The following is a 288,358-nucleotide window of genomic DNA, read 5'->3' as shown; positions in this document are numbered from 1 at the left end:
GGAAGTAACGGAAGAGGAGAAGGACCTCAGAGTCCTGGTTGATCGCAGGATGACTATGAGTCGGCAATGTGACGTGGCCGTGAAAAAAGCTAATGCGGTCCTGGGATGCATTAGGCGAGGTATTTCTAGTAGGGATAAGGAGGTGCTGGTTCCGTTATACAAGGCACTGGTGAGACCTCATTTGGAGTACTGTATGCAGTTCTGGTCTCCCATGTTTAAAAAGGATGAACTCAAACTGGAACGGGTACAGAGAAGGGCCACTAGGATGATCCGAGGAATGGAAAACCTGTCGTATGAAAGGAGACTCGAGGAGCTCGGTTTGTTTACCTTAACCAAAAGAAGGCTGAGGGGGGATATGATTGCTCTCTTTAAGTATATCAGAGGGATAAATACCAGGGAGGGAGAGGAATTATTTCAGCTCAGTACTAACGTGGACACGAGAACAAATGGATATAAACTGGCCGTCGGGAAGTTTAGGCTTGAAATTAGACGAAGGTTTCTAACCATCAGAGGGGTGAAGTTCTGGAACAGCCTTCCGAGGGAAATAGTGGGGGCGAAAGACCTCTCTGGCTTTAAGATTAAGCTTGATAAGTTTATGGAGGGGATGGTTTGATGGGATAATGTGATTTTAGTCAATAGATCAATAACGTGCCATAGCTGGTAATTAGTAACAATGGTCAATGATGGGATATTAAAAGTTACTACAGTGAACTTTTTCCGGAGGGTCTGGCTGGAGAATCTTGCCCACATGCTCGGGGTTAAGCTGATCGCCATATTTGGGGTCGGGAAGGAATTTTCCTCCAGGGTAGATTGGCAAAGGCCCTGGAGGTTTTTCGCCTTCCTCCACAGCATGGGGCAGGGGTCGCTGGCTGGAGGATTCTCTGCGACTTGAAGTCTTTAAATCACGATTTGGGGACTTCAACAGCTGAGTCAAGGGAGAGAATTATTCCAGGAGTGGGTGGGTCAGCTTTTGTGGCCTGCATCATGCGGGAGGTCAGACTAGATGATCATAATGGTCCCTTCTGACCTTAAAGTCTATGAGTCTATGAGAAGAACGGGAAAGCTGAGAGGCACTAATGGTATGTCTACACTGCAGCTGGGAACAAGCCTCTTAGCCTAGGTAGGTAGACCTGTGTTAATGGAACGCATGCTAGAAATAGCTGTGTGCACATAGCAGCACTGGCAGAGGCTTGGGCTAGCTGTCTGAGCTCAAGCCCGCCCCTCACCCTGGCTCTGAGTTCAGGTAGCTAGTCTGAGATTCCTCCACTACCGCAACGTCCACGCAGCCATTTCTAGCACTCTAGCGTGATCCACGCTAGCACGTGTCTGTCAATGCAGGCAGAGAGGCTAGCTCCCTGCTGCAGTGAAGACATACCCACAGACATACCCTGGCAGGAAAGGAGGGGGGAAAGTGAGGGACATTCAGAGCCCCTGGTTTGGGACTGGGAGGGTGACACACAAGGAGCTTGCAGGGGAGAGTGAAGCGAGGGTGGATGGAAAGGTACAAGAAGCCCCGGTGTATGCAATGAGCTCAGCCGACAGAAATGACAGTGTGTGGCCCCTAATCATATAAATATGTCTCAGTTTGGGAGTGTGCCTCTTGACTGCCTCTGGAGCAGTGATTCTAAAAGACTCACACCCTTCTTCTGTACTGCAAACAGGACTGCAGCCTCCTGGAAGCATGTAAATGTCTCCTTTGGGAAACATTTTTTTAAATGTAATTTTTATATGGTAAAAAAAGTCAGCCGCCACCAAAGGGTATAAAGTATACATACAAATCCAATGTAATGACCCTCTTGGCATTTAATGCATAACTCTCAGAGAATGAGAATGCATTATCAGAAGTGGAAAGCAAGAAGCTTCAGCTGATAGACAACAAAAGCTACTTCTTGGCATCAACGCTTTAAGCTTAATCACAGTCGAGAGGGGAAAAATGACTTTACAGTAAGCATTTCTTTAGCACATAAAACAATTAGATTCCATAAGCAATTGTGCTGTTGTTGTGGTTGTGTTAAAGGATTTTATATGTATAGCCAAGCAATGAGGCAAAAGAGGTTGTTTGTTTCCTAGAGTAACTTCCTGGATTTTTTTCAGATATGGATAACTTCAGCTGTACTTTTTTTCTATCTTCACTGATTGACTATTTTATTCGCTGATGGTAGGACATTTGGAATGATGATAATAAACAGATCTCCTTTCAACTGTGCGCATATCTAAAATTGTATGATTTAAATTGCTTTATGTATATTTCATTATGTGCTCACTTAATGTTTGAGTTGGTTGTGTAAGTTTGTTTGGGTTTGGCTACTTGGGAGAACAAATTTCTTCTTGACTTGAAATGTATTAGGAGTCTAAATCCAATTTTATGCATGTCTGTATAAAACTTGAGCTGGAATAGTCACATGATGCTGATGACACTATCAGTAGAGTTGGCCGGAATTTTTGGCAAAAAAAATTCCCATTTGAAAAAGTCACAGCCAAAGCTTTGAGGGAAAAGCTTAAGGTTTTTGTCAAATTTCTTGACTCAAAACTTTGAAGAAAAAGTTTCAAAATTGCCAAGATATGATGTTTTGACACTTTCAAAATGAAAAATTCCAGTTTCTTGGTTCAAAATGACTTTTTGAAATTTGAGCCAATTATAGTGAGGAGGGGGAACAGACCGCATGTGTGGAAAAATCAGGATGGGGGTCATAGGGGCAATAGGCGCCTATATAAGACACAGCCCTGAATATTGGGACTGTCCCTATAAAATCAGGACATCTGTGTGGACTAGTGGGTTTGGGTGTGAAATGCACACGCAGAGTCAACTCAAAATGTGTAGATTGATCTGAACCAAATTTTATCAATTCATGAAAATGTTATGTTTTGATTTCCTTCTTCCCCCTCATGATTTGGAATGTGAAATTTTTGAAATCTCTCACTGCTTGCCCATCCGGCTCTAGTAGCCAATTTTATTTGTTACATGAAAACGCAGTTATGTTGGTTTCCTTAATGTTCATAGGCCTTAGAACTTCTGGTATGCATCTCCCGCTTCTTAAGCATGATTTTGAGTGACCTATAGTAAAATAAGAATTGTGTTGTCTCTTATACCTCACATCCCTGACCAGGCTGCTAGTGACCATTATCCACAGTGACCAAAAATCTGTGATAATGGTGCATACTTGTACAGAAACCACTTTCACATTCTAGTGCATGTTCACAACCCACAGGGGTAGTGTTGTCAATTAGCATCACTTTCATATCTCTGAATTGTAGGTCTAGTGGCGGCTCTCATTTAAAATGTTGAGAATGAGAGTTTAGTCCTTGATAGTCATGTACTTAACTTTTGTGTGAGGTAAGCTGTGAAGGGGGACCACTGCCTGTGCCACCTAATTGTCAGGCTGGGGTGGGGCAGGTTGCCTTCCTCCCAAGTGTTCATAGAATCATAGACTATCAGGGTTGGAAGGGACCTCAGGAGGTCATCTAGTCCAACCCCCTGCTCAAAGCAGGACCAATCCCCAGACAGATTTTTGCCCCAAATCCCTAAATGGCCCCCTCAAGGATTGAACTCACAACCCTGGGTTTAGCAGGCCAATGCTCAAACCACTGAGCTATTCCTCCTCTCCCCCCCCCCTTCTAGGGGCGGCGCCAGGGTTTTTGGCGCCCTAGGCAGGGGTCCTTCCGTGCTCCCGGTCGTCGTCGGCAATTCTGCGGTGGAGGGGTCCTTCCGCGCTCCCGGTCTTCGGGGCACTTCGGCGGCGGGTCCCGGAGCGAGTGAAGGACCCGCTACAGAATTGCCACCGAAGACCCGGAGCGCGGAAGGACCCCCCTGCCGCCGAATTGCTGCCAAGGGCGGCAAAATGCCGCCCCCCCCCCCAAATCCTGGCGCCCTAGGCAACTGCCTAGGTCGCCTAAATGGAAGCGCCGGCCCTACCTCTTTCTCATTATAGTTACACCCTGTGTGGGTGTCCTTTAAGTAATTCAGCCCTCCAGCCAGGTCACAAGTTCGAGGCCACTTGTTTTAGGGTACACATGAGTCCAATAATATGGAAGTCATCAAGGACCTCCCCCTTTTGTCAGGGTCTTGGGGTCTGGACCCTTGTAACTTCAGGGTCTTCCCCAACTAGATTCTGTGCCAAGAGAGAACCTTGTATTGTTGTCCCCTCTTTAAGCATTGGTAGGGGAGCCAGAGGTCACTCTCTCCCATTGGGATCCCAGTGTAGGCAGGTGAGCACTGCCCCTTAGGGTGCTATCCAGCTACCTCCCTGGATCACTTCCTACCAGTGCCCTCTCTTCCCCCAGGAAGCCAATTAGTCCATTTTATTATCCGTTTAGTGTTGTTCAGTGTTATGGTCATGGTCAACTCATGCTATTTCATATATAATCAATGTATGCTAAATAGATTTAAACTGTACGATGAAGTATAAGATTGACAAGTATTTAGGAGTGATGAGCGTGTATTGCAAGGCCTACAGGCTGAGGATTAATAACGCATGGGTAATTGTAACGTATTGCTTTAATAAAATGTGTAGTACAAATACGACTTTAGTTGTGATTGTGTCTGTGTCGCTATCCTCGGACTTCACATGTACCTGGAGTCTCCAAATTTGAGAAAAGCGTGAGAGGTGAATTTCACTCTGTCGAGCTTGAAACTGTAGCAACAGGAGCCGAACCCATTGTAGTTTAATACAAAATCACTGAATTCAATTTAAATAAAAACAGGCTACAAAACCTGTTATGACCCTGAAGGTGTCTCTCTACTTGAAAATCTTTGAGCCTATTGACCAAGTCTAAAACAGTTTCTACATCAGCTCTTTGAAATGTCTCTCCTACAGAGATGAAAGGCAGCTACTTGCATTCTTTTTATGCTTATTCACAGCCTTAATCTCTCCAAAGCTAGAGATGATGTCCAGTTCTGGACAGAAGTTCTGCAAACTTTATTTACCCAGCTCTCCACTGACCAGAAGTGCTGGAATAGGGTGGGCCAGGGGGCCATGGCCTTCCTGCTTTTTGAAAGTGGACGGGCCAGGCCCATCCACTTTCCAGCAGCCCCCAGCGCCCAGCCCCACCCCACCCCCAGCCAGGCCAGCAGCTGGGACCCAGCCGGGGAGCCCGGGCAGATGTAGGGCGCTGCACCGCGGACCCTCCACATGCCTGGGAGGATGAGGGGTTTGAAAGCAGCCCCTGGCCCATGTCCCTGCATCACAACGCCCCCCTCCCCTCCCACACCCCCTGTCCAGGGCAGGAGGGTCTGCAGCTCCCTACAGCTGTCCGTGGATCTTACCTGGACCCAGCTCTGGCTGGGAGGCCGCCGCCCGGCCATGGTAAGAGCTGTGCAGACAGCTGTGGGCAGCTGTGCCGTAAACCCTCTATCTGCCCTGGACGGGGGGTCTGCAGGGTGGGGACACAGGCTGGGGGCTGCTCTCAACCCCCTCACTCCGGGCAGGTGGAGGGTCCACAGTGCAGCTCCCCCACAGCTGCCCACGTGGCTCTTACCATAGGTAGGCTGCGGCCCCCCAGCCGGAGCCGTGAGTAGCTGTGGGGAAACGCGGACCCCCCTGGCCTGGCCAGGGGCCTGTGGGGTGGGGCCATAGACCGTGGGTGGGGCCTCGGGCAGAAGAGGAGGGGTGTGGAGCCCTGCCCTCCCCCACTTTTAGGCAGGCTCTGGTGCCCTTGCCAATGATCCGCCTTCTTTTGAGTAGTATTTCTGCTAGTTAATGCCCCAAGAAGGGGATCTAGTCTGAAAACACGTAAATGAAAACTAGCACTTTTCCTCCATTAACTCCTGATTCTTCTGAGTAGCTTGTCAGTATAGAGTCACTTGCCCCATCTGTTGTCCTCCTGTGGAGCATTTGACGTGAAATTTGATTGTCGATAGGAAGGAAGGGATTTGGAACTGTAGCTTGTAATAAACCTTAGTGGGCAACTGGAGCGTAGTCTCGATAGTCCCTGGGTTCTGACTTTGGTGCCAGGGTATATGTAGAGTGTGGCTTATGCTGACCATCTACTTGAGGGATTTTTAACTGACGCTGATATGCAGCAATTAAGTCTTCTAAAAAAATAAATTGGAGAAAACAGTATTCCTGGCTTTTACTTGTTTTCATGAACGGCAGACTGTTATGCAGATCACATGATTTCGGTGTGAATTGTGCCAGTCATGTGGGTGTTTTGTGTTTTTGTTTTTTTAACTTCACAACACATCCCACAGGAAGGTCATGGCACCATAAACTCCTTGTTGGCCCAGTTTGGAACTCAGCAGCAGGATAAACACACAATTGCATCAACCACCCTGACCAGGTTATCAACTAGTTGGCTAATATTTTTTCTTGCGCAGTGTCCTTTTTCACAGGCAAAACAATAGGCTTTTTCTTCTAATGATCAATGGATGATCACAGGGAGGAGTATATGAAGGAAGTTTTATTTCATGTGTGAATTTCTGAAGACCCTTCAGTGCTGAGTTGATTGGTGTGTATTTAAACACATGGTAAGAAGCCCCTGAGTTTGAAACTGGCAGGACTTAAGTGGTTTTTAAACTAGATGAGAAGAGGGATCAGTGGGACCTTTCATTTAACTTAATCTGCCACATGCTTCCAATCTTAATAAGAATTTTTTGCAACAAAAAATGAAAGTACTATGTACAGGACATGGGCGGTGGGTATCATAGGAAACAGCCAGGTGTGGCCCCACCCACGCTCCGCCTCCAGGCCACCACCTCCTGCTTCCTCTGTGGCACTCCATGGGTGGTGGCCCCGGCTTGGGCTGGGGCTGCTCCCTGCGCCCTCCCGGCGCTTGAGAGGGGGAGGGGGAGACTGGGGGCACTACCCTGGGGGTGGAGGCCCCTGTGCAGGGGCTCTGGGATCCAGCAGGGGGCACGGAAAGGGGCGGGGCTCTCAGGTGGAAGGGGCGGGGCTGGGGCTAGCCTCCCCCAGCCGGCAATTCGTGTGTCGCCCATGGTACAGGAGTGCAAGACACACATGGGGAATGAACCAGAAGTGAGGTAGATGATGGGGAAGTCTGACCTAATGAGTCTAAGTGAAGTTCAGTGGCCTGATGTTCACAAGCGGAATGTCAACACTGATCACTACAATATAGGTAGGGGAGGGAAAGAGGAGAGGAGGAAGTGGACCATGCTCTGAAAATTATTTACAAAACCAATGGAATAAAATTTTCCATAATTGTGGCTAGTGGCAAAATATTTTGGGAACTGATCTAAGAAATGAAAAAACAAAGGAACGAGGGCTGTAAGTAATTGCTATGTATGTCCCAGTATTGAAAGGGAATGGACATTTCCTAACCTAGCTATTCAAGTTGGAAACCATTGGAAAATATATTTGACTACTTGGGCATCTCTGACAAATACAGATAGGCCTGGGTCACTGCAGAGGTGCTTAAACTACACTCTCAGTATTATTAATTATCTGTGTTTCTGTAGTGCCTGGGAGCCCCAGTCATGGACCAGGATCCCATGGTGCTAGGTGCTGTACAAACACAGAACGAAAACACAGTCCCTACCCCAAAAAGTTTACAATCTAAATATAAAACAAGAGACAATGGGTGGATACAGACAGACTGATGGGAGCATACAAGCAAACAATGAGACATTAGTCCTCATGATAGGCTGTGGTCTCCACACACCAGCAGCCTAGCTGTTAAATTTTTTGTAGGCATCACAGCAAAGGAGAGTTTTAAGGAGGGATTTGAAGGAAACCAAAGTAGCTTTGCAGATGTTCATAGAGAATACCTCCCAAGTGTAATGGACAGCAGCCATATAGCCATGTAGGGGACAGATGTTTGGTGGGGTGCCACTGGGACTGATGTTAATCTGGGTTTTCTTGAACATATTTATCTGGAAGAATAAGTAAACGACATGTTAACTAACTCGTACCACCACAACCGAAGTGAACTCAGTAAAAAGTTAATTAATGTCATGCTTTTAAATCTGGTTAAGCGAGGCTCAAAGGCTGGTGTTTCAGACAACAATTTTAGTCCTTTGCGTGTCTTCTACATAATTATACGCAAAAATGCAACTTTACTAATGTTCTTGTTGTAAAGTCAAGCACTCAAAAGATAGAAAATGCCAAAATTTAGGATGCCTGTGCATATGTACTATGATGATTACATGATCACAAGCTCCTCCCAATCCCCTCACTCCTTCACTATCTTTGTGTGCAACTTCCTAGCTTTTAAAAAAAGCAAACAGGAAAAAAACAACTTCCGTCATGTGGTATTGTATTGACGATCACACGGTTCCTTAGCAGGGTTGGAACCTTTATACCCACTGCACAGACTTCTGACATTTTGAGCTACTGAAGTAACTGTTAGCAGTAGTAGGTTGCTACCTTTAACATGTCTTATCCCCCCTCTAGTTCTGGTCCACGTAGTCAGTGGGTTTCACCTATTTGTGACAGCCGAGGAATGGTGAGACTAGGGAATCTTGGAGTCCCTTCCAGGCTCTGGCTTTGGAGGGGAGTGTTCTATAGTGCTTACAGACTCTTCTGCTCATTACCTGCAAGTTTCACCCCATTCTGCTCTGTCCCCTCCAACCTGTCCCTGTCCATGTCCTGGGTCCTTCTTCCAATACCAGCTTCCTTGCCTAGACAGTCATAGTCTCACCCTCCATGCTAGTCATCCAACCTCTGTCCCTCTGATCCCACTCTTCTCCCACAAGCTCCTCATCTGTTCTGTCTTCCTCCCCAACCCCCTGTTTCCCTCACTGGCTCCCAGTCCCAGCCCCCCACTCTTGAGCATGCTCAGTGAAGATGGAATCTCTGGAGTTTTTAGCTGCTAAAATTGAAGAGTTTTGTATGGAGCATGTGAAAATTGTGATTTCTCCTCCCCTCCCAAGGGTGGGTCTCACGGGGATGGCAAAAGGCAAATCCCTGACACAAAGGCCACTCCTGCCAAAGTTCAAATCCCTGCTCCAAATCACGGGGGCACTAGAGCTTTTCAGAGAGAAAGTCACCAGAATTTTTTTTAACATGGACAAAACAGATTTTTCCCTAGGCTTATTCTCAGAAATGGCAGAAGCTTTTGGCTAAAATGTTCCAAAACAATTCCTCCTGAGACAGACCCCTGGCATGTGAAACTTCAGCTTGAATGGTTAAAGTTTTTGACCAACTTTTATAAGCAACTGAAAATGGGTTTATGTAGTGGGAAGTGTCGGGCAACATTAATATTGTTTCAAAATCAGTAGTTTGTGGGATGAATATTTTAGGCTTCTTTTCAGTAGAAAATATTGTTATGAGCTGGGTGAAACCTTTTATTATGGGATTGAGGTTGATAGGTGTGAACTCAATTAACATAACTGTAAGCATAAGCCCCACCTAAGGTCAAAGGAAAGTGTGAAGACAGATCACACAGAAACGGAAGGCCTGTCTACACTGGCAGAGTTACAGCGCCGCTCAGAGAGCGCTGAAGGGAAACCGCTGTTGTGTGTTCACACTGTCAGCTGCCTGCGCAATAGCGTGTTCATACTTGCAGCACTTGTGGCGGTATTCGGAGCGGTGCACTCTGGGCAGCTATCCCACAGAGCATCTCTTCCTCTTCTGCCGCTAAGAGTTGTGGGAAGGCGGAGGGGGTCGTGAGGAATCCTGGGTCCCGTCCCAATGGCCCGTGATGCATTGCTTTGCATCCCAGCAATCCCTGTGCTTCCGTCCGCATTTGGCGCCATCTTTCAATGGTTTGTGTATTGCGCGCGCGCCCCGCCTCTCCGGGCTGCAGAAATGGATCCCGAACTGTTGACCAGTAAGCTGCTCGCTCTGACCAACACGTCACGAGTGGCAGTGGAGTTATTCCTTAAACTACAAAGGCAAGAGGAGCACGACATTGATCTCGCCACGTGTGGTAGCTATGAGATTGCTTGTGGCATTCAGAGGTGCTGACCACAGTGGAACGCTGCTTTGGGGCTCGAGAAACAAGCACTGAGTGGCGGGATCACACCGTGATGCACGTCTGGGATGACGAGCAGTGGCTGTAGAACTTTCGGATGAGGAAAGCCACATTCATGGCACTGTGTGATGAGCTCGCCCCAGCCCTGCAGCGCAAGGACACGAGAATGAGAGCTGCCCTGCCATTGGAGAAGCGCGTAGCAGTTGCACTGTGGAAACTGGCTACTCCAGACTGCTACCAATCAGTCACTAACCAGTTCAGAGTGGGAAAGTCGACTGTTGGACTCGTGTTGACGGAAGTGTGCTGGGCCATTAATCGCATCCTGCTCTGAAAGACCGTGACTCTGGGCAACATGCGTGACATTGTGGATGGCTTTGCACAAATGGGCTTCTCTAACTGCGGAGGGGTGATAGATGGCACGAATATTCCAATTCTGGCACCAGACCACCTAGCCACCGACTACATTAATCGGAAGGGGTATTTCTCAATGGTTCTCCAGGCGCTTGTGGATCACCATCGATGTTTCACGGACATTAATGCAGGCTGGTCTGGAAAGGTGCATGACGCATGCATCTTTCAGAACACTGGCCTGTTCAGGAAGCTGCAAGCAGGGACTTTCTTCCCGGACCAGAAGATCACCGTAGGGGAATTTGAAAGGCCCATTGTGATCCTGGGAGACCCAGCCTACCCCTTAATGCCGTGGCTTATGAAGCCATACACGGGGCAACTTGACAGCAGCAAGGAGCGGTTCAACAGGCTAAGCAAGTGCAGAATGACTGTTGACTGTGCTTTTGGCCTTTTAAAAGCCCGCTGGTGCTGCCTCTATGGGAAGCTGGACCTGGCCAATGACAATATTCCTATGCTTATAGCCACGTGCTGTACACTCCATAATATTTGTGAAGGGAAGGATGAAAGCTTCACTCAGGGCTGGACTGCAGAGGCTCAGCGCCTGGAGGCTGAATTTGAACAGCCAGAGACCAGGGCTATTAGAGGGGCACAGCGCAAGCCCATAAGGATCAGGGATGCCTTGGGGCAGCAATTTGAAGCTGAAAGCCACTAATATTTGTTGCTATTCTTGGGAGTGCAGTGTTTGTAATGCAAGGAGGTGATTGGTGCTGATGCTGCAATATGTGGGTTTCACATAATTGTATGTTGCTTTGCAGGGCTCTGTTTGCTTTCAATTAACAGACTAAAGATTGCTTTCAAACCAACACAATTCTTTCATTAAAAGACGACAACTGGAGGAGAGAGTGAAACCAAAAAAAAACCCCCAGCAGTGAGGGGGATGGGGGATGAGGGAAGGGAAGGTCCCAGGCAGAGGAGGGAGAGTCCAGGGATGGCTAAAGATTTGTGTATGTCCAGAGATCATATCCAACCTTGTCCTTTGGAGTACAGTGCAGCGGGTACTGTACTTCAGCAGGGCTAAACTACAGAGGGACGGGTGTTGATTGCAGTGAGTACTGGGAGTCTGCAGTGCTGGACTGTGAGGGGGGAGGAGTGAAATGTCATGGGTAGAGACTGGAGCCAGGAGATTGATAAGCGTGTTTTGGCGGTGTCTGGGGGGAGCATGGGAAAGAGTTTTGCAACAGTGGCTGCAGGGGCGGGTGGGCGCAGAGCTGCTCGGTTTGAAGAGCTAGTATCGCCTGGAGCTAGTATCTGCTCGGCGCTCCATAACGTTTAAGAGCCACTCCATGGCTTTGTTCTGGTGTGCTGCGTTCTCCTTTCAGTCCCTCTTCTCACTCTCCTGCCACTCCTTCAATTCCTGTTTCTCGGCAGCGGAGTGCATCATAACCTCACACAGAAAGTCCTCCTTAGAGCTTGGCCGCTTTCTAATTCTGCACAGCTGTTCAGCCGCCGATAACAAAGGGGGAGGCTGGGCTCCCAAGGTCATATCTGTGAAGTTTAAACGCAACATTTTACAGAAGCAGCATTGTTTGCAACACAGAGACCGCTAATTCAGTGATTTAAAACACAGCCAATACTCTGACACCTATCACTAGCTGGCTGACCCCAGGCAAGCACACATGACCCACAAGACCCCCAAAATGATGAGTAGCCGCAGGGGAAATCAGCAGGGTCCAGGAAGAGTGTACATTGGGCATATGGCTCGTGGAGAGAGCCAGCACTGTGGGGGGGGCCTGATGATCATTCCTGTCCCCACACTTTCCACAGGATGTGATCGTTATGGAAGATATCTCGCTGCTGAGGGTCAGCAGGGAATCAAGGGAGGTTCTTCTCTAAGACTGTGGCTTCCACCCTAGCCCCTATGCGGCTCGCCTGTGTGCAGCAATGATCTCCCCTCACCCCCTCCAGTGACAGCACAGTGGCGCGGGCAAGTTACCATTAATGGGGGAAGAAACAAAGCAGCGCTGCCGAGGAACCTGCGGCAGCGGATTGCCCAGTCTCTCCGCGAGAGTTTCCTGGAGATCTCTGAGAGAGATTCCCGTGAAGTGAGGGAGTGAATCAACAGCCTCTTCCGCCGCTCAGACTAGGCATATGGTGGGAGACAAGCCTGCTTTCTGCAACCCTCTTTTCCCCCAACAACTCGCTTCAGCGATTTGATTCCCAAAATCAAATTCGCTTACCAGGGGCCTCCTCTCCTGCGCTTTGCCAACAACCACCAGCTGTGACTGGCTAGCCTCCTCCGGGGTAGAAAAGAGCTCCTGACTGCATGCATCTGGGGGGGAGGGATAGCTCAGTGGTTTGAGCATTGGCCTGCTAAACCCAGGGTTGTGAGTTCAATCCTTGAGGGGGCCATGTAGGGATCTGGGGCAAAATCAGTACTTGGTCCTGCTAGTGAAGGCAGGGGGCTGGACTCGATGACCTTTCAAGGTCCCTTCCAGTTCTAGGAGATAGGATATCTCCAATAATAATAAAAAAAAAAAAAAATCTCTGACCTCTGAGTCATCCTCTGCCTCTGTGTCCCCCTCCACATCCTCGTCCAAGATTTCCTCCTCCTGGCTCGGTCCACTTTCAACTGGCACATGAACCCCCGAAGTATCCACAGTGGCCTTCCCAGTGGAGGTGGGGTCGCCGCTGAGTATCGCGTCCAGCTCTTTGTAGAGCAGCCAGCTCGTGGGCACAGCACCGGAGTGGCGGTTTGTCTCCCATGCTTTGTGGTAGGTGTTCCACAGCTCCTTCATTTTGACCCTACAGAGCAGTGTGTCCTGGTCATGGCCCCTTTCTATCATGCATCGTGAAATCTGTCCGTAGGTATCCTAATTCCTAGGGCTGGAGTGCAGCTGGGACTGGACTGCCTCCTCTCCCCAAATGCTGATGAGGTCTAGTGGCTCGGCACTACTCCAAGCAGGGGATGGCCTGGTCTGTGGAGCAGGCATGGCCACCTGGAAAGACGTGCTGAGACCACGGCACGCATCACTGAGCAAACAGGAAGGGGACTTTCAAAATTCCAAAGGAATTTATGGGGTGGGGCTCACGGTTGGTCACCTGAAGGCAGGGCAGTAGAGTTGAAACTGATGACCAGAGAGGTGAGAACAGGCATTGTGGGACACCTCCTGGAGGCCAATCGCAGCGCTGTAATCGCCACAGTGTCTATACTGGCACCGTGATGCTGTAGCCCCGGCGCAGAAAGCTCTACGCCTCTCGTTGGGGTGGTTTTTATACAGCGCTGTTTCTGCGCACTAAGTGGCTTGGCAGTGTGTGCACCTCATGAGTTACAGTGCAGAAAGCTGATTTACTGCGCAGAAACTTGCCAGTGTAGACAGAGCCTGAGCACAGGGGGGGGACGACGACAAACTGATACAGGGGCAGCCTAAAGAAGTATCTGAAAACATTGTGGCTGACCCTGGAAGAAACCTGGGAAGAGGGTTTTGGGTCGGGGTGCTCTTGGTGCTGTGAGCACATGAAGCTGTTTCCTGCTATTTGATTCCTTCTGTGTTCAGAGAGACAGAACTTTGTACGTTTCTTTGATGCAATTTTGTTTATTTACAAAGCAATGCCTGACGACCACCAATTTCGGCTCCAACTGGTGCACCCACAGGGCCCCAAACTTTGACTAGCCACTCAGGTTCAAAAGGGCAACAATATTTTGCAGATATTGAGTCCTACTGAATTTGCTAAGCACTTGTTTGACAAATTCAGATCTCCCCGGGTTTCTATCATCCCAGAATTTTAGCTTTGTTGCATCTTTTGAGGTTGCATCATCTGTGTTTAAATAGTACATTATTCTTGACTCTACCACAATAGTAGAAAAGACTAATAGTGACTGTATTAAAAATACACTCATAACAACACATATTTCAAGGGTCATGGGTCACATGATCCTCCCATAGATAGACAATCAGACCCTGAAAGAACATTGTCTGCCTGAGAATTTCCTCTGACACACCACCCTGTTGAAACAGCATGACTGCAGTCATGTTTCACTTTTCAAAGAGCAGTATTCAGCCAAGTTTGTAATTAGGACAATGAGCAGTGCATATCTGTAAAACAGCATGTCTTTTAAGGGTTGATTTATTTTTAAAAGTGGATATGATCCCAAAACATTTTATTCCCGTTTCACTTACTCTTCTTATTGAATCTCGAAGGATAAATGTGGTGTTGACGTACCGAAATCCTTAAATGGAAGCCTAAAGTTGGCTGGTTTACTTCTTCAAATCTATTCCTCTTATCGGCACTACATCAGTGTCTTAGATTTGCTGTTTGGCACCGTGTTACTATCTGGGATTATTTTAGGTTTATATTCATTTGACCTGCTAAAGCAAGCAGCATATTGTAAAGAGATTTCCCCTTGAAGTCTATTTCATTTGAAAGGTTGGGATCATTTCTCTAGTCTGGCATCCATGTAAACACTGCACAGTAGTCACTTTCCAGGTCTCTTTCAGTTGGGCCATAATGGTCTCTAAAGCTTTGGAGGGGATGCAAACTCTACAGGACTACTATTAGGTAGTCTCTGCTCCAAATTTAGGAGTGTTACCTAGTAGCTAGAGCAGGACACTGGATTCAAGATTTGAGTTTTCTTTCAACTCTGCTGTCTGTCTCTATTATACCACGTAATGGGTATAATTCAGAGACAGCTTTACTGTGAATTCACAGAAAATGCACCTATGCCACTCTGGGTCTTGTAACCTGGCGCACAGGGGGAATCGGCCTAAAGCCAGCCCTGAACAGCGCCACTCAGCTTTGACCCAGACGTTCCTGTCAAAATGGTCGAGCCAAACCTGAGTGGTGCTGCAACCTCATGCCCCAGAGTGCTGTGCCTGGAGCTGGTCCCAGACCCATGGGACAGGAGCCACCGCTGCGGGATGAGTGTGGAGCAGGCTTGCTTTTCTGCCTTCCACCTCACTGGGTGGGGATTAGGGTTGCGGTGCTGGGACATCCCACAGTTTGGGGACCACTGTGCTAGACAGTCCATTTAAGACATTAGATCACTTGAACCTACAAGATTCTTGACCCCTCAAAAGAAAGGGGCGTTCCTTTTCTCCTTTCTCTGCTTTCTTTTCAAGTTGGGCACACGCCTCTGGTATTCCGGATGTTGCAAGGTGGTGTCTTATGGAGATGACACACAGTGGTTGCATTATGCCATGTTTCTTTCCGAAATTTTATAGAATTCCATGTTACTGAAAGACTAGATGACTTGCTATAGGCAAGTTAGAAAAACATTTTTTTTTAAATCCCGCTTTGTCTGCGCAGCCTGTTTTCTGTTTCACTGTTGAAGTTTATCTGCTCCTTCCTTGCCTGAAGGTTTAATTCTTGTCTGTGACATCAAAATAGATTGCCATGGAAACAATTGTGACATCACACGTTATTACTTCAGGTAGGGAATATGCAACAAAGTAAAAATCATAAGTACTCATAATAAGCGCAATAAAGAACTAGTCTCCCTTTCTATGTGCATGCATAGCTTCTATTTTTGTTGAGGAGACTTAAATGTACAGGTCAAGGGAAGGAAAGGTCTTTTAAAGTAGATGTTCATACTACAGGAAGCTTGGAAAAGGAGAACTTTTTGTACCAAAAAGCAACTTGCCCATTGTTTCTAGGTATCTTTGCTACTGAAATTTTTTTTGTGCTTTTCTTGAAATGACTTTCTGGCTTACGGTCCTTTGTAATAGCACTTAAATATCCCTTTACATTGCCTGCTCAATGCTTTCACATTACATTAATCTGTGCTGCCTCTTGTAGTGAAATCATATTTATGTCCATTGGCAGCAAGTGATTGTGATGGCACAAATACAGCATTATGATTTCACTGCACATCAAATAGGAGAAAGCGGGCCATGACACGTGGAGAACTACGCAGCCTAAGTGTATAACACAGATACAAAATAGGGGGGACAACAAAAATGTCAGCGGAAGCTTGAAATGCTGTGGCCCTGATTCTTTGAAATAGTAAGGTTTCTATGAACCTAGTTTTTGAGACTCGGAGTAACTAATCTTCAGTGATATTGAGCTAGTGTGGGTATGTTTGCTGTGTAAAATTGGGTCTAAAATGAGTGACAAGCATATTGCAACCTATGAGTGCAAGAAAAACTGCATTATGAGGAAGGAAAACACTTCTTTATGAATGCATACTGTTAATTAGCAAATGATATCTTTTTTTTTTCCTGATTGTTTTCATTACTGTATTGGACATAATATGTTGGTCAGCTATATGGAAGTTTGCCCCGGGTAAAAATTACTTTAAATGAACAAAGATCCTGGACAACATTTGTTTTTCAAACAGCATTTTTTTAAATGAAAGGAATTTTAGTGAGAATTTCAGTTTTCATCAACACTTTTAATTTAATTTTGGTGGAAAAAAATCACTTTTATCCTATGGAGGGGAAAGGCGTGGAAGGCAATAAGTGGCTTTTTTTCCACAGAAATTAATTTTTTGACCTCTTTCTCAAAATTTAGTTTTTTAAAAACTTTCAGTGAAAAATATTTTTAAAAAAATCAACCATCAGAAGTCATTGTGTATCAAGTTCTAATGTCATTTTATGTCCCTGTATTTATAGGTGATGAAAAACTGACTTCTAGGGGAAATAAAAGTTTCATCTCTTAAAAATAAATAAAAACCTGAACCCAAAAAAGCTTTTATGCAGAATGGGAGCTTTTTATTAAGTTGTAAAAACTGTGAAACAGAGTGCTAACTGATCTTGGAATACTTCCAAGAGAGAACCTGCAATATCTGAAAGAAAACTGAGCCAGTGCAACTACTGCTGGAATACTGTGTCCAGTTTTGTTGTCCACAATTCAAGAAGCATGTTGATAAATAGGAGAGGGTTCAGAGAAGAGCCATGAGAATGATTGACTAAAGGATTAGAAAACCTGCCTTATAATCGTGGACTCAGAGTTCAGCCTATTTAGCTTAACAAAGAGGAGGGTAAAGGTGAGTTGATCACAGTCTATAAGAACCTACATGGGGAATAAATACTTAATAATGGGCTCTTCAATCCAACAGAGAAAGGTGTAACCTGATCCAATGACTGGAAGTTGAAGCTAGACAAATTCAGACTGGAAATAAGGTGTACATTTTTAACAATGAGAGTAATTAACCATTGTAACAATTTACATAGAGCTGTGTATTCTCCATCCTGGGCAATTTTCCAGTCAAGACTGGATGTTCTTCTAAACGATCTGCTGTTAAGAATTATTTTGTGGAAGTTCCATAGCCTGTTATACAGGGAGGTCAGACAAGATGATCACAGTGGTTCCTCCTCACCTTGGAATCTATGAACTACTGTCTCTGAGCATCCATGCATGCTCTCAGTGAGTGTACAGCTGACAGGGAAGTACCCTTAGCCATTAGTTCACTACTGCAGGTTAAAGAGATCAAAAATTTGAATTTGTACTTTAGGGCAACAGGATTTCTCAATAGGGGTGTGTGTGTGTGTGTGTGTGTGTGTGTGTGTGTGTGTGTGTGTAAAACTACAGACTCTTCATAACACTTAATTATGTGGGAATGGCCCTGAAAACATTAGAGTGTGTGTGTGTGTGTGTGTGTGTATATATATATATATATATATATATATATATATATATATATATATATACACATACACTGGATCTTAACTTTGCTTTTTCTGTGTTTGGAAGTCAGAATTAACACTAGGTACTACCTTACTTCAACAGTCTTACCTCCCTGGGCTTATGATCTTATCAAATCTCACAAGTTATCAGGGGCTGGATGGGCCAGTAGCTGAAAGGGAGAACTCTAGAAGCCTCAGGCCCCAATCCTGCAAAGACATAAGCTCGTGTTCCACTCGGCATAGTATGAGAAGACATTGAAGTCAATGGGATGCTCACAATGCATGCGGTTAAGCGCATGTGTAAGTCTCAGCAGGATTTGGATGCTAGTTTGCCCCATGGAAGGAGTATTGGCGATTCAGGTAGCACTTTTCCCACTGATTCATTGCTGAACCAATGCCCCCAACACAAAGGCTATGTCTACGCAGCAAAGAAAAACCCGCGGCTGGCCCATGCCAGGCAGCTTGGACTCTCTGGGCTGAGGCTGCAGGGCTGTTTCATTGCTGTGTAAACTTCTGGGCTCAGGTTGGAGCCTGAGCTGTGGGACCCTCCCACCTCGCAGGGGGCTGGAGCCTGGGCTCCAGCCTGGGCCTGGACATCTTTACAGCCTCAAAACAGCCCCGCAAGAACAAGTTGGCTGGCACAGGCCAGCTGCAGGTTTTTCTTTGCCGTGACAACCTACACAGGGTTGAGAGACACTGTGCTGCTAGAGGTTCTGGGAAATTGATTTCCCAGCCAGATGTGGTTATTAAAGACACTGCAGCACATCTTGTAAGAGCAGGAATATTAACTCCAGATCCTGGCCAAATTCTAATTGAACACTGACATTCTGCCTGCCTAAGTGTTCTGAGGTTCAGTTATATATTGTCTGCTTGATGCCTTAAACTGTTTTGTGACTATTTCTGTGTGTTGTTAAATTTTGTCTTGTTCTAGAACAGCGGTGATTACCATATACAGTAGTTTCTTCACTCCCAAAGTGCAGTGTTAGATTTATTAGGGGGGGGTTGTGTTGGATTCTTGTAAGGTGCCTTACATTGTTCCATATGTCATGTCGATTACTCATTACTGACACTATTAAATAGTACAGTCTTGCTATTAACACCATTATTGTAACGCTGGTAAAAATGCCGTCAGATATAGTTGTGTACGACATTGAAATGCCTGGCCATGCCGGTCTTATTCTTCAATTAAAATCTAATTTTGATAGGCTTTAAAGAAAAATGTTCACATTTATTGTTAAAAGTATCCCGTTGTCATTTGATTCTTTGATCGTTCTGCTTCGGAGATGAGAGAAAGCAATGACTGGAAATTACACGTTTTGGACAACTTTTCAAAAGGGCAGACTGGCCATGCATTTAAATGTGCACCTGGGGAGAAGGATGTGGCTTGGAAAGGAATGCATGCCTACTAGATCGCTGGGGGATGAATTGCTTGAGTCGCTGTCTGTAGCGTGAAATATGAATTTGAAGTGGATTTAATAACGTTGCTGGAATAGCTTCTGCGACTATTGGCAGATGTCAATGTAATTTATTGTAGAGGCCACTCTTTCATTTATTTAAAAATATGCATTTGAAAAATAGTCTTAGAAGGACTGATGGGTCTGAGGAAGCTATTTAATTATATAAAACCTGATAGTTCTTATGGAGCTTTCTAAATTGCAGCTTTCTCTTCCCCCCCCCCCCCCCCATTCTAATTTTGGCTACATTTAAAGGGCTTTTTTAATATAAAAGAATTGAGATGATGGTGGCACGTTAGGGAAGTCCCCTGGAAGAAATGATGGAAGTAATATCTGCGCCTTCAACTATGCAGGTTTGCCTGCCATTTGGTAATCAGTTTTACAATCTGGGCACCCTTAATTGAGCTTTGGCCGCTTCTTGGATGTCCAGCGGTTACTAACACTGCTGTCTTCGTTGGCACCATGTATGCAGCGCCGGTGCAACCCATTAGGCAACCTAGGCGATCGCCTAGGGCACTAGCATTTGGGGGGCGGCATTTTGGGTCCTGCGGCGGCTGGATCTTCGCCTGGTCGTCGGGCCGGGGGAGGGGGGGAGCTGCCGCGGGGGGGGGCGCCTTCGGGGGGGGGGGCGGAGAACTGCCACAGGGCTCGGGGAGGGGGGTGGGGCGCAAGGTGGAAGTTTCGCCTAGGGCACAAAACATCCTTGCACCCGTCCTGCATGTATGATAGTGCAACTTTTCTCTTGTTGTAGACCTCACTACAGTGATGCATGTTTTGGTCACGTCGAGTCTGGATTCTGGCATTGTGTGTTTTGCACGAGGCTACACCTGCACATCATTTGGAAACTTCTGTTAGCGCAGAATGCATCAGTACATTTGCCTAGCAAGGAAGCCCGTCAGTGCTCCAGTTTACATACTGATTTCTGGGTGCAACTTGAGGTGCTGGTATTGGCTTTTATTAAGGGCTTGTCCTGTTTTGACAGTAGGTGAATAGGGTGTAATTCTACACACCATCTATCTATGCAAAAATCTAATCATCTTGTTCTCTGCCACGTGCCTTCAGTTCTATCAGAACATAGAACTCCAGGTCCATTTAGGAAAACTTGAACTTACCTGAAAATTTTCCTCTCCTTCATGAAATTAGGTACACAGATCTGTTACAATGGGAACTCAGCCTGTTCACAGCTCGGGCACAAAACCAGCCCTGTGAGTCACTGGCAGTCAGGAAATGTCCCATCCCTGGAGTTCCCACCTGTTGAGGCACCTTCTAAAGCCAGGATAATTTCATTCTAATATCCTTAATAAGAGATTGTTAACCAGGCTTTAAAAAAGACACAAGCTTCTCCTAATGCAGAGAATGGGGATGAAGTCCCCTAATGAAATAAACCTGAATCTTTGGATGTCAATTTTCATCTCTGATTCCGGGTGATCCCTTTGTTGACAGGGTAGAATCTGTGGAACTTATTTCTTCAGAAAGGGAAACTTTTCAGGTAAGTGTTTTCTAGTCCATTGTGACAGGGTACGCAAGTTGGTTACAATGGGAGTTGTTTTTTACAGCCTTCCAGGGTGGGAAGCAGGATCATCTTTTAACTATAGACATCCAAAATTAAGGTCATTGATACACACTTAATCTTCCCCTTACTAGGGCAATGCAGCATGGAGGTGACTTCTGCTGAAAACGGTGGCATTGGGTCAAGCTTAGAAGACTGATCTGTAGAACTGGGTCACACATGCGCAATGAGGCCCCATGAAAATCATGAAATTGGCTTAAAAATTATGAGGTTTCTTCTCCACAACCACTATAAGGCAAAGAAAATGGGAGGGATATGCAGGAGGCGGGGTTTTCCCCCACTGCTAACGATTAACAGGTCAAGCAGGCTGATCTGTGGACTGCACAATGAAGAAATTAATGCTGTTAGAGACAGAGCCCAAACTTGGGATGACTTGCACTGTATACAATTCTATTAACTTCAAAAATCCATAATTTGGCCCATATAAACGACAGCGATTTCCCCTTATGCTTGCCAATTGCTAACAGAAGTAAACATTACTTCAGTGTTTGCAGTAATTACCTATAACAAGCATAGGGAATTATTCTGATACCAAGGTAACTGAGGAAACTAATAATTCTGTTACCGAGGTAACAATTATCTGGGAGGTAATAGGCAAGTTTCTAAAGGTGACCACTATAATCAATTTTGCATGTCACTGTCAGTTTAAAGAATGCCTTCTTTTAAATTCTGTCCAACAGCCTTTTTACTGTCTTGAGTTAGATGCTGCTGCTTGGAAAAGGAGAAAGCAGTCCACTGACTAAGCATCTCCTCCCCTCCCATCTTCTTCCTCCCTCACTGTGAAAAGAAAAGACAAGACTCAGTTTGTTAGAAATGTTATCAAGAGGAAGCAGATGAATTGTTCTGCAAGTTAAAAGTATCTGACGAAAAACAAAGCAAAACGGTCTCTAGGGCTTCTGATGGAACTGCTAGACAGTCCCCTATTTTTGCAGCACTTCAAGATACTCTGTGCTTCTAGTTTCATTCAGAAAGAAACTATGGCTACTACCATGTGAGGCCCCTGGCGCAATTATCTGTACGGCTTGGAGAATAATTGTAAACCCTTTTAAATCTTTTTAGAGTACCAGGGTTTGAGTGATGAGATGGGACCCAGAGGTGCTATTATAACATTCTTGAGAGCATTGCGGCCTCAACGAAACCTGTCTGAAATGATCACTCGAGGAACCAAGAAAAAAGATCTAATAAGGGATGGGGTTTTTTTCTTTTTTTTTTTTTCTTTTCAAATTCAAGGTAGCTGAGGCCATTACTGGAACAGTTCAGGGGAGCCCAGTGTCTAACACAATGGGGCTCTGATTCTGGATTGGGCTTCCCAGGCTCTATCTTAATACAAAAAATAAATCCTACTGGATATAAAATTATTTTTAGTGTTATCTGCTTATACAAATACCTCAAATATTTTATCTTACCTGTGTTTCAAGTATCTTGTACTTACAAATATGTTTTTAATTGTAGTTTTGCAATACTCTTACAGTACCTATATTCTCGCTGCGTGTAAAATACAATAATTCCAAAGAGCAAATAAGCCAATAAAAAGTTTAGATTCAGCTTGTCCCTCAAGAATATCAGTATCCATCTGGGTCTTCAACAATGTCATTGACTACACATACCCCTTCCTTCCCCTCAGCCTTCTCAAAAGCCTGGGAAAACAGATCAGCCCTGCAGTTTGCCCTGAAGGTGGTCAAATTCAGGTTCTGTCAATCCAAGGCAGGAAGCTTATTCCAGATCCAGACTATGGGTGTGTGACCTTGTAAGTTCCGTCCCTTTCTTGTTCCCTCCTGCTTTCGCTGGTGCTTCATCTGTTGTTGCAGAGATGATGTGGATGAGGAATATTCTCTCTTTCCCCGACTTGAAAAATGAGCTGGGATGGAGGAGGTGGCCTAGGTACTTAACAGCGTACGTCCCATTGACCTTCCTTCACTGACTGGAGGGGTAGAGGATATGTGATGTTGGTGGCTCAATGTTGTGTATCCTTGCTTTTGAGGGTTTGTCAGGTGTGGAGTATGGGTGGGTGGGAACTAGAGCTGGTTAGGAATTTGCCAGCTAAATGGAACCATTTTTATTGGAAACCGAAGTGTTTAAAGGAAACCTTTCGGTTTCGATGAACTTCCGCCACAGGGATCCAGCATCAGAAACCTGCCTGGTTTCCCCTCCCCAAGCTCATCCAGCAGGCTGCTAGAGAGGTTTTCAGAGCCAGTGACAGTCCCATTGTGAGGACTTCCTCAGAGATGGGGATCCCAGCACTTTTCCCAGCCAGGAGCCTGGGAGCTCCAGCTGGAGCCAACGTACTGAGGGATTCTAGGCTCTGTGGCGGGGGTCTCCTCGGACTCTAGGGGACTCCCAGAGCTGCTCTCCAGAGGCAGGGCAGGGTGAGGTGTTCCTGGGACTCAGGGTAGCCAGACGCTCCATTGCGTTTCGGAAAATTTGAGCAGAAGCACTTTAGAGTTTTTTCCAAAATGAAAAATCTACAGAATTTCCTTCCCGTGGGAAACTTCGAATTTTTGAGTTTCGTTCCATATCAGAACAAAAAACTTTGTCGAAGTGTCACAATTTCCCATGAAACAGAAATTCTGAGCATCAAAGTTACGACGGGCTCTATTAGCAACTGTAGCTGCTTCACCAACTCAGATTGTACTGCCTTAATTTCCTATGGGTTTTTTAATGCGTAATTGGGAATGAGACTGGACGAGGGGTGGGGAGACATGGACTTTATGAGGGGTTAGAAGTGCAGCTCCTGACAGAGAATATTTCATGCCTGCAAATCCTTATGTTCCAGAAACAGCCTATGAGCTCTCACATGCCTTCACTGTTGCGGGATAAAGTCTGACAGGACAGCGTAGCTCCTAACAATGAAGGTTTTGTGTGTGCCCAGTCCCAGTCAGTCAGGCTTGTGTGCCCAACACAACACGTTCAGCTCTAACGTGACCAGCAGCTAAAAATTACCCAAAGTCCAACATTAAATATTTGGATTAAAAAAACAAAACAAACCCCCCCCTCCCCCAAAAGGATCTGTTCACCAGTTCTACCTCTCCAATGTGTGTAAACAGGCCATAGTTTGGAGAGATACCTGTCAATAACTTAAAGTAGAACTGCCAATGAAGAATTTTTGCCAGAGTCCCCATTTAGAACAAGAAACCAGACAAAAAACCCACACAGATAAGTCAGAGTGCATGGAAATCCTGAAACCTCAATTGTCCGCCTGCTTTGGGAGAAAAACAGCACTTTATGGCCCATTTTAGAATGCATCCCTATCTATAGAGTTGCTATCAATAGCCTCCATAATAAGGCCCCTTACTCAAAGACCATACTTTCCATCTGATTGGAGAGAAGGTGCAAGGAGTGGTTGTGACAAACAATAGGAAGGCAGGAGGGAGGAAGTATGGAGATAAGTTATAAGAATATGTGCTTATCATATCAGAACAGGAGTCTGATCATAAACAAGAACATATGTATTATGTACTCTGCTGCCTTTTGCTTTCTCATCGTTCTGTTACAAAAATCATTTCTGACAGCAGAAAGAAATATACTCCACTGAGTGCGTCGTCTTGTTTGGGGGAAAAAGTTAATTGCATCATGCAAAGAGAGACTATTTTACCATATAGCAATTGTATAAGTTAATGACAAGAATTTTGTCCTCATCTTTCAGTGACATTACAGAGTAACTCTTTCATTTTAAAAAACTCTTTGTTAGAGAGTCTGCTGCTGTAAACTTGTTTGGTTTTTGATGGAGACAAAATACATTCCTAATGAAGTATTGTATTGTCCTTTACAAACTGCATCTAACCATAGATACCTGCAGAAGCTGGTCACTCACCACCGAAGTGCAACTACGTCTGAGGTGGAACACAGCAGCTCCTTCTCTTGAGTCCTCTTTGACTGCTGGTACTGCTGCTGAGGACAAGGGCTCGGTGTCAGGCATAGAGTGGTTCCTGCAATGGCTCCAGGGTGGGAGTGAAGAGAAACAATGGTCAGCGGCGTGGACCAGGACCCCCTTTGACTGTGGGATCTGGGTGGGGGAGTCATGCCAAGAAACCATGAATAATTAATGTATCCTGGGTAGGAATAGATGGAGCATGGTTGATATTCATTAGAATCCTGACCTAATACAGAGCCCTGTGGGACTCCACTCCTTGCTAATGTCCATGAAGAATACCATATTTAAAGTCTACTTTTTGCTTTCTGCCTACTAATCAATTCATTATCCATGTTAATGGTGAATTAGGTAACTTAGAGAATGGGTACAATAATCCATCAGCTGAAACTCCTCAAAGCTTTCTGATTAGCCATATTGGCACTATCGGTGCTTGTGTTTTGCTCTGTGGATTGAGGACTTCACTTTCCAGTGGCATTAGCTTGGTGTCTCTAGTAAGCAATAAAACTAAAAACAGCCCAATGGATCAATACACTGACTGGCTTCTAACTTCGGGAGACTTGGGTAATGCTAGGCTAGGTTATAAGTGAAAATTGATTTAGAGGTTTCAGCTAAATCATGAGTAGGTATTTGTCCATATATCACATAACTTATCATGATCCGCACTATGTGGCTGATAGGTCAGGAACTGAAGCGGTAAGAAAACTTAGGATAGAGGTGTATGGATAGGAGATGCTTTCCTTGCACCTGCTTTCACTGTCCCTGGCTCTAGCAATACTTACAGTCACTTGCATAACATTACTTGTACTGACACCACTCTTTTTTTTTTTTTTTTACTGACACCTTGAACATTTTCTGTTGTCTGATTTAGTGATGTTGGCCAGCTATGTGGCAACACTTTGAGAGATCTTCTAGTGCTGTGCATCTGGTGGGTTTTGTGCTGCTCCAAACATCCTGATGAGTGTCCATGCTTCCCTGATAGATCTTGACATATCCATTTCTGAACTTACTTTTTCCCACTGTGCTCTTCAGGCTGCATTAAAGCTTTCTAGGAGGAGATGTTTGGCTATTTCTGGATCACTGGATTTTTCATACTGTCTATGGAAGTTTGCACATTCCTTGTCCAGACATGGTTACATAGGTTTTTGACAGTTATGTGGGATGGACTTGGGGCAGTCTTAATTGCATTAGTGAACCTTGAATAAGCTTGCTCTATGCATGTGTTATATGGGATACAGACTATATATTGGTCAACGAGCTTAGTGTAATTTTCCCAGTTTGCTTTTCTGTAGTTCCAACGTAGCCTGGGGCTAGTAGTCAATATAGGTATGAAGACCCCTATTTTGATGAGCATCGGATGATGCTAACGGTGGGGGAAGTGTTTAAAGACCCAGCAGGTGGCTGGTAGAGGGCTGTCTCCAGCAGAAGTGACCCAGCTGAGGTCAGGGGAGTAGTCCTGGTTCCAGCAGACACAGTGAAGAGTTGCTGGTTGATTAGGGTATTGAAGACGTCATTTATTGAGGGTGGCCCAGTTTGCAAGGTCTATCCCACCTTGATCAGATTCTCCATAGCCCCAGATGGCATGGTGGGTTTCGTCTCTGAAATAGAAAAGACACTGAAATCAATGAAAACAAGGAAATCCTGCGGTTTTTGACAGTGTCTCGCCAGAACTATGTAAGAAAGACAGGGTATCAAACTATTGATTACCAGTACCGCCTTCCTTAGCGTGCTTTCGATTGCTTAACTAAAGGGAAAGGATTCTAGAGTTGAAGTTAGTTTTAGAGAGTTTATTAAATACCCTTAACAATAACAACTAATAGCATAGGATATAAGAAGGCGCAGATAGTATTGGATATAATTTGGCTACATAAATTAGAAAATTGGTCTATATAACCCAGGGTTTAACTAACACTCCTAACTATCTAACGTAAATGCCTGCATTTATGACAAACCGTGTAGACTGTGTGCAGTTCAAGAAGCTTGCATGCTTAATCACATTTTATGTCTGATGCACCTTGAATATGAAAGGAGGTCTGAAAACATTAACTGTGGTAGATAGATTTACAGTGTTCCACAATTTTAGTCAACAATCGTAATTTTAGTTTCAAAGCTACTTTACAATAATCTGAACTGGAACCTTTCACAAAATAAAGACACCCTGTAACTGTGACAATCTTTAAAACACATACCCAAGTGCATGTATACTTTGTTACTAATTAGGTACTCCATTTCAGGAAGTGGTCAATTGATTGATTTGGGTCAACACCCAAAAGAATGTCTGTGTGTTGCGTATCTCCAGAACTTGCTCAGCCATCAGCTTTCAGCTCAGTTACTGTTCAAAGCAGGAGATGACACTGCAAATACAGATGGAGCAAAGGATGGACACAATTCTAGTCTTTCCCTGGTCCACTAGCAGGCAACTTGAATAGCTGAAAAATTAGAAAGAGACCGTTAAAAGTGCCTATCCCAGATAGATACCTGATAGCACCAACAGGTCTCCCAGGTGGACAGCTCGGGACCTCAGTTTTCTCCCTTCCAAGTGTCTTTGGCTTTCAGGCTGTGCTGAAAGAGGCAGGCCATTTTGTCCTGTTTTGTTGGGCAGTCCAACTTGGTTCCTCCTCTTGGAGGTGCTGGTGTGGAGCAATCCGATCGTGATCCATAATTCTTCCGAAGATTCAAAATGTCCAGACAAAATGAGTCTCCCCCTCTCACAATCCAGTCAGGGAATGAGACATCAGCTTGTGACTTAGGATTGGAATTTTGCAGTCTCTTTGTGCAATGCAGCTTGTCATACAGGCTTGTTTAAGACAAGTTAGACCAGGGGTCGGCAACCTTTCAGAAGTGGTGTGCCGAGTCTTCATTTATTCACTCTAATTTAAGGTTTTGTGTGCATACATTTACGTTTTTAGAAGGTCTCTTTCTATAAGTCTATAATATATAACTAAACTATTGTTGTATGTAAAGTAAATAAGGTTTTTAAAATGTTTAAGAAGCTTCATTTAAAATTAAATTAAAATGCAGAGCCTCCCGGACCGGTGGCCAGGACCTGGGCAGTGTGAGTGCCACTGAAAATCAGCTTGCGTGCCGCCTTTGGCACATGTGCCATAGGTTGCCTACCCCTGAGTTAGACCATAACTGCTGGTAAAACTATCTTGGGACATACCTGAACAGCAACTGGTTTGCAGCTTACCTCTGCAAGTTGCTTTCTGTGATTGCATTTTGTAGTGCATCCCTGGGCTATTTTTGCAGTTATGCTTGTTCAAGTTGCACTTTCTCCATCCACACTCTGCTAGCAGCTGAAATGTCTAGTTTAAATTTCATGTAATTTACGGAATCTCTCCATATTTTTGAGGCTGTTTAAATTAATTTTAACTGTCCATTATACAATGCAAGAAAAGTTGATCTCCAGCGGACCAAAACAGCTGTATAAATCTTCCATTTCTGTTGTATTTGTTTTAACAATACTGGTGGGACCTTGATGTATATGGCTGAGCTGAGTTTGTGCACTAACCAGTTACATTTCTGATTTATTCCATTCTGTGGTCAAGTGTCCTTATAAACACTTGTTTTAGTTCCTTTTTATTTATTGCCCATTTCAGCACAGGGGTATTTTACTAACTTGATCGCATAAGCATGCTTGACGGCAAATATTAGCCATACTTGTTCACTTTATGACTTAAACTAAAAGAAATTTCTTCACACAACGCACAGTCCACCTGTGGAACTCCTTGCCAGAGGATGTTATGAAGACCAAGATTATAACAGGGTTCAAAAAAGAACTAGATAGATTCATGGAGGATAGGTCTGCCAATGGCTATTAGCCAGAATGGGCAGGGATGGTGTCCCTAGCCTCTGTTTGCCAGAAGCTGGGAATGGGTGACAGGGGATGGATCACTTGATGATTACCTGTTCTGTTCATTTCTTCTGGGGCACCTGGCATTGGCCACTGTCAGAAGACAGGATACTGGGCTCGATGGACCTTTGGTCAGACCCAGTATGGCCGTTCTTATGTAAATCAAAATGAACACAACCCCTTTCTTCCTAACATGATTACCCAGGAAGTAAAACCCTGTCATTAGCGTTTACAATATTTTGCCCAGAGTTGTATCACCTATAGATGACTTGGCTTTTATACACATTTTACTTATAATATTACATTCCATTAAGATTCCTATTTACTACTTCTATCTGGTACATCATATAATTGATATTGATTTAATATTATTTATATTTCATTTACTTATTCACCGACAGGGGAAAACAGGAAGTCTCTTTAGCTGCACCAGCAGTACACTCTTGCAAAAGGCTGCAGCAGCTCTGAATTTCCTCAGACTATTGAAGAAATGCAGCCATTAGCCCTTGGGATTTTATTCTCTTTGTCCTCCAGTCTGTCTTTTCTAAAAGGCTTGATGCCTGAGCAATTTTAAACCATAATAATTCATAATTTTGGGGCCATAGTTACTTCAACTACTACAACATCTTGGGAAGAAAAGCCTACACTAGCTGTCTATCCTGCGTTGTACAGGAGAACGCGATACCCAAAATAGGGCAAAAAGCTACAGGGATAGCTTTACCAAAGCCAGGTAAAGACCACTCTTTAGCAGCTAGCTATTGCCCAATGTCACTTCTGAGTTGTAACTACAAATTCCCGGAGTGGATGATCCTGCAGAGAATTATACCCACAACAGAGCAACTTTTGAGTGATGATCAAGCAGGTTTCAATCAAAGCACTTGGAATCCATTCTCCACATACATACTAAGAAGAGAAGCAAACTGGAGCTCTCTCTTTTTTTGACCTTACCTATGATGCCATCTGGCACAGTGCTCTGCCGTACAAGATGTCAAGAGGTTTTCCTAGATGGGTTGCCATGGCAACTGAGCTGATGTTCCAAGGTAGATGTTTTCAGGTGGCTCTGGGCCACAAACCCGGCACCTAGAGATTCCAGAAGAACGGATTTCCTTAAGGTTCAGTGCTGACATAACCTTTATTTAATGTATTGACCAATGACCTCTCACACACCATCTCCAGGTGGTTCATGTACACCAATTGGTATCTGCTTGGCCTTGAGGGACCATGATTTCCAAAAGTTTGAAGAGAACCTGAACTGTGATATGGTTGCCATGAGGCACTTAGGTGAGTGAGTCATTTAACTTGTCTCTGCCTTAGTTCTCCATCTGTAAAATGGGTTGCGTACCTTACTGGAAGCTCGTACAGTTTAATGGATCAAATTTTGCCCTAACTTTCCCCACATTCAAACCATTTGAAATACTGTGGTTGCATGGCATTTCTGAAGAGAGAATTGGTTTGTATTCTTTCAAAGGCTATTGAAAGAAATGGAGACTGAAATCAAGTACATCAAAGACCATGCCAATATGCTTCCACCTACACTATGCTTGGAGTCAACTTGAGCTTAACATCTTTTTGAATGGTCAGCAGTTGGCACCACCACTTGCTTTGGATTGTTTCTAGAGGTCCCCTTAGATCACATGCTCACATACAAATACCATCTCACTAAAGTAGCTCAAAAGATCAAAAGCAGAAACGGTATCTGAACAAACTGGTAGGATCCTCCTGGGGATCCAATACACAGACACTGAGTAGTTTTGGGGTTCACTCTCTGCTACTCAATGGCGAGTACTCATTTGGCGAACACTGTTCCCCGGTTTAACCAAACTGCACTACGCTAGACTAACAGACATACACCTCATTCATAGCATCAGAATTATCATAGACACGTTGAAGCCAACAAAATTTTTATGGTTACCAGTCCTAGCCAATATTTCTCCACCGAACAGCTGTTGTCAGAATGCAGCCAACAAACTGATCACAAAGGTAGAGCAAATTCCATACTTGCCACTGTTCAGGGATTATGGGATGTTCCTCACTACTCACTGGATAGCAGGAATCCTATCTGGACATTGCTTGTCCAATTTCCTTCCAGCTGATAACATTACCTGGAGCACTAGGTTGGCGGGAGGAATAGCTCAGTGTTTTGAGCATTGGCCTGCTAAACCCAGGCTTGTGAGTTCAATCCTTGAGGGGGCCACTTAGGGATCTGGTGCAAAGTCAGTACTTGGTCCTGCTAGTGAAGGCAGGGGGCTGGACTCGATGACCTTTCAAGGTCCCTTCCAGTTCTAGGAGATAGGATATCTCCATTAATTTTCTTTATTTTTATTTTCTATCATCTTCCTGTGGCAGACAGAATAGAAACAAACACATCATTACCAGGCCAGATGAATGGCTACCTGGCTTTGGCTTCCAGGCCATCTCTAGAGCCTGTTTAACAGGTTCAGGTGTGGCCAGGTTCACCCTGCCAAGACCAGCCATGCTGGGGGAACCCAAGACATGTGCAGTGCTGTGCAGAGGATGTTGCACATATGCTGGATTGTTGTTCTTTTCGTTCTGGGCTCCCTTGAGGTCTGACTAAGGAGCCATTGACTGCATCAAGACTATTTAGCTTTTGTTTTTTGTTTTTGTTCTTTTCCCAGCCTTGCTTGTCTTCCCAACATACAACTGCGCACGCTCTCACGCTCTCAATAAAATATAGCACAACAGTTACCAATCTAGGCAAAGAACAGTCTCCTCACTATTCCAAGGGCCTTTGGGGGTTTGTGTCCAGTTGGAGTACCAGGACGCTCCTGCACCCCACTCCTCATGCTCTGTCTTCCTGTTCCTAGTGATGGAAGGCCAGGGAGAGAACCCCTGCTCCTCAAGAAGATCCAGTTAAATAAAGCTCGGGTCTCCTTTGTCAGGTGATACCCCCTTCCTGAGCAGCTTCAAATCCCAAGCCAGGTGATGATGTTGAACTCCAGTTCTCCTTCCCCTCCCATCCTGGTAAGGCCCTAGACTGCAGAGAGCCTGTTGTTCTAGCTCAGACCCATTTGAATGGATGACCATCGAGACTGATATCCACTCCCTCACGCGTAAGGATTTCTCTTGACACCTTATAGGTGTCCTAGCTCAAGACTGAGGCTCAGGGCTTGTCTACGTGAACAATTAGACCATGGCAAGCTGGGGTGTGAATCTAGCGGCTGCTAGTTTGCCATGCTCTCGATGTTCATGTGCACCCTGCTAACGCGCTCTAACCGTTTGTTAGAGCACTTTGATCTAGTCCTCTTTGGGACAGGACTGGACCAAAGCACGTTAGCGGAGTGTTAAAACACATCAGCAGGGTGCACACAAACAGGGCACGTCTTCACTACCCGCCGGATCGGCGGGTAGCAATCGGTCTATCGGGGATCGACTTACCGCGTCTAGTGAAGACGCGATAAAATCGATCCCTGATGGCTCTACCGTCGACTCCGGAAATCCACCACGGCAAGAGGCGGTAGCGGAGTCGACAGCGGCGCGGCAGCGGTTGACTTGCCGCCGTCCTCACAGCCAGGTAAGTCGACCTAAAATACACCACTTCAGCTACGCTATTCACGTAGCTGAAGTTGCGTATCTTAGGTCGACCCCCCGCTGTAGTGTAGACCTAGCCTTAGACTGCAGCAGGCTAGTGCAGGCTATATGCACACGCCAGCTTGGTGTGGCCTAATTGTTCATGTCGGCAAGCCCTTAGTACAAAAGTGACGGGCATGAGATAGTTTACAATCAAAATGGCATTCAGAAAACAGAATGGGGTTAGAAGATTGATTTAGACAGTTAGAGATATACTAATCTGTCATGTGACTGAATTCCAAAACCAAAATCCATCATAATCAAGTGTGCATTTGAGCTTTTTCTTTGTTTTTGTTTTGTTTTTTTAAAGCTAGGAAACTACTAACTCTTCACTGAAGGATATTAATTACTAAATTTCAGTCTTCAAACTTCAGCAATTTTTGATACCTGTCAAGTAGAAAGCGATCTATTAATTTTATGTCTTGCTTCTTGTATAGTAGAGTTTGGGGTATTTTTCTTGAATAAATAATAGAGAAGATGGTTTTAAAAGTGGGTGGATGAAAGATGGGGGTGGGACACCCCAAAAATGTGATTAGAATTGTTTTTTAAATGTATATTAAACAGCACTAGATATCCTTGCAAGCTGATACCAAATCCAGCTTTGAAGTTTGAAAGTTGTGTGTATATAAAGTGATATGTTGCCAGAAATCTATTAATTACACATTTGGGCAGGTTCATGTGTATTTAGTATTACACTTAAAATGTTTCTGATGCAGCAGGTGTATAGGTAGGATAGTGCAGGAGTAATAAGGGTGTAGGGTTCACACCTTCCATTTAAAGCAAATCACACCTCCCTGCGAGAATCTTTGAACACAAGCACAAATACAACATATGGAGGTACAGCTGTGCAAGGGCCGATAGTTTTAGGAAACCAGAATCCTGCACATCTACATTTACTGGGCAGGTTGTTTGTGCCCCTCAAATACACAGATCATTTTATTTTTGGTAAAATGATTGAGTTTAGAATCTCATGGCACAGAATTGGAATCGAGCCATTGAATTTAGAGATGAGACCCACTAGCTTTTCCAGTCCATTACCTGGAGAATACAGGTTTGCTTAGACATGACAATTGTTACAATTTCTTTTTCCCGGCCCAAGTTATTGAATAACTTTAGTTTTTTGGAGGAGGAAGACTAATTCATAATATAATAGAAATTCCTGATGATTAAATCATTCTCCTGATATTTGCCATAAAGTACCTTCTTCAATTGCATTACATTACTTCTATTGTCCTCTGTGAATTGCCCTAAATGATTCGTTTCCCTTTCATAATGTTGGCTCCCTTCAGACATTCAGACTAATATTGTTTCATTCTTTCCCCATAGGTTAGTTACCCTGAGACCTTAATCATTGTATTGTTCATTCTCTGGATCCTCTCCAATTTGTCAATATCTTTCTTAAATGGGGGCACCCCAAATTGCAGCCATTAAACATACTTAAATCAATGCTGAATATTAAGTAATGTCTTTGACATTAAAATGATATCCACTATCGTTGCAATGCACCGTCTCTTATTAATGAAAATAAGGCCACAACAAGAGGCTCTGAAATAGCAACTTTTTTAAAGCAAACGTTTAAAAGGTTTGACTCAGTCTGGTTCACATTCTGTGGGCATTTCCTGGAGCTTCTAAATTGTAGGGAAAGTAATAGGTAGGGTGGGGGAGGAGGGGTTTGTTTGTTTTTTAAAGTTGAATAGCAAAATATAGTACATCCTCGATCACAATTTCTTTACTTCATGATTTTTCTATTCTGTTAGACATAAGTGAATCATTTAATGCTAAGAAACTGTAATTGCATCGGTGAAGCATGTCTGTTTCTACAGATAAGGGCTTGTACTGGAATATCGCTTGGCTTCTTTAAAATCAATATATAAACCTAACAATATAATTAGCCTGTGCATCCTTTAAGCATAGTATACTTACCTTTAAAAAGCTTTGCAGAAATTGTGTTTTAAAGAGGCAAGGATCAGAAGAAGAGTTGAGAATTTTAGGGATACAGACTGTAATGTTTAAGAAAGCAGGGAGAATCCAGAACCCCCTCCCTTCTCCCCCCCCCCCCCCATGCAAAATGATTTAAAGCACTTTTTTCCTGGCTGCTATTCGGGACTGTAATAGTACAGGTGCCATCGAGCCAATAACACCATGAGATCACTTCAGGATGATGGAGGACAGTGCTTTGAGATCTCTCACTTCTACCACAGTCCTCTCTCACAGACAAGTGAGTGAACAAAGTGCCTGGATCAGATAATTCCAATCTCAACCTCTAATCTGTGGCTGCTTCCTGAGGAAACTTGTCTTTGCTGGAGTCTGTTGTTCCCCATCTTGGGGTGCCTCTTGGGAATGGTTGGTTGGTTCCAGGAGTTCTTTGGATTATTCTTGTTACTATCTATGATGGAGTTTGAAGCAAATCTGGGGACACTTAGTGCTGGGACTTGATCCTTAGTCTGGGCCTTCCTACTCTATGCCTAGGAATTGCTCTTTGTCCTCCACTACAGCAAGGTCAAGGAACCCTATATAAGCCCCACATGTTTCGTGTTAGCCTTCTGGGGAAGTTTTGTGAAGACCGCAAAGACCAGGTGTTTCTATTTCCTTGTCTCAGGACATACCTATTAGGATACCCACTGCCACTTCTTTTGTCCCATCCTACTATGACTATGCACACGTCTGTGCTTATGCAGGTGCTCCTTCCGATTGATTTGATGAAAGAAATAATGAAGATCGTGCAAGATTCTGAGTAGTGTTCCTTATCTCCTCTTTTGAATGCCAATGTAAGTTCATCCTCGTCATCTCAGCCAGGTGATTTCCAGAGCTTTCAAAATCTGCATGGACGAATGGCAAGGACTATGAATCTCAGAACTTTAGTGGTTCAGGAGAAGATGTGCTGCTTAGTTGACTTATTTGAATTACAATGGAAAGGGGAAAAGCTCCTCCCAATTAATGAGATTGTCCTGAAACCGGCATGCTATCTTCCTGCTCATCCTGATCAGGAGAGCAGGTGAGATGTCTCCAGCATGGGTTGGAGTATTGCTGTCCTTACCCTGGATCACTTGTTAGATCAGCAGTCGGGTCAGACAAAGGATGGCTTACGGATCCACCTGTAGATAGAGACAAAATGGCTGGATTTGTTTACACTGTTACTTACCAGTCAGCAACACTGTAGTTGCAGAGTGCAAATTATTGGGAATTGCAAATAAGGGATGACTCCTCTTTGCAAGGAAACTTTCTTAGTTTTGAATTTTTGGAACACCAGCCAGAGGTGATGGGCCTTAAATCCATCTTGACTGTGCGACAGCATGCCTTGAGAGCCATAAATCACTTATCAATACTACAATTTGGGTCTGCTGACGCAACTGGACAAGCTATCAACAGAAGATGTATAGTTGTCAGAAATTCATTTGTTTTTTCTGTTGATCTCTCTCGCACACAAGCCTGGTCCTTGGAAATTTCACAAAGTTCACTAGACCTCTGGTCAACCTACTGAGACCGACAGATGGTTCTGAGGTTCTAATTCTGTACTGAATGTCAAAAATAGATACACTAAGTCTTGGTAAGGACTTCTGAATAAAGCACAATCAAATAGGTTTGTCTGTCTCTCAGATATGAAGGGATAAAACAGGATTAAGAATTTTTGAAAATGTGATTGTCACCTATTTGTGAGTCTGGTATCTCTGACATGGCTTATCTGATTAACCTAAAGAATTTGAAATTTTTCCTCAGGCCACAGACTACACTTGCAAAATTTTGAGTCAAAAAACTGGTTTGTAATGGAAAATGTATAAGACTGTCTTAATTGGGTATGGATGGGACTAAAATGAGGGACACCCATAGCGGTTTTTGTTTAGTGTGCAGTTCCACAGCATGACTATCTGTATTAACCATCAACAAGCGTTCACTTGAAAAGCAATGTGTGGTTTAGAAGCATTAAAGCATATTTCCTTTACAGCCTTCTAGCTAATCAGTATTCAAACCAAGCAATGGACATGCTGCCAAAACCAATCATTTATATTCTTATTTTAAACAAAGAAAAAAATATTTTTGCATTACTACTGAGTCGTCCTCTAACGCAGACATTTTTCTCACATCAAGTGCTCCAGGCCATAGGAATCACACTTGCCTAAAATAGCTTTGATGCCTAAATGCCATTTAATACAATTTGTGGTTGTGATAGTTAAAATTAAAACTTCAAAAGAACTTGGTTTCACTTAACTTGCACAGCAGTGTGATTGTTTTTGAAGCTGGGAGTCTGATTGCAAAATACGAAGTAATTTTGAATTTAATATTATTAGTTCCTTTACTTAAGTGTTTATGTTAAAGTTGTGGTTACAGATACAAGGCTGTAATTTCCTATAAGCAGTGTGAGCTGTTAATTTCTGTCCATGACTATATCTTTTAAGGCTACATAAATAAAGCAAAGCTTCCCAGTAGTTTTAGGACCCAGATTTTGGGCTCTATGCCATTGATCACTCCACAATTTTCATAATTAATTTAAATGGAGAGCTCTCGTTAACCATCAATAACCTGATATGGCCTTTTGATTTTGTTGGTGTGTATTTAAAAAAAAAAAAAATTCTTGTAGCTACAAAAATCCATGGCAACTTACTTAAATTTAAACCTCCCCTATTAAGAGTTGTAACTCTGAAACTGACTATAACCAAAAATTAAAGCAATTCAGTTCTTTTCATTGTCCAGAATAAGTGATTTGCAGAAAGGAAGTATAAATTGTCAATGAAGTAATGACAATTTACACCAACTACTAATCTACCCTATAAATGATGAAAATGAAATCTGTGTGTCTATAACAATCCATTTCCTATTTACAGTCTAAGATGTTACTAAGCTAGATTTACTCTTGACAGTGTTCAAAAAATTCTGCTTAAAGGGACGCCATCAATTTAAAATGTGAATAATTAATAAAAGATTAAGTTTCAGGCCCTACACCTGCCCTTGAGATGCTTTGCCATTTTGTGTGTATTTAAACTATCCCATTTCTTTCCTTGTTTAAAGTGCTTTCCCCCTCCCATGTCGCTGCATCCTACAAACATACAGACAGTGAAACTGACTATATAAAGTGCTGTCCAGTACAGGAAGTAAACAGTTACAGAAATCTTTGCTGTTTACATTTTTGCTATTGATACAAGTGTCAGACATTGAGGGGGGAGTTTTTGTTCATTTTTTAAAGTTGATGTCCCTTTGAAGTGTCACCTTGATATGCATTTGGGTCAAGTTCCTACCTGAAAATGGGCGCAGCAGTCATTGCATTCAATAGAAGCTGAGAGAATAGAGGTGCTCCTAAGTACCTGAGGACAGAATTGAGCTAATTGAGTATGGCGCAGATCTAAAGTGAAACTGTTATGTCAGATACTGCAAAACAAAGTTTTGGGGCTGGCTATCCTGGCTTCCTCGTCTTCCTGAGGTCTGTTTTTATTGTATCATATTTTACCAAATATCACAGTGACATGGAATTGTACAGTATTTGGATTAAATATGTATAGTTACAGCCACTTAACTTGGGAGTCCAATGCATCTCCACTACACGAATCCCTAATCTAATACGAATGCCTAAGTGCAGCATATAGAAAAGAGAAAATTAAAGAATGGACTTTTCATCTTGGGTTAGGGGGAAAAATATCAAACAAAGTGTTCTTAACACACCCCAACATGGCGTGTTGGCGAGTGAAACGCTGTCAGACTTTGACGTTGTTTTGTACTGAGCACCTTGATGTGAGTTAGTTCTTTTGCTCTTCTTGCACTCACTGTTAGCAGACTGCCGGCAGCTGTTAAGTCTGCTCAGAAAGATGAAAGGCACCATCCCCAAGTATGAAGATTTTTCAAAACCACATCCCAGCATATGATTCTTGTTTGTCTCAGAAGTGTATTTAGCCGATCTAAAAACTGCTCGAGTCGTTCTGTGACTGTAGAGCTTTTCTTCATTGCAAGTCCTTGTGAACCTGCTGCTAAGGAGTCTTGGGCTGCTGAAAGCATCGTTTTACATGGAAGATGTCTTTCCTTGTTAGGTTTTTGCTCGCCATTTTCAATGCATTCTTTCTGCTCTGCATAAAATCGCAGTGTTATATGGCTCTCGGCTCTCCTTGATGATGTTTGTGAAGGTACCAGGTAAAGTTTGTTTCTTCCTAGACCTTAATTTAGTATAATCTGGCAAGGAAAACAGGTATTTTTTACACACGCATGTTTTAAAATAAGAATAGAAGTAGTAATTTTGTTTTTTTTGTTTTGTTTTTAATAAAAACTAAATAAATTAGAATCTTGTTTTAGGTCATCAGATGTCGTTGCTAATAATTTAGTGTTCTTCCAGTTATTTGTTACTTTTACAGCTGGGTTGTTCTTTAAATTGCACTAGTATATAAAATACACATAACAACATCATTTGGACTTGATCTTGTTGTCTGTACGTTGAGCTTTATAATACCTTCAGTAAAGGCAAATCTTAGATAAGGGCCTTCATTTATTATTCCTGGTAATGCATCATCTAAGTTCTAAAATAACTAAACAAACTCCATAGTAACTCCTTAGCTAGAGCAAGCTTCCTCCAGCAATAGTAAAAACATGCCCATAGTTGGAGCCATAGCTAATAGGAACAAAGAACAGATTGCTGACAACAGGACCCAGGTAATTTGAAGTTTTAAATTCAGCTTTTGCAAAAGAACAGCTGGTGATTTCTTTTTAGAGTAAGGGAAAAATTTTCTACAGATGTCCAAAATAAGGTTGAAAAAATCAGCTACCCCCCTTGTGCAGTTGCAGCTTTTATACTGGGATCTATATTGTAATCATTATGAAGGAAATATCCATATTATGCTAATTTGACTCCACCCACCAGAAGCAGCATAATATAAACTTCTTTTTTCTTTTCTGGAGGAGAGACTATGCCAAACAAAATAAGTGGGAAGTAACTTTCCTTTAGGCTACATGTAAGTGGCAATATGTAACTCACATACAGTATATTTCTCAAATATTTGAACTCCAATTGATACATTAGACTGTAATGATGAGAAGCATTAAAGCTCTCGAGAGCATACTAATGGCAGAGAAATGGAGCCATTGGCATCGATCATGTCGATAACCCATATATTTAAAGACCCCCTTATAGCAGCTGCTTATAGGATATAAAGAGTAACGGCTTAGATGGAGACCCTGTATTCTATTGTGTTAATCATCCATGAATATAGACATGCCTCAGAGGAATCCTAGAATATCAGGGTCGGAAGGGACCTTAGGAGGTCATCTAGTCCAGCCCCCTGCTCAAAGCAGGACCAATCCCTAGACAGATTTTTGCCCCAAATCCCTAAATGGCCCCCTCAAGGATTGAACTCACAACCTTGGGTTTAGCAGGCCAGTGCTCAAACCACTGAACTATTCCCCCCCCCTCTTGATAATGGCTGCCTTTATTAAAATACCATAAACACGTGTCTTAGTTAAAATAACAGCTACAATAAAGAAATTTGGTGTTCAAGCCTGTACTCTTGCCATGATATCTAACCCATATGACTGTTACTACTCTGTCTCTAATCTTTCCTTAAGCCTAACTATGGGCCAAATGTTGCCTTCATCTGGAGATACAAAACTAGGAGTCAGCCATATCCATGTATCCGAGGCCAGCATTTGGCCACAGGCTGTTTGCCATGAGCATATCCTGCAGCAATGAGTTCCACAGGCTAGTTATTTCCCCCCTTTTTATCTGTTCTATAAATTTGTTGCCTTTTTAATTCCAATGTATCCTTTCACTTGCCTAATATAGAGCAGGGCAAAGAGGAACAACAAACTAACCACCTCTTTGTTGTTTGTTGTTTGTTGTTTGACTCATCCAGTTATACCCCTGGCAGAACATGATGGTTCTCTACAAATACCCTTGAGTGTTTGTTTTGTCTAGTCCAAGGCTTCATATAACAAGTGACACAAGAATCCCACATTCTACTTTGTATAAATAAATATTCATTGGGCCATAGTAGAACAGCATCAACAGGAGAGATTGAGACACACACTAGAATACCCAATAGTCTGGTGAGTTAGGGGCCTAAACTGGGGTGTGGGAGACCCAAATTCAAATCCCTGCTCTGAATCAGGCAAAGTGAGGATTTGAAGGCTAGTAGCCCACGTTCCTAGGTGACCACTCTAACCACTGTGCTATTGGGAGTAGTGCCACCTATTGGGTAGGTTGTGTACTTCGAGCACAGCTTATCAGACCCTGCAGGCAAGATAGGTGGGGGGAATGCATAGCTTGTGAATCCCACCAAGCAGCTTGGTGGTGTCAGGATCATGGCAGCTTTGTGCAGAAACGTAGGTGCCTAGGGAACTTTGCCAGTGGAAACACATGCACCCAAATTCCAGAGTCAGGTAGCAGCTGAGAAGTAGTTTTGTGAATGGCAGTAGCTTGTTTCAGAGGGAGAGCAGAAGCTGACTGCACAGGGCTGTTACCTTGTCACATATCGCTAACGAAGATCTGGCCTGGTGAGTACTCACTTGACAGACCGTCAGTGAACAAACCTGTCCATCGCATACACATGTACCTCTTGCATACCAAATGGTAGCTGGTATTTTGTCTCCTATGGAACCTCTCCTTGTAGTAGCCATTGTTCCTCCATTCTCCTTCATCTCTTATTTTTCATGTGTAATAGCAACTAGCACTTCCAAGTAGGCTCTAATGGAGTATCTTTCAACGGCGATAGAGGGGAGTTCAAGGGTGTTTGTACAAGTAGAAGGCAATGCTGATCAGGTTGGGAGTGCTTGTTGGTCCTCCCACCCCCCGCTCCTTTCCTGCCAATATTTGGTGTGCTCCATTTGTACATGAAGGGACATTGACTCTGTTCTAAAAAGTCAAGTTAAGCTTGTACATTTAAATATAGTGAGTAAATAATTTTCATCTCCTTTAACTTTTCCCTTTGTGTATACTTGGCAATAGGATCTTTTAATTTATGCTGTATGTGTGATAGCATACGTGTGTCTAAAGTCACAGAGAAATGTACATTCTTCTCCGAACGAACGTCTACACAGCTTTTACTCTTGGTGAGCAAGCGCTCGGATTGGTGAGATCGGATTCTCTAGGCTAACAGTGTGTATTGGCGCCATGCCTGTGCCCTGAAACGTGGAGTAGGGTCCAACCATCTCTCGGTTCCTTCTTGCCTGTGGCTGTGAGATGGAACCCATAGCAGCATATGCTTGTGGCGCACACTGCAATTTAGCTTAGGGGGTTTTAGGATTAGTGTCGTTTTAGAGCCCATTCTGCTATGGTGCAGGCAGCCTCTGATGCCTGTTTGGGTAACAGTGTCATTCCGGAGATATATAGAGTAGCTATTTGGAGCTCAATGCACATATTTACCGCTCACACAGGCTTTCAGATTGAATGCCCGTCTTGGTTGGGCTGGTCTGCTGTCACTAGTCAAATAGGACTCCTCATACCCATCTCCAAGCAAACTGGCAATTGCCTGTTAGTCACCAAGAGTGGAACGTGTGTGGACAACACATCTTGAAGAACTGCACTTACTGTTCTCAGCCTTTGGTATTGTATGATTAGGTTTGGAAGGATTAGATTTTTGTCGGTAAATATCAGTAAGTGTCTATTTCACCCTACCGCCGCCCCCCACAAACCGAGGGGGGGAAAATGTCCATCAATAATAACTGAAAATTATAGATGGGCCTAGTTAGAAAAATGCAGCTTGAGAACTTACTAGAGTTCGTTTTAAGAATATTTACTTCATGTATTTTGATGTGATGTTGACCCTTTTGTGTTTTAATGGTTATCAGCTTGTAACTTGTATCTCAACATCTACTGCCATTAAATACCCCCATAATGTCCTATAATTGTGAACATTTAAATAGACCAAAAAATACTTAAAACCCACAATTGTGTGCAACTGTGAAGATAAAAATTGGGGAAAAAATGCTTAAAATTGAACATTGATATTATCTGTCAAAATTATAACACACAAATCAAATTCTGCAAAGCCTGTTTGATTTACTAAATAGCGTGGTGTTGCTCCGGAGTTTGCATTTCCTGATGTTACCCATTCCATAATAATTTTCTGTAATAAAATGAGTACGTTGGTGTAACAGGTGCAGACAGAGTCCCAGCTCCACTCTGGTGTAGTTGTCTGTTGCAAGTCTGGCTGCTCTATCCCAATCTTCCTTCAATGCCAGCAGCAATCTTTGTGGAGAGGTTCGGTGACCTTTCTCCCCAGCAGCAGGTAATGCTGGGCCTGTTAGTGCATGCTTATAAATTCCTGGAGCACCCATGCGAGAGAGGCATTCCTAGGTGTGTTGTGCAGTCCGGGGCGCCCATTGGTAGGGAAGCCCAGAGAGGGGCAGAAACTGGGAGCCGAGTGAGCTAGTCACCAATGTTCTTGTGCCTGAGATGTTCTCTATCCCTAACTGGTGGGTGGATGCGTGAGAGAGACGCGTAACTGAGAATGTCTCACTTTGTGTGTGTCTAAAGCATCAGACTCAACTTCGCAGGAGTAAGTTTTACTCAGGTTCCTGTTTTACCTCCTTTTATGATTTTTCCTCTTTTATACTGTATTAATCCCAGATTTTTTTTTTTTTTAACTCCTTGAATAGATAACTCTCTGCCTTCACCTCAGGCTGATGATTTTTGTTTTCTCTGGTCTTTTTGTTTTCATGGTATGTGGGAATGAGTATAAAGATTAGATAAAAGATAGGTTAAATACGGCTTTAAGAACCATAATCTGACCTACTTTTAAAACTGTTCTAATCTGACAGAGAAGTTTTTCCCCACATTCTCTGGGTCTGATTCAATTCTGCTCTGCCCCGATGCAGTTATTTACACCTGTGCAAAGTGTGTGGGTAAAAATGCTATCATATCACAATGGTAGCATTTAAAATCCAATTTATGCGCGTTGTGCACCATTGTAAATGACTGCCCAAGGTGCAGGGCAACAAAGAATCAGGCCCTTAATGTCTAGTTTGCTTGAAAACAAAACAACCAAACCCTACTGCTCCATGGTTGGCCCTGCAAATCTGCTGGCAGACCAGTGCATGAGAATGAGGAGAATTAGAACCTAGATCTCCAATGTTAACCCTTTGTGCTAGGATTATGCTACTGTGCACGTGAGGGTGAGCTGGAAGAGTTCTGTGTGCTCCTCCAGCACAGTGTTGGCCGCTCCGTGCTGCCCGGCCTTCCTTGTTATCCTCTGAGGAGGCTGCCAGAAATGATAACTTGTGCTCCCTCTACTGTGCAGTAGCAATTACTGTAACTCAGCAGTTCTGGCTGATCGGCTGCTTATCGTGGTGTCGTAGCTGTGTTGGTCCAAGGATATTAGCGAGACAAGGGGGGTGAGGTCATATCTTTTATTGGACCAACTTCTGTGTGTTGAGAGAGACCAGCTTTCAAGCGTCCAGGGCCTGCAGAAGAGCTCTGCGTAAGCTCGTCTCTCTCACCAACAGAAGCTGGTCCAATGATAGACGTTGCTGCTGTTACACAAACAAGGATTTTTGGCATCCGGTTTACTTGTGAAACAAAACTCTTGTTGTTTAAGCTTCACTCGAAGCACAGCAGAGAGATTTTGAAGGGTTTAGGGTATATTCTAAAGAGGGAATAAAATAAATAGGAAAACATTATAACACATGCTTTAAATCATGCTGTGGGAGTGGTTGAGTCAGGCCTTGCAGACAACTTTCCCCCCCTGAAATCCTGCTATCTGAGCTGGTGCTAATCTACTATAGATATGTGGATCCTGGTACTTCCTAATGCAAGAGCATTACAAAAAACCCTCCTCTCTAGCATGGGGCCCATTTTTCATTCTGGGCCCCAAACGCTGCTCTGTAGATCAGTGTAGCCCACTGGAAAAATCTGGACCCTGATGCATACTGGCACAAGAGTACCATCAAAACGGGTGTCTAGCATCTGCATCCAGCTGTTTTTTTGGCTCAACCCCTGCCCTCCCTCCCCCCAAATCCTCCTGTCCATTTAGAAGACAAATGCAACCAGTGCTCCAGAAAAATCTGGAGCCCATACATTTTGGTGCAAGAGCACATCAAATATCATATCCATCTAGATCTAGCAGATCTGGCTCTGAACTCCCAAATCATACCACTTACACAGGTAAATGGAGTGCTAAAAAAGTTGGAGTGCTAAAAAAGTCTTTATTCTGTTCAAGAGGATCACAAGCCCCTAGCCACTATGTTCAACTCTCTGGAATAAGCTGCTTTTTTGTCATCCTCCTCCGCAAATCAGTGATATACTGGAGAGGGTAATGGGGTCTCACTGGATCCCGTACTTAAAACTCTTCTACTGACCTGAAGGGGTGGGGACTGGGTTGGGTTCCCTGTCTCTAGTGGAGTTTGCTCCCCTGCATTGAAATGCCTAAATTTACTCCTATGTAGATGGTATCTTGGGGCTCATAGAAATACACATGAAGAGCAGGATTTGAGCCTTTGGAATGGACCAAATTGAAGGTGGTGTTTTTTTTAAAAACAAAACAAAACCAAAACTCTCCACTTCAGTACCCAGTTTCAAATGATAGACGCTGAACATGATGTACTGCTATCGTTATCTAGTCACTCTGGAGTTCAGGAAGAAGGCTAAACATTTCCAGCAATGTCTGACAGGCCCGGGGGAAATTTTTATGGGAGAACCATGGTGAATTATTACCAGCATATTACTGCCCAGATCATATGGTTAGCAAAAAGAACGGGACTGGACTGTTCTTCAAAGGAAGTCATTCTCCAGAATTAACCAGCCACACTTTGACCTTCTGCAGATGAAACTATTCCCTTTTCATCATTTCTCAGGGTGCAGTTTTCCCTCATTCCAACCCCCCCCCCCCACACACACACACACCTCCCTGTTTCTGGATGAATTTATTGTCCATGTTGATGTCCTGTCTCACACTGCCTAACTTTCTCCATCTGACTCCTAGGTCTGGGTCTATTCTGCCACTCACCAGCTTAGCTAATTCTCTGGTTCCCTCAGTCACTGAGTTGCATCTTTCTGCCCATATTTTTTCCTACAGTTTTGCCCTCTCCTCAGCTGATCACTCAGTCCTCTTGTCCTTCAGTCCATAAGTACCTCTGACTTCTTTGCTGCTCTCTATCTGGACCCCTCCTGCAGTCAGTCAGCTCCACACCACTAGCACACTGCATCTCTCTCTGAGGCTGTGTCTACACTGGCAAGTGAAAGACACAACTTTTGTTGTGCAGAGGTGTTGTTAACACACACACACACACACACACACTGAAAGACAAAAGTTTTGTCGATGACAAGTGCTGGTGTGAACAGCGCTTTGTCACTCGTTGGGGGTGGAAGTTTTTTGTGAGCAGGCAAGCTCTCTCCTGCCGACAAACAGCAGCTACACCGCGTGCCTTTTAGCAGCACAGCTGTAGGGGCACTGCCATGTCACTAAAAGCTGCAGAGTAACTCTCTTAACAGATTCCCGCCTTTTTGATTCTTTCCTCACACCTTCTCCTTTGCCCTCCTGACTGGATGCCCCAGATCATCTTGGGAGGCAGCGATTTTCTTATAGAAGAAGTTGACAAATACTTCCCCATCTCTCTCTCCCATCTGTCCTTTCCTTCCTGTCCTGCGTTCTTCCTTCATTCTTCCCAGCTTCTGATAACATCTCCTACCGCTAGCCACGCCTCACAAGTCAGCCGTTAGCCTTGACCCCATCTTGTCTATCTGTTGACCACTTGTGCTCTTTCATCTGTATCTCAGGCGTTGTTTACATGAGAAAGGTTACACCAGCTCATTAAGGTGATTTAAAAAAAAATCACTTTAGTTAAACTGCAAAAAAAAGGCTGTATAGACACTCTTATTTTGGTTTAGCTTAAGTCGATTAGGAGCTGGTTTAAGGTAAACAGGAATAAGCCACTCAAAGTATATCAAGGGTCCACACAGAGGTATTCAAAATGGACTATAACAGGGTTCAAAAAAGAACTAGGTAAGTTCATGGAGGATAGGTCCATCAATGGCTATTAGCCAGGATGGGCAGGGATGGTGTCCCTAGCCTCTGTTTGCCAGAAGCTGGGAATGGGCGACAAGGGATGGATCACTTGTTGATTACCTGTTCTGTTTATTCCCTCTTAGGCACCTGGCATTGGCCACTGTCGGAAGACAGGATACTGGGCTAGATGGACCTTTGGTCTGACCCAGTATGGCCGTTCTTATGACTAAAGTTAAACCTGCAACTTTCTGGTGTGAAGGCTTCATGGCTTTTTTTTTCCCCTTTATTCCTGCAAACATTCCCTGGTTTTCCTTAACCTAAAAAACCCTCAAGTTCCTTCCTTAATCCTTCCTACCCTTCCAGTTACAGCCCTGTCACCCACCATACTACTTGAGCATGCTGCATTTTTTACTCTGCATTGGCTTTCTCCTCGATTTCCCCTGCAGATTTGCTTCTGCTTCGTCCTCGTCACCGAACCGGTTATCAAAAGTCTCCAACCTCCTCTTAACCAAGCCAAAGTGCTTGAACTCGAAGCTAGAGAGAGAATGTTGGAGGAGGAAAGTGACCAAGTCAGAATGGCAAGAGGAAATTATGAGAACAGCTGCAGAACTTCAGACTGGTTGGAAGGGGGAGAGGGTGAGCCCAGAGGGCAGTAACTTAAAGCAATTAAGATCAAAGGTGACCAAGAAGTGAACCAAGTTTTGACACTCCATGTGGAAAGGAAAAAGGAAGTTGATCATTTGTCATTGATATTATTTTAGTTACCAAATAAGAAAGAACCCAGTTCTGCTTTCGATGACGTGCACATGCTTCCCCTTCACCCTCAAAGAAAGCTGCATGGTGCCTGAGAACAGAACTGGCTCTTGGCACTGTTAAATGAATCTTTAAGTTATTTGCAATGTTCTTGTAGCTGTGTCAGTCCCAGGATATGAGAGAGACAAGCTAGGTGAGGTAAAAGAGAGTCTCTCTCCTGCCTTGTCTCTTTGATTTCATTACATGAAAACACCATACAAGTACATACAACTCACTATCTGATGTTGTCTGGCTTTCTTTTGGTCCATACGCTATCCAAGGGACTGATTTCTGCAAGGCCCTTAATACCCACTGAAGTCAATGAGAGCTAAGAGCTCACCACTTTCCAGTATAGAACCCCAGGTGATTCTGAATACTTTCACTCAGTAGGTTCGGGTACAAACTACAACCAAACTGGAAATGAAGGTTAAATTATTAAGACCACTGATTTTTAAGCCATTAAACTAACAATCATTAATTTATGCAACATCAGAAAAATGTTAGAATCATAGAATATCAGGGTTGGGAGGGACCTCAGGAGGTCATCTAGTCCAACCCCCTGCTCAAAGCAGGACCAATTCCCAACTAAATCATACCAGCCAGGGCTTTGTCAAGCCGGGCCTTAAAAACCTCCAAGGAAGGAGATTCCACCACCTCCCTAGGTAACGCATTCCAGTGCTTCACCAACTTCCTAGTGAAATAGTGTTTCCTAATATCCAACCTAGACCTCCCCCACTGCAACTTGAGACCATTGCTCCTTGTTCTGTCATCTGCCACCACTGAGAACAGCCAAGCTCCATCCTCTTTGGAACCCCCCTTCAGGTAGTTGAAAGCAGCTATCAAATCCCCCCTCATTCTTCTCTTCTGGAGACTAAACAATCCCAGTTCCCTCAGCCTCTCCTCATAAGTCATGTGCTCCAGACCCCTAATCATTTTTGTTGCCCTCCGCTGGACTCTTTCCAATATTTCCAGATCCTTCTTGTAGTGTGGGGCCCAAAACTGGACACAGTACTCCAGATGAGGCCTCACCAATGTCGAATAAAGGGGAATGATCACGTTCCTCGATCTGCTGGCAATGCCCCTACTTATACAGCCCAAAATGCCGTTAGCCTTCTTGGCAACAAGAGCACACTGTTGACTCATATCCAGCTTCTTGTCCACTGTGACCCCTAGGTCCTTTTCTGCAGAACTGCTACCTAGCCATTCGGTCCCTAGTCTGTAGCAGTGCATGGGATTCTTCCGTCCTAAGTGCAGGACTCTGCACTTGTCCTTGTTGAACCTCATCAGGTTTTTTTTTGGCCCAATCCTCTAATTTGTCTAGGTCCCTCTGTATCTGATCCCTACCCTCCAGCGTATCTACCACGCCTCCCAGTTTAGTGTCATCTGCAAACTTGCTGAGAGTGCAGTCCACACCATCCTCCAGATCATTAATAAAGATATTAAACAAAACTGGCCCCAGGACTGACCCTTGGGGCACTCCGCTTGAAACCGGCTGCCAACTAGACATGGAGCCATTGATCACTACCCGTTGAGCCCGACGATCTAGCCAGCTTTCTATCCACCTGATTTGGAACCACAAATCAGTATTTTTTAAATGAATTCATCAGCTAAAACCAAACATGATCTGATCAAAAACAGAACTCAACTCTCCGTCCCACGTTTGCTTTGGACACAAGGAGTGTGCTGGAAGTGGTTACGCTTGTCTGTTTGGAGAGTGAACTTCTTTACCATTTGGAGCCAAAAACTGGTTGGCTCCAAATGGATTTAGGTGCTAGATATGTGTGGGTTTCTTTTCTTTTCTTCTTTTTTTTCCAGTACCCTTTACCAGGATGCCCTGGGGTCCATATGTTTCTGTTGGACTAACACCAGGGATAGTTGCTTTTTTGGATGGTACAATCTGGGATTTCTGAGCCAAAAGTTAGCTGGCTCCAGGTGCCAGACCAGGGTTTTTGTGGTGCTGTTATGCCAGAATGTGTTGGGGGGCCTGGTTTTTCATAGATTTATTTTTTTTAGGTGGACTCATGCTAGCTATGCTTGGCTAATTTTAGCGAGTACAAGTCTGGGGTTCCAGGCAAAAACTCCCCCCAAAACTGGTTGGATCCAGGTGTCTGATATGAGTTTTGTGGCTGTCTAGTGCCAGGATATGTCAGGGTCTGGATTTTTGTGGTGTAATTGCTGTAGCTACATGGGGTCTATATAGAGAATATGATTTTGGGGTCCAGGGCCAGAAACTGGTTAGATCAAGCTTTTACGTACACCCTGAAACTCTCTCACTTTCCTTCTCTATATTTTAAAGATGACATCATCTTTCCCTGGCCAGTCTTTAAATTCAGAATTGATTTCGTTTCTGAGTGTTAAGTTTCCTTCCATTTCTTTATAGTGCAGCTTTTAATGCGATGCTTTAAATTTAACAAACAGACCTTTAGCCACACCCTCTGTCTTTTACATTCCGCACTCCCTAGAGTTATTCATCTATCGCTTCTTTGGTGAGAATGCATAATGGCGAGGCAAATCAAACACTGCTCGGATGGCAAACAAATAGATCATGATGGTAACTGCCAAACGAGTTCAGTAAGAAAACAACAGGCATGCCTGGGACTCTAGAGAAGAACTGAAAACGTGCCTGTGCGTCCTGCCTTTTAAAGTGAAAGGGGCATTGTCCAATTAAAAACCACACGTGTGTCCGAACGTTTAGTACCTGCTGTTGTTACAAGCTAGGGTGACCAGACAGCAAGTGTGAAAAATTGGGACAGAGGGTGGGGGGTAATAGGATCCTATATAAGAAAAAGACCCAAAAATCAGGACTGTCCCTATAGAATCGAGATATCTGGTCACCCTATTACAAGCCCCACTCAAGATCATGTATGTTTCTATTTTATTCGTTCTGTTTTGTGCATTTATTGGCACTTTTGTGTATAGTCAGTTTCACCAGTTCCCTATTCCTTAGCAAGGGGAAACTGATTACCCAAATTAAATGATTGATTATTCAGAGCCATGCATCTGAAGAAGTGAGGTGTTTTTTTTACCCACGAAAGCTTATGCCCAAATAAATCTGTTCGTCTTTAAGGTGCCACCAGACTCCTTGTTGTTTTTGTGAATACAGACTAACACAGCTACCCCCTGATACTTGATTACCCAAAAGACCCTTACAAACCTGAGCAGGAAAACAGTTTCTGTAACAACTACTTTTTTTTTTTTTTTTTTTCAAAAGACAAGACAATATTTCCGGAGCTGCTATTTAAAGAAGGCGGGGGGGGGCTATCAGAAAACGTCTTTTGTTTTCATTAGTTGGTTAAAACCCATGCAAGTTGCCTGTGCTCCTTTAAGGAGCTTGCAAGAATACTTAAGGTACTGGTGGGTTTGCTGATTGGCTCCTCTGCCAATCACTGAGGTCCGGTCTCTGGAGCGGGGAAGGTGAGAAGGGCGGGGCGGTGGAATCACCGTTCATAAGAGCAGGTGGGGCTGCAAATCCCTTTTCGAGGCAATGACCGAGGCGAGGGAGGGGTGGATCAGGGCTTGAATGGGAAGCGCCGAGGAGCACTAGGACCCAGGCGGGGTTTTCTCCTGGCTGCTCTTCCCCTTTCAGCCCGCACTGCTTAGCGCACCAGGACTTTCAGTTTTGGCGGCGCTGCTTCTTCTTTTTCTAAAAAAAAAAAAAAAAAAAGTCTTCAAGTGTCAGGAACAGGATGGTGAAGATGGGGTGAGAGAGACGCAGACATGGCAGCAGCGAAGCGTGTGTTCCACCTCCAGCCATGTGGTAAGGCGCAAAGAGCCGAGCGGCAAGCAGGGATGGGACAGGGGCGGCTAGTTCAGATCGCAACGTGTGTGTGTGTGTGTGTGTGTGTGTGTGTTGGCAACTCACAGGCGCGATGTGCAATGTTTACTGGGGAGGGTTTTCCTGTATTGCAATGAGATGGGCTCAGAGGGCAGGCGGCTTTAGCAAGAGCGTTTCGTTTTCATGGGCAGCTTGCTACGTCCCCCCTCAGTTCCCCCTCCCCCCAGATTGCCAAAACAACAAAACAAGTGTTCAGTTTTGACCGAGTTGCATCATTGTTTGCAACCCTTTTGTTTATAAGCGGGTTGTGGGTCTGATGCAAGGTAGAAGAGACCGGGTTTGCAAAATGGAGCGAATTTGACAGCAGTGGAGGCTATTTTAAACAGAATCGGTGCAGATATGACATGAAAATAAACAGCCACTTCCTTCAGAAGAGCAGGGGATACATGAGCAGTTTAAACGTTTATGGTGTACTGGGGTGACTTACATAGGTTGTCATCGGGGGGAAAATGAGCCTCGGGTGTCTTTTTAACTAAAATGTAAGACTGTAGTGAGAGATGAGTCTGGCTTCTCTTTAGAAAAGGAGTCCGCATAAAAGTTGTAAAATAACTTGATCAATTTAACCTGATTGCAAATGGTTGGGGTGTATGCATGTGTTGGGAGAACCCAGGAATGTTTTCTGACGTTGAGTTTTAGAAAGGCTGTTTGGAAACCCATCGCTTAAATAATTTTAAATGCACTTTGAAATAAGGTTCTTTGCAACCAAATGGATGACAAATTTAATGTTGTGCAATTGTCCCCCCCCCTTTTTTTTAAATGGATATCAGTACTTCCTTGAAAAGCACTATGGCTGCTCTAAAGTTGCTTTTTATGAAAAATTAAATTGCATTGGGTTTACAGCCTTTTCTCGATGAAAGTTCATTCTAGAATAAAAGGAACTGTGTAGTTCAGAGAAAGCAATAACACTATCTTGGAACTGGGACTCAAACTTTCCTGTAGATTTTTTTGTTTTGGTGGAGTTCATGGTTTTTCTCCTCAGTTCATTGGTGATCTTTGTGTACTGTATCTCGTTTAAAAACTGCTTGACCTGCTTTGAACACCAATTTTCCAAAGAAATATGTTTCCTCTCTCTTTCTCTCTGGCTACCTACTCATCTCTTTCTCTACTTGTTAGCTCTCTTAAAAATCTTGTCATGGTTGTAGTTTGTCATGGCCAGCCTGTGTTAAATGGGCGTTTTGTTGGAGTTCTGCTGTTATCCAGATAGATGATGTTGGTGACAGAAGTGTGCATGTGAACAATCTCTATCTGATGGCATTTGGATGTTTTCCACGCTTTCATCCTCATCCTTGTCGATGACAGGAAAAGTTGCAGTGCTTGTTTGTATAGAAGTTTCCTATCTATCATTAAGTCTTCTAGCTGAGATTTGAAATGTGTTTTAGCAGCCCGCTAAACAGTGTGTGTTACTTTTCCACATAGGGTCTGCAGTTATGAAAATAAATGACTTTTACTGCACTCATGGAATATGCTGTAGAGCATGTATTTATTTTGTACCTTTGACCCTTCTCGCCTGGATTGCTGTTGGAGTCTGTCATGTACACAGATCTCAGGCCTTTTAAGTACTGTCATCTAACGCTGCTTTGAGAAGGATGGTGCTAAAATACTTAAGCCTCTTCTATGCTACAACCTCCACCATTCCCACCACCAGCGGTGGGCTTTGTAACTTAACTTTTAGTGTAGACGGCCCCGCTCTCTCCCTTAAGTCATGCCAGCCACCACTGTCTCTGAGCAGCTTTCGTGAAGCTACCATTTTGTAACAATTACCTGCGATGGAAAAATTTTCTTCTCCCTTGCTCCAAAGATGGACGGGTTTGAAGTCCAGAATTGGCAAGTCTGTCCTTGACAGCTTGAAGGTCTGATAGCCCGTGTTTAAACACGGTTAGAAACCCCGGCTTTACACCAGAACTGTGCTTCTGGCTTTCCAGATAAATACAGCACTTATTTTGTAGTGCTGATGGGTCAGGAGACATTGGCCTTTAAAATGGTGATGCCTTGGCTTATAGCAAAGCTATAACTTGAGGCTTTCATAAGTTATTAAACCAACTTTTTTACACCGAATGAGGCTCACAATCCTGGGGATGATCAGCATGAGTAATGTGTTTTAGCCCAGAGTCATGTCAATGACTTTACCTGACACGGTCATATATTTGTGTGTGATTATTTTTATATAATATCCCCCCCCCTCATTACTCACAGTACATACGCTTCTAAGGGAATTATGAGATTGTCCCGCCCCCACACAGTTTACATAGCACACATGTGTGCTAAGTATATATGGGACAAAAGCGTTACACTATATTACATAAATTGAGATTTTTTAAAAAAAGATGCATATGACATTAACCTCCAGGGGTCTGGGGAGGTATTTGTGAAACCCAATGAATTCCAGTAGTGTCCTGTCAGCTAATGCTCAGGGGTTATTCTCTGAACACCTGCAGTGATGCCCTGCTGACCAAGAATCCCATGGATACAACAAATGTTTCTTTGGACTTCTTCCTTCTAGAATGTTTCACTGGGCATAGACATGTCCTATAGGGCAAACTGTTTGGATATTTTTAATGACACATCACTCGAAACTAAGTCATCCGCCCTCTAATTACATATATGTAAAACTACCATTAATTACACCATGAGAGGTGACTTATGTGCATGTATACAGTATATCTGTAGTGATAGCCACATAGAAATAATATGCTAAATCCATCCCATAGTGCCTCAGTTTCCCTATGTGTGAAAAGAGGCATTGATATTTGTGTCCTTTTCTAAAGGGCTTTGTGATCTAAGGATGAAAAGTGCTAGATGGTAGTACTGTTTTGCCTACTCTACTAATGCTAATTTGCATGTAGGCTTGCAGAAATCTACTGCATCTGCCACTGTCGGAAGACCGGATACTGGGCTATATGGGCCATTGGTCTGACCCAATGTGGCCGTTCTTATGTTCCTATGTACTGCCTGTATTTGAAAAGCAGATGCTTAATGGCTCTGTGCTTAGAGCTATTGCAGCAGGTGGTGAAGATTTAGCAGAGGGCAGTTATTCAACTTACAGCAGAATAGTTTTTTATTGGAAGCAAGTCTGTTTTGTTAAAATATTCCTGCCCTGTGAGCAGGAACTGTAACCATGGCACAGTGCAGTTCCGTATCTGTCAACTCTACTCAAACTACAGCTAGAACAATGTCTTTTTCTAGCTTCCAGCCCTGTAACCTCACCCGGGGTTCTGGGAGTCAAGCTGTATTCTTTCCTTCTTTCTCATCATCATCTGTCACAGAGGTCCTGCAGACTACACTATACTGATAAACACCAGTGCAACCCCATTGTCATCAAATTAAGCCGAGTGCCACCTGTGCAAACCCATTACCTTCAGTGGGGTTTGTCCAGGCGTAACTAATTTTAAGTAGGTAAACAATTCTGTGGACAGGACACAAAAGGGATTGGAATCCAGTTCCCTCTCCCATGGTGAGGCTGGCTCTTCAGGGCTAACTTTGTTTGTTTTAAAGGCAAAAAACACTGAAAGCTGACTTGACCCATTAAAGTACATGGGAAGACTTTTGCTTACATATGGACAACTAAGAAGTGTCTGTTACACAAGCAACTGTCAAGTAGGCATCCCACTTTAAGGACTTTTTTTTTTTTTTAATACAGTAAATAACTTGCCTATTGTGGTTCCTAGACGTGCTCTGGTGTGATGTGTCTTACTGTGGCAGAGATTGGCGTGGGGTAAATTAGAGTGAGCCTTAGCCTGCTGTCTCACAGCATGGGTATGGGATCCAACTTAGAGAAGGCTACAGAAGATGCCAATGGCAGCAGGGTGAATAAGTATTAAAAAGTTTTGTCATAGAGTGGAGTTAGCTCCCTCAGAGCTGAAACTTGCTTTCCATTATCTGATTTTTGAAATAACTCCTCTCCCTACCCTGCACCGACTGTCCCTAAGGTAGTCAGGTGTTGTAGCCTGCAGATTTTCACACATCCCATGTCATCCCACTGTCGAATCTTTCAGAGGAATTTGGGGATATGGGTGAGAAATCAGAAAACGTGTTTTTAAAGAGCCCCTGCATACTGAGTAAAAATAGGGAGGTTCCCTTTGTATTTGACAATGGTGCTTTAGGACTGTGTACTCTATCACCAGTTCTGGTGCCTGCAGTTCAAGAAGGATGTTGATAAATCGGGGACGATTCAGAGAAGAGCCATGGGCATGATTGACGAATGGGTGTGATTGAGCTCCTTGAGTCTATCTACTTAGTTTAACAAAGAGAAGGTTCAGGAGTGATTTGAAGGATATTCGCTAGGGGTCCATTAATGCAGGCTATAAAATGAGGCAGTAGAAGGCTGAGAAGGATGCCTGGGGATTACAAGGATGTCCTCTCACACTTCCCTTCCCCCTGGGGCCAGGGAAGAAACGGGGCCAGGAAGCTCTCTGGACCAGGCCAGGGAGCAGTGAGGAACTGGGGAGGGGATACTGGTCATCTGCTTCCACAGAAGGACTGTGGTGCTCACAACTCAGAAGACTCTGTAAGTTAGGGACTGATGTTTTGTTCCCCCGCCCCCACAGTTGGGGCAATCCATCCTTTGTTTGGTGTCTTTTGGAACTGGTCTATCTAGTAGGTAGCCCCTGTCCTATATTCAGCTTGGGTGGCGAGACGCACCCCTGCGTGAAAGTGGCAGGAAGGCTATTTTGCGTGACTCCCCTCCCACCCTTTTGTTTTCTTTCTTTACCCTAAAAAAAGAACAGGAGTACTTGTGGCACCTTAGAGACTAACAAATTTATTGGAGCATAAGCTTTCGTGGGCTACAGCCCACTTCTTCGGATGCATCCGAAGAAGTGGGCTGTAGCGAAGAAGTGGGCTGTAGCCCACGAAAGCTTATGCTCCAATAAATTTGTTAGTCTCTAAGGTGCCACAAGTACTCCTGTTCTTTTTGCGGATACAGACTAACACGGCTGCTACTCTGAAACCTTTCTTTACCCTGTCACCCCGGGTCGCACTCTGGCTGCTTCTTTTAACATGTGTGTTTATTGAGGAATAATTAAAATCAGATGTAAATTGACCGACTGACTCCATTTTGGACTGAGCCAGAGGCTGGTGGTGGGGCGGGTACGGATCGCAGTGCGGTAGGAATCGGTGTTGAAATGGGGCGGGTCAGGATTCAGAGCAGGGTCTGGGGACCTGGACGGAACAAGGAATAATGGTCTCAAGTTGCAGTGGGGGAGGTCTAGGTTGGATATTAGGAAAAACTTTTTCACTAGGAGGGTGGTGAAGCACTGGAATGGGTTACCTAGGGAGGTGGTGTAATCTCCTTCCTTAGAGGTTTTTAAGGTCAGGCTTGACAAAGCCCTGGCTGGGATGATTTAGTTAGGGATTGATCCTGCTTTGAGCAGGGGGTTGGACTAGATGACCTCCTGAGGTCCCTTCCAACCCTGATATTCTATGATTCTATGCTGGGGAGATGCACAAAGGTGCGGCTTGGGGACTTGCTGCTTGTCTCTTAATAAGGGGGCAGGAGGCTGAGGGAGGAGTGACAGGAGATGGTAGCTAAACTATAGCTGTTGGTACGGCACAAACAGTATTGTTTGGATTGTTAACTTCCAAGTTACCTCCCCCATGCATATACAGTGGGGATGGGAGAGAGGGAGTCTCCTCTCCCATCCCTCGAGAAGCCGCCGTAGTCTGGCTGCTTGTACTCTGGCGTGGCTGGGGACAACTGCAGTACTGCAGGTGGTTTTCTCTTCTCCACACTGGAGAAGATCTCTCTTCCCCCTCCCCCCCCCCCACCAGCATGTTGGGAGGCGCAGAGATGACCCCTGTTATAGTGGGGTCATGTAACAGTGCCGTACTCTGCAAGTAGTTCCATTTTAAGGGATGCATATTTATTTCTGGTCTTCCCTTCATGATCTCTGCTATCCCAGATGCTGCAATCATCTCTCTCGTTCCCTACCTCTCCTTGAGGTTAATTGAGCCCCAGGGTTTAATATGCATGTATAACACAACAAACATGTGCACAGTCCATTCCAGTGGGAACGGATGGATGGTTTTTTTTGTGTTTTTTTAGGGACTATTTTATACTTATTGTACACAACACACATACGGCTTGAGATATTCCTGAAAACGACCGTAGTACTGCGAACGCTTCTTGAATATATTAACCTGGCTTATCAGCCCAATGCTGAGCTAGAATTGAGGCTTTTCCCGTGCTGTCTCTTTGCATTTGCCTGGTGTTTAAACGTAGGCTAGAAAAGCAGCATTTCCAGATACTTTACCGCGCTGTGTATCAGCATGCAGGGTGTTTGTTCTGTTTTATATTATTCCCCTCCAGAAAACTCTGACAGCCAAAGGTTGCTAGATTGCATATCCTACCAATACAAACCGTAAGCAATTATTCCATGCTCCATCAGTTATTCCAGACCCTACACTCTGCTCTTCAGTTTCCCTTCTTAACCTGAACTAACCCCCCTCCATATCTCTCTACCCTCCTCCTGAACAGCCAGTCAGGAGTTCATCTTAACTCTGACCACGTTTATTGGTTACATGCCCATGCATTTTCACAGAGAGCTACCCGGGTGGTGTTTGACAGGGCTGGGGGGAGAGGTTTTTGGGTTGGGAAGGGGAGGGGGACTGTATAAGTGGCCTGGGTTGTGGGGAAGCCCGGTGATTTTGCTGTGGCACACATTGGTGCCAGCTGGCAAAGGGTTCGTTACTCTGCATGAGCAACTCCTAACAGGTCTGACAAACTCGCTGCACCTAATGCCGCTTTCATAGTATTTATCAATCAGTGGTGTCTTGCAAGGTATCAAATGAAAGCTTGTATCACGCTGGTCATTGATACCTTTGCGAAACGTATGTACTGATGATATTTTTAAAAGTTATGTAGACCTACTGGAATTATGTTTTAAAGCCTGTAACCAGGTAGAGTTGACAAACCGGTTTCTTCCGGACAGGAGATAAGACCTGCGTCTGTCAAATGTAAATTACGCATTGTAAGCTACATCTGCATATGGCATAAACAGGGGGATGGGAAGACACCCGAGACTAAGCTACAAGGGGCTGTCGTGTCCCAGGTGTGCAAAGACCATGAACTTTGGGGTAGAAGAGGAAGGCAAAACGACACCTCGTTTATCCTTCACTGAGGAAGCAAAACGGACAGTGCTCGTTGCGTTCGTGAAAGCTGGATCCTGGCCAAGAGGGCTAGTGATGCTGCACGGATGCTTTAGGTGAGAAACTGCTTTAGACAAGGGCTTAACTTGAACAGGCTAAGTTTATGCTATAAGAAGTGTGTTGTACTTTTGTTTTATTTGTAGCCGGTGGTGGTTATCCTTGCTCGCTATCTCTTCGATCTTTACCTTTGTCAATGAACGCTATATCTGTTTACACTATAAGCAGCTTACAGTGCTGTGGTGTTCTATTGGAGCTGATACTCAGTTGAATCAAACAAGCTGGGGTGTGTATTGTCTCTTTGGGGACAGCTTACCTGGTAATTACTGAGAGTGTCTGGTGATGGGCTGGACCCTACAGGGAGAGGGTTTTGAATTGTTTGGGGCCTGGGTTGCACCAGGTGTTAACCTGCAAGGCAAAGAAGGGGCTAGCAGAGCCTGAGGAGATTGGGTGGGTGGCTAACAGACTGGGCGTGTCAGAGAGCTGACACACAGTTTAGTACCAGCAAGTCATTCTCTTGCTGGGGGATGGGGGTGGTAACATGAGGACTCTCAGTCCTGGACACCCCAAGACAGCGTCATGTCTGCTCTGAGGTATTGGTACTTGAAGGTTCCCCCGAATTGCTGGCTAATGCGCTGGGGAGCAGAGCATTCCTGCACCAAGCACTAGCCCTTGGATGGCTCCTGACTGAGCTAGTGGTCGGATGCAGCGGAGGACTAAGGCAGTGGCATTGGAGGAGTCCTACAAGGGTCAACGCCTTTGTGCAGCCACATCAAGCTTCCCCACACAACCCAGGCCTCTGCTCTCCCCTCCATCTTCTCCCGCGTTCTAACCTCGTCTGCCTCCCTCAGCCCCATGTGCATCCCCGCTAAACCATTTAATCCTTCCTTGGCCTTGCTATCTCCAGCTGTTCCCAGGGTGCCTTCAGAGTCCCCTGCCGTACCCCGGCTACTTAGCCTGGCTCAGTAGAACGCAGCAAGGGAGTCTGGGAGTCAGAAAAACAAAATCTCAGCCAAAAAAAAGGGGCAAAAAATTGTAGACCATCTGTATGTTTTTGTCTGTAGCTGAAATATCAGGCTGGCAGTGTTGGAAACGAGAAATACCTGATAGACCTGGGCAGTACTGTTGGTTAATCTTTTTTTTTTTTTTTTTTTTTTTTTTAGAATGTCAGGGTTGGAAGGGACCTCAGGAGGTCATCTAGTCCAACCCCTTGCTCAAAGCAGGACCAATCCCCAGACAGATTTTTGCCCCAGATCCCTAAATGGCTCCCTCAAGGATTGAACTCACAACCCTGGGTTTAGCAGGCCAATGCTCAAACCACTGAGCTATTTCCCCCCTTGGTCAAGCTCAATTAGTATTTGGTAAAACTCAAGTCAGTATTTCATTTTAGAAGTTCAAAACTGTCTTCTGTCCTAGATGTCATCAGAAGACCTTAGTGTGGCAGCCGGTGGCTATTTAAATGGAGGAACCCTAATAAATGTGAGGAAAACTGGCAAAACTGCGAAGAGGCAACTTTTATAAGAGATTTCTGGGCTAAAACTTGTAAATTTGCATGCCATGGAAAATTCAACTAGCAAATCTGGAGACTAAATTCAACCATGAATGTGTGAGACGGAGGGTTTTTAGTTCAAGTGCAAATCTAAATGGACCATTAAGGATAGTGTCACTACCATAATTAAATCTTTAATTGAGGTTATTGCCTATTCACTTTTTAAAAGACAGGTTGATCAAGATTTATCTTATAGCCAATAGCCTCTGCTTCGATTTTGAGCACCTCTTATTTAGTGATGACACAACGTGCTCAGGGTTGAACAAGGGAGCCCCAAAGAGCTGACCTAATACACAGAAATGGAGATGATGTGATGTTCTGGGACCTTGAAGAGGAAAACAACTAAGGAGGTGTTGTGTTTTTTGTTTTTTGTTTTTAAACAAAAAAAAAAATTTGCATTTGTTCATTTACATATGGTATAGTGCGCAGGAAGTACCTGTACAGAAGGGACTTACATGCAGGTCGCCGGGGTGTGTGGCTTTCACTTGAACCTGGAGTTGGTTTCAGAAGTGCGGCTGCCTCTAGGTAAACAGCCAGTGCAAAATCAAGCCTGAATAGAGAAGACGTGTATTCTCCTCCTGTCTCTCTACAGCAGATCCCTTGTAGTTCTGGTGGATCTGGTCCTAGAGTGAAATCTCTAACAAACTCCGACTTCTGTTGAGACACTAATACTAAATACTCTAGTTGTGCGTATGTGGCCCCATTGTTTTATTATCTGAGCACCTGCTAAAAGAATTAATCCTGAGCTAGAAACAAATCTAAATTAAATATTTTTTGCAAAATTCTCTCTCAATGGTAAACATAACCTTTGACTCTATGAAATGAATTTTAGTCATCATAGGGCATTTCCTAATGGACATCACAAAGCTCTCTCTTTACTGTACTCTGTCCATTAACCCTGTGTACTGTCAATAGCCTCTCTGCATCCAGGAGTTTCTGATTTGTTTGAGTTTGTGTAGACACAACTGTATGTATTGCTTTCTATGCATAAGAAGGCTAGACTCCTTGCAGCAATTTACTATAAGACTGTAGGTTACAAAACATCAGGCAAAGAACAAATTGTCCGACTACAGTGGCTGTGTCTTTAAGAGATCTCCGCTTGATCTACCTTTGGCAGCAGTTTTTCCTCCTCTTCCTACATCTTCACATCCTTTTATTGTCATCTTTGTACTTCTGTCTGTAAGGTACAGTAGCTCCTCACTTCAGTTGGTGCCTGAATGCTACCAGGTTTCTTAAGGAGGAGCGCTAGCTTTCTCGATATGGTATCCAGCAAAAAGCATTAGCTCGGAAGTGCAGGGTCACTTTAATTGAATTGTTCTATTTTTCCAGAGGCAAATAGCTCTGACAGACAGTAAACCTCGGTGGCTGCAGGAGAGAGATTCCAAGTTCACGATAGCTGAACCTGCCGTGGAATGTAGATTGCTTTGAATTACTCAGCTTACTGGATCTCCAGTCTCTTCATTCCCTAGTTGTTTTACTTCTGCAAACAGTAATCTCTCGGAAAGCAGAATTGGAGTATATACCTCTGGAATCTAATGGGTCATGCTGTCACTCCACCCATTTGCTACTCTCCAATTGGAAGTGAGGGAGAAAGATGCACTGGATTCATTAATATTGGAGCCACTGAGGAACCACAAGCCATTGCCTCTCGTGCCACCTGAACGTAAGTGGCATTAGGAACCAAGTGCTCAGGCTTATTGAAAGCTTTAGGGAAAGCAACAAACAAGATCTAAAGCTGTTTGCAATTTAGCAGCATCTTTCGTTAAAGAAGTAGTGCAGGTAAGTTAGTCTAAAAAAATCATAGCTTGCATAGAGGCACTGCTGTTGCTGGGTGATGGATTTAACCAGGAAATTTAGAAATCAAGTAATCTGTCAGCTCTTTAATTATTTAATCGACCAAAGTAAGACAATACTTGTTGTGTTTCCATGGGTTTTGCTGCTTGGTAATGAAATCTATTGCTTGTTTCTCGTGTTCTAGATGCCTGTGTGTTTAGGGATGCAGAATACCTTTTTTGATTCTAATTAGACATCAGTTTACTGTATGTATCCAGAAAACAGTTAAAGAAATTGCATGGGGAGATGCTAGCAAGGAGAGATGTTTTGTCTAAAACATTGTAACAATCTATCCTTACATATTGTGAAGTGTAAAAAGAATGAATATATAATACTTTCATATATCTGTCTAAGATGCTGGTAGAACATCCCTGCTACAGTGGCCGTGTAACTGATCTTGATGTACTTAAATAACATTCCAGAAATGAATATTGTTAGTCTAATGACATTCTTTTACCTGAATATCAGGCCTCCTTCTCTTTCCACTATATTTTTGTTGTTTTTGCTGCTGCTTCATGGAGGTTCGTGGTATGTCAGGATGTAGAAATTCTGTCTGTGTGGCTTGGTTTTGTTTGTTAGCCTGCCTAGTTGGTTACTTACTATTAATTTTCCCATTCCTCTGGTTTATGTAGGTTTTTTGTTTTGTTTTGTTTTGTTTTTGAATGTGCTGAGGCTGTCTTGTTCGCTTCCATAGGCTGCTTTCACTTTTATGGGCACGGAGAAATTCTGCCTTTCCACACGCTGTAGTATTTTTATGTCTTTTTTTTTTAGTTCTGAAGCAGGGCTGAAGGTACTTTGGTCAGCTAGTCGAGTCGGGTAATTCTGTCGGCACTCGGCAATGCTGCTCTAGTTTTGATCCTTTCAGTGTTTCCGTTATAAAACTTGTTTTACGTGGGTCTACAGACTGGTCACTTTGAGTTCAGTGTGAATTATAGTTGGCCACAGGTTCAGACCAGATGGCTTTTTTTTTGGCTTGCAGAATGTAAGTTGCAATAAAATTTGTCCAGCCACAGTTCTAGATGGAAACGCCTTTTGGTATTCGTCTCCCTTTTTTGGTTTTGGCTCTTTGTTTTAATTAAAAAAGGTTTTTATTTTAAGAACGAATATTTCTCTTTAACACATTATATGGATTCAAACACACACCAAAAATCTGGGTGACTGTCGTTTTACAAACTGTTCTATTCTGGGAGTCCAAGATGGGGACTTTAAGGCCCATATTTTATTTTAAAGTAAATCAGACAACAGGTTTAGCTGTCTTGCACCACTGTTTTCACAATACTCAGAAACACAAAAGGAGAGTTATACAGAATGACTTCACTGAGACTTTTCTCTATTGAGACTTGACTTGTACCGGATTGTTTGGAGCTGGTAAGCACTTGCATTGGGCTCTGCATAGTAACAGTAGTGCACTCTGCCCATGGTGGTCTCTAATGTGAAAAAAGGCCTGTCGGTAAAATGACGGCATGCCGTGACAAAATTGTACAGAGTACTGCCAGAAGTTGGATATTATCCTTGAAGGACCCCAAATGCCCAAACAAAGTCAGCTTTTTCCCAACAAAGTTAAAATACCACTATGAGATTGATAGGCCTCTGTAAGTACAGTCACTGGATGAAAAAGGGACTTTCAGTGGCACGTGTGCTCCTAAGTCACTTAAGTGCTGTTGGAAATTCCACCTGAAGTGAAGAGCCTTAACTTGGAGAACGCCTGGGTCTTGTCAGATTGTTGTATCTCTGATGATTGGGTTTTTCCCACCCTCCACATGAAGCATTATGTCTGGAATTCAAGCCACAGATCCCAGTAGACCGTGACTGTTTTGAGGATCTAATGAAATTGTACTGGATAGCAGCACTTTCTTTTCCTTTCATTCCGAGAAAAGTAAATGGCCCAAAGCTTTTATCTGTGTGTCAGCCAAATCCCGAGTGATCATTGTTCCCTGGCTCCTCTTCTTTTTCCTGATCACCTAATAAAAGCGCCTATTGTGTGTAAACCCCACACAGTTGTGCTGGACAGTAACTGTTGTAAGAAGTGCAGGAAGTGTGGAAGTGCCGTAGTTCCTCTTGCTATGGTGGGACCCGTCACTCTTACATGACACCTGTAGAGGAATGCTGGCCAAGAGAACGATTTTTTTTTTCCCCTTAAAGAAAAGAGTAGAATGTATTCTGCTAATTAAGCAGCTGCACGGATCTCTGATTCTAAAAAGGGAGTTGTTTTGTAATCACCTCTGGGAGGCACCCTTGCATATTGAGCTGTCCGGTGGGCTAACTTGATGACTCAGCTTGGGCCGTCTGGTGCTTTTGGAGAAAATCTATCAACACAGCCTTTTTGCTTTGTTCTGAAGGCTGGGCACTGTCATTACTGCAGACAGTGACCTTTTGTTAAGTGGTTTTATTACTACTAAGGGGGCAGTCTAGCAAGCTCAAAAAAACCCAACAAGGAACAGTAAGGAAAATGCTTTGATACCAGACAAGGCTGATACCCATGTTTGTGTGTGGGTGTATGTTTGCTTGTGATTTGTGCAGTTATGAGGAGGTTGCCTGATGCATTATTTCAATATGATGTTTTCTCTCTTCACAGCCAGCAGTTGTGAAAATCAGATTCTCTCTCCCTCCCCCCCCCCCCCCCCCCCCGCACACACTCACTTGTGGGTTGGGATTTCACACTTACCAGAAGGGTGTCAACGATTGATAAGATTTAAGAACAGCCTTTTTCTTCTTGCAGTGGAAATGGGGGATTTTAAAAAGAGCACTGAACATACTCTTTGAATAGAATCCCCAGTCGAAGAGGTTAATGTCCAATAGGCTGTAAAAATACATTTTCCCCCTGTATTCATGTGGTAGACTTTGGGTCAAGGATGTAACTATGGTACATGATGATTATGGTTGTGGGTTTAGGGCACTGGTTGCCTGCCATGTGCCCTTGAAAACTGTAGCTGCTTTTGTAGTGCACTTTCTGCGGTAGCCTGTGAAATGGGAGCGGATCGTTCTGAGACTCACTGAAACCTCAGAAGTGGTTTAGATCTTCTAGTTATAGGTGAGGGAGGTCTCTCCTGCAAATGCTGGAAGTAGGTGCATTCTGTATTGGGTGGGTTCGTTATGGGATTGGAGCCCATTGTTAAGAACGGTGAGGAACATTTTGCATAAAGGGGGAAAACCCCCTAAGGAAAAGGCTAGAGAACATATTAAATGTATGTAGATATGGCTGCCCGGGTATTCTATTTAAAAGTGCCCAAGATTTATTGAAATGTCTGTTTGGTTTTCAGTAACAAACACATTTAACAAGATCGGCCCAGTTCCTGCCATGGCCCCATCACTTTTTACCAGCCAAAAGGGTGAGGGAAAGGAGAGGGGTGGTGTGGGGGTGTGGCCTCAGGGGGAAGGGATGGTAGGGGGGCGTGGCCATGGTTCAGGCGCTGGTGGTCCCCTCACTTTTAGGGAGCTTCCATTGCCCCGGAGTGTACATGAACACTGCTCTGGGCAGGACTCATGGGAGGAGGGCTAAGGTGGCTTTCCATTCCTTTCCCCCCCACCCCCCCCAACCTTTGCGTGTCCCTTATTCTAGGGAAGGGAGCTGTGCTGGCCCTAGGTGCAAGTTAAGAGCCTAAGAAGTGCTCTTCACTTGTACCTGGCAGCCTGTGGGTCCAAGAGGCTGTTGATTTAGAGGCAAATGAAAGATGCACGTAAATCCAAACATGTCTATGATTCACAGAAGGATCAAACGCTGTAATTACTTGTCACGTCGTATTGGGCTATTCTAAAACCAAAGTTCTTTTTGGTCCATGCTTTGGCTGTCACTTAATTGGTAAATGTAAATAATACACTCCCTGTCTTTAAAATAAGGCTAAGATGCCTATAGTACTTGCATATAAATCACACTATGCAATTCTTTCATAGAATTCTAAGACTGGAAAGGACTTTGAGAGGCCATCTAGTCCAGTCCCTTGCCCTTGAGACAAGACTAAGGGTATGTCTACGCTCACCGGGGATCAACGCTGTGGTGATCGATCCACCGGGGCTCAATTTAGCGGGTCTAGCGAAGACCCGCTAAATTGACCACAGATCGCTCTCCCGTTGACTCCCGTTCCACCGGAACGAGAAGTGTAAGGTAAGTTGATGGAGTCTCCCGTCGGCCCAGCGCGGTGTAGACATCGCAATAAGTCGACATAAGCTACAGCCACTCCATCTACGTTATTCATGTAGCTGGAGTTGCATAATTTATGTCAACATAACCCTGTAATGTAGACCTGCCCTAAGTATTATCTAGACCTGCCCTGGCAGGAGGCTTCTTTTTTTTTTTTAAACCTGCTCTTAAAATTTTCCAGTAACGCAATTCCACAACCTCCCTAGGCAATTTATTCCAGTGCTTAACCACCCCGACAGTTAGGAAGTTGTTCCTAATGTCCAACCTAAACCTCCTTTGCTGCCCATTTCTTCTTGTCCTAGCCTCAGAGGTTAACGAGAACAATTTTTTTTCCCCCTCCTCCTTGTAACAAAATAATCTCAAAACACTTTCCAGAGTTAACGGGCAGACACTATTTGCATCTGCATACGGATCACTCGCTGAAATGAGCCACCTCTGAAATAGAACACCTAACGAGTAGGTACCATGTTACTATCACGGGAGTGATGTTGCTAATGAGATGATGTAATGTTATTTGAGGAGGGGGGCGGAAACTACCATCCTAACACATGCTGTAAGCCTCCTAGCATGCCAGGTAGGAGTGTGGTTTTTCTAGAAGCCTGAACAGACTCAGTGAGTTGCGTCAATGCATTTAGTAAGAAAAATGTAATGCATCTTCCCATCTTGAGTACTTACAGAACATAGCAGCTGATGAACAGTGCACAGCACCAAACTGTTTAGGACACAAAATGAAGACCAGAATATCCAGTTGAAACTGCAGGAGGAATTTGGGTAGGTAGAACATACCTAACATCCTACTGTTTCAAAGAATGCCATAAGGTATTTGAAGAGCAGTAGGGATCAGGAATGCTGTTTTATCTCTCTTCTAAAAGACTGCACCTCCATCAGCACATCACCCTCTCACAACAACATATTGGGGTTCGATACTGACTTGGGTCCTGTCTTTGCTGACAAAGGGGTGGCTTTTAGTGCAGGATAACGAATGCACATGAGATAACTTGCTGCAAAAACACAGTGGAGACAAAGCAGTTTAGTTTTACCGCAAGGTAGACTAGGTGAGGTCCAGCAGGGGGTAGAGGTTGACCTTGCCTAGTGACCTCTTAGTAAACACAAGTGCCTTGTCCCCAGTGATTTTTAGCAAGAGGTAACTATCCCGTGTTTATCACACTGTGTTTAAAACAACAACAACCTCTTTTGTGTCAGCGAAGAGACAGTCTCCGAGGAAGAGTCCTACCTCTGAGTGACTAACACAGCTTATTGTAGTACCTGAGTGTTTCTTGGAGGGCTCCCATCCAAGTACTAACCAAGCCCAACTCTTAATTTGTGAGGAATGAGGAAGTGTAATAGGAGAGAGCCGCCCAATTTTGAAACATGGTATTGCTTGTTGCTGGTGTGTGTGTGTGTGTGTGACTTGTGTTTGTCAATCCTTTTAGTTGTAAGGTAACTATGTACATTAGAATGCGAGACTTGTAGGACTTAGGTACAAAGACAAAGTATAGCCTGTGAATTTTTGGACAATTTTTGTGGATATTGTAGAATGTGTATATGTAGCTGTCTCTATGGAGACAGAGATGCATACATATACATATCTCTAAATATGTATATTATAGACAAATAATATTGTTGATAGTGTGTTGCCTGTCTACAGATGTAGAGGATGTAGTCCTTGCACCAATGGTTCACAATCTAAATTAGATGCACAATATAGTCAAATATATAAGATACATAAGCTGTGGGTTGAAAGTTTGAGTGGCACAGTATTTTAAGGTAAACTGTAGATTTGAAATATTTCTTAGGCCAGGTCTACACTACCGCGGTAGTTCGACGGCTGGCAATCGAAGTTCCGGGTTCGATTTATCGCGTCTGGTCTGGACGCGATAAATCGATCCCGGAAGCGCTCGCCGTCGACTGCGGTACTCCAGCTCGGCGAGAGGAGTACCGCGGAGTCGACGGGGAGCCTGCCTGCCGCGTGTGGACCGCGTCTGAACCGCGGTAAGTTCGAACTAAGGTATGTCGACTTCAGCTACGTTATTCACGTAGCTGAAGTTGTGTACCTTAGTTCGAATTTGGGGGTTAGTGTAGACCAGGCCTTAGACATTAACTGTTGCTGACTCAAGAAATCAGCAAAAATGAATCATAGAACTGGAAGGGACCTCAAGAGGTCATCTAGTCCAGTCCCCTGCACTCATGGCAGGACAAAGTATTATCTAGACCATCCCTGACAGGTGTTTGTCCAACCTGCTCTTAAAAACTCCAATGGTGGAGATTCCACAACATCCCTAGGCAATTTATTTCAGTGCTTAACCGCCCTGACAGTTAGGAAGTTTTTCCTAATGTCCAACCTCAACCTCCCTTGCTGCAGGTTGTGGCAAGTATTTTCAGTACGGGATAGTGCTCTCATGCTGGTCAAGAGCCTGAAAATAATGTTTTACAGACGTGTGTCCAGCCTCTCTCGCACTTGAGTAAACAGTGCTACTGTACTGTTACCACGTTGACCCAAGTAGTTAGCCAGTGTTTGGGGTCTTGCAGGTTGTTTCCATTTAGGTGGAGAAATTGATGGAGTCCAGTATTTTGTGTGTACACATCCTTGGTAAATAAGCAGGAATTATTAGTCCTGTTTTCTTGAGCACAGTATGAATCAATCAGGGGACGTTTTCTTTGCTCACAGTTCCAAAACTCTTACGTCCAGCACTCTGCCCTAAAAGCTCTCTGTAGGCTTTTTGCCGAGGGTCTTGCTCCCAATGCTTGTTCTGGCTGTCTCCTTGGCTTTCTGCTGCTGCTTCCCCAGCTTTGGTGCTTCTGCTGCATCTCTCCCACGCATACAGCTGCAAATGAAATCAGTCCTTTGCCCCCCTCTATTTATTATCAGACCCCTGGAAAAACCCTGGGATTGCATGGTGCAGCCACTGGCCAGGCTTGTATGAGGTCTAGTCCTTGGGTGGTAGTTTCCCATAGTTACAGCTACCTCTAAACAAAGGAGCATTTAGTTGTTTCCTCATTTCGCCTGAATGGAAGGCAGTCACCATTCCCAACAGCCTCAACCAGCTAGGGTGACTGCCCATCCCCAAGCATAGCATACATTCTTCAATAGCTGGCTTACTGATGAAGCTGTGTACTTCAGAAAGTGACTAGTGCTTTTAAGCAAAGAATGGCCCTGTGTTTTCAAAAATTACTGTGCATTTTCCATATAAAAATGAGGCCCCTTTTTAAGGTGCGTCAAGCAGAATAGCTAAAAACTTAAGACACCCCCCCAAATCAGTAATAACTTCTGAAAATTTAGTCTGAAAGGTTCCCCAATTAAAGTTGAAGCTTTTGTCAAGGGTACCACAAAGGCTCAGACTTTCAAGGAATCTGCATATTTTAGCAGAGGTTCCTTTTGTTTTGACTTGGTTTTTTTTTTTTTTTTAAAGTTGCTCGTGATGATGGGATTCAATAATCTAATCATCAGAGACCCAACCATCTTATCTTGGAGGCAGTTTGCCAAAGAGCGAGTTTTCTAGGAGATCTGATAGTAAAACATATCCTTGGTCAAAGCTAATTGCTACCGTCCGTTAATTTTAATGTCTTGAAGCAATTTAAGGTGATTTAATGGCTTTTGAAGGGTATTTTTGTGGTACCAAAAAAGCACTTATCTGGATACTCCGTATCTTCTAGTGCAGGCAGGTTGGAGATGCCACCAGTGAAGATGTATAAATATATACTTTAAAACATTTGGCATGCAGACATCCTGTTTCAAATTTGTGTGTAGCCTTAGTCTTGTTTCTTCTTAAGAAAGCAATTCTTTCATTTTTAAAAATGAGGAAACTTGATCTATCATTAGCAAAACTTATGGGAAAAACTTTCAGTATTTATTGAGCAGATGTAAGAAGTCTGCAATAAATTTTGCACGTTGCTTTCTTTAACATGGAAGGGTGCATGCTGGCAATCCATTAGACAAAGAATTATGTTTTACATCAAACGATGCTTGGGTTGGAGGAAAGCTGTTGCCTCAGAAGATGCCAGCAGCAGAACATTTTTTTTCAATCATTTTTTTTGAAAGTATCCAGAGAATGTGTGTTTATTTGTAATCTAATAATATTGCGCAGCTCAAGAGAGCTTATTACTAACCTTGATAACAAGAAAGTTAAAACTGGTTATTAAGGGAATTGCTAGAACACATCTCCCCGAGGAATTTAATAATGGAAGATGGCATAATGGATTTTTGTCTTTTCATTTTGTTGTTGGATGCAAATGTAAAAATGTAAGAAATCAGGAAGTACAAATATTATTGTCCTGATTTCTCTCTGCTGGGATTGGCCTATTCATCTTTATTGTGGGCTTTTCTGTTTTTGTTTTTGAGACCAAAAATTCTAAACAGCGACATAAGTTATAATTTCCTACCTGACCGGCAGTGCCAGGAATTGAACCATCAAATTCTTTAAACTTTGTACATTATGTCTGAGTCATTGAAATGGCTTGAAGTCAAAGGGCGGTTGTTTTTCTGAACGTGTTGTACATCTTCTAAATCTACAGAATGGATATTAACATTTACCATTTGCAGCTTTTGATTAGAGGGCCATAACAAGCTGTGAACTGAATATACATAAAATCTGTTTTAAAAAAAAAAAAGTTTAAAAAGCAAGGAAATCCTAATACTTCAACACTTTCTAAATAATCCTAATTTAAATAGATACTCTCTAGGGAGCAAGAAGAGTTGGTTATGCATGTTTTTGACCGATGAAAAGACTTGAAAAATAAGAAAAACACAGTTAAATTGCCAAAAAGTTGCAGCGTGATTACTAGGGTTTTGTTGGCAACTAAATAGGAGGAAGGTAGTATTTTCCTTTAGTGAGAAAAGGAGCCAAAAACATAATTGTTTCTTCCTAGAGCAGCTAGAATAATCTACACATTTAACTATGTTGGAGGAAGAAAATATATATTTTTTTCTATTGATAGTCTTTCCTAAATACTGAATTTACTATGTTGCTTACAAAGTCCTTGTCTGTAAAACTGAAATGGGCAAGGTAGTTTGGAGTTTTTTTGTTTTTTGTTTTTAAATATCCTTGAAACCATTTTTCTTTATGGATCACTGTATGTATCTCTCTTTTGTCTCTGATCTAATCTCTCATTTTATAGCACTATGCTACTTGCTACACATATGAGGTTTTTCTTCTGAGTTTGCCAATCTTGAATCTAAAATTTAGGTTATAATCAGCAGGGAGGGAATGGGGGTAAAGAAGGACCACTGTCATAATAAGAATATGTGGTTTAGGGATTTATGTATGTGTAGGGTGAAATCCTGGCCCTACAGGAATCAAAAAACTCCCAAAAACTTCAGTGGGGCCAGGAGTTGACCCATAGTTTGGTAAATAAAGGTAGGAGATTGAATACTATTAACTCCCTCATTGTGTTTTAGGGTGGTGGCATAAAAAAAGGTTCAAAGACACTTTGTAGAAGAAATGAATGCAGAGGGTAGGAAAGCTGGCTTCATTGGTGGGATGGGTGCCATACGAAATAGATCATTAATTATTTTCTTTGCTTATAGGGTGTTAAAGCCCTAAGCATTAAAGTGTGCCAACAAAAAATATTTTGCTAAACATTTAGAGTAGAAAGATCTCCATAGTTTACTATGGAATTGTTAATTGCCTTGTTTGAACTTGAATCTCTTCATAGCGCATCCTCTTTTACTGGGGTTGTTTTATATACAGGATTCTGCTCCTTTAATATCAAACTGGGGCTTATCTATCTTGATACTTGATTCTGTGTGGATTTTATTATTTTGGTCTTTTGTTATTGTTGTTTTTTCAGGGAAATGGTAAGAATTAATACATAGTAGACTTGATGGAATTTTTTAAAAATGTTTGAAGACCCAACATCAAGAAAATGATGGCAAACTGTAGTGCTAAAACCAATCCCCCCAGCAGAGTTAATTCATTTCCATGAATGCAATGTGAGCCTTTCTGTTGATAACTCTGATCTCAAACAAGCTGATACAGAACTGTGGACACCTCAAGGGAGAACTTAACAGTTCTGTTACAGACCTGAAGAAGAGCTCTGTGTAAGCTTGAAAGCTTTCTCTCACCAACAGAAGTTGGTCCCATAAAACACATTGCTTCATTGTCTCTCTGATATCCTGGGACCGACACAACTACAACACTGCATACTGTTACTTCCCTGTACACTTTGGATTTTGTTACTGTATGATTTAAAATATTTGCATGAAACAGGACCTCTTGCTTCCTGATTCCATCTGCTTCTGCTACTTCTATCCCCACCTGCAATCAATCTTTCCGCAGCTATGTCACAACTGGTGTCTGCTTATAGGACTATGATGTACAAGTAGAGATTTGTACCTTCAGCTGAGGTTCAAGCAGGAGACACAGATGGACTCTCCTTGCCTGTACCCTTAGTAGCAAAGAATAAAAGGGGAAAGCATAAAAACCATCTATGAGCAGATTTGTTTTAAGTCACAGGTTCAATATTTTCCATAAGTCACTGCTGGTTCTTTGGTGTATTAGAGGGTGACGTGAGAGGGGCATTGTGGGACTGTTCCCTACAGTATAACTGGCTAGTGTTTCATTGTCAAGATTTAAACGTTTGAAGTGACGGTGCTGCCATCATTACCCTTTGAAGATTATTCTGATACTCTGCCAGAACCTTTCCATTTCTTGTGCCACCCTAAATAATTGTTCTCTCTTCACTGTTTACACCCTGCAAATACTTGTAGATAGATCTGGTCCGTCTGAGTCATTGCTTTGCCGTATACTGTATAAAGAAGTGTGGTAAATGTGTAAGGTTCTAGACACAAACTATCCGTAAACATATGTTTCCATGTAATGAAAAGAGACCATACTTTGTGTTCCAACTTAAATAGAATATTTTAAATATTTATTAGACACAAAATGCTTTTAGGAAATCAGATTATGCTGAAAATGTATTGATCCGCTGGATGCTGAGAGAGAAAAGAGATGGGCCCTAATTCTGCAAACATTTATGTACATGCTTAAATTTAAGCACATGAGTAGTCCCATGCATACATTTTGTGCGGGACTGGGCCTATAATCAACACATGTAAACATTTTTATCTCACAGGCTCCTAAAGCATATTCCAAACCTATTTGGGATACAAAGTAATAAGTTCAGCCACTTCTGTGTGGGTGGTAATAGCTGTCCATTGCTACGCAATAGTTTTAAGACTTTACCCAATTGAAACCGTAGGACAGCTTACGTAATGAGAATGCAATTACTGGAGTTGGAATTTAGCCAAGACATTCCAGGGTTAACACCCAACTTTTTCAAAACGTGCCACTGGACCTTTAATTACCAGGTTAAAACCTTGGTTTTATGACTCATCTGAAAAACAGCATTTCCAGCATAACTGTCCCCTAGGCAACATGCTTGAGCATTGGTTCATTATTTACTCAAGGGAAATAGTGCCACCTAATGAAACCCTGCTCCTTATGGTAGTGCCCTGGCTTGTCCCTTTTGTTTCCCACCCAAGTAGTGATCAGGCCACAGCGCTACTTAAGTTGTGATAAAATCACAGCCCAGGAGGGATGCTGCAGATATGAGGCACTTTTAATACAGAATGCAACAGACTTTGAACTCCCTTCATTCATCAGCTTTTATAGATATGAAGTATACAAACTCCTTACTCTGCTAGACACTAAATTAATGGACTGAACAGAGACACTGAATTTATGGCTTATTACAACAAACTGTAACGCACTACGGGCTAGTCTACACTGGCAACGCTAAAGCTCTCCCAGCGCTGTAAAAAACCCACCTCCACGAGGGGCATATCTCCCAGCGCTGGGGCACTGTCTATACTGGTACTTTACAGCGGTGAAACTTGCTGCGCTCAGGGCAGGGCCGCCCGGGGGGGGGCAAGTGGAGCAATTTGCCCCAGGCCCCCACGAGAATTGCAACTTTTTTTTTAGGAAGGGGCCCCCGAAATTGCTTTGCCCCAGGCCCCCTGAATCCTCTGGGCGGCCCTGGCTCAGGGGGGTGTTTTTTTACTCCCCTGAGGCAGAAAGTTGCAGGGCTGTAAATTGCTAGTGTAGACAAGCCCTAAACACCTCTGCAGTCATAGGACAAAAGAGGGGGTAACAGGCCACTCGACCTCGAATGGTCCCTTACAATATGTGCTAACTACTTATGCTAAACAATCTGTTCCATCTTGCATTTTGCTATGATGCTGGGAAGCACCTTTCCCAGACCTGAAGAAGAGCTCTGTGTGGCTCAAAAGCTTGTCTCTCGCCAACAGAAGTTGGTCCAATAAGATATTACAATCTCACTTGCCTTGTCTCTCTAATATACACACATATTTTTATAATAAAAGGTATAGGCTTTGGTTAAAATAAATGCAGATTCATATATTTGTGTTATTACGTTGGCCATCAGAGGATAACCATGTTAGTTCAGGAATGCAATGGAAACGTAATAAATATGATGTGGAGGAGACTAGAGAGTTGAAATAGAAAAGAGCCCCTTAGTTCACAGTCTGATTTATGATTTCAAAATGTTATGAAAGCACCTGTGACCTATTTTTATTTAAACAAAAAAACTATGATGCACAATTTTTTTTAATCAATTCCATCAGACCCTTGATATGTGGACATCATGCTTATTATAAATTGAGAGTCTAGGCCAGGGGTAGTCAATTATTATTATTATTTTTTGTGAAGGTCCAGATTTCTTGGTCAACGTATAGTCAAGGTCCAGACTCCAGAGAAGAAGATGATGATGATGATGATAAATACATTTTTTTTGGGGGGGGGGTGTCCATTCAGAAGCGTCTGGCAGTCTGGATTTGGCCGTCGTTCCGCCTATTGATATCCCTGGTCTAGGCCTTCGCTATTTTGTGGCTCTTCCATCAGGATATCTTATTTTTTTAACTTGATCTGTTTCTTTTAATGTATGTACACAGCAACTGAAAAGAAGTGCCTATTGATTGCTCTAGGTGCCTGACTGTGCCTTAAGAATGGAGAGCTCCTAAATCACCCTTCAGTCATTAACATAACAACCATATTTTCCCGTTCCCTCCCAGCTGGATAAAACAACTGACTCTTTTTGGGGGCATCTTCGGACCCTGGTTCATTGCTTGTCCAGCAGCCCAATCGTTTTTCTTACTCCTCACTCTCCCTCTTGGGGAAGCACATGGTTATTTCTGCTTTGTCCTGGGCTGGTCTCCGGGTTCATCCTTTTTAACTTGTGTTCTTTAAATAGCCCCAAGTGTATGAACACTTGGAGCAAATGCAGCCAAATGGAAGTCTCTGAGAGACATTTGGCAGTGACTGATGGGGTGAAGTTAAACTGGATGTAAGTTGGTTAGAAAATGAACATAAGCAGCAAAGTAACAGAACTTGTACCCTTCTGGCATTTAATGCGCCAGAGTCTCTGCTGGTGTAACTCAGCTTATGTCAAATGGAGTTATTCCAGCAGCAGACTTGGCCCTAATTGTGCAAAATGAGTGTAACCTCGGTTTCATGTAGGTTGTGGGAGAAGGGTGATGGGTAGGGTATTTGTAGCAGGAAAATTAAGTACCAGGATCCTATACTGTAAATTAAAGAGGCCTGCTTCACGTTGTTTTATACCATCTCTAATACCCATAGGCCCAAATTTCTGTCTATGGCACTTGTTTTGCACACCTGCTGAATGCCAGATCACTGCAGGTTATGCCCTTCTGCCTCTTTCACCTGTCTTCTGACTAGCTTACACCGCTATTTACAAACCAGTGAATTTGACCCTCAAATACTGCATGTGGCTGCTATGTGAAGTGTTGTTTAGGTGAATGTTTTAATGTATTCATGAGTATTTAGAGCTCCATTTCCACACCTTTTATGGTGAGTTGAACTGAAGAAGAGTTACACCTTGGCCAGTCCCTGGTATAAAGAAGGTCCTCAGTGGTCCTAAACTAGGGTGACCACCTATCCCAAATTGGGCAGGACAGTCCCAAAATGCAGAGTTCAAGTCCCGGTCCTGGGCTGAATAACTCCGGGACAGCAGTTGTCCTGGATTCCCTGCAGCGCCGCCCTATGCCTGCCCCAGGCTCAGGGGCGGTGCCAGTCTCTTCCAGGGAGGGCTGAAGTGGGCAGGTGGGGGGGGGTCTGGGCTCCCCACAGCATCCCGGGCTCCCTGGGCAGTTCAGCTCTTACCATGGCCCCCAGCTTTGGCTTCCGGCTGGGCTAGAGGGCGGAGCCTCGGCAGGGAAGAGGAGGGGTTGGGGGGCGGGGCTCCTGCATGTGTCCTGTATTCACCTTTTGAAAAAGCGGTCGCCCTTTCCTAAACCAGCAATCTGAACTGTTTAGGGTGGGTTTAAAAATTCGACTTGGCCCAAATGCCAGAATTACACATGCATGACTAAGAGTAGACAGCTAGCCCACATCATCATTCGGAACTGATGGGGCAAATTTCAGCTGGCTGTTAAACCCTTTTGTCCTGTGTCTGCCAAGTGTTAATCATACTTTGTGTAACTGCTGATAATGAGGTAAACCTAGCCATAGAGGCAAGTCAACTGTTTTAAGCACGGGTACGCAGGGACCCATTCCTGACATCAGTTCAGTTTCCCAGTTGTTTGCATGTGAGTGTGACATTGCCTCTTTTTTGGGACCTTGTTGGAACAAACGGTATCTGTCTGCTATATCCAGGGTCGGGCAGCGGGTGGGAGAAGACAAGAGCGTGTTTGTCATGCGGGAGAAAGTTCTGGTTCAGGTGCCCCGATGGTTTGTTTAAAAGGAGCAGAACGGATTGTAAAATCAAGCTCATTTAAGTGAAGGTTTCATTAGAATTAATTATTCAAGCATACGGTGCCATATTTGTACGTACCGTCTGGATGCCATTATTTACTCTTTTAATAGGATCGTCCCTTAGCAGACTTTTGTGTTAATACTTGCACCCATGTGGTCCTTCAGATCTGACATGTCACGCCGATGTAATTAGGCTTGCGCAGATGTTGACTAATGTAGTATCTTCTGCTGGAAGCATTAAACGCACACAGGACAGCTGAAGCATGAGGTTTTTTTTTTTTTTTTTTTAAAAAAACGCTTTTTGCAGGAGATGGTGACAGTATTGAACATTCTGGGAAATGTTGAAGTCAATAAACAAAAGGTTAAACTTGTCAGTACCAGAAAAAATCATTAATGTCTGTAATAGTTTTCTTCTTCCATCTGTCTGAGAGCATTTATGATGATGAGCTAAGCAGTTAAACCCAAGTATTCAGATTCATTACGGTGCTTACACTTGGACTTAATCAATCTTTTCCCTTTCTTTTTTTTAGAAAGTCCACCGGCAGCGATGTCCAGAAATGGGTATTTTTTTGAAGAGACTGGCAAGTATAATTTTATTTCTTTTCTACTCATTTGTTGCATGTTATATTGCATATAAAAGAACCTACCACAGTGACCTAGCTGTATCAGTGGAAAAATAACTACCGGTAGGTTGATTTTGAAAATCCTCTGCAACAGATGGCGTATCAAATCCATTTCACTTATAACCTAAACTGGGTTTGAACCCAGGTTTGTACAGATAAAAGGAATGTTGCATAATTCTAGTGCTACAAATAGTCTGTACAATCAAGTCCCATAGATGCTAATGCCTTACTGCTTTGAATATCCGTATCTTCAGATTTTCGGTGCATGTCCCAGTCTTGGGTGGTTCCTTGTCTTGTTCTGTTTCAGGGTGTTCTCCTCCCCCTTGATATGCCAGATACAGCATGGTCAGTATCCAGGGGTCACTCTTGCTATAGGCAAACTAGGCAGCTGCCTAGGGTGGTAGATTTCTGGGACAGTAGACTTCCCCCATCTAGCACAGCTGAGAGCTTGCTGTATGTTGTGACCGCCCCACAGCCGTCCAGCTCTCTGAGGCTACCACCTCCCATTGTAGGGCCTCTCAGGCTGGGGCCAGGCTCCCTTGGGAGAAGATACTGGGGCTTTGCCCCCTATCTGGGCAGTCTTATAGCAGCTGAGGCCTGGAGCGACTGGTGTCCTGCTCAGAGAAACCAGCACTAGCTCAGAGCTAGCTGAGAGGCCTGCATGCGCCTGCTGTTTCCACACCAGATGAACTTTCCACCCTGGGTCCCTCCATCGGTAGTGGCGGCAGCAATGGATGCGGCTGGCAGGGCTGCCCGGCAGAGCTCGGTGGCCACAAGCCGGGGCTCTGAGGAGCAGGAAGTGGCCCCCAGCCAGGCTGGTGGGGAAGCACTCCTACCCCCTCCCCAGATGCTCCCCAGCACCAGGGCAGGTAAGATGGCGGTCGCAGCTCAGGCGCTGTGTGGCTCGGAGTTGCTTTTGGTAGCACCACGAGAGCTTGCTGGGGCTTCAGTCTCAAGCATAGGGACCTGCCCAGCTTTGTCTCAGTATCCAGCCCCCACCTGCTGTCCCTCACCCCTCCCCGGTGGGCCCTGCTGCCCCCCTGGACTCTCCTTGCAGCCGCTGCTTCAATTCCATCATGTCTGGGCTCTCGAGGTGCTGCCCCCACACGGGCTAGGAGCCCCTCTGGAAAGCTGCAGGGAAGGGCGGACTGGGGGAGGGGGGATGCTGAGGGCCAGGCGGAGGGTACAGGCTGGCATGGGCTGTGGATACAGAATGCATAGGGCTGGATGCGGGACTGGAGATGTGGGGCTGTGCTGGGGGCTCCTGGGTACAGCAATTCCCCCCCCCCCCCATTCTGCCAATGGGAAGGAGCCCATCACCCCCTCTGCAAGGGGGATGAGTGCCCCCAGCCTGAGTGGCTTTGCGGGGGCCCTATGGGTGGGAGCTGTTACCTGCCAGTGTGTGGGTCCCTTTGTGGTTGAACTGAGCATCTCCTGAGGTACTGAGCTGGGGCCTGCTCCTCTCTTGAGCCCCAGGCAGCTGGTGCCAACCTGCCTGGAAAGGGCCATTGGGAAAACTGGCCCTGGCTGGGAGCATTGGCCACGCTGGGAGCGGGCCTCAGCCTCTTGCAGGCCCTAGAGCAGAACCTGGGGGACTTTTATCCTGGCCTGGCCAAGCTCAGCCCGCCTGGGTGTCGCTGTTCCCACCCTGCAGGATCTGTGACTGGGGCCCAAGGGCCTCTGCAGGCCCAGGCCCAGGCCCAGGTCTGCCCCGTCAGCCTCCATCCCAACTGCATGGGCTCGGGGGTGTGGGTGGCAGCAGCGGGGGAGGCAGAGGTGAGCGTTTCACCTCATGGAAGGAAAAGGAAGAGCACCTTCCCAGGTGCCAGCAGTACGTCCCCTTTCAGGGCATTCAGCTTCCAGCAGTGGCAACAGATGCCAAGGGCCATTAGCCTCTTTCTCCAGATGCCAAAAACAGAGAGACTTTTCTGGGATTTTGTTAAGACTCCAGAGCTTTTTAGTTCATCTGCCGCCTTCAGCAATCTCCAAGAGCTGGAGGCAGGCTCCCGGCATTTTGTTCTCCGGATGGCCCATGGTCCCCTTGAGCACACTGTGTCCTGACCGTTCTTTTTGCACTACACTGTTAACTAATCTCCTCCATCCATAGGGGATACTTCCCAGCTCTAAGAAACCCAAGGACTTGAGCTAATCATGCAGTCTCTTCTTTCCCATGGTTAGGTTTCTCTGGTTTTGATTGTAGGTGGTTCTTTTAATACAATGCTCTTATTATATTGCATCCAGGCTGATTATAATTGTAAAGGTGGTGGATTTTTTTGTTACTTTGCCCTTAAACCTCCTGTCAGTCATTTTCCTCCTCCTAGCCATACAGTTATAAAATCTGACCTTTTTTAAAAGTTCACTTTTGCTGCTAATCCTAGATGAATCACATTCTTATCTGCGCTAATTGTGATGTGATCACAGTGAACCTCCTGCACAGAATTTAGGAATAATAATCATCATAGCACTTATCTAGAGTTTTACAAGCATTAATCCTTGCATCACCCGGTGTGTGAACCCTTATGCTTAACAATCTAACCTTTTATTGCCCACTTCATTTTAAGTGGTCTCTAACAGCATGTGTGAACCCCTTATGCTTAACAATCTGACCTACCTTCTATTTAGCTTATGCCCTCGTGTTCCTGTCCCCAGGCCTGAGGAACAGCTCTGTGAAGCTCAAAAACTTGTCCCTTCCACCAGCTGAAGTTGGTCCAATTACAGATATTACTTCACCTTACCGTGTCTCTTCTCATCATCCTGTGAGGGAGGAAAGATTTGTTAGCCCCCTTTCATGTTTGGGGAAACAGGTGTACAGAAGTTAAATGACTTGCCCAGAAACTCAGGCAGAGTCTGAACTACAACTCAATTTAGAGGAAGCCATATTGAAATTCCTTAGCCCACTTCCTCCCTCTAAAGTGAGTCACCTTTCCATTTAATATAAATGGCTTTGTAAAGCAGGCTTATCATTTAACTTGCTTCTCCAAACCATGCCCCAATGTGTCACTCGACCAGCTAATACTGAGATAGCTAAAGTTGCCCATTGTTGTTGTACCAGCAACTTCCTTTACTTCTTTCAATACATTAAGGACCTTTTTGTTGCGCTGTGCTGGAGCAATACTTCGGCATTCGTGTTTTTTGTTACTTAGATTTCATAACCGTGAGCTGGAACACAAATTGTTATCTCCATCCTGGAATGATCTGTTGATAATATCTCTAGGTATAATTGCAGTCTTTTCCTTCCCCGTTCCCAAGCCCTTCAACATTGTCTTTTAATTAGGGATAACAATATCTCATTGGCTTATGGTTTATCTCACCTCATCTTTAAGATACTGATCTAACAAATTGATAGTCCCTCTTGCCAAGCCAAATATTTCTGCTCTTCCCTTCTAGGTTTTAATTTTTTTAAAAAATGAAAACATTGATATTCTTTATTTCTAGCAGTACAGCAACTGTTTTTAACTCCATTGAGTTGAAAGCGTAATTTTGCTTGGATCGATGCTTGGATCTATAGGCCTTTACCACGGGAAGAGTAATACTTTCTAACAGATTCTTCCCTTGAGTCTTTAATATTCCCAACTCCCAATAATTTCTCCAACACCTTTTATCACTTTTATAGCCATCTGCTCCTGTCTAGTACTTTTGAACCCATCCTTCATGCACACATTGAGATTTGTACATTCTGTGGTCCTGCATGTTGACTGGGAGAATTTCAAAGAAAACTACCGCCGAGACCTGGGATTAAGTATCGTTGGGGTGTGTGCATAAGAAACGAGGATAAAATATTATTCAAAAGTTTTAACGAGTAGCTTTGCAGAGTCAAGAGCAAGCTGGCAAAATGAGAAATAAATTCCAATTTTCTCAAAGTACAGTATGCTGGTATTTAGCAGTAACATTGTGTTTTGACTTGTATACCAAACTGAGCAGATTTATGCAACATTAATAAAAATCTCTCTCTTCTTTGCTGGTAAAATACTTAAATAACTAACGAAATAAATTTATCACTGCTGTTGCATTGCCTTTTTTTCTTTTCCTTTCCTTTTTTTGCCACAGGCATCAGTATTTTTGTTGTTGTTGTTTTTTGTTCTAATCTGGCAAATAGCAACAGTGTTTGATACAGATTGTATTTTTGAGTTGACCAGTTGGTATCCTGAATGAGATTTCATGTCCATTCGAGTCCTTCCTGGCAATTTTAAATGTCTGTTCGAGTGATTGTAAAGACTAAGTCCAAATCTGAAGATAATTAGAATCTTGATGAAATGCAGCTCTGCAAGCAGTGTTCAGAATAACTCATTAAGCTAGTTGTCTTTTTTCCTAGTGGAACCTTCTAGTTCTGCTCATTGTTAAAAGGGGTACAGATACCTAAACTTTCACTGTAAGCGGATTAGTTTTAACACAATTATATTCTTCTAATGCTAATTCTATTTGCCAACATAATGAACTTTTTAAATGATCAGGCAACGTGCTGGTACTGCATCTTCATTTTATCTGAAGAGAATCTTGTTTTAATTGTGAGGGGTTATAAATCCTAAAAGAAGGAACCCTAACATTCTATGGAATAACTGAAACCTTGCATTGTTTTAAAGCTGGGTCAGCAAGTACTACGACACAACTTTCACCTTCCAGAGTGAATCTTATTGTTTGCTCTGCTGATTTATTAATTGGTTTTGCTGGCACAATAAATTGCAATTCTGCTGGAGGGACTTGCCTGGCTGGGGATCTTTGGACATATTTTATCTATTTGTTGTTGTGTTTTCGGTTTTGTATTTAAGTTTGGAATGTGTGTCATGGTTTTGCTTTTTTTTTAAAAAATTAGTTTTATCTAACCATGAAATTAATCTAAATGCCATACTGAAATGAATCCTTTCACAATGGGAATTGGATTTTCCGGGTACAACGTCTGTTTGCCAGCCGCGAATGCACCACAACTGCTGATGACAAGCCAGAAATCCGCTTGCGTGTCTTGCTACAGATTTTTATTTCTAGGGCCTATTGCTAAGATAGCTATAAATTAAAATGAAGGTTTCTAATTTAGCGCCTTGTAGTACAGAGCTGAAACTTTGTACACTGCTGTGTTTCAAACAAACAAACAACCCCCCCCCCATTGATTACTTAGATTAATTACAAGTTTTCTTTGATAACTAGCTGTATAACAGAATACTGGAATGTATTCAGATAAGCCTTATTTCTTTTGTAGTAGCATATCAGTTTTTTTCAAGTCTGTTATGAATTTATTAAGGCAGCAGGGAAAACTTTGCATTTCCATCTGGCTTGTTTTATGACAAAACACCCCCCCCCCCCCCGCAATAGGGTTGGAAATCATGGCTGTACAGTAGTAAAGAAAAACCATTCATCCCAAGACAGTATCTCATAAGCCTCCTTGTTAAAATAGCCATCTTCAAACCCATGGGGAAATAGTGCCTTCCCTAACTATCTTTTCCATTTCCCCCAAGTGGCTATGGGTCTTGGGGATTGGCAGACATAGCCCATTACTTCTGGAGGGAAGAGAGCCCTGAAATGGAAGTGAAATGCTTCTTATTTAACTCCACACTGAAGCTGTCTAAAGGGCTTCCCCAGTCCGGAGGTCCATATAGCATACTTACCTGTTAGGGGGTTGTTATGGTTAATTTTCTAGGAAGTTAAATTGGGACAGAGCTGCTAGGGAAGGTCTCAACCCATGGAGCTAAGTAAAGCTTAACGTTCTAGTAAAGCAAAGTTTTAACGTTTGTTCTTTTAAGATCGGCAGATGCAGTTGTAAACACAATCGTTAACTTTTTTTATGACTTGTATTAATCTCCCCCATACTGCTTTAATGTTTTAAGTCTAGTTTCTGTGGGGAGTCAGCTGGAAAAATAACATTTCTCTTTACGGCTGCTGGGTAGAATGTCAGAAGTATTATTCATTATCCTCCATTATCATGACAAAGGGTGTGGTGAGTACAATCTGTAGCTTGATTTGGTAAATTTTCCTGACAATTTTGCAGACTTTGTTTAAACTGGAAATTAATCAGAAAGGATTTTTTTTTTTTTTAAATTTACCTGTATGTCTGCAGCTGGAAGTAAGATACAAATGTACAGTTTTTGATCACCCTGCCTTGAAGAAAAAAGCCTCTTATCCATGCTTTGGGTTCCTGTGGTGATAATTTTGACTCAGAAATTGCTCTTCTGCATTACCCTTGTTTTCAAGCAAGTGGGTGATTATGTGTAAGTGTGCATATTAAATGTAATGATGGCATTTTAAGACTGTGTGTGTGTGTGTGTGTGTGTGTGAGAGAGGTGTTTTTTTTTTTTTTTTTTTTTTTTTTTTTTTACAAACTTTGTTTCTGGAGTGCAGTGAATACAAAATAGAGGGAATTGGTAACATATGTATAAAGTAAATTCTTCCCTGTCTGTAAAGTCCTTTGATTATTCTCCTACTAATATTAAGAAAGCAGAAAGTTGCCTACCTGTTGGAGACAATACTGAGCCTGCATAGTTTTGTAATCCCGTTTTCAGTGTGGAGATGCAGGACACGACACTCCATAGGTAAAGTTGAATTCCATTTGGCACTTAAAACCAGGGATTCATTCTTTTTTGTTTTGTATGAACAATATAGTGTCATCTCTCTGAATTTACAGCAGTCATTCTCCAAGCAAAGAACAAATTTTCTGAGCGTTTACAAGGAAATCTGTTAATTACTCTGAGCTAAAATTAATTAAAAATTGGGTCCTTTAAGCAGTTTAGCATCTGTCAATCTTTTCTTTGTCCTGAGTGACACAAAGGGAAAAAATATGGACTTAGCAAAAGAACTCTGATGTGTCTTTAAAAATCAGTTTAATGTAATCTGAGACCATAAACACTAAAATGTCTTTAACCATGTGATCATGGTTGGCATCACTATGGGGCAGAGTTAAGCTCGTTTAGGTACCTTTAACTATGCATTTCTTAACTTTTATTACGTTTGGATTTTAAGTGTAACTTTAACTCTGAATTCCCTGGATTAACAATGCTTGGTTTTAGGATAATTACAACTTCCCTTTTAATGTGTTTTATCTTTAAATTATTAGGGTTGCCAACTTTGGTTGGACGAATTCCTGGAGACTTCATCACATGACATAATCTTTAATTAAAGATTAATCTTTAATTCCTGGAGATTCCAGGATGATCCTGGAAGGTTGGCATCCCTATTAAAGTTATTGATGCATACTTTCAACCTTACCTCCATTTTAACACAGCTGTCATGTGGGAATAATAGGGATCTGCCCATGTGGGCAGAAACATGCTTCACAACCATTTTCATATTGTAATGAACTTGGTTCAGGGTAGTCCTTTTTATTATCAACCATACTAACAGAAACTGTGCTGTAGCCTAACTGAACTGATCCGCGTGTGTGAGGTTTACAGTTTGAAACCATAAAAATAAGCCCAATGGTTGTTTGTTTGTTTGTTTGTTTTAATGAATTGGAGTCTATGATAAACACATCCCAAGTAGTGATGTCGGAGAGAAACGATTCCTATTTTAGGGGAAAAACCAATCTGGGTTGCTAAATTAAAACAAGAACAGAGTTGATACTGCTACTTTAATATTTGGCAGCAGTACCACAAAGGCTAGTTTGCCAAATCAACAAAGAGGGACTACCCTGTATTTTGCAGTCCATGCTGTCTGCCTAGAAACAAACGTAAAAAGCTATCTGAAACTTAACAATGCAAGTGTTGTATCAGTAACTTTCGATATTGCCAGCCTCAAGTGTTCAGAAATTATCCGGGCCTCCCAAAATCACGAGTGGCTTAAGAACAACCCCAAAAGTATTATATTTGTCTTCTGGTTTTTGAGTTTCTAGCATTTCCATTTCTTCAAGCTTTTTCTCCCAACCACGAGGGCTGGAAGTTTATTTAAAAAAAACCCCAAAACACTGAAATTCTTATGTAATTGCACGAATGCAGGAGCTGGTGTCGTAAGAAAAACGCCATGTATCATAAGACTTGCAATTAAATGATCAGAGTGGGCATCGTCGAGCTTGAGTTGCTAGTTGAACACAAGTGCTTCTAAACACTGTACTGTTAAATTCTTTTTGTTATCAGGGTTATATTTGTAAAATGTACATTGCTTGGAATGCTTGAGGGTAAAATGTAACTTGAAAGGGATTTTTCAATAATTGGCCTAAATATTCATATCATTAGCATATTGAGCCATGCGAATGCCACCCGAAAACAAAACCATAATTTTACAGCTCCTGTGTAGATATTGACAACATAACGTTTACAGTTTATCAATTTTTTTGTCTCCCAGTTTCTCGTCTTTCCCACCCCCCACAAATGTAATTACTAGGGAGAAAGTTGCATATGTAAACAAGATGTCAGTTTTTAAATATAGGGTCACAAAAATCTGTCTTTACTTAGCATGTATGTTCTCAATGCAGTGCAACATCTAAATCTTGCTACAAGGAGAAATGACGGATCATTTGAAATGCTGTTCTCCTTTCAGTGCCATTTGCCTGCTCCAGTTAATGTTGTTTAGAATTGTGCCCAATACACTGATGGGAATAGACCCGTTCACATTAGACAGCCCTTAAATTGCTTGTGCTATAGTGTAGTTCACACACTTGTAGTCCCAACTGTTGATATCTACAAAGTGGATCATACAATGTTTTCTCTACTTGCACTTTGTACACCCACTTTTTGAGGACTTTATATTGAAAGTGGATCTCATTAAATGAGCTATGGTCTAGCAGCACGTATCAAATAAGCTGGCATGTAAAATGAAGCGATTATTGATGAGAGTAGTCTTGTTACGAGAACCTCTCACAGTGAGAATTTAAGGCTGTGATTTTTCAAAGGCATAAAGGACAATTAGGTGCATAACTCCCACTGACTTTCAAAGCATGATTTTCAGTGGAAATTGGGCAGTTAGCTGCCCTTTGTGCCTGTGAAAACCTCCCACTAAGTTGGTGCAGTTAGCAGGGACGCTAGCTTTCTTACATAAGAACGGCCATACTGGGTCAGACCAAAGGTCCATCGCGCCCCCCTGCCCTGACTCCACCCTTTCCCCACCCCTGCCCCCATTCCAACCCCTTCCCCAAAGTCTCCGCCCCCTCCCTGCCCCTATTGGTCCCCTTCCCCAAATCCCCACCCCGGCCCCGCCTCTTCTCCGAGCGCGCCGCATTCCCCCTCCTCCCCGCCGCGCGAAACAGTTGTTTTGCGGCAGAAGCGCTGGGAGCTGCGGGGGAAAAGCAGGCACACAGCGGGCTCAGGGGAGGAGGCGGAGGCAGAGGTGGGCGGGGGGGGCAGGGAGCTGCTGGCAGATGCTGAGTATCCACCAATTTTTCCCCGTAGGTGCTCCAGCCGCGGAGCACCCACGGAGTCGGCGCCTATGGTTTGCATGTGCTCAGTAGAGACTTGTTTTTTAGCAGCTAAAATCTCCTAGGATTCCATCCTCACTGAGCAGGCTCCGGTCTCTTACAGCTCCTACCTGTGACCAGACTGCATGTGCCATCCCTACAGAACTGTGCATGCTCCAGCCAGGGCTAAGGGCCAAAGCGGGACATTTCCCTATAATGGCTGCTCTGTGCCAGGCACTGGAATTGAGAGCAGGTAGCCTATCTCTGTGCTCTCAATGACCCCCTCTGCTGGTAACCAGGGAGCATGGAGGAGGAAGCAATCTGATTTTAATGCAGAGGGGAAAAAAGTTAGACAAGGGGAGAGGAAGGGTACGTCTTCACTTACATCCGGGTCCGGATGTAAGCAATCGGTTTTCTGAGTTCGATTTATCGCGTCTGGTTAAGACGCGATAAATCGATCCCGGATCGATCCCGGAAGTGCCCCGGATCGATCCCGGAAGTGCTCGCCGTCGACGCTGGTACTCCAGCTCGGCGAGCGGAGTACGCAGCATCGACGGGGGAGCCTTCCTGCCGCGTCTGGACCGCGGTAACTTCGGACTAAGGTACTTCGAATTCAGCTACGTTATTAACGTAGCTGAATTTGCATACCTTAGTCCGAAGTGGGGGGGTTAGTGTAGACCAGCCCGAAGAGTAATAGATTGGGACCAAGTCTTGTGAGACTGGGACTGGCTGGATGAGGAGACGGGGACTAGGAAACCGTGTGGGAATGTGGGCAGGAGGAGGGATGATGAACCTGACAAGGAGCTGGGAAGCGGGGGGAGAATGGGGACTGGCTGGGTAAGGAGACTGAGACTGGATGCGGAGAGGGGAAGAGACTGGGAATCGAAGGGAAGATTTGGACTTGGACAGTAAGCCCAGAGCAGAACCTAGGACTGGCTGGGCTGGGAGACTAGGGCTGGGATGAGAAGCCTGAGGAGTGGAGACTGGGACACAGAGTCAGTGTTGGAGAAGAGACAGGACTGGGAACTGGACAGGTTAGAGAGGATGGGGCAGAAGGAGTTAAAATTGGGATAGGCACAAGAATGTGTGAGACCCTAGAGCATACCCTCTCCAGAGCCTGGAATGGAACCCATGATTCCTGAGCCTGATTGTTCATCTGCTGAGAGCAAATATCTGTGAAATCCAGTAGCAAAATTGTGTGCATCATTCCCCTCTAGTGCTGATCCACATAGAGGATGACAACCTACTATTGCTGTCAGTTGTTCCATTAGCTCGAGTGACAGAGGTTTGTGCAATAGATCTAAAGATTCCAACCTTGCTGGTGACCCATATGGGTGTCCTTATGATGCCACACAAAGGAATTTTTTTATTTTGCTTTTTAAAATCCTAGACAGTTGCACCCAAAAACTACATTACAAGAACATTACTAAGATAGGAAAGACAAGCAGTCAAAACGTAGGACATGCCAGAATTAAGGTTGCTTGTGCAACCTTAATTCAGCCCCCGTGTGTGTATGTATTATGATACAATTCTTAATTACATGACCATATAACTACATGATCACAAACTATTTTTTTTCCACAGGACCCCAGACTTTTCCCATGTAGTTACTAACTGTGTGTTCTTTGTTTTCTGGGTGCTTGACTTAAGACCTGAGATCTCATTTTCAGAAGTGCTGAGCACTCACGTCCGCAAGTAAAGTTAATGGGAGCTTACTTTAAACATACAAAGTGCTGTATAATGCGAAGTACTGTGAAAAATCAAATTCTAGGTGTCTGAAATTGGGTACTTGAAATTTAGTGGAGATTTTTTTACCTTACTCTGTCCCTCAGTTTCCAAGCTCCCCATCTGTCAAATGGGGATAGCACCCCCCCATACCTCCCAGGGGTGTTGTGAAGATAAATTAACTTATGTCTGTGGAGCACTTGGCTACTATACTGATGAGCACCATGGAAAAGCCCATGAGGAAAATAATAATTCTGTCTTCAGAGCAGGGTTTGAAGAGTTTGCAGTAAATAGGCCCTGAGGCCATACATTGAACAATGAGGAGAAAACAAAATATTGAATAGGCGCTCATTCAGGGAGCACCACCCATCCTGTGCTCTGAATGAGGCAGGGGTCCTGTGGGGGATAGATCGCATGTGATCCTGTAATTAAAGACCGTATCATAATGCATACCTACCAGGGGGCCAAACTAAGATTACACAGGCATTTCCTAGCTTTGGAGCGTTTGACTTGATTAAGGTTGCAGTGTTCTTTAACACAGCTTTTTTGTGTGTCTATACAGCCGTAGACTGAGGGGGAATAAGGACCTCCTAGATCATGAGTTCAGGTGAGAAGGGGAGATCAGAGGACAGCAGGTTCTCCCACCGTGAGCAGAGTGGAGAGGGGTGGACAGAACTAAGCTGGCACAAGGGCAGCAGTGAATTACTCTCCTCTCCCTCCAAGGTGAAAAGTAGGAGCAGGGAAGGCATTTGACAGAACGGTGATTGAGACACAATTTCTTTTCTTGGCTCTTTTGGAAAAGGACTTACGTGCCACCTCCTTTACGCAGGTTGGAGTGAAGGCTCAATCAAGCAGTTTTGACAATACTTCAGCTCTACATGGCACGACCCATCTTCAAAGCACTGGCACAGTTATTTTGCTGGTACTGATGGTGTCTTTGATGGAACAATTCAGAAAAAATGCTGTAGATAGGTACAAGTGACATGCTGTGACTTACTGAAGTTTGATGTGTCTGACTAGATATTGCAGAGTCTGAATCTTTTTTTTTTTTCCCCAAGTCAAGGTCAAATTAGATGTAAATGCATTTTATATTTTTGCAGCAAAATCTTTTGCCATTCTTTGTTTAAAGTGGTTTTTTTTTTGTTTTTTTTTTTTATGGTTTGTGCAAGACACAAAATTGCTTCTCTGTATTGAAGCTTGGTAGGATATTTTCCAATGTGAAAATATAAATCTCATCTAAGGCAGCTGAAATCTGCAACAATACCACCAAAAATCCCTATCCCAAAACATCGTTAAACAAAAATCAAAACTCCAGGATAATTGAACAGATTCTGCTGCCTCCTGCAGCCTCGTCTGCATCTTTTTGCAAACAAAGTAGAAACATCACTGGGTCTCCCTTTGGGGATGGATTGTTGCCAGACTTTTCAGTAAATTCTTGCTAATCAATTGCTGAACTACAGAGTTGGGAGAGAATGCAATGTATTTGCCTGCCAGACAGCTAACAGGAAAATAAAAAATGTTTAGCTGAGATCATGGGCAAAATGTGAATGGATTTGAAGAAGAATTAAAAAAGGAAATGGAAAGTGTTATGTCTGCATCAATCAATTGATTAAAGGATCCCAAGTGATTGTGGCTTCCTAAGCCACAGGCTTCTATTTTGAGGAAAAAATAGAAACCTGCTCAAATAGTGTCTGTGTTGTTACTTTCCATGAGACTTTTATAATCCAAACGTGTTTGGTTTATTTGTAAAATTTCAAGAGGCACCAAGTTTTGTTTGCTTCCACCCTCTCCCCCCCCCCCCCCTTTTTGCTCTGAAGAGGGAGGAATGATGAAACTGGACATTTTTCTAATCAGGGAGGTGATTGTAGTGGGATGAGTTTTGAGGCTGAACATGTTGCCTTGCCAAAAACATACTCACGTTACTTTTCTATTTTCATGGATTCCACATCCCCCATTGCTTCCAATCCCTCTTCAAACCCTCCCACCCCTTCTACTTGCCATCCCCTCAGTTTTGCTGTCTCTTTCAACAGAAGATCAACAAGGTCTGGCATGATTTAGTCACTCCTTCCCAGTCTTAATAGCCTCCCATCTGTCTACCGCGTCAGATCCCCACCAAGACTAAATGTCTGCCCTTCACCTGCCCCTTAAACCCCACTCCTTTCTAACTGTTGACCTCCCTCTACCTTCTTCCTTGACCTCTCACTTTTTTTTAATGAAAGCTGGCCATGGTCTTCCCTACTCTATCTGAATGTCCCTTCCATCTACCATCCTCCCTCTGCTTCTTTCCCTCACTTCCAAATCTTCCCAGTAATGGGGTTGGAACTTACACCAAGTCAACCATCACATCCTCCTTCCTTCCCAAAATCTTGTCCTCTGTTTGTTTTCAGGACTGACCACTGCTGCTCTGTGCTCACTTAGGCCTTGTCTACACTGGCAAGTTTCTGCGCAGTAAAGCAGCTTTCTGCAGTGTAACTCCTGAGGTGTATGCACTGCCAGGCCACTTAGTGAGCAGAAACTGCTCAGTTGCAGCGTTGTAACCTCCTGACGGGAGGTGTACAGTTTTCTGCGCCGGGGATACAGTGCCGCGGTGCCAGTGTGGACACCCTGGTCGATTACAGCGCTGCAATTGGTCTCCACCCTCACAGTCCAGCCCTGCAGACTCCCAGTACTCACTGCACTCAGCACCCATCCCTCTGCAGTTTAGCCCTGCTGAACAACTGTACCAGCTGCACTGTACTCCAACGGACAAGGTTGCATATGATACCTGGACATACACAAATCTTTAACCATCCCGGGACCCCACCTCCTCCTGGGACCCTCCCTTCCCCCATCCCCCTTAGTGCTGATGTGGTTATTTTTTGTTTCTCTCTCCTCCGGTTATTGTTTTTAATAAAAGAATTGTTTTGGCTTGAAAGCAATCTTTATTCCATTAATTGAAAGCAAACAGAACCCTGAAAGAAACAGGCAATTTTCTGAAACCTTCACAGTGCATCGTCTGCACCAATCACAATCACCTCCTAGCATTACAAGCACTGCACTCCCGAGCATAGCAACAAATATTAGTGGCTTTCAGCTTCAAATTGCTGCTTCAAGGCATCCCTGATCCTTATGGCCCCGCGCTCTGCCCCTCCAATAGCCCTGTTCTCTGGCTGTTCAAATTCAGCCTCCAGGTGTTGAGCCTCTGCGGTCGAGCCCTGAGTGAAGCTTTCACTCCTCCCGTCACAAATATGGAGTGTACAGCATGCGGCTATGAGCATAGGAATATTGTCATCGGCCAGGTCCAGCCTCCCATATAGGCAGTGCCTGCGGGCCTTTAAACGGCCAAAAGCACAGTCAACAGTCATTCTGCATTGGCTCAGCCTGTTGTTGAACCGCTCCTTGCTGCTGTCAAGGTGCCCCGTGTATGGCTTCATAAGCCATGGCATTAAGGGGTAGGTGGCGTCTCCCAGGATCATAATGGGCATTTTGACCTTTTCCTACGGTGATCTTCTAGTCTGGGAAGAAAGTCCCCACTTGCCGCTTCCTGAACAGGCCAGTGGTCCGAAAGGTGCATGTGTCATGCACCTTTCTAGACCAGCCTGCGTCCGTGAAACGCCCATGGCTAGGTGGTCTGGTGCCAGAATTGGAATATGTGTGCCGTCCATCGCCACTCCGCAGTTAGGGAAGCCCATTTGTGCAAATGTCACGCACGTTGCCCAGAGTCATGGTCTTTCAGAGCAGGATGCGATTAATGGCCCAGCACACTTCCGTCAACACGAGTTCAACGGTTGACTTTCCCACTCCGAACTGGTTAGTGACTGATCGGTAGCAGTCTGGAGTAGCCAGTTTCCACAGTATAATCACCACGTGCTTCTTCACAGCAGGGCAGCTCTCATTCTCGTGTCCTTGTGCCTCAGGGCTGGGGCGAGCTCATCACACAGTGCCACGAATGTGGCTTTCCTTATCCGAAAGTTCTGCAGCCACTGCTCGTCATCCTAGACATGCATCGCGATGTGATCCCGCCACTCAGTGCTTGTTTCCCAACCCCAAAAGCGGCATTCCACTGTGGTCAGCACCTGCGTGAATGCCACAAGCAATCTCGTGTCGTAGCTACTACGCATGGTGAGATCAATGTCGAACTCCTCTTGCCTTTGTAGTTTAAGGAATAACTCCACTGCCACTCGTGACATGTTAGTGAGAGTGAGCAGCATATTGGTCCACAGTGCGGGATCCATTCCTGTAGACCGAAGATGCAGAGTGCGCAGTACACAACCCGTTGAAAGATGGCGCCAAATGCAGACGGAAGCACAGGGATTGCTGGATACGAAGCAATGCATCATGGGGCATTGGGACAGGACGCCCCATGACCCCCTCCACCTTCCCACAACTCTTAGCAGCAGAAGAGGAACAGATGCTCTGTGGGGTAGCTGCCCAGAGTGCACCACTCCGAATACCACTGCAAGTGTGAACACGCTATTGCACAGGGAGCTGACAGTGTGTACACACAGTTGTTTCCCTTCAGCGCTCTCTGAGTGGTGATATAACTCTGCCAGTGTAGACATACCCTTACTATCTGATTGCTTTCCTAGCCCACTGCAATTGGCTTAGTCTTATCTGGAATTGAGTATCGACCAGCTTGTGGCCATCCATGCCTCAGTTGCACTCAAACATTGAAAGACACTCAACCACATTCCGTTGGGCTGGGCGAGTCAGATACGAAGCTGTGAGTTAACAATGTACTTAAACCATTGTAACCCAAGTATAAATCCTTACGAGGCTCTCCTCAACTGCACACATTGCATAAGAGGGGTGACAACAAAGAACCAGGAAGCAACTTGGGGAAGAATAGCAATTGCCCCAAGCAATCTTCTGGAGTATCTGTCAGACAGAAAAGAATAAAGTCAATTGTGGGGAGCCTTGTCCACTTCCACCAGGGACTGTAATGAGTCAACAGCACCTAATTACCCACAGTATCTAAGGCAGCTGATAGAGCTAATGATATGTGCACGGACACCAGGTATTATCCATTCCAGCAGTGAAATCATCAACCAGCATAAAAATTGCAGTATCTGTGCCTGACTTCGGTCAGAGCCTTGCTTGACAAAGTTAAATGAAACCAGCTCAGTCTCAATGCTCTGAGAGTTTTCTTGCCACAACCTGTTCTATATAACCTTAAACAAAAATGATCAATTAGATACCGATTGGCTGGATTGCCAGTGTCGAAAGATGAGCTTCCTTGAGCACAGGCCAAACACATGCTTCCTTTTAAATCAATTGACAGCCTGCCCTCCTCAAAGGAGGCACTGATAATTTCAACCAGCCGAAGACTCAATACTTGCCAACTGGCCCCCAACTGCATGGGAAGACTAGGATTCAAAGCAGAGACGGTGGCATGAAGTTCTCCCAAAATGTCCATAAGTGGCACTGGCTTAAATTCAAGCAGTGGAGGTCTAGCTTTTGTCTCCTCCAAGCGTTAACACCACATCATGGACACAGACAGTTTAGTCTAAATTGGATTGATTTCAATCCACAAAATTACCTTGCAATGGATGGACTTGCATCAGAAACTGTGGGAAGACTGTCCAGATTAATTGGGCATTCCACCACCTAAATAAAATTTGCTGATGGAGCCACCACAGTGCAATGCTACGATGGATACAGGATCCCTCCAGGATTGTCCTGGAATCTCCAGGAATTAAAGATTAATATTTAATTAAAGATTGTCATGTGATGAAACCTCCAGGAATACGTCCAGCCAAAATTGGCAACCTTGGTCACAATCCCCAGGCATACCCCACCCTGCAGCTCTCAGCTGTTTGCTGCTCCCTCTCCCCATGGTCGCAGCTTGCAAGCTCCAGGAGCTGCTGCACAGGGAGAGGGCCCGGGTGGGAAACCCTGACCGAAATCTGGTGGGGCTGTGTGACCCTATATGCCCCCCTCGTGCATCGTCTTTGCGTTTTCCCTCTCCCATGAGCTGTTGCAGGTAAATCATGGTGAACTGTGAGGAAGAAGCTGGGGAATAGGGTTGCCTGAAGGCTGCTGTTTTGACAACCAAGCAGAAAACATTATTATCTGGTCCTGGGAATAATACATTCTCCCCCAGAGCCCTCTGGAAGCCCTCGAGTAGGATAATTTGAAATTGTAGAAATGGTTAAGCATGTCCATTATACCATTTGTAGAAGATAAAGTGTGTGTGAGGGAGGAAATAAAGTACTTAACTTGTTTCTCATAGTGGGGAAGGACAATGAAAAGTAAACTTTGAGGGGTTTTTTTGATGTAGGTAATTTTGTATATTCTTGTTCTAGAAGGTGCACTCAGAGACTCCTGGTAGCGCTCCTCTGAGGTGGTGGGCCTTACATAAAAACCTGAATAGACCCAATGAACTCCTTTCTGCAGAATGGAAGCTGGCGTAGGCTTCTGATCCTAAACCAGAAGATGCATAATGGGTATCTTCTGAGTCAGCACATTGTGCAAGAACAAGCCTCAAAAGATAATTTGCAACAGGAAGTGCTGAAGTTCAAGTGTCATAGTTTAGAGTTCCTGTTTGCGGTCTCGAAATTAGGGAGTTCTTTGTTTTGTGGTGGCAAACTGTCAGCCTGATGTCCTGAAATATGTATTTGAGTTTAAACTCTTCTTCTTGGCAGTCTTTTTTACATCTAGATTTCTTACAAGGATTAAAAAAAAAAAAATGTTCCATTAATGTTATATTGGTTTCTATTCAAGTGGCTTTTGTTTCTGTTCTGAAACTAGTTGCTTTAGCTTGCTGTTGTCTCTAAAAACACATTAATAAAATATGTCCATATATTTTGTCTGTGTGCTATATATTACTTGCCACAAAAGGGCTGGAAATTGCCTAAATAACTTTTCTGGTAATATAAAACTTGTTAATGCATCACATTTGATTTGAAGAATTACACTGCACCAGGGTATTTCAGTTGGTTTGTAATAAAAGGAAGTGGTGAATGAGACTAGATTAGATTAAGCTATAATGATAATGCTGCAAAAGGATCTAAAGTTGTCTCTTGTAATTAATAAATTTGTCTGCCTTTTTGGTGTATCATTTCATCTGATCAGCCATGCCCCTGTTCCTTACCCCATTAGGACACAACAATTAAGACTTGTCTTCTTCTCTTGTATCCGCTACCTCCTTCCCTGCAAGATAAAATGCTTGTAGCTCTTTCAGTTTTCAAATAACGAATCCAAAGTGAAGTTTCTGTATTGCTAGAAGCTAGATTAAATGGTAAACCCTGGCTTTCTGACTTGGATGGGTTCACTGGAACATGAATGGAGCAATAGAAATGCTCACTTGTAGGTCATCTGTTTGGTAGCCCAGAAAGATAGACTGACGTCCCAAAAGATGGATGCATTTGTGCTTTGCAGATATGGGGCCTACATTTTTTTTTCTCCCCCTCCACCCATCTCATAGCTTTTGAGTGGCATGTCTAAAATGAATTGTTCTCAATCCAGCTTCAGTTGGACAAGTTTCAACATCACAGCCCCCTACCCCTACCCATGTTGCATTAATTAGCACCATCGTTGGCAGTCTGATAATAGAGATCAAGTACTGAATGCACATTGGCATTGAACTGCCTCCTCATAACTAGACCCAGCCTCTAAAGAACAACATTCTTTAGGTTTGTAGGGACGCTTGCACTGCTGCTACTTATGCTACGTCTGTTCTGCGGCCAAATGGGAAGCTTCATTCTCCACGACTATTGCTCCTTCCCCTTTCACCAGTGCTATAGTCACACAGTTAATGCTTGAAAAAGAGAATTTCATAACCATAAGCAAATACATTTTTGATGTTTCCATATAGCGTATATAAATGAATTTTACCATTTACATAATGTGTTGTATTTTATATATTTTTTTTAATTTTTTTTTTTTTTTTTTTTTAAGAGCAATAGTTTCCAACACAAGTTACTTGACTTCTCTGAATTGTTTGCTACTACAGCCTGTGTGAGAGTATTAGGGCTTGTCTACACTTACCGGGGGATTGATGCGCAGTGATCAATACATCAGCAGTCGATTTAGCGGGTCTAGTGAAGACCCGCTAAATCAACGGCAGATCGCTCTCCCGTCAACTCCTGTACTCCACCTGAACGAAAATTGCAAGGGGAGTCGGGAGATGCTCTCCCATCAACATAGCGTAGTGTGGACCACGCAGTAAGTGGATCTAAGTACATCAACTTCAGCTACGTTATTCACCTAGCTGAAGTTGCGTAATTTAGATCAATTCACCCCCCCCGCCCTCCCCCCCCGTAGTATAGAGAAGGCCCAGGGGTGGCAAGTTTGTATAATTTTTGGTGGTGCCCAGAATGGGTCCAAGTCCTGCCCCCGTCCCCACACCTGCCTAAGGCTCTGGGAGGGAGTTTGGGTGCGGGAGGGGTGCGGGTTCTGGGAGGGATTTTTCGGTGTGGGAGGGGGTGCAGGAGGGGGTTTGGGGTGCAGGCTCTGGGAGGGAGTTTGGGTGTGGAGTGCGGGCCCTGGGCCGGTGTAGGAGTCGATGCGGGCTCTGGGAGGGAGTTTGGGCAGGGGCAGGCTCTGGGCTGAGGCAGGAGTTTGGGGTACGGGAGAAGGTGAAGGGTGTGGCGCTTATCTCGGGTGGCTTCTGAAAGTGACCTGCACACCCCTCTGGCAGCGGCTCCTAGGTGGAGGGGCAGGGGGTCTCTGCACACCGCTGCCCGCAGGCACCACCCCCGCAGCTCCCATTGGGCGCAGTTCCTGGCCAATGGGAGCTGTGGAGTCAGCTCTCGGGGCGGGGGCAGCGTGCGGAGACACCCCCCGGGGCTGCAGAGACGTGCTGGCCGCTTCCAGGAGTGGTGTGGAGCAAGGGCAGGCAGGAAGCTGCCTTAGCCCCACTGTGCTGTCGGTGGTGGTGGCTGGGGGTCCCCAGGCCCTTTTAAATCATCCGGGGGCGGCAGGTGGGGCCGGGAGACGCTCCAGGTGAGGCGCACAGGGGCAGCAGGTAAGGCCGGGGGAGAGACCCAGCCCAGAACATTGGTGGAGCCGGGCCCCCAGGCCCTGAATATTCCTGGAGCCCGGGCACCACGGGCCCATATAACTTGCTGTCCCTGAGAAGGCCTTAGAGGTTTACTGATGCTAACATATAGGGCAGCATTCTTCTCCAAGGCCACGGTAGAGCTCTATTCTGGTCTGATGTGTTTTCTGAATGTGAGGAACGCCATAATGTAACAATTTTGAAGTAGCAAATCCTCTTGCAGGCTTGAGGAGATGTCACCCACAAAGTAAAATTGCAAAATATTCCTTTTTGTTTTGCTTGTGAAAAGGGCTTGATATAATGAGGGACCTTTTCATTGTGGTCTTGGTTCGATTGCTTGTGAAGGGGCAAAGAGTATAATGAAGACGTGTTATTTTTATTTGCAGGTTATCTTAAATGTGACACCGATGACGGCTGTGAGAACAAAGAAGAAGTAGGAGGAGAAGAGCTCTTTGACACTGTAAATTCCTCAATTGTTTCCGGGGACAGCATCAGATTCTTTGTGAATGTCAATTTGGAAGTACAACAGAATGTAACTGGTAAGTGCATTGTGTTCTCTACAATCCTTATTGAAATGTGAGGAGGTCAAACTATGCGTGCCTCGATCTCCCTATTTTTCTGCTGAAGACTTCCCCTGATACGTATTTGCCCAACAAAAGCTGTGGTATCCAAGGGAGATTTTCAAAGTCACAGACATCAATTAGCCATCTAACTACTATTGACTTTCAATGACAGATACCCAAATACCATTTGAGCCTCTGAAAAGCTGACCCCAAGTGCATGCCTAGAAGCACCCATTGACTTCAGTGAGAGCTGCTGCGTGCTCAGCATTTTTGAAAATCGAGATATTTTTATGTAGGTGCCTACACATTTTAGATAGGTGTAGTTCTAAAAGTGGACTTGGGAGACAGATTTAAAGGACCCATTTTTGAAAGCATATACCTCCGTGTACACTAAGTTCTCTCTTTTTGTTTTGTTTTGTTTTTTACTTTCAGTGAGTGTGAGGGGGTGGTGAAATGAGGTTGAAGTGGGTTTTCTCTTGAGCTCTGAAAGTACTGAGGTGGACTATCATAATGACCTCTTCTAGAAGTGAGTTCCATAGCTGTGGGCTGGATGCCAGAAAAAGCTCTGTCTTGCATTTTTCAGTGGAATCTGAATAAAATAGGTTGTTTTCCAGTAACAAAACTTTTCTCTTTCACATCAACATTTGTAAGGCTTGGTCTACACTACAGAGTTAGGACAACGTAAGGCAGGCAACCTAATTATTAGGACTGTCGAGAGATTTAAAAAAATTAATTGCGTGATTAATTGCACTGTTAAACAGTAATAGAATACCATTTATTTAAATATTTGTTCATGTTTTTTACATTTTCAAATATATTGATTTCCATTACACACACAGTATGTGCTTACTTTATATTATTTTTATTACAAATATTTGCACGGTAAAAAAGAAACAAAATAAATCGTAGTTTTCAATTCTCCTAATACAAGTACTGTAGTGCAATCTTTATCATGAAAGTTGAACTTACAAATGTAGAATTATGTACAAAAAATAACTTTTATTTTTGAATGCAATGCAAAGCTTCAGAGCCTATAAGTCCGCTCCGTCCTACTTCTTGTTCAGCCAGTCGCTCAGACAAACAAGTTTGTTTACATTTGCAGGACATAATGCCGCTCGCTTCTTGTTCACAATGTCACCTGAAAGTGAAAACAGGTGTTCACATGGCACTGTTATAGCCGGCGTTGCAAGATATTTACGTGCCATATGCGCTAAACATTCATATGTCCCTTCATGCGTCAATCACCCTTCCAGAGGTCATGAGTCCATGCCGATGACGGGTTCTGCTCGATGACAATCCAAAGCAGTGCAGACCGATGCATGTTCATTTTCATTATCTGAGTCAGATGCCACCAGCAGAAGGTTGGTTTTCTTTTTTGGTGGTTCAGGTTCTGTAGTTTCTGCATCGGAGTGTTGCTCTTTTAAGACTTTTGAAAGCCTGCTCCACACCTCGTCCCTCTCAGATTTTGGAAGACACTTCAGATTTTTAAACCTTGGGTCGAGTGCTGTAGCTATCCTTAGAAATCTCACATTGGTACCTTCTTTGCGTTTTGTCAAATCTGCAGTGAAAGTGTTCTTAAAATGAACATCAAGTGCTGGGTCATCATCCAAGACTGCTATAACATGAACTATCTGGCACAATGTGGGTAAAACACAAAGCAGGAGACATACAATTCTCCCCCAAGAAGTTCAGTCACAAATTTAATTAACACATTATTTTTTTAACAAGCATCATCAGCATGGAAGCATGTCCTCTGGAATGGTGGCCGAAGCATGAAGGGACGTACGAATGTTCTGCATATCTGGAACTTAAATACCTTGCAATGTCAGCTACAAAAGTCCCATGCGAATGCCTGTTCTTACTTTCTGGTGACATTGTAAACAAGAAGCGAGCAGCATTATCTCTCGTAAATGCAAACAAACTTGCTTCTCTTAGTGATTGGCTGACCAAGAAGTAGGACTGAGTGGACTTGTAGGCTCTAAAGTTTTACATTGTTTTGTTTTTGAGTGCAGTTACGTAACAAAAAAAAAATCTGCATTTGTAAGTTGCACTTTCACAACAAAGAGATTGCACTACAGTACCTGACTGAGGTGAATTGAAAAATGCTATTTCTTTTGTTTGCCATTTTTACAGTGCAAATATTTGTAATAAAAAATAATATAAAGTGAGCACTGTCAACTTTGTATGCTGTGTTGTAATTGAAATCAATAGGTTTGAACGTGTAGAAAAAAAATCCAAAAATAGTTAAGATTTCAATTGGTATTTTATTGTTTAACGGTGCGATTAAAACTGTGATTAATTTTTTTTTTTAGCTAATCGTGTGAGTTAACTGCAATTAATTGACAGCTCACTAATTCTATTCGTGTACACACTGTAGCTGTGCTCACACTGATGTTAGTGCCCTCTTACACCGACATAGTGATTCCATCTCCTCCAGAGGCCTGGGGCGTATGTCCATGTAGTTAGGGCTATGCAGTGTCCGTGTAGACACTGTGGGTGTAACAGTAGTGAATTAGTGGGACTGCGTTTCCTGATTTGAACGTCACTCTTGTGTTCTGTTGTCTTGTTTCTAATTTGTATTTTTATTGTAATCCATAAAAGGAGAGAGGGAGAAACATGCATAAAATGACTGCATCCAGTACAAATGAATGTGTGATAAAACAGGACACAGGATTTACATGTATTCACATGGTCCCAGGTCAGGTCTTCATTTGATAAATCTGTGTCGTGTTTCTGTGCAACTGTAACTTCAAATACCTTTGTCATGGCAGCAAATGGAACTGGCACGTCGTACATAGTTCTGGCAAATAACTGATTTGTTTTGTAAAAAGCAACAATAGATGTATTGGAGCATGCGTCTGACGAAGTGGGTATTCACTTATTCATATTTTACAGATCCAGACTAACACGGCTACCCCTCTGATACTTGATTTGTTTTGGTTTGGTTTGCTGGCAGTTCCAAAAAATAAAGAGGAAAAGAAAAAAATCCATAAACCCAGTAATCGTGAAAAAATTGATCAAATTGAAAAAAATCCATTCTAAGATCTCAGTCTTGCCCTGGCCCAATGACTATTCACGGTCATTGATTGACTAGAAATTGCCACTATGAATGACCGTGAATAGCCATTGAGCCAACAAAAGAAGTGAGACTGACTCTTACCTGGTAGTTAGGGACTCATGCAGCATGTGGGAGGCCAAGTTCAAATCCCTGCTCCAATGACTATTTATACCAAGTGGAACAACCAGAGAGATTGAAAGCCCCTTACCAGAATATCCCAGAGCCTAGAGGAAAGGGCATTCTCCTGTAGTGTGAGACCTGTGTCCAAATCCCTTCTCCAGATCAAGTCAATGGTGGAATTGAACCTGGTCTCCCACATCCCAGGTGACTGTCTTAACCACCAGGCTAAACTTACAAGGACGGCGCTTCTACCTCTCCTGTTGTAAATGGGATCTAAGTCCTGAAAAATATTTTTGGCCAAAATTCTTTGAATTCATCTCAATTTTGCAAATTTGTCCAAAAAAATTCACCCAGCTCTAATCATAAACACTGAAGCTTCAGTAAGCAAATCATAGTAATCCTGGATAATTCATTGTGTACCTCCAAGAAGGCTGGTCAGATGATTCTGCTTCCTTTGATTAGCTATTCTATTTCTAGGCTTGCCAGCACAACCGATCCTGTGTTCACACAGGTCGTCTATAATCCACACCACGTATGTTGTTGGGAGGGCCAAATGACTAATTAATTCATAGGTTCCAAGGCCAGAAGAGACCACTGTGATCATCTAGTCTGATATCTTGTATAACACATCCCAGGGAACTCCCACAAAATAATTCCTACAATGTATCTTTTAGAAAATAACATTCAATCCCGATTCTAAAATTCAGTGATGTAGAATCTACCACAACCCTTTGTAACTTGTTCCAATTGTTAATTATTATCACTGTTTTTTTTTTTTTTTTTTTTAAAGGAAAAGATGCCTTATTTCCAGTCTGAATTTGTCTAGCAGGAGAATCTTAAATAGGAATAGAGAGGTTATTTTTACTTCTATATTTGGCATTAGTATGACCACTGCTGGGATACCGTGTCCAATTCTGGTGTCCACAGTTCAAGAAGGATGTTGATAAATTGAAGCAGGTTCAGAGAAAAACCCTGTGAATGGTTAAAGGATTAGAAAACATGCCTTCTAATGATAGACTCAAGGAGCTCAATCTGTTTAACAAAGAGAAGGTTAAGGGGTGACGTAAGTACAGTTTATAAGTACCTACGTGGGGAACAAATATTTAATAGTAGGGTCTTCAATCTAGCAGAGAAAGGTATAACCTACTTCAATGTCTGGAAGTTGGAGCTAGACAAATTCTGACTGGAAACAAGGTGCAAATTTTTAACAGGGAGGGTAATTAACCATTGGACATCTTACCAAGGGTCATGGTGGATTCTCAGTCATTGACAATTTTTCAATAAATGTTGGATGTTTGTCTAAAAGATCTGCTCTAGGAATTATTTTGGGGAAGTTCTGTGGGCTGTGTTATGCAGGAGATCAGACTAGATGATCACAATGGCCCCATCTGGCCTTGGAGAAGCTATGAATCTAGGTTACATGTACAGACTTCAGATCATACTTTTATGTGAAAGTTCCAGCTGTGTTTTGAAGTTAAGATTCGTAAGAATGATTAAGGCTCTAATATTACTAAAAGCATAGAAGACATCTACACCTGGATTTTGCTCACTGTTTTATTTACCTATTTTGTCAAAGCTTAATAAAGCCTCTTGGTAACTTACTCCGTGACTAACTTTCTTGTGGGTCGGGCTATTTTGTCATACAACCTCTGTTGCAGTCAGTGGCAGTGGCTGAGCTAACAGCAGCTTGACTCAAGAGAAATTAATTTGGGGAAGTTCTATGGCCTGTGTTCTGCAGGAAGTCAGACTAGGCGATCACAGTGGTCCCTTCTGGTGTCGGAATATAAATCCCTGAAAGGGAGCTGCTTGCAAGAACCTTTCCAAAATGTCACTCCACCCCTTGTTCGGAGGGAGCCTGGATCTATCATCTGTAATGCATGATGAGACGCTCATCTCTTGTGCTAGGCATTTGTTGAAGAGGTATCAAACATGGTTGTTATAATTTTGACTGAATAATATTTTAATCCTCTGTATCTGGAGTTCTTTGCAGTACTGGTGACACGAAGCAAACTTAAAAAAAAAAAAAAAATTAGCCACAATGAGATGTCCAGGAGATAACTTAATAGTTACTGCAATCTTATGTATGTAGACTAGTCTCCTCTGTTGGGTGCTCATCCCGTCCAAATTCTAGATTGCAGATTCTTTGGGGCAAGGATCTTATATACCTGATATTCTGTAAGTGTGACAGTCAGGCTCCAGACACCCCAATTGGAGAACAGGGTGTCTGAACCCCAAAGCGTAAGCAGTTGAATCAACTGGTAGTATACAATGTCCTTGTGTATGAAAACATGTGGAGTAAGATCTTTTATGAAAGCCTGTAATGTTCTGAATTTGATGGTCATTATGACCTGTATACAGACTGTAGTTATGAATTCATGTATTTGAGTAGGTATAAAACGGTGCTCATAATTTATGCTGCTACATTCAGCTCCACCACACAACAAGGCGGTGGTCAGCCAGGTGGGGGAGGAGGATCTGTCTCCCCCAGACAGAGGAGACTAGCTCCAAGCACCTAGCATTATATAACCAGGAAGAGACAAATGGTTGGCCATTAGGGTTAATGGGAAAACATGGTGCTAGATTTTCCCCACCCTAAGCAACCATGAGTTACCATGCCAGGAGAAAAGAAAAGCCGGGAGGGAGCCCTTAAAAAGAAATGGAAGTTTTCATTCTGAGGGGTGGCCTCTAAGCAGGGAGCTGTCTGTGAAACGCTGGATGCCCTCTATGACAGAGTGTATTCTGGGAAACTGCTCCGTGACAACAGGTAACTTATATGAGACTAATTCCCTTTTCTAATATACCGTATATACTCGATCATAAGCCGGTTCATTTATAAGCCGACCCTCCCCCCCCCCAAGATGGATAAGTAAAAATGGAAAAATTTTATGACCCATTCATAAGCCGACCCTATAATTCAGGGGTCAGCAAACTTTGGCTCCCGGCCATCAGGATAAGCCGCTGGTGGGCCGAGATGGTTTGTTTACCTCGAGCGTCCGCAGGCATGGAGGTAAAACTAAGTAAAGAAAGTGTCCCGGCGCGTCAGCTGCTTACCCTGAGGGCTGGGACAGCAACTGGTGGGGAAATTTTTTTGGGGGGGGAGAAGCTGGGGGTCAGGGGAGTAACCCCTGTGACCACCCCCCACATGACCCCACCCCTAGCCCGGGACCCCCACACTCTCCCCATCCCATCCCTTCCCACCTTATCTGGGGAGGGCCAGGGGAGGATGTCTGTGGCCTGGCTGGAGCTGCTCCAGCAGGCTGGGCAGTGCGGCCGCAGCCTGCTCCGGCGGGCCAGACCAGGCGGCGCGGCCGCAGCATGTTCCAGCGGGCTAGGCCTCCGGCGGGCCGGGCAGCGCGGCAACAGCCTGCTCTGGTGGGCAGGGCCGAGCAGCATGGCTGCAGCCTGCCAGCCCCAGAGCTGTAGCTGCTTCGGAGGCTGGGGGGAGAGCAGTGTGGCCAGAAGCAGAGAGCCTCTCGCCCCGCCTCTTCCTTTCTGGCTCTGCTGGCTGTGCGGCCTCTCATTGCTTCCTCTCTTGGGGGAGAGGCTGTGTCCCACCTCCCCCTCTCTATACCTGTTCATAAGCCGACCCCCTTCTCTGGTGCTTCCCTTTTTTTACTAAAAAATTTCGGCTTATGAACGAGTACATACGGGAAGCGTAAAGCCTGAAGTTGCGTTTTTATGTTCGGTTTTTGTGTGTGTAATTTGCATGCGTTTGCTTTTTCTTATGATTTCCTCTCTGAATCTGTGATTTTTCTATTAAATAAACTTGTAGATAATTTTTACCTTAAGCAGGTCTCTGGTGTGCAAACTGTGGCGCGTGTGTGCCAAAGTAAGCTGGTGTCTGGGGGGCTGGTTTCACGCCTTCGGGGGGAGGGTGATGAACCAGAGGGGGAAAGTCAGAGTGTCTGTTAGTTAAGAACCCAGGAAGGATGGATTTGGGGCGACTTGAGAGCAGCAGGCCTGTTGGGGTCACCCTGCAAGGAATAAGTGGGCTGGTGAGAGCCAGGGTGAAACTTTATGCTTGGGGGCTGTTTACTGGTGTCCTGGCTCTGAACCAGCAGCATCCAAACCTACAAGGCAAGAGGTGACCGAACTCCTTACTGCTCTGGGTAATCCCCAGAACATCAGAGTAAGGCACCTCCCCCACTTTCAGGTCCAGAACAAATAATAATCACTTGTAAAAGCACCTAGAGCCGTCGGGGATAGGTGCTTGAAAGAAGTGTAAACTAATAGAGTAGAATTATGGACCTGGTGACAGCTCTGCTATGATCCTTTCTAGTTAATAACCTCATGTAATGGATGTACAGCTCAGTACATGCATAATTAGATGCTCTTTGCTACAATTTTTATTTTAAAATATCTTTGCGTGGGATTAAACAATGTTGAGCAACAGAGCATAGCATGGGTCATAAAATTATGGCAACTAATTAACTATTGTCATATAATTCTGTACCATAGGGAAGGGTGTAGCTAAAAAATAGAATATATACATTATAAAAAAAACCCTCAATCTTAGCTAGCCCAGGCTATTACTGTATAAACCAGCTTTCACCCATTGCCTAAATCAGCCTAGGTGCCCAGATACTAAAGGTTGGCTCAGTTTTGGCACTTGGGTCACTGAACCTGTTCACATACATGTGTGTTGCTTCCTTGTGGTTGCTGGAGAGCGCCCAATCAAGCTCGTTCTTCAGCTTCTGGAATTTGAATATTGGATGCTATCGTCTTTGGCTGAGGTAGATCGGCTGTACTGTTGAATGGCTGTGTTTATTTCTGGTAGGAAGCACTCGAGGTGATTACAGGTACTTGCTTATGTCTGCCTGTGGCCTTGCTATTGCTCATCATGTATATAAGGTTTTTTGGGAAGGGGTGTGTGTGTGTGTGTGGGGGGGGGGGGGGGTGATCTTCAGGCTGTCTAAAAGAACAGTCTCGGCAAAGCTGCTGCCTTTTAGGATACTCTGGTTCTTAAAAACTTTTTTGGGGGGATGGGAAAGGTTTGAACAAGGAATTGGTGGTAGTAGGGAAGTCTGTGAGGGGTTTGCAATGGAGGCTATACAGGGTTGGCAAGATCTCCTATAGGCTTGTTTTCAAGACTAATTTTAATATTTGCAAACATAAAAGCAAAGGAGTTTACAATGTACTTACATCTCTGGGTAGACATGCACAATAAACACAAAGAAATGCCCTTCTTACCTGCTTTCTATATAGGCCTCTGTAGCAATTCTGCCCCGGTCCAAGCCACTCCTCCTCTTCCCACTTTCCCTCTCTGATCTCCCATGTAGGGAGCAGTCTGTCCTCCACAGGATTAGCACCCCCTTTCTGCTCTGTATCCAAGAGTTGCAGGTCCCAACAGAGCTTTCACCCTTGTGGAATTAGACTCTTGCATTGTTCCTTGCAACCCCATGCTCCAGAGGCCACAATAGTGGATCAAAGTATGCAAAGAATGCCCAGGGAGAAAGGAGAACTCAAACCAGAGCGATCCATTCAGTTGGAGGTTCATGAGCTTCATGGCTCTAGTTGCTATCATTTTATCATCTGTTTGCAAACTGTACATTTCATAATAGCAAATACTTATTTATGCCCCTGACTGCAACGAGGAAGTCTGAGTGTTTTTTGTGCTTGAAAGTTGAAGGGAAAAAAATTCCTGGTTATTAGTGACTGGTGAAAAATCAATCCGAAGGAAGGATGTGGCTTTGTTAGAAATAATAATGGAACACAATTTACACTTCACAAGAAATTATAAAGATTGTTCCACCCTCTAGACAATAGACCATTCCTAGATACCGAGAGCCAACAGTTTCCTGTAATACACTCCAGAGACACACGCGCGTGCACACACTCGCCTGCTGCTTTACTAGCAAAACACAGCTTTCCAGCATGCTGTCAGGCCCCTGTTAAGATAATTTTTTTTTTTTTTAAACGGGGATGAGGAATACTGTGGTGGCGCCAAGGAATTCCAGGGAGAGTAGTGGCCAGAGACAAGTGGTCTGGGCCTGACTGGGTCTCCTTCTACACACAATGGTCACATTTCCTCACATGAATACCAAAGGCCTTTTTATGTCTACTGGCACAATGCTGACCCAGGGATTACATCTGATAACTCCTATTTTAGAAGTGTGATGTCAGTGAGGGATGTTGGGCTCTTAGGGTTTCCTATACTATAATGGAAAGTGGATACACCAATTGTGTTGTCACATTGTGGAGAGGGGTGGTCTCCCTTCGAGCTTCCTGATCAGGGTATTTTCAAAGCACTGTTTACAAACTTAACCCCCCCCACACACACGCCCTCTTTTTGAGCCTAATGCAAGTATTTATACAAGAGGTCTGTGCTAATCCTAGCTCCTTCACAGTGGATCTGCTTCAGAGGCGGCTGGGAGCCTAGATGTTTTTGTGAGAGTTTTATTTAGTGCCCTATTTGAGCAGATTACCATTTTAAATGGAGTATTTTCCAGCACGATGGTTAGGGCCAGATCAGTAGATTATTTTTCTTGCAGGTATCAAAACCTGTTATTTCAAGAGAATCGGCTCTGCATAGTGATTTGTGTCTGAACATTTCAGTTAATAACAGGAGTGGGGTGGTGTCTTTCTCTAGTCACAAGTGCCTTTGTGCGTTTTCCCCCCTCCCACACCTTCTATGAGAGAAACTCCCAGTCAGAATTCATCAAGCCAACACCTTGCTCCCCTTTCAGTTTTCCCTCAAAACTAACAGCTAGACAGACAGTGAGCTGTGATCACCTGGCTAAGAACTATGCACATTCCATTAGATTTGTTACCCTGCTACCTTCCCCCACCCCCAAGCTCACTCGTTTCTCTCATTCACTCATTATGGCTCTTAAAATGTAAGCTATTTGGGGGAGAGGGAATGCCATTGCTTATGTCAGAGGTTCTAAAACTGTGGTCCACAGACCACCAGTGGTCCGTGAGCTCCATTCAGGTGGTCCGCGGATAGTTCCCTCTAAAGTGCGCGCCTGGGCGGCCGCACACAACAGAATGAAGGGCCACCCACCTAATTAGTGGAGCAGGCGTGGCTCCACTAATTAGGTGCCTGGACCCTGGAGAAGATGCACGTCAGGTGAGGTGGTAGCCTTGGGGGGGGAATAGGGGGTAGGAGGCAGTGGGGTGAAAAGAGGGGGTGGGGGGGAATTTGGGATGTGCAGGGCTGCGGCGGCCAGAGAAAGGCGACTTTCCCCAGCTCCAGGGCTGCAGCTGCCAGGGAGAGACCCCCCCCCCTGCTTCCCAGCGCCAGCTCTGTGGCTGCCGTGGCAGGGGAGAGCGGGCACATCCATCACATTAGAAAGGTAAGACTAGAGTTGTGTGCTTTTATTTGTAAAACAAAAAAGTTGTTTATTATGTTTTTTTTATATATAGCACTTTTATCCAAAGCTCTTTACAATAGTTAGCTAACGGTGCAAACAACATTTGGAAAGATCATTAAGTGGTCCGCCAAGACGCTCAGCAATTTTCAAGTGGTCCGCAAAAAAAAAAGTTTGAGAACTACTGGCTTATGTTGTACAGCACCTAATACAATGGGGCATCATCTGGTCGGCCGTAAGGTTCTACCACACTGTAAATGTAAATCGTGATAGTGGCAGCAGCCGCATCATTTTGTGAGCATTGGGGATAGGGGGCCCAGATAGCAAGTGTGAAAAATCAGGATGGAGTGCGGGGCAATAGGTGCCTATATAAGACAAAGCCCCGAATATCGGGACTATAAAATCGGGACATCTGGTCACCCTAATTGGGGACCAAATTTTGCTCTTACACCTGAGAAATTTCATAGTAATTAGTAATTAGATCCCTGTGAGGGAAGATGGAAGAATTATTCCTAGGGGCTAGGGTTGCCAACCCTACAGGATTGGCCTGGAGTCCCCCAGAATCGGCATTGGTTTCCCAGTGACTATTGAAAGCAATCCAGGAGATTTTAATAGGATATTTAAAGAAAATGACATTGTCATGTTGGGCGGGGGGGAATCTCGCGGAATAGCTTCAGTCAGAATTGGCAACCCTACTAGGGGCTCTGATTTTATTTAGGGTTTAAATCCTCAAACTCATTTTTTCTCCCCAATGCCGAATCTAAATGTCAAAATTAGAGTTACATTGGGGGTGGGAGGGAGAAGTTCATGTGAAGCTGATTGCCTTTATCCCTTGTCCGTTTGCTGCTGATAGCGCACTGCTAGAAATCAGGAAGACCGAGGCTCAGGTTTTCAATGCTGGCTGTTGACCAGCTTGAAATGAAAGGCCCTCAACAAAGTCACTGAGTGAATACTCAGGGCAACCAGCAAAGCAGAAGAGCCGTTTGAGCTCCTGCCGCTGGAGCACCCCTCTCAAGAACAGTGGCGTGAGTTGAGTTCCTGTCACCGCTCACAGTGCCCCCACTGCGTTCTGTGTCAAAAGTGTGGCCTACAAATTACTTACATCCTGAAGAAAACAAAATGGCAGGATGGTCGTTGGTGCTGCAGTCCAGGGTGCATGCCAATGCTGTTAGAAATGTGTTTTAATTTGTTTGAGTCCTTGGGGGAAAATCACCAGCTCTGATACAGAATTATTAGCTTTTGCCTAAGTGCCCAAACACTATCACTTCAAAACCTGAAAGTAAGACTTTTAACTAGAAAATAATGAAATTGTTCTTATTTTGCTCAGTTTTATTCGCTGGAGTTGACTTATTTTATTATGCTAGCACTTGGAGGCATCTACTGGGTTCTGGACCCTTCTGCTGTGACTGCTGTACTAAAAAGCCAGTCCCTGCCCCAGAGATTTTAAATGTAAGGGTGGGTCTACATACAACTTGTGCACTGTCCCGTAATGTGGAGACATCTCAAAAACGTGTGGTTGTGATTTTTGCAGACCCCAAAGGCCAGTCCTGGGGGCCTAGGAGGGGAAAGGAAATTTGAGTAAACCAATTGCTTTAGAGAAAGTGGGTGACAAGCAAGCAACAAGCTTTCAAACCTACCATTCAGTTTAAATGAGTTTGTTTTCAAGGCTGCCTTTGCATAGAAAAATTCTGGCAGTTCCTCTTTAAAAACGAAATCTGAACTTTCTTTTGCATTTCCAGGTTGTCCCAATCATGGGGAGTTAGCAGATTATGCAAAGGCTGTCTCAGAGAAAACTTTGCCCTAAGGTGCATAGAGTAAATGTCATAATAAACATCCAATCATCCTATTTATGAATCTTTGTCATGTCAGACCCATCCTTGTTAAGCTGTAGAAGCTAACCTGTCCTATTAAAGTCTGCTTGCCACTGCAGATGGTTGGAAGGAGACTTTGTCCTAGGTACTAGATAATACTATAATAAAACAGAGAAAAGCAATGGTGCACTGCTAGGAGTTCTGAATGCCCATATGCAAAGCCACAAGTGTGAATTCAACATGGTGCAATTTGTCATGGTCACTGTACAAGTATTTTAAACTCCTGATGAATTTCTCACAGCTCATCTGAGCAAACCGGTAGACGTGTGTGTGTGTGTATCATACAAATCATAATGTGTGATACCTAAGCACAGGTTCTGATGTACATCTGGGGTTTATTCGCTGATTTTTTTATTGATCAATTTTCAAAAAAAATCTCCAGACAAACTGGAGTACAGTCTAACAAATGCAAGGTTAGAAGCCTTGCCCTATTATTGGTTTCTGTTTGCTACATGCAGAGATATAGTACTTTTTTTACCTCTACATATTTATTATATTTTTGTAATAGATTTTCAAACCACATTCTTGGTTGGGATTTTTAAAATTTTATTTTCAGCAAGGAGGAGCATGAAGAATAGAATTGAAAATACAAAATGACCGTGATATGTTTTTTCATTCTTAGATATTTTTAAAAATATCTATTCTCCCCCCACCCTCTTTTTTTAAATTAAATGATTTTATGTAACTGCTTCCAGCTGTTCAGATTAGATCCGTGTTTGATGCATTCTGTCTAGCTCTAATTTATGCTGTGTTAGCTCAGTCTGTTTACCTAGGTACCCATCACTGGGGTATCTAAGCACCAAGATCCAGTAATCCAAGAAAACACACAAAGACAAAGGCCACTAAGAAGCTCCTGCAACACACATGCCCCAGTGTGTTAGCTATGTTCATTCAGTTTCAGATTCAAGAATTCCGCTAGATCAGAACGGGACAGTGTTATTAACAAGGAAGACTTGCATGATATGCTTCCTTTCCTGGGAAAGCATCCAAGCTGTGTTCTTGGATACTGTGATGAATGAGGCTCCAGGCCTTATAAAACTTCCATACATTCCTTAGGATATTTGATGAGACGTTTAAATGGCCCTGGTCCAGAAGATGTAATCAGAGATGCGTTTGCTTGCTTTTGATGATGAAGCAAAAAAGTTCATTCAAGAAGATTACTTGAGAGAATCGCTGATGGTAATTGGACTGGTTTACTGCTGAGTTAGTAGATGACCTGAACAGAGAGGGTCATGAAGTGACGAAGGGTAATTTCGGTTATATTAGATTCGTGCATATCTGTAAGGATGGCGCAAAGGACAGACTGCAGCTAATCAAACACCCACAGATCTATTTTATTTTGAGTCTCATTTCATTTCTTTGAGTGGTGGTGGTGGTGGGTTTTTTTTGTTTTTTTTCTCGAGCCACCGATTGCATGCTTTTGAATTCCTCTCTATTTTTACTGATTCCCAGTCTCTCTAGCACACTTCTGCCTGTGTAATTAGACTGTAAATGGAGGCTATTGTAAAGGGAAAACATTTGGGAATAATGAAGAGCAACTATAAAAGCCTAGGGAAAATGCTCATTGTTTCTGGTCACTGGAGGCTTACGTTTTTATACTAAATACCATTTTCAAGTAAAGATGACTTATAAATCAAATATTCCTGGCAAAGATATTTTAACGATCATAACTTTCATATGGAGACTTGCATAATCTATAATACTTCAAAGTTAATTGCACTTTAATTGATGAAAGAAATGGGTGTAGCCTCTGCACTCTGAGATTCTCCATGGCAAATAGTTATTACATCTGAACTGCCTTATAATATTTCACTGTGCTTAAAGGGGTGCATGTGCGGGCTTGTCTTCCCTGTAGAGTTAACTTGAGTTGTAACTCGTGTTGCCCCAACTTGAGGTCCATCCACACACCCTAAACCCTTAACTCAAGCATGGTAGTGCTTTTTAACTTGAGGGGGATATATGTGCTCAATTGTGCACAACTTGTCAGCTGCTAATAAAATCATTCTGTGCACCGAGCCATTCGCTTTCTGCAGCTCCAGTGTTCTACAGAGTGGCAGCTCTCTCTAGAGCAGGGGTTCTCAAACTGGGGGTTGGGACCCTTCCGGGGGACACGAGGTTATTACATGGAGGGTTGCGAGCTGTCAGCCTCCATCCCAAACCCTGCTTTGCCTCTCACATTTATAATGGTGTTAAATATATAAAAAAGTGTTTTTAATTTATATGGGTGGAGGGAGGTCGCACTCAGAGACTTGCTATGTGAAAGGGGTCACCAGTACAAAAGTTTGAGAAGCACTGCTCTAGAGCAGTGCTTAACTCAAGTTAACTCTGCAGTGAAGACACAGCCTGTATGTCTGGTGGACCCCATCTCCTGCTGGTGTCAATCAGCTTTATTTCCACTGAAGATAACGGAGTTAAGCAGAGCACCAGTTGAGGATGTGGCCCATGTAGTACTTGTAAGCGAGAGGGGGAGTGGATCAAAAATATTTTTGCATATAAAAATAAGATAATAGAAGCAGTTCAGCCATTTAAAGATGTGGTTTTAAAAAAGCCAATTTAGAAAAGATTAGTAGCTTTTAATAGCCCTGATTGTACTCTACCCAGTCACGGCTCCACATACAGAAGTTCTCTTGCACTTTTTACTACTTCAACAAAGACGGGTTCCGTATTTCCATTAAACTCAGTGGCATTGTGGAAGAGTTGTTTATGCATTTTCACTGTATTTTTGTGTCCTAAAACAATAAAGTACTGAAAATACAGTGGTGCTTTTGGTACTGTGAAGAGGAAAGGAGGAATTTTTAACAGAAGTGCAATCCCAACAGATATGAATTCAGACCTCTGAAATATAGGGCAGACGTTTTGTCCACTGGCCATTCAACTGTCTTTTTGGTTAACATACATGGGAAATTACTTATTACTTGATACACCAGAGGTAAACACTCTTTTTTAATATTACAGTACAAATGTACGGAGGCAGAAAGTATTTCCTAGAGTGTTTCCTACTTCATACCAACAGCTATAGATATGCAAAATTTTCTTAATTGATTATGAATTTATTTTGCTGTTTGGAGAGGATTGGGAGTAGGAGTTTCCTATGCTTTGCTATTCAGTTCTCCATAATTTAGGTAACAAATTAAAAATCGCTTTACTATATACTGTGTGGCTAGCAAACAGAGGTAAGAATTTAGAATACCGAATCACATTCAAATGACTTTCTCGGTGCCTTTTTTAGGTCTTCATAAGTTTTCAATCTAAGGCGTGTAATATTACTCACAAAATAAGTCTACAAAAACTCCAAAAATAGTTTGCAGTTCTTGGTCTTGTCAAGGTAACGCCATAGAGTTCGATCATTTATAAGTAGGTGGTGGTGATGTTTTCCCATCCTCTCCACGTCGTCATGTCACAGTCTGTCACAACTGCTCCACTGAAGTCAATAGGAGTTTTTTGCATTAATTACTGTGAATGCATGGTTGGACTCTAAATGAGGAAATACTCTTGATCCTTTGAAACATTTTGTCAGTAAACCTGAATGAGAGACAGATGTGTAGGATACAATTATATATTGTACCTACTGGATTGGGGATTAGATGAAAATAATCTTGTCACTAATGGAAAAAATCATATTTTTGCAGAAGCTTGAGGCATTTTGCTGACTTACTTCCATTTTTTGTGTGTTGATTTCAATATCGAAGAAAATTTCTGCACACTGAATAGCTCTTTTGTTGCTGCAGTCACAAATTTGTCTGGAAAGATTATTAAATGTTGCCAATGTCAGACCAAAAAGCTTCATTTGTCAGTAGAATGATAAACTTTCACCTTGCATTATATTGTAGAATATTTGCAAAGCCTTCATTTGATGCCTGTTGCCTGTCAGATACCTACGATTGTAAAATTCTTCTCAAATTCTTTTCCAGTAGAAAGTGAAAGTGCTGGCTGTGTTTTATTACATACATCTAGAAAGGTAAGTAGCAGTTTTGTTCAACTGGTTAATCCTTTTTAACTCGCTCCTGTAAATCATAATATGTTAATAGAAAAAGTAAAGTTGATCATTTCTGGCCTAATCAGAAGACGTTTCAATGCCTTGCTCTCTCAGAATACCTTTGTTTCTATTTACATCCAAAAAGCCATGTACTGTCCTCCTTTTCCAAACACAATTTATTTTGCCATCAAAATCTAATATCCTTATTATTGGGCCATATTACTTCATCGCTTGCTCTCATGAAACTGCCTGAAAGGTGGTCCAAGCTTACACACAGCAATACAGTCTCCTTAGCTTTCCTCAAACTTAAAAACAAAAGCACCCAATAGACATTGTAACTGTGTGATTCAGTTTCCTGTTTATCCCAGCTAATCAGATCTGCCTTCAGGAGGTTCAGGAGGAGTGAACTCCCTTGAAGCAGTGTAGCCAAAGAGGATTATTGTCGAATAATGTTTATTTTGCACTTAGTTATGCGGCCATAACATGTTAGTGCTAACAGAGAAATGAAAAAATTCATATAGAAACTGCATTACTTCAAACAATTTAATAAATAGGTAAATCAACCAGAAAGCGTGTTGCAAAGGAAATGGAAACTTACCCAATGTCACTTACAATCTAGAATCTTGGCAATCCTGTGGGAACTGGAAACTGAGAGAGAGACCGTTTTAAATGCGTGGTGTTCCCTTTCTAAATCTTCTTGACTCATTTCCCAATTTCCCACCCGCCCATGAGCTCCGAAGTAAGACTCGCTAGCCCTTCAAAACCCAGTAGGTTACATAAATATAATTATTAAAACTATTATAATTTTGGGCCAGATTTTGAAGCTTGGATTCTTTATGTGCAGAAAACTGTATTTAGACACTTAAGTGCCTGTTTTAGGTGCCTGAAACCATATCCATGTTTAGGCACTCTAATTTAGCATTTATATACCTAAAATGGGTATTTAGATGCCTAACTTCAGGCACACATGTTTGGAAATTGGTTTAAATAGTTTAAGATTTCCCCTCTCCACAAAAAAAACCCACCCCTAAAACGTTTTGGCTGCTAAACAGAATAAAACAAATAGTCTCTTAAAACCCAAATTCTAACCACAAAAGAGAGTTCATTTTTAGAAAGAAGAAACAAAAGGAAGGCAGTAGTGAATAGGTAACAGTTTGTCTGTTTGCTTTTTAAATTGAAAGATGTATCTCACCTATTTGTATACAGGTAGCACTAAAAGGATTTTAGGGCATAATTACTATTATTTATTCTTCAGTCTGTCATATCTGCTTTGACCAGGATTAGCTAAGGATTCTGTAGCCAATTTGCTTGACCCCAGAGGAGGACTGGTTCAGAGGCCTTATGATGTTGTGCTCAGATGTGCCGGTGCAAGAGACATAGATGCACCCAGACCAGTGATTCTCAACCTGTTTATCACTGTGGGCTGCATATGCAGCTCTCTATGCTTTGGGGGGGAGAGGGCGCATCCACACAATATATACACATCATGTATGGCCCTGAGGATGTCACATGGGCTGCAGCTGTGTGCTGATTGGGCCCGCAGGTTGAGAACCACTGACCTAGAGAGAATGGATGTATTTCTCCCCCCGCCCCCCCTTTTTTTAAACTGGATTCTCACTTTTGTTTGGAATTTGCTCCTTTCTGGTGAATCCTTCACTGTGAATGCCAGAGTAGTCGGCACTCAAAGCATCTTGCAAGTCATGGGCCACCATGTTATTTGGGTTGCTCAGGGTAGGGGTAAGGAGTTGCTTTTCTGCCATTCTCCCACACTAACCCTCATCTGCAGCCCCGAAGTCCCCAGATATAACACATTCAGAGCTGTCACCGTCTTGTTTTCAGAAAGACACTGCTGTACTTCAGGGCACCCTTCCCCAGCCAGCCATCTGCCATGCTGGCTGAATGTGTGCCTCCTTCCCCACCAATCAGGAGCAGGCAGAGTTGACTTAATTTCTTTTTTGACAGCAGTGATGTGAGTGCCTCTTCCGTACTCTACTCAAGTCTCCTTCTTCTCTGCAGCTGGAGCCCCCCTTCTCTTGGTATTGCCCAAAGACGAGAGAATGCCCGATGGGGGCGACTGTATAGTTCAGAAGGCAGTGGATGGAGGGGTAGCAGTGCAATGGGAGAGGGGGATTGGGAGACCAACAGAGGAACATGATATGTTGTGACCATTTTGACTGGGGGCATGTTGCGCTCCCGCTGCGACTCTTGGTGACTGAGCGATGCACGAGTAGAGTGTGTGGTGACTCTCAATAGAATTGGAGAGACCAGTTCGTTTAAAGACTGGTCACTTTTCACTGAGGTAAATTCCAAAGCGTCGTATCTGCTAGAATGCACAGGCAGATTCTGATCTCCCCTGTGACAAGGATGGCATCACAGATAGCTACAGTGGAGCAACATTTCCGTATGCTCTTGTAGGTGTTTTGCCATCAACTACTGTCAGGGAAAATCAGAATGCAGAAATCTCAGCAGGTATGTCAAGAAAGAACTGATCTGTTTTTCCAATTTTTTTTTCTATTTTTAAATCTCTCTCTGGTCCAAGTTGCAGAGCATTGATCACTGCAAGCTGTTGTCTGTCATTCAAATCTGCGAGTATATTGCAGTGATTTTTAAAGGAGAATTAAATTCTTAATGCCTGCTTTCCAGTTGAACAAGTTACAGCTTTAGACTGGATACTTGTAATCTTGCTATTGAAGAGTTTTCAATTCAGCCAGTTCTCTGGAATGGACAAATGCCTTTTCTTTTTTCTCTATTGAGACATATATTAGTATCCAGTCTTGGACAGTGGCTCATGGCAGATACATGAGAGGAGTACATAAATTCCTATAGTGCAGCTATTCGTGTAGTCCTATACCATCTACAGAGAGGAAATATTTCTTGCCTCCAGCTGTTGATCAGCTTATGCCCTGTAAGTATGAGACTCAAAGAAGCCAAACATATTGTTTGATTCTATGATTGTTGGCAGGATTTGAACCTGCTTATGAGAGCCCCAACCAATTGAGTGAATTGCCTCAAGCAACCTCGACAATGGGAAAACTAGGAAATAATGCTCATGAGAATAAATTTTTGGAACACATTTTTGAAACTTTCTTGCAGCATTTGTGAGCAGATGTAATCACCAAAGCAGCAGTAGCCCAACAGATAAAACTCCTTTTGGGCCTTGTTGATAACTCACATTTATTGTTGTTGGCCGTGGAGCCATGGATATCACTTGTGAAAGGGGGAAAGCAATGTTAATTATGTTCTTGAATGAAAAGACTCTTTGTTTCCCTCTTACAATGAAGACAACTTTGGTTTGCAATGTTGCAATTGCACTTTAGGAGTATAAAGAATTTTTTTCTTCCTCTTACAACAACTGTATTGTTATAAGGCTTTTTCAGTTTTCATTAGGACGATTCCAGCATAAAGCATCCCATTGTGACTTACACGTTGTTTAAGACAAGATTAATGACCACTCCTTCACACATATTTTGTGCTTAAACAAGTGAATTTTCTCTTCATAGAGCAGATTTAGGGCTTGTCTACGCTACCCACTGGATCGGCAGGCTTCGATCGATCCAGCGGGGGTCAATTTATCGCGTCTAGTATAGATGCGATAAATCGACTGCTGAGCGCTCTCCCGTCGACTCCGGTACTCCACCAGAATGAGCAGCGCAAGCAGAGTCAACGGGAGAGGGTCAGCTGTTGACTTACCCCAGTGAAGACGCCGCGGCAAGTAGATCTAACTACATCGACTTCAGCTACGCTATTCACGTCGCTGAAGTTGCGTATCTTAGATCGACCCCGCGTGGTAGTGTAGACAAGCCCCTAGTTTGAGCTAAGCCCCCAGCATTTCCAACTAAGGCCCTGGCTGCCTTGCGGGGTCTGTAGCAGCATAGCTATGGTGCTGTAGCTATGTTGGCATAACCCTATAGTGCAGACCCAGCCTACGCCAATGGAAGGGGTAGCGTTCTTCTGTCGACCTAGCTGGGGGATTAGTTCGGCATGAGTGCCATAGTTACATTAACCTAAAATGTAAGTAATTTTTGGTAGTTACCTAATACTGTCTTACGGTACTTCTCTGGCCCACATGACTGTAGCTTCTGAGCACATCACAATCTTTAGCATTTTTACCCTCACACCTTGAGACAGGACAGTGCTGTTATCCCCATTTTACAGATAGTCTTTCTGTGCCTCATTTCCCCAAGTGACTTGCTCATGGTCACTCAGGAAGTCTGGCAGAGCAGGGATTTGAACCCTGGTCTGCCAACTCCTAGGCTAGTGCTCTAATCGCTAAACCCGTGGTTCTCAGTCTGGGGTACACCTACCCCTGGGGGTACGCAGAGGTCTTCCGGTGGGTACATCAACTCATCTACATATTAGCCTGTTGTAAAACTAGGCAACAGAAAAAGCACTAACTTGTCTATACTGCTTTATATACTATACACTGAAATATAGTTACAATATTTATATTCCAATTGATTTATTTTATAACTATCTGGTAAAAATGAGAAAGTCAGCCATTTTTCAGTACTAGTGTGCTGTGACACTTTTTTTTTTTTTGTATTTTTATGTCTGATTTCGTAAGCCAGTAGTTTTTAAGTGAGGTGCAACTTGGGGGTACGCAAGACAAATCAGACTCCTGAAAGGGGTACAATAGTCTGGAAAAGTCGAGAGCCACTGACCTAGACCATCCTTCCCGTCTGGAATTGTGACTTAAACTGAGGAGATTCCTCTTGGTACAGCCCAAAAGGGATGAGCCATCTGCATTGGAGTGCTCTCTGTATTTCTTTACCCTTTGGTTTGAAATACACTGCTGAGGATGCTGTGTGCCATTCGCTTCAATGAGTGAAGGTTGGGGATCCTAGCGTGTAGGTTTCAACAGGGTGCTGTATGTCTCTGTGAAAGACGCCCGGAGAAGCAGTATGTTGTGAGGTGAATCAGGGGGCGATGGGCATGTTCAAAGCGCTTAATGCTGCTCTGCCAACAGTTACTGCTGTTCAGTCCCGTTTTCTCTCAAACACCTTTGTGGTTCTCCCACTGCCCCTTATGCATGGGAGAAGGACCCTGTTAAAATCTGCAAAGCCACTCTGTTACCTTATTTACAATAGCTCCTTAAACCTCACCTCTGCCGCGGTGCCTGCTTCATGCCTGTCTGGCTTTGATTAGGTGAGGGGCAAATGGAAACTTCTGCTTAACTGTTTGTTTTGCTGTTGTCTTATCCTACCCTGTTTATCTGGGTTGTCTGATAGATAGATGTACTCTGGGGCAGGCACTGGCTCTTTTGTTACTCGTCTGTACAGTGTCTAGTACAATAGGGTCCCCTGTTCCTCAGTTGGACTTCCTGGGGTCACCACAATAAAAGTAGTAATAGAAAGATTAAGTAGTAGTTCAATCTCCCTTTTAATGAACATATGGCAACAAAGGCTTTGAGAAGAGGGAAGCCTAGTTCCTTAAAATAATCCTCCTCTGTCTAAATCAGGGGTAACGAGCTGATTTTCAGTGGCATTCTCACTGCCTGGGTCCTGGCCACTGGTCCAGGGGGCTCTGCATTTTAATTTAATTTTAAATGAAGCTTCTTAAACATTTTAAAAACCTTATTTACTTTACATACAACAATAGTTTAGTTATATATTATAGACATATAGAAAGAGACCTTCTAAAAATGTTAAAATGTATGACTGGCCCGCAAAACCTTAAATTAGAGTGAATAAACGAAGACTCGGCACATCACTTCTGAAAGGTTGCTGACCCCTGGTCTAAATTATTCTATGTAAGAAATTGATTGATGCAAAGTAAAACAGTGTTCATGGCAATGGATGTGTTGCTTGTACTGACAACTTGATCATTAAAGTCATGAGTAAAATGTTAGTTACACTTTGATGAGGCTATAAATGGAAAAGGGAAAGAGGTTGCATTTGTCATGTATGAGACAAATGTGGACCCCAACAATAAAGATATAGGGTAACATTTTTGAAAGTGCTTAAGTCACCTTTTCAAAGGTGACTTAGGAGCCTAAATCGGATCGATTTACGATCTGATTTGGACTCCTATAGGCCTAACTCACTCTAGAAAATGGGACTTAGGGACCTTAACCATTCATTTAGCACCAGTATTTACAATTTTTATTTTTATTTTTGTCCTTTTGCCATAACTTTGCCTGAAGCATCTGTAGAATCGTAAATGTATTGAAGTATCAATTTGATTTTGTGCGTGTGTTTGTTCTTTTAACAGTACCCAAGCACCCACAATTTCCAGTGACGTGAGGTGGAACTGCAGATCCTTAGTTCAATGATAACTGAATTATTTAACTAACAAAAAATAACCTAAAGAGTTATCACAGTGCTGCTGCTCTGCTGTGGTCAAGCCTGGTTGTGTTCTTAGTCTCTCTCTCTCTCTGACTTTCTTGGCTGTGAGTGGGAGTCTACAGCACTCCCAGTGTCCCGCGGGATGTGTAGCACAAAATCTTCAGATTTGTGTCTGTGTTACAGCCCGAACGAAATGCATATTTGTGGCTAACTATACAAGCGGTCAGGGTACTCTAGTAGTTCATTGGTACATATAGCGTTCGTATGAAACGTCTAATGAGAGAACCTTTCCCTAATACAGTACCTGAAATTAAAGAATTTTGAGGAAGAAGTCAGAGCCCACCGTGACCTGGATGGGTTCCTGGCCAGAGCTATCATCATACTGGATGAGACCGCAACCTCCTTGGATGATGTTCTTCGAGAGATGCTGAAACACTTCGCTGAAGATTCTGACAACACAGAGCCAAGCTGCAACTTTGACAAAATAATGAGCACTTTATTCACCGATTCGGGAGCCCCCAGGGAAGGGAATGGTAACTACCTCTTCATTTATTGTAGCTGTGGAGTTTCTATCTGAGCTGCATGTTTTGACTCTTATGAACAACATCTAAATTGTTTTGTACCATTTTCATTATTGCTTATGAGTCTCAATATTTACTGCTCATTCCCCGTGACCACACGCTCATACGTTGTGTGTCATGCCATTGGTAACATTTAAATCTGAGTCACTTATTAATGTGGTAGCTGGGTTATCCCATGTTGTGTCTGTCTGAATTGTTAAAAGATACATTTTATACTTAAACTGGAATATTGACTTTGTGTCTAGGTTAAGTCATATTGGTTCAGTCTGAAGGGATGGGTCATCATCAGCATTGAAGTGCTCTTTGTATTTCATTACCCTTTGGTTTGGAATATTTCTCTTTCTGTAAGAGCTTGTTTGTTTGTGGTGTTTGTTAGAGTCCCTTTGGGACTGGTACCGCTTGCTCCCAGAAACACTCAGCTCTGCCATGGGAATCTCTCTAAGGCTAGGTCTACACCGGGGGGGGGGGTTGACCTAAGATACGCAACTTCAGCTACGGCATATCTTAGGTTGGTTTACCTGGCCGTGAGGACGGCGGCGAGTTGACCGCTGCCACTCCCCCGTCGACTCCGCTTCCGCCTCTCACCGCGGTGGAGTTCCGGAGTCGACGGCAGAGCGATCGGGGATCGATTTTATCGCGTCTACACTAAATGTGATAAATCAATCCCCGATAGATGGATCACTACCCGCCAATCCGGCAAGTAGTGTAGACGTACCCTAAGCCTAAAATCACCCAACTTGACACATGCTTGTGAATTCCTCTGTGGCTCTGCTGAAATCCTGCATGGTTGCAAATATCTAACCAGTTGAGGAGACCTGGACAGAACTTCCTTTGGAGCCATTTAACATTGTTTCTCAGTCAAATGAAAACAACGAGGAGTCCGGAACATAGGTAGCTCTGCAGTTTCTCTTCATTTGCAAATTTAACACCATTAATTTGGGCTTGAATAGAGACTGGGAGTGGTTGGCTTATTACAAAAGCAATTTTCCCTCTCTTGGTATTGACACCTCCTTATCAGTTATTGGGAGTGGACCACATCCACCCTGATTGAATTGGCTCTGTGAACACTGGTTCTCCACTAGTAAGGTAACTCCCTTCTCTTCACGTGCCAGTATATTTATGCCTGTATCTGTAGTTTTCACTGCATGCATCTAAAGAAGTGGGTTTTTTTACCCATGAAAGCTTATGCTCAAATCGGGTAGTCTTTAAGGTGCCACCGGACTCCTCATTGTTTTTGTGGATACAGACTAACACGGCTAACCCTCTGAGACTTGACAATCAAATGAAAGTGACAGGAGGCAGTTCCTCTTCTCCAGAAATTCAGTGAGATGCCATGGGAGCAACACCGGCTGGCCTACAGCATAAGACACTGGAGCCAGTGATCAAATCGTACTCAACCATGTGACAGTACATGGCACCAGCCCCCGGCCCTCCAGTCCATTACCCATGCAACGCTAGCTGAAGGAAGAGGCATTGATTGCAAGCATCCTTGTGCATTTTAGAAACTCTTCATTGAGAATAAAATATTTACGTGAATATACAAATGTGTGTTACTTAAAATACAGGGGTCCCACCTTTAATTTAATTCACAAATTTGACAAGACTCCTGAGTGAGTAGCACATATGTTCCTGCTTTGGTTATTCCGTGCTAAGCTTTCATTCGTTCATATACGCATATATTTATAGCTATATGCAATACAGATTTTCTGCCTCTTTTCAATGGCAATTGAGCATAAAGTTATAAATTGTTCCACAGAACAAGCAATGGGAATAAAATAGTCCAACCAAAGGATAAGATTTCATCTTTTGATAATTGGATTCAGCCTAACCTTATTTTATTTTTTTTCTGTAAGAGAGGCCTTATAGCCTGACTCTGTCAGCTTTGTAACGAAGAGAAGAACATTGCCACTCAAGACTGTAAAATGTCTTTTAAGGACAGTATTTGAAAACATCAGGTTGCGTGTTTCTATCTTTTATCCTTTTTTCCTGTGCATCAATCCAATCAGCAGATAAGTGAATCAAAGTGCAGTATTCATGCCAGTGCTTTGACAATGTTTTCCATCAGAACTCTGCATGAGTCTGGTTTGATGAAGCTGCAATTCTACAGAGTTACAATTTCTAAGTGTCTTTTTTTTTTTTTTTCCCCCCTCTAGTTCACCTCCTATCCGATACAATTCAGGGGGTCACAGCAACCGTCACAGGGGTTCAATATCAACAGTCCTGGCTCTGTATCATGTAAGTACATCAGACTATTGGGAACCCTTCCTGGGGTGCTCAGAACTAGAAACATTTTTTTTTCTGTACAAAACAATATGTATTGCACTTTATAAATGAGAATTTATTCCCTTCTGCTCATGGGCACATAATAATACTTTGCACTACCTTCCATCCACGGGTCTTGAATTGCTTTTTCAAACATTAATGAATTAAACTTCTTAGCACTGATATGATGTACTGTGAATGTTCCCCATTTTACAGATGGGGAAACGGAGACAGACAGTTTAAGTAATTAACGAAGGTTGCACAATACTTTTTACATCTGTATGATATTAGATAAAATATTGCTGGAATACTGTGTCCAGTTCTGGTATGCACACTTTTAAAAGGATATTCAGAAATTGGATAGGTTCACGGTCTGGAAAACATTTGTTACAATGAGACACTTGAGCAGCTCAATCTGTTTATCATATCTAAGAGAGGATTAAGAAACAGTTTGATCATTGTCTACCCACTACCTACCCAGAGGGAAGAGATCCTACACCAAAGGGCTCTTTAATCTATCAGGCAAAGGTATACTGAGACCAGCGCCTGGAAGCTGAAGTGAGATGCACGTATTTAACAATGAGGGTAATTAAATATTGAAACAGACTATCCGGGGATATGGTAAACTCCATCACTTGGCATCTTTAATTTAGGACTCAGTGTTTCTGTGAAAGATATATATTTTAGTTCAGCCACAAGTTGTTGGGCTGGCTGAAATCACTGGGTGAAATTCTGTGGTCTGTGTTCTGCAGGAAGTCAGACCTAGATGATCACACTGGTCCTTTCTGGCATTAAAAATCTATTAATCTAGAAGTCACTGACTGACTGATCTGGGAAATGAGCTCCGATCTTCTGACTTCATCCTCTGCATTACCACGCGCTCATGTTTCTTTCAAACATAGGTTTAGAAAAGATGTAATAATGTCATTGGGAATATTATGTGCGTATCAAGAGGAGAATAGATATGTCCCTTATTAGTCTGATAGATTGCTGAAGAGTGACTGAGAAGTCTTCTGTTTCAAACTGAAGTGGATATTGTGGTGGCATTGAGGATTTCCATTCCTCTCGTAATACTTGTCCTCATCTCTGGACCCTGCCACCACATCCATACTATGATGTTTGTTCTTGGCTCATAAATCTATGAGAGCTTTGGTTTGGTTGGGGTTTTTGCATGTTGTATAAGAGAGAGAGTGCTACAGAGAATGACTCTTCAGAGATAATTAAATATATTACATATTATACAGATTTCGGGTGTTAATTTGTTGTATGAAATTAAGAGCAAGTTACTTGTAGCATTGTATATGCACTGTTATTTACTGACCAGTCTACAAGTCGAACATGTGTATAGAACCCCACATCTAGGCAGATGGGTATTTGATGCATAATTGTTTTACTCTAGTAAATTGTTAAGTGCTACTGATTCAGTATGGTTGAAGCTGTGTCTCAGCCAGGGTTAATCAGGCTATGTCCTGGGAACTCTGGAGGGGTGAAAGTTAATTGTGAGACTGTAACGTAATGCATGCTCAGCCTGTGTTACAACCTGTAGACTGGAATAGTGCTCACGGCCCCTCCAATCCCCCAGTAGGAGTGTTTTGGATCACTAGGTCTACATATGTGCCACGGTGACTGAACATGTTGAGAAGACTAACGATATTTTTACTTACCTGTTGGGGAAAGGATTTACTGTCTTTAGGCAGAATTTTTCAAGGCTTACCTTAACCACATCTTAATGGAAGGGTTTTCTCCTTTGAGCCATCATTTGGTGATGCATTTCCTTGTTGCTGGTGACTTGGTAGGTTTTGGAGAACAGATAGTTTATCATCCATAGCGTATGCTGAGGGATTTTTATATATGTGGCCACTATGTTCGGATCTGTTGCAGAAGACGGCTCGGTAACCTGCTTGCCAACATCCCTTTCAGCGGAGGGTAGAGTCTGATATAAATTCATTAGTAATTAACATGATTGATTTAGTTTAGAATTCTCTCCCTAGTGGTGTGCACAGTTTGCAGGATGTCTGTCGAGAAATCATCACTTTTGGCACCTCGAAATTCTGGTAAACCCTAAGAAAGCTCTTCTCTTCTTTACCTAGTTTTGTCACATCACACACCCACTCTCTAGGTTGAAGCTGTCTTTATTTGCTGAGTTATCTGCAGAAACAGGCACCTGTATGCTGTGATCATGGGGACCATACAAGTACTTAGATGGTAAACTCTCCATTTGCACAGTGCCTAGCAGAATGAGGTCCTTGTCAATGACTAGGGCTCCTATGCCCTATGGTAATACAAACGATAAATAATCATCATACTGTCAAGACAGTAAATTAGATTATAAACTCTTTTGGGAGAGAGACCTTGTTTTTTATGTCTATAAAATGTCATGTACACTACAGGACTGCATAAATAATATAGTTACTTTACTGCTATTGAGAGCTGCATAGAGAATGGTAGTATGTCCTTTAGAAAGCTCTGTTTTTCTGAATGTTTGCGGTTCATTTCCAAACAGAGCATGGTTTGCCGTACTTTTTCCGAGTTTCACGTCTGAGGGTTGATATAGAGGCATCAGTGGTTTTAATGTGTTTGATCTATAAAGTGTTCATATGGTATTGATTTCAATAAGGAAGCTGGAAGAGCTATTCCTTTCCCCCTCCCAACCTCAATAGAAGTCCCATCAATATGTGTGGAACAGTATCTGATATCCAAAGTAGGGATAATAAACATAAACAAACTAGAGAAATACAACCTAGAGGGAGCTACTATAAGGTGGGTGCATAACTTATGGCAAAACCATTCCCAGAGAGTAGTTATCAGTGGTTCACAGTCAACCAGTTCTGGGTTTGGTTCTGTTCAATATCTTCATCGATGATTTAGATAAATCGATGATTTAGCAGGGGTCATGAGCAGGCTTCAGGGGGTCCACCAAGCAGGACCAGTGTTAGACTTGCTGGGGCCCAGGGCAGAAAGCCAAAGTCCCACTGCATGGGGCTGAAGCCCGGGGCCCTGAGCCCCACCACCTGGGGCTGAAGCAGAAGCCTGAGCAACTTAGCTTCACGGTGCCCCCTGTGGCATGGGGCCTTGGGCAATTGCCCTGCTTGCTACCCCTTAACGCCAGCCCTGGCTTTTATATGCAGAAAACCTGTTATTGTGGCACAGGTGGGCCATGGAATTTTTATAGCCTGTTTGTGGGGCCTCAGAAAGAAAAAGGTTGAGAAGCCCTGGCATAGGGAGTACACATATAAAGTTTGTGGACGCTACCAATCTGGGAGGGGTTGCTTTCGAGGATAGGGTTATCATTCAAAATGATCTGGACAAACTGAAGAAAATAGGATGAAATTCAATAAGGACAAATGCAAAGTACCGTAAAAGCTGAAAGTCCAGTTTATAGTGCAGTTGGTGCAGGGCTGTCAGGGGGCTGAGGCATAGGATGGGCTACGGGGCGCGCTCTGGGAGGGAGTTTGGGTCCAGGAGGGGGCTTTGGGCAGGGGGTTGGGGCGCAGGAGGGGCTTGGGGTGCCAGATGGCAGGGAGTGCTCACCTCCAGCAGCTCCTTGTAAGCACCTCCCGATACCTGCTGGTGGAGGCGCGGCCAGGCGGCTCTGCAGGCACTCTGCCTCTGTCCCCCATCCCAGAGCGCTGACTCCGTGGCTCCCAGCTCATTGGCCAGGAACCGCGGCCAATGGGAGCTGCAGGGGGCGGCGCCTGCAGACCAAGGCAGCAAGACACAAGAAGTAATTTTTCCACTCTACTACGCGCTGATTAGACCTCCGCTGGAGTATTGCGTCTAGTTCTGGGCACCACGTTTCAGGAAAGATGTGGACAGATTGGAGACAGTCCAGAGAAGAGCAACAAAAATGATATAGGTCTAGAAAACATGACCTATGAGGGAAGATTGAAAATAATGGGTTTGTTTAGTCTGGGGACATGCTAACAGTTTTCAAGTACAGGTTGTTACAAGAAAGAGGGAGAAAAATTGTTCTCTCTAACCTCTGAGGATAGGAAAAGAAGCAATGGCCGTAAGTTGCAGCAAGGGCAGTTTAGGTTGGACATTAGGAAAAACTTTCTGTCAGGGTGGTTAAGGAGTGGAATAAATTGCTTAGGGAGGTTGTGGAATCTCTGTATAACCTGCTCTTAAAAATCTCCAATGATGAACACCTGTCAGGGATGGTCTAGATAATACTTGTCCCCTTTCATTGAGGCAGGACTTAGACTAGATGATGACCTCTTGAGGTCCCTTCTAGTCCTATGATTCAATCTTCCAATCTACTAGCAGTTTTTAGGTGGCCTGCCTGCTATTTGGTGAAGTCGGGGAGTGCTTGCGCCCAGTTTCGTGCTATCTGTAGGCCTTGCTGGAGCCCTAGGCATAATTGACAGTGTGAACCAAAGGCTGTGAATCAGAGTAGGCCTGGCCTTGGCAAAATAATACACTAGGTATTGGCTACCCATGTAAGCACATTCCTGACCTGAGAGGATGGTACAGGAACACGTACCCAGCGTTCTCAGGTAACTATGTAAGCACATTCTTAAGAGATGGTGCAGGAACACACTGACCCCTTGTAAGATAAGAATGGGATGATAGGACAATGGATAAGGATGTTTTGCTTGAACTAACAGGCACATGGATAAGGGTGGTAACTAACAACATCTGGAGTGTCATACGGAACTTGTTTGTATCAATGTATAGAAGGAGAAGTCCTAGGAGGGGCATCTTTGTTCCGCCTAGGGAACAAGCTCCTGGTGTACTGACTCAGCAGGTACTTTGTCAAGGGCATACATGTGTTAGTGTACCTGTAGCTCCTATGAGGCGCTAGTACTGTGCTTTGTCGACAATAAACCTGGCCAAATGCCTTCGCCACTGAACCAAGCCTGTGTTTTTTCCTATGAATAACGCCAAGGTCTGCTGAATTAATGTGCTGCACTGTCTGCTAGTGCCGCTGATGTCGGAGCTCCAAGAGCAGCACACTGCCAGCAGTAACAACACTGCAGCATCAGCAACAACATTCCACTGCACTCACAACACTATCCTGTGGAAGATTGTGTTGAATTCTATTCCCCCTCCTGTAAACGAGTGTTCGAAGATGAGTAAGCTTGCGAGGAGTGTCAGGAATAAGTACTCTAAAGAGGGGCAGGAATCCTGGTAGGAGGCTTATTTGCGAATGAGTTGGGAAGGATAATAGAATCAATGAAGAATCAATTATTCTACTGGGAAACTTCACCACAGAAGGTTTTCTGTGCTGAAAATTTTGTCCTGTGGATTTTAGTTTCCATTCTGTTCTAGGACTGTACCTACCTAAAGCTGCTGTGCGTGACCCAAACAGGTATTAAATACTTAGACCAAAGTTGTTGAATTTTTTTAATGAGTCTTCAGAGGGACTGTCTTCTTGAACATTTCAAACATTTTAATTCAGCCATATTTTGTGTATGTGAAAGAAAAATCTGTTTAATATGTTCCTTTAGTGGCAATAGAGTCTCTGATGCCAGGATGGGAAAAGAATCAGCTAGCTGAAGGTGTATTGTTGAAGGCTTTCAAAAACAAATTCACTCCCAGTCTGTGGACAATCATGGAAAATTTCAGCCCAAGAAACCAACTTGTCAGAAAGCTGTGAGCAACTGAAAACCGAGTTTTATAGTGAAAGGATACAGTCCCGACATAAGCAGCAGGTGTCATCAAGCATCCGCTACAGTCCCTTATGACATGCCTATTTGGACGTGTTCATAGAGCAAGTCACTTCCTAACAAAGCACTGATCAAAGGCGAAATTGTGGTACAAATGTTCTGATTAATTAAATACATACGGTTTTATGACATAAATTCATGCTTTCTCTTCTACAGAAGGCAACCCTAAGAGTTGAATAATCACGTGTGTGAGTAATACTTATTTCCGTGGCAATCAGGATTTGAAAAAATAAGCTTATAACCCAAAGGTGTACAGTGCTATTATCCACAGTTTTCCTTATTTCCTTCTCCCTTTGTGACTCTAATTAAAAGAGAGGGAGGAAGGTTATGAGGGAAAGAAGTGGATGAGTTGTGCACTATAATTATATCTATTATTTTACTGTATTTTTGCTGTAGCTAGTGTAGAAAAGCTTTTAATAGAGCTATATTTTTAGAGCATATGCCTTGCCTGAAGAAAAATTACAACCCACTTAACTTGAGTGGGAGATTTGTCCGGGAGAATAATCTGTTTTTCCTGTAATATTAATTGGAAAATAACCTAAAATAAATCTTTTGCCATTGTTCTTCTGCAGTGTGTCGTTCCTCATCCTGACCCTCAGCTATCCTTTAAACTGACACTGCTGTCTTTCTTTTTTCCAAAACTGTATTTATTTCTCATTTCTATTGCTGGAGTGAGAGTAAGACTGAATGGGGCAGGCATGGTGCATAATGATACAAGTTTATGTTAATTGTTTAAAACATCTAAAGCAAATGAAAGGATGGTGATTGGAGTAAGAATTTAAAAGCTTAACTAAGGAAAACATTCAAGATCTAATGTAAATCCCCCAAAATAAGAAAAGTGAAGTTTAACTGAACCCTTTTCTTGCTGTGCTTTGGTACAAAATGTTGCAGTTGAAAAATATTTGTAGATAACCTTTTTAATTCATATCTGCAAAAACTGACTGCACAAAATATCCCTAGCAAGAGAGGACACTTGGTCTACCTCGGCTGTGTTTGTTCTGGACTCGGGGGGGGGGGGGGGTGTATGTCTTCTCTCTGCCTCTCCTCACCCCCGAATTCCTCTAATTCGAAGAGTGACGAAAATCAAACAAGCTAAAGCCAAAGTTATTCTGATTACCCCGACCTGATCAAAAGAACAGTAGTTCTCAGATCTACTGCAACTATCTGTCTCTCCCCACAATTCCAGATCTATTGACCCAGCAGAGGTGTCGGAGTTGTCATCTGGACCCAGACTCTCTCCACTTGACAGCATGGGCCATAGGACTTTGAGAGATCTTGAACTGTCCTGTTCAGACAAGGTACAGGAGATTCTATTGAACTCTAGGAAGTATTCAACTTGCCTGTGTTACGATCATAAGTGGAAAAGGTTCTCTTTGTGAGTAATCAACAATAACATGAAACCCAGCTTCAGCTCCTGTTCAGTCCATACCAGAGTACAAATGTAATTTGAAACCTCCATATTGTTAGTAAAAGTACATCTCACAGCCTTCTCTTGTTCTTTGCTGCTTAGTCCAGCGAAAGACTCTGTTCAGCCACAATCTGAAAAAAGATTTTTGAAGGGGTTAATGAACATCTCCAGTTAGAGAGCCCACGTCTATGTGGGATCTTGGTCTCCTACTCATTCAGCTCATGAACGTTCCTTCGAACTCATGAACGTTCCTTCGAACTCATGAAAGAATGTTCCCTGTTTCATTTGTCAATTAAAACAGCCTTTATTGCAGCCACAGAAAGCGAGAGAGCTTCAGGATCTCATGGTGAGACCCCCTTTTACAGTTGTTCGCAGAGATAAAGTTATCCTTTGTTTGCATCCAAAATTTCTCCCCAGACTGTTAACAGAATTACGTCCTAACCAAACTTGCCAGTAGCTTTTCCATAGACCTCACTCTCGCTCACAGAGAAAGCTAATCTACCTACCCTGGGTGCTAATAGAGCTGTAGATTTCTATTTGAATGGGCCTATGAAATACAGGAGATGCCCTGTGTGACACAACACAGTGGCATTCGTTTGAGTACTAGTTTTAATGTGGGTGCGGCCTCTCGGATGCACCAAGTTCATAGGCAGCTCTGGACTGGCTCTTTGCCCCATGTGACACTTAGGGTACGTCTACACTACCCGCCAGATCGGCAGGTAGTGATCGATCTATCGGGGATCGATTTATCGTGTCTAGTGTAGACGCGATAAAATCGATCCCTGATCGCTCTGCCGTCGACTCCGGAACTCCACCGTGGTGAGAGGCGGAAGCGAAGTCGACGGGGGAGCAGCAGCGGTCGACTCGCCGCCGTCCTCATGGCCAGGTAAATTGACCTAAGATACGCCGACGTTGCGTATCTTAAGTCGACCCCCACTCCCCCCAGTGTAGACCTAGCCAGAGGCTCACTGGTGGTTCACTATGCTGTGTCAGCAACTCTTGTCAAGCCTGACACACTCAGGGTGTACACCTTACACCCTGTTGTCATAATCTGTACCTAAAAGGTGTCTCACGAAGTATCATGTGCAAACTGGTAACACGCTGGTCAGGAATATTATTGCATGATGTATGAGTGGGTGTTGTATGGAGAATTATAAGTATGTGCTGGAAATACGTTCTTAAAAGGTGTTTTGTAGACAGGGCTTAAGTCACCTCATCCTAGACAAAGGAATGGTTCTGTCTGCTTGAATGGGTCTCCAGTGTAAACTGAGCAAGGGGAGATAATGAAGGTACCTTTACATAAAAGGTAAACAAAGCCATCAAACTAATGAGTGGAGGAGATCACCACAAACTGTCACGAGAGCGGGAGGAGACTGCAAAAATTAACCTGGCTCCAAGCAAGCTGAGCCCCCAGGAGGGCTTCCTGACTTTGAAAACAAAGATAAAACTTCAAGGATATGAGCAGAGAGGAAAAGCCATTTTTGGCATTCCTCACTTGAGGAGTCAGAGAAATGAAGCACTTTGAGGTCTGTATGTTGGGTCCTGGCTAAAGGACAGGCCAGCCAGGCTGGAAGAACGACCGTGGTGAGAAAAATTTCTTTGAACAAAAGACTCTGGTTTGTTGTGTTTTAGCTTTAGAAGCATATTTTTACTTCTGCTTGATTGTGACCGTTTCTGTCCTTATTCCCTATACTTGGTATCACTTAAATTATGTCCTTTTGCTAATAAACTTTTTACGTTGACCATAAACCAACTCAGGGCTTTGATTGAAGTGTGGGGTTTGTCACCCCCCCTGAAGTGAATTAGCTGCTTATTACCATCTCTTTAAAGGAGCAGCGAACTTGATACGGTTTTGTGGGTGCTACAGTAAGAAGGGCAAAGAAGGGTGGTTTGGGGGGAGAACTGGGGGCTGGAAGGGTTGTTGAGGTCCCCCTGTAAAGAGTAACTGGGCGGTGGAAGCCAGGGGGAAATCCGTGTGTTTGATACCAACAGCCAGCTTATATGAGACCTGAATCAAAGCTGCACAGCAAACAGGCACTTAGAGTAACAGAGCAAGGGGGAGGGATAGCTCAGTGGTTTGAGCATTGGCCTGCTAAACCCAGGGTTGTGAGCTCAATCCTTGAGGGGGCCACTTAGGGATCTGGGGCAAAATCAGTACTTGGTCCTGCTAGTGAAGGCAGGGGGCTGGACTCGATCACCTTTCAGGGTCCCTTCCAGTTCTAGGAGATAGGATATCTCCATATATTATTTATTATTATTTATTATAAGTGGTGATTAAACCACTTACTGGTCTAGGTTGAACCCCAAAGCGTGTCACCAGTATCCATGCATCTCTGGAACAGTTTAAAAGAACTCTGTACCTATTGCACTCTGTCTGGCAATCTGAAAGGGTGTGTGCCATTTTGAACATCAAAGTGAACAGGAAGGCAAGATACTTTACAGACAGAGCAGCTCAACAGTCCCTGAAGTACATTTCTTTTCCAGTTCAGATGACTTAGGATGCTGTTCTTCAGAGCAGGAGCTCTACCAGAGGTCAGTGAGCTAAACTGTACACTGCCTCAGTCAAGGGTGGAATAAGTCTTGTTAATTTGCTCACTAGCCTATTTGCTGGAAGCTGGGAATGGGCGACAATCACTTGATGATGACCTGTTCTGTTCATTCCCTCTGGGACACCTGGCATTAGCTACTGTCGGAAGACAGGATACTGGGCTACATGGACCTTCGGTCTGACCCAGTAGGGCCATTCTTACATTCACTGAGTTTACTACTTACAGAAATCCACTGCACTGTTTCCTCTGCCACTTCGTGCTTGTTTGAAATAGGCAATGGCTTGTGTTGCCTTCCAGTTTTTGTTAGAACAGAAGTCTTCAGTCAGTCTTACCAGATGGTGTGTCTGAGAATTCATGGATAGAGTGGCCTGTTAGATACTAGACACAGAAACCAGAGTAAATAAGAGATTTTGTCAAAATCTGGTTGGTTGTTTGTTCTTGCTTCACTCTTGCATTTGGCAGTGTTCTCATAGGAGGTGATTTGCTGGGGACTTAAGGCTGCAGGAGAGGCAGTCCCCAGCTGACAGATCCTGACTGATGTGATGCAGTCTCGTACTTCCGTGCAAGTAGAAATATGTATTTTGAGTGTTTCATCCATGAGCTTGAGCCTTCTGAGCCAGTGGGGATAACTTTTGGGACTGTGGTCATTGACAGCACCCTTCTGTCAAAAAGCCCTTCCAAAGATTGTCATCGGACTGAAAATAAAGGGGCTGATCTGGGTAAGACCTCTTTTACAATGTACTATCGTTCTAAACCAGATCTCATCCCTGAAATACATGAGTGTCTAAATGTTTTTTCTGTCTCATAGGAGCCAGTTGATTTTGATAGTGAATTCAAAATATAGTGTAGTGGACCTCCCAAAACCAGGGGTCAGGAATTAATCTAATCCCAGTTTTCATGAATCACTTGGCTCGTAAAAGGAGCTTTGGGAGGCATTGGGTCTCCTCAAGTCTCCCCTACATATTATCCCCCTCTATGTCCAGCCAGCTAGCTCCTCCATGCCCCTGAGGTTAAGGGATAGATCATGCTCTGTACCTGTGTAGGTTCACATACTAATACTTACTTACCTCCTAAGACAGTGATGAGGCTTAATTATCCAATGCTTAAGAAAGAATTTGCCATATAAGTTATTAATATAGCAGCAAGCAACAGCCTGCAGGTCTTTCCTTGCATCTCTGTCCTTGATGTACTTGTTGGGATGATTCTTGAATAACCCCTATATTTTAATATGGGTTATTTAAAAGGAATTCTTCATAGCATTTTTATTAACTTGAAGCAATGTTGGCACCAAGCTATTCCTTTCTTGCCAGGATACAGTTCCTATTTTTAAAAGGGCTGAGTTTGGAAAAGTCAGACCATGAGGAGGCAAATGTCAAGTTGTGGAAGAGCCATTTCCTTTGATTGCATTTATAAGGCACATGAAGGATTTGTTTTGAAATTGTTCAGTTGATTTGATAAAGCTCTCATGACTAACGAAGCAAAGGAATAATCTTTCAACAAGATGGGAGTGTAGCTTGATATTTGCTTATTCTAATATATTAATTATGTCATCATAATGGTCCCTCTGGAGGAGCTAACTAACTCAAACTCCCAGGTAGCATTTTAAAACATGATGCATGAGGCTATTTTGTATGCTGAGCAAAACTGCTGTACAAACAATAATATCTTTTGAGAGTAGTAAATAATTTTTCAGTTTTAATGTCTGTAATTAATCATAGCATGGGACACTGATGTGTCTCTGCTTCATCACCGAACATAACTAGGAACGTGGATTGGATTTTGCACATTTTAAAAAGTAATTATTAGTCTGGACTCCAAAGAATTTCTCTGTTATCGTCTTAAAGTTACAATGAAAAATCCCTCTCATTACTATTTTAGATTTTAAAATAGCACATTTTCAAATCTGAGATGTTTAAAATACAGTAATTGGTGCAAGATTATGCCTAATAATAACACAATGCATCGTTTTTAATCATGAAATGTACTCTTCTGCCATGTTTGTTCCTTGACAGCTATCTGTTTTTCTGTAAAAAGAAAGGCTCCTTTAGAGGAGTGAGTACAGGACTTTATTCTATTAATGAAACCCTGTGAATACAAGTGCCTTTGCCCTCATGCTTACAAGAGTAAGCTTTCTAACGTTCTTAAACACTTATTTTTTCTGTATAAAAAGTCTGCAGCCACCATAATCCGCCTTGCTTGTGTAGTTCTGGTTAGTTCTTTGCGCACAGGGACGTTGTGGAACCTTTCTCCGCCTTCAAGTTACTTCTCCATTCAAGCTGTCAAGTCAAAAACCTTCTTGACCAATAATTTAACTCTCCAAAGATGAATTATTGGTGATTGAGGAGATGGTCCAATTTCTGCTGTGGCCAGTTCTTCCTTGCATTCTGTTCTGTAGACATTCTTTTTGATGGTGACGGGTAAGGATGGGATCTACTTTCACCTGGATAGCCCACCAGGAGAGGTTCAAGACTATATCAAGAAGCAGGTCTGTGGGACTGGGTATTCTAGTACATTACCAGATATTCCTCTTGGCAAGGTGTCAATAAAAGTCTAAATGGACCTTCCAAGTTGTCAAGACTGCGTACCTCACAAGTGGTTCGGGTCTCAGAAGGTTTAAGACTTGATATATCACACTTGGGGCATTGTTTTCTTAGACATACCTGCAGTGCAAAAGAACCAAAATGTTGCTGTGCTACTCTAGGACAGGAAAAGGATAGCTGGCTAGCTCTAATGAGCAATCATGGTTCCATTTTTCTTACTGGTGAAAGTAATTAATTTCCTTTCTTGACCTGATGAGATTGCTTGGTTTTTATTTTTGATGAGTGTGTATATCTTAAACATGAATAATTTGTGTGAGAAATGTCTGTTCTTGCTTAGATAAGATCTTAAGGTCTTCAGCTGGCGTGAATCTCTGTATCATCAGCGAAGTGGAGTTATGCCAGTTCACGCCAGCGGAGGATCTAGCCTCTTGTCTTGAACGCTGCTTTAAATGTAACTTTAAAAAAAAGAAATCTATTGGGCAGTGGTGCAGAAATGAGAACTGTAATTTAAAGAGCCTTTTATGAACACCGTGTTGTTAGAGAGCATGGTATTATGGCGTCATCATAAATAAGGCCTGGTGGTTAAACACAGTGAATCATTTCATCTGGATCGTTTTGTCATGACTGCATTTCAGCCCAGTCTTTTATTTTAGAGGGCTTTCACAATTTAAAAATTGTAAAGTGCCAGTGAATGCTAGTGTTCATGTGAGGATATGTGCAGTGTTGCCCCAACCGTAGTGTTAATCCAGGGAGCTTGGGGAAGGTTATAGCTGAAAGGTCTCTAGTGAAGCAGAGCAACAGACAGATTAGCTTTAGGGATCATTTTGCTTTTTCTTTTAGCATAATACAGTGGTCCCCAAACTGAGGCGTGCCCCCTAGGGGGGCATGGAGGAGCATTTGGGGTGGGGGGGGTGTGGCGAAGCCCAGGCCAGCCCCCGAGAGGGGCGGGGAGGGAATGCCACCCAGCCCCACTCTGCCCCCAATTCTGCTCCGGCTCCTGGCCACAGACCTGCCCCCAGCTGTGGCACCGCCCTTGGCCCCTGACTCCCAGCCCATCCATGACTCCGGCCACGGCTCCTGACTGTGGCTGGCGGGGAAGGGGGACGAGATAAAGAGTTTGGGGACCACTGGCATACGGGCTTGTCTACACACGGAAGTTGCACCTGTTTCAATCAGGTTAAACACTGATTTCGTTAAACCCTTGCCAAGACACTTACATCATTTTAACGTTTGTTTAGCTCAGGGGATGGCAAACTTTTTGGCCGAAGGGCCACATCTGGTATGGAAATTGTATGGCAGGCCATGAATGCTCATGAAATTGGGGGGGTGAGGGCTCTGGGATGGGGCTGGGGGTGAGGGGTTTGGGGCAAGAGGGGGATCAGGGCTGGGGCAGGGGGTTGGGGCACAGGAGGAGGTCGGGTACAGGTTCAGGGCGGCGCCTACCTTGAGCAGCCCCCACAAGCAGTGGCATGTCCCCCCTCCAGCTCCTACACCGAGGCGCAGCCAGGCAACTCTGTGCACTGCCCCGTCTGCAGACGCCACCCCTGCAGCTCCCATTGGCCGTGGTTCCCAGCCAATTGGAGCTGCGGGGGTGGCGCTTGGGGCAGGGGCAGTGTGTGGAGCCGCAAGCCCCAGACTGCGCTCCCCAGCAGGAGCTCAAGAGCCAGATTCAAACGTCTGATGGGCCGGACGCGGTGCGCAGGCCGTAGTTTACCCACCCCTTGTTTAGCTTGTATCAGTAAACTTACCAACACAAGTTAAACTAATAGAAGACAGGCTGAAACAGATTTTAAGTGCCCACACACATGGCTGAAATAAATCAGTAGATAAAATCACACCTTGAATTCAATGGTGCAGTTTTGGGTGTAGAGTACTGCTTGTAAATTTCCTCCTACGGTGCTGGAAGAAATCCCAAAAGAGTTCTATTGTTGCATGATGTTCATGAAAGGTGAATGACTTGAAGTGCTAGACTCCGAAGTCCTTTAGCCACAAAACAGGTGTAGCATGGATAGTGACCATGCAGGCTTTCCCATTGCCCACTGATATACTCAGTGTTGCCAAATCTCATAATCTGATCATCAATCTCGTGATATCTGAGAATCTCATTTTTTATTTCTGAAATTAAAGTTAGGTTCCTGAAAAGAGCTGGACTCAAGTGGAGCCTAATGGCTAACAGGCTGGACAACAAAGAAAAAGCCTCTTTATTTTTTTCAATAAAATCTTCTGACGCTGCGGGGAGGCTCAAACTTTTGAATGCCTTGGACTGGCTGTACTGATTACTTCGCCTTTTGATTTGGAAGGTCCCTTTTAGGAGTGAAAAGGTCTCACAACTAAATCAAAGTGTGGTCTTTTTGCTAAGAAAGCCTCTTGTGATGGTTAGATTTGTGGAGTGGTCATCTGTATTGAACTGAAGTCACCTATTCAGTTCTAGTAGGTTTACTTAATAACTATCCTATTGCAATAACCTAGTCACTCCCCTCTGCTGCTGTATTTTAATGGGTTTCCTACAGGCAAAAGTCTTAATACTCGGTTAACTCTTTGAGCTATCCAATCAACTATTTTGGCTTCTAGCTCCAAAATCCACATGCAGTACAACGAATTGTGTAACTAACTGTGTACATTGGTTTTTGTGCTAAGAAATTAAGATCTCAGCCCTTAATTGGAAAACTTTTAAACAACGAGACTATAATTTGCTGTTCATCAGCTTGGTAGTCTTTTAGAACAGGCCTTGGTTAACTTTCTTTTGCATGTTCTCCCATTTTGACTTGTTTTTCGTTCTTAAAGGAATACTAGATAAATTTTTAAAAAAATGTAAATCTGAAAAGTTTCCAAAAACCATTTGGAATAAATCAGATCAAATTGAATATGTTTTTAAAGAATCCATCAGTGAGTCATTGACTATGAATTAAGCATAAAATAACTCATTTGGATGGAGTTATTGTAACATAGTGCAAGTCCCATGGGCGTACATGGCACTATTCTGGCTTAGCACAAGGAAGTTATCTTGTTCTGGTTCAAGAAGCTATTGGCTTTTAACATGCATTCTGACTTGGCAGAACAGAGTGTCATTATTTCATTGCTGGGCATTGTCTAGTTTTTCACTGACAGTCCCACGAGGGGAATTGTTGATGTCAGTCTGAGTGTCATTCCAGTGTCGTGGCTCATGTTTAATGTGAGATTTTCTTTTTGGTTCATATCATCTCCTTGCTTTTATTCCATCTTTTTCCATCAACCACTTCAGCTCTTTCATCAATTCACTGGCTTGTTGGCCTGGTATCCACAATGGTGTCCTGGCAGGAAGAAACTTCTATGTTACTGAAGGCTATTTTGCAAAGAGAAGCTAACCAGTATCAACTGTTAATCCCAGTGCCTGACTCAATAGGCATGACCTCTTCTTCTAACCATATTACATCCATACAATGGTCACCATTTAGACAAAGTCAACAGTTACCCCACCCCAGTATATACCATAATTGTTTCCTGTTCTAAGTCACCTTCCCCTCTGGGAGAACCCACAGTCCAGGTCAATTGGGAGGTTTGGGGGGAACCCGGGCCCGCCCTCTACTCCGGGTTCCAGCCCAGGGCCCTGTGGACTGCAGCTGTCTATAGTGCCTCCTGTAACAGCTGCATGACAGCTACAACTCCCTGGGCTACTTCCCCATGGCCTCCTCCAAACACCTTCCTTAGTCTCACCACAGGACCTTCCTCCTGGTGTCTGATAACACTTGTGCTCCTCAGTCCTCCAGCAGCACACCCTCTCGCTCTCAGCTCCTTGCGCCTCTTGCTCCCAGCTCCTCACACTCGCACCACAAACTGAAGTGAGCTCCTTTTTAAAACCCAGGTGCCCTGATTAGCCTGCCTTAATTGATTCTAGAAGCTTCTACTTAATTGGCTCCAGGTGTCCTAATTAGCCTGCCTGCCTTAACTGGTTCTAGCAGGTTCCTGATTACTCTAGTGCAGCCCCTGCTCCGGTCACTCAAGGAACAGAAAACTACTCATCCAGTGACCAGTATATTTGCCCTCTACCAGACTCCTGTACCCCACTGGTCTGGGTCTGTCACAATATATATATGAGGAAGACATTTAATGCAAGTATTTTGCCTGCAGTCAATGCCTACAATAATTTATTCAGCTAATGATGGTTAGGTTGAGTGGCAGTGGAAGATTGCTGTGTGTGTGTTTTGCCTGAAGAAAATTAAAACTTTCAGAAGACTTGGAGCCATCAAGCTCTGTACGTTGTTGTCCGAGTAGCTGCATGATCTTACTATTGTTAATCATCTTTCTCCGACATATAGCCTCCTGTAGACTGGAATACACAAATGTAGTATCATGTTTCAAATTAGGCTCTGATCTTGCATTGAGAAGCATATGCACCTGCGTAGAGCCCCAAGCATGCCTTAATGTAAGATCAGGGCATTGTACTGTAGGCAACTTGGAACAGAGATAGCGTCTTCTTAAGAGTTTGTTCAGCACTTTGCACAATTTGGCCAGGATCCTGATTGAGGCCTTTGGCCACTGCCAGAATACAAATAATAACTTTCAGAACTCCAGGCGAATCTTCCTTTTTAAAGAACTGCGTTAATCACTGAGCTCAAATGCTAAGGAATGAAAGTGTTGACTCAGTGAGCAAACGGAGCAGAATACAAGAGGGTAGATTTTGCTAACAGTGCATTAACTGTTCACCTCTCCGTTCATGCATGAGGTTTTACCAATTAATATGGGTGAAAGTAAGATGACCTAAGATGTTGGACAACTTGACAGATATCCTGTCAGTCCCAAAGCTCTAGAAAGTCCCTGTGCTTACCCCAGCTATCTTGCTGAATTGGAACCCACAATTGACAACACAAGATGATTTGGGTACATTGAGGCTCACCCACCTCAGTGACTCTAGATTAAGATTGATTTCAGTTTGCTGCAAATTGTGGAATTCAGTTTTAACTCTGTTTTCATTTGGTCCCTGTTGGAAAGGTTTATAGTAGATTGTTACCAAATGTGTCCTTTAGTAACTGTAACCTTCAAATAATTGCCACTCAAGAAAAGACTGCATATAAACAGATTGAAAAGTGTATGGATGCATGCACTGAACTTTGAATAGGTTTATTTCTATCCCGAGGGGATGTGTGGATTTTCTGTTATGAGTCTGATTCACGTAAAAAGGGGAATAAAGGGAATGTAACTAATACAGTATAAATATGTGAAATCCTGCACCCTTCCATAGATTCTGTATTGTGCAAATAATAAAAGGAATGTAACCATCCCTTGGCATCAAAATGAGCATGTCTAACAATAGCCTGTCAGGTTGTTAACTTGCATAAATCAAGTAACTTAATTATCACTGTCAATCAAAAACCTATTCACTAGTAAAATGCCTCATATGGATACACTTACAAGCTAACTATTCAGGCCTGTATGGAAGAATTATTAATTCAGCTCTGGTCTGCACATCCCCTTCTCTCCAAGTCGTTGCTATTGGCATGTCATTTAAGCTGCTAATTAAGGTGATAAACTATGTTAAGAGAAAGGAAAAGCGAGACTGGACCAAAGTACTGAAGCCCTGTCCACATCCTTTAATTGCTAATAGTTAATTTGGCAAATATTCACCTGAAAAAAGCAATGATAATAACAAAAACAACAAGGAGTCAGGTGGCACTTTAAAGACTAACAGATTTATTTGGGCATAAGCTTTCGTGGGTAAAAAAATTCACTTCTTCAGATGCATGGAGTGAAAATTACAGATGCAGGCATTATTATACTGACACATGAAGAGAAGGAAGTTACCTCACAAGTGGAGAACCAATGTTGACAGGGCCAATACTGGAATGGGTTACCAGCACTGGAATGGGTTACCTAGGGAGGTGGTGGAATCTCCTTCCTTAGAGGTTTTTAAGGTCAGGCTTGACAAAGCCCTGGCTGGGATGATTTAGTTGGGAATTGGTCCTGCTTTGAGCAGGGGGTTGGGCTAGATGACCTCCTGAGGTCCCTTCCAACCCTGATATTCTATGAATACAATCAGGGTGGATGTGGTTCACTCCCAATAATTGATGAGGAGCTGTCAATTCCAGGAGAGGAAAAGTTGCTTCTGTAATGAGCCAGCCACTCCCAGTCCCTATTCATGCCCAAATTAATGGTGTTAAATTTGCAAATGAATTTTAGTTCTGCAGTTTCTCTTTGAGGTCTGTTTCTGAAGTTTTTTTGTTCAAGTATGGCCAGGAGCAGCGCCAGGGTTTTTGCCGCCCTAGGTGGGAGTCCTTCCGCGCTCCCGGTCTTCGGCAGCAATTCTGCGGCGGGGGGTCCTTCCGCGCTCCCGGTCTTCGGGGCACTTCGGCGGCGGGTCCTGGAGCCGCCTCCCAAATCCTGGCGCCCTAGGCGACCGCCTCGGTCGCCTAAATGGAAGCGCCGGCCCGGAGTATGGCTACTTTTAAATCTGTTCTAGAATGTCCAGGAAGATTGAAGTGTTCTCCTTCTGGCTTTTGTATGTTAATAATGATAATAACAGTAACATAATCTTGCTGATATTTATTACATTAAAAATAACGTAAACTCTCATGTTGCAAAATCAAGCACTGCAATTAGGATGGAGTATCACGGTTGTGTGCTATTCACACCAATAGTGAAATTATCATGCATTATCTGCCACTGTGTTTCTAAAGAGCTGTAACGTGTATTAGCAGAATAATTAGCTGTGGTTTTATTGGTAGTGTGATGGTGTTATCCGATGTCTGGCATAGACTTGGTGTGTGATGTTGGACAAGTCACCTTGCTTTGCCTCAGTTTCCCCCCTGGTAAAATTGTGAGAATTATGGCTACCCACCTTGCCAGCGGTGTTGTGGTAGTTGAAGTAAACAGCAAAGAGAAACTACTGCTCTTTTGTGATGCCCACAAATGGCTTCCATGTTTTAATAAAAAATGTTTTGTTTTTAACATTAGAAATTTCAGGTTCTGGCTTCTCTTTATTGGAAGTCTTGTCAATCTTTGAAAGATCTAAATGACTGCTTAATTCTTCAACAACTTTCCTCTCTCTAATGGACCTGGGAGATTTCCAACTCAAGTTTCGTCACTGAGCAATGACGTCACCATTTTGGTCCTCTGAAGGCTGTCTGACTTGTCCAGCAAAAAGAGGGAGATCAGGACCTGATATTTGTAATGTATTTAAAAATAATCCAAACCAACCAAGCAGGGAGGGGAAACCCTCTTGAAAACAAAAACAAATAGAGGCATCTGCTAAAGAAGGAATAAGGGGGAGAGAGAGAGAGAAGCAATTTATTTATTGGCTTTTATCCTTAAATTGTTTGCAACGGCACTTTGAGACCTCTGGATGAATGGATCTATGGAAGTGCAAAGTACTATCTATTCATTATTCTTTTTTAAAAATAAAGGGGGGCCCTCTAGCTAGAACTCTGTGCAATACTGAAAATGTAGGGCAAGTTTCTTTATTGATTTACTGGCTATTCTATAGCAGCTGGGACAGGATGAAGCAAAGTAAGGCCCCAACCTTGCCAGCTACTCCGTGAGCAGGGCCCTGCTGTCACAGAGTGCCTTTCCCACTGAGCAGCTCGCAGGATTGAGGCCTACAAAGGAAGGAAAATCACTGCCATTAAAATGCCATTTTTGTCTTTTTACAAACAACAATGTTTAAGCCACCTGTTTTCACCCATGCATATTGTATCATAGCTAGAACGGGAATATTTAAAACCTTCATTTGGCAGGAGGGAGAGTGTCTCGTGTATTGTCTAACCTAAGCCATAATATTTCCATCTCGCTTGACAGTTGCACTATAAAGTCTCTTCAGCGACGTCATGTTTGCATCAGCCGCCTGGAGAGGCCTCAGAACTGGGGGGAGAACTCCTGTGAAGTGAGATTTGTCATCTTGGTTCTTGCGCCTCCTAAAATGGTGAGTGTTTCTCCATCATTCACTCTTGATGCCTCAGAATGCTTTTCTGATAGTTCTTTTGTGGAGCTTTACCGGGGTGTATGACCACCCATTTTCTAGATGCAGCAGGAAGAGAGCAGGACTGAGGTCACCGCAGTGGTTGTCTGCCAACATCTCCTTGACTCAGCAGCGAGCACAAGGTATAAAATTATGACAAATGACTTTCCGGTTCCCCAGGCTCCTGCAGTCTCATTATAGAGCAGAATGGCTTCCTATCTAGCATTGGAGCCGGAGCCTGGCATAGTCTGTAAGTCTATGACTGATCGCGTATCATAGCTCTTGCCTCAATGCGTAGCCTATACCAATAGGCTATTTGCTAGGTAAAGCATGTGTATAAGTTAAGGCAGTAATGTAATGAGCCTGCAAGGCCTGTAAGACAATAGCTTAGCTAAACAAGGCCTAAGGCTCAAAAGCCTTAGCATAAGTAGCTAACCAGAAGTAACCTTAGATTGGTGATACTCAGACCTCAGTGGTTCTGGAGCCAAATTAGTGATCAACATTACCCAAAAGAGCCACAGTCTTGAGAATTCTTTGTTTTATTTACTATAGTATTATAGATTCGTATTTAAACAGTATGACGGGAAGTCTATATTATTCTCACAGCAAATAAGTTAACAACTTAATGCAAGTTAATAATTGGTCAGTAACATAGTAAAAGCATCCTGACTGGTTAATAACTTAGACTGGTTAATAATTGAATCACACAGTGTTTTAATATCATGGGCTGCAAAGAGCGACAGGAGACACATTAAAGAGCCACTTGCAGCTCTCGCGCCTCGGTATCACTGCCCTAGATCACAACATAGAACGCTGTAATGACTAACCCGCAGACAGGTAACCACAAGATGCTAGTTTAGCCCAAGATGGTATATTTTAAGGTGGTAACCGCCGCTGATGTCTGACAACCAGTGTGCCATGGTAACTAATTGACGTACACGCTAATAAGTGTGAGGTAAAAGCTCTCTTAACCTATGGGAGAAGGGCACGCCAAGCTTAGGAGGGTGACGAGATACAAATAAGGAGAAGGGGAGGAAACCCCTCCTGAACATGCTTTAGGCATAGGGGCGTCTGCATAACACATTATAAAAGTGGTATCCAGGCCTGTGTGCCTTGGGAGATGCCAGGATGATGAGCGGTGGTGATGAGGAAGGTGGTGATAGTCCTAGACTTTAAGGTCATAAGGGACCATCATGATCGTCTAGTCTGACCTCCTGCACAACGCAGGCCACAGAATCTCACCCACCCACTCCTGTAATAAACCCCTGACCTATGTCTGAGCTATTGAAGTCCTCAAATCGTGGTTTAAAGACTTCAACGTGCAGAGAATCCTCCAGCAAATGACCCGTGCCCCACGCTGCAGAGGAAGGCAAAAACCCCCCTGGGCCTCTGCCAATCTGCCCTGGAGGAAAATTCCTTCCCGACCCCAAATATGGCGATCAGCTAAACCCTGAGCATGTGGGCAAGACTCACCAGCCAGACACCCAGGAAAGAATTCTCTGTAGTAACTCAGATCCCACCCCATCTAACATCCCATCACAGGCCATTGGGCATATTTACTGCTAATAGTCAAAGACCAATTAATTGCCAAAATTAGGCTCTCCCATCATACCATCCCCTCCATAAACTTATCAAGCTTAGTCTTGAAGCAAGATATGTCTTTTGCCTCCACTGCTCCCCTTGGAAGGCTGTTCCAGAACGTCACTCCTCTGATGGTTAGAAACCTTCATCTAATTTCAAGTCTAAACTTCCTGATGGCCAGTTTTATATCCATTTGTTCTTGTGTCCACATTGGTACTGAGCTTAAATAATTCCGCCTTCTTTTGGTTAGGCTAAACAAGCCAAGCTCGTTGAGTCTCCTTTCATAAGACAGGTTTTCCATTCCTCGGATCATCCTAGTAGCCCATCTCTGTAGCTGTTCCAGTTTGAATTCATCCTTCTTAAAGATGGGAGACCAGAACTGCACACAGTATTCCAGATGAGGTCTCGCCAGTGCCTTGTATAACGGTACTAACATCTCCCTATCTCTACTGGAAATACCTCGCCTGATGCATCCCAAGACCACATTAGCTTTTTTCACGACCATATCACATTGGTGGCTCATAGTCATCCTGTGATCAACCAATACTCCGAGGTCCTTCTCCTCCTCTGTTACTTCCAGCTGATGAGTCCCCAGCTTATAACAAAAATTCTTGTTATTAATCCTAGGAGGAAGTTAATGACTAACGCTTCAGGTTGTTCTGCAAGGGTAGCCTGAGTGTATGGGTGCACAGACACTCATTTGGTATGAGCTCTCTCTACCTAGTTGGGTTGGAGTGTGTGTAACTTTGCTAACTGTGTTAATAAGCCTGTTGCAGATACAGAAGGTTTTTCCCAAGTCTGAGTGTTGCAACCGTGCATGTTGGGGTTCCCAACTGAACGGTAATTTTAATAATACTGGCCCTGATCTTGGGACAAAGACCTACCAAACCTCAGTGTGTTAATTGGGAATTCTTAGGTCATCAATATAATTAACATGCAATCAATAGATCAGGCAACAAATGCACTGTCATACGGGAGATCTGAGCTCAAGTTCTACTTGAGGATCCCAATTGTTGGGCCAGCGGAGCTAAGGTTCTGAAGTGATGCACTTGTGGGGGCATGAACCAACTTGGGAACTGTGATACCCCCTGCTGGTTAAACTAGAAATCTGCACCTTTCTCCCACTTCAAGTTGTTTAGCCCCACTCTAGCCATACTAGGTCTGTCCGCAGGGTAGAGGTGGCCTTTTGGAGAAGGGAGGATGGTTCAGTACTTAACGCATGGCCTGGGACTTGGGAAACCTAGGTTCAAATCTCTGGTCCACTGCAGACTTCCTGATCTTGGGCAAGTCACTTAGGTCCAGGTTTTAAAAGGTGTTGCTGAGCTCAGCATTACAATGCCTAACTGATTTGGAAGCCTGAGACTCTTTTTTTTTTTTTTTTTTTTTTTCCCCAAAAGGATTTAGGCACTTAGGAGGCAAAATCCCCATTTGAAAATGAGACTTGGATACCTAAATCAGTTAGGCGCTGCAGTGCTAGGCGTGGCAATGCCAAAATATCTTTAAAAATCTGGGCCTTAATATCTTTGCCTCAGTTCCCCTTCTGTAAAAATGGGGATAATAGTGTTTCCCTATTTCGCAGGGGTGTGTGAGGAGAAATACATTAAAAATTGTGAGGCACTCAGCTGAGGGTCATAGAAAGAGAACTGGGTTTTTTTGAGCATTTATGTCCAGACTGATTCAGCTGTTTCTGCCTTAATTTTTTTTTCATTTTTTATATAAAAATGCTTTCGGCGCCAATCACATTGGTGTCTGAAAACTGTACAGACTAAAAACAAACATACAGATGTCGCCCATGGAATGCAGCAAACAAACTCAGCCCACTCAGCTGTATTGATTTCCTTTTTCAATGTATACAAACTGTGTATTCATATAGAGTCAGCAACGTGCTAAGGGAAACCCAGCTGCGGCAGGGAGCAGAGTCAGTGACTCAGTAGGGGGCACTCTTCCCTCAGAGTCAGTACTGACCTCGGTACCCCATGGCTGTGGTGCAGAGAGTGATGCTGGTGGCTAGGGGGTGCTGGGCACTCCGCGACAGATATGAAGATAACTCCCAAGGAGCACACGGTACAAGTGGACAGCGTACAAATAAAGGAAAGGGAATGGGAACAGTAGCAGTGTGACTGGTAAAGAAAAGCCATGTGCTAGTCTGATTTTTGTTTTGTTTTTTAAATGAATTTATCTACCAAGCCCTAAGTACATGCTGGGTACAGTTGCTAAAATAATAAACTCATTGACAATATCGAATTAAATCGCCTTGAGAAATTGTCTGGGAAATAGCATAAAATTCACACCCCAGTCTTTCCATGATGATGGTGAGGATGAAAAAACTGATTAGTTCTGACTCCCTTGCCTTGCCCCGAATCAATTTCCTTATCCAAACAGCTCTCTCTCGCCTCCCCGCCGATTCCCACCCATGACTAGTAGTGTTGGTGGTGTTTGTTCTGTTGTGTATTACACTAGCCCCATCCGGAGCCCATTGTGCAGTACAGTCATGAAGTAAAGAGCCCGGCCTCACGGAGTTTACAATAAGTCTTAACTCCCTTCTGTCGATGTAGCAGACTTGCAGACCAATGGAGCGCTCAACCTAGAACAAACCATCTGCTGTCTCTAGATGTTTAAATCTACAAAGTGCTAGCGATACGGTCTCGGGTGATCTCAAGCAATGTGCAGGGTCTTTTTGATAGTTGGGACACAAACTCTGTCTGTAGGATTAAAATGAAGACGTTGTGCAGTGCTTGCAATCTAAAGTATTCTACATCTGTGCTCCTGAGTGGTGCACCAGAAGAGCCCTGAATGCTTTGCCAATGTTAATTAAAAAATCACCTGCCAATCTCACTTATCTAAATGACTATCAAAATTCACCACAAAATGAAAATATAAAAGCAATGACTATGTTTGTGTTATAGCCAAACGATACTGTTCCTGTGAGACTTTGGAGCTCTTCAGGAGGAAATTGGATAGTAGGGGGCGTTCAGCACATGAAGGATAGAGGGGTTTGAAGTATTGTGAAGTAATCCTAGGGTGTTTCCTCCCCCCCCCCCCAAATATCTGTGGAATATACTTCAGAAATCACCTTAATCTAATGTTTCCTACGAGAATTGGTCACAGTAGTCTTTAACCTTCTGGATGTAACTTTCAAAACCTATGTCTTGTCTTTGAATCTAAAGTTCTACAGCAATTCATTGAGACGAACCTACAAATGACACATACCTAACATCACAATGGACTTTGGATCAGTCTCCCAATGCTAAAATGTATATTAACGTAATGTTGTGCTTGAGATTGCAATGCACAAACCAGTTCACCGTTCCATATTCCCCTGTAAGAAATGGTCTCTCAGCACCAAAGCCAGGCTGGAAGCATTTACTTGCTCTTCCTGCCTTGATTTGGGTGTTTGTGCTAGCAGTGATTTCAGGGGAAGTGTGGAATCTTATGTTCTGGTCTTGACAGGCAGGTGAAGGAAGATTGGTGTTTTGGGTGGTATTTATTTTGTTTTGAAGTTTTACAGTTTTTAAATAATTTAAGAGTTTTTTGTTATGATCCCTAATCTGCATTTGTTTTCCTCAGAAAAGTACGAAAACTGCCACCGAAGTGGGCCGTACCTTCGCCACGATGTTTTCAGATATAACTTTTCGGCAGAAGCTTCTAGAAACAAAAACCGAAGAAGAGTTTAAAGAAGCCTTGGTACATCAGCGCCACCTGCTGACGGTGGTGAATCAGAGACCCTCAGCAGTGAACGAGGGGCACAAAACACACAGCCACAAGCCGCTCAAGGTAGGGCGAGAAAAAGTCTAAGTCCTGGCTATCCACTGTTGTTTCTGTTTAAATAAAGCGCAGGAACCTGGTGATTATTCATAGGCTTGAATTAGCCCTAGTTGTATATTAATGAGCTTATGCATCTCAGTCCTCAAAACAGACAACTGGGTTAGGTCTACACAGCTGCTGGGAGCGAATCCCACACCCCAGGTTGACTGACTCACGCTATCAGGGCTTGGGCTAGTGTGCTAAAAATAGCTGTGTAGACGTTGGTTTGACGATCGGGCTTGGGCTGTGAAGCCCACCCTACTCCTTAGGCTTCAGAGCCCGAGCTCCAGCCTGGGCAGGAATGTCCAAATTGCTGTTTTTAGCACACTACCGGAAGTCCCGCTAAACTCGCTCCCAGCAGCTGTGTAGACACACCCTTCGTGTCACCGCCAGCTAGTTCTGCTAAAATGTTCTGGTTTCTTATGCCGTTTAACTGAATCTCTTTTGCAACAGTGAAAACAGGGTAAAAAGCACTATTGTGCCTTTTTAATACCTGATAAATGCAATGAATCTTTGTGTATGTGTGTGTGTGTGTGTGTGTGTATATGTATGTATGTATATATATATATAATCTTCATGTAACAACTTCCCACTGAAAATTAAAGGAAAACCCTTCAAATGATCATGCTTAATGAGGGCTAGGATGGATGGGTTATTGTAAGTTGCCAAAGAGAGTAAAATGTACTTGATCACCCTCAATTGGGACGATAGCAAGTCTGTCTCTGAAGAACCTTAATCTTTACTTGGGTGGTCATCACTTTGATCTGAGGGTTTCTTGGCTCCCCTGCAGACTAAAATCCCTTGGAAAAGCGGCTTCTCTTAGCAATCATGCTGCATCTCCGCTTTCTCTTCTGGAGCTCCCTTAATGTCATCCTTGCACCCTGTCTGTTCACACACAGGTTTTATTATCCAAGCTGAAAAGCTGCACGTCTAAAAATAAATTGGTGCATGCCACTTCTAATCTCCTACTCTTTTCCCTAGACTACAAGTAATGTGAAGCTTTGAACAGCCTACAGTGTTCAGAGTGGAAACCTTCATCACAAATCCATGTTTTGGCGAGTTTTCAGAGTTTAAAACATAATGGTTTAGGACTAAGTAAAGAGCAGAAAGGGCAGCCTGCCTGCCCTTTCTTACCTTGAGCCCAGTCCTCTGTATTTTAAGCATAGAATCCCTTCTTCCAGAGACAAGTCTATAGTAGGTGACCCCTGAGCTCATCTAAACCCCATTCACCCTGGGGTTCAGGTTTGCAGAACCAGTTTAAAACACTTCTTTAAGCTGGTTACAAGTGATTTGCAGCAATGTTTTCTTCCAGTGCAGGTTTAACCCTTTGATCCCTTTCCTCTGAAGCCATTTCTGTAAACACTGGGGCATGTCACAGTAGGAAACCACAGCCTCTGGGTGAAAAGTTTAACGAGACCAGCAGTATGTGTACGCTGGCAGAGTTACAGCCCCAGCAGTTACAGCACCACTCAGAGAGCGCTGAAGGGAAACCGCTGTTTTGTGTTCATACTGTCAGTTGCCTGCGCAATAGTGTGTTCGCACTTCTGGCACTTGCAGCAGTGTTTGGAGCAGTGCATTCTGGGCAGCTATCCCACAGAGCATCGCTTCCTCTTTTGCTGCTAAGAGTTGTGGGAAGGCGGCGGGGGTTGCGGGGCATCCTGGGTCCTATCCCAATACCCCGTAATGCATTGCTTCGCATCCCAGCACTCCCTGTGCTTCTGTCTGCATTTGGTGCCATCTTTCAGCGGTTTGTGTACTGCGTGCTCTGCCTCTCTGGGCTGCAGGAGTGGATCCCGCACTGTTGACCGACATGCTGCTCGCTCTCACTAACACATCACGAGTGGCAGTGGAGTTATTCCTTAAACTACAAAGGCAAGAGCAGTTGAATATTGATCTCGCCAAGTGCAGTAACTATGACAAGAGATTGCTTGTGGCATTCATGGAGGTCCTGACCACAGTGGAACGCCGCTTTTGGGCTCAGGAAACAAGCACTGAGTGGTGGGATCACATTGTGGTGCATGTCTAGGATGAAGAGCAGTGGCTGTAGAACTTTCGGATGAGGAAAGCCACGTTCATGGGACTGTGTGATGAGCTTGCCCCAGCCCTGCGACGCAAGGACACGAGAATGAGAGCCGCCCTGTCATTGGAGAAGCGCTTGGCGATTGCTCTGTGGAAGCTGGCTATTCCAGACTGCTACCGATCGGTCGCTAACCAGTTTGGAGTGGAAAAGTCGACCGTTGGACTCGTGTTGACAGAAGTGTGCAGGGCCATTAATCGCATCCTGCTCTGAAAGACCGTGACTCTGGGCAACGTGTGTGACATTGTGGATGGCTTTGCACAAATGGGCTTCCCTAACAGTGGAGAGGCGATAGATGGCACGCATATTCCAATTCTGGCACCAGACCACCTAGCCACTGACTACATTAATCGGAAGGGGTATTTCTCAATGTTTCTCCAGGCGCTTGTGGATCACCGTGGGCTTTTCACAGATATTCACGCAGGCTGGTCCAGAAAGGTGCATGACGCACGCATCTTTCGGAACACTGGCCTGTTCAGGAAGCTGCAAGCAGGGACTTTCTTCCCGGACCAGAAGATCACCGTAGGGGAAGTCAAAATGCACATTGTGATCCTGGGAGACCCTGCCTACCCCTTAATGCCATGGCTTATGAAGCCATACACGGGGCACCTTGACAGCAGCAAGGAGCGGTTCAACAACAGGCTGAACCAGTGCAGAATGACTGTTGACTGTGCTTTGGGCTGTTTAAAGGCCCACTGGCACTGCCTATATGGGAGGCTGGACCTGGCTGATGACAATATTCCTATGCTCATAGCCGCGTGCTGTACACTCCATAATATTTGTAAAGGGAAGGGTGAAGCTTCACTCGGGGCTGGACTGCTGAGGCTCAGCGCCTGGAGGCTGAGTTTGAACAGCCAGAGACCAGCGTGGGGCCAGAAGGATCAGAGATGCCTTGAGGCAAAAATTTGAAGCTGAAAGCTACTAAAATTTGTTGCTATGCTCGGGAGTGCAATGCTTGTAATGCTAGGAGGTGATTGTGATTGGTGCAGACGATGCACTATGAAGGTGTAAGAAAATTGCCTGTTGCTTTTCAGGGTTCTGTTTGCTTTCAATTAATGGAATAAAGATTGCTTTCAAACCAAAACAATTCTTTTATTAAAAAAACAACCACCGGAGGAGAGAGACAAACAAAAAAACCGCACTGAGGGGGAAGGGAGGGTCCCAGGACTGTTAAAGATTTGTGTATGTCCTCCTCCTTTGGAGTACAATGCAGCGGGTACTGTACTTCAGCAGGGCTAAATTGCAGATGGCCGGGTGTTGAGTGCAGTGGGTACTGGGAGTCTGCAGTGCTGGACTGTGAGCAGGGAGGAGTGGAATGCTGCGGGTAGAGACTAAAGCCAGGACGCTGATAACAGTGTGTTGGAGGTGTCTGGGGGGTGCATGGGAAAGAGTTTTGCGACAGTGGCTGCAGGGGGGGGCAGGCGCGGAGCTGCTCGGTTTGCACTGGTAGCACCTGGAGCGTGTCTGCTTGGCGCTCCATAACATTTAAGAGCCGCTCCGTGGCTTCGTTCTGGCGCGCCGCGTTTTCCTTTCGATCCCTCTTCTTGCTGTCCTGCCACTCCTTCAGTTCTTGATTTCTGGCTGTAGAGTGCATCATGACATCATGCAGAAAGTCCTCTTTAGTTCTTCATGGTTGCTTTCTAATTCTGCGCAGCCGTTCAGCCGGCGTTAACGTAGAGGGAGGCTGGGCTCCCAAGGTCATATCTGTGAAGCCAAAATGCAACGTTTTACAGAAGCAGTATTGGTTGCAATAAATCAGAGACCACTGATTTAAAATACAGCCACTATTCACATACCTGTCACTAACTGGCTGACCCCAGGCAAGCACATATGAGCCACAAGACCCCCAAAATGGTGAGTAACCCCAGGGGCAGGGGAAATCAGTGTTCCAGGACCGTACTGTACACTGGGCATGTCGCTCTTGGAGAGAGGCAGCATTGGGGGGGGGCTTATAATCATTCCTGTCCCCATATTTTTCCACAGGCTGTGTTCATTATGGAAGATATCTCGCTGCTGAGGGCGAGCAGGGAATCAAGGGAGGGTCTTCTCCAAGACTGCGGCTTCCACCCTGGCCCTTATGCGGCTCGCCTGTGTGTAGCAATGTTCCCTCCCCTCCCGCCGTGATGGCAGAGTGGCGCAGGAAAGTTACTCTTAATGGGGCAAGAAACAAAGCAACTCTGCCAAAGAACCTGTAGCAGCAGATTACCCAGTATCTCCATGAGAGTTTCCTGGAGATCTCTGAGGCAGATTCCCGTGAAGTGAGGGAGTCAATCAATATGGTGTTCCGACGCTCAGACTAGGCACATAGTGCTATGCGCATCATACAGACACAAGCCTGCTTTCTGCAACCCTCCTGCCCCGAACAGCTCGTTTCAGTAGTTCCCAAAATCAAAGCCACTTACCAGGGCTAATCCGTGAAGGATTAATTAATCCCTGAAGGAGCAATCCTAGAGATAGGAGAAGAACGGAGTCACAATCACAAAAGGAATAACTGGAGTTAGACAGTGTGTGTGGCGATGGTATCTAAATGGAGTGTCCGCCTTGAGCCTTGACCAGGAAGAGGTCATCGGAGACCTCGGTGAGAGCCAAGGGTAAAATGGAGAAACCAGATTGAAGAGGGTCTAGAATGGAATTAAAGGGGCAGCAGTTACAGATTGTGCTCGATGAGCTTGGAGATAAAGGGGGGAAGGGGCAATAATTGGAGGGGGATGACTTTTTAATAATGAGATAGCCCAATTCATGTTTATGTGGTGAGGGGGAAGGAAACTTCAGGCAACTGAGAGGATAATGAGAAGGGTGCAGGTAAAGGAGGTGAGGACCCAGGGGAATTTGGAAGTCACTGTTTAGGGAGTGATGGCTTCTATCTATTCTCCTTCTTGGCCATCCATGTGAGATCACTGGTACTGCTGTTATGAGGGTATTAGAGACCAGAAGGGAAGCAAGAAGCTGATTTGAAGTTAGAAGTATAATTTTAGCCAAACAGAGATCTCAAGATGGTTATGGTGAAGAAGGGGATCAAGAGCCTTGATGAACAAGCAGGAAAGCGGGATTATGACCAGCCCAAAACTTATAGGCATGTAAGCAGGCTGGACTTTTCTTCTCACTAAGGGTGTGTGTGTGTGGGGGGGGGGGGCTCCTAGAGAAACATACATAGGCTGCCACCCCTGTAGAGGGAAGATCATCAGCAACAATAGAAGCTGATGGCTGAAGTCAACTCCTTTTAACAAATCCTGTCCTAAACTTGACCGATACACAGTTAATTAAAACCCAATGAAAACCAAAATTTTAGCTTCCCCGATAAACTTTTTAAAAGTAATCGTTTCATTTCCTTTGGGCAGCTGTTGTGTGTTCCATTGTCCACTATGACATTTTAGCCCACCAAATAGCCTAGTGATAATGCTCTTCATTCAAGTAATATGGAGAGGGGAGCAAGGCTCACAAATGTGGTGTTTCTGCTCATTTATTCCAAATTTTCCCTTAATTCACTGCATGCGTAATTTTTTTCCTTTTAATTTGTTCCTTCTATGCTGCTGCCACCAGCACCCAGATCAACCTCCATTCATGTGCATGAAGGCTGCCGGGGCAGGCACTGAGTTAGCAGCTTGTGCCAACCAAGCACATGGATGCAGTCATTTTCTCTTTCTCCCCTAAGGGAGATGGTTCTGATGGTTGTTTTCCTGTGCTTGCTACGGCAAGATGAGTAAACATACTACTCATTAAAGCAATTGTGATTCTCTGTCTGACCTGTGCCTTTGGGAATGTTTACTTCTAAAAATATTAACCTTTTACAACACGCTCAAATGTTTCTGTCAGACGGTTTGGGGTTTTTCAGTTCGTATTTCCCTAGTTGTTTAGATCACAAACAAGGTGCTAGAGTTCAAATCTCCAACACAAACAAGCAAGAGATCTTTAAAAGAAGGCTTAAAATAAAGTCTTGTGGACACATACAGATGTGCCAGCACCATGCCAAGAGAAACAGGCAGTTGACCAAGTAGCTGAAGGCCAATGGGAAAAGTAATGAAGAATACACAGAAACTGAGCTTGTGGGGGATCCCTTTAGATTATACCTGATTGGGAAAAGTCCCAGTTTTCAGCTCAGCTGTGATCTCTTTCCACTAAATAAGTGATTCCATTCCATGTGAAATGGGTGTGGAGTTCCGTTGTTTGCAGTCAAGTCAATGCCACGTGGAAACCAATCCCTGGTGAACATTTTATACTGAGTTAAATTCATGTCACTGATTTTTAGTGTTCCACCCAGCCTTTCAAAGATGAATAGTCAACCAAAGGGGAAAGCGGATAAATCTGCACCTTTTTGAGATGGAGCCGCTGTCTGGTTAATTCGTGTATGTTATGTCTCCAAATTGTATTGAGTCTCTCATTTAGACTGTAAGCAATGTGGGCAGGGACCGTATTTTCTGTGTGCAGTATTGCAACAAACATACTGTTGGCTCTTTTTCAAATAAGACCCTTGTAGCCGTTAGAGTTTGAAATAACAGCAGGGTTTAAAGATTTTGCACCTGAACTATTGTGTGGTGTTTTATGCTCTGTGTTGGCAAGGCTAGCAAGAGAAATGAAGTACTTTAATTGTTAGATTTAGGTTTTTGAAAGGAACTGAATCAAATTTCTCATTTCATGGTTCAAGGAGCCAAATATATTACGTTCTGCTGGCTCTTTACAAAAGTGCATAAGTGTGGAGGCTGTTTTTTAAAAACAGCAGAGATGTATTCAACTCTAACAAGTTGCTTACTGTAATAATATTGCCCACTCTCAATTTTATCGTGATTCTCTCAATGTTCGGTGTTTTTCTTAAAGCTCCAGCTGCTGGAATTAGAAGACTGCAAGAGAATCTCATTTTTTAAAACAAAGGCGGCTTCTAGCCCCGTGGTTGCAGGGAAAAGCCTCATAGCGCAAAGCTATTGCATCCTAAAAATAGCAGAAGCAAATAAAAAGAGCCTAACATTTATTTTTTTTAAAACCATGAGATTTAAAAAAATAAATAAATCAGTCTTATGATGGGGGGGGGGTGCGCTAATGATTTTTGAACTTTTGGGGTTGGCAAAGTCAGGTGTGACCTCTGTTATCGGAAGCAGTTTATCTGATGCAAAAATAATTTGGGTCCTTCAGATTTACTGGCCTGGATCATCTAGTTGGATGGAAACCTAGGGAAGTGGACTTTGTGGGAGGAAATCCCCCAGTCCCTTCTTTTGGAGACTCGCCACGTCACCCCTTTTGGGTAGGAGTTTGTATGGAAAAGGCTGCAGGGCCCACCCCAAACCTGTAAAATCCTTTGATCTACATGAGGCTAGGTTGTCCGTTTGGAGGCTTGTGCCTTACTCGGCATTGGCTGTGGCCCCTGGGCTACGCACCTAAACTCCGTCTCTTTCTTTCCCCTCACCTCGGTAACATGGCTCCATCAGAGCCTCCCTATTACCACAGCAGCCTCCAGAATCAATTTCCCCGTCTGTGAAGTGGGATGAAAATAATTGTCAAGTATCAGAGGGGTAGCCGTGTTAGTCTGGATCTGTAAAAAGCGACAAAGAGTCCTGTGGCACCTTATAGACTAACAGACGTATTGGAGCATAAGCTTTCGTGGGTGCATCCGACGAAGTGGGCATTCACCCACGAAAGCTTATGCTCCAATAGGTCTGTTAGGGTATGTCTACACTACCCGCCGGATCGGCGGGTAGTGATCGATCTATCGGGGATCGATGTATCACGTCTCCTCTAGACGCGATATATCGATCCCCGAACGTGCTCCCCGTCGACTCCGGAACTCCACCAGGGTGAGAGGCGGAAGTAGAATCGACGGGGGAGCGGCAGCGGTTGATCCCGCGCCGCGAGGACGCGAAGTAAGTCGATTTAAGATACGTCGACTTCAGCTACGCTATTCTCGTAGCTGAAGTTGCGTATCTTAGATCAATTCCCTCCCCACCCACCCACCCCCAGTGTAGACCAGGCCTTAGTCTATAAGGTGCCACAGGACTCTCTATGAAAATAATTGTGTCTCACGGAAGGGTTACAGTGCTTTGGACTATGTAAATTGCTATAGACGTGCTAACTGTTTATTTTTATTATTATTACAAAGTCTGGATCTGAATGGCCCATTCAAAACAATTAGATTTAAGTGCCTATCAGCACTGAATAAGGAGGTTAATCTTTTTAACAATACACGAGCCTTTAAACTGACACAACATTTCCTTCCTTTCTTTTAGTTGCATGAGTTTTTCAATGTTGGCAAGGGAATATTTGATGACATAGCACGAAGATTTCCAGTGTACGCTTTGGACTTCACTGACGGTAGGTTGGCCAATGTTTATAGAAGCACTGGCCTGCTTTTAATTCTTGTGATATGATGTCCTGTTTACAATGTGAATTGAATATGTTCTTTGATATCTCTATTGGCCCTTTTTGTTTAAAAGAAAATCGGGATAGAAACCTATAAATAATTTCTGAACTGACATGATTTAAGGACTTGAGAAATTTGCAACGTTCTCTTCTTAATGAAGATGTTTGTTTTGAGCTAAATTAATTCCCCATTAAATTTTATGTTGATGATTACACTGATTTATTGTTGGTATCTGCAAAGGAACATGAATCAAAATTGATCATAAACTAATCAGTTTTAATTGGTACAGTACACTCCCCTTCTGCTGCTGTCTGTGTAAGCCAGCCATCGTCTATCCAGAGATGTTGTGGGTGTTGAGCACTGTTACAAATTGAAGTTATGGGAGTTTCAGCAGGATGTCTTTTACAAACAATGTGGTCTCATTAAGATTCATAAGCAATACAGAGAAACATAGGGCTATAAGCCAAACTAGTTATTATACTAGGGTTTAATTACCTGGTTTTATTATTATAGTAGCGTCAATCATAATTTGTAAATGGTCATGCAATTGTATCCAGTATAATTGGCACTAGTGTGACCACTGTTGGAATACTATGTCTGGTTCTGGCGTCCACAGTTCAAGAAGGATGTTGATACATTGGAGAGGGTTCAGAGAAGAGCCACGAGACTGATTAAAGGATTAGAAACCTGCCTTCTAGTGATAGACTCAAAGAGCTCAACCTTCTCTCTGTTAAGCTAAATAGATTAAGGGGTGACTTGGCTACAATCTGAATACCTACATGGGGAACAAATATTTAATAATGTAGCAGTGAAACACACAACGTGATCCAATGGCTAGAAGCTGAAGCTAAACCAATTCAGACGGCACATAAGGGGTACGTTTTTAACAGAGTAATTAACCATTGGAACAATTCATGGTGGATTCTCCATCACTGACAGTTTTTCAGCCAAGATTGGATGTTTTTCTAAAGGATCTGCTTTAGGAATTATTTTGGGGAAGTTCTTTGGCCTGTTTTATACAGAGGGGGGCAGACTAAACAATGGTTCCTTCTAATCTTGAAATCTATGAAAAAACACACATTTTTCAGTCATTTCAAAAAATAGTCTGCAACTGTTGTAAAAACTGTCTCAGGACAGAATCTTGGCATACAAAGCCTCCGACCAACAGCAGTTTTTATATTCTGTTCGCTGGTTTTGAGATCTAGGAGTAACGGAAGTTTTAATTTATTACGTAAATTGATTTTGGGGTTCATTTAACTCAAACAGCTCCACATGTTACAATGCAAGGTGCCAAATAATGTGTCCTGTTAGAACAGGATGGAGACTTCCTTATATTCCCATAGAGCCAGTGTCCCAAAGTTTGCTGCCCCACAGGAAGCTTTGGCTTTCTGCCAGCAGGAGGTTCACAAAAGCTGATTGGCGATTGAAAAATTAATTTTTCAAATATATTTTGCAGTTTGTGAATGGCACAAACTGGTGGAGCCAGATTTTGCAACCACAGGGCCGATGGGTCGTTAGTGATGGGCTGGGAGAGCAAGTCTGCTCCACGCTCCCCCAGCAGCAGCTGCTCCTGTCCCACAGGGCAGGGCCCAGCTCCCCACTCTGGGCATTGCGACCTGGTGCATGGGGTCATAGCACCATTCAGGTTTGGCCCAGCCAATCATGACGAAGGGGCAGCCAGCCCAAACGTGAGTCGGTGGCATTGCAACATGGAACACAGAGTCTGGGTCACGGCGCTCCCATGTGCCAGGTCACAACACCCAGAGTGGGGAGCCAGGCAGTGGGGGCTCGCTCTCCAGCCCCATCTGAACATTGGTGTCATGCCCCTTCTTTTGTCCATTTTGTAGTATGCTTAAAAAGTCACTTAGAGGCAGGGCGGTCAGCCCCCAGCTCCCTGTTAGCTCCCAACGCTGAGGGCAAGGAACTTTTTGCCTTCTGCACTGCCATTCTGCTGGGCTGAGTGAAATGGGTCTAGTTTCCTTTATCCTCCATGTGCTCCATACCCAGTTGTGCCTGAGTGCTGAAGGTGTCTCCAGGCCCTCTGTGACTACCATAACTGTTCGGCAGCAGCTAAATGTTTACAAGGTGGTGAAAAGACAGAGTTTCAGTCTTTCCTAGATTGTCCCCACTTGCATCAAACCCTTAGCGCTCGATTTTTCAGAGTGTATCGTATGAGCCAATTGTGGGCAAAGATGTGCAGAGAAAATTATTTTCAGAAGTGGCGCTCAAGTGCCCTAGTGCAGCTAAAATAAAAATCATTTCTTTGCATATGCATTTTTGTGTTTGTCTGGTGGACGGGGAGATAATTTATCAGAGTTATGACCCCAGCTCTACCTGTGACTTGCTGTGTGACCGTGGGCAAGTCACTCCATCTCTCCATGCCTGGTTCCTCACACGGTATTGTGAGGATAAATTAGCATTTGTAAAGCATGCGGAGTGCCTTGGATGGAAAGTGCTGGAGGAGTACTATGCAGTGTGTCGCTTACTACAATGATCCATGCCTTTGTCACCTTAGGACTAGACTATAGCTGCTCACACTACCTGGGATGACTCAAGGGCCACCCTGTAGCTGCATCGGGGTAGCACACAGATGTTTGCAAGCAGGAACCCATCATCCCAATGCTCTCCGCTCTACATTTACTGAAAATTGAATTCGGAATCCAATTCAAGATCCTTGTTGTCACATTAAGAACGTTGACTGGGCTCTGAACCCTGTTTTCCCAGAACCATCTCTCTCTCCTCCGAACTGTGCTACGCTGCTCTGTGATGTCAGCCGACAGATCCCACGTTTCTTTTGTGTTGGGCAGAACGGAGAGTTTCCAGTGGAAAAATTCCTAGGATGGAACCAACTTTGGCAGCAGATCAAACTGAGCCCAAATCTCTCCCCTGCAGACCATGCTGCACATCACACCTCTTAAGTGAACTTTTCCCCAAAGCAGCCATATAACAGTGGCACCCAGCACTGAAGGAATCTACCACTAGTCGCCATCACTGTGAAGAACTGGCCTAATAGAATGAAATAGAGCTGAGCCTTCAAGAGGTGGTTGGTGTGTGTGTGTGTGTGTGTGTGTATGTATACATACATACATACATACATACATACATACATACATACATACATCTCTCTTTGTGAGTGGCACAGAGACTACAACAGGGAGTGCTATACAAATGTCTATGAGAGCTAGGTGGAGTGAGGAAATTCCATTTTGTGAAGGATTTCAAAATTTGACTTCGTTCAAAATTGGAATGAAATCTGAAAACTTTGAATTTCTGTGAAGAAATTTTTTTTTAATTAATCATAACACTTTGTTTTGATTTTGACTTTTTTATTTTTTATTCTACAAAATTTTAAAAAATTGAAATGTAAAGCCATTTAAAAAAAAAATCAAACATTTTGTTCCGATTTTCTATATTGTCAGATTTTTTTTTTCCTGAGGTTTTTCTCCAAAACAAAAGTTCACCAAAATGACACAATTTTGCAAAAGCATTTTGATTTCAATGGAACTGTGGTTTCTGGTGAGCTCTACTGTAAATAAAGACTGTAGTATATTTTTGTAGTTGGTGCTAAAAATTGGTGAAGAGCAGGAACACGGTGAAAGAGGAGTAAGTATGTGTTAGATGAGTTTAGGCAAGGACCTTCCCTTGTTTTGTGTTTGTGAAATAGCTTGTGCATCACTAGCTCAAATAAGCAGAGAAGTTTTGTATGAGCAGTGGTCACAGCTGAAACTCTGTTCAATGATTCTCAGCACTGCACCATCAATATACTTAGCATTTATGAAATAACATGAATGGTGCAGTCTGTACAGAATATACGTGGAGGGGCTGAAATTCTTGCAGCAATCAAGAGGGCAGTGGTGTAATTCTTTAAGGATACATGGGATGAAAAATAGATGAGAAACAGTGAGCATCTTCCACAAAGCACCAGGCTGGAAGGAGAACAAGACCATGAAGTTTCTGGATCATCTCAAAGCAGCATGGTACTGCAAATGGGGTATTTGAATGAGCCAAACTAAGAAACAGCCACGCATGCCTCATCAGAGGTTCATGTTACAGAGAAGGCATTGTTTTTATTGAGGAAGTAGAGAGTGCAGTCTGAGCAGAAGGCACAGTAGCAATGTATGAACAGACCAACAAGACCAGCCATTACATTGTCTTTGGAATGTCATAACTGTGTGGGGGAAGGGGGAGATTTTGCTGTCCTAGTGGCTTTGTCCTCACAGTGAAGATAAGGGATCTAGCTAAAGAAGAATGCTTTAGTTCATAAGAGGCTTGTGTTTTTGTGGCAGAAAGACTAGGGGTGAAATTCTAGCACCTTTGACGTCAATGGAACCAGGAAGTCACAGCAGGATTCTAGGGGTGTGTATGATTTGTATAGAGATTGTCTTGTCTGAAGCACTTGGGTTTGATCCAGTCATTTGCATAATTCAAGTGTGACACTTATAACTGTCCGTTAAAACTGGGAGTAAAATGAAATGTATGGTGAGCTATGAACTGTTGAGTTCTTGCAGTGTGGCTCGTGGAATTTTGCTTGGTTTCTATAAACTTTGATCCAGCAGCAGTTATCTTTTAATAACTTTATTGATATATTTGAGTAACTCTCCTTGTGACTTACCAGTATCATGTACAAAAATAATAAAGTGATAGGGCCAAATACAGGCTTTCCCGTTGCTGAACTTGACCCTAAAAAATTCTGAAGATTTTAGCTTAAATTCCTGATGAAATCATACAGATTTTGGAAAAACTGCCTATGTTTCCCCCCCCCCCCCAAAAAAAAACCCTGTTGTTTTCTCTTGATCATGTATAAGATTTACACATTCTCTGCATTCTTAAATGTTTTTCCATTCCTTCAGTATGTTTTGGGTTTTTTTTATGTATAATGGCTTTTTTTGCGGTTTATTTTATTCTACCAGTGCAATACAAAGAGAGAACTTTGAAACAATTTAAAGATGTACAATGATGATCAGCTAAATGAAAGTCAGTGCACTGAAGTAAGATACTGGTGTTCCTGGATTTTGTTCTCAGCAATAACACTGACCCTCTATGTCCTTGTGATGATCAATTAGCTTCTCATTGCTTCAGTTTCCCTGTCTCACGGGATTTGAGATGAATTATTGTCGACCCTATTCTTCCACCTTACTCATGTTGAGTAGGACCTGGGAATGGGCAATAGGGGATGGATCACTTGATGATTACCTGTTCTGTTCATTCCCTCTGAATCACCTGACATTGGCCAATGTCGGAAGACAGGACACTGGGCTAGATGGACCATTGGTCTGACCCCGTGTCAAGGCTGTATCCCCACTTTGAACTTTAGGGTACAAGTGTGGGGGCCTGCATGAGGACTTCTAAGCTTAACTACCAGCTTAGTTCTGGTCCGCTGCCACCATTCCCTTCCCTGGGAAGCTTTTAGAAACTTCTCACCAATTCCCTGGTGAATACAGATCCAAACTCCTTGGATCTTAAAACAAGGAGAAATTGACCCTTCCCCCCTCCTTCCTTTCACCAACTCCTGGTGAATACAGATCCAACTTCCTTGGATCTAAAAACAAGGAGAAATTGACCCTTCCCCCCTCCTTCCTTTCACCAACTCCTGGTGAATACAGATCCAAACCCCCTTGGATCTTAAAACAAGGAGAAATCAATCAGGTTCTTAAAAAGAAGGCTTTTAATTAAAGAAAAAGGTAAAAATCATCTCTGTAAAATCAGTATGGAAAATAACTTTACAGGGTAATCAAACTTAAAGAGCTCAGAGGACCCCCCCTCTGTCTTAGGTTCAAAGTACAGCAAACAAAGATAAACACTCTAGTAAAAGGTACATTTACAAGTTGAGAAAACAAAGTAAAACTAAGACGCCTTGCCTGGCTTTTTACTTACAAGTTTGAAATATGAGAGACTTGGTTAGAAAGATGGGGAGAACCTGGATTGATGTCTGGTCCCTCTCAGTCCCAAGAGCGAACAACCCCTTAAACAAAGGGCACAAAACAAAAGCCTTTCCCCCCCCCCCAAGATTTGAAAGTATCTTGTCCCCTTATTGGTCCTTTGGGTCAGGTGTCAGCCAGGTTACCCGAGCTTCTTAACCCTTTACAGGTAAAAGGATTTTGGAGTCTCTGGCTAGGAGGGATTTTAGTACTGTACACAGGAGAGCTGTTACCCTTCCCTTTATAGTTATGACACCCCGTCTGGCCGTTCTTATGTTATGACCTCACCATGCAAGTTTTGTTGTTGAAATCAGTAGGATTGTCCTCGTAGGCCTTGATCCTGCACAGCACTTAAGCACGCATGTAACTTTGCTCAAGTGAACAGTCCTATTGAAGGACTACAGACGTGAGCCGAATGAGGCATGTGTTTGTGTTTTGCAGGATCAGGGCTATAGTGAGGTACAGTAATACTCAACAGGATCAAGATGTTTATAAAGAACTTTTAAAGGTAAAAAGCTTCGTTTAAGTGCTAGAATTAATCTGACTTGTTGGAAAAGGGCATGTTTTGCAAACATGCAAAGTGCCTTAATTGACCACTGCATCATCTAAGCCTGCAAGTGCCGTTTGAGCCTGCAGCTCCCCTTTGGTAAATACTCACGTGCACTTAACTAGGTGGCCACTCTCCTGATCTGTCTGTTTTGCTCTCTTGCTTGAAGTGCTTGATGGGTTTTGCCTTCCTAAAGCCCCATCTCTGGCCATGTTCAAGTGCCAAATTGTACAGACTCTCAGCATTCCCATGCATAGCTCGGGCCCCTCTTGTTGAAAGTGAAGCCTATTAAAATAATATGGATGTGTGTGAAGATACATCCTCCTAAGTGGACAGAAGTCTGCAGGAAATAATAAATAGCCGAAAGAAATACAAGATATTAAGTTGGTAGAATCCCCCTGAGCATTCTGTTTGTTTTTCTCAAATTTGGTTTCCTGAACCTGAGTGTATTTTCCCTTTGCCCAAGAAAGAATCGGTTGAATATAGAGCGCTCCAGCTTAAAGAACGTGTTCTCATAAGCAGTCTTCCTCTAAGGAAAAAGAAATTCTTCATTCTGGCCATCTGTGCTCTTCAAGAATACAAAGCAGACTCTCTTCTTCCTTTCACTTCTCGCTTTCACTCTTCCCGCAAATTACAATGAAATTGTGTTATTCTTAATTGGGATGGATCTGAGAGGTAGATCAGAAAGCCAGATCTAACCTAACAATTCATAATACAGTTCAAAAATCTCTCTAATGCGGCACTGTAGCATGAAGCGTGTGGATAGGTTGCCCTTCTTTAGGAATGACTCAGAGGATATCATCTGCCAAGCATTTTTTATAATTTAAACATGACTGATACTTTGTTTGCCTTGGGTTTAAAAGATGTGGCTTTGTCTGTGAATCACATCAGTGTAATTGAACTTTTCAGCTGATTTTATTCAATAGCTAATACAATGGGAAAGGAACACTTGCTTTACTAATAGCTATACTCCCACATCTCCTTGAATGTGTCAAGTTTATTCAATAAATGTAAAATTAATAGGTCTAAATGTGTCAGCCTCCGACTGAGACTTTTAATAAATTATGTTCTAAACATGAATATTAAAGTAATTTGAGGCCAACAATACTCTAATCTGTGCATTTTCCAGAAGATGCTGTATGGTGTTTTTGTTTTTTTTTAAAGTCAGATAGCAATTTTTTTTTTTAACCTGAACACAGATAATTGAATATGTTGGAAATCATAGAGCACAAAAAAATAGAGCTGTCGTACAAATAAGCATGGTCACTGGCAGTTTGAATTTGTAGCTGTACCTCCGTTTTAAGTCACAGCTTCTCTAACAGTCAAGCACTCAAATCTCACAGCTGGACTGCAAGCCGATTGTGCTGCAAATGTACACTGCCCAGTCAGAGGAAGGTGGCTTGTTTTTCCACTAGTTTTATTAGGCTGTTCCAAATGATATACTGTCATGATGCATCCTGCATTTTTTTCAGATGAAGTGGACTGGGTCAGTTTCTGGGCTGCAAATAAATCTGTTAGATCTCTCATCAGACATTGACTTAAAAGAAAAATGTCATTGTGATAAATATTTGAAGTTAAAAATGCTAATTTTACACATGGTATATTTGTACGTAGAGAAAGAAACAGCAGCTCAATGAATTTGCAGTGTTGCTGTAGCTGTATTGGTTCCAGGATACATACAGCTGAAGACCCTCTATGCCGACGAGACAAGCTCTCCCACCGACATAGCGCTGTGCGCAGGAGCTCTTATGTTGGTGTAATTTATGTCGCTTGGGGGTGGAATATTCACACCTCTGAGCGACGAAAATTTTGCCGACGTAGGCTGTAGTATAGACATGCCCTTTGAGACACAAGGTGGGCGAAGTAATATCTTTTATTGGACCAACTGCTGTTGGTGAGAGAGACAAGCTTCTGAGTTGCAAAGAGCTCTTCTTCAGGTCTGGGATAGGTATACAGAGTGACGCAACTAAATACAAGATGGCGCAGATTGTCTGGCGTAAGTAGCTAACACACATTCTAATCTAAGGAACCATTCAAGGTGAAGTGACCCATTAACACCCCTGCAGTCATAAGACAAAAAAGGGGGGTTTAGTGGGTTACCGATTGTTGTAATAAGCCAAAAATCGAGTGTATTTATTTTTAAGGCCCTGATTTTTAGTGTCTAGCAAAGTTATGAATTTAAACTCCCAGGCTTTTTCTTTTGAAGGTTTCCTTTGAGGACAAGGACGGAGAGGTCAGATACCAAGTGATTGCTTTGTGAAAAGTGTTCGCCCACAAGTGATATAGTGTTTTTGTCTTGTCTTTTTTTTTTTTTTGTGAGAGTTCATTCAGTTGGTCCAATATAAGATATTACCTCCATCCACCTCATCTCTTTAATATCTTGGGACCAACACAGCAAAAACAACACTGCATATAACCTTAAGATAGGCATTCTTGTATTGTATCACTTGTTTTTGTAAAATTATCAAATCAAATAAACTGTTTTTTCCCCTGTGTGCTAATGATTCAAGCCTATAGCATTATCAGATTTCTGTCTGGGACAATGTAGTTCCTGGTGGTTATTGTTCCTATCAAAAGCACTATGAGCTGAGAAGACAATTGATTAGTATGTTGAAACTAACAAAGGACAAATCACAAAATGTTCATATGCTTGATTTTTAGTTAAGAGCCCCTAACATGTGGCTGCTGCTTTGATCCTCATCCAAACTGTCCAAACTTCTTGGGTCTGGAAAATTAGGCTGCAGGTCTAACAAAAATATGTTTTCTCTTGAGATTTCCAGTATTTCCTGTTTCTGATGATGCTAGAATGTCTGTCTGCTAGAACAGCCTATCGGGTGGCATTTTGGCACTTCTGATTCTGGTCTGTTTTGATAAAGTTGCCCTAATTGTAAGCTCAACAGTAAAAAGTATGTGAAAGTTGACAAAATGTTACAATAATCTATAACAACAAATGTTGATGGAAAAATAGGTCAAGTTGTTTTCAATATTGAATGTTGTCAACAAGTGCAAGAAAACCAGACCAAGAGACTAAATTAGTCCAAACGAAAAAGGCCATGGTGATGTATTTCAAGGACTGTGTTAAGATCATGTCTGGTAAAACAAGAAGCCGTGGAACCAGAAATTAATGAACCCAAATGGGTGTGTCAGGTATTGGGCCTAATTGGAGGACAAAATAATGAGGAGATGGGGTGTTCCGCCCATCACGGTCTTTTTGGGTCCTGAAAGAGATTTTTTGGGGGACGAAGTAAGGAAGAACCGACAGAGGCTACTGAAGCAAGCTTCACCATCATGGCTGTCAACCCCACCATTTCCTGGGAACCCTGGACCTTCATCATCCTGATTCTGAGATGTTCTGACTAGACCGAGCCAGAGAGATGGATCCAACCCTATCAGTTCCAGATGAATCCCAAACACAGCAGAGATAAAACGGGGTTGGACTTTAACAATAGCATCTACAACAGCAGCTCCAGCCCATCTCAACTAACATCTTCTCTTTTCCCCACCAGGACAGTTATTACCATCTTTAATACCACCTAAGAGACTGTCACACAAGGGATTTTTCCCTGTAAAGACTCTCTCCAGGGAAAGGGGTATTGGTAAAATAAAAAGTCGTACTCAATAATTTACATTTAACTGGTTTCCCTTCTTTTGTTTAAAAAAAAAAAAAAAGGTTAAACGGATTTTTAATGGTGCGTTGGCTTAGGTACTAAGCAGGCTGAGGGGGGCCTCTATACCAAACCCCAAACCGTGTTTAACACTTTTTAATGTTGGATAGTGACTGGATTTATGTTAATATCTTTGGGCCATATAATTCATCTAAGTTAATACAATGAGTCCCAGATGGGAGTGCAGAGGTGCACTAAAATGAAAAATAATTTACCTTTTTTTTAAAATTCAAGCCTCCAAATAAACCTTTGGCTTGAGGTTTGGTTGTTACTTTATCCCAACTGGTTCGGCTTCCTTCACCTAAGTCACCTTCCTTGATCCTGAAGAAGTATCTGTAAATAATTTCTAAATGGGAACAGAATGAAAAATCAAATATAGTTTGTAAATAACAAACAAGAAACTCACCTCAACAGAAATGGAATTTTCCTTAATGAAGGTAGGTTTTCAGGTTGTAACACTGAACATTCTTTCATACCTATGTTCACTACTTATGGGTTATCTGCCATAGCTTGCCTTTGTACTATAACTGGGCATAAACACCATCAGGAATTGTATCTTTTAAATGGATGCAGACTACATTTCCAGTTTTTCGTTTTAGCATTTAAATTATTGTCACCAATAACTAAAGATCTGCATGACTGTCTTTGAGTGATGTTTTAATGCCATAGAATCAACTGTGCTATTGATTATTAATACTGCTATTTTTGGTTTGTTTCAGGGATTATTGGGAATAACAAGGCCATAGGAAAATACATCACAACGATGATCTTTTTATATTTTGCCTGCCTCCTGCCATCCATTGCATTTGGTTCCCTAAATGATGAAAACACAAGAGGAGTTATTGGTGAGCTTACCACTCTTTTTGGTTTAAAATCCTATCTCTATCTGCAAATCAGGGTTGCTTTATGTCTGTATGGGGGAAATAACGAAATAAGCAAGGTCTGGTGGAGGAGACGTCGGTAAGGACTTCTTTTCCAGTAACAATATGGACAGTTGTGCTCCGACCTTATTTCTCTTAATAGATTAGAAAAACGAATCTGTATCTATATACACACTTTTCTGGTATCCCTGGGTGCATAGACAAGTACAGACGTATTATTGTGTTCTGTGCTACCTGTGTTGCAATGACACTAAGGGTAATCCCGTGCACAGGGTTGTAAGTCCACACTTGCTATGTGTTTGTGCAACACCTAACACAATGGAGCCCCGCTCCTGACTGGGGCTTGGGGTGGCTATTGTAATACAAATAACTAGCCTGGTGGAAGACATTTGCTTACTCTTCTAGTATCACCCAACCTAGCCCCGCTGTCGGCCTGATTCATCTTTGCACTGAGGCCCCTTGACACTTTGCTTGTAATTCAGCAGCAGCTTAGTGTAGATGAGAATCCAGCCCTGTTTTGACTACTTCTTGTGTATGAAAAATTGCTCCTTGCTTCACTTTAGAACAGTGGTTCTCAAACTATGGGGTGTGCCTCCCAAGGGAGGTGCAGGAACGTGTCAAGGAAGGCGCAAGCTGTGCGGTTTTTGGGGTTTTTTAAGCGCTCCAGCTGTCAGCCCCGCACGGCTCGGACTGTCAGCCCCAGGAGGCCGGGGCTCATGCAGAAGGGCCATGCACACCGGGGAGGCAGGGGGAAGGGGTGAAGGGGACAACCGGAGCCCCGTTGCCTTGGGCTGAGAGCCGGAACCCCACTACCCGGGTTCAGGCTCTCCTCCCCTCTTCCCCCTTCACTCCCCCAATCCCTCACCAGGAGGCAGTGGCAGGTCTCCAGCTGTCAGCCTCGGGGTGGCAGCAGCAGTGAAGCAGAGAGGTTGGCAATGGGGCACTAAGTCTGCTGTGAAAAGTGATATTGACGAATATCACTTTGCCACCCTTAGTTTTGCGCTGCTGCTGCTGGTGCGGCACTGCCTTCCGAGCTGTGCGCCCAGCCAGGAACCACGGCTCTCCGCTCTGCTTGGCCGGCAATGGATGTACATACGTGTGTGTGTGTGTGGAAGGGGGGCACAAACGATTACAGACACAAAGAAGGGGGGTGCAATCAAATAAGTTTGAGACCCACTGCTTTAAAAAAAATCCCTCTGCTCCACATGTGAAAGGGCAGTTGCCTGGGATCCCAAGTCTCCCTTTAGACTATTAATGTAAGTTTGGTTATGTACCATCGATTTGAATTCCCTAGTAATGATTGTGCCCTTTGTGTATTAACTGCTATCTGTGGGTAGTCCCTTGTTTGAATAGTCTTGCTCTCAGTATGTGCTGTTAGTGGCTAGCATTCATGACTTGGGTGGTTTACATTAGTGCAATAATAATCTAGCTGATCACTAAGGGCATGTGTACGCTGATTCGGTCTCACGGGGCTCAGGCTTAGGGGCTGTTTAATGGTAGTTTAGACCTTCAGGTTGGGGCTGGAGCCTGGACTGTGGGACCCTCCCTCCTCGTGGGGTCCAGAGCCCAGGCTCCTGCCTGAGTCAATTGCAATGTAGCCAGCCCCTTAGTAGGAAGTGCATTTGTAAATACGTGGTCTTAAAAAATACACTTTTTCATTATTTTTAGATGTGCAGAAGACAATTGTTGGCCAGTGTATCGGTGGACTTCTTTATGCTCTGTTTTCAGGGCAGCCGCTAGTTGTACTCTTAACCACAGCTCCTTTAGCCTTGTACATCAATGGTAAGTTTACCAAAGCATATTGCGGATGGAGGAGAACATACTGCACTCCGAATCGGTGAGATGACACACGCTGAGAGCCTTGCATTCTTTAGAGCTGCGCTAAGTAAATCTATCCTAGGCCTACAGCTACACAAAGCTAAACGTTACAGACCTGCTTTCAGCCCTGCAGAAGGGATTTAGGGAGTGTTGTTTCAGTGAGATTTCTAAATGGAAAAAAGGATACAGGGTTTTTTTTATGAGAATAAAATTGAATTTCCATGAGATGTTTTTTGTTCTCACTTGGGAATAAATATTTGTAGGCATTGAGGATCAGGGACTGCAATATGCATCCTTAATATATAGTCCTGATCCGGTGTGATGAGTGGATTTTCAGCAATGGCTAACCAGTGAGAGTAGCCTTTTTTTTTTTTTTTTTTTTTAGCTGAAGGTACAGGGTAATGGGATCCACCAGCATTTGCATTATAGGTCCAATAAGTCAAATTACAGTGGGGTGGTTTGGTGGCTTCTCTCTCCACTAGAGAGATACTTACTACTTGGCTACCTTCAAAAGAAACATTTGAACAGTCTTTCCCTCCCCTCCCCCCCCCCCCCCCGTATCATTCTTTAAATATTGGTACTGACATTATGTTAATACTGTTTTGACTGGCCCTCTGCTTGTGCTGAACTACCAGTGCTCATTAACAAGAACCAATCGGATGTTCAGATGTGCTGTATCAGATTTGGTTACACGGTACCTAGAAAATTCAACAGCAGCCAAATGATCAAGATATGTAATGCAGGACCTCTCTCTCTCTCTCTCTCTCTTTCCCTTCCTTTCCTGAGGGCGTTAAACCTCCCTTTAGATTTGGAACAGTCCATAGTGTTGACAGATGGAGTCGAAACTATTGTCCGTTCATTGCATTTGAACGAATTAGTGCTTTAGCCAAATACAAGTTATTGGGCTCAGTACAAGGGTAACTGGATGAAATTTAATGGCCTGTGACATACAGGTCAGACTTGGTGATCTAGTGGTCCCTTGTGACCTTAAACTCTATAAATCTGAATGGTTTAGCTATAAAATCTTAAAAACATGAATCCACCACCGAATGTTTTACTGTTGTTGCAGTGATCCGGGGGATCTGTGATGACTACAGCTTGGATTTTAGTGCTTTCTACGCCTGGATTGGACTGTGGAACAGTTTTTTTCTTGTGCTGTATTCTCTCTTTAACTTCAGTCTTGTAATGAAGCTCTTTAAAAGGTACCTCTTCCTTTTTTTCAAGGGAAGTCCCATTTTGATTATATTATTCAGCAAACAGAAAATCATACGTTCCAGAAATTCCTAATTGTGAACTTACTATAAAATCTATGGGCTTGTCTACATGAACAATTAGTTTGCAGCAAGCTGGGGTATGAACTGAACCCAAGCTACTCTGCCATGGACTGATTTTCCATGTGGACCTTGCTGATGTGCATTAACCGTTCATTAACGAGCTTTGATCTAGTCCTGTTTCAAAGAGGACTAGATCAAAGCACATTAATGAACTGTTAATACGCATCTGCAGGGACCGTTAGTCTTCAGAATGGTGGTGCACAATAGATTCGTGCCCCCACTTTCAGCAAACTAAATGTCATGTAAACAAGATCTGTGTTACAAAACTAGAATACTCTCAACTGAGAATATATAGTTTTGGTTTTGGACAGAATGTGCTCATTCCAGTTTTTAGTACTTCTGTTTGCAAGATGTTTTCAAGACTTGCTAGTTCTATCACCCAAATCAGTGTTTAACTAAAATCTGTGCACTTGCCTCATAAAATAACAAGTATATTAATATATTGGGGGGGTATTCAGACTTTGTCACTCTGACCATATTAATCCATGGGAGCTTTTTTTTTTTTTTTTTGTAGATCAACAGAAGAAATCATTGCACTTTTTATATCGATCACATTTGTGCTTGATGCACTCAAAGGGATTATTAAAGGTAAGCACTGAAAGAAGGTGGTATTTTTCAGTTCTGATCCACGCTTAGTTTTGCTGTAGAAAGACAGTAACTAGATTCCAACCATAAATTCAGTTTCTTTTCAATGCAAACCATGCTACAGAACTCCCAGCAAAATGTGATTTGCAGTATACACAGCATTTGTTGTCTATTAAGTATTCATTAAGGGTCTTCAGTTTTTCTAAACTGTGTTGATGGGAAGATGATTCATGACAAGGTTTTATTTTGGATATGTAGGCTGTATTATAGACGCTCTTGTTTCAGCTGTTCTGTTAGGATCAGAGACTAAAATCGAAAGGAGAAGGTGCAATTTAATGACACTGTAGAAATTTTTGCTTCCTGCCACCCACATACATTTTACTGAACCGTTTCGTTTCTCTTTCAAAGCTCTGTTCAACAAAAATTCGCCATCGTTTTAGATTCATCCTCCCTTCCGCCATCAATAGCACAGTGAACTTTGGGGCAAGTGGGGCATAACGGGGGGGGGGGGGGGAGGGGGGAAATCCTTAACCCTTTGAGTAAGCAACCTGGGCTCTGGAGCCCACGTCAGTTGTACTGGGCTATGTGAAAGCTGGTCCTTGCAGTCTATGCCCAGGCTGAAGGGATGTAAAATGCAGAGTGCTCTAAAGTGTTGTGCTCTGGCTGCCCTGTGTAGATCCTGCTGGTGCACTCTAAAAGGTACCTAGAGCACATTAACTTAGTCCTGTTTGAAACAGGACGTCCTCAATGCAAACTAGGTACCGTTTAGATTGCGCTATGTGGAGCAGGTCGAGCACAGCCCCTCTGAAAATCGCCAGGGTTCACCTCCAGCCAGACCTTAACTGCGCAGTGCCCCAGCGCCCTCTATACACGAGGCACCATGAGACTGCTGGGTAACATAAAGACCCTCCGCCTGTGGCCATATACGGAGGGAGACCCATACAAATGACTTCAGAATGAGCTGCCATACCAGTCCAGCTCCCTTAAAGGGAAACATACAGGTTTGCAGCAAATGCCTGTCAGGATGCACCTAAAGGAAGCGTTTCTGGTCTCTCTGCCAAACCAGTCACAGTTCATGGTTTCTCTGCTGTACACCTCTGCAGTGTTTGACCTTGGGTAAGCGTAACAAAGCTCCTGCAGTCTTTACCTTCACCAGATGCAGGCAACAGGATGGGGCATGAACAAGAGAGAATCATAGAATATCAGGGTTGGAAGGGACCTCAGGAGGTCATCTAGTCCAATCCCCTGCTCAAAGCAGGACCAACACCCACTAAATCATCCCAGCCAGGGCTTTGTCAAGATGGGCCTTAAAAACCTCTGAGGATGGAGATTCCACCACCTCCCTAGTTAACGCATTCCAGTGCTTCATCACCCTCCTAGTGAAAAAGATGAAAGCTCCTTGCAGAAACTGCATGCTAAAGACAGTGTTCCTTTTGCCTTTCCTTGAAAACACTTTGAATGAGGGATTAGCTGATATTACCCTCCCTCTCTCCTACCTCCCACCCCGCTTTTTTTTTTTTTTATTTGCCTGATACGAACAGGGCGAAATGGGTTTTGAGTTCTGCTGCCTTGAATCCTTTATAATTAAGGTGGTCCCATGGTGTGATTTGTAGTTCTTAGTACCTGCAGGCTCTGCTCTTTATTGCACACTCAAAAAGTACTTAAAAAAACATTATTCAGGCTGCAAAATGAAGCACTGAAAAGTTAGGAAATGCCAGAATTAGGGTTGTTTGAGCAATGTTAATTCGGCCCCTTGTGCATATGCATTATGATACAGTCTTCAATTGCATGACCACGGACTACTTTATCGATAGGACCCCAGCCTAATTCAGAGCACAGGATGGGTTGTGCTCACTCAAAGATGAGCTCTTTCGTATTTTTTCTCCTCATTGTACAATGTGTGGCCCCAGGCCTTATTTACTGCACACTATTCAACCTGCTCTGAAGACCGAATTATTAACTTACCATTTTCTATGGTGCTGATAACAGTAGTTTCTGAGTGCTTCACAAACGTTAATTAAAGAGTTCTACCCCCATTTTACAGATGAGGAACTGAGGTACACAGAGATTGAGGTCCCAAGTATCCACTATTTTTGGGTGCCCAATTTCATGCCTAGGACCTGATTTTTCAGAGTACTTAGCATTTTACAGCATTTCTGTGTTCAAAGCTCAGCTCCCATTGATGTCAATTGCAGCTGTGAGTGCTCAGCACTTCTGCAAATCAGACTCTAGGGTCTCAAGCTGGTCACCCAGAAAATGAGGAACATGCCATTAGTGATCACCTGTGGAATGTTTAGTTGTAAGTGACTTAACTAGCATCACACAGAAACTCTGACAGATGCAGGGATAGACTCCAGTTCTATGCAGGACACCCTTGAGACCTGTACAACACTCGCCCCCATCAAAAATAAAACAAAAAAACCCAACCACCTTTGCTACATGGAGTAACCGATAGTAGTAGCTGTCATCCTCTATGTGGATCAGAACTAAAGGGGGTTCACGGATATTTGCTGGCAGCAGAGGAATGATGAGTCATGAATCCTAGGTTCCATTCCAGGTGCTGGGGGGAAGTGATCTAATGGGCACAGACTCTTCTGCACTTTTTTGTCCTCTCCAACCTGTCCTTGTCCTTCTGTCTCTTCCCCATCACTTGCTCCCCATCCCCTCACCAGTCCCAGTCTCCACTCCTCAGGCTTCTCACCCCAAGCCAGTCTCCTTGCCCAGTAAATCCTAGTCTCACCCCTTTGGACTTTTCCCTCCCCACCAGCTCCTCATCCAATTTGTCTCTTCCCAGCCTCCAGTCATCCCCTCTTCTGACCACATTCCCTATCCCTGCTTGCTTCCAGTCCCAGTCTCCCTCTCTGAGCTCCGCATCCAATCTGTGCTGTTATCCACTCAGTTTCTTGTCCCGTGTCTTTGCCCAGCCAATACCATTTCTCCCCCTGCAAACTGGCTCCTCCCCATGGGATACACTGATAGATACTCCCAGTCTCCTTGACCAGCTGCTCCCAGTTCCAGTCTGCCATCCCAGCCCACTGGTTCCCAGTCTCTCTCTCTCTCTCTCTCCTTCGTTTTCTGTTTCAATCTCCAACCCCACTCCCAACTCTCCCTGCCAGCCTCTGGTCCCAGTCTACTCCCCCTGCTCCCTCCCTTGCAGGTCTGTCTCTTGTTCCTTCTGTGTTCAAAGCAGGCAGCATCCTCCTCCATGTTGTCTGGGCTCAGCAGGGGAGAGGGGGCACTGACTGTATAGGAAAAGCATGTTCCCTGCTCTCAAGTTGAATGCTTGGCCCACAGCAGCCCAGAACTAGAATTGCAGGGAAAGCCCTGCTCACCCCCTGGCTGGAGCATGCCCAGTGCAGACAGAATCTTCAGGGAATTTATATGCAAAGCAGAAACAAATTTCAACTTAGCACATGTGAACTGCAGTTTTTAAATGGCTTATACCTTGGCCAAGTTTAGGCAGATTTTCCCAGGGATGCCAAAAGGCACATCCTTTGCCAAACTTCAAGTCCTTGCTCCAAAGCATGGGGGCACTAGAGCTTCTCAAAGTAAATGTTCAACAAAATGTATTTTCCCCCTAGCCTCATTCTCAGAATGGCTGAACCATTTTGGCTGAAATTTTCCAAAAGAAATTCAGCCTGATGCGGACAAGCAACAATTAAAACTTCCGCCCCAATGGTTAACATTTGGCAAAGTTTTTTTATAAGCAACTGAAACCAGAGTCTTATAATGGGGTGGTATCAGGCAAATTTAATATCGGGCAGTGCTACCAGCCCCACCTATAACAGATGTAGACATCCCAAGGTCAGCTTTCAGAATGGGCCATGGGAGTTTAGGAGCACAGCGCTTTCACATTAAAGGACGTTCTGCATTAGAATGTGTTTAAAACTGCCATGCTCCTCACTGCCCAACTCCATGAGTATTACTGGCTTTTCTAAGTACAGCCTGTTACACTCTTCCAAATATCTGTCTCCCCGTCTCCTTGGATATTTAGGTTCACCATTGCTATCCCCCCTCTGAGATGGGTTGATTTTACTACAGTATGAAAAAGCCACACGTGTGTCCAGTATACCATATTGAACGTTGGAAGGGTGTGGGCAGAATCACTGAAATGAGGCTTTCACAGACCCTTTTGATCCTTTGTAAATTCTCCTGTGGACTGACCGAGTGATGATACCCGGGGGTTATGAGAGTCTGCATGGACTCCGGACTACAGGACCTGGATTCAGGGGCTCCAGAGTTCTAATCCTGACTCCTGCTTGCTCCATAAACCCAGCAAAACACTTGACTTTTCTATGTCAGTTTTTGCCTATCTTATTATTGAGGGACAGTCATAGAATCATGGAATATCAGGGTTGGAAGGGACCTCAGGAGGTCATCTAGTCCAACCCCCTGCTCAAAGGAGGACCAATCCCCAACTAAATCATCCTAGACAGGGCTTCGTCAAGCCTGACCTTAAAAACCTCCAAGGATGGAGATTCCACCACCTCCCTAGGTAACCCATTCCAGTGCTTCACCACCCTCCTAGTGAAAAAGTTTTTCCTAATATCCAATCTAAACCTCCCCACTGCAACTTGAGACCATTACTCCTTGTTCTGTCATCTGCTACCACTGAGAACAGTCTAGATCTATCCTCTTTGGAACCACCTTTCAGGTAGTTGAAAGCAGCTATCAAATCCCCCCACATTCTTCTCTTCTGCAGACTAAATAATCCCAGTTCCCTCAGCATCTTCTCATAAGTCATGTGCCCCAGCCCCCTAATCATTTTTGTTGCCCTCCGCTGGACTCTTTCCAATTTTTCGACATCCTTCTTGTAGTGTGGGGCCCAAAACTGGACACAGTACTCCAGTAGTCATGTGGCTAGGGAGATCAGAAGGGTGAGATCAGAAGATTTTCTGCATGCTGGCAGGTTGCATAGCACATCAGCTGGCAGACACTACGCTGCTATGCCATTCCTGCTACCTTAAAAGCATTCTGTCAGGGAGTGCATCCAGCAACGCATTGCTCCCAAGGAAACTCACGTTTGTTCCTTAATTTGCTAAACCATGTTGCTTTTATATATGCTTTGCAAGGTATCCTTAAATATGCCGGAAATTAGGGAGAGGGGTATTATCACATATCAAACACATGCATTCTTCTTACTATCCTAGTGACAGTTGTTTTCAACTCATGGCCCAACCACCTAAGCCATGCATCTGTTTGATCTTGACATTTGCACTCTACAGGAAACGGTTCTGTAACAGCTGAAGCAAACAACAAAGGTGAACTAGAGGGAACAGAGGAACTAGAAATTAAACTGCCTTCTAGGACAGTTCAGTTTAAAGCCTACAACCTGCTAGTTTAAAGTGTTTTCTCTATTGAATTTGTGCAAAGAACTCGGCTGTTCTGTAGTGTCTCTGAAAAGACTGCTTAGCATGCAGCAGCTGAATATTAAACACTAAATCCTTGTTACATGGCAGACTGATCTATCCAACTGCCAATCATTCCAATCAGAACACACATTACAATAAGTAAAATACGGATGAAAAATCAGCTACATTTCCCCAACATTTAATCCAAAGTGAACACATATAATCTAACTGCTACATTTAAGTAAAATGTGAAGTGACACAAATCAGTAACAGTCTTGAAATTTATTTTAAGATCTATGCTCCATTCTAAACCTACTCTGTTGTGTTCAGGTATTACTGTAGTGCTGAATGTGAAATCACTTACTGTTCCCAGAACATCTGTGGTAACTAGACCAACAGGATGACTTAAAATGTCAGCATTATTTTGAATTTCTTGGCCTTTTTTTCTTTTTTCTTTTTTTGGATCCGAACCTTGTCAGTCGTCATCAAAGCAAAGAGTGTTTATTTCCATCGGGTTAACAGTCAGTTGGGAATAATTGAGGCTGTTAGAGATCTTTAACCCCAGCTGGCTATTAATCCTCCTGAATTATTGTCATTGCTATTATTGGGAGTGTCCTTTAATGGTCAGAGCAGTAGACTACAGGTCAAAACTTCTGGGTTCTGTTTACAACTCCAGCACTGACTTTCTGTCCAGTCATTTCAGTACTCTGTGCCTCAGTTTACCTATCTGTAAAATGGGCATAACAATATCTACTTTACAGGGGTGTTGCAAGTGTAATTAATGCAATAGAATATTCTGAGATCCTCAGAGGAGATGTGCTATTGAAATGCCAAGTGTTGTTATAATCGAGGTATTATTTAATACCTTTGTGATAGCTTTCCTGCTGAGTTTCTGAAGTCGTTGTCATGCAATGTGCATGAGAGATCACTGGCATTGACTTCTGGCTGTACTGGGCATTGCCGGGATATATAATGGCTAGATAGTACATTATCCAATCAGATTTCAGACCTCTACTTTAGGAAAACTCCAGTGATGGTTCAAAATTTCAGAATCATCCAATCCAAAGGGTTGGCCTTTATTATTAAAAGAAAACTAGCAAAACAATTTTTGCCCAAAATGCTGTTCCTCAGAAAAATAAGGTATGCATTAACCTAAAGCCACTAGAAAAGTAATAATAGTCCAAGAGAAACTTATTGTAATAAATATTCTCCTGCCGTGTTTGCTGCATTGCAGAATTGTGTAATTGCATTAGAACCTCACTGAAACTGACAGTGAAAGTCATTCTAGCAACAAAAGCAAAATGTTCAATGTCAAATCTGAGAAATTTAACAGATAGAACATGAATTATGCAAATTATTTGATTTTTTTTTTTAATATGCTAGTTGTAGCCTGAGTAATTAAACTTATTTTAAAAATACACATCCGGGTAGCGAACTGAGACCTTTGTCATTGCACAACTGTTTGCTTGCTTTACAATTATCCCTTATCCACTCCTTTGTCTGGAGGGGAGGGATAGCTCAGTGGTTTGAGCATTGGCCTGATAAACCCAGGCTTGTGAGTTCAATCCTTGAGGGGGCCACTTAGGGATCTGGGGCAAAATCAGTACTTGCTCCTGCTAATGAAGGCAGGGGGCTGGCCTCAATGACCTTTCAAGGTCCCTTCCAGTTCTAGGAGATAGCACCATTAATTTATTTATTATTTATCCACCTATTGCATTTTATAACCTAGATTGTCAACTCTTTAGGAAATCTTTTTACTGCCTGTTTGTGCAGTAGTGCCCAGCGCAGTGGAGTCCTGTTCTTTGTCTGGTGCCCCAAGGCACTATTGTAATAGCAATAGTATTAACCTGGGAGTCGTTAAAATGGCAGTGTAGTTAAGAGGGTCATAACACCGTTTGGGTAGGCTCTCAAGCAGAAATTAAAAGTTAGCTCCATGCTCCTATGGAAGTAGAGCTGGTCAAAAAAATGCCAATTCTATTTCACAGGATTTTTTTTTTCTGTAAAAACTTTATAGTTTTTGTGGAAAAACCGAAACATAAAACTGGAAAAAAAAAATGTGGTTTTTAAAAACCATTTTCAGGAAAAACGTTCAGTTTCTGGAAACCAAAATATCACCCCAAAATTTTCATTTTCTGGGTTTTCATCAACCCGGGAAAGTTTTGAGAAAAATGTCTGCCAAAATGTTTATGGTTTTAAAAAAAAAAAAAACTTTCAGCGCCAAAATATATTTTGACGAAAACATTTCAGCCAGGTCGACGCACAACTTCAAGGTCTCCTAAGTCCCATTCCACTTTTGCTGGCTGACTTTCTCCACAGTGGCTGGCACGTCTCTCTCCCCTTAATTGACTTCCTTTTCCATTGCTCCTCTCCTCCTGGCTGGTTGCTGTCTTTTATCTTCCTCTTCGCCCACTACCCTTTCCTGGCTGCCTCTTTTCCTAATGAGTTTCCCAGTCTTTTGCTCATCTGAGACCATGGCATCTTCCATCAAGTATGGTCAGACCCATCCAAACTGCCAAACCTTCCAGAAGTATTCCTCTAATACTATTTTGATTTTAATTACAGAATGGAATTAGCATATTTACAGCAGCTACTCTGTTCTATCAATATTTAGCTGCAGTCTCTTTAATGTAGATTATCTCACTATGTATTTTATGGACCTTATGAAGTCTTATAGGGTATTTAACTTGGATAGTTATAGCAGGCATGTTTGCGTTTATCATTTATTGAGGTAAATTTTTAAGCTAGTTATAGTAGGCCTGATAAACCATAATATCTCAATGCATTTTGCAAATTCAGATTTGGAGCATGTTTACAAATGTATTATCTCCCAGTTAATTTGTCTGTCCTATAAAACCGAACTTGGACATCTTTGCACTAGTGAGTGTAGGAAAGTACTTACTGCATGTTCATAATAGTAACTTTCCTAAGTATACTCTACCTTGGATGTTTTCAGTTGTTGCCAAGTGCATATTTTTAGTATACTAGAGCAAGAAATTGCCACAGTTTACTTCTTTACATTTAAAGCCATGATTCAGTGCATGGAGCAAAACCAGGTAACAATATGAGGAATGGGGGGGGGGACTTCCATTTCTGTACTGTAACTTACAAATGGCCTAACTATTTTCTTAAATTTATAAAACAAGCTACGTTTCGTGCACAACTGAATTATAAACTCCTAATAATCTGGTTTCTCTTACCTTCAGTAGTGTGAATGGTGCCATTAGAGTACTAGACTATGCACAGACTCCGAGTTCCTGTGTTCCCGGGGGGGTCGTGCTTGACTCTCGCTCCACTCCAGGCCTTGTCCCCACTCCACCACTTTCCCCAAGCCCCACCCTCGCTCTGCCTCTTCCTGCCCCATTCCGTCTCCTCCCCCAAGTGCACCCCACCCTCGCTCCTCCCCTTCCCCCCAGTCCCTCCTGCATGCTGCTGAACAGCTGATCTGTGTCGGGCGGGAGGCACTGGGAGGGAGGGAGGGAGGGAGAGGAGCTGATCACTATTTTTTTTTTCCCGTGGGTGTTCCGGCCCCGGAGTACCCACAGAGTTGGCGCCTATGTGACTACGGATAAAGAGAGACTACACAGTGAAAGTTAATAATACTGCAAGCTCAAGTTGCTTTGAATTGTTACAGACCTATCCTAACATTTGCCTATTTGTTGTTTTGTGCAGTTTTTAAGAAATATTACTACCATGAGCACCAAGGAGACAGTTACTTGGAAAATACACGTGCTGATGTAATTCCAAGCCTCAGCATCAATACCACCTTCTTGATGAATTCATCAGTGAGCAGGTCTATGTCGCTGGAGAATCAGACAGGCATGAATGAGGTCGTGCATTATGGACGTGAAACTGCTGTCCTTAGTCTCATGTTGATGCTGGGAACCCTTTGGCTTGGTCATACACTTTATCAATTTAAGAAAAGGTGAGTTACTTCAACCTTAGAGTTCATTCTACAGATTCAAATCCCAATCTTGAGTCTAGGGTCTGTCTACACTGCAAATAGACACCTGTGGCTGGTCCAGGCCAGCTGACTTGGACTTCCAGGGCTCAGGCTAAAGGACCATTTAATAATGGTGTAGACATCAGGCTGCAGCCCAACCTCTGGGATTCTCCCACCTTGCAGGGTTCTAGAGACTGGGCTCCCGTGTGAGCCCGAACATCTTCACTGCAATTAAACCGCCCCTTAGCCTGAGCCCTCGAGTCCAAGCTAGCTGGCCTGGGCCAGCCGGGGTTTTTTAATTGCAGTGTAGACATACCCCTAGTGAAGTTAGTGGGAGTTTTGCCATTGACTTCAGTGGGAACAAGTACAGGCCTTAATTTGGCTGGCAATCTGGAAAATCCCAGTCGTCTGCAGCTGCGGCGCAGATCAAACAGTGATACAAGTTGTCGAGGAGTGCCTGCTAACCCAATTCAGCGGTGGGCTCCGAGAGCGCCACTTGGCCACTACGAACGCCGTTGCTTGGCTCAGCGAATAGGCAAACGCTAAGTAAAGCTTGTTTAATCAGTGGAAGACATGCTTCCATATCTGGCTGGGCATTTTAAGACATTAGTAGATTTTGAAAGTGTTGTGACAGTCATATAAGCTTCCTTTGACTCTCTTGGAGTGTGCGTGGCTAAAACCCAGTTAATCTCATAAGAACGGCCACTCTGGGTCAGACCAGTGGTCCATCTAGCCCAGTATCCTGTCTTCCATTGGTGGCCAATGCCAGGTGCTGCAGAGGCAGTGAACAGAACAGGTCATCACTGAGTGATTGTCCACTGTTGTCCACTCCCAGCTTCTGGCAATCGAGCTAGGGACAACCAGAGCACGGGGTTGCGTCCCTGACCATCTTTGCTAATAGTCATTGACAGACCTATTCTCCATGAACGTATCTAATTGATTTTTTTAAAACCCATTGTATTTTGGCCTTCACAACATCCTCTGGCAACAAGTTCCACAGGCTGACTGTGTCTTGTGTGAAGCAGTACTTCCTTTTGTTTGTTTTAAACCTCCTGCCTATTAACTTCATTGGGTGACCCCTGGTTCTTGTGTTATGAGAAGGGGTAAATAACACTTCCCTATTCACTTTCTCCACACCACTCATGATTTTATAGAGCAGTATAATATTGCCCCCAGTCGTCATTTTTCCAAGCTTAAAAGTCCCAGTCTTTTTAATCTCTCCTCGTACAGAAGCTGATCCATCCCCCTAATCATTTTTGTTGCTCTTCTCTGTACCTTTTCCAATTCTAATATATCTTGTTGGAGATGGGGTGACCAAAACTACACAGTATTCAAGGTGTGGATGTACCATGGATTTATATTATAATATTTTCTGACTTATTATCTATCCCTTTCCTAATGTCTCCTAACATTCTGTTTGCTTTTTGGCTGCCACTGCACATTGAGTGGATGTTTTCAGAGAACTATCCACAGTGACTCCAAGATCTTTCTTGAGTGGTAACAGCTAATTTAGAGCCCATCATTTTGTAGGGATTATTTTCCAATGTGCATTACTTTGCCTTTATCAGCATTGACTTTCTGCTGCCGTTTTGTTGCCCAGTCACACAGTTTTGTGAGATCCCTTTGTAACGCCTCACAGTCTACTCTGGACTTAACTATCTTGAGCAATTGTGTATGATCGGCAAATTTTGCCACGTCACTGTTTTCTAAATGATCTGGAAAAGGGGTAACTGTTTAGAAATATACTCCCGTATTGTAAATGATAATTTCCTGGAAAGGTACTTCATCTCACTTTCCTCCAAAAGCACAAAAGGTAGTTAGCTGGGCATCCAACTCTCTCTGAGAGTCCATGGGAATTGGGTGCCTTAACTCCTTTTGGAGTCTTTGACAAATCTCCTACTTGAATGGTTAAAGAATGGAAAAGTACTGGAGCTGGAAATTGCAGACACAAGCCGCTTTGTGGGGGGGGGGGAAACTGGAAATAACAGCTAGCTGTCAGCTCTTGAAGACTGTGCGTGTTGTTCAAAGCCTGAATCTTAAATTTTGTTCCCTTTTGGGTTTCACTGTGATTTTCATCAAACTTCAGAGCCTACATTTCCCATAAACGGAGATTCTACTGTTTTAGCTTTCAAAAAACGGGTAGGTACATTACGTCATTAAGGACTTTTTAAAATAATATTGGGAGTGAAGAATTAACAAGAGCAGCACTGGGCTGAAGTAGCATTCGGTATAGAGCCTGTGGTTTGAATGATTACTCCATTACCGTCGTAGCGGGAAAACTGAGTATGGTGGATGCTAATGTAAAGTTGTTTTTTTTTTTTTTTTTTATAATTGCAGCCCCTATTTGCATGCAAGGGTCCGCGAAATCCTGTCCGACTGTGCCTTACCCATATCCGTTCTAACCTTCTCCATCGTAGGCTCCTACTTCTTCAAGGAAATAGAAAGTAAGTCCGCTTGTTTACTCTTCCAGATTACCAGGAGAAAGGCGCTTAAGATGGAATGAAAAAAGAAAACAAGTTTATTGCAAAGAACATTAACATAAAAATACAAAAGTTCTTCAGTATATTGTCTCAAATACATGCCTACACATGCATAACTATGCCTCCAATTCATCAATAAAAGTTAATTTATGCAAACACCGAATCAAACAGTTGCATATAGTTTTTCTCAGTGCATTATTTAAGTTTGTCATTTCATTTGAATGTCATTAAAATGTGCATCTGTTGTTAGAAAGAGTTGATCCTATTATTCTCATAAAGAACAAAAGGGCAGGGCAATTAGTAGGCAGGAAGGGTTGTTGCCAGCTGTGCAGATGTGGTGTTGATGATCTCGGCCTGTTCTTTTAGTCTCCTCTTTATATTTTCCTAATGAAAAGTGTAATGGTCCAAAGCATCTGGGTGATTCTAAGATACACAAGGAAGTCTAACAATGATACACCATTCATTGGACAGACGGATCAGCTTTTCCATATCAGGAAGAGAGAATAGGGACAGGAATTGCATTGACCTGTGATGACGTGAGTGGACGATGTGAGGAAGTGTATGGAAGTAAATAAGAAGTGGCACTTTTGGTGTGACTCTCACTCCATCCAACTGGATTGAGAAGTGGTGAATTGTAGCGTGTGATCTTTCCCTTAGTGACGATGGATTTCTTGCCACCAGCTGAAGCCAGCCCCGTATTATGCTAAAACCCATTGTGCAGCTCATTTGGTGTTGAGAGTATTTTAAAATGCCTATACTAGCAAATTAACTATGAAGTAAGACTGTACGATGAAGATGGCAAATTATTTGTAATTATTTCAGATCCAGAAACATGCTGTAAAATCCTATATCTATGATAAGAGTGGGTTTTTTTGTTTTGTTTTTTGTTTTGTTTTTTGCATTGTCCTCAATTAAAATTTTCATCTCCTTATAAAATAAAAATTGCAGCGTGACTAGCCATGATCAGTCAGGGCTAGAGTGATAAATATATATATTTTAAAAACAGTAGATTTATAGACTTCAGCACAAGAAGGGGCCATTATGATTCTCTTGCCTGACCTCCTGCATAATGCAGGCCAGAGAACCAGTGGAACCTGTATCAAAGCCAATAACTTGTGGTTGGGCTAGAACATAAGTTGGCTTCATGCAGGTAGCTAGAAAACAGTAGGATGCCTCTTTAACACTTTTTTTTCCCCTGTGTGTTTACAGTGTCCAAATTTAACTACAACCCATCTGAGAGCTTATTCGTGCTGGCCCCAATCCAATCTCTCTCCATTGGCTCTGTAATGAGTGCCATGGGCCTGGGGTTCCTTCTGTCGATGCTTTTCTTCATAGAGCAGAATATAGTGGCATCACTCACAAATGCTCCAGAGAACAGGTAAAATGGTTAATCCCTTTCTTTCCAAACCAGGGCAGTTCTTCTTAGGGCTCCTCGATGTGAACAATGAGACCGGGGCAGTGAATCTACCCAGCCCTAGCCTCGAACTATCCTTGTGCACCCTGCTAATGTTTGTTAACAGTTGAATAGACTTCTTTGACCTAGTCCTCTTTGAAATGGGAAACAGAACAGGAGTACTTGTGGCACCTTAGAGACTAACCAATTTATTTGAGCATAAGCTTTCGTGGGCTACAGCCCACTTCATCGGATTCATAGACTGGAACATACAGCAAGAAGATATTTATACATACAGAGGACATGAAAAGGTGGAAGTAGCCATACCAACTGTAAGAGGCCAATCAACTGAGATGCTCAAATAAATGTGTTAGTCTCTAAGGTGCCACAAGTACTCCTGTTCTTTTTGTGGCTACAGACTAACACGGCTGCTACTCTGAAACCTTTGAAATGGGACTAGCTCAAAGAGCAGTAATGAACTGTTAGCGCATGTCAGCAGGGTACATATGGAGAGTGCCCCGTAGATTCACATTCCTGCTTGCAGCAGTCTAATTGTTCATGTAGAGAAGCCCTGAGATAATTTCACTTCAGTACTATATTACAGTGTTCTGGGTAAAGATGGACTGGGACTGAATTACACAACCTTGCTAGCTCTGTTTGTGTACCCCTTATATATTTACATGTGGAAGACTCCAAATTCTTCATACCTGGAATGGTATTTGATGCCAGTCCCAGAATTACTGCCTCTAGCGATGTGTTCTTTTGGGAGTGATTTCATAGGTAGGGGTCTGCTTAAATCATGGAGAAATCACACCCTTTTTTTGCCGGTTGGTCACGGCATAAATAGCAAATTTTGCACATGTAACACATCCATGAAATTTGTTGTTTTATGCTGTGAGCGACCCACAAAAACTGTGTGATTTCTCTGCAGCATTTCTCAAGCTGGGGGCCCTGCCCCAAAAGGAGGTCTCAAGCCAATTAGGGGCTATGGCATTGCCACCCTTACTTTTTTGCTGCTGCCGGCAGCGGTGCTGCCTTCAAAGCTGGGCACCCAGCCAGCAGCTGCCGCTGTCCATTCTGCCTTCAGAGCTGGGTGGCCGGAGACCAGATTTCACGAGTGAGACCAGATTTCATGCAATTAGGACATGTGATTGCAGCATACGAAGTTGTACTCGTGCTAGTTTTTATCAAAGTTAGTTCGAATAATAATAGCAGTGAAGCTACAGCAGGACAGGCTAGCCCTGCCCGCCCAGGACCCTGGGTATGGGCTTGAGCAGCTGCCAGCCTGCGCTACTTTGAATCATAGAAGATTAGGGGTGGAAAGGACCTCAGGAGGTCATCTAGTCCAACCCCCTGCTCAAAGCAGGACCAACACCAACTAAACCATCCCAGCCAAAGCTTTGACAAGCCTGACCTTAAAAACCTCTGAGGATGGAGATTCCACCACCTCCTTAGGTAACCCATTCCAGTGCTTCACCACCCTCCTAGTGAAATAGTGTTTCCTAATATCCAACCTAAACCTCCCCAACTGCAACTTGAGACCATTGCTCCTTGTTCTGTCATCTGCCACCACTGAGAACGGTCTAGATCCATCCTCTTTGGAACCCCCTTTCAGGTAGTTGAAGGCTGCTATCAAATCCCCCCTCATTCTTCTCTTCTGCAAACTAAACAAACCCAGTTCCCTCAGCCTCTCCTCATAAGTCATGTGCTCCAGCCCCCTAATCATTTTTGTTGCCCTCTGCTATACTCTTTCCAATTTTTCCACATCCTTCTTGTAGTGTGGGGCCCAAAACTGACCCAGTACTCCAGATGAGGCCTCACCAATGCCGAATAGAGGGGAATGATCACATCCCTCGATCTGCTGGCAATGCTCCTACTTACACAGCCCAAAATGCTGTTAGCCTTCTTGGCTATACTACCATTGTTACTTGAACTAGCTTTGCTCTAGAAATAGATCAAAGCTAGCTCAGGTATTTCTGCATGTGCTGCATTTCCACCTTCCAACTGCAGTGTAAACATACCCATAGTGCCAAGTGTGCTCTGGCATTATTCCTAGAAATTTATATTTGGGGATTACATGGTGCACGATGAGTGGCTACCACCCATTTTGTTTGTTGGGCCAACAAGTACTCAACCTACCTGGGAGCTTCCAAAACCACCAATGTCTAAAGCAGAGGTTCTCAAACGGGGGGCATGGAATGTATTCTGGGAGGGTGTGAGAAGGCAGAGCAAAGAGCAGTGGCTTCTGGCTGGGCACCCAGCTCTGAAGGCAGCGCCGCCGCCAGCAGCAGCGCAGAAGAAATGATAAGGTATTGCCACCCTTACTTCTCTGCTGCTGCTGGTGGTGGCAGCGCAGCCTTCTGAGCTGAGTGGCCGGAAAGCGATACACTATATACTTAAATGGCTCTGTTTGAATCAATGATGCCTTACTGTTTTTAATATTTAGTGAGAGTTTAATGTTGATTGATTGATTGATTTTAATGGGTATATGTACTTGTGTGGTCAGGGGAGGGGGAGCGAAAACTACTTACAGACATGAACAAGAGGGGCGCAATCAAATAAGTTTTTGAGAACCACTAGGCTAGAGAGACCAGATAGTCAGACCCTCTCAAATTGGGTTTATTGGAACAAAGAAGGTTATTTCAAGCCTCTGTTAAGAAAATGAATCGTCAGGAAGCATTTCAGTTTTTGGAAAGAATCTTCAGAAGCAGTCTCTTATATGACTTTTGACAAAGACAAGGAACCAGCATTGCGTTGGAGCAGTGAGCAAAGCTTCTGAAGATTGGTTACCTCACCCTGCTGCTTTGCTGTTCTTATTTTATGGATTTTTCATTTATGATCTCATTTATTCTGAAGTCAATGGGTGCACCTCCCATTCTGATATGTGGTCAGCCTTGTGGTTTCTTGATGTTTGGAATGCGGTGAATATTTCTCTTTAAACTAAGAGCGGATCAACCAAAAAGAGCTACCGCATCATGTATTGCAGCTATGCTAATTTAAAAGAATTTTGAAACTGAAAAAGGAGCATTTGGAACTATGCTGGCTTGCCGCTATATAATTCAGAATATGGAAGCAAAGGAGGTCAGGCTTAAAGTAGGACAGTATGTGTAATCTAGTATCACTTTTATCTAAAAGCTCTGATTTATGCACAGGCTTGGAAACAAGAAGCTACAGTCTTCAAATATTCCCTTTGATGTTTCTACCAACTACAATCAGCTGTGGCATCAAGGGTGAATTTATAGGATTTTTCCTCCCCCCCCCCCCCCCCCCCCCCCCCCCCCCCCCCGCCCTCCCCGGGAACTACCATTTTCTCAGTGGATTTTTTTTTTGCTAATGTAACACATGGGAGGGTGGTTTTTTTTTTTTTTCTTGCATAACAATTTTTTTTTTTAGTGTTTTTTCTGTTTCTCACACTTTATTTGATAAAGGACCATTAGCACAGGAAAGCAGAGAGGGATGGACAGGCTCAAAACAATTGGGTTATGCCTGTTCTGGGATTTCTTCTCTGTGCCGCTGGAAAATTCTCCTCTATCCTCATTGATGCAGCTCTTTAATTAAATAGTGATTGGCATAAATGTAAGTTGTAAATGGGTCATTTTGCCATTTTCTTGATTGAATTTCTTGAGTCATTTACTGCCTATGTGACATTAGAAGCACATGTGATGTGGTGACTTTTGGTATTGAGTAGGGTTATAGTTAAAGGGTACAGTTAACTGGGTTCTTCCTTAGATATCAGAGCCAAACTGCTAACTCCCACATCAGTGTCTTTTTCAAATGGAATGGAGCCTTTCTGTTGTGGTACAGAAAGGCAAAAGATGCTGCTCAACTGAAAGTAGATTGAATTGCTCAGTTACAAGATTCTTCAAAACTGGATTGGGTAAAGCATTACCAATTAAAATCTAGATCTAGCTGGTCCTGCCTCAGCATAGAATCACAGAAGATTAGAGTTGGAGGAGACCTCAGGGGATCATCTAGTCCAACCCCCTGCTCAAAGCAGGATCAACCCCAACTAAATCATCCCAGCCAGGGCTTTGTCAAGCCGGGCCTTAAAAACCTCTAAGGATGGAGATTCCACCACCTCCCTAGGTAACCCATTCCAGTGTTTCACCACCCTCCTAGTGAAAGTGTTTCCTCATATCCAACCCTGACCTCCCCCACTGCAACTTGAGACCATTACTCCTTGTTCTGTCATCTGCCACCACTGAGAGCAGCCGAGCTCCATCCTCTTTGGAACCCCCCTTCAGGTAGTTGAAGGCTACTATCAAATCTCCCCTCACTCTTCTCTTCTGCAGACTAAATAAGCCCAGTTCCCTCAGCCTCTCCTCATAAGTCATGTGTCCCAACCCCCTAATCATTTTCATTGCCCTCTGCTGGACTCTTTCCAATTTGTCACCATCCTTTCTGTAGTGAGGGGCCCAAAACTGGACACAATACTCCAGATGTGGCCTCACCACTACCGAATAGAGGGGAATAATCACTTCCCTCCATCTGCTGGCAATGCTCCTGCTAATGCAGCCCAATATGCCGTTAGCCTTCTTGGCAACAAGGGCACACTGCTGACTCATATCCAGCTTCTCGTCCACTGTAATCCCCAGGTCCTTTTCTGCAGAACTGCCACTTAGTCAGTCGGTCCCCAGCCTGTAGCAGTGCATGGGATTCTTCCGGCCTAAGTGCAGGACTCTGCACTTGTCCTTGTTGAACCTCATCAGATTTCTTTTGGCCCAATCCTCCAATTTGTCTAGGTCACTCTGGAACCTATCCCTACCCTCCAGGGTATCCACCTCTCCCCCCAGCTTAGTGTCATCCGTGAACTTGCTGAGGGTGCAATCCATCCCATCATCCAGATCATTAATGAAGATGTTGGCCATGCGGGGGTGGACTAGATGACCTCTCAAGGTTCCTTCCAGCCCTGCTTTTCTATGATTCTGTGAAGAGAAAAATGATGGGTCGACTGGGCAATGTACAGACGGCTTAATAAATTTTCACTGTCTCTTACATCTGTGGTTCTGTACATTGAGTTTCAGCATAACTTAGCTGATGTTGCCCATTATTCAAATTGAGTACGTGCTGTACATATCTTGAATCAGGTCCCAGGCCATGGTCTGCTTGCTGTCAACTGAATACTTTAAAAACTTATCAAAAAACCTAAGGGCAACATCCCAGGTTGGGACTGAAACAAGGATAGAGTAAGTAGCCAGATGGATCTAGGCTTTGAAAAAAAGCCCACAGTGGCATAGGCAATGAAATACTTTTTTGTGTAAGCTAACGGGAAAATCCAAAAAGGGCTGATAGGGAAAGAAAACAATAAAGGAAGCCTCAGGTGTTCAGGTGTTGCTTTGGCAATGTGGAAGAACAGGATGTGAGCTCGGAACGTGCCTGCTCAAAGCTTGCCTATAGGGGAAGCAGGCACATAACCCCAATGGATGCTGCTGATTAAAGGTGTCTTTCCTCAGAGTGGGCCCCCCTACGGGCCTTTAGTAAATGTTTAAGCATGTAGCTAACTTACCAGGCACACACATGAAATGCATCAAAAAACAAGGCCTGGAAAATTTCAGCTTGATGGATGAAAGTTTATGAGCAACTAAAAACAGGAGTTTAAAATGAAAAATGCTTTGGCAACCCTTGCTATTGCTGTTGCTAGTACTCCAGCGAGAACAGTCGTACATCTGATGGTAATATTAATTTTGAATGAGTTGAGGTATCCTGTTTAATATGACAGTAATAAATGCTGAAGAAATTGAGGACTAGACCATTCTTATAATGGGAAATGTTTCTCTTTTCAGTTGTTCTTTCAAACTGATTGCTCTCCCCCGGCAGCAATCACGTTTTCATTACCTTTCAAATTCATGTACTGTCCTCTATAAAAGAGGAGGTCTGTAAAATTCTGTGCGTTGAGCTGCACAATCAGTGTCCATCAATGAACCTGCTAGCTCAGTCATAGCAAGGGCAGCATTGTTACTACATGGTTGAGTGCACATAAAAACTTTATTAACTAGAGTTTATTTCAGGTTAGTGAAAGGAACAGCTTATCACTGGGACCTCCTCCTTGTAGCTCTGATTAACACGGGACTGTCTGTCTTCGGATTGCCATGGATACATGCTGCGTTCCCTCATTCCCCAATGCACGTCCGAGCACTGGCCTACGTGGAAGAGAGGGTTGAAAACGGGCACATCTATGAGACGTAAGTTTTGGGGACAAATCCATAGAAGGAAAGAGATGTGTGTCTGGGCATCCTGAGGGGTTTTCCGGGGTTCTTTAAACACTACAAATGATTAATTCACATCATTCAGAACAATCTTTCCTGTCAGTCTCCACCAATCCAGACTGCGGGTGCTAGGAATGTTCTGCCCACATCAACACAGATGCAGCTGGGATGAAGAAAGATTGTTTGGGGGTCACTTATTGGTCCCAGGACCAGCTATCAAACCTTGTGGTTGACTGTAAACACCACCACTATTCTGCATCTTTGGAGTAGCTGGCAGTTGCACTGCTCTGACAGGGCACTTTCTTTCGGTGCTAGCCTCAAGGTATGCTGCTGGGAAGCCAGGTCTTCCATATCTCAGTACTTTTTTTCCCTACTTTTTTGATTCATCTGGGAATCCACAAGAAAAAAACTTTTTGTTGAACTCTGTCTCCTCAGAGATCTTAGTATTTCTAAGCTCTCTGCTGAAGCCCTGCTGAGCAGTGAGACAGTAGTTTGGCCAGACGCTGCCTGCTTGTCTCATTAGAAAAATATCCAGTGCTACTCCCCCGTGTCTGAAGCCTGCGAGGTCAATAGTGCAAAGGGTAGAAAACAGTATCAGTGTGGATCTGTTTCAAAGCTCACTGCAGCATCTTCCATTGTACCTCAGGAAGCTGAGAGATTTCTGTTACACAGATAGCTTTCCTGGGGCCACCCCTCTGCCATTAGGTCCTCTTGGGAAAATGTTGACAGGACTGAGGCAAGTAGGTGCGCACGACCATAAGCTACACTAAGAATCTTCTCCTTCGTGTTCATTCTGCCCTGAGGTGCTTAGATATATAAATGACAACTTTGAACTGGATGCTGGGGAATGGGAGTATTTTCTGCCTTCTACAGCTCCCGTGGAGATTCCAGATCTCTTGTTCCTCACAAAGCTGTAAACCAGGGGTAGGCAACCTATGGCACGCGTGCCGAAGACGGCACGCAAGCTGATTTTCAGTGGCACCCACACTGCCCGGATCCTGGCCACCGGTCCGGGGGTCTCTGCATTTTAATTTAATTTTAAATGAAGCATCTTAAACATTTTAAAAACCTTATTTACTTTGCATACAACAATAGTTTAGTTATATATTATAGACTTGTAGAAAAAGACTTTCTAAAAACGTTAAAATTGGCACGCGAAACCTTAAATTAGAGTGAATAAATGAAGACTCGGCACACCACTTCTGAAAGGTTGCCGACCCCTGCTGTAAACTATAAACAAGAGGCTCTATGTATTGTTGTCTTCCTCCTCCTCAACTGCCTTGTTGTGAGAGGGAAGTTGAAGCAAAGCTTAAGTAGAAAATCAAAAAAGGGTCGTTCACCTCTGGGTACGGAAAGCTCCCACCTCTTGCTCTCTGAAAGAAACCAAGCTACAGACTCAGAACATGATGGATACAAGTAAACACAAGAATCAAGAACCTCCCCTGAAGTGGGCAAAAAATTTCCTCTTCCTTGTCTGCGGAGAAATCTGCATCAGAGTTTAATCCAGGCCAACCTTGGAATCTGATCGTGTAGCTAAATTAATTCAAGATGCTACGCCGCATATAGCGAGGAGCCCAGTGATCTAGCCTTGGTTTAAGGATTCTTTGAAGAGGAGCTAGGATTATATTCTGGAGTCTCCCCCAGTTCCCTGTATTTCCTCAGCTGATGACAAGCCTTCTAGGGCCATAGTCTTAGCTGCCAGACTCTAAAAAGTCTCTGCAGAGCCTGTGTGAACTGATTTTGAAGAGCTTTTTATATAAAATGGACAAATTTGGTTAGATTTTGCCAGCAATGGGCACATTCCCTCTTGTCCCCCCTCGCCTGGCCAGATTTCAAGCCCTTGCTACAAAGCATGGAAGTGCTAGAGCTTCTCAACCAAACAATTGTAAGAATTTTTTTTTTTTGACATGGGTACAACATATTTTCCCTAATCTTGTTCTTGGAAACAGTTGAACCTTTCTTCCAGAAACTTTTCAGAATAATTCAACTTCATAGACTCATAGACTTTAAGGTCAGAAGGGACCATTATGATCATCTAGTCTGACCTCCTGCACAATGCAGGCCACAGAATCTCACCCACCCACTCCTGTATCAAACCTGTGTCTGAGCTATTGAAGTCCTCAAATCATGGTTTAAAGACTTCAAGGTGCAGAGAATCTTCCAGCAAGTGAGGGAAGACGCCCGGCATGGGAAATGTCAGCCCCAATGGGTGAAATCTGGCAAGGTTGCAAGCAACTGACAACTGGTCAGGAAAACTTTGCTATAAGCGGTGCTACGAGCGCTGCCTATAAATAGTGTCCTAGAGCTGGAAGCAGATTCACAGCACTTCTCGCATCAAGACCATTTCCCATGTACCTAACAGCACTAATATCACCAGCAAAACCCATCAGCGCTGTTGTTCCTAAACCATCAGGAGAGGGGACCAGGAGCCTATATTTACCCTGCTAGACTTTCAAGTTGTTTTGATGGGTAGAATTATATCTCTTGGCTCTGAAAATAATCATCTAATCCAGTTCTGCACATAAAGTTCAAACCTCTTACCCTCGCTTTTTTAATTCACACAGGCCCTATCTCCCTCTCTGACCTGGTCTCCTTTGGAATGCCCTCTCTGGCTCTGTCATGTCCAGGTCAGGTTGCAAGCTCTCTTTTACTTGGCTTACGAGGCACCTAGTACACTTTGTGAATGCTCAAAATAACAATTCCGATAAATTTGTGAACCATGAGGCTGCCCAGTAATTGACCCGTTTGCATCAAACATAAATTCCCACTGTATACTGTCTGCTGAAGAGAGCCTGGGGCACTTTTAATAGGCACATTCAGTATTTTCCTGGACAGGCCAAATTAACTAATGTATTCCATCCCTCGTGTTTCACTATTAACAGAGGGTCATCTGAGAGGCTAGAATAGAATGTTACTGGTCCTAGAAGCTCCTGAATGGTCACTGATGCTGGGACACAAGCCATCAAAGAATCAGTTATGCTTCCAGCTTGCCTGAGTCCATCATCTCAAGGATCTTTGTTCCGCAACAAGCCAGGCCTGGATGCACACCAGTGGGGAATGAATTCCATCCACCTCACTGACTGCTGGCCATCCCAATTCTTCCAAAGGTCCTTACAGAATTTGGGGTAATCGTCTGTAAATAGCAAAATGGGAAGAACTTGTCCCTTTGGAGTCTGGATTTTTGCATGAGGATCTGGCCAGTGGTTCTAGGTTTTGCAGGAGGGTCTTGACCAGTGTTAGCAGATTCCAATTTCTGCTGTGCAAATGCAGTTGGGAGACTGAGGGTAATTCCTTTTGATGACCCTTCTGTCATTTTTAGGTTTGATCCTGGATCTGTTGTATCACTCATCCATGGAGCTTAAACATGGCCTTCAAAAGACTTTGCATTCCCCCCTTTTAATAGATGGGCTTTATTCTTTAGATCTTGTAACTAACTGATCTATCTTAATTCTGCCATGTTATTCAAGTATAATATTTTCTATTTTTCCCCCTTGTTAAAGAGTAACAGGTTACAGTTTATATTTATTGGCATGGAAGGTTACGTTACCCGAGAAGCCTTCACTTTGGGGAATTTAAGTCTGGATCTCACCACAACCTTAAATGCTGCATTCTTGCATTTATTATATGAAATAGGTGGTTTGAAATTCAGTCTCTCCTACAGTAAGGGAGTGTCTACATAATATATCTTTTACAAGAATTCAGTGTGGAAAGGATCCACCCCACAGGGCAGGAAATCTCCTATAGGCCAGAAGGAATTGCAAAGCCCCAGAAATGTGTGCGTGTGTGTGTGTATACAAAACAGAAAAATGTGTTCTATTGGATCTCCATTCCTGTGACTTTAAAATGCTTTGTTACCAGAAGCTTGGTTGCAGGTCATCTGGAATACAAGGTTCTACATCCAGATAATGTCACCACAGGATGGCAGTGATGGGGTGTATAAACCCCACAATGGAGAGAGGCGGGCACAGGAACAATTCTGGGCCCAGGTAGCCCCACCCTGGCAGGCCTGCTGGGTATGCTCTAGCTGGAGGAGGGATTTGAAAGGGAGTAATCACTTCAGCACAAGTGGGTGGCAGGCAGAGGGACAGGAGCTGCGCTCATTGCAATAAAGGGGGGTCCCCAGGAGGAGGGCAGCTGCACAAAGCCGGGACTTCTCAGCCTGTAGATGCCCATAGACCAGGTGAGAAGGGATAACCACAAGCAAGTCACAACGTATCCAGAAGAGGGACAGAGTTGTTGGAAGAGACCATGCAGAGAGTACCTGATGCTTTTCGTATGCTATCCAAGTGAGCCCCTTGGTCGGAACTTGGTGGAGTGGGAGAACCCGGGTTCCCTTCCCTCCCACTAACCATGAGGCATGGCCGTTTACCACTAGTGTGGGTTCCCCCACTCACAGGCACCGAAACAATCTTCAGTCCAGTTGTCTCTGTGTTGATATAGGCAGGCCTTTGCCAGCAGTTAACCTCTGGATTGGTGGTTAGATTTCCTTATAAGGAAACAAAAATACAGGTAAACTGTCCTTTTTTTTTTTTTTTTTTTTTTTTGATAATCCTGGGAGAGGATCCTGGGAGAGGAGTTTTCCCCTTTTCGCTGTTTTTGGTAGGCACGTGGGACAATGGCAGAGATTGCTCACATTTAGGGTAGCAATGTCCTTTTTTCTTATCTTATTTTTTGGCTTACTGCATGGGGCACTCTGTTTCACATTCGGGAATGTTTCTAGACTGTGTTGTACAGTGTGTTTTAAAGTTACTTTGTCTTTTCTTACTTCCTGTCAATATTTTTCCAGTGACAGGTCTGTCAGTCTAAAAATCTGTCAAATTCTGGAAATTTGCATTAAGTAATTATGTTTTTAGCATGGTTAATGGGAAATTTGCAGAGCAACTCTCATACGCCACCACAGGATTAAGTTCCTAATTCCTTACATAATTCTCTGAACGTTTTCCCTGGTGTATAAACAAGGGGATTCTTGTGTTTATCAAAAATGCTGACGACTTAGTCAGGAGAATGTGTTTTCAAGTGGATCACTAGTGAGTTTCCACAGAAGCAGCTCCCTGACTTCTTTTTGGAGAGGGGGGCATGTATATGTGTAATAACATACATGCACACATCAGTGCGGTCTGAAATCAGGTAGTGCTGGGAAGGTTTAACGTGCAGAAAGGGGGCTCTAGCATGTTTTAAAGTGATTCTGTTTAGCAAACTGCAGATAACTAAATAGTTTAGTTTAAGCTCAGATAGGATCCTCGGAGCTTGGGAGAAAACAAAAGTAGAGACAGAAAATTAAATAAGCAAACTTGGTCCTGGCACTTATCCAGCTGCTCTGTTTGAGTGGTGGGCTAAATACCTGGACTGAGTCCAAGAGGGTTTCTGTCTTCTGAAAATATTAGCATTTGGCTGGAGATACTTGATGATTGTTGAACTGGAATGACACATGTCCCATAGCAGGCTCCCATTGTGAGTGAGCCCCAACGGTAAGCATGGGGGTTGACCTATCATTATCCTTCTCAGTCTTTGCTTCCGTGTCACTGTGTGTCTTCTCCCACCTACAGGATAGTGAGCGTGAAGGAGACACGACTGACTACACTGGTGGCCAACTTCTTGGTGGGTCTCTCGCTCTTCCTCCTGCCCTTCCCACTGCAGTGGATCCCGAAGCCAGTCCTCTATGGCCTCTTCCTGTACATCGCCCTGACCTCCATTGATGGGAATCAGCTCTTCGAGAGGGTGGCCCTCTTGCTGAAAGAACAGGTATAGAGAGTCGTCCTGGAACTGGAAATTTACTGCACAGGATATGGAACAAGAAATAGCGCCTTACATTCTGTTTCCTGAGGAAACTCATATAATGAGTTGATTACTACAGCTTCAAAACATTGCCATTAAATAGTCCATGATTATGTGTGTTTTAGCCTCCTCCTTCCCCAAGCCATCCTCCTCACACACCACACGCCCTATATAAGCTGTCTTGTGCGTGCGGCCACCATAATAATTACAGGGCAATAGGCCACCACAGGATTCCTGACGGGCTCGCCATTAACCCTGACAGGAAGGGTGCTTCAAAAACCTTATGTTCCTCTCCTTTGCTTGATACATGAAGGCGCTTTTATTGCCTGCCTTTGCATCACACCCTCATTTTGTGTTGATATTTGTCGTGTGGTTTTTACTTCCTTGCAGGTTGGCAAACAAGGCACAAGCTCTTTGGACCTTGAACTCACCCCTTCTCACAACGATGGGGATGGCATGTTTGAGTCCCTTTGCACTTAATTTACCCCCAAAACGTTCAGAATTATAGTACCTCTTGGTGTACGTTAGACAGTGAGTCGAACCCGGCTCTCAACCATGAGCATGCGGCTCCCAGTGAAAATTCCTCAGGGCAACGGTTAGCCAGTAACTTTATTTTTTTCTATTAAAAAAGAGTGAAACTAGTGCTCGTAAAAGCGAGGAACACCCTGATTGTAAGCTCTTTGCTGCTACAAGGACTGTCCGTCTCTCTTTGGGTTCGATAGCATCTGGCGGGATAGAACATTCATCCAGACTGAGGCATCTGTGTATTACTGTAATACAAACAATAATATTGACTTGACCCACATTCAGTTCAGGCAGATGTATAAACATCTCTGCATGCTGGAAATCTGTGGTGCTGGGAGTGCGGTTCCCCATGGAGCCTCAAGCTCTGCATGCTTAGGATGCCAAACCACAGGAGTAAGACAAGTCCCTGCCCAAAGAACTTGCAGTCAGAGTAAACAAAGAGGGGCATGCAGCATTCAGAAACACCTCCGTGACTGAATAGTTATGGTTCACCCATTAGTTTCATGGTTCTTATCTTTGGTTGGTACAGTTTTTCCTGTTGCCTTTGTTTTCTTTTATCTGTATTCTAAATTACTTAAACTCTGCCATTTGTTGCCTTTAAAATACCCCATTCCAGCCTGGGGGACTCTGAAGAGTCAGTTACATGGGGCTTCCCAAGCAACTTTTCCCTTCTGTGAGTTTTGCACAGAAGTGACCGAGCTTTAATGTGCTAATCTTTCACCTCAGGAGAAATGGGCTCCAAAGGACCTTCTATTGTTACTCCTGCTGGAGACAAACCCTGAAGTGTTTGCAGAGTACAAGCCATAAATGCTTGAACAATACCATTAAATAGATTTGGCATGTATTAATATATTTCTACCCTCTGACTGTAAAATATCTGGAACGTATGTTTTAAAAGCCAGCCACAGTGTCTACATACAGGGATAATATCTGTATGCTGTATAAATCCCATAAAATACCAGGTGTATAATGACAATGAATTTGAGAAGCGAGTGAAGCCAATAGCATAGTGAAACATTTTTCTTTTTATAAAACAAAGGTTTAAAATCTCAAATCGTGACTAGAAATGTTCAGTTTGTGCAAGTCTAAACTAAACAAATGCAGTTTAAAGCTAGCTGGTGAAAAATTAGTTACTCCTTCACTTACTCACCATGTCCTGAGTTCAGAATTACATTCCCCAGCTACAGAAGATATCCCTGCCTTATTCAGTGAAGTTATCAGTTATTGCAAGAGAGGAAAAAGAACCCTTATCTCAGGTCGTGGCATGTGAAAATGCTTTTCAGTTCGCCTGCTAATAGAGTATTTTTAGAAACCAATTACATTTCACAGCTGATAAGCAGTTGACTTCCAAGGTAGACTGTCATTCCGGAAAGCTACCGATTACAATCCATTGACAATTTTTCAGTAGAATAGTTTTCCATTGGAAAATGCAGTTTTGCCGAATTCGCACTGATTCTCAGGGGCATGTTGACTTTGACCAAATTTTCATCAGGAAAAAGTGGAAATGATTCATTTCAACTTTCTCATTGCATTTTAACAATATTGACATGTTAAAATATTGATTTTAATATTATATTACATTTATATATGTTATATTTTAATATCAGCTAAACATTGACACAAAATAAATCAAAATGATGAAGTTGTGATTAAACGTTTTTACCTTATGGGAAACATTTTGATGGTCCTGAACAGAAATTTTTTGGAATTTTTATTAGGCAGGAAATTTTGGTTTTCCGATCCAGGATGGAAACAAATTTCAAAGTGGAGCAGAAATTCCATTTAGTTCTTCTGCTGATGTTAACAGGACAGAAGCAAAGCCAGTCACTAGGTTAGACAGCAACAAGTAGTAATGTGAATCTCCACCTTATACGTTATGGTATTGTAATAAGGGCCAAATTATGGTTGTCCTTCAAGAGATTGCACATGCGTGTTCCACTCTTGGTGAGCACGTGCCCAGCTCACAGTTGTTGGAAATTTTTCTTTCAGTGGTACCCATGGGGTAGCTCAAGTGCACTCTGCTGCCGTGCGCCACTGTGTCCAGCGGTCCAAGAAACCCCTCAGAACTTTCTTACTGCCCGGGATTGTCATTGGAAGTTCTTGGCTTGCCTTAGCACGTGCTCTGTGTGCTCATTGTAAATAGTTTTCTAACTGAGTGGTACTTCGTTCATAGTGTAGATAGGATTTGTTTCTTTTTCAGTTCCCAGTTTGGGGTTTCCATTTCTTGGTACCAATGGGTACCCTGCATTTCCTGCACTAGGCCAATGTACCTGAGCAACCCACACTCAAGCCGCTTGAATTCTTTAGGGGAAGCTCATATTTGAGGTTGCTGCGAAATCTGCAAAGATTTTAAGTCTAGGACAAGGGAAGACAGAGAAGTCAGGCTAAAGATTATGCGCATGCCAGCAGCCCTGAGACCTCTGGCAGAGCCCAGCTGTTTGGACTCAGCAGTGACTCCTTCATCATTGGTTAGGAATCTTCTATGTTGCCCAAGACCCAGCACTGCTCACTCTCCCCATGCCTAAGAAGAGGCATACGACCTCTCAGCAGATCACCATTAAGGAAGGTTACTGGCACCAAAATTCTCTAGGCTTGGGATAAGCACAGAGTGCAGCTGAAACCCAAGCACTCCTCTGATACCACAGAAACCAGCACCATTGACTCCATAGGTACCATCGAGTTCAGGGCCTGATGGAGCACCTTCTATGTCTGCAGTACTGCATCATTCCAAGACCATCTTTGAACTTACCACTCTGGTGGCGTCTGTGGCAGTGAGAGGTCTGCTGAACCTGTTGGTACCGGTTTCCCCGGCAGTGCAGGAGACCATGCAGTCGGTACCAGTAGACACCAGTATTGTCAGTGCAGTGCTCAGTACCACTACAAACTCCATTGCCTCCGACATCATGCCTGATGGTATCAGTGAAGGGGAAGCCTGCAGTGTTGGCAGTGCGATGCTCTTCTCTGACTCGCCACCCGTCTTCAGCACCATCAGGAGCAGCCTGTCCTTGGCCAGCAGAGGGAGCCTCGTCCTCCTCTGAATCGGAAATTGGCGCCTGTGCTTCCCAGCCTCAGAGCTGCTCTTGCCACTATCCATCAAGGCGCTACTACCCTGCTAGGGATCATCTATTTGGCAGAAAAGTTTATTCTACTGGAGGTTGCAAGACGGGATTGCCAACTAACAAGCTCTTTTGGGACATTATGATTTTAATGTTTGGGACTACATGTTAAAGTTTAGGGACATGCTGCCAGAGGACCCTAAGCAGGAATTCTCCTTGTTAGTTAATAAGGGGAAATCTGTAGCAAGAACTTTGCTGCAGACTGCACTGGATGCAGCAGACTTGGCAGGTAGGACTGTGGTTTCAGTGGTGTCCATGCTCAGGAGCTATTGGGCACTGTCCTCGGGGCTTCCACAAGAGGTCCAACAGACATTACAAGACCTGCCCTTCGAAGGGTCGTCACTGGTTTTTGGTGCAAACAGACTCTAAGCTCCATGGTTTGAAGGACTCTGGGGCGACTTTAAAGTCTTTGGGGTTGTACACTCCCTAGCTATCCAGAAAACATTTCTGCCTGCAGCAGACCCATCATTACTCTTCCCCTGCACCTCAGCAGGACCTGCAGAGAGAGAAGAGTGGGAGTTATAGATGCAGACCACCACCTCCTTCTGCCTCTGCATCAATACCTGCTCCATCCAGTGACCCGGCATTTTGGTGGGTCACTACAGAACGCCGTGCCAATTTTCAGAATTCCAGGTTCCATCTTCCCCATATTCGAAAACTGCCTTTCCCACTGCCTCAGTGCTTGGTCCCAGATGACTTTGGACTGATGTCTATTAAGCACTGTGGACGTAGGATATATACCCTCAATTGGTTTCTGCCCCTCCCCATTCCTCTTCAGGGGATGCTCTTCTGAGGATCTCCTCCTCCAGGTGTTCAGTCACGCCTTTGGGTAGCAGCCATGGAGGAGGTTCTGCAGTGTCTCAGAGGGGAGGGGTTCTCTTCCCGTTATTTCCTAATCCCTAAAGCAAAGGGAGGTATCAGACCAATTTTAGACCTGTTCCAGCTCAACAGATTTCTCAAAAGGATAAAGTTTTGCATGGTCACCCCGGCTTCCATTATTCCCATCCTGGAGACTGGTTTGCCGTCCTTGATTTAAAAGATGTCTGATTTCATGTGGCAATTTATCAAGCTCACAGAAAGAATATCAGATTCATATGCTTTTCCTGCAATTCCTCTCCTACACAAAGTGTTGCTAAGGATCAAACAAGGCCATGCCTGGGTTATACTAGTACCTCCAACATGGCCCCAGCAGACTAGTTCTCCGTTCTCCTGGATCTGTCTGTGGATGCTTCAGTTTCACTTCCATTGGACTCAGACTTAATTTCCCAAGATCATGGTGGGCTGCTCCACCCGAACTGGTGGGCACTTCTTTTAACTGCTTTGAGGCTCCATGGCTAAATCCCAGAGAGGAGTCTTGCTTGGAGCAAACTCTCAATGTCTTGTTAAATAGCAGAAAGCCCTCCACCGGGTCTATTTACATGTTGAAGTGGAAGCATTTTCCCATCTGGTCTCGTCAATCTAGGATTTCGCCAGTGCAGTCATCAATCCATCATATCCTGGACTATCTATGGCATCTAAAACAGCAAGGTTGGCAACTACTTCTATCAAGGTCCACTTGGCAACAATATCAGCTTTTCATCTCCATATGGACAACTGTTCTATATTTTCTAACGATATGACAATCAGATTTTTGAAGGCCCTGGAAAGGTTGTACCCTCAGATAAGGAAACCTCTCCTTTGCCCTGGGACTTGAACCTAGTTTTGTCAAGGCTCATGAGGCCTCCATTTGAGCCTCTGGTAGCTATTGCTTCGGACAGGAAGGTAGCTGAGCTGCATGCAGGAAGGTGGGCAAATCGCCTTATACAGTCTTCTTTAAGGTTTGAAGTATATTTGCACCCTCATCCAAGATTTCTCTTTAAAGTGGTATCTAATTTTCATATTAACCAGTTGATTTACTTACCTATCTTTTGCCCCAAAACGACACTCCAACGGAGAGGAGCAATGCCTGCATACTCTAGGTGTTAAGAGATTTTTGGCACTCTACATAGAACTAAAGAGTTCCATTTGTCAACCCACCATTCAGACCCATTGCAGACAGAATGAAGGGTCTCCCAGTCTCTTCATAAAGAACTTTATCTTGGGTAACCTCCTGCATTAGTGTAAGTCATGATCTTACAGGCATTTCCCCACCCAGCAAAGTGACGGCACATTACATAAGAAAGATCACAAGTAGCCTTGGTGTGTTCACTATCCAGGAAATTTGTAGAGCAGCAAACTGCTCTTCAGTTCACACCTTTGCATCCCATTATGCCATCATCCAATACTCTAGAGGTGAAGCTAAATTTGAACAAGTTGTGCTCCATTCTGTATGTCCATGAACTTGGATCCCTCCTCCTACTTTACGGCTTGAGTCACTGAGAATAGAATGCACATGTGCAATCATTCGAAGAAGAAAAAACTGTTACTAACCTTCTGTAACTGGTATTCTTCTAAATGTATTGCCCATGTCCATTCCATAACCCACCCTCCGATCCCTCTGCATCGGAGCAATCCAGAAAGAAGGAACTGAGATGGTTCTGGGGCGACTGGGCCCTTTATACCAGCACACAGTGGCGCACCATAGCATAGTGGCCCTTGAGTCACCCGGATGGGTACCAGAGGGAAATATTTCCAACGACTTTGTGCAGATTGCATACGCACCAAGATTGAGATGTGTTGCACACGTCCATTCAAAAAGACAACAGTTACGGAAGGTTAGTAACTCTTTTTTTCACTGGCAACACTCCCATTGATTTCAGCTGAGCCCAGGATTTGGTCCTAACGGAAAAACAGTCTCCTAATTTTATTTGGCATCTGTTGAACCCCACTGCTACCTAGTATATCACAGGTACTGTAGATTCCATTGATTGAATATACTCATTTGTAAATAAAGAATGGGTATGGATATTGTATGCAGAGTACTCCATTTGTTGTCTCTTGTCTTATACTTAGGTTGTAAGCTGTTTGGGGCAGGGACTGTCTTTTTATTTTGTGTTTGTACAGCACCTAGCACTATGGGGTCCTGACCCATGACGTGGCTCTTAGGTGCTATGATACATAAATAACAAATAATATCTGTTTTAGTACAGATTAGCCTGTTGTATCTAGGTTAGGAAACCTGCATAACTGGCTCTGTGATCCTAGATCCATTCGTCTATATCAGCATCAGCGGATAGTCACTCCTACTCACACTACATTGCCGTCTCCTTGTGTGGGGTCTCTTCTATCCTCTCCCCAGCGAAGTTCCACAGTTGCTCGATCTCAGATTGGGCTGAAGTCTGTCCCCTAAAGAGAAGATGGAAAGTTCTCAAATGATTAAAACATAGAAAACAAACTCAAATGGGAGCAGCACGCAAACAGATCTGCCTAACATAGCATCACCACATGATGCACACACTCTCCCTCGCCCCCGGATATTTTACATGTTGCTACAAAGTGCTGCTAATCATACACAGGGGAATCTAATTATGGCATTTATATCAGTATTTCTTGTGCTCCAGATGTTCCTCGAGGCGAGTCTATCTCTGGTTTTCCCCCATTTTTTATTGCCCAGTCATTCTCTGTGTTCTGTTGCCAGTATTAGCTTTAACCCTAGAAATCCCCAATTCAGCCCTTTTGGCTTAAGGAACGGGCCAGTACTCCGCTTAGAAAGTCCTTCAACATCTGCAGGGCCATTTGTGTATTTCTGATATCTACCCGTTGACTTGATGTGTGATATGAACCCTTACAGCTGTGTGTTGATGGTTTCCCTAAAATAATTTCTCTAATGGGCACACTTTTTAGACTTTATTCCCACCTGGACTGATTTGTCTATTGCTGCCTGACATATACCTCTTCTCTCGTTCACAGACAGCTTACCCTCCGACGCATTACATCCGCAGGGTCCCTCAGAGGAAGATCCACTATTTCACAGGCCTACAGGTTCTTCAGCTCCTCATCCTCTGTGGGTTTGGGATGTCACCGTTACCGTACATGAAGATGATTTTTCCTCTCATTATGATAGGAATGATCCCGATCAGGTAAGACGCTCTCTGTACCAAAGACACCTCACTGAGTGGCCAGGCTGTTTGGCTTCTGACTAGGCAACTACATACTACTTAGGGCAGGTGTACACTACCACTGAAGTTGATCTAAACTACATTGCTCAGGGGTGTGAAAAAGCCCCCGCACTCCCTGAGCGATGCAAGTTTTGCGCTGTCCACACCAGCGCTATGTCGGCGGGAGACACTCTCCTGCCAGCGTAGCTTACGCTTCTTGCCAAGGTGGAGTCGTCATGGTGACAGGAGAGCGCTCCTCCATCGGCATGGTGCATCTTCACCAGACACGCTACAGCGGCGCAGCTGCACCCATGTAGCACTGTAGTGTAGACTCGCCCTTCGATTTCTCTGTGATCCTGTGCCATATTCTGCACTGGCTTGAGTGGTCACACAAGGTGCCAACTTGCTCCCCTGGAACCAGCTACCAGGATCATGACTAGCAGTGTGCGGTGGATGGGATCTTTCTCAGGACTTCCCAAGGTGGTGTGGGGCAGGGAGCCTTGGAACCATATACACCAGCTAAGATATCTAAGTGAAAGCCACCCATGACCGAGACAGACTGTAGCACAGAAGCAAGGAGGAACGCAGAAGGCAGATTGGTCTGCTCTAGGGGTAGCATGACAATCCCTTGATTGGGGTAAAGCTGTGGTTGAGTCTTCAACCTGTAATGTCCTAGATTACGCATGCAGCACCCCAGCTTAACCTGTAACTAGTTACTCTCAGCAGAATTGTTACATACAGTAACGAATGTTCTCCTAAAGAACTCTTAGTGTTAACTTAGTGCTTTACAGCTTCAAACCTCTGCACAATTACAGCAGTCTCCTGGGCAGTGCTCCCTCGTGTTAAGATTACATTGGCACATGTTCACAATTGGCTGAAATTTGCCATAGTGGCCCAGAAGTGATTTGTTTTTTTGGGGGGGGGTTTGGTCTAAATTTCGGGAGACTCCCTGGATGCTTTAGGGGCCATTAGTGAGTGAAAGAAATTCATTTTCTCAGCATTGTAGGAGTTGGGGGTTTTTGGCTCATTAAATAAAACAATTGACCGACGCCGTCTTTCGTATTCTGTCCTTTCTTAGGTGTGGTGGGAAATGAATTAAACATCAAACAGTAATAAGCTATTAAAAATCACTTCTAAGCATGCTTGTTGGGCATTGGCCAGCATTGTAGCAGTTTAATGATGCCCTACTGCCTTTGATGCATTACAATGCAGCGTTTCCCACCTGATCCAAAAGACACTGGGGGCTGCTCGGAGAATCTGCAAGAAAAAGATTGCAAATGAATAGTGTGTGTCAAAGGTGGAAACTAATGGCCCAATCGTGTCCCCGTTGAAGGGAACATCAAAACTGCCGTGGTCTCCATTAGGATCAGGATTAGGCTCTGGATGACTGTCGTTTTCTGTTGCTGCCCTTAATTGCTGCTTTTCCGTATGAGCTGCTGGTCACTTAACCCAGCCTTGCAGAAAATGCCTCCAGCCGGACAATGACAGCAGCACATGTGTGAGCATCTCCTTTCCCTTCCCCTCAGTGGCTGTGTCTAAATGAAAATTTTAGGTAATTCTCTTTTGGTTGCTGTAACAACAGTGCGTCACCTCTGGTGCTAATGTAACCCCCACACCTCCTGGGTGTGGTGTTCTGTCCCATCTAGTGGCACCGAGACCACTTAGGAGAGAGGGAAAATGAGTCTGCTCTACAGCCTTAGCTAACAGCCAGTTGGCTTTTAGCTCATGCAGTAGAGGCTCACGCACTAAGCTCCAGAGGTCCCAGGTTCGATCCCGCCTGCTGACAACTGGGCGTTACAGTAATACAGGGAGCACTAGTGCAGACCATCCACAGGTGTTTGTACCACCTTGCCATCGAGCCCTGCTGTCAGGAGAACTGTTCACAGCTCACAGTAGATCAAGGTGTGGATTGAAAATGGAAGTGAAATCATTTAAATGTTATCCTGCATATGTTTTGCTTTCCTTTAATTAGAAGGGGGGAGGGGATTGGATTGCAAAAAACAACAAAACCCCCACATACAACAACATCGAGGTTACATTGTTTAACTGTATTAAAAAAAAAAATAGGAATTGCAGAATCATAGAATCATAGGACTGGAAGGGACCTTGAGAGGTCATCTAGTCCAGTCCCCTGCACTCCAAGTTACAATTCTCATAGCAACATTCACTATCTCACACTGCACATAGACAATATTAGGGATTACTGCTTAGACTGCAAGATGGATACTTCAGTATGTGCAATCAGAGCAAGTTTGTAGCTGTGAGAACCGTTACTTCTCTGTGTCCTGAATTTTTGTCCTCATTAGTTAGTGTTACAGCAGGGCTAAGCAGGGTGAATAAAAACAGATGGTTTTTCTTGGGGGGGGGAATTGGATTTTTTATTTAAATTTATTTAAATTAATGTTTTTCTTGACAAAATAAACCTGTTTACCATGAAATCTGAATTTAATACAAAATATGTTAAGGTCTAAACTTCTTATAATCAAAACATTTAAATAAAAATTAAATATGCTGAATCCATGAGCCTCTATCAAAAACTTTTGAGTTAAAGGCTGCTTTCCTACAGAGAGAGAGAGAATCAGAGGATAAACATCCAACTTTTGAAGCCAATCTTGATGAATATGGCACAATAGGACATGTGCTGTATTAAAGGCTTGATCCTGTGGGGGACCCAGGGGCTGTGCTACTGGGCGCAAGAGGCTGGCAAAGTCACTACAGACGCTAGGACCTAGCCTCCGACTCCAGGAGACACCATCATGTATCTTGTCAGGATCATCCACTGAGCCCACAGGGGTGGTCTCATACTCCTTTTCTATAGCTTCTCCCTACCTTTGCTCCGATTGGCTCAGTTCTCAAATTATGAATATTTATGGCTTCACCCATCGTTGACCATTTTCTAACTTACACAAATGTACAATTGATAAGAATCTGAACATACTAAGCTATATAATTGCTTAAATAAATGTACATCGTAACAGTGAACCCTTCTGAGTAGCAAAAAGATATACCAAATCTACTTTAAAGGCTCTATTTAGCTGTACATCAACATGTTTTAATGGTTATATCAACCAGTGAGAGTGTTCCTTTCTTTAGAACGGGGGTAGGCAACCTATGGCACGCGTGCCGAAGGCAGCACGTGAGCTGATTTTCAGTGGCACTCACACTGCCCAGGTCCTGGCCACCGGTCCGGGGGGCTCTGCATTTAAATTTAATTTTAAATGAAGCTTCTTAAACATTTTAAAAATCATATTTACTTTACATACAACAATAGTTTAGTTATATATTATAAACTTATAGAAAGAGACCTTCTAAAAACGTTAAAATGTCTGACTGGCACGCAAAACCTTAAATCAGAGTGAATAAATGAAGACTCGTCACACCACTTCTGAAAGGTTGCCGACCCCTGCTTTAGAAAATAACTGAAATACAAATGGAAAAGTTGATTAAAATTGATTAATTAAATGAAAGCTTTCCACTCGGTGCTTGAAATCATGCTTTAAATCAACTCACCCTGCTGCTGAGAGTCCCCAACCAAGACTCGAGGCCCTGTTGTGCTAGGTGTTGTACATACACATAGTAAGTGACAGTCCTTGCCCCCACATCGTTGATCATTTAAATAGACAAGACAGACACTGGGTTTTATATCCATTTTATAGATAAGGAAGTGGAAGGGAGATTGTGTCACACGGGGAGTGTTTGGCAGAGCTGGGAACTGAATCCGTATCCAGTGAGTCCCAGCAGAATTTTGCAGAAATTAACATTGTGCGCACAGAATTTCCTTTCCCCCACAGAAATGGGCTGCAGTGCCACTAGGGGCCACTGGATTCGGCAGAGCCCAGCTCGCACATAGAAGACACTGCTGGGGGGAGGGAGAGGGAGCTAGAGGGTTCCTGGCAGCTGCAGTTCCCAGCATGCCCTGAGGGAAGGCGAGGGCAGCATGCAGGAAACTCCATGTAAGCCTGGGATCAAGCATCAGGGTGTTTCTCCCTCTGGATCCCTTGGCTCGGGAGCCCACAGTTGAGCTCTGCGGGGAGAGGTCTGGGTGTCTGGCCCCATGGCTGGACTCTGGTGGGGAGAAGAGGGCAGAGAAAGAGGAACTGGGTTGGCATAGGGGGTTTCTTTAACTCTCTACTCCTGGGGGAATTTTTGCGTGTGTCCATGTTCTTACAGACATACTTGCTGACAGGTATTTTGAAATAACTTACCAAAATAATTGAAACTGGTGTGATTATGTAGTGTTATTTTGACCAATAAAATTTGCAGAGTTTTGCAGAATTTTAAAATATTGTGTGCAGAATTTTTAATGTTTTGGCGCAGAATGCCCCCAGGAGTAATTATTTTGGGAGACTCTACCCTGGCTGTAATGGAATATTCCATCCGGAGAAAATGTGACCTCTCTCAATTCTTAGCAGGGTCAGAGCTTTGGGGAAGCATGGATGCTGCTGACTAAACATGACTTCTCTGGCACTGTATCCCCATGGATAGGAGAGTATTTTAAGCATCCCTTTTCCTCTTTGCACAATCATTTGTGTTTCACAACATGAATTGAATGTAGATCAAACAGAGTTTGTTTTCCAGGATGTTTTCATTTTCCAGTGTTTATCTCATGTCGGATCAATTCGAGGAGTTTAGGACATTGCGCTGCAGTTAGTGAGATTTGAAATCTCCTTTCCTGGCTACCAATTGAGGAGCTCTAAATCTAAACCAGGCTTATTACATTGTTGTCTTTATTATTTAAATAGCTGAAAAGTAACTTCCTGTGCTGTTGAGGAAGCAGAGGATTAATCTACAAATATCCAGTAGAATATATTAAGGAGAAAGCTTATTAATGTTGACTGCGTTGTCACTTAGTGTTTGTTTCACTCAAAGGAGATACCATTATTATTATGTTGTATAAAAGTAGATTCCAGAGGCCCCAATCTGTACCGTGCCCGGCACAATGGGGTCCTGGTTGGAACATGGAATAAGGCAGTCCCTCCCGCAAAGACCTCACAGGGACAAGACATGTAGAACACAGTGAAGTGGGCAGAAGCAAAAGACGAGTGACTGTAAAAGCAGTGGTGCTAGCACTCACGAGCAATATTTGGTGTGTTTTCTTAAAGCCCCAGCTCTTGGAGGCATTAAGTGTCTGAGAATCTTAATGACTTTTGTTTATTTGGGTTCTAGTAAAAGGAACTCAAATGTATTCTTTTATTTGAAATGGCGTCCTGTTTTAAGCCAGTCTCATGATGTTTTGGGTCCTGCTTTGTGACTTTTGAACACCAGACATTAGAGAGGGAAATGACATTCTAGGAAAGCTAGATCCCTCCTGAACACGTCAGCTCCTCAGGCCTATTTATGTTCTGTTTCGACCAATCAAAAGCTGGTCAGCTGCCTCCCCCAAACCAGCCAGGGACACAGATGTGGGGGCGAGGCCAACATTCCACTCCATCCTTGCCGCCTTCAGAGGGGAGAGGGAGCACCAGCACTGGCCATGGTGGAGATGCTGCCCTGACAGCTGAGGGCAATTTGTTCTAGGCAATTCTTTGCAACACTGCCGTTTCAGGGATTCCCGCGATGTGAGCAAACATGGCTGTGTTTTCCCTCCAGCTTCACAAACCTGATGTAAATCAGCAAGTTGCATGAATTGCCCCAGACACACCCAGCTCTGAAGAGCCTGGAAAAGGATGAGCATAACCCTTATTGCAGCACTAACCTGAATCTAATTCTCTCTGTTCACTCGTAGGTATAACCTGCTTCCTAGGATCATTGAAGCAAAATACTTAGATGCTATGGACGCGGAGCACTAAAAATGAATCTCTGCTCTGAGAACAACGAACAGCTTTTCGGATCGGAAGGAAATGGCAGCCTTGCTGAGATGTAGAATTATTTATCTGAAGTTCTCTTTTGTTTAGAACCTCCAGGACTTTCTTTCTGCTCTAGTCTGGCACTTGGAGATACACGGTTGAAGACCAATTGGCCATTCAAGTTTCAGATCAAAACAGCCTTGGATTGAGAGGCCAGTACTCTTCTGAGTTTTGAGGCAAGCCAGCTTTATGGAAATGTTACCTTCTACATCCTAAAACTTGAAATCCCACAGATCAATGTGTTTCTCTTGTTGGATTGTGCTGTGCTAGGGTTGCCTCGCGTTCCCTTTTTTAGGGGGGGATCCCTTTTTTATACGCTGTCCCTTTTCCCAGAACACTATTGATATGTAAGGACAGTAATCAACCCTTGCTTTACAGAATTACTGAATAATTTGGAGCTTTAATGCAATTACCCATCTCTCCAGTTCATCTTCCAGAAGGATAGCCCTATGTCAGAGGAGACGTGTAGTGATCTCGTCACGTTCTTGATTAGTGGATGGGCTGGGAAGCAAAAGAATATGGTTGTGCTGAGATTGTGTATTTAATTTCTTCATATGTACCAGAAATGTTCAGAGGTTGGATTCACTTTGTGATGCTGATGTAATTACAGCTGGGTCTAAGCCGCTTGGGAATTAGTTGAACCTATTTTACACTGTTACTTCTCAGTAATCAAATATAGAATTGTAGGTTTGTACAGCAGCAACCTTTTTGGTTGTGCCCAAATTCACCTGGATGCTGAAATGTGGCAAAATTCAGTCATGTGCATTAATGTTCGCATATACATATGTACAGAACTGCCTATGTGTACATATATACATACATAATTTAGATTTGTGTATATATTTTGCATATATATTATACATATATTGGATATATAGGCATATTCTTTCAAGATATTGAAAGTGTTCTTGTGCAATCAGTGTTACCTGTACTATGTTGACATACATTTGTCCTTTGCTTCAGTGCTTCTTTTTTCTTATTCAAAGCCATTCTTTGTCAAACTGCATTAACCCAATTACTGATTATTATTTTTAAACATACTGCTAAGTTCAAACATTCCTTCATTTTCCTCTAGTCCTTTGGCTTTTGTGACCTGCATCATCCTTTCTGACGTGAATTTTCCATTTAATTTTAATGTACAGTATGTAGTGAAAGTTGGTTGTTTTCTAGTCAATATTTCTGTTTGTCACTTCACTGTTTCAGTTTTGTAGCTACCTCCCATTTTCCCCCACCCCCAGACATTACATTATATTTCTGTATGAATTCTAACTCTCCTGCTATCTATTTTATCTTTTGGTTTATTTAATTTAGCTGGTGTTATGGTCAGTTTTTCTATACTTGAAGTACTGTGAAACAAGCTATCCTTTAGCAGAATTCCATATTGATCTGCAGTGCAGCTAGGGGCAAACTTTACAAGAAAAGAAAGTGGAGCAATGAAGATAATTTTAAAAAGCAAAAATTAGGATCACATTACAATAAATGCAAACAGACAGTAGATTAGCGCAAACAAGTGTTTTGTTTCAAGCAAATTGTTTGCACAATAATTGGCGGTGAGATTTATCAGAGAGAATAAATCGGCGATTTGGCTTTCTTTACGAAGTAAAAAACACATCTCTCCATCACTGAGAGGAACTGGGGAAGAAAGCTCATATGCTAAAACCAAACTTATAAACCTAAACTCAGTAACTCATTCAATAATTCGTTTGCTTTTAATAACACTCAAAGGAATTCCATCATAATGCAATCGCCTACAGCTTTGAAGGAAACTACTGAGAGCCGAGTGTTCAGTTTCTCTTTGAAGTTTCATAAGTTTCCCATTGACAATCCAATGAAGGAGCACCAGGTTGTTCCTAAGGGTGTATACGTTACTGTCGGGGATAAACATTGAGCACAGTAATTGCAGGGAAATAGATTCTCTACTTCATTAGCCATCTAAGCAGCATTGTATTACCTTGAAAATGTAACCTTATGTTCTACTCAACTCCTGCGGATGTGCTGTGAAGGGCATGGCCTAATTTGGCGCTCCTAATAAATGAAACGTGGGCATTGCCATTAATTTGTTTTTACTAGGAATGTCTTAGCACACCAAAAAGAAATCGCTATAGTAACAAACATGGCTAACTAACTAACAAACAGATCTGACGCTTTTTGCATGATCCAGAACAAGAAGATAAGAATTAAAGGCAACTAAATTATGCACATTGACTAATATTCTTAATCCTGGCATCAGGTCTATAGTAGGCTTGCTATTAGTCATTGCAGAAGTTTCAAATTAAAGTTTATTCATTTCTTTAATTTCACCTAAGGATGAGGTGAATGTTCAGCAAACAAGACTGTTGTATGGTCCAGAGGGCAGTCTGTGCCAGTCCAAACAAAAAAGGCTAGGTGACTCCAAAAGCGAACAGTATTGATATCCATGGTCAGATATGAATTGCAATAAGACAATTTTCCAACAAATTCTTTCCTTCCCAGTGTAAAACACATTGAAATGAAACCCCCTGAAAAGAAGGTTGGGTGTCTCAAATACTTTGGAGTGACCTGCGAGTTGAAAACATGGATGTTCGAACTACACATTTGTTGTGTTATGTCATTGACGCCTGGGCTCCCAGTGTTTGTGTTTCTAACAGCAGACCTCACAATGTGAAAAATCAGACTCCGTGCATGAGCGGGTATAAAGCACATGATGGATCCCCTGACTGGGAGTGGGGCGTGAATGCTGCGTGCAAAGCAGCTGTTTCAAGTAAAAGTGCATAGGTGAAATTCATCTCTGTGCAGTCTCATGGAACATAAGTTGTCCATAGGTTTTGGGTTGACCCTCTGCACAGGAGGTGAATTTCACTGTACACATACGATAAATCTAGTTACAGAAAAGCCTATGAGCATACCTGCAAACTGCATGAAAATACTGTAGGACTAAAAAGGAAAAGAAAACCCTAAAAAACGATGTGCAATAGAACAGCTACCATAGGGTTCATTGTTCACCTTGTAAACTTACATGAGTTACCACAACCTGTCATTTTTGCATTGGCAGACTGTGTATGTTGCACTTAACAAAAGCGCTTGCAGGAGTAACATATTTTAAATGAGCTCTTTCTCAGTTTCTTGAAAGAACCAAAAATGCCCTTTACTTTTCTCTAAGTCTCTCTGAAAATAGCAGTCCAGATGCAGTGACAAATGTCGCTGAGTTAAGCAATGTAAAATATAGAAATAGTTACACTTCAACGTGATTTGGAGGCAAATTAACCCTCACAGCTAAAATAAGCACCCTAACTACTTTTATAAGTTGTTGTTTTGGAACAGTTTGTGATGCAATTTCAATCTCGCGTGTATTTTCTTTTTACCATAAACATGACTGTTAGATTTTTTTTCCCCCCAGGGTTTTCACTATATAAATCATGGGCCAGAGAATCAATTGATGTAAATCATCATCAGTCAATAGCACACTTCCTATTTTCTCTATCTGAGGATCTGGCCCTACATTCTAATCTATGGGTATCAGATGAAAAGCTTGACTATGTCAGAATGTCTTGAATTATATCAGGCTCACAAGATACTGGTAAAGATGATCCTATTTCAGACCAAAAAAAGTCAGGATTTTCATACAAGTACCTTTCCCTTCCTGTTACAAATGAAAGTTCTTTTGCTTCTCTTTTTACTGACGTAAGCAGGCATTTCCAGGAAGTAGGCTAACTAAGAAAAGAGAGTTTGCTAAACAGAACTATTTCTGCACTTTAATGCCTGTGTGAAGGTTAAGACAATTAGAATGTAATAACCAAAAGTTTTCTTTTATTATAAGCTCTTTAGATAGATATGCACAATGTTATGTATAAATATTGCCAAAGAACTGGATCTGAAAAGATGACGATTGCTGTTAATTAAGAGGGCCTTGTGCTGTATTCTACTGGAGTCAGAAGGGAGTAGTAAATGCTTGTGAAATGACTGGAATTTTGTAACCTAAATTAGTTGCCAACATCTGCCAAAATTATGAGGGTACTGGGAAATATAATACACTTTTTTTTAAAGGCTGTAGATTGTAGGCACTTAATGGTATCGCTAGAAGTCATCCTGATCAGGTAGAGATGTAATCTTAATTGATAAATAGGTCTGCGGGTCTGAAAGTTCTTTTTAACGCTGATGAAATTCTGTTGTTACATTACACATTGAAATGGATATGTTGAGATTTGTTGTGTGTATTAAAGAACGCTGGTGCTGTATGGGCTGCTGAACGAGGTACAATCTGCCTTCCAGATTGCTCAGAAACTAACACACAAAAATCTCCACCAAGCAGCGGCAAAGTTTGAAAGCATTATTGAATGTTAAAAGCTAGCTGGTTACATACCACCAGGTCACTGTTAGGGTAGTGACATAAAAAAATTAAAACTACTTTCTGGCCAAACATGCTACTTGGTGAAACATCTCAAGGTAGAATCAGATAACTGTATTGTGAGAAACACACATCACTGATGAACTGCCCATGAATTAGGGATACAATCATATAAAAACAAATACAATACACTAAGATGCTGAAATATGACCATTACAAGCCCTTGACTCACTGCATATTGCATTAGGATCACACACACAAAAAATCTCCAGCTTCTAAAACATGCTTCTCCAACTGAGCCACCGAATTAAGCCAGCTTTTGGAGAGGTGTGCACCTTCCATTTCACTACATTGAAACCATCATCAGGAAAACATAGTTCAACGGTATGATCTTGGGAGAAGCAGGAATTTTGGTTCAAGCTGATTGGATTGTAGACCTAGAGTTAATCGGAACAAATATTTCATTTGCTATCTCGAAGAGAGAGGAAAGAAATGTCAATGGGAGAAGATACATTGGTCTCACCTCAAGAATAGCCATCATGTTCCAGATTTCTGCTAAGCATTCACTTTGCACATGTCTGAATAGATAGAGATAAAAGTCACCTAGAACAGTGAGAGGGTCACTTTTTAAAATGTGCATTTATACCTGGAAGCTAGCTGGCAGCAGTAGGGATGGTTTAAATTAATAAATTGTTTGCCCTGTTCTGTTTCCCATACCATGGCATTGGCTACTGCTGCTAAATCGTTGCTCTCTCTTCTCCTTGTGTTGACCATCACACATTCCTTCCATGGATCATACATCAGCGGCAAAATCTACTCTTCTACTCTCCATTCCAAAGACATTGGCAATGTGTCACTATAGCAGGCTACTCAATCTTCACTGGCCTGTGCAAATTCTGAGCTAGCTTTAAGGTGAGGGCATGGCAACTCGTGCCATCTCAGACAATTATGAATCATTCATAATTTCTGTTATATGATTGTTGTGCTGCTGTATGCAGCACCTCTTTAGATGGTTAGCTTTCTGGTGCTGTTCTTGACTAGAGCAGGCCTTTCTTTCATCTCTTGAGCTTCCAAAAATACTGAAGTGATGTGATTGTCTAATTTTCCTAGGTGTGTTTCCAAGGAGGCCTGTGGATGTTAGAAGTGAAAAGCACATAGCATTGCCAATTTGATATCAAGTTGCTTAAAGAAAATATGCCTTGAACTCCCATTTCTATCCCCGGGGCTACAGGCCTGGCTTGTGTTACAGCAAAGAACCAGGATTGTGTCAAGAGCTGAGGGTATTGGAGGTTGCCAGAATATTTTAAGAAGTTCCAGAAATGCCTGACAACTTCTAATACCTTCTTTCACTGTGTTGTGTCCATAATCCTTATGGCATCTCCAGCATTGTTGCTTCTTCACAAATGCCCATGGTTGCCCTTCAAGCTAAGAAAATTCGTCTATAATTTTTCTACAGAAAAGTGCAAGAACATGGATCACTGGGTACGATTCTGAACTGTAGTTGATAGAACATTTATGATGTCCTGGGGAATGTATTGCCTCTCCCTCCCCGTCTCTGCCTCTCCTGGTGAGAGAATTCAGTTTCCATTATAAAAGCCAAAGCCTGGATGTTCGATGAGTAGAGGTGGCCTGTTGTGCCAACATGCGTATGGTGGCATTTGTAATGTGGATTCTTTTTGTTGTGAACCAAGCTAGACCATCAAACTCATTTCACTTAGACTTGAGCTGAGCGCCCAGGTGTGGAAAGCCACCAAATCCCCCTGGCTAGTATCCACTTCTAAATTTAACTGCTGCTCGACTTCAAGCTTGAAATGCACCAATCCCAGTGATTTCCTGTATTGTGTCACTGTTTACTGCTTTCTTGCTATGGTGCTGTCCGCTTTGTGATTGAGCAAGATGGCAGCAAGGAGGAAAACTGATTAAAATCTTTTAGGTTAATAGTCTTTGGCACTCTGTCCCCAATGCGCAAAGAGAAGAGCTGGTTGACAGTACCTTCACCTTAGTTACATGATCGGGTCCGACAGAAAATCTGCGTATCAGGTTCAACATCTGATATATCTGTTTCCGTACTTGGTTTACCAAGTTCAGCAGGGCAATGAGACATATGTCAGCTTTGCTGGAAGTAGCTGATCCAATGAGCGCAATAGCTAGTACAGTAGGTAATTAAGTACCATGGTTTGCAGGTGATCTATTTTCAGGGCGCGATTAATTATGTTCAATGAGTGACACAACCCTCTCGGTATAAACTATTAAGTTCATCAGGCGGTGTATCTGTTTCAGTGAAATACATGTCTGAGCAGTGATGTTCTATACACCTTTCCATTATTAATGTATCCATTTCAATGTGCGATATTTTGTAGCCCCAGACTTCCGGAATTTGGGACGTGGAGCTCCTTCTGGTTGGCAACGACCCGCCCTTGCAAACCTGGGTGCGGAAGTTAGGGGCCTGACTTCATACTTCGCCACTTAAATAGGTGACCCAGTTTTTCAGAGGTGCTGAGCGCCTGCAACTCCCCTTGACTGCACTGAGATTTGTGGGTGCTCAGAACCTCTGAAAACAGGTCACTTCTAGTTAGATGCCTAAACGCAGAGTTAGGAGCCTAACTTGAAGTGCCCAGGTCTGACTGTTGAGGCTGGGGTGCACCTCCACAACTGTGACCCTACTTGGCAGATGGCATCTTGGCTTCAAAGAGACCCAAACAGAGAGAAATGAAGTACAAATGCAAGAGTCCGGCAAGCCCATCATGTCCCTCGCCAAGCATGGCGGTTGGTGGAAGGCTTGACTTGTACCTACCTACACGTCAGGTGACTGCGCATGTGTAATGTCAGCAGAATTTTAGCATCTCACGCGTTTAACTGAGTAACTTGGGTTACAGCGAACTTAAAGAATATTCTAGTTACAAACAGTGTTCTGTATTTTCTTCTCCCTTTCCCCTCCCCTCTACCCACATGGAGTAGTATCTTATTCCTCAATTTCCACTGTGAAGATTGGCACTTTGCCATGTGGGTAAGGCAGAATCTGCCCTTTAATTCTTACTTCCCTAAAGTATTCACCCCTACAGGTTATATTATGCAGCCAAGTCTCTTTGCCTGTGTTGGACAGAAATGACAGATTACAATTCCCCACCCCCTTCTGGGAGATACAGGGTAATGGCATACAGGTAAGCCTCATGGAGCACCCAGAACCTAAAAACAGAGGAGCTTTAATTCTCTGTTCCCTGAGATATTCAGAACTGATTCTTAAATCCTGTATCCTGCTTCCATGCAAGCTAATGCTAGAACAGGTGCTGAGCTCAGACAATCTGTTACATGCCAGGAGATTGCTCGCGGTGGTTTTATTTTTTGACATGTCATTTGGAATGCAGCCAGTTAATAGATTTCTGCACTTGGTGACCAAAAGGTTTCCTTGACGGCTCGGCTAGGAACTAGTCTATAAATATTTTAAGTGGCAAAACACAAATGGTTTGTATTTATAGAGATGGAGCCTATAGATGTTGCACTTGCTAAGTAGGATTTTAAACGCATGCATATTAACTAGTGTTGATTACAGTGAATGATTTTCTTTTGATAAAAGAGTTGCTTCTTGGGGAAAACAATTCCTTTATTGTATAAGGAACTCTGTTGTATTTTGAAACATAAAAATAAGAGAAATATACGGTTTATATATTTCGATGCTGTGCTCTGATGTGTCCTTTCTTTTTTTATTATTATTTAAAGTGGCCCAAGGACTGATTTCCTCTTCTAAAACAGCAACACCCTACTATGGTTTAACAAAGGTGTCTTAAGGCTCAGGGGCTGAGCTGAAACCAACTGAAGGTAATAGGGAGTCTTTCCATGACTTCAATTGGCTTCAGGATCAAGCCCGGAATGATGAGACATTGACACAGAATTATGCTGTGCTCTGAAATAGCATTTCTGGATGGAGCAGGTGGAAGGTAGACCTGTCTCGCCGTTTCAAGGGGAGAATCTTGCTTTTTCTTGCAACAGGGTGCTGATTATTTTTAAATGACGTCTCAGGAAGTTCTCTCTACCGGAGTTGCTTATTTGGACCCCGTTATCATCAAATCTGAGCACCTCCTTATCTTTAATGGGTTTAGCCTCACATCTGTGAGCTATTTACCCCTGTTTTGCAGATGGGAAACTGAGCCACAGAGAGGCTAAATGACTTGCCCAAACCCACCAGGAAGTCTGTGGCAGAGTAGGGAGTTGAATCCAGATCTCTTAAGCCCTAGACTAGTGCCCTAACGGTGGGACCATCCTCCTGCCTACATCACTGCTATGATATTGCCTATGTACTAATGAATCCTGAACATACTTCTGTTACCCATGAAAAGGTAGCCGTATTCTCTGGTAACCTAAAACAGAGCTGAATGTGACAATAACAAAAATTGAAATTGAAAAAAAAGTGAAATTCATTCATTTGGGAGAATGAACGTGATCCCCTTTTGTAGATATTTCATTCCATCATCAACAGCTGAACTATGGAGCAGCTATTCACCAGCCTCCTTGGTGTGTGTGGAAGAGAGTGATTTTGAGTAATAGCATCCCAAAGAGGTTTAAGTATGTCAGTAAAAGGGCAAACATAATCTGAGGATCTATAAGGGAAGAGTCTGGCCTTCAGAAAAGGATGTTGAAAAAACATGCGCACCCATTCACTGAGACACTGTGCACAATGGCAGTGATTGCATGAGCATATGGGCAAATACACATCCAATTGGACACTGACGTGCAGTTCAAGGTGCTAATTAGGTGCTTAAGGAGGGATTCCCCTTGCCACACACACAGTCTCATTCCCGGTCAGGCCATTGTATTATTATTTCTATTATTGCACCTAGGAAGCAGAGTCATGGAGCAGGACACCATTGTGCTGGGTTGCTGTACAAACAGAACAAAAATGTTATGGTTTGGCATAAACACAGAGAAGTTAGGTAAAAACATAAAATTCTCTTGCTGAAAGGTGGCATCATAACAGTACTTTATTTCTGAGAATTCAGAGCAATCACACACAAGAATTCAAAATCAGAGCGAGACAAAACAGGCTGCTCCCTAAAAACAGAGGCACAACTCACCCTGCCATACTCTGGGCTGGCTGGGTGGCTGCTGACTGCCTCTGATGGAATGCTTCCCTACACAGCCTCCTGCCTGCAAGCAGGACCAGAAACTCTCTACCCTCCTTCCCCCACACACTCTTAAAGTGATAACTTGCAATTCCACTACAGTCCTCAGTAGAACACAAAAAAAGACAGCCCCTGTCCCAAGCTCTAAAAGCCCCCTGGTCAACAGAGTAATAATTCCCTTAGGGTAGGTAACTCTTGCAAGGCCCCTTTCAAACAGGGGCAGGGTCGCAGTGGGTTGTCAAGCTGCTCAGAAGCGGCCCAGTCAGGGTTGCTGAACCTTGGAGCAGCTTCTTGAACTGCCTGTGTTACACCAGAGTCCATTTTGGCCCTTGAGAGCCCAGAATCCTTTTGCTTCACCTTCCTCCTGGCCTGCGTGTGCTTGGCCTCCCAAGGGCGGGGCACGCAATCTCACCCCTAGATCCAATTGCAAGGGGTGTATTAGAAACAACTGAGCTCGAGAGAACTGTGCGTGCAAATTTCTGACACCGGGGCCTGTAGTTTATGTGAAGAGCTTCCCGTGTCCTAAACTTCCCTCCAGTGCTGATGCTTCATCTTCCTTAATTAGAGAAGGATGCGATGTCTCTGCTGCATCCTCCGTTCCAACAACATCTCTCTCCTCCGCTCCGGCTTTCTGTGCTGCCCCAGAGGTGCTAATTGGTGTTTTCCCATCTTGCTCCCAATGCAAGGACTGTGGCAATTCAACATGTAATTTTGTGACGTCCTGGCCTATAGCTGACTGCCACCTCTTCTCCTTGCTTTGCTTGGACTGTCCTTTGGCGTGACCTTCAGCAACTGCTCAGGATTGTGAGAATCTCCATTCATTTACATTGCAACAAAGCATTACCATATGAAGTCAGCCCGCCCACCCTCCCCTCTATTCCTTCCTTTTACATGCCATTTCCTAAATCTGCCCCTATTCCAGCTGTCATGGGGCGCACCCCTCACCACCAGACCAGCCCCTCCTTCTGGTACTCTGGGGATTAGCTTGAGGCCGATGCCCCCCCGCGTCCGTGGTTTGCACACCGTCACTCCATCCACCTGCAGCCCCTCTCGCAGCCTCAGGAACCACAGTGTCCTCTTCGTGTCTTGGCCCTCCAGCCGTGTCACTGTCCCTGTTCCCCCTTTCAGGGGAGGTTTAGCTGCTCAATGGTCCTAGGCAGTCCTCTCGCTCACTGCCTCGGTGCCACTCGCTCAGTGTCTGGTAGGGGAACCCGGGCCCACCCTCTTCTCCGGGTTCCAGCCCAGCGACCCTCAGCTCAGCAGTCTGGGCCGTCTCTCTTTGGCCTCATTGCTCCTTCCCTGGGCTTCTTCCTACTGTTGGTTCCCCTTTTCTTCTTAGACCTACCTGTTCCCCAAAACCTCCCTCTTCCCAGGGAGTGACTGCAGCCTGCCATCTCCATTCACTCCTCCCTGTCACCTGGGAGTGTCTGCCTTTTCCCAGCAGCCCCTTCTGCTCTCAGCTCCCGGGCTTTATAAGCCCTGCCCAGCTGAGCCTCCCTTAGTCAGCTGCCTAATGGGTTAATTGGCCCATCTGGCCTGCATTCAGCCCTGCAGGGGGAGTGTGGGGTAGTCACCCCATCACACCAGCAAAGCATTTAAAACATGTTTGTCTCATTGAAGCTGATGGGGGCGAAGCACATGCTTATCCCCTGTGGTGCATCAGGGGCTTTGTGCACTGCAACATGGTAAACCTGGGGGTTTAAAATAACCACAAAATTAGGGGATGTTCCTGCAACAATAACACTGCGTCTCTATGACACGACCACACAATAAGCCATGTAGTCAAATAGGGTTTCTCAACATGTAGCTTTGGGGCTGAGTAGGGCCTATGGGGTAGAGAGGGAAGAGAAGAAATGTGAATCGTCTATTATTTATGGCTCTTTCTCCCACCGGATGAATGCGAGGTGAGAATATCCGAGCAATCGTAGCCACGTGTGTGGTATCAGATGTCCTGAGCCTTATCTTCTACCAGGCAGCACCTGTGTGTGGGTGACAGTTGGGGCTGAGTGAATGATTCCCAGTAAATCATTTCCCCGATGGTTTTTAGTATCTTGTCCTGATTGCAGAATGGCTGCTGGCAGTTAGTGGTTTCCTCACATGTATTATTCACTGGTTGGATTGTTTGTATTCACTGTTGAGGAAGGTTGATGTCCATGAGATTTCTCACATTCTTGACATTATGCACTTACTCGTAAGTAGAAGCATAGAATATTCCACCACCTCCCTAGGGAACCCATTCCAGTGCTTCACCACCCTCCTAGTGAAACAGTGTTTCCTAACATCCAACCTAAACCTCCCCCACTGCAACTTGAACCATTGCTCCTTGTTCTGTCATCTGCCACCACTGAGAACAGCTGAGCTCCATCCTCTTTGGAACCCCCCTTCAGGTAGTTGAAGGCTGCTATCAAATCCCCCCTCACTCTTCTCTTCTGCAGACTAAATAACCCCAGTTCCCTCAGCCTCTCCTCGTAAGTCATGTGCCCCAGCCCCCTAATCATTTTCGTTGCCCTCCACTGGACTTTCTCCAATTTGTCCACATCCCTTCTGTAGTAGGGGAACCAAAACTGTGCGCAATACTCCAGGTGTGGCCTCACCAGTGCCGAATAGAGGGGAATAATCACATCCCTCGATCTGCTGGCAATGCTCCTACAAATACAGACCAATATGCTGTTGGCCTTCTTGGCAACAAGGGCACACTGCTGACTTATACCCAGCTTATCGTCCACTGTAATCCCCAGGTCCTTTTCTGCAGAACTGCTGCCTAGCCAGTCAGTCCCCAGCCTGTAGCAGTGTATGGGATTCTTCCTTCCTTCCTTCGTGCAGGACTCTGCACTTGTCCTTGTTGAACCTCATCAGATTACTTTTGGCCCAATCCTCCAATTTGTCTAGGTCACTCTGGACCCTATCCCTACCCTCCAGCATAATTAAAAGGAGGGCTTGGAGAAGCCAGAATCTCTAAGGCAGTGATAGCAGCAAAGGCCAAGTTTGGCCAGATCCTGGGCTCTTTTCCAGCTGTGATCTGCAGCCTAAACTTTCATTTAAAACTCATTAAGTCTCTAGGCCTTATGGTTGTGGAGATAACCAGCCAGGTGTCAACCAACTATAAATGGATGCAGTGCATCTGTCTGAGACTTCAACTGGCCTAAAACAATAGTTCTGTATAGTGAAAGTGTCCCCATTCAATACAAACTCTGAAGCCTAATGATGATCATTTAAATGTCAACATTGTCCATCATTGATCAACACATCAAGAAGGAAGAAGGCTCAAAAATGGGCCCCAGGACAGACTCCTCCATCCCCAAACAAATACATATTTGATGCTGGGCATAGTCTGATGCGAGTTTACCTCATTTTTGGCATCATGAGTGGACAGAGTTTTGTAGAGTTACCGGCACTTGCAGTTTGCCCGGTCATTCAGGAAGTTTGTATCAGGAGTATACATCATATCATGGCCTCTGAGTGGCCAAAGGGGGGAGGGAGAGAGAGACAATCTGATTTTTGTGATCTCAACTAGATGGAGCTTGCTTTTCTGGGAGGAGCTTAAGAGTGATTATCTCTCTCCTCTTCCCCCACCTTCCAGCGCTCCCGTCTTCTGAATCTTTGGAAGCAGATAAAGTGTAGTATGAAATTTGAGAGAAATTAGGTTTTTCCTTTCTGCACTGCCCTTCCCAAGGCATCACTCTTAGAAAAATTAACCTGAATTTGAGATTAGCCCATCTCTGATATTTATGAACACAGCAGTGGCAGTAGTTATTTTGCCGTGCCTTATATTACGACAGCGTAAAAGGTTGAAAGGTACAGCCGCATGGCAAAGCTCCCGTGTTCTCAAGGGATAATGCATTTGATCATCGGTGTATGTGTATGCTGCAAAGAGAGGTGTTTTCTTAACCTCTGTTAGCTAATCAGAGTTGGCTACCTCGGGTTAAAATAGCAGTGAAGACACGTTTCAGAGTAGCAGCTGTGTTAGTCTGTATCCGCAAAAAGAACAGGAGTACTTGTGGCACCTTAGAGACTAACAAATTTATTAGAGCATAAGCTTTTGTGGGCTACAACCCACTTCTTCGGATGCATAAGTGAAGACACGGCCATTCGGCTTTGACCCCAAGTTCGCAGCTTGAGTTAAAGCCTACTGGGGAGCAATCAAGCTGCTAACCTGCCTTAAAAGCCAAGTCGCCATGTCTTCATTGCTATATTATCCCGAGTTAGCTAACCCGAGTTAAGAACACACCTTTTCTTGCCTTAGGTGTGTCTGCACTGCAATCATGGAGTGTGACTGCGGCTCATGTAGACCTCCTGAGCTCGCTTTAATCTAGCTAGCTTGAGAACTGGAGTGGTGAAGCGGCAGCAACACAGGCTTCGGAGTAATTCCCCGGGGATCTGGGTGGGCTTGTACAGTTCCTGACGCAGCCCCTCACGAAGCTAGCACTGGTCCGTCAGCCCAAGCTGCAGTCACAACCTGTGATCGCAGCATAGGTGTATCTTTACACACTGAGGCCAAGAAAAGGCAAAGATCAAAACTTGTTTTTTGAAAAACCGGTTACCATAATGTGGGATCAGTCGTCGAATACAAAATCGTACGTAATAAAGATCAAGAAGCGCTCGTTTTAATCCTACCTTCCGGAGGAAAGAGTCTATTCACAGACACTGGCACGTGGCGCTGCCTGTGCACTAAACATGCAGCTATTTATTTATTTTTAAATCAGTCTCTCAATCTTCTGTTGAGAACTGATGCCACCTAGAGCATGGTAGGAAAAATACTGCTGCGTATTTCTTGTACAACGTTTCCAAGAACTACACCGACTTTGTGACACACTTCAGGTACAACCTTTCTTCTTCCATGGAGAGATTGGTTGGTTGCTTTTCCTCTTGGCATAGGAGCTTTTCCGGGCCAGATTGTTAGCTAATGTAAATCAGCACGCTTCCATTAGTCAGTAGAGCTATTCCAGTTTACACCGTCTGAGAATCTGGCCCATGTTGCAAGGGAACTTTTATATTAACAAGCCAAAAGAAAAATGCCTACAATGGGCAAGTATGCAAGTGAAAACATTTGAAAGCTTTTCTTAGCTCCCATAACAATTCAAATCATTAGAGTCCTGTTATAATCCGATTAGAGCACCAGGCCATTGTCATATATTATGTCAGAGCGTGCATATTTGTGTATGAAAGAGCTGTAGCAAGTGTGCGTGGGCTAAAATGTCATGTACTCTGCACTTCAGCCATTACCTTAAGTAAATAATATAATTATATTGGATCCTTAATAAAAGATCGTCAAATAGAGACTATCCCTTCTCTGCTATGTTCACATTGAGAGCACCAAGCTAAAGAATGTGATCTGGAACGCCTGTTGATTTTGACTGACTTGGGTTTTGTTTGTTGTTTACTGTGGAGTTTTTTAACATCTTTAAGTGTCTTCCCCCATTTCTGCTTGGTGATTTCTTGATGGCTATTCCATGTGCACAAATTTCCTCTCCATAATGTCCTGTATTGATAAATACGTGTCTTATGGAAAGGGAATAATACTTCAGCTCGGTTGGAGCCATAATGTCACCTGATAGACATAAGAGTGGGCAGGCAGGGTCAGACCAATGGTCCTTCTAGCTCAGTAGCCTGTCTCCCAACAGTGGCCTGTGCCAGATGCTCCAGAGGCAGGGCCGGCTCTAGGTTTTTTTGCCGCCCCAAGCAAAAAAACAAAAACAAAACAAAAAACCTCCCGGAGTGCCGCCCCTGGAATTGTGCCACCCCAAGCACCTGCTTGGTTTGCTGGTGCCTAGAGTCGGTCCTGCTAATTGTCACGCTGAACTTCACTCTGGAGATCCATAAACTATCTATTTGATCTCTCCCCTCAGGTGCCTTACTGCATTCTTACATTATAAACCATTGCGGTTACAAGGTATCCCAGTGAAGGGACCCTGCATTGGCTGACACGTCTGTGCTAGCCCCTATGTGCTCTCCTCTTTCCAGATGTGCTGGCCCCTTGCACGCCCCCGAAATTCAGGATTGAGGGCTTCTGAGTTTGATGCAGACTGGTTAGTTTGGAAACAGTACTGATTTCCGTTTAAACCCTACATGGATTCGAGCCCAGAGAGGCAAACCTGATTGGAAACAGTGAGGTCTGCGCTCGGAGAGGTTCTTGATTTCAGCTCCATTGGGATTTTGAGAATGGCCCTGCAAACCCTTCCTAGCCTGAGTAATCCTTACCCCACAAATTGTTCCACCGGAGCCAGTGGGGTCAGTCCCATTAGTAAGGAAGGCAAGATCTTAAAGAGAACTAGACCCTGCAGAAGTTTGTCTGGTCCAGCCCAGGGCTCTGTTTCCAGCACCTGAGCTCCTTCTAGGTTTCCATGTGCCCAGCTTCTCTTTTCTAGCTGGCAATTGTACAGTAAACGCATGAACCTCGAGTAAGCACACGGGCTGGTGCTCTTTTCCTTGCAACACCCGAAAGCCTCAACTCCTGGGAAGAGGATGGCAGGAATGCCGCCCCTGGAAATGTGCCGCCCCAAGCACGTGCTTGTTTTGCTGGTGCCTAGAACCGGTCCTGTCCAGAGGGAATGAACAGAACAGGGCAATTATCGTGTGATCCATCCCCTGTCCTCCAGTCCCAGCATCTGGCAGTCAGAGGTGTAGGGACACCCAGAACATGGGGTTGCATCCCTGACCATCTTGGCTAATGGACATTAATGGGCCTATCCTCCACAAACGTATGTAATTCTTTTTTGACTCCAGTTACCATTTTGGTCTTCACAACATCCCCTGGCAACGAATTGCACAGGTTGTGACTGTGCGTTGTGTGAAGAAGCACTTCCTTATATTTGTCTTAAACCTGCTGCCCATTCATTTTATTGGGTGCCCCCTGATTTGTGTGTTTGTGAGAGGGTGAATAACACTACCTTCTCCACACCATTCATGGTTTTATAGACCTCTATCATTTCCCAGTCTTCTTATTCTCTCCTCATATGGAAGCTGTTCCATACCCCCTAATCTTTTTTTATTGCCCTTCTTTGTAGCTTTTCCAACTCCAATATATCTTTTTTGATATGCGGCAACCAGATCTGCATGCAGTATTCAAGATGTGGGTGTACATGGAAATTTTCTTTCTTCTTTTAGTATGTGTATATCCAAGAGCTATCACAACGGGCTGTCTTCCTTCACTCCTTAGACCATGTCTACACTAGCGACCTTACAGTGGCACGGCTGTACCGATACAGCTGTGCCGCTGTAAGATTGCTTGCGTAGCTGCGTTATGCCGACGGGAGAGAGCTCTCCCGTCGACCTAATCAAATCAGCTCAACGAGGGGCGGTAGCCATGTTAGTGGCCGAGCGTCTCCTGCCAACATAGCGCTGTGCACACGAGCACTGATGCCGGCAAAACGTATGTCGGTTTTTTCACACCGCTGAGTGTCAAAAGTTTTGCCGGCGTAAGTGCCAATGTCGACGTGGCCTTCTTCTGGCAAAGGCCCAGGGAGCAAGGACTGAGTGAAACCCTGAGGATCTGGCCCGAAGAAACGTCTACCTGTAACTGGATTACGCAGAGGAAACGCTTCCAAAATGTGACGTGATGAGCAAGTGCCTGATGCTGCGTGAAGCACTGTGAGCTGCCAGTCCGAGTCAGCGGTGTGTTGGCTGCTGCTCTCCGGCTGCCTTCCATGTACAGTCTACGCGGAGCTGAGTCAAGAGAACAGATAAGGTAGCGCTAACTCTGATCTCGCCAGGCCGCTGAGCCGGGATTGGTTTCGACCGGTGCCAATTAGTTCGGTTAGGAACAGGGCTCATTCCCAGCCCCGACAGCAGCCGGCTGGGCTGAAAGCTTCCGTTCTGATGTAAAGCTGGAGAGGGTTTTAAAGGCAAGTGAGACCAATCTCTAAAGCCTGTGTTTGTGCTGTGAATCCAGCAGAGGGAGCCTCGCCTATACGTTTAGACTAAACGAATCCTATTATTTTCTTGAAGCAAATGCCTTTATCGCAGTCAGTGGGGTCTTGGCGTTCTCCCTTGGAGCTGGCCTCTGCCTTTTCCCTGAGTAGGTTGGATCATATTTCCCAAAGGGAAAATGGGACACAGGGTGGGGCTAGCCTGAGGCTTCCCCGTCAGCCCCACACGAGGGGTGCGGGCTCTGGCCAGGCGGCATTTACCTCAGGCGGCTCCTGAAAGCGACCGGTGCTTCCCTCTGGCAGCAGCTCCTGGGCAGGGGGTCTCCACGCGCTGCCCCTGCCCATAGGCACATCCCCCACAGCTCCCATTGACTGCATTTCCCGGCCAATGGGAGCTGTGGAGTTGGCACAGGGGGGGAGGGCAGCGCGTGGAGACCCCCTGCCACCAGCAGGAGCCACTGGGACCCAGCAGCCGCTTCCGGGAGCAGCGCGGGGCCAGGGCAGGCAGGGGGAGCCTGCTTTAGCCCTGCTGCACCACCAGATTTTTAGCAGTTTGAAATCTCCCAGATTGGCCCCAGTAGCCCCTGGGAGATAGAGTCCGATTCCAGGAGACTCCCGGCGAAACCAGGAGGGTTGGCAACCTTACGCCCTGCCCCCAATGTTCCTCCACACCATTTGTCCCATTTGCTCTTGCCAACTGATCAAGTGGACAAGAACAAACGGGACATGCCCATTTTTGCCAAAAAAAAAGTCGGGACAGCCAGAATAAGCCTTAAAAAAGGGACTGTCCTGGCCAAAATGGGACTAATGGTCACCATATCCATGAGGCCTGCTCCCCATTTCAGGCCCTGCACTCACCTAGCTGTCTAGATGGATAGCCCACGCTCGTTGCCGCGAGCCCCATTGTGCCTCGCTGCTGCACGTTGGTGGGGTGGGAGTGGGGAATCTTGCCCTGCTAGTGAATTCACTAGCTATTGTGGATTCAGTGTCAGGATGGGGAGAACGTTTATCCGCAGGGCTGTCTAGAATAGAATCTGTTATGGTGGGTGGCGGGGGAGGGGGGGGAGAAGGAGAGGTCTGTGGCTTCTTGTCACTATTAGATAAGAGCTGCCCGTTGTGAGATCCTGAGAGAGGCTGAGCGCTTGCGACTGAAAGGGGGTTGGTAGGTCCTGCGTGTGCTATTCCGTGATCACCCGATGCTTAGTGCGTTATTCTGCGGACTGTTCCAACTGGCTGATGAGCATAACAACAAGAGCTTTGCAGCAACCCCCCTGGCCTCTCTCTGGGAAGTTCAGCCCTTAAAGGCATAGCCCCTGGCACTGGGCGCCTCTCAGGATCTAGCCTGCTGTACCTGGTTTTGAAAGTGCAATGGATTCTCTTGCCGGAGGGGGAGCCTGCTGTCGGACTGCAAGCGGCCACATCTCAGTGGGAATAACCCAGTGATTAGTCTTGTGATTGCACTCAGAGCAGAAGCAGATGTAAATAGCAAACAGACCTGTGCTGTACTCTGCTGATGCTGGTGAAGCTGACACTTCAAGCCTTTGCTAATTTTCTGAGCTCACAAATGCCTAATACAAAAGTTCCCTCTCCCCACAATGCGCACACACACACTCCTAAGAGCTTTATGCGCTGTGAAAGGGTCCCAGGTCAGGATTAATGGGGTAATGCAAGTGGGATAGGAGGGGCCTTGGCAGAGCTGTGAGAGATGAGCTTGCTTAATGGCAACCAAGCCCTGCTTGCCTGCTCTTAGCCAGTGTTATGAGAACCTCATCCCAAGTCCATTGAAGTCAATGAAAAGATTCCCCTTTACTTCAATGGGCTTTCATTCACTCAGAAGGAAAGCAAGAAACAGCCAGGGTTCCAGGGTAGGGCCTGTTTGCCTTTATAGCTACAGAACACATGGCTGGTTTTGGCAGCCCCTGAGAATTTCAGACCTTTGCTTATTTGAGTGAGCAATTGCTGGATGCAATCGGGAGCCTAATTTGCATGTGGCAGGTGACCGGCTGCTCAGCAACTGTATACATGCGCAACGACTTGATTTCCACGTGCAGGCTTGCCAGTTCCTCGCGCAAAGTAGGCACGCGGTTAGGCCCCTAAACTTCCCGAGTGTCTGGGGCTCGGTGTCTATGTTCCAAAAGCGGTTGATGAAAGTTTCAGAATTTCGCTGTACAGCCATCCATCCGTGTGTGTGCGTGTGGCCGCTGCATCCCGTTTTCTACTGGCTGCCCAGTGATCTTTGCCATTTCTCCAAGTGATTCCAGATCTCCTCTCCTTGCAGTTGATGGGCTGGAAAATTAAAGGTGTAGCCCACTCGTGAGGATGTATTTCAAGTCCCCTGCTGCACTAATCTGTAGTGGATACGAGCTGTTATATCTCCTAGCTATGGCCATGGCCCTTTAGCTCAAGCTGTAGCCGCTTGTGGCTTTAAGTTCTGCCTGGTTCAAGCTACAGAGTGGCTCTCATACAGACAATGGGTTTATTATTTAGTGCCACCAGCACCAGCTTCCTCCTTGCCCTGGGGTGCGCAACCTCCACCCAGGCCCTGCCCCTCCTCCTCCCGTTCCCCCAACGCCCCGATACAGGGTTATGGTGTAAACACACCACCCAAAGATGATACAAGGACACACTGACCCCCTCTGAAAGATAAGGTCAGGATGACAGCGTGATGGATAGAGATGTTTTGATTGAACCAACATATACAAGGTAAAGGGTGGTAACTAGCCACGTAACTTGTTTGTATCGGCGTATAAAGAGGGGTCTGAGAGGGAGTGTCTTTGTCTGGCCTGGGGGGAATGGAAAGTCCCGCCGTTCACTGAGCTGGTCCATTGTTAGGGGCATCCAAGTATTAGTGGTCTGGCAGAATCTGCGGGGCACTAGTACCGTTCTTAGTTGACAATAAACCTGGCTGGGTGCCTTTGCTACTAAACCAAGTCTTGTGGGCAGCTCTATTGAGGTCTGCTGTGTCCGCTCTGTGCACAGAGCGGGGCCAGCGCCCGCAGAAAGTCACTGGCTGCATGTGTTTTAACTACACTTACTACCTCCCCACCCCCACCCCCTGGTGTACACATCTAAGGATCACATTCGTCCTTTTCACCATGCTCCCAGCACAATGCTCGTGTTGCGTTGTTCATCCCCGATGAGCCCTGAATCCTTTCCGGACTCAGCTTTCCAGGGTACGGTCCCCCGCTCTGCAGGGCTGGCCTGCATTCCTTGTTCCTAGGTGTATCGCTCTCAATTAGGCTGGATTAAAATGCATTTTGTTTGAACGGGTCCAGCTTGCCCTGCAATCCAGTTCACCTTATGACAGCCCCGTCCTCATTTATCACTCCACCGACGTTTGTGTCGGCCGCAGTGATTGTATATTTATTTCCGGATCCCTGATGAAAACATGGACCAGTGTCAGAGCTAGTAGGGGGCCCTGTACAAAGACAGGACTACATGAGGACCCCTTCCCCAAGGAGCTTAGAAGCCAAGTATTTCCAGAAGGTCAAGACTGGCAGAAGGCTTCTTATTTCTGACTATTCTCCCTCCTGTTGGGGGCAGGTTGGAGCCCTGGAGAATGATCTCTTCTCTACACCACAGGGCAGGTACAGCATGGGCAGCAGCTGTGCAGATTCCTTGCTAGCGTAGCCCAGTACTGACCTGGGAAGAGGAGTTGAGTCACCTTAGGCTTGGCCTCTGTTATGTGACTGCCATCAAGGGAGGGCACTGAGCTCCAGTTCTGCCGGTGGCTTTTGTGGAGTGGACACCTTTGCACAAAGAACTCGAATGTGACTGTCAGATTTACTATGCACAGGCCACTGGACGGACAGTTTTGACTAACTTGGTCTGGATTTGACTCGGTATCACATTAGCAGAGCCTGACACTGTCCACATCACTCCCAGCACTGCAGCACTCTGAAAATCTTCTTGCGCTTTGACTCTTCTAAACAGACGTCGCTCAATCCTTTTGCATCAGATGGTTCCCTTTTTACAGACATATGCAGCGAGGGGGCGGGTGTGGAGACCAGTTAGCCAGAGCGGTAAAGGAATATATACTCCTCCTCCATATTCAATAAATACCACTTAACCTTTCCAATGCGAGGGGGGGCCGGTGTTTCAAGCCACAGGCCAGAATCTGGAAATAATTATGGATATTATTTGAGGTTTATATTAATTTAATAAGTGGCTGCCTAAAACATTGGGTTGATCCATATTTCTGGAGCTCTGGAATGTATTTCAGATGGAATTTTAGAAGTCCGGATGTGCCTGGTTCGCTGATCAAATCATGGTATACTAAAAGCTGGCATTCCGGAGGCCTTGTGTCACTTCTTTCTGGTGCATGTAGCTGTTGAGTAAAGTTTTGTCCTGGACTCCTGTTGTTTGTAGAGATCGTTCGAAGGCTGGGTCAGATTACAGACAAACCTCCCTTGTAGACATGGGTGGACGGCTCCACCATTGGCCTCACTCCAATGGAGCTGCACTTGCTAGTGCCAGGTCTGGATTTGTCCCAGAGGAGCTAGCGAACAGGAGCGGCTGACAGGGGAGTTTGGCAAGGGACTTCTCCGGGTGAAGGAGGAGCGATCGCGGGACCCTTGGGGGTAAGTTTTTTGTCTGTAGTGTGTGTGTTTGTGGTGTGCTTGCTGCTTGACTGAAATATACCCTGTGGTCTGTTTGTTTGGGAGACCGTGTGTGTGCTGAGCCTAGCGGCCTGCTAGGCCAGGCTGAGCGCTAGGAGCTTCTTGACGAGGCAGCCAATCAACCCTTAACCAGGGGGCGGGGCTACTCAGGCAGAGCAGGGCTTTAAAAAGCCCGTTCCTAAGTGACCAGAGGAGCTAGCGACCAGGAGCGGCTAACGGGAGTTTGGCAAGGGAGTTTACAGGGGGAGTGAGAGTAGGGGCTAGATACACCTAACATTCTTTACACTTAGAGGTCAAAACACTGCTTGATAAAAACAAAGCACCAACAAGGGAACAAGCTTCGGGAGTGTAAAGATAATGCAGGCAGAAGTCCAGCAATAGAGTGGGAGCTACCCAGTTTATTGCACCCAATGCAGCATGTCTGATTACCTGCCCTATGGGCAGGTGGCGTATGTGTGCATTCGGTGTAAGGAGCTCCTCAGAGACCATGTACGGACTTTGGAGACCAGGGTGGCTGAGCTGGAGGAGCTAAGGGAGACAGAGAGGTACATAGATGATACTTTCCGGGACACCGTAGAACAGTCCCACCCCCAGTCTGACAGCCTCTGTGCTGTTGAGGAGGATGAAAGCCTCAGGGAAGGAGAACATCCAACTGGAGCAGAGGGAAATGATCCCATAGTTGGGACCCTCCTCCCAGATGATGATGTGGTATCCTCTTGCACTGAGGATACTTCTCCAGGGGAGGGAACTCCAGTTATTAGGAAGAGACAGGTATTAGTATTGGGTGATTCAATCATTAGAAACATAGATAGCTGGGTTTGCGATGATCAGGAGAACCGCATGGTGACTTGCCTGCCTGGTGCGAAGGTTGTGGATCTCTCGAGACATCTTGATAGGCTTATGTATAGTGCTAGGGAGGAGCCGGTGGTCATGGTACATGTAGGTACCAACAACATGGGGAAGGATAGGAGAGAGGTCTTGGAGGCCAAATTTAGGCTCCTAGGTAAGACATTGAAGTCCAGGAACTCCATGGTAGCATTCTCTGAAATGCTTCCAGTTCCACGCACAGGGCCAGTTAGACAGGCAGAACTGCAGGGTCTCAATGAGTGGATGAGAAGATGGTGTACGGAGGAGGCGTTTAGATTTATTAGGAACTGGGGAAGCTTTTGGGAGAGGGGGAGCCTATACAGGAAGGATGGGCTCCACATACAGGAAGGATGGGCTCCATCTAAAACAAAGTGGAACCAGATTGCTGGTGCTTAAAATTAAAAAGATCATAGAACAGTTTTTAAACTAAGGGCTGGGGGAAAGCAGACAGGTGCGGAGGAGCATGTGGTTCAGACATCCCTTAGGGGAGGATCTATAAATGGAGATTCCCTATGTCCTAATAAGGAGGAGAGGATGGAAAATGATAAAATACAGGGAGGATCTGATGAGAAATAGTCAAATGAAAAAAAGTCCCATTCAATTACGTCATGCAATAGGGGACAGCCAAAAAATGACAAGTTTTTAAAATGCTTATATACCAATTCTAGAAGTCTAAATAATAAGATGGGTGAACTAGAGTGCCTAGTATTAAATGAGGATATTGATATAATAGGTGTAAGCAGAGTCAGGATAAGCTCTACCCTGACATCTGGTGGTGAATTATGGCGAGGGTGGAAAAGAACTTCAGGGGCTGATCTTGTTTGCATAGGCACACCCACCCGCCTAGCCTGGGACAACAACCACTGAAAGTGGTTACTTTGGCTGGTGTGGGATCCCCAGTTTCTCTGTTATTGGGGCAGGAAGAATAAAGTGTTGTTACCCTGATTCTGTGAATCAAGGCTAGTGGAACTGTTGTATGACAGAGGGACTCACCAGTAACTAAGTAGCACTCGCTAGACAAGGGGCCAGGGTTACAAAACCCAGTGAATTGAGAGAGGTTGGGGACAGGTATGTGTACCTGATGGCATGGGCCCCTTTTGAGGGCCTGGAACACCAATTGCATTACTCCCTCTCTCCACTGTTGAATAGCAGAGCTAAGTTTGCTTCCATTAGGAGTCTAGCTAGAAGTTGCTGAACTGAATTCACTTTGGGCCAATGGTGCACCAGCACTGGGGCTCCCCTACTACAAGCTGAAATCACTAAAAGAGCTAAAATTGCTGAGCTGAGATCACTGAGTGCTGTGTTAACCAGTGGGGGAGCCTGAAGATATATTGCTAAGCAGCTGGCAGAGCCGAGCAGTTTGTGGGACGGTTGGAGCGGCCCATGGAACAGCGAGCGGAGCGGCGCAGAACGGAGCTGAGCCATTTGCGGGGGCAGCTGGAGCGGTTCATGAGACGGCTGGTGGAGTGGAGCGGCTGGCAGAGCTGAGCAGTTTGTGGGACGGTTGGAGCGGCCCACGGAACGGGGAGCAGAGCAGAGCAGTTTGCGGGGACGGCTGGAGGAGCGGAGCGGCGCGGCTGGTAGAAGCTGCAGCAGCACTCCATGGAGAAGTGGGGCAGTCGGCCTCAGACCACGTGTGCCCCCCCCATTTCCGCCCAGGCTGGGGGGGGGGGGGGTAAAACTCTGCAGATAAACTTTTGAACTCTGGGGAGGTACTGACCAGGGACAGAGACTTTGGGGTTGTTGGACTTTGGGGTGATTGGACTTAAGACCCTGAGGGGAAAGGACACTGCCAAACTTACTTGGAGGTGAGTCTTTTGCTCATGGTTTGTGTTATGAATCCTGTTTGTGGTGTTTCCCCAACATAATGCCGCATTGTTTCCCTCCTTTATTAAAAGGCTTTTGCTACACTCAGACTCCGTGCTTGCGAGAGGGGAAGTATTGCCTCTTAGAGGCGCCCAGTGGGGTGGTATGTAATTGTCCCAAGTCACTGGGTGGGGGCTTGAGCCGGTTTTGCATTGCGTTATTGAAACGGAACCCCTAGATACTGAACACGGCCCTTGTTGCTGCCAACTCAGAGGGGCAGAAGGGTTACATAGGCATCGCAGAAACCTCGTGGAATGAGGATAATCAATGGGACACCAGGATACAAAATATATCAGAAGGACAGAACAGGTCGTGCTGGTGGGGGAGTGGCACTATATGTGAAAGAAAGCGTAGAATCAAATGAAGTAAAAATCTTAAATGAACTAAATTGTACTATAGAAACTCTATGGATAGTAATTCCATGCTTGAATAATAAGAATATAGCAGTAGGGCTATATAACAGACCACCTGATCAGGATGGTGTTCGTGACTTTGAAATGCTCCGGGAGATTAGAGAGGCTATTAAAATAAAAAACTCAATAATAATAATAATAATAATAATAATGGGGGATTTCAGCTATCCCCATATTGACTGGGTACATGTCACCTCAGGAAGGGATGCTGAGATAGTTTCTTGACACCTTAAATGACTGCTTCTTGGAGCAGCTAGTCCTGGAACCCACCAGAGGAGAGGCAATTCTTGATTTAGCCCTAAGTGGAGCACAGGATCAGGTCCAAGAGGTGAATATAGCTGGACCGCTTGGTAATAGTGACCATAATATAATTAAATTTAACATCCCTGTGGCGGGGAAAACACCACAGTGACCCAACACTGTAGCATTTAATTTCAGAAAGGGGGACTACACAAAAATGAGGTTAGTGAAACAGAAATTAAAAGATACAGCGCCAAAAGTAAAATCCCTGCAAGCTGCGTGGAAACTTTTTAAAGATACCATAATAGAGGCTCAACTTAAATGTATATCCCAATTTAAAAAACATAGTAAGAGAACCAGAAAGGAGCCACCATGGTTAAACAACAAAGTAAAAGAAGCAGTGAGAGGCAAAACGGCATCCTTTAAAAAGTGGAAGATAAATCCTAATGAGGAAAATAGAAAAGAGCATAAACTCTGGCAAATGAAGTGTAAAAATATAATTGGAAAGACCAAAAAAGAATTTGAAGAACAGCTAGCCAAAGACTCCAAAAGTAATAGCAATTTTTTTTTAAATACATCAGAAGCAGAAAGCCTGCTAAACAACCAGTGGGAGCCGAGATGCTAAAGGCGCAGTCAAAGACGATAAGGCCATTGCGGAGAAACTAAATGAATTCTTTGCATCGGTCTTCACTGTTGAGGATGTGAGGGAGATTCCCAAACCTGAGCCATTCTTTTTGGGTGACAGATCTGAGGAACTGTCCCAAATTGAGGTGTCATTAGAGGAGGTTTTGGAACAAATTGATAAACTAAACAGTAAAAAGTCACCAGGACCAGATGGTATTCACCCAAGAGTTTTGAAGGAACTCAAATGTGAAATTACAGGACTACTAACTGTCATCGGTAACCTATCATTTAAATCAGCTTCTGTACCAGATGACTGGAGGATAGCTAATGTGATGCCAATTTTTAAAAAGGGCTCCAGAGGTGACCCTGGCAACTACAGGCCAGTAAGCCTCATTTCAGTACCAGCCAAACTGGTTGAAACTATAGTAAAGAACAAAATTGTCAGACACATAGATGAACATAATTTGTTGAGAAATAGTCAACATGGTTTTTGTAAAGGGAAATCACGCCTCACCAATCTACTAGAATTCTCTGAGTGGGTCAACAAGCATGCGGACAAAGGAGATCCAGTGGATATAGTGTATTTAGATTTTCAGAAAGCCTTTGACAAGGTCCCTCACCAAAGGCTCTTAAGCAAAATAAGCAGTCATGGGATAAGAGGGAAGGTTCTCTCATGGATTGGTAACTGGTTAAAAGATAGGAAACAAAGGATAGGAATAAATGGTCAGTTTTCAGAATGGAGAGAGGGAAATAGTGGTGTCCCCCAGGGATCTGTACTGGGCCCAGTCCTATTTAACATATTCATTAACGATCTGGAAAAAGGGGTAAACAGTGAGGTGGCAAAATTTGCAGATGATATAGAAGTACTCAAGAAAGTTAAGTCCCAGGCAGACTGCGAAGAGCTACAAAAGGATCTCACAAAACTGGGTGACTGGGCAACAAAATGGCAGATGAAACGTAATGTTGATAAAATGCAAAGTAATGCACATTGAAAAACATAATCCTAACTATACATATACAATGATGAGGTCTAAATTAGCTGTTACCACTCAAGAAAGAGATCTTGGAGTCATTGTGGAAAGTTCTCCGAAATCATCCACTCAATGTGCAGTGGCAGTCAAAAAAGCAAACAGAATGTTGGGAATCATCAAGAAAGGGATAGATAATAAGACAGAAAATATCATATTGCCTCTATATAAATCCATGGTACGCCTACATCTTGAATACTGCATGCAGATGTGGTCACTCCATCTCAAAAAAGATATATTGGAATTGGAAAAGGTTCAGAAAAGGGCAACAAAAATGATTAGTGGTATAGAACAGCTTCCATATGAGGAGAGATTAATAAGACTGGGACTTTTCAGCTTGGAAAAGAGGCGACTAAGGGGGGATATGATAGAGGTCTATAAAATCATGAGTGGTATAGAGAAAGTAAATAAGTGTTGTTTACTCCTTCTCATAATACAAGAACAAGGGGCCACTAAATGAAATTAATAGGTAGCAGGTTTAAAACAAACACAAGAAAGTATTTTTTCATGCAACGCACTGTCAACCTGTGGAACTCCTTGCTAGAGGGTGTTGTGAAGGCCAGCACTATAACGGGGTTCAAAAGGGAGCTAGATAGATTCATGGAAGATAGGTCCATCAATGGCTATTAGCCAGGATGGGCAAAGATGGTGTCCCTAGCCTTTGTCTGCCAGAAGATGGGATTGGGTGACAGGGCATGGATCACTCGATGATAACCTGTCTGTTCATTCCCTTTGGGGCACCTGCCATTGGCCACTGTCAGAGGACAGGATACTGGGCTTGATGGACCTTTGGTCTGACACAGTATAGCCGCTCTCATGTTATGTTCACTGTAGGGGACCTGGCTGAGGACTGAGAGTGAACACAAGGAGTCCTGCACAGCAGGGAAAGGAAGAGACCGGGGTAGTTCCCAGCAAAGGAACGTGTTGGGATTTATTGGCATTGCTGTGACACTCAGCCATGTGATTTCTGAGCACCTCACAAAGTTTCCCAGTCTCAGCCAACTGCGCGGGGAACTGCATGGTGTAGCAAAAGCCAAATGAGCACAACCACCTGGGGATGTAGCCTGCCCCTGGGGTAGATGTATGAAAGAGAAGCTCAGGCCAGCAAACCCCTGCAGGGCAATACATAGACTCGGACTGTAGCAGGAATCCAGTCCAGATGTATCTGGGATGGGGCTTGTTTTCAGCCCCACCGTATGTCTCTGACACAAAGGAACCCGACGTGGACCCGCTACATGTGTCCAAAGTGATTGTACAATGCTACCTTTCCAATGGGGTCCCATTTCCCACCCATATGGCACTGCCGGCGATGACTGCACAAGGGGGGCAGGCCCATATCGACACACTGGATTCTTTCCCAGTCCTCTGTCTGAAGTGGGAACAAGAAACTGCTCCCCTTTTAAGGATGGAAAGCCAGCACTGCTTTATGGATTGTCCTCTGAAACCGGCCGAGACTGCGATTTCATCTTTAGTCACACAGACGTGCTGCCGCAGCCTTAAATCCTCCTTCCCTGAATTGCGTTTCTCTTTCTCTTGCTCCCCAACTTCTGTTGCTGATTTCGTTCCTTTGTGGGCTGCATGCAGATATTCCTTATCTGTGCCCAGGCCTTCTCTGGGTCATTTTCTACTCCTGGGGTGGTGTGGCGCCCTCTGGTGGGTCAAGCCCTCATGTGAAAATTCTTATTTTATACCAGGAATGTTAAGCTGTCTTTTAAAAATCAAGCCGTAAGACATTTTTCTTGCCCAGTGAGTTATTTGTGAAATTTCCAGGGGTTGTTGATGTGGAAGCAGCCACACAGCAGTACGAGGATGTAAACAGTGTCAGAATATATTTAACACAACCCCCGGGAAAATATACAGAGGTGGAGAAAAAACACATTCTTTATCTAGGAAGGTATTAAGCAAGAGACAATTTTCCTTGGCTTAGCGTGTGAATAAAACCATGGGGCTCACCTCCACTCTCTTAAGGCAATCTCCCTGCCCCCCACATCTAAATAGATATTTAAAAGCCAGCTTTCTAAAGTTATCAGTTGTAAGTGGGTGGCAGAATTCTACTACAAAGGTTGAAGGGTTGACATGACCCTTGTGCTGTTGGGCCCTGCTTCTCTCATGGGGGGGGAAGAAGGTGGGAGTGTCACCCAGGGTTGCTGTTGCTTATGTCTGTTATGCTAGTGGCTAGGAACCCCACTCCTAGTCAAGGAGCAGGGCCCCATTGTGCTAGGGGCTGTACAGACTCCTAAGAAAGAAGATTAGATCCACCCCAGAGATCTCACAGTCTCGGTGTCAGACAGGCTGCGACAGGTGGACGTCACAATGTTCTCCTTCACGTGTTTGTGCAGGTATCCAGTTCACTGTCGCTGGGTGTGTGCCCACTGCAGTCAGTACCGACGGGCCAAAGCCTGCATGCCCCAATGCCCTCATGCTCTGCGCCAAGGGCATAAAGTGGGGAGCTGACCTGCCTCCCTCCCCATTCCTTCTTACTGCCTGCGGTGAAAGTCAGAGCTTCCCATTTCTCCTCACAGACTCCATTTTTTCTCTTCTTCCCTTTTCTAAATGTAGTTGTGCACAACACGGCTTGAAGAGCACCACTTACTGTACAGGTAAGTTACCATTTTTTACCCGGTGTTCTCGGACCCTGCTGCCCCATGCCTGACACAGAGAAGAAACAAGGCTGCTATCACAATTAGGCAGAGAACTTAATCCTTCAGCTCAGGCTGTAGAGGAGTGTGCTTTGGCTTGGAAGGTCCTGGGTTCCTATGCAGGAGGTCAGGCTAGATGGTCGCGGTGGTCTTGTCACAGACCGGTGGCCTTTTAAGAGGGAAGAGGCCGGTGCACCTGTAACTGGTCAGTTGACCCCAAATTAGGATTATGAGAGGGCACCTGGGCCCTGAATGGTAGGAGACTGGGCAGTCGGACACAATCAGAGCTGCTGGAGACTCAGAGAGACAGGAAGCAGCAAGGAAGAGGAGGCGTGAGTTGCTGGGGCAAGAACTACAGGAGATCCAGTAAAGGGAGCTGAGCTCGGACGGGAGCTGGAACAGAACTGTCAATGAGAACCAACCAGCGCTGGGGGGCCCTGGCAAGCAAACGGGTCAGGCAGTGCCCCAGGGAAGATCCAGCGTGGTCAGGGAAGCTGAGCCCAGAAGCAAGAGGGTTCTTGTGGGAGGGTGGATCTCCCTGAATCAAGGGGTAGGGCTCTCTGACAGGCCTAGAGGAGAGGAACATTGTAAGAGGGGGAGCCCTCGGGGCAGAGAGCTGCAGGAAGACTGGTCAAGCTCAAGCAGGGAGGCCTGGGGAGCGGTGCCCTGGAAACAGAGTGCTGCTTTTGACTCTCGGGGGGGGGGGGTGACCTGGAGGTGGTATCCCCAGAGAGGGCAATGGAAAACCTGCTGTACTTCATATGATTACTGTGGAGAATTGTTCTACCAGGCTTCCGGGGAACTGCTGCACTGGTGTGTACCAATAAATTACACCCAGAGGTGGGCTTTGATTCTGACACTGACTGTGCCTTTCAGGGGAGGACAAAGGGAAACTGAGGCAGGCGCTGTCCCTGGAGGGTGCTCCGTGATGGGGTCGCTCTGCTACAGGTCTCTTCTGGCCTCAAAACTCTATGGCTACAGCAGCATACAACCAAGGTCTTCAGATGCTTTGTCTCAGGAGGCGTAATGCCTGGGGTGGCCTCACAGCTTTGTTGAGCACTTGCTCATACAAGAGGCGGCACCCTCTCAGATGGCAGAGGTCTCAAACCCAGCCCTGCCAAGCAAGAGTCCTCTCTGCATCACCATGCTGTGGGGTCAGATGAGGAAACTGCAGCCAATGCCCCACCCACCAGAAGCTACGCCCGCTGACTCAGCAGGGCCAGGTGACTAGCAGCACGCTGCTGATTGGACACCGTCCGGGATAAAGCTTCCGGTCCTGTCCCACCCCTTGTTTGAGCAGTTAGTTGCTAGGCCTGTTGCTGCCCAGACTGCTGAGACTAAGTCCCTGCCTCCTCATCTGGTTCCTACTCCTTATCCCTGGTTCGTGCAGCTTCACCTTGCTCCCTGTTCCGTCTTCCTTGCCCCGATCCCCACCGCTGACTCCATCTTTATCCTGGGCGTGGCTTCCAACTCTGGCTGTGATCTTTGACGGGACTCCTGACCGCGACCCCGACACCACCCCCTGGCTCCGACCACTAGGTCAGACTGCCCTGTTATGGGCCCTGACCGCTCCAGAGATATCTATCACGCATTCACTGGCAGGCCAAACGCAGCTCCTGTCTGACTTCTTCGGAGTGCCAGGGATTTGTAGTTGAATTCTTCTGTGCCTAGGCTACATGGAAATGAGACCTTGCCACCAAGCTTCAACCCAGGCTGCCTTTGTCCTCCGCCCGACATTCACCAACAGGAATTTCTCCTCCCTAGTGCATCACCCCGCCTGCCATTAGGCACTGCCATGTCTTCACTAACCATAACCCTCCTTTGTTCTGAATCCCAGATCCGCTAACGTCAGCGTGCGGGGGGCTTTATTCTTTGCATCTTGCAAAAGGCCCCTATATTAAATTGTTGCTCTAAACCTATTTACCGTTGTGGGCCGCATCCAATACTATCTGTATGGCCCTGAGGATGCCCCATGGGCCGCAGCTGTGTGCTGACTGGGCCACAGATTGAGAACCGCTGCTCTAAAATATTTCTCTCACTCCCACCAGTGCAGGCGGAGAAGGGTAGAGAAAACTATCAAGGCAAATGTTTGCCTTAAAGGTGCAAGTTCGGGCTCTAAATGCCTAGGTTAGGTAGAACGAACAAGCTAAGGAAGGCAGGGTTGGGTTGGAAGGGTTCTTGGATGTGTGACCTCTAAGAACCAATGAGGTTCTGCAGGAATTTGGTACAGGTAATGCAACAGCTGGCATTCTTCTCTCCGAATCAGCACTCAGAGTTCCGGCTTTGGGCCAGTGGAGGGGCTGACTTTCAGATGAGCCATTAAGCTGTGGTCCTGACCAGTTGTCCTCAAAGACCCCTGGGCACTGTTTGTAAGAGTACAAATATGAACTAGTACTCTTAGCCACATTCCGGTGCAGGTGATTCATGGCCTACAGCCTGTCAAAATTCCCCTTGCAGTTTCAGCTGGACACACTAGTCTTTAGTTTCTATCCTAACCTGTTGTATAGTGTCGCTTGGCTTCATTGACCCCAGTGCTGGGCAAAGTGATTGCCTTTATCACTTACCTAGTAGGTTTAGCTTTAACCTGCTTTCAAAGTGGGTGAAGCTGAACAGGAACAAGACACTGTTATTCTGGAATCAGTGTCCACACGTGAAATTAATCAGGAACAGTGAATCAGGAATAATGCCCTGTGTAGAGGAGCCCGTAGGGCCTGTCTATGCAAGGAAGGCATGGCAAACTCCGTTGTGGTGTCAATTTGAAGTGTAATAGCTATTTCCCACTAGCTCCCTGTGGGGGCACTCTTATTCTGCTCGCCGACTGCTTTTGAGCTTAATCTGCTTCCAAAGCAGACAAGCCCTCGGTTAATGTCAGCAAAGCGCTTTGAGATCCTCACTCGAGAAGTGCAAAGTAGGAGTAGATCAAAGGCAGTGGAAATGAGACGCTTGGTACATTTCAGGGGGAGGCTCCTCTATCTGGAAAAAATGCCATCAAACAGGGAGACAGAGAAGATTGCTTTTGAAGACGAATCCTAAAAACATTGGGAGGTTAAAGACTTGGGAGTTAATGAGATTTTTTTCAGAATTTGCATATTAATAACTATGCACATGACTTTGTCATTAAAATGGCTAAACCCTATTAACTCTAATGTATTTATCTATCTAAAGTGTAACAAGGGGACTGCATGGAAAGAACCAATGCTGGCAGAAGACCGCACCTCCCGGAGGATGCCCCGTTTGTGTAGCAAGAGCTCTCGACTCTCATCCGAAAATGAACACAGGAGCCAGCATTTGATGAAGGGTCTGATTCTGCCCACCCTGTGGCATGAGGCCGCTGCAGAGCAGAAAAGACTACAGACTAAACCGGAATCAATCAGGATTAGTGCCACTTGGTGGGCCCGTGAGATAATTGACTTGGTAACATGGCAGGAACAGGCAGTAATGGAGACAGTGAGCTGGACGGAGGAGGGAAGCTGCAGACTATGTTCTGCTCTGTTTGGAAGCCTAGGATTGAAGGTGCCTGCGGTGGAAAAGAAACAGACTGTGTGCATTTGGGAGGAGGAGACCAGGAAAACAGGCTAAGCAGCACTGCTCACTGGGGAGCTGAAGAGGGGATGTGACAGAAGTCTATAAAATCATGAGTGGTGTGGAGAAAATGAATAAGGAAGTGTGATTTACTCCTTCACAGAACCAGGGGTCACCCAATGAAATTAATAGGCAGCAGGTTTAAAACAAACAAGAGGAAGTACTTCACCCAATGCACAGCCAACCTGTGGAACTCTTTGCCAGGGGATGTTGTGAAGGCCAGAACTATAACAGAGTTCAAAAAAGAACTAGGTAAGTTCATGGAGGATAGGTCCATCACTGGTATTAGCCAGAACGAGCAGGGTTGCAACCCGATGCCCTCCTCTTGAGTCCATCTGGTTAACTACATGCTTCCATCAGCTGGGCTCCGCACAATCGTTAATGGCTATAGCCTCATAACCTCCCCACCCCCGGCAGGGAGGAAAGCATCACAGCTGTTTCACGCAGGAGGAACTTGGGGGGCAGAGAGATTGAGAGCCAGATTTTTCAAATGTGGCAGGTCATTTTAAATGGTAATTGGGCCCATTCAAGGTGTTTCAAGTTGGACACTCAGGAATCCAAAATGACAAATCTCAACCAGTGCCAGGAATTGAACCCGACCCCCTGAGTACCAGTCCAGTGACTTAACCACAAGACCATCCTAACTTGTAGAGTGTGGTAGCTCTCAGTGTGACTGAAGGAGGCAGAATGGGGCTATAATGGTTTGGCTCATGGTACAAGACTCCCTTTGACTTCAGTGAGAGCAAGTTCAGGCACCTTATTTTCTTTCTGTTGTTTGTCAGCTGGATAACTCAGACACCAAAGGAAGTGTGTCATGGGGTCTACTCACCGCTGGTGTGGCGCCACCTCCTGGCCACTCTGGGGATTAGCTCTTGAGGTCAACGCCCCCGTCCACGGTTTGCATGCTGTCACTCTGTCTTTCCCTCTGGTCTGCAGCCCCTCTCTCAGCCCCAGGAACCGCAGCAGCATCTTTGTGACTCAGCCCTCCGGGTAGGTCACTCAGTGTCCCCCGTTCTGAGGTAGCCAAGTCCCTTCTCCCTAGCAGTCCTAGGCAGTCTTCCCTCTCACTGCCCCATGGTGCCACTCCCTCAGGGACTGGCTGGGAACCTGCCCTCTACTCTGGGTTCCAGTCCAGGAACCCTCGGCTCAGCAGTTCTCGGCTTTCTTCTCTCAGCCCTCACTGCTCCTTTTCTGGACTGCTTCCTACCACACCTGGATCCCCTTCTCTCGCTGGGTGTACCAGCTCCAAAACCCTCCTGCTTTCCTGCAGCCCCATCTGTTGCCACCTACCTGGCTATATATAGGCTCTGCCTGTTCCCGCACAGCTGAGCCTGCTCTCCATTAGTTTCCTGCTCCCTAGCTCCTCCTCCACGTGCAGCTTGTGGAGTTAATTGGCCTGCCTGGCCATCTTAACCCCTTCCAATCCTGTGTGGGATGAACACCCCATCACAAAATGGGAATCCATTTCCTCTCTTCTGTTGATTCTAAACTCTGGACTGGGTTTATTATAGTTCCTTTCAGTGGAAGGTGAAAAGATTACCCAGACAGTGCTCTCATGCTGTTTATCTTAGTTAGTGTGAGTTGTGGCTTAATGGATAAATCATAGAAGATTAGGGTTGGAAGAGACCTCAGGAGGTCATCTAGTCCAACCCCCCGCTCAAATCAGGACCAACCCCAACTAAATCATCCCAGCCAGGGCTTAGTCAAGCCAGGCCTTAAAAACCTCCAAGGAAGGAGATTCCACCACCTCCCTAGGTAACCCATTCCAGTGCTTCACCACCCTCCTAGTGAAATAGTGTTTCCTAATATCCAACCTAGACCTCCCCCACTGCAACTTGAGAGCATTACTCCTTGTTCTGTCATCTGCCACCACTGAGAACAGCTGAGCTCTCCATCCTCTTTGGAACCCCCCTTCAGGTAGCTGAAGGCTGCTATCAAATCCCCCCTCACTCTTCTCTTCTGCAGACTAAATAACCCCAGTTCCCTCAGTCTCTCCTCGTAAGTCATGTGCCCCAGCCCCCTAATCATTCTTGTTGTCCTCTGCTGGACTCTCTCCAGTTTGTCCACATCCCTTCTGTAGTGGGGGGACCAAAACTGGATGCAATACTCCAGATGTGGCCTCACCAGTGCTGAATAGAGGGTAATAATCACTTCCCTCCATCTGCTGGCAATGCTCCTACTAATGCAGCCCAATATGCCGTTGGCCTTCTTGGCAACAAGGGCACACTGCTGACTCATATTCATTTTCCCATCCACTGTAATCCCCAGGTCCTTTTCTGCAGAACTGCTGCTTAGCCAGTTGGTCCCTAGCCTGTAGCGGTGCATGGGATTCTTCCTTCCTGAGTGCAGAACTCTTGATCGAATTGGCCCTGTCAACACTGGTTCTCCACTTGTGAGGTAACTCCCTTCTCTTCATGTGTCAGTATAACAATGCCTGCATCTGTAATTTTCACTCCATGCATCTGAAGAAATGGGGTTTTTTACCCACAAAAGCTTATGCCCAAATAAATGTTAGCCTTTAAGGTGCCACCGGACTCCTTGTTGTTTTTGTGGATACAGACTAACACGGCTACCCCCTGATATTTTAAGTGTGTGTATTTGGTACCAGTACATTTTTACTGACAATCATTTTTTTTAATGAAAACGTGTTTCAAAAACGGAACATGATCATGGGGGGAAAAAATTGTAAAAATCCCCCTTCCTTCCCCTCCTCCCCAAATGATGGGCATTTTTTGACCAGCTCTACCCAGTCACCATCTGCCTCCTGGGCAGGGAAACCATTGCTCTGTTTTTATACTGGCCAGTCCTCTTTTTGGCTGGTTTGTGCCCCATGCGGTACTGGGACTGTGGTTTTGTCTGGTATGAGATGGAGGGGTGCCATTTTGAGCAGCGCACCGCTCCGACCCCATTGGCGTGACCTCGTACACGCACTGCATGCATGGTCAGGCTGGCAGGGGAGAGTCGGCGCGCTCTTGAAAATGCCGTCCCCCATGCGGCATGACCTTGCAGGCATCTGAGGTCATGCAGGCAGGGCCAGGCCCACGCCATTCCCGGAAGTGCTGGAATGTTTGGTATTCCAGGAACGTGGGAGTGGCCACCCTACTCCTGGGCTCCCTGCTGCTTGGGGGAGGAGGTCCCCAGGCCTGGTCTATACCCAGTACAGTGTATGTCCCCCTGCGCATTGGTCAAGCCTGCCTGTGGGAAGGGATGGGGTGCAAACCCCATGCTGGTGAATAGGAAGAGGTTAAAGAGCTGCCACCCCTCCACTCTTGCAAGGCAGGAGAAGGCAGGAGACCTGCTTTATCAGGGACAGCTCTGGGAGGAGGACAGCCCTACAGTGCCCAGCTCCTGGGCTGACGCCTGCCTCAGAACAGAGCCTGCTCACGTGGCTACAGGCTGTCTGAGCCCCCTGAGGAGAAGGCAGGCTGGTCTCGAAACCACCCCCCCGTGGCACTTTCTGCGAGCTTGCCTCAGGACACAAAGCCAGGCCGCAGCTTGCCAGAGGCTCCCCAAAGGGGGGTGAGTGTGGCCTGTTGGGGATTATTGGCTTATTTTCCTTTCCCTTGGGTTTGCGTTCTGCTTCGGGACCCTGGAAGGGAGAAGCTCAGCCAGCGGGCGGAGTGTCCATCCCCGGAGCTTACCAATGAGAGGCTGAGTGTATACAGGACCCCCGCCCATCCCAAGGGGGAGCTGTGGAGGGACTAGGCCTATGACAGGGCGTGGCACCGACGCCTTCCCCCATCCCATCCCACCTGCTCCTGACCACCTGCCTAGGAGAAGGATGTCATGGCGACAATGCTGAGCCCGCTTCTCCTGCTGTGCTGGTACTCGGGATATGGGCAGCCTATCCCCGGGAGTGAAGAGTGTCTTAGAATCATAGAATGTAGGGCTGGAAGGGACCTCAAGGTCATCTAGTCCAGCCCCTGCGCTGAGGCAGGGCCAAGTAAACCTAGATCATCCCTGACAGGTGTTTGTCCCACCTGTTCCTAAACACCTCCAATGACGGGGATTCCACAACCTCCCTTGGAAGCCTATTCCAGAGCTTAGCTTCCCTTAGAGTTAGAGAGTTTTCCCTAATATCAAACCTAAATCTCCCTTGCTGCAGATTAAGCCCATTACTTCTTGTCCTACCTTCAGTGGCTACGGAGAACAAGTGATCCCCATCCTCTTTATAACAGCCCTGAACATACTTGAAGACTGTTATCAGGTCCCCCCTCAGCCTTCTTTTCTCAAGACCAAACCTGCCCAAGTTTTTTAACCTTTCTTCAGAAGCCAGGATTTCTAAACTTTATTCTAAACTTTATTGCTCTAATGAGGAGAGAAATTAAGACAAAGAAGAGAGATGTGCCCAAACGAGGTTTGAAAATTGATGGAGAGAGACGGGTGCTGCTGCTTAGAAATGTTCTGGAAAACAGAGTCACGCCCTGCACTGCCAATGCTGTAATGTTGCTTTGCAATGGCTGTTTGGTGGATTAGATTAAATGAGCTGTGGGGGTCTCAGGTAAGTACCTAACCGTGGACAGGTGTCTGGCGTGCCAAAAATAATCCCAACCTCACCCCCAATACATCATCATTACTGGCATTCTCAGCAGAGAGGCAGAGGACTGAATGGGTCCCAGAAATCAAATTCCCCTCTTGTGTTGGTAGTGCAGGGGATGCTTGCTGTATTGAGGCCTACGCTGCTCCTGTTCTGTGGGATAAATACAGGACACCAGCTCCCTGGGGCTGTCAATCTGACTCCATTACTGATGATGAAAATTTGCAGTAAAAACAACTCCCCTCCAGCCATTTATCTACAGTTCAGAAAATAGCAATCAACCGCCTCACTATGCTGTTCTTTTCAAAGGGAATACACAGAGATCTGTCCCATGCTCCTGTTCAGCCCGCGATGTGCATGTCACGTGTTTTTATTATGCACCAAAATCCCTTCAATGGACTCTTTTGAAAACAGCTCTTCCTAAAAGCCATTTACATACAATTATGCGTAGTTCAGACAGTAGACAATGTGGACTCTGAGAGTAGTTTTGATTCATGAAAGACAATAATGGGGAAGCATTTACCTTCCTTTATGGAGACGGAGAGCCCATTCTGCAGGGGTGCAGGGCCAGATTCTGCAATCTAGCGGTTACATTACCATCCAGTTTACAAGTGAATGTGTGTAAGTGACACTAGATGCAGAAATGGTGAATTGCGCCTGTCCTTGCCCAGTATATGCATGAAACGGATATTCCCCAATGTGGATTTTTTCCCCCTGTGCTATCAGAGGCCTTTCTATAGGTGCGGATATTCTTAGCCAGACAGGCCAATATTTTCAAAAGTCTCCATGAATTGTGTGGTTCCTTGTCCAGAAGGTGATTAAAAGCAGTGGCTCCATATCCAGAGTTAGGGGATAACATTTGATTTAGTTGGGGGTTGGTCCTGCTTTGAGCAGGGGGTTGGACTAGATGACCTCCTGAGGTCCCTTCCAATCCTGATATTCTATGAACATGGAGCAGGGGAGTGATTTTCATTAAAAATATCAAACTGGACAAGACCATGGCAGTGTTGCCAGCTCTCGCGAATTTCATCTCGGGGTGTTTGATGATTTTGCTTAAAGCTTTCAGCTCCTGGAGTCAAGGGATTCTATGACAGTGGTGGGCAACCTGTGGCCCGTCAGGATAATCCACTGGCGGGTCGCAAGACAGTGTTTACATTGACCGTCCGCAGGCATGGCCGCCCGCAGCTCCCAGTGACCCCGGTTCGCTATTCCCGGCCAATGGGAGCTGCGGGAAGCAGTGGCCAGCCCGCACCTTCTAACCATCAAGGCAGCCTATCGGAACTAAATGGGCCATTGTGGCCTCATACTACAAAGACTTTGTTAATTGCCCCTTCACACCCATGAAGAGCAATGCAAAAGGGCTCGTCCCACCAGCTTGAATTCTGGAAGAAGGAAATAAAAATAGCGGACAACATTTTTTTCCATGTATCTTTTGTTGTTTGAACTCCCACCGAGCTGAAGGTATGAAACCCAGGGTCAAGTTGGGTTAGTCCTAAAAGACATTCAGAGCTGACAGATTTCTACAACTCTGGTCACCTTTTAAAACCATACATTCAAACTCATTTGTGTACATATGTTCACCAGCTTTAACCTTGTAATAACGCTCATTTCTTTTTCCTAGTTAATAAATCTAGTTATTTTACTGCAGGATTGGCTACAAGCACTGACTTTGGTGAGCGATCTAAGGTACAGATTGACCTGGGGTAAGTGACTGGTCTCTTCGAACTGGAAGCAACCTGAATCTTTTAAAAAGCAACAGAGGGTCCTGTGGCACCTTTAAGACTAACAGAAGTATTGGGAGCATAAGCTTTCGTGGGTAAGAACCTCACTTCTTCAGATGCAAGTAATGGAAATCTCCAGAGGCAGGTATAAATCAGTATGGAGATAACGAGGTTAGTTCAATCAGGGAGGGTGAGGTGCTCTGCTAGCAGTTGAGGTGTGAACACCAAGGGAGGAGAAACTGCTTCTGTAGTTGTTCTGTACCACGAACATGATACAGTTCTGCGGTGATCTGGAAGCCTATTTTCGCCGCCTCCGACTCAAAGAATATTTTCAAGATAACACTGAACAGCGCACTGATACACAGATATCCTCCCACCAACAACACAGGAAGAAGAACTCCACATGGACTCCTCCTGAGGGTCGAAATGACAGTCTGGACCTATACATAGAATGCTTCCGCCGACGTGCACAGGCAGAAATTGTGGAAATACAACATTGCTTGCCTCATAACCTAAGTCGTGCAGAACGCAATGCCATCCACAGCCTCAGAAACCACCCTGACATTATCATCAAAGAGGCTGATAAAGGAGGTGCTGTTGTCATCATGAACAGGTCTGACTACCAGAAGGAGGCTGCCAGACAACTCTCCAATACCAAATTCTACAGGCCACTTTCCTCAGATCCCACTGAGGAATACACTAAGAAACTGCACCATCTACTCAGGACACTCCCTACACTAACACAGGAACAAATCAACTTACCCTTAGAGCCCCGACCGGGGTTATTCTATCTACTACCTAAGATCCACAAACCTGGAAATCCTGGACGCCCCATCATCTCGGGCATTGGCACTCTCACTGAAGGACTGTCTGGATATGTGGAAACTCTACTCAGACCCTACGCCACCAGCACCCCCAGCTATCTCCGTGACACCACTGATTTCCTGAGAAAACTACAGTGCATTGGTGACCTCCCAGAAAACACCATCCTAGCCACCATGGATGTAGAGGCTCTCTACACAAACATCCCACACACAGATGGAATACAAGCTGTCAGGAACAGTATCCCTGATGATGACACAGCACAACTTGTTGCTGAGCTCTGTGACTTTATCCTCACGCACAATTATTTCAAATTTGGTGACAATATATACCTCCAGACCAGTGGCACCGCTATGGGCACCCGCATGGCCCCACAATATGCCAACATTTTTATGGCTGACCTGGAACAACGCTTCCTCAGCTCTCGTCCACTCACGCCCCTTCTCTACCTACGCTACATTGATGACATCTTCATCATCTGGACCCATGGGAAGGAGACCCTGGAAGAATTCCACCATGATTTCAACAGCTTCCACCCCACCATCAACCTTAGCCTGGACCAATCTACACGGGAGGTCCACTTCCTAGACACCACCGTACAAATAAGCAATGGCCATGTTAACACCACCCTATACCGAAAACCCACCGACCGCTACGCCTACCTTCATGCCTCCAGCTTCCACCACGGACACACCACACGATCCATCGTCTACAGCCAAGCACTGAGGTACAATCGCATCTGCTCCAACCCCTCAGACAGAGACCAACACCTACAAGATCTTCACCAAGCATTCTCAAAACTACGATACCCACACAAGGAAATAAAGAAACAAATCAACAGAGCCAGACGTGTACCCAGAAGACTCCTGCTACAAGACAGGCCCAAAAAAGAAACCAACAGAACTCCACTGGCCATCACCTACAGTCCTCAGCTTAAACCTCTCTAACGCATCATCAGTGATCTACAACCCATCCTGGACAACGATCCCTCACTTTCACAGACCTTGGGAGGCAGGCCAGTCCTCGCCCACAGACAACCCGCCAACCTTAAGCATATTCTCACCAGCAACCACGCACCACACCATAACAACTCTAACTCAGGAACCAACCCATGCAACAAACCTCGATGCCAACTCTGCCCACATATCTACACCAGCAACACCATCACAGGACCTAACCAGATCAGCTACAACATCACCGGCTCATTCACCTGCACGTCCACCAATGTTATATATGCCATCATGTGCCAGCAATGCCCCTCTGCTATGTACATTGGCCAAACTGGACAGTCACTATGCAAGAGGATAAATGGACACAAGTCAGATATCAGGAATGGCAATATACAAAAACCTGTAGGAGAACATTTCAACCTCCCTGGCCACACAATAGCAGATGTAAAGGTAGCCATCTTACAGCAAAAAAACTTCAGGACCAGACTCCAAAGAGAAACTGCTGAGCTCCAGTTCATTTGCAAATTTGACACCATCAGATCAGGATTAAACAAAGACTGTGAATGGCTATCCAACTACAGAAGCAGTTTCTCCTCCCTTGGTGTTCACACCTCAACTGCTAGCAGAGCACCTCACCCTCCCTGATTGAACTAACCTCGTTATCTCCATACTGATTTATACCTGCCTCTGGAGATTTCCATTACTTGCATCTGAAGAAGTGAGGTTCTTACCCACGAAAGCTTATGCTCCCAATACTTCTGTTAGTCTTAAAGGTGCCACAGGACCCTCTGTTGCTTTTTACAGATTCAGACTAACACGGCTACCCCTCTGATACCTGAATCTTTTGTGATCTTTGGTGAATAGCAACCAGCTATCACTAAGTCCAACTTGCCTGGGTGGCAATATAGACTGGAGTGCCCAACGGGACTGCCTGTGACTCCTTGGTAAGACTGCTACCGTGTGTTCGGTGTTCACATTTGTTACTGGGTTGCTGAAATCTAATTATAAAACACACCTAGTTTGGGGTGTCTGCCCTGCTTCTTGACCATCTGCCCTGAGGTTGGCACTCACGGTTGTGACCCATTCCAGACAGAGTGAACCCAAAATGTATTTTTAAGCCAACCTTGTGGGAGGTTTGGGGCCATGACTCATTATTTTTGAAACCTTGGGATCTGCAATAGGGTTGACTATACTCGACTCGGAGAAATCTGCACAATGAAAAGTGCCTTTGAGCAGCCTACCTCTCTCCAGCTCCTGCAAAGCTAACCCCAGCCTGACCACTTGCAAATATGATAGGACCCTGTAACGGGGCACAGACTCACCACAGCGGCGCCTCCTGCTGGTTGGTTAGGGAATTAGCCCTTTCAGCGGCGCGCCTTTTCTACTGGTGTCTCGCCCTCTGTTACTTTCTCGGTTGCCACCGTCCTCACAGTTGGACCCACGTCGCTCCTGGACTGTGGCGTCTGCTTCTGGACACTGCCCTCCGGCTGTGCCTGCTCCGCTGGTTCTCCCCCCGTGCCGGGGAACCGGCCACTTCTGGTTCTATCACTCGCCTCAGTGGCTCACTGCAGTCCTCAGTCTAGCCCCTTCCTCCAACGGCAAACTGCAGCCTGGCTTAGCCACTCTCATCACTGGCAAGTGGGGGCAAAAAGGGGGGCCCAGGCCTACCCGCTACTCTGGGCCCCAACCCAGGGATCCTCTAGTGGTAGCCACGTACTGCCCTCCTCCAACTCTCCTCTACTTCCTGCTTCCTTAGGCCACTTCCCCGTCGCCCCAGCCATAGGCGCCGACTCTGTGGGTGCTCTGGGGCTGGAGCACTCACAGGGAAAAATTGGTGGGTGCTCTGCACCCACTGGCAGCTCCCCGCCCCGCCCCAGCTCACCTCCGCCTCCTCCCCTGAGCGCGCTGCGTCCCCACTTCTCCCAGTGCTTGCCGCCACAAAACAGCTGTTTCACGACGTAACATGCTGTCAGAGGGAGTGGGGAGGAGTGGGAATGTGGCGCGCTCAGGGGAGGAAGCGGGGCAGAGGCTGGGGTCCAATAGGGGCAGGGAGGGGGCGGAGTTGGGGCGGGGACTTTGGGAAAGGGGTTGGAATCAGGGCGGGGCAGGGGTGGAGTCGGGGCAGGGCAGGGGCGGGAGGGGGATCGAGCACCCACTGGCGCCAGGAGAAGTTGGCGCCTATGGCCCCAGCACCTTCTCTGCCCCTTTGTGTCAGGGCCCCAATCTGGCAGTCGTCAGCCTAGATCTCCCCCAGCCTCTGCTGACCCTGCTCTGCTCTGCTCTGCTTAGGTGCTTCTCTAAGAGCCACTTCTTCTCCCTTTGCCCTCCAGGGAGAGACTCTGCTCCTCGCTGCCCTGCAGACTTCTTATAGGGCCCAGCCTCGCCCTGATAGGCTGCTTTTAAGCCTCCACTTGATTGGCTCCTAATAAGCCCTTCCTGGATTGGCTGGGGCGCTGTGCAGCCTCTCAGGCTTGCTTTAACCCCTTCCACGCCAGAGTGGGGCAGCTGCCCCACTACAGACCCGAGCTCCTCTCCTAATTAACAGATGAGCCCAGGGGAAGACATCATTCTATAAATGGAAAAGATTTAAATCTTTTATCCTTTAGCGTTTTGTGAGTCAGGAGGCATTTCAGATCTTCCTCTTACAACAGGAAGAAGCAGACTGTGGCTGGGGAATTGAGGAGGGAATTTAGCTAGTTTGGAATGTGTAATTACTCAGGAATTTGGAAGATCACCTGTGTTAATATCCCCTGCTCCTACAAAAAAGAGCCATGGGAATTCTCATCCTTGGTTGTTTGTTTTTCAATTACAGTGGCACCTAGAGGCAGGAATTTACCAGGGAAGGCCACTTCATGGCCAGTGATCATGTGGTCTCCAGAAGGTTTGGTGGCATAAGATCACCAATGATCGACATAAACTAGATATCCAACCAGAGCACCTTAAGGACCTAGCTAGAGATGGAGCTGGGTTGCACACGATCTTCAAAGAGTCTTTGGCCCTTTGGGGTTTGCATGATGATGATGGTGAAAACATAAGAGGCCTTAACTGTGATCGGGGCCATATGGCGCCAGGTGCCGTATAAACCCAGTGTGTGAGGCAGTCCATGTCTTGTCAAGCTGATGATCTAAATAGACTAGAGGGATGCAGGAAGGATGTATCGTCTCCATTTTATTGCTGGAGATTGTGATTGGCCCAAGGTCAGACAGGGAGTCTGTACCAGAGCTTGGAATAGAAGCCGAATCTTCTGTAGCCAGTGTCTTAACCATAAGGCTGTCCTTCCTCTCCCCTCTAATGAATGCCTCTTTTCTACATCACTTGTAGCTGCTGGCAGCTGTTAGCTGCTGATCACCTCCGCCAGTTTTCCAGGATTACACCTCCCTTCTGATTCCATGCCAGAGAAAGTTCACACTGTGCTACCATCTCCATTGTGTAGATTCCTTCTCTTTACATTGCTCCCAATGATCCTTCTGTTGTGGCTAGCCACCCTGGAAGCTGGGCCAGCTTGCAAGTTGAACCTGCCATGACCATTGTTCCCAATATCCCCCTGGGACTGCAACTCAGTTTAACGGGCTTTGCTTTCGTAAATGTACCATAAAGTTCACCGGTTTTTAAAAACAACTCTTTCCTCTGCCTTCGCTGTGAGGTGCTGACAGCTTTACTTCATGCCGTGAACTCTGCAGCCTTGAGCTACCTGGAATCACAGCTGTTGTTTGCAAATGGTGCATTTAAAATAAAAAAAAAAAACGCACAGCCACTCAATGTGTAGTCCACTCAAAATACAGGCAGTGCCGTCTGCTCCAATACTATATTGGCTGCAATAGGAGATTCCAAGGCTCTGGAGGATGGGCGGGGAGGGAATATTATTCTGAACATCCTATAAACCTCTGGCCAAAAATAATCGCACAAGGGAAAAGCAAAGCGGAAGCTTGCATTGTGTATGTGTGAGACTTTGTCTGGTTCTTTTCATCATTGGTGAAGTCAGCGCCTTTGCCACCTCCTCTCACTCCCTCCTAACATCACCACTAAAACAATCCTTCCTAGAACTTGAGGGAAGCAGAACAGAACCCAATGTGGCAGTGCCTTTCATGGAGAATGTTGTGCATGTAGCGTGTTCAAATGACAAGCTGTCACATTTATTTGTAAGTGGTTTCCTGGTCCTGCTTGCAGGCAGGGGGCTGTGTACTGAAGCCTGCAATTAGAATCAGTTCTGCAGAGAGCCAGCTTAGAGTAAAGTGGGGGTGAGTTGTATCTCTGTTTTAGGGAGCAGTCTGCTTTGTCTCTCTCTGCTTATTGTTCTGAATTCTATGAAATAAAGTAGTGTTACGGTGCAAGCTTTCAACAAGAATAGCTTGTTTTTATCTAACTTCTTGGGGTGTATACTGTGAACATAACAATGTGAATGTGAGCAGCTATAATGTTGGGCCTGGATAAAGCCGGTGTGAACACTTAAGGGACAGATTTGTGAATACCTTTGTGAACTAAAGAGTTGAGTTTGATTTGCTGCTCTTCACAGGGGTCATTTTTACCGCTAGCGGATATTAGGAAAATGTTTGCGAAACCCCAAAGTTACATCTGGAAGAGCATCATTTGCTATTTATCAGTCATTATTCTCACGTTTGGAAAATTTTCTTCTGCCTAGTTGGAGAGCAGAAAATATAACCTGTGACCAATCACCCACCACAGACAGTGAATATTAGAAATGAACTGTTTGGGAAACAGCCTATAGCGTGGAACATACATAGTCAAGTTAATTAGCACATACAGTCACAGGAATGGCTCATGATCCAAAAGCAAGGCCTAAATTTCTCAAAGGTTCAACAATACTGTTTGACCAGCTTTACCTCTTCCATGCATTAGGATGGGCACTCTAGACATACATGTAACTGATGGAAAATCATTCTCCAGTATGCCAGCCAGACCAGTGCTTAGGAGCACTTTCTATCTACTATAAGTATAATCAACTTAGGTAGAGAGATTAAATGTTTGGCCATCATTAGTGTGCCAGACTGCTATGCGTGCTTACAGCAAGCTGTATCTTTCGTCCTTTAGGCAACGTTAATGGAAAACTCCACTGTCCTGAAAAGAACATACAGTCGCTGAAGTAAAATAGACCTTCCTCTGCTTTGTGAAGGAAAGATACAACCCCTGAAAGAGGATCTGCCCCGGATTCTGTAGGCAATGAGAATGCTACCAAACATCCACGGTCACACTGGTGGGGCACGTTGTTTATTCTGCAGAAATGAGGCTGCCGGTTAAGAAAGGCAGGTGCAGTTGCTGATCAGTAGCAGTTCTTTAATTGGGACTGTCTGCTCTTTGCCTGTCTCTAATCAGAGCACAGGAAACACAGGAGACATTGCTCAAATAGTTTCCTAGGCAGAATCTTTCAGCAATGAAGAGCCTTCCTGAGGCTTGAAGTCCCACTGTTACTATCTCCTAAGAGGTGGACAACTGCATCTCAGTGGTAGCCCTTGTTGTTGGCACAGTAGAGTTTACCTTGCTACCTCTTTCCCCTTTATTCACTGTTCACTTGTCTCCTAGTGTATCTGCATTCCCAAAAGTTCCTTTTGTGAAGATTTGATTTGACTAGGAAAGTTAACACAGCACCGGAATATTGACTAGGAAAGTTAACACAGCACCGGAATATTACCCCCAATCTGTTTCTGAAAATCTTTCTTCTTTTCCCTGTTAGCCCTTGTAGCTATCATTAACTTGTTGGTGAGTGATTAGTCAAACTGTCCAAATCAAATACTCGGAGCTGTTAGTTTGCTCTAGGTATACTTAATCCTGCCTCAGGTGGTAGCAGGGGCAGCTCTATGTTTTTTGCCGCCCCAAGCATGGCAGGCAGGCGGCTTTCGGCGGCGCACAGACCTCCTGCAGGTGCACCGCCGAAAGCCGCCTGCCTGCCGCCCTCACAGCGACCAGCAGGCCGCCCCCCGTGGCTTGCTGCCCCAGGCACAGGCTTCCTGCGCTGGTGCCTGGAGCTGCCCCTGGGTGGCGGGAATGGACTAGATGACCTCTTGAGGTCCGATCCAGTCCTACATTTCTGAGATTCCATAATCAATGAAGCATGAAGTCTATACCCACGTGTTACCATGCAGACACGTCCTCAGGTTCTCCATCATGCAGTTAGCACTGTCCTAGATTGTGTCATGTATCTTGCACCATTAACCACTCAAACAGTATATATGTTCATCATTAGCTGGACATCCACCCAGCATTCCAACTAATGTTCCCCAGCTATAGGGCAATTAGATGGTGGTCTTAAGCTACGATCGTGGCATTGTAAACTGATATGCATGTCTCTCCTCCTTTTATCCACATGTATGTCTGTGTGCCAAGAATGGTGCTATTGGCTGCTCCGTGCAATTCCCCCCCCCCCCCCACGTGCTCGCAAAAGCTGTTAGGCTCAGCAAACCCATGAGACAGAAATCCTCTGTATTCACAGAAATCTGTGTATTCACCACAGTGTCCCAGGACAGTCACCAGCAGTGCAGGCTTTTCCATGCCACCCTGTGACTCTACAACCACCTCTTACGGGGCGGGCTTACAGTGTCACTGTGCCAGTGCTCACGCCCCATTCCTCCTCCGCCCTGGATGTCTCTGAGGAGACAACCAGTGAGGATGATGGTTTTAAGGCTGCAAACCCCTTTTCATTATGAAGTAGGATGAGGGCACCCACTCAGTTAGCGTTCATTTCGCACTCGCCATCATTACCGACACGGGCAGCATTTGAACCAGCCACCGTGAGGTGAAACCCTCTAATGGCCATGCCCAAACCTTCTACCGTCCAGTCTTCCAGTAATACACCCTCCCCCGAAGGTGTATTTGATGTGGATTTCAAAGCTGTCCTCTATTTTACGCCATCGAAGGGAAGAGCATGTGTCCCACTGTAAAATGGTCAGTGCTCTCCCATGAGAAGGCACCTCCAGCAGGAGGTAGGGCACCGGACCTTCCAAGAAGATGGACAGTAAAATTGCCTCAATGGAGCCCACATCTCCTTTGCTCATGTACTTGCACATTCTTGGGAAAAAGAAGCTGAACACACTGGATATTCCCACGATCAGCATGCTCGGCGTGTACAAAAAGCCCAAGCCATGGGGAAGTGTGCCAGACTCTATCCATTGCCTGATGGCACCGCCATCCCAAAGAGGTTTCCATAAAGACATGGCTGGCCAGGAAACGGGTTTCATTGACTTTAAACCCTTCCCCTGCTCGGGATCACAAAACGACTTCCCCACTGGTAAAATGACTGAAAACATTGCTGCGTGGATCTTCGAAGGTATCCAGGCACCTAACTCCCATTGAAATGGATGGGAATTAGATGCCTAAATACCTTTTGAGGAGCTGGGTCTCTCTCTCGAGCCATGAATCTTTGGAGAGATGGTTGTTCAGTGGCCCGCTGGGCAGCTGGTTCCATTATCTAGCTGCTCTTTTATAGTCGCACAGACAAATCCTGCTCTCAATTATGCCCCGTCTTTGCTTGGAATTGCCTGGGTGTAACTGAGTGAGCGTGGTCCATAAAACACTTCCTCCCGTGTAACCTGAATTTTCCCGGCTGCATCTGAAGCCCGTTTCAGCTGTGTTTTATGCACGTCTTGCTGAAAGACAGTAACGGCTCCCTGTCCTCTGTGTCCCAGCTGGACAGCTTCATGTATCCCCCTCCGTCTTTCTGCAAACTGCGCCTGCTCAATTCTTCCTAACCTCCCATGGCAGGCTGTATTTTCCGGCCCCTTGATCATTTTTGTCTCTCGCCTCGGGAGCCTCTCCAATTTGTCAGGCTTCTATCTAGCGAGCTGCCCGCAGCGGAGCTCCGCATTCTAATGGCATCCTGGTGAGGCTGCCTAGAGTGGAAATAACCCCCTCACTTGTTTTACACATAATACATCCCAGTGTAGCATTTGCCTTTTTGTGCAGCAGCGTTGCCTGCTTAATGCAACATCCTTTCTGTGGGCCATTTCTCCAGCATTGTTTTCCTTTTCCATTGTCTCCAGTCACACTGACTCCCCCAGTCCATCCAAAGGGCAGCCGTCAACATTATCTTCCTCACCTGTCCATCTGACCATGTCCCACCCCCTCTCTGGATCCCTCCACTTGCATGAGCACTGCTTCCAGCTAAAAATTCTCAGCCTTCTCCGCTCAGCCACTGCCAACAGCTCAGAGCAGGTCTCTCATCAGGTCTCCTCGGCCCCTGAGCCCTCCACTCCATCCCTGAGCTTGATGCTGTTTTGTTTCTTTCCTCCACTCTCATGATTCGAATTCTGGTGGGGCCAGCTGAGATCCGGACTCCATTGCACCAGAAGCTGTGCTAACACATAGGAAAAGACAGCACCTCTCTTCATTTTTTTTCCATGTTGTCCTTTAATCCCCTCTCATCCCAGGCCACCAGGCCACCATCCTTCTCCATTCAACTCCCTGCTAGTTATTTAATATTTTTCTTAAGAGACATATGTCGATTCTATCCTTGTCTCCTTAGACTGTGAGCCCCCGAGAGCAGTGACGGTTGTCCTGTGTGTGGACAGTGTCTAGTAGATTGTGAGCGCTGCTGGAATCCATGATTAATAGCGCCCTGTAAAAAAAACAGATTATTTTGCAGTGTTCACAAGCAGCAGCATTAAAATAAAATAGAAACCCCACCCTAGGGCTTCCAACTTGAGCCTGTCTTCTCCATCTTCGGTCATTCTAAGGCGGCCATTACCAAGGTATCTGAGCACCTCACAATCTTTGATGGCTTTATCCTCATCCGCTGTGAGATTTGATAGACTGGGAACTGAGGCACAGAGAAACAGAGTGATTTGTACAAGGTCACAAAGAAAGTCCCTAGTGGAACAGAGATGAACTGAGATCTCCCAGGCCCTAGACTAGTGCCCTAACCACTCGTCCATCCTTCCTTTGTCTAACTCTTAGGGCTTGTCTGCATGGGGCGTTATTCCTGATTGACTCCATATATGGACGCTGTAATTCCAAAATAAGAGCGTCTTATTCTGAACTAGCTTAATCCACAGTGGTTTAACCTAATTCAGAATAAGGCACTCTTATTTGGGAATAAGAGCGTCCACATGTGGCATTAATCAGGAATAGTTAATCAGCTTTAAATTCACACCCTACCTTATTCTGGATAATGCCGAAGTGTAGACAAGTCCTAGATGGTAGCCCCTTCGGAGCAGGGGCCATTTTTATTTTGTGCATTCAGCACGCAGTCTACACTAAACAAATCTATAATAAGCTTCACTGGAAGGGAATAGTGATTAAAAAAACTGGTGTGGTATCATGGGCCAGTCTCCGTGGCCTTGTTCCTAAACATAAGATCAGGCTAATTTCCTGGGAAAATGCAGCAGATCCCCAGCTAATCCCACATTAGCTCACTTTGGGAACAATCATCTACAGCAACAGCTCCGGGGTGCTGTGTTCAAGCAGAAAAAGAGTTAAGTTACAACTGCATTTCTCATGCACTGATTTCTTCCTGTGGTGAAGTACGGTAGCAATCACAGACTCAGTCAAAATGCATGTGAAATGTCTGACAGAACGGGAAGGTGGGTAAATCAGATCTTTATTCACTTGACTGATTCATTTGTTCTACTTGTTGAGATTTAAAGAACACCCATTAATGAGCACCTACCCCAGGCTCTAGATGCCCTTCCCATCTGTTCTCATTACTGGACCAAACCAGCAGCACCTTCCCCCACCTCTTCAGACAAGCATGCTGGCAGTCAAACAATTAAAAACCTTCAAATTCCCATAGGTAACCCCACCCCCAACTCTCTCAGCCCTGCTGCTCAAACACAAGGACTATGCAGCACCCCACGAAGGTAGGTACAGTTGGGCTATTTCTGCCCAGTGCGCAAAATGAATTACAGAGCGGAGTGGCTCTCAAGGCCAATATCCTGCCACCATCTCTCCTCTGTGCCAGGGGAGCTCCAGCTCAGGTGCCTCCGCTGTGGCAGTAGGGCAGGGGCAGAATGGCATCTCTCAAGTAGGAAGGTCCCAGACTATTTTAGGACCTTATAGGACAATTGCAACACCTTAAACTCCACCTGGAGGCCAACAAGGCTCCAGATGGGCTTAGGGTCTGTCCGCATGGGTCTGACTGCAGAAGCAGGGCCTAAATTAGGACAAGATGTAATGACTGGGTGTAACAGACTTGGAAGGCATGGGAGAGGGAGGCCTAGTGGATAGACTCAGGAGAACTGGGTTCTACACCTGGCTCTTCGGCTGCCCTGCTGGGTGAGCTTGGGCAAGTCACTTCACTGCCTTGTGCCTCCGTTTCCCCATCTGTAAAATGGGGATAATGAAACTGAGGACCTTTGCGAGGCGCTTTGAGACCTACTGATGAAAAGTGCTGTATAAGAGCTAGGTATTATTATGAGAGTAATAATGACAGGAACAACTGGCTACATAGACTCTGCACAATTAGCAGGTTTCAGGTTAGAAGAATTATTTTATAACCAAGAAATATTCAAGTGCTCAGTAAGCCCTACTGCCCATCAGCCGTGGCAGTGTGGTCCAGGGGCCAGAGCAGTGGTCTGGGATTCAGGAGAGCTGTATACAGTTCCCACCTCTGCCACTCACCAGCTGGGTGACCTTGGGCAAGTTACTTCTCTTCTCTGGGCCTCTGATGCCCCTCAAACATGTTGGCTACCTTGTCTATTTAAATTGTAAGCTCTTTGGGGCAGGGAGCATGTCTTACTGGGTGTATGTACAGCGCCCAGCACAGTGAGGCCTCTAGGCACTACTGTAATTATCATTAAGCTGCCGATTTTAGAATCATCAATGAAATGTGGATGGGTCCTTGAGGTCATCACGTCCAGCCACCTGCGTAGGACCAAGTAAACCTAGACCATCCCTGACAGGTATTTGTCCAGCCTGTTCTTAAACACTTCCCATGACAGAGATCCCACGGCCTCCCTGGGAAGCCTGTTCCAGAGCTTAACTCCCCTTACAGTACGAACGTTTTTCCTAATATCCAGCCTAAATCTCCCTTGTGGCCGATGAAGTCCATTACTTCTTGTCCTACCTTCACTGGACAGGGAGAAGAATTGAGCCCTGTCCTCTTTATAATAGCCCCTACCCTGTCTGAAGACTGTTATCAGGTCCCCTCTTGGTCTTTTCTCAAGACTAAAGGCCCAGTTTTTTTAACCTTTCCTCAGAGATCAGGTCTTCTAAACCTTTTCTCATTTTTCTTGCTCTCCTCTGGACTCTCTCCAGTTTATCCACATCTTTCCTAAAGCGTGGCACTCAGAACTGGACACAATACTCCAGCTGTGGCCTCACTGGTGCCGATTACCTCCTGTGTCTTACATACAAAATTCCCTTTTAATACACCCCAGATTATTAGGTCTTTTCGCAGCTGCATCACATTGAGTCTCAATCAATCCGTGGTCCACTGTAACCTCCAGATCCTTAGCAGTACTACCACCTACCCAATTATTGTGCATTTGCTTTTTCCTTCCTAAGGGATTTTGGTGCAGAGGTCACGTTTTCATGGTAAGTGTGAATTTTAATAAAATCTGTGATCCCCGCAGCGGCAGCTCCTGTGGGCCCAGAGCCCTGCTCCGAGCATTGCAACCTAGCACCTGGGTCGCAACGCCACTCGGGCTTGGCGTGTCCGCCCCTCCATAGATGGGGGCGTTCCCCCCACTCCTCTGCCGTGAAGTTTGCATGACAAAATCACAGCCTTCATTATTACATAACACACTAGAAAAGGACAAAGAGGTTTTAACCTGCACCATCAGTGAGACGCTGTGTCAATCAGAGCTGCGTGAACTTATTTTCATTTACGTATATTGGCTTCTGCTTGATTTGCAGTCTCTTCCAAGTAGTGATGCTCCCCCACAGAACAGCTAATACTGTCGCACTGATCGTGAGTCTGCTCTTTCAGTGGAGCTGTGTTGGTGGGTTTGTTTGTTTTTTTTAAAACCAAACCCTTCTGTGTCTTGCTTCGCCGGCCCAGGGATAATGCTCTGAGCCTCCGGCCTTGCTTCTGGTGAGATGTCTGCGAGCGGCTTCACTTAACAGCCATACGCTGTGCTCCCCGGGGCAGTTTTAGTAAAAGCTTTTCCTTTAATAGTCAAAGAAGCTGCTATTCCTTATGTCCATTGCTTCCCTTACCTTGCTCCTCTCCGCAGCCCCTCCCCGCACCCTGCAGCCTCAGAGGTCAAGAAGGGGCTAAAAAGCATCCTTAGATACCATCATCCTCATGGCATGATTGTGTCTCTCCCTAGCCTCAGCTAAACTCGCAGCAAACCCAGCGGATCAGGGATCCGCCTGTGTAAGCCTTTCTCCTGCTGCCCCCTCTCTTCAGATCCCCATTGCCCCAGCTCACCCGGGCCCTTGATGCCTGTCTCTTGCAGAGGAACCTGTGCTGGGTTTCAAAGCAAAGCACTTTTCTTGGCTTTGTAGCCGTTGTTTAAGGAGGGCTGAGGGGGGAAGGGAAGAGAGCCTCCCCCTCGGATCGCTGGGAAGGCACCGGCAAGAGGGGGGATTTTTTTTTTTTGCAAGATCCCCCTCCCTGTAAAATGTCTTCCCCTGCTGGGGTGTCCAAGAGGAGGCTGGTAGGGAAGGGGGTGTGTGTGTGCGGGGGGGAGGAGTTTAAGCACCACCCCAGCCCGGAGTGGAAGAAGTGCTCCGATGAGGTGTGGCTGGAAGGCAGGGGCGGTGAAATTGACACGTCCCCTCGGCTCACCAGCTGGGGCTGGCTCTGGGGCGCGCGTGTCCCCGGCAGCAGCGGCCGGGCTGGAGAGCACGGGGAGGGGCGGCTGCTGCTAAGCGGCGCTCCAGGGTCCCTCGTCCTGCCCGTGGAGGGAGGCTGGGACCAGCCGGGCTGCTCAGCGAGGAGCCAGGGGGACCTGGCAGGCGGCTCCAGCGAGCGTCCGGCGGCCGTGGCTGGAAGATGTCCCTGGCAGGAGGGCGCAGCAGGCTCGTCTCCCTCTGCAGAGGTAAATCGCTGGGGGTTCAGCAGCTGGGAGCGGTTCTCTGCTGCCGCTCAGCTGTGGGGACGGGCGGGCAGAGCCTGGGAGGGAGCCAGGGGTCAGGAAGGGGGTAGGTGGGTTGCAAGCTTCACTTGGGGCTGGCACTCTCAGGGGGGAAGGAGTTCTTCCTCCTGGACCCGGGACCGATCTCAGGGGCTGCTCGGCTAAAGCCAAGCCCCCAGGGTTAGCCGGGGGGGTGGTTACTCTGTGGAAGACAGAGGGAAAGTCAGTAAGTGAGCAGCGATGCGCTGCAACTGATGCGAAGTGCTGTGTGTTTGCATAGAGCGCATAGGACTTTGTGTGTGTGTGTGTGTGTGTGTGTGTGTGTGTGTCTCACATGGGATTTAATCTCTCTCTCTATCTCTGTGTGTTAGTACATAGTACTTTTCATATATTTGTATATATGGTTACAGGAAATATTCACACACACACACACACACACACACACACACACACACACACACACACACACACACACACACACACACAAGCCAAACATTGTGTATTGGTTGCAGTGTCTTTTAGAAACACATTCGAATGCCATAAATTGACCTATGGAATAAGAGGTTGACAATTATGCAGCCTTTGCATAGTAAATGGTAAGGTTTCTATTTGTTGTTAATTTAACATTAACAACGACTAGTCCTTGTGGCACCTTAGAGACTAACAAATGTATTTGGGCATAAGCTTTCGTGGGCTAAAACCCACTTCGTCAGATGCATGAGTGGAAAATACAGTAGGAAGATATATATACAGAGTACATGAAAAGATGGGGGTTGCTTTTAACAATTTAGCGTTGTTAACTCACCCTCTTGCAGACTAGCTGGAGGATAACCTTTTCCAAAGCCCGGGATGACTTGGGCTCCTAAGTCCCATTGCAAGTCATTAATCAATACTAGTGAATGTTACAGATTTAAAGGCAACTGAGAGATAAAAAAACAACAACGTGGAATAAAATGCTGTGCTTTGTAGGTGTCGCCCGTGAGAGCTGTGGGAGAAAATTTGGTTTGCTCCTCCTTGCCATGAGCCGAAAGAATGATGCTGAGGGTCATCCCCAATCAGTTGCTGGAGCAGCGTCCTCTCTTTGTGGAGAATACAGAGCACGAGTATCCCACTCCGAAGTCACTCTCAGATCCATCCATGACTGAGGGACCCTCTGCTCCAGTTGAGCCAGACCTGCTGTCCTCCAACCTAACCAACTCTACAGACTGTGGAGAGGAGATCCTGCTCTATGGGGACACTGAGAAAATCGTGATTGGGACAGTGCTCTCCATCATCACCTTACTGACCATCGCTGGCAACGCCTTGGTCATCATCTCGGTGTGCATTGTCAAGAAGCTCCGGCAGCCCTCCAACTACCTGGTGATCTCCTTGGCAGCAGCCGACCTCTCCGTTGCCTTTGCGGTCATGCCCTTCGTGATCATTACGGATCTGGTGGGAGGGGAGTGGCTGTTTGGGAAGGTGTTTTGCAATGTGTTCATCGCCATGGATGTTATGTGCTGCACCGCTTCCATCATGACCTTGTGTGTCATCAGCGTGGACAGGTAAGGATGCCTTGGCACCCCTATATGTAGTCATGCCAGCAGTGCGTAGCTGAAGGGCGCTCTGCAAGCACTGAGAATCTGTGTCAAGGTGGGTAAGTGCTGCCATCTCCATCCTACAGCTGGGGAAAATGAGGCACAGAGAGGCTAAGTCACTTGCTCAAGAGGAGTCAGTGGGGAAAGGACAAAGGTCTCCTGCTGCCAGCCTCCTCCCAGGAAGCTCCCTAAAAGTGGGGGAGCCATTGGCACCCCAACCATGGCCCCACCTCCTCCTTCTGTGCTGCTCCTTCTCCCCGAGCGTCCACCCTCGTGCTGCCCCTTCCCTGGGCCCCACCCCCACGCCACCTCTTTCCCCCCAAGACCCTACCCCCGATCGCTCCTCTCTGCCCCTACGCCTGTCGCTTGCCCTTATGGCAGGTAACAAGTGGGAGGGTATAACCCTCCCACTTTTAAAAGTGATGGGGCCATGACCCCAGCCCCACCCCGTTCCGGCCCCCCCTGCCGCCTCCTCTATCCAATGGACAAGAGTCACTTAACCTCTGTGCCCTAGTCCAGCCAGGTGTGGAACAGTGTAAAAAAGCAGAAAGTTAATTGAAAATCTGGATGCTGCATTTGAGCCGAGTTTTTTTTCCCTCGGCAAATAAGCAACAACGTATATTCTAAAAGCCTTTTTGAATATTAGCTGGCCACTCATGCTAATTTACCATTGCACCTGACTAACCAGTTTTGCTCAGCATTTCTAACACAGCAAACTGCCCTTATATTAAAAACAAAATGACTAGAAAACCACTTTTATAAATTGCAATCTTCATTAGTCCATGCTTTAGTGTGTAAGTGTTGGTCTTTTGTGTGTGAAAAAGCCAATTAATTAAAGGAAACGTATTAAAATACAGACGCCCACATTGAAGAAGGAAAAAATCCATATCAGGGGTGTGAAAAAATAAAATGCAATAGTGGAATATATGAATTTTTGCTTTTCAAGGATTATCGACAAATATGGCTCTAAAACAGAGAGAGAGCAAATGAAACAGAATTGCCTTTAAACTACACCCACACTCTCTCTTTCATTAAATAAAGTGGACAGACTGGAATTTGAAAAATGTGTGTTTTAAAGCCACCGTTGCAAGGAGCAATAGAGATCAAGATGTGAAAGTGAAAAAGAACAGACCTCTTACTAAAATTAACTGCAATTGATTGCACCCATTAATTATGACCATCTGGGCCAAACTCACTGGTGGCGTAGGCAGGCACAAATCCAGAGCAAGCAATGAATGTGTGGAATTTGGCCTGCCCTCTTTCATCACTGATATATGAGCAGACACAGGATTTCAGGGAAATGCGGATTAATCTGGCCAGAAAGCATTTAAACCCAGAAAATGCAACAGGGCCAAATCCTGAGAGGGGCTGAGCGCCTGCAACCGTCATTGAAGTCAATGAGGAAGCAGTTGCTCAGGATTTGGGCGATGGTGATTAAAGAGCAGATTGTGAGTTGCATCTGAGCGCTCAGCACGGCTCGGGTGTAGAGGGAGAAAGGTGCTCGTCCTATCCGCAGTGTAAAATAGAGCAACCTCAGGACTACTCTAAATTACATTGGCTGCCAGTGGCTCTGAAGGGCCATTCTGGCAATTAGGTTCTCTTATGCACCAGCAATCCCCTAGTTATTGTCCCTTTCTCCGAACTACTCTCTGCATAGGTGGGGGGGAGAGTGGGAAGTCGGTATATGAGTTGCTGCAGCAGCTCTGCGTCGCCTACGCACTGGGAACAAGCTTTACCTATGCCATGGATGACGCAAAGCTGTCGTAACGCAGGGCAGCACCAGGGCCTGTGATCCATCCATTGAGAAACTCTTGATGCCAAAATCAGTTGGTAAAAACAACCCACCCACCCGTTTCCCTCCACTCCTGCGCCTCGCCCCCCCCCCTCACCCTCCAAATACATCCTCTCTTTCATCCTTTGCGAAAGTCAACAGCTGAGTCTCCTGGTATGGACTGAAATGAATCACTCCTCTAGCCTTGATTGCTCTTTCCCTCATGCGAGGTAGGGAGCTGGGTTTAGAACAAGAGAGGAGAAGACAAGAAATAGCAGGGTGCTGATTTGGAGGCTGAGATACTGGGTGATGTTCTACAATGATTTGACCTCCGTGCTTTCCGGCAGTTCAGCTGGGTGACGGAGTAAAAGCTGTGACAATCACATGCTGCAGTTGAGCTAAGCTCCCTTGCCTCTCTCTCCTGAATGCTTAATCAGACCTACTGTACCGTGTAGCGAACCCATCTGGACCATTACGTTGCTGCCTGTTCACGATTATCCTCCCCACCCTGTCCCTGCTGATTTGTAAATCGCTTTGGATTTGGGAAATACGGAGTGAAGTGCAGGGGGCTAACGAACCAGGAAGCAATTCAAGGGGGGAAAAACACACCAGGGGTTTAAATTAATAACTGGAATGAGCTGCTCACCAGAGAATTGTATTCCTGCGAATAAGCCTCCCGTAGACGTGTATAACAACAGGTGTGGGTCTCACTGTCCATGTGTCAGTGGAGTTTGTAATGAGGTCTATTTCATTGTAGCCATGAAACACAATTGTAATACATCTATGAACACAGTAACAGCCACCCATGGGGTGTGTGTGTGTCAAATGCTCCTTCTCTCCTCTGACTGCCCCCATAACTGTTTGGTAGCACTGTCAGTTTCATCCTGAGCTCCTGCCCCTCCCCTGCGTGCAGGAATCGGGTGGGAGAAGGAAGATGTTGGTTACTTTTCCAGGCTCGGCTGACGTGAGTCTCCAAAACGCAACGCTGCTCACCGCAGAGAGTGCAGATGTTCCCAAGTTGATTGTGCGTCTCCCTGGGCTCCCCCTTGGTGGTGCGGCTTGAATGTGCTTATAGGCTCTGCTAGGATCCTTTGGCTCGGCTCCTTCTAGATGCGGGGGGAGATACGTGATGGTGGAGAATATGTGGTGGTGTTTCCCAAACGCCACCCGCTGGTGACACCAAAGGGAGATGTCGCTCACTGTATCTGGCTCAGAGAATTGTGGCCTGCTCCATCCATCTCTGTGAGGGGTTAACTGGGAAGTGTGGCGATGGCACTGTTAACTATTTCATCCCTCATGTAAGAAAGGAGTGGGAGGGTCAGAGACTTGCACCGTTCTTATGTCATTGGGCTTCCGAGTTAATCCCTTATGAATAGGGCAGTTCACACCTCCCAGATCTATTGCTCCAGGCTGTCTGCAGACTCAGGTAGACCTTTCTGCATCGCTTAGCCTTGCAAATGGGAACCAAGTGTTTCTTTTCAATCACAACAGCTAGAGACTTCCTTTTTGTTTTAGATGACAAATAAGTTAGCAACATCAGGGAGGTGCTGGTGTACCGTATCATTGGGCACCGCTGGATCTGACTTCTCTCTTTGAGTGCCTTTAGTTTAAAATAACTGTGCCCGGTGCTCACTCACATACCATTGAAGGCTTATACCCTAGTGGCTTGGTTTCCAGGCACTGCTCAATTAGGCTACTTTAGCTCCTGGGGAAACGGTCAGCAATTCCCCTGGCAGCCTCCTTCCTCTGTAGGTTGCCTTCTCTTTACAGATTATTTCATTAGCAATGAAGAGCAGCTGCCTTTGGTGGATCACGTTCCACTGGGATCCATCTGACTTTTCTCTTGTGTTCTGGCTTCTCCTGGAGCTCTCTTGTTCACTAACGAGGTCTATGCTGCTTTCCGTGATGGGGCATCGCATGTCTGTGAAGGGCCATGAATGGGCTATTTGGTTCAGATCCAACTCTCTATTATATACAGAAATTCTTCTCCAGTTCCAGTCCTAAATGCTGCGTTGCTGCGCACAATTAGTCAGCTGCCCCACTCCTCCAAAGAGGTGGCTGCATTTCACTGATACATATAAGCTAACAAAAATATGTGAAGGACTTTCAGATCCTTCAAGATGGAAGGCGCTATAAAAACATAGGGTGGTATTATTGATTACTAATGCGTACTTTTTTTTAAAAAAGCCTCTTGGAAATTTCTGTCCTGAAATTTTTTTTTAATGGAATATGGTTTTTTCATCCAAACAGACTTTTCTGCAGGAAATGTCTATTTCCATGAAATTTTGGGAGTGGGTGAGGTCATCACAAAACCCAAGAACCTGCAAAACCATGCATCTGAAGAAGTGAGGTTTTTACCCACTAAAGCTTATGCCCAAATAAATCTGTCTTAGTCTTTAAGGTGCCACCGGACTCCTTGTTGTGTTTGCAAATGTTTTGGTTGCCAAAAAAACTAAAAAGAGTTTTGGCTTTTGGGATTGTAGACAAAAACTGGGGGCGGAATTTGGTTTTTTACAAAAACATTTTTTTCCCCAAAAAATTTTCATAGTGGGGAGAAAAAAACCCCCTATTTCCCAGTCTGCTTTCCTTTCGGGGTCTCCGACGATTCTCGTTGTGAAAAGAAAACCCCTGAGAGAGACGACATCTGAAACAGCTGCTTCCCGGGATTCCCTCTTCTCCCCTCGCGATCACTCCTCTCAGAGTACAGAGGTTCCCTCTCTCCAGGTGGGCCTCTGTAGTGATTAAATAAAGTCAGAACATCTGTAGCAAACTGAGTGGCAATCTGGCTATTTCCTAGTAATGGCTCAGAACAGCCTTGCTAATTTCAACATGTATCTGCATCCCCCCAGAAATAGCAGCCTAACAATGTTAGGATGTTTTTTGTGGCTGTGATTCCCAGGATAGTACCTATGACTTTTAGGCTATTTTGACTAAAAAGTCATGTTGTTTAGCACCCCAGCCAGCCCTGTGCTGAGCAAGCCTGGGAGGCAGGGTGGTCTTGTGTTGAAAGAGCTAGCCTGGGGTCCAATTCACTATCCTGTATGACCCGGGCAAGTCACTTTAATCGCTCAGTGCCTCAGTTTCCCCATCAGTAAGACAGAATTAACATCACTTCCCTATCAGGAGTGCTGTGAGGATAAAACATTGTCTATGAGGTGCTCAGATATGGTATGGTAATAGAGGTCATATAAGTACCTGCATAAAAGAAACTTTAGAAATTTGTTTCTCTGTATGTTCAGTCTCCAGGGGTATGACCTGGTCTTTTAAATAGCTTTACATGCTCAGTTAAATATTAAGTGGCTGTAATATAAAGGATACTTAACCTTAACTCTGACCCAAAAGTTTACAAATGCTTTCCACATATACACCACTAATACATGTATATCTCAGACTATGGAATCAGTGATGCATATGTTGAAAGAATTGCAAAGTATGTTTTGTTTCAGAGTAGCAGCCGTGTTAGTCTGTATCCGCAAAAAGAACAGGAGTACTTGTGGCACCTTAGAGACTAACAAATTTATTAGAGCATAAGCTTTCGTGGGCTACAGCCCACTTCTTCGGATGCATCCGAAGAAGTGGGCTGTAGCCCACGAAAGCTTATGCTCTAATAAATTTGTTAGTCTCTAAAGTATGTTTTGTAGGGCAGACTCTAGTCTGTTCCTGAAATACACAAGGTGAATTTTTACAAAATAAGACTCTTAATGGAGCTCTGGTTTCAACTTTAGCTCCGGAGTTTGAGACCCAGCGCCCCCACAACATGCACTATTAATAAATACAAAAGGGCTTTTACTTTAAATACTCAGTGGCTTTTCCTTTGGTAGCCTGTACTGCTTGCATCACATGGCTACATAAGCCTTTAGAATTATATCGACTTTTATTAAAGGAAAGAAATAGATTTTTTTGGAGGGGGGGGGGGGGGAGAGAAACAAATTACCCCTTTTATTGGCCAGCAACAATATAAGCCAGACACTTGGGAATTTGGGACACTAAGGACTGAGTGCGAAATTCACTCCTGTGCAGAGACGCAGCCAAGGCATGTGTGATGAGTGCTATCCACCACTATGCACCCCTTTAAATGGTGCCTAGGCCTCGTTCTGACCCTCATTTCAAAGTGTTGAAATCCCCTGCAATGCATACAGACTCGTGGGCATATATGTAAAGGCATCAACGACAATCTCGAATATGTCTGGATTTTCCGCTGCCAGGGCCGGCTCTGGCTTTTTTGCCGCCCCAGGCAAAAAAGCCTCCGGCCGCCCCCCGCCCGCCCCCCCGCGGGGGGGGCCGGAGCCCAGGGGGGGGGCGGCGAGCCCCGGCGGGGGCTCCGTTCTCCCGCCAGGGGGAGGGCGGCCGGAGCCCCGGGGCGAGGGTGGCGAGCCCCGGCGGGGGCTCCGCTCTCCCCCCGGCGGCCGGGGGGAGGGCGCCGGAGGGGAGGGCGGCCGGAGCCCTGGGAGGAGGGCGGCGAGCCCCGGCGGGGGCTCGGCTCTCCGCCCCCCCCCCCCCCGCGGCCAGAGCGCCGGGGGTAGGGCGGCCAGAGCGCCGGCGGGGGCAGGGCAGCGAGCCCCGGCGGGGGCTCAGCTCTCCCCCCGGCGGCCAGAGCGCCGCGCCGCCCCCCTCCAGGTGCCGCCCCAAGCACCAGCTTGGTTGCCTGGTGCCTGGAGCCGGCCCTGTCCGCTGCATATATACATTACGTGTAGATTATAGGCTGAATGGGTAGTAACACCTCTAGGCCTTGTCTGCCCTTGTGGTGGCACGTAGGGTAGGTGTAGCTACACACGGCGGGGAAAGGCTCTGGCACTGGGACACTACATGGCTAAAAATAGCAGTGTAGAGGTGCTGCTTGGACATGTAGAGAGGTGGGTGGGGAATGTACGTTCAGGCATGTTTATACTCTGCTCACCTAAGCAGTGCCTCGCTCACTACAGTGCTATGGAGGGATGGCTCAGTGATTTGAGCATTGGCCTGCTAAACCCAAGGTTGTAAGTTCAATCCTTGAGGGGCCATTTAGGGATCTGGGGCAAAAATCTGTCTGGGGATTGGTCCTGCTTTGAGCAGGGGGTTGGACTAGATGACCTCCTGAGGTCCCTTCCAACCCTGATATTCTATGATTCTATTTAGACCCGTGCTAGCTGGACATCCATGGCTCGTACTCTGCACACCACGGTAAGTGTAGACCTATCTAAAGTTAAGGTTACCTGGGGCTCGAGGGATAGACGAAGGGGAAACTAAGGCACGGTGGGGAAGTGCTTTGCTCAAGGTCACCTAGCAGGCTAATGGTAGAGCTGGGACTAAACCCCAGTCTTTTGACTCCCAGTTCAGCATACTGGCTACTAGACCAGTGGTTCTCAAACATTTTTTTTCCGCGGACCACTTGAAAATTGCTGAGGGTCTCGGTGGACCACTTAATGATCTTTCCAAATGTTGTTTGTACTGTTAACCAACTATTGTAAAGCGCTTTGGATAAAAGCAGTATATAGAAAAAACCTGAATAATAATAAACTTTTTTGTTCTACAAATAAAAGCCCACAACTCAAATTTTCATATCAGTAGTTTTACCTTTCTAATGCAATGGATGTGCCCTCTCCCCACTGCCGTGGCAGCCCCCGAGCTGGGACTGGGAAGGAGGGGGGTCTCCCCCCACCCGTCACAGCAGCCACAGAGCTGAGGCCGGGAAGGAGGGCCGTCTCTCCCCGGCAGCGACAGCCCTGGAGCCAGGGCCGTCCTTACCCATACGCAAAGTATGCAGCTGCGTAGGGCACCAGTAAATTTGGTGCAAAGTATGCAGCTGCGTAGGGCACCAGTAAATTTGGTGCCCCAAGTTTTACTTTATTTATAGGCATTTAAGTGCGTGTGAGAGAGAGAAGGAATAAGTGATGCTGGGGGGAAACAGGACAGGCAACAAAGGCTTCTGTTTTGCCTGAAGATACTGATTATTGCACCCTATTGTTATGCAGATTGCTATCGACCTGACTAATGCAGTCTAAACAGTAAGGAGAAAGCAATCGTCTCAGGAGAAGCCTGCTGCTTAGACAATACCTGAGAGACTGGTGTAGATGGATTCATAGACCCAAAGGCCAGAAGGGACTATTGTGATTATTTGGCCAGACCTGTATAACACAAGCCATAGATCTTACTCAAAATAATTCCTAGAGCAGAGATATTAAAAAAACACCCTATCTTGATTTTAAAAATTGTCTCCACCACAAGTGAGGTAAATTATTCCAGTGGTTAGTTACTCTCACTGTTAAAAATTTACATCTTATTTCTGGTCTGAACATGTCTAGCTTCAACTGCCAGCCATTGGATCATGTTATGCCTTTCTCGGCTAGATTTAAGAGATCTTTATTAAATATTTGTTCCCCACACAGGTGCTTGTAGACTGTAACCAAGTCACTCCTTAACCTTCTCTTTGTTAAGCTAAATAGATTGAGCTTCTTGAGTCTATGACCTTAAGGCATGTTTTCTAAACCTTTAATCATTCTTATGGCTCTTCTCTGAACCCTCTCTGATGTATCAACATCCTTTTTGAATTGTGGACAGTACAACTGGAGAGAGTATTCCAGGAGCGGTCACCAAATACAGAGGCAAAAGAACCTCTCTACTCCTATTTGAGATTCCCCTGTTTATGCACCCAAGGGTTTCATTCGCCTTTCTGACCACAGCGTTGCACTGGGAGCTCATGTTCAGCTGATTACCCACCATGACCTTCCAAATCTCTTTCAAAGTCACTGTTTCCCAGGATAGAGTCCCTTGTCCTGTGAGTATGGCCTATATTTTTGTTCCTAGATGTATACGTTTACATTTAGCCATATCAAAACACTTATTGATCGCTCTACATTAGTGATCTGTCCTCTTCATTATTTACCAATCCCGAATTTTTGTGCCATCTGGAAACTTTATCAGTGATTATTTAGTTTTCTTACAGGTCACTTATCAAAATGTTAAATAGCATAGGGGCAAGAACCGATCCCTGTGGGACCCTACTAGAAACATACCTACTTGATGGTTCCCCATTTAAAATTACATTTTGAGATCTATCAGTTAGCCAGTTTTTAATACATTTAATATGTGTCATATTAATTTTATATTTTTCTAGTTTTTTAATCAAAATGTCATGTGGTATCAAGTCAAATGCTTTAAATACATAACATCAACACTATTACCTTTATCAACCCAATTTGTAATCTCATCATAGAATATCAGGGTTGGAAGGGACCTCAGGAGGTCATCTAGTCTGACCCCCTGCTCAAAGCAGGACCAATTCCCAACTAAATCATCCCAGCCAGGGCTTTGTCAAGCCTCATCTTAAAAACCTCTAAGGAAGGAGATTCCACTACCTCCCTAGGTAACCCATTCCAGTGCTTCACCACCCTCCTAGTGAAAAAGGTTTTTCCTAATATCCAACCTAAACCTCCCCCACTGCAACTTGAGACCATTACTCCTTGTAATATCATGATAGTTTGACAGGAGCTATTGTCCATAAACTCATGTTTATTGGCCTCAATTAAATTACTCTCCTTTAATTCTTTATTACTCAAGTCCCATAACAGCTGCTCCATTATCTTGCCTGGGATCAATGTCAGACGGACAGGCCTTTAATTACCTGAGTCACCCCATTTACCCTTTTAAAATATTGGCACAACATTAGCTAGCTTTCTTCAAGTCTTCTGCAACTTTCTCACTGTTCCAAGACTTAATGAAAATCAATATTAATGAGCCAGCAAGCTCTTCGGCCAGCTCTTTTAGAACTCTTGGATGTAAGTTATCCAGTCCTGCTGGTTTGAAAATGTCTAGCGTTAATAGCTTCTATTTAACGTCTTCCTGAGATACTAGTGAAAAGGAAAGAGTTTATCATCATCATACGATGACACTACATCATATTTCTTCCCCTTCCTCTCCCTGAAGTTGGCTTTGTTCCTTTCCTCCAGTGAAGGGTCACGGGGAGACGTCGTTGAATATGGCTCACCCACTCTCCAGCCAAGACGGCGCTTTGTCACTGCATTATGTCACGCGCAGGCGGAGGGAATTATAGGCTGTGGTGCCATCAGCAGCCTAGTAGCACTCAGCTCTGTATCTCTCTTCAGTCAGAGACAAAGAGCGCTGCTTTCCCAGAGCCTCGCCGGAGCGCTGTCTACACTTAAACCGCGGCAGTACTGCAGCTGCACCGCTGTAGCGAATCCATATAGCCACTCACTACCATGAGGTGTTCTCCCATTGCTGTAGTTAGTCGGTAGCTGTCTACACTGAGGGTTAACTGCATCGCTCAGGGGGGTGGATTTTTCACCTGAGTGATGTAGCTGGGTCAACTTAACTTTTTAGAGTGGACCTGGCCTGGGAGAGGGGAATGGAGGAGAGCAAACGGGCTGAATCTCAGCACAGACCAGGTGGAGGTGAAGCCAGTGGTTACAATGCTACTTCTGTTGACGTTGGGTTGTGCTCACCGGTTCTCAGTGAGTCTCTTGCTAGAGCTCCCAGATTCTCAGGCAGCAGTGGTGGGCATCTGCATTTTGCTAGGTGGTTGTGACTACTGCTGGCTGAAAACATAATTCCATTATCAAGAAAAAATTCCAAAGAAATTAACACTTTCATTTTGGGTTGAAACATTTTCTTTGTGGACTTTTGGGTTTATTTAAAAGGTTTTCTTGGGAGGGGTTGTTTTTTCCCCACGTTCTACCACTCTCTTCCCCCCCCCCTTTTTTTTAATTTCTGTGCTGCGCTGGAAAAAGAAGAAACGTGAAACCCCACAAACTTTATGAACAACAACAACAACAATTATTTAAAATGTTAGTCAAACCCCCCTAAAATTTCACCCAATGTGAAAATTCTTTGCAGACCTTTTCCTTTTGGTGGGAAAAAAACACTGTTCATCAAAAGATCTTTTCAGTGAAATTTTTTTGTCCTGCTCTAGTGATGCCTTTTCCCCTTGCGCGGAGAGTTTGCCATGATTGACAAAAGGAGCGCCATCTATTTAGTGTATCAAAGAGAAGGTTAAGAGGTGACCTCATCTCGGGCTATGAAGTACACGGCGAAGAGACGCCTGACAGCAGATAGCTCTTTAATCTAACAGAAAAAGCCCTAATAAGAGCCAGTGGCTGGAAGCTGAAGTTAGACAAATACAGACTAGAAATAAGAGTCACATTTTTAACAGTGATGGGCAATTATCTGCTGGAACCACATACCTAGGGATGTGGTGGGTTCTCCATCCCGTGACGTCTTTAAGGGGAAACTGGATGTCTTTCTAAAAAATCTGCTTTAGCGCCAACAGAAGTTATGGGCTTGATGCAGAAATTATTGGGTGAGGCCAGCGGCCTGTGTTATGCAAGAGAGTCAGCCTAGATGATAATTATGGTCCTTTCAGCCCTTAAAACCTATGAATTCATCGATTACCCAGGCCGTTGGGAGCTCCCAGTTGGAATTTCTAGAATATGACTCACATGGGGAAACAACGTGGAAGCTCCCTATCGCATAGAACAGAGTTGCCTGATTAGCCAGCAAGCATTGGCTTGCTCGATGCATATAGCACCAGTCTTCTGTGGGGTGCTCTTGCTTCAATTGTGTTTCTGGGCACAATTTAAGATGTTGACATAGAATCCCTACAAGTTTTGGTTCCTTAGAGAAGGCAGGCTAAGTTGAGAGGTGAGTGGTTAGGTGGTAGATGTTTCACATAGGTATGTGGGGGCAGGGGCTAAAAGGTGGTGTAAAATAAAGGGCTTGTCTAACTACCAGCCGGATCGATGGGCAGCGATCGATCCAGCAGGGGTTGATTTATCGTGTCTAGTATAGACACGATAAATCGACTGCCGATCACTCTAGCGTCGACTGCGGTACTCCACCTCAATGAGAAGCGCAAGGGGAATAGATGGGAGAGCGTCTCCCGTCGACACACCACAGTGAAGACACCGTGGTAAGTAGATCTAAGTATGTCTACTTCGGCTACATTATTCACATAGCTGAAGCTGCGTAACTTAGATCGATCCACTCCCCCACCATAATGTAGACCAGCCCAAAGGTAGGAAAGGCTATTTAACCCTGCACTTTCTTCCACCATCCTATTAGTAGCATTTTCTACCCCACCTCTTTCTTTCAATCCCTTGGCATATAAATTTCAACAGTTTAGACTCTGTTACAATCACTTGCCAGATGTGGGCCTGCCCCCCTGTGACGGGTTGGATCACAGAAGTCCCTTTGGGACTGCCACCTGATGTGTCTAGACTACCTCTGAGCCTTTTTCCCTGCCAGCTTGGGACTTCAGTACCTTGCCTTGTTTGAGCACGTTTGCCTGCTGCAAACACAGATCCAAGTCTGAACCACGTCCCCCACAAGCTGCAGGCTTAACTGAAAACAGTTTAAGAAGTGCTCCTGTCTCCAGCACTCAGATACCCAGCCCCCAATGGGGTCCAAACCCCAAATAAATCAGTTTTATCCTGTATAAAGCATATACAGGGTAAACTCATAAATTGTTCATCCTCTATAACACTGATAGAGAGATATGCACAGCTGTTTCCCCCCTCCCCCCCAGGTATTAATACATACTCTGGGTTAATTAATAAGTAAAAAGTGATTTTATTAAATACAAAAGGTAGGATTTACGTAGTTCCAAGTAATAACGGACAGAACAAAGTGAATTACCAAGCAAAATAAAACAAAACACACAAGTCTAAGCCTAATACAATAAAAAACTAAATGCAGGTAAATCTCACCCTCAGAGATGTTCCAATAAGCTTCTTTGACAGACTTGCCTCCTTCTAGTCCAGGTCCAGCAATCACTCACACCCCTATAGTTACTGTCCTTTGTTCCAGTTTCTTTCAGGCATCCTTTGAGGGTGGAGAGGCTATCTCTTGAGCCAGCTGAAGACAAAATGGAGAGGTTCCCAGAGGCTTAAATAGACTTTTTTTCTTGTGGGTGGAAACCGCTTCTCCTCTCCTATGCAGAATCCAGCTCCAAGATGGAGTTTTGGAGTCACATGGGCAAGTCACATGTCCATACATGACTCAGAACTTTACCGGCCGATGCCACATTCCCCGGAAAGCTCAGATGTGGATTGGTGTCTCTCAAAGTTCATTGTTAGCTTAAGCGTTTCTTGATTGGGAACTTACTGAGAATAGTCTTTTCTCAAGAAGCTGACTATCTGCTTCACTGAGGCTACTTAAAATCAAACAAGTATATAGCCAATATTCATAACTTTGAATACAAAAATGATACATGCATACAAATAGGATGAATATATCCAGTAGATCATAACCTTTGCAGAGATACGTTACATGGCATATCTAGCATAAAACATATTCCAGTTATGTCATATTTACACTCATAAGCATATTTCTATATAGCATTATGGGGTGCAACATCACACCCCCTCCCCTGCACTGTGTTGAGAGTTGAGGACAGCTGGGGCGCTTTTGCCAATAGTCTGTAGATTTGAACTTTGGGGGCTCTGGAGATCTCTTCCACTGTGGGTTAGGCAAAGCCTGAGGGCTGAATTCTGCTCTCCGTGACACATGGGTGCAATGCTATTGACTTCACTTGGGATTATTCCTGATTTACACTGGTGTAATGGAGAGCAGAATTTGGCCCTGAGTCTGATGACTTTTCTAGTCATTTTTTAATTGGGTTTTTGCCTGCTGGGGTGATTAGATGGTCTGAATTGTTGTGACTAGAGTTGGTTGAAAATTTTCTATGAAAAAATGTTCAGTGGAAAAATGGGTTTTTGATTAAATGAAATTTTTTACAAAGTAAGTCTTGATTTCCAGCTGAGTCAGAAATCGAACTACAGTTTCCATGATGCACCTTGTCAATGGGATTCCTATGTACATCATGGTGGCTCTGTAAGAGGGAATACTCTGGTGAATGATGGGAAGCGTAGTCCCACTAGGGAGCCTGGCCTTTAGAGGAGAAGTGAGCGCATGAGGCACCCAGACTACCACTCCCATGAGGTATTGCACTGGCATTTCTGAACTGACATTTTGGGATTTGGGCTGAAATATTTTGATTTTTTTTTTTTACCACAAAGCTGGAATTTTGCATGGAAAATCTCAACAAACATGAAATAATTTTCCTTTTGGGGCAAAATATACCATGGGGAGCAAAAAAACATTTTCCAACCAATTCTCGTTATGACTGAGGTGACACTTACAATAGCATTTCTGTATACGTTTGACAACCTTCACCTTCCTGTGAACCGAAAAGCAAACCTGACCAGCTTTGAAACTCTTTTGCAGGTACTTGGGGATCACACGGCCGCTGACATACCCCGTGAGACAAAACGGGAAACTAATGGCCAAGATGGTGTTCATAGTTTGGCTTCTTTCTGCCTCCATAACTCTTCCTCCGCTGTTTGGCTGGGCCAAGAACGTCAACGTTGAAAGAGTCTGCCTCATCAGCCAGGACTTCGGGTACACCGTCTACTCCACTGGGGTCGCCTTCTACATCCCCATGACAGTCATGCTTGTCATGTACAGCCGGATCTACAAAGCCGCCAAGGTCAGTGCAGAGAAACACCGGTTCATGAGCTTCCCCAGACACCAGGAGCAGGAGGGGGTGTACTGCATGGACGTCAGCGTCCGAGGCCATCACAACTCCAAACGCAGCAAGGCAGTGGAGGAGTGCGCCACCTTATCCAAACTGCTCAGGCAAGATCGAAAGAACATTTCCATCTTCAAAAGGGAGCAGAAAGCAGCCAGGACCCTCGGCATTATCGTGGGGGCCTTTACCTTTTGCTGGTTTCCCTTCTTCCTGATGTCCACGGCCCGGCCTTTCATTTGTGGCATCCAGTGCAGCTGCATGCCTCTGCGGCTGGAGAGGACCCTGCTGTGGCTGGGTTACACCAACTCCCTTATCAACCCCTTGATCTATGCTTTCTTCAACCGCGATCTAAGGACTACTTTTTGGAACCTTCTGCGGTGCAGGTACAGGAACATCAACAGGAGGCTGTCGGCAGCCAGCATGCACGAGGCCTTGAAAGTCACAGAGAGACATGAGGGCATCTTGTAAATCTCCAAGAAGGTCACGTTCCTTAGCCTAATGCAAGCGCTGCGTGCCTAATTAAAGAACTCCTGCCCATCCATCTAGCCTATTGCAGGGTTCCCTTTTCGATTGCCTGTCAGGCATGGCAAATATGTGCATTTTTGTTCCTCTGCCAGAGTTAACCATCGCCAAAATTGCACAAGTGCTTGTCACCCGAGAGGTGCTCAAGTTTTGAGTAGCTGAGGGCCACACCTACAGTAGAAGAGATCATAGCCCTTCCTTTTTCCTCTTTGATAGGGAGACGCAGCCCATGGAGACAGCAGTTCACGCCAGTGTGTGGTGCATGAGAAGGCAAGTCAGGATCTCCTGGGTTCTCTTCCAAGTTCTGCCACTGACTGGCTGTGTGACCTTGGGCCAGTCATTTATGGCGCCGTGCCTCCGTTTCCCAATCTGTAAAAACAAGAATACTACTCACCTTCGTAAAAGGCTTTGAGATCTGTGGAGGGGGAAAGCACTATGTGCTATTCTTGGATCATCTCATAGGCTGCATTTCCGTAGCAAACAGGAGAGCAGCTCCGGGCTGCGTTATAGATGTCAATGGAACACATTGTAAGCCCTACACTTTGCATCCCTGCTTACAAACTGTTGCAACTGACTTGGTTCCATTGTACACTCTCAAGCCAGTTCTAAGTTTGCATGGCAGGGAACGATACCAATGACCCTCTTTCCGCAAGCCCTTGTGTTACAGTACCTGAAACTGGCATGCTTAAAAATAACAATGCAAAACCTTGTTTAACAGCCTATTTATATCAGAGAAGTGAGGAGGGAGTAAAGCCTGCTGTATTTACTGGGATATATTATATAGTTCATTCACAGCCAAGTGATGTGTTTTCCTAATTTTGTGGCTAATTGATTAATCAAGGCAGTACATAAAAGCACGCTTTGGTCGACAAGAGACAAAAATGTATCATTTCACTGACTGCTATACAGTGCTGCACTAGAATGTACAGCAAACATGAAAAATATCATTCTGAACAATGTGTCATTCTTTTAAAAAGTTTCTTTATTCCAATCCAGATTTTTTTTTTTTACGTATTAAGACTTTTGATGCATTTTTTCCACCCTTTGACGTAGCTCTGTTTGGCCCTGATCCCAAACCTACTGAAGTTGATAGAAAGAACATCCACTGATTTCCGTGGGCTTTGGATCAGGTCCCCTTGTGAATTTAAAATTATTCCTGTCAAGGCTGAAAAAGAGATTGTGCTAACACATGGGGGTCATGGGCTCTTCTTTCACAGGGATTTCCTTTAAGCCCTATGAAAAGGAGAGGGGCTGATGTATGACATAAAGGAGCTCCTATTACTTTGAGAGAGAGAGTTCCCGTAAGTCAAGATGAGTTTCCTTTAGGCTCATTGCCACCCTAGCCGTTAAGTTGATGGAAATATAGTCAATGAACCTGATGGATCGTTGTAGCACATGATCTGCTCTGAACACGACGGGCATTCACAGCTGGGCTTAGAAGGATCTTTCAAAAAGAACCCAGAAAATATATTAAATGATATCCTGGCCTGATTGAAATCAATGGGAGTTTTTCACTGACTGGGGGGTGTGAGGGGGAAGGGGGAGGGGCTCTCTGTGTGTGTGTGTGTGTGTGTGTGTGTGTGTGTGTGAGAGAGAGAGAGAGAGAGAGAGAGAGAGAGAGAGAGTAGTCCTCCCCCACCCCACCCCAATACCAGATCAAATTACCAGCCCCACACATTCCGTGTCCAGCCTCCAGCACTGGCTGATAATTATTTAGATGTTGGGGGCTCTCAAAATGGGCTAGGCCCTTTCCAAACATGTAAGCAGACCCAGTCCCTGCCTCAAGAGCATACAGTCCACAATGACAAAGGTGGATGAAGGGCAGAGGAGACACAATATACAAATGAAGCCATGTGGATATTGACGGGCAGATGGCTAATTAGTTACACGTGTGCGTTTCTTTTAACATCAAATGCACTGTGCTCCCTGCTCATCAACCACTCTCCACAATTTGGCCCGCTTATCTTTTTGCGCCCTTGCCCCCCCATGCATCCTTACGTGTCTTACCCCTTCCCTCCAGCAGTTCACTCTCAAGATACATACCTGAAATAGCTACATCGATGACTTACTGATCTAAGATGTGCAAGTGCCCCTGCCATGGGCACCAAAGTAAGGCCAAGATCCAGCTCTGATGTAGGTGTTCTGGAGTTTTAAAAGGACAAGGGATCCTCTTTCATTCTAGAGCCACATGGTACATCATCTTGACCAGTGGTTCTCAAACTTTTGTACTGGTGACCCCTTTCACATAGCAACCTCTGAGTGTGACTCGCCCCCCCCCTTATAAATTAAAAACACTTTTTTATATATTTAACACTATTATAAATGCTGGAGGCAAAGCAGGGTTTGGGGTGGAGGCTGACACCTCGCGACCCCCATGTAATAACCTCGTGACCCCCTGAGGGGTCCTGACCCCCAGTTTGAAAACCCCTGATCTTGACTGTTAAGCAGATGTGCTGGCTGGGATGTCCAGTGGTGTTTCATGGTACAGTGGGGTGTATAGTATAATATGGGGGTGCGGCCAGGCCCTCAGCCCAACTGCGTGCTTGACTTAGAATTTATGGCTGGGTAAAAACAGCCTCACTCCAAGGTTTTACAATCTCATCCAGACAAGGACAGTACAATCCACACACACCCAATGCTATAATTTGGCAGCAAACTCCGAATAGAAAAATAAACGTGATGTAACTGACCGTTGTTTTCTGTTCTGCTTCTTTCCGCCTGAATCTTTTGTACACGTCGTATTTTCCTCGCCTTACAAAAGCCTTGCTTTTGCCACATGTTTCTTCCAGAGAGAGACAGGGCAAGAATTCGTTAGGCTGGAGATTCTACATGGTCTCCACACTAACAGGAATGAGAGGTATTCCCTTCATATCTCTTCTCAGCACTACCCGTTTCGTGCCATTGATTCTAGGACACGAGGGATTTTAGAGAGGCAGAGGGGGCTGTGACTGCCCAGTCGGGAATTGGTTGCAATATCAGTGATGCCAACACACCAATTCTGGGAGAAAATAAAAAGAGTAATGGAATTTTCAGTGACCATAAATATTCAGGTTTTACGTCTTACCGCCAGCCAGTGAAGTGATGCAACAATTTTAAAACAGAGTCCATTATTATTAGTTATTTTTATTGTGATAGCACTAAGCAGTCCTAGTCATGGATCAGGCCCCTATTGGGCTAGGTGTGGTAAAAACCCAGAACAGATGGTCCCTGCCCCATCGAGCTCATGATCTCGGACAAGAGACAGCAGCTGGATGCAGGCAGGCATCTGGGGGGAGAACAAGGAAATCACTGGTCAGCATGATAGTCAGCGGTCTCAGCAGCTTAACTCTTGTCATTAAAAATACTGCCTTGGTCATGAGCCATTCCCTGATTCATTCACCCCTCAAAATCCATCAGTTCCAGATGCTCCCCAGTCCGTAAATCCTTGTCCCATGTAACCCCATCTCAAGCCGTTTCCCCTTCTCCAGCACCTCCTGGGAGATCCTCTAGGGGGCAGCACAACCTGGCAGCAGTGCCCTCTGGTTATGGGGTGGTGGGTCAGGTGTGACTCTCATCTCCTGTTGTGATGAGCTGAATGGGAAATGGATTCCCTTCTGCTCTAGAAGTGGGTTAGGGTGACCAGATGTCCCGATTTTATAGGGACAGTCCCGATATTGGGGCTTTGTCTTATATAGGCTCCTAATACCCACCCACCCCCATCCCAACTTTTCACACTTGCTGTCTGGTCATGCTAAGGTGAGTAGGTCTCCACTGAAGGTTTCTCCGAGCTCATGCGGGACAGAACATCTGCCCTGGATGCGAGGGAGGGTGGTTGGAGGAGTTACAAGTGTCTAGCGAGTGTAGGTGAACAGGGCCACCTGCAAGCCCCTTCCCAGAACCAGCTGGGCTTGCAGGCTCTGGTAGAGAGCAGCAGGCTGCCAGTTCTCTCCAGCACCTGTGCTGTTGGAGGAGTGGCACTAGGGTGGTGGGTGGGAGAGGATGGGGTGCGCCCCTAGTGGCTCTGGGGTACATGACATTCAGATACAATCACAAACGCATGGAACGCTCTGTACATGTCGGTCTCTCTCACACTCACTCACTCTGCTGCCTTGGTTAGGTGCCTATATTCAGGAAGTGATTAATTAGCAAAATAGCAGGGTCCTCACCCAAGGGCAAGAGCCTAGTAACTCTTCGCCACAGGCTGCTTAGCTGTTGGCTTTCAGACTCACTTAGCACTCCTCTGCTCACAGCTGGAGTCTGCCGCAAACACAAACAGAGCTGGTAATTATAGTCTTTATGCGGGCGTCTCCAGTAGGCATTGCTTATAGGCAGGAAAATGAAGAGATCAGTTAACAAGAACCTATTTGAGATGAGGCCTTGATGCTAATCTGAAAGAAACCAGCAGGAGGCCACACCGGAGGAGTCCAATGTCTTCTGATCTCTTATCCTGGTGTTCTTTGGATTACAGCAAGTGATGCCACAGAGCTGGCCCAGGTTTTTTATTTGATCTCTGTTACCTGCAGCTGTAACTCACTGGTTAGCATGTTCGCTATGTGCCCACTGCACCGAGGATATGAGTCCGTTACAGGCTCTGCTACAGAGCTAGGATCTTTTGCTGGTGCTGTAGAGTCTTGTGTCTTTAGCTAGAAGAATTCCCAGTTTGATCCCTGGTGTCAACCAGATTTGTATTACTGTAGCAGGTAAGAGCCCCAGTCAGAGACCAGGAGCCCAATGTGCTACACACCCATTTCCATTAGAGCGAGGCAAATACTGGATTCTTTTTGGGTCACTGGCAATTCCAAAACATCAAGGGGTGGGGGGGAAATCATTTCGGTTGAATCAAAACCAACCTGTTTTGCAATTTTCAGCAAAGCAAAAGAGTTGGGGGGAAAAATTGTTTCAACACAAAGCAAAAACGCTTCATTTTGCTTTTTCAGCATTTTTGACATTTTTGAACCACATGGAAGGAAATTTCAAAACTGTCATTTTGCCTCGAAATGTCTGAATTTTGGGGGGGATTTTTCCCCCAGGAAAGAATTCAGTGAAATATTTAGGTGTGGCCAGATCTGCGTCCCCCCCCCCCCCCAAAAAAAGGTTTTTCCAAAAAAAGTCTCCAAACATCATAATATATGGAGATATACCTATCTCATAGAGCTGGAAGGGACCCTGAAAAGTCATTGAGTCCAGCCCCCTGCCTTCACTAGTAGGACCAAGTACTGATTTTTGCCCTAGATGCTTAAGTGGCCTCCTCAAGGATTGAACTCACAACGCTGCATTTAGCAGGCCAATGCTCAAACCACTGAGCTATCCCTTCCCCCTCTTAGCGGCCGTGTTTTCTTGCAGATGTTAACATAGCACTCATGCTTCCTGGCCATTTTCCAAAGTGCCCTAGACAAGTGGGACTAGCATGACCATGCGCAAAATGGGTTGTGTTTTACCCATGGGTTGTGTTCAAGGCCTGTCCCAGTTACTTCTGCCTTTAAAGCAGTCTTGCCCTGGTTCTGTTAAGCCCCTGAAGCCCCCAGGAGGACCCCTTGTTGAACTCCCCTCAGTCAGCACCAATCCGCCAGCCAGTCCTCCTCAAGTCACAAGGTGGAAGGGGAAGGAGAGGGAGGCATAGAATCATACAATCATAGAATCTCAGGGTTGGAAGGGACCTCAGGAGGTCATCTAGTCCCACCCCCTGCTCAAAGCAGGACCAATCCCCAACTAATGTGCATTTCTTCTCTTGCAAATCTTTTTGTAAACCCTTTGTTTCCCCACCCCTCTGGCAGCTGTACTGCTCATTCCCTTTGAATACCAGCTCATGCTAAGCAGGACAATCACTTTGTGGTTTTTTTGCTAGAAGCTTGCCTTTTCCAGAGCAGCTGCGCTTCAGTGAATCACTAGCATCTTCACTGCCAAGTGATTTGCAATAGGGGTTTTTTTCACTCCAAATTTCTCTTGGGCCACAAGCCAGCTGCTCATCTTTGGACCTTCTTATCAAAAACGGCCTCACTGCTTGGCTAACATAGTGCTGATCTTTCACAGCATTTTATCAGATGCTGTCCTTCACTTAGGGTGACCAGATGTCCTGATTTTATAGGGACAGTCCTGATATTTGGGGCTTTGTCTTATATAGGTGCCAATTACCCCCCATCCCCGTCCCGATTTTTCACCTTTGCTATCTGGTCCCCCTACTTTTTCCAGCATGGTACAGAGAAGCCCAGTTGTTTTTGGCTAACACAAGGTTATGCAGCCGTTTGGGGCATTTTTCTTTCAATGGTGTTACTTGAAACTGAACTTAAGGGCTGCTGCTTTTGACAGTCACTCCAAGATGCAAAAGGGACAAGCTAAGAAGTTCAACACACATTAAAAGGCACAGTTGGTCTGACATGCTGTGTGCGCACATGGCTCTGTTGACACGGTTTTATTATGTACCACATCCTAGCATCTTTCTTTACCTTTGAAACTTGTCATGTTTTTAAATGCTGCTTCACGTTATTAACATCCAGCTTTTGTTGGTGTTTTGACTACAGCCCAACAGCAGCCTAGAACACAGCTGGGACCAGACCTCACATCTTCAACAGGGTAGAATCATAGAACATCAGGAGATCATCTAGTCCAACCCCCTGCTCAAAGCAGGACTAATCCCCAGCCAGATTATTGCCCCCAATTCCTAAATGGCCCCCCTCAAGGACTGAACTCACAACCCTGGGTTTAGCAGGCCAATGCTCAAACCACTGAGCTATCCCTCCTAGGGCTGTCCCTTAGCCACGAAACCATCCAGCCTCCTGTGATTAGGTTAAGTTTAGAGAAAATGAAAGATATGTACTCAAAGAAATGAACAGCTTGTCCACACACAATCTAGCACCTATCGATGAGTTGAGCCCATGAAAATTTGAGTCCTTACCGTCTATGTAAAGCACTTTGAGATCCAGTCTTAAAAACTGGATGAAACAAAATAAGAATTAACCTGCAAAGGGTTCACATTCTTTTCCTTTCCAAAAATCTGAGCCCTGCCCCACAAGCTGGGGCGTCCATGCATTTGGCCTGAATAATTACTGCAATGCTATTTCTTGCCTGGCTTGAAATGTCCCACAGCAATCAAATCAAGCACACAGTTTCTAGGCTGGGACGTTGGCAGACCGGTTACTGGAACCAGGGGAAAACGGCAGATGTTGCTGCTGTGGAGAATGACGCAGATGAGCATTTCTGTGCTGACCCCTCCCAGAGGGTGGAGTCAGAAAGCAGTGTTTAAAGCAGAGAACGGGGAGCCCTAGACTCCTCAAGACCAGATTCATCCACCACAGGACATGAGTAACTCCCATTCCTCCAAAGGACGTTATTTTGTCTTTGTTGTCTCAACGGGTAGCGATCAATGGCTCCATGTCTAGTTGGCAGCCGGTTTCAAGCGGAGTGCCCCAAGGGTCGGTCCTGGGGCCGGTTTTGTTCAATATCTTCATTAATGATCTGGAGGATGGCGTGGATTGCACCCTCAGCAAGTTTGCCGATGACACTAAACTGGGAGGAGTGGTAGATACGCTGGAGGGTAGGGATAGGATACAGAGGGACCTAGACAAATTAGAGGATTGGGCCAAAAGAAATCTGATGAGGTTCAACAAGGACAAGTGTAGAGTCCTGCACTTAGGACGGAAGAATCCCAGGCACTGCTACAGACTAGAGACCGAATGGCTAGGAAGCAGTTCTGCAGAAAAGGACCTAAGGGTTACAGTGGACGAGAAGCTGGATATGAGTCAACAGTGTGCCCTTGTTG

The 288,358-nt window shown here is 44.7% G+C and overlaps 2 protein-coding genes across 2 annotated transcripts; both read left to right on the top strand.

The window, feature by feature from the left end:
- The first annotated feature begins 57,766 nt into the window (after window positions 1–57,766).
- Window positions 57,767–209,997, top strand: SLC4A11 (solute carrier family 4 member 11). The gene is made up of 21 exons (XM_065405750.1): window positions 57,767–57,906; window positions 57,994–58,166; window positions 76,625–76,675; window positions 97,119–97,271; window positions 113,566–113,612; window positions 120,216–120,447; window positions 122,649–122,730; window positions 142,691–142,814; window positions 147,999–148,205; window positions 156,525–156,609; window positions 167,508–167,633; window positions 169,338–169,451; window positions 170,557–170,689; window positions 171,336–171,409; window positions 180,427–180,679; window positions 183,035–183,141; window positions 184,387–184,555; window positions 190,567–190,752; window positions 196,323–196,518; window positions 204,021–204,190; window positions 209,934–209,997. Exons 1-21 carry the CDS (start codon window positions 57,767–57,769, stop codon window positions 209,995–209,997), a joined length of 2,886 nt encoding a protein of 961 aa, XP_065261822.1.
- Window positions 209,998–265,268: 55,271 nt separating this feature from the next.
- Window positions 265,269–280,569, top strand: LOC135879596 (5-hydroxytryptamine receptor 7-like). The gene is made up of 2 exons (XM_065405638.1): window positions 265,269–265,777; window positions 279,798–280,569. Exons 1-2 carry the CDS (start codon window positions 265,269–265,271, stop codon window positions 280,567–280,569), a joined length of 1,281 nt encoding a protein of 426 aa, XP_065261710.1.
- Window positions 280,570–288,358: the final 7,789 nt, after the last annotated feature.

Source organism: Emys orbicularis, chromosome 5, assembly GCF_028017835.1.
Source record: "Emys orbicularis isolate rEmyOrb1 chromosome 5, rEmyOrb1.hap1, whole genome shotgun sequence".
NCBI lineage: Eukaryota > Metazoa > Chordata > Testudines > Emydidae > Emys > Emys orbicularis.
Note: the sequence above shows the minus strand (reverse complement) of the source record. Positions and strands in the feature narration are given on the sequence as shown.

What these genes read in the sequence shown, in the direction of transcription:
- SLC4A11 (XM_065405750.1), top strand. Translation starts at nt 57,767, where the DNA reads ATGAACTTTGGGGTAGAAGAGGAAGGCAAAACGACACCTCGTTTATCC. An exon ending in TATTACATACATCTAGAAAG is followed by an intron (nt 113,613 to 120,215) that starts GTAAGTAGCAGT and finishes TCCCTAATACAG; the next exon opens with TACCTGAAATTAAAGAATTT. An exon ending in AAACACAAGAGGAGTTATTG is followed by an intron (nt 167,634 to 169,337) that starts GTGAGCTTACCA and finishes CATTATTTTTAG; the next exon opens with ATGTGCAGAAGACAATTGTT.
- LOC135879596 (XM_065405638.1), top strand. Translation starts at nt 265,269, where the DNA reads ATGATGCTGAGGGTCATCCCCAATCAGTTGCTGGAGCAGCGTCCTCTC. An exon ending in TGTGTCATCAGCGTGGACAG is followed by an intron (nt 265,778 to 279,797) that starts GTAAGGATGCCT and finishes ACTCTTTTGCAG; the next exon opens with GTACTTGGGGATCACACGGC.